A 253,619-nucleotide genomic window follows, 5' to 3' on the forward strand; every position below is an offset into this window, starting at 1 on the left:
GAGCAGTTATGGCGGCTCTCAGTCCTGTCCCCAGGGGCTCTGCCTCTCTGAGTCCCAGCACCCGCTGCAAAGCTCAGAGAGAAAGCTGCACTCGCTCTGACCAAAGCCAGACAGTCCCGCTTCTCCCGTTTGAGTCTGGGTTCCTAAAGACTCGCCCGGATCTGGTGCTCAGAGTCTGCGACTCCCTCCCAATTGAAAACAACAACCGCGCCCTCCGCCGCCAGCCCGCTCCGCGCACTCCGCACCTCAGAATTTGACTTCAGCACTGCGCCTCCTCTGAGTGTCCGTGTGCGTTTCTCTTTCCTCCTAGTTGTAGGACTTCCACTCAGCCAGCGTTCCTGTGGTTCTGGGTGATGTCCCTTCCGTTTTTTGGTTTCACTTTTGAAGTAGTTGTTCAAAGCAGCAAACTCCGGCGTTAACCTATGCCGCCATCTTGGTTCTCCGAAAACAAAGTATTTTTATGACAAGTTTCTGTGGTATACAACATTTTATCAGATGTTGAACTAAATAATAGAGATGCAGGAGGCCGACATAAGGATATAACGTTTGTCCATCAGGTAAGAATATAGCCCAACTCTTCTACCATCTGTTACCTAATAAAGCAGTGACCAAAAATAATAGTGAAAGAAGATAATGTTCTACTGCAACATCTCTGAGCAATCCTGTAATGTTGAAAATGGGTTACTGACACCAGGTATGCGCCACTGGTTTCTTATCAAAATGGTACACTTTCCCACATGTTTCGTAGAGTTTGGGGATACTGAGAAGCATAGTTGACCAGAACAGAAGGTTCATGAGGACAGAAGTGAGGTCTCTCTTACTTTCTGCTATATGCCAAGACTAAAATAAAGTAGTGCCTGCCTCGTGTAGGCACTCATTATTTGCTGCATTCATAAAGAACAAGTACCATATGATTTCACTCATATGTGGAATTTAATGAACAAATTGAACTGCCAAGGAAAATAAGACAGATTCATAGATAGCAGGCAGACAGGTCTGGGGGTGGAGGTGCGGGTGTAGGGACTGAGAAAAAAAACAAACAAAACTCATGGACATGGACAACAGTGTGGGGATTACGAGGGGGCGAAGGGTGGAGGTAGAAGAGGACATAGGGGATAAATGGTGATGGAAAAATTAAATGAACAAAAGCTTGTATATTGTCTGGATTATGGATAGTGGAAATAGTTCTGCAGCATTGTAAATATATTTAATGCCACTAAATTATTCACTTAAAATGGTTAACATTTTATGTCATATATATTCTTTTACCACAAAAAGAAAAGTTTGCTTCAAACTCTGCCTCAAATCTGCTACCCACTATTCTTATGCTAAAAGTTTTCTGCACACGAGTTGCCTGTCAATCTATTTTTGAAGATAGTATCTTCTCAGTCCTCGGTGCAGGAATGAATGGCTTAGACACTTCATTATATGTTTGTAGCACCTTTGTGAACAAACTATGAAATAAGTGAAAATTAATGGCGACATTTTCATCCTGTCTAAAGGAAACTGGAGGACCTTGAAATGTGGAACTGTACTGCTTTCAGGTTTATAAAATCAAGGTCTTGTTAACCTTTCAAAAAAGAACAAAACCACTGATTGTTTAATATAGCAGATAGCCCAGACCAGGGGTCCTAAACTACGGCCCCGCGGGCCACATGTGGCCCGCCGAAAACATTTATCCGGCCCGCCGGGTGTTTTTGCCGCCCCTGCCTGTCCTGCTTAGCAGCCGACTCGTCCCGGGCCCGCAGTGCGCATGTGTGGAATGTCTGAGGGACAGTAAACTGGCCCCCTGTTTAAAAAGTTTGAGGACCTCTGGCCCAGACCATGCATATAAATTAGACTTTTTCACAATGAATTACTAGTTCCCTAACATAGGCTTAGTATCTTTTTGTTGGCTATCATCTTATTGTTGTCTGATGGTCTTATTAACTGATAAAATGATTTGTGTGGGGATGCTGAATAAAGTCTGGTTGAATAATTTTAATATGTTATGACTTGAAATTTCAATCTGTCTTTGATATTTGTGTTTTGGCAACTGTGACATAGGCCTTGGAGCCCAGACTTCTCAGCATGGACTTTCCTGCCGCCTGCCCTAGAGCACAAATTCCTCTTCTTCCTCTCCAGTGGGCCCTCTGCTTCCATTACGCAGAGAAAGATGTCATACCTAGCCTGGTGCGAATGGGGAAATGCAGATTTGTGTGAGCATCTACATTTTTTCACTGAAACCAAAAGAACTAGAGTACACACTGATTCTGTTATATAACCTCTATTTGGCATCCAATTAGAATCCACTGCTAGGAATGTAATTGTAGGAAGGCTGCTATATACTTAAATCTCATTTTATTTGCTTTTCGGGGGGTTGTCTTTGTGTTTTCATTAGAAATGTTTTTACAGATGTAGGCGCTTCAGATATAAAGTTGCTGAAGTGGAGACTCAGAAGTTAAGCTTTCAAATGGAAGGGGGTGGAAATTAGATTAACTTATAGATAAATAATTTGCTGACTCTGATACGTTAATGTACAATAATCCCTGGAGGCTTTGAAAGATATAGTCATTATATTCTTAAGGTTCCTGAGAATGTTAGGTCTGTCATTCAAAATAGGAAAGAACTAAAATAGGGTCCATTTGTAATTTCTTCTTGGAAACATTTCATCCACAAATTCATAGACAAATATTTTTTCTTTTCCAAATAGCTTATCTAATAGTTGGACAGCACAGCCCTTTTCTTGATTAACATGTTAACCAGTCAAAAGCATACAGACATGTTAGACAAGTGCTGAATTTTCCTCAATATTTTAGAGTAAAACTTGGCTAGAGAAAATGAAGTATTACTGCAAAATCCTACTTTCACATTATTGTAAATTTTAGTGAATGCCAGCTTAATAGTGAGAGAGTCTATGCCAGTGATGGCGAACCTTTTGAGCTCGGCGTGTCAGCATTTTGAAAAACCCTAACTTAACTCTGGTGCCGTGTCACATATAGAAATTTTTTGATATTTGCAACCATAGTAAAACAAAGACTTATATTTTTGATATTTATTTTATATATTTAAATGCCATTTAACAAAAAATCAACCAAAAAAATGAGTTCGCGTGTCACCTCTGACACGCGTGTCATAGGTTCGCCATCACTGGTCTATGCCTTGTAGGTTTGCAATGTATTACTCAATTCTTTAGCAAATTACCAGTTTAGTGAATAGATTGAGCAGGATTAGGCATTAAAGAACTGGTTTCATTTCTACACCTTCTTTCTGTAATCTGAAAAATGGAGAAAGATTTGCTTACTAAACATTTCAGGGTTTTTTGTTTTGTTTTTGAGAAATTCTGAATTTCAAGCAGGACTATATTTGCATTACTTGAATTCAGTTCAGAATGTATGAGTGCAGTTTGAAAGTGATGCCCTGAGGTGGTATGTCAATTAGTGAATTAGAGGCATTGTCCAGCATATATCACTGTCATCCTGTTTAGACTGAATGAGATGGTATAGCTGACTGTGTATTCATTTGATCATTGCCTTGAAGAAGGAAATTTCAATTCCCGAGTTAGCTTCATTGTTGGCAGATGAGGTTAATGGTCTTGCCTTGGTTACTAACAAGATTTTTAGGTAACTAACTGAAATTTGATAAATTTGCATAAAGGATATTAATTTTATAAATAGTCTTCAGAAGTAATTTAGCCCACAATCTTTTTTTCACCAATGAAAGTTGTATTTGCCGGTCCACATTTGGCCTACCATCTCTTCCTCTATTATCAATGCACACCCCTTTCTCTTACCTCCCTGTGAATGGATGTTTGCCTGGAACAAATGACATCTACAATTTGTCTTTGAAAGATTCTTTAGAAAAACTTCAAAAAAAGAAGATAAAGAAAGGAAAAGTGTGGAGAGAAGAGCTCATACCCCGATTTTCCTTTTGTCTACCTTTTTCCCTCTCTCTCTCTCTCTCTCTCTCTCTCTCTCTCTCTCTCTCTGTTAATCCTCACTTGACGGTATTTTTCCCCATTGATTTTTAGGGAGAGGGAGAGACAGAGAGAAACATCAATGTGAGAGAGACATGTCAATTGGTTGCTTCCTGCATGCGCCCTGACCAGAATCGAACCTGCAACCCTTCAGTCGGAGGGCCGATGCTCTCACCACTGAGAAAAATCGGCTAGGGCTACCGTTTATTTACTAAGGTCTATAGAGTTGCCAGGTGGTTTCACTGGCTCTGCTATTATCCTTTGCCTCTTATATTACCACTTGAACTTCAGTGTTACTGTGTGGATCTATCTGAATATGTCTGTGATTGCAGCAGTGTACATACACAGGAGAAGCAATGTCAATCTGGTATGTTTGGCACAAATCCAAACTTTAAATGTACATATGTTGCAATTCCCAATGGTGTGCCCTTCTACTAAATGAAGGAGTTTAAATTAAGGAATATATATATATATTCATACATATACATACATACACACACACGCATACATACATAAATACAGGGTGTCCCAAAAAACGTGTACACACTTTAACAGCTGATAGCTCAATTGATGTTTCTTTTTAAAAAAATATATTTTATTGATTTTTTACAGAGAGGAAGGGAGAGGGATAGAGAGCTAGAAACATAGATGAGAGAGAAACATCAATCAGCTGCCTCCTGCGCACGCCCCACTGGGGATGTGCCCGCAACCAAGGTACATGCCCTTGACTGGAACTGAACCAGGGACCCTTGCATCCGCAGGCCGACACTCTATGCACTGAGCCAAACCAGTTAGGGCTGATGTTCCTTTTTAGCCAGACTAAGCTTTGAACAAAGGAAATTCACCTTAAAGTGCTACTGGAATTTTGAAAATGCAGTTGAAATACAAATGCTACCTTTATAGTTATTCAAAGTGTGTGCACATTTTGAACAGGTGTTCCCCCCAAAATGTACACACACTTCAACAGCTGATAACTCGCTTAGTTTTCATCCTTTTCAGGTTTAATTTATTTGAAATAATGGATGAAACCAAACTAAGCTTTGAACAAAGAAAATGTATCCACAAGAATTGTATAGGGATGCATAAGATAAAGTTTGCGGTACAAAACTGGCAACAGTTGAAGAATTGAGGGTGCACAAATACAGAACAAAATGATTCTTGATGTTTGCAATTCTATGCCTTCGCATTATCAGCAGTGCCTGGACCCGACGGTCTTCAGTTTGAAAACAGGTGTTGACAAAAATGATTTTGCATTTCTGTAGATTCTTTTAAATTTTGAGAATGAACTTGTATGTTAATAAATACTGACTTTATAATCATTCAAAGTTGTTTATACATTTTTTGGGACACCCTATGTATACTGATGAACTGAAAAATTCCTATCACCGAGTGATGTCAGCACAGCACATATACGTTTGTGGTGATGTTGGGTGAACAAACTCATCATGCTGCCAGCTGGATAAAAGTATAGCACATACAGTTATGTCCAGTACACAATGCTTGATAATGATAATAAATGTCTATGTTACTGGTTTATGTATTTACTATACTATGTTTTTTATAATTGTAGAGTGTACTCTTTCTACCTAAAAAACAAGTTTGGGGTGAAACAGTATGCCGTGTTGGCAACAGCCTCATACATCTTTGTTTATTGCGTCTCTTAACTGTATCACTTTCTTTTGTACCTGACTTATCTTGTGTTGTTTTGTACAGTAACATGCTGTACAGGCTTGCAGCCTAGGGGCAATAGGCTGTGCCATCCAGGTCTGTGTAAGTGTCCTCCATGGGTTCACACAGTGATGAACTCACCTAGCAACGCATCTCTTAGAACAGATCTCCATCAGGAAGCAGCACATAGCGGTACACACACTACACCACACACACACACACACTATACCACACACACACACACACTACACCACACACACACACACACACACACGCACACACTACACCACACACACACACACTACACCACACACACACACACACACACTACACCACACACACACACACGCACACACACTACACCACACACACACACACCACACACACACACGCACGCACACTACACCACACACACACACACACACATGCACACACACTACACCACACACACACTACACCACACACACACACACACTACACCACACACACACACACACACACACACACACCAACCATGTGGCAGTACTTTGTTCAGTATAAAATTGTACATATTTATAAAGTTAATCATCTTCCTATTATGATATATTGGAGAGAGATTATACCCTTCTTGGGTATTAGTGAACGGTGTAGGTGAATTGGACCCCCGATCTATTCATGTAGTCAACAGCAAAGAATAAACAAAACAGCCTTTTTACATTTCCTTCTTGTCATCCTTTACGCTCGTTGTTCTATCTTGCCTATGATAAGCTCAGATGCTATGATACAGAATAAGTAAAAAAGTTTCCAATCACAGCATTGTGAATAAAAGCTCTGATAATACATGTTATGTTAAAATAGACTTCTCCCAGATTCAGTAAGAATGTTTGGATTGTAAGTTTGTTAGTAAAAGTATTAAAACCTGTTTGAACCAGAGGAACAATTTATGTCATAAACTACATGAGATGAGCTGCCAGTCCCATTGAAACTTCAGAGGTAAACATATGAGGAACGTGAAGAAATCAATCTGTTTATAAGTCTGTGCTCCAAAAAGTTGGCTAACAAAGGTTGGGTGTGATTGTGTGTGTAGGTAAACTCATCTGGAATGGCCTGAAAATCCATAGGATCCAAAGCATTGTAAATAATGCGGCAATAACCAATTTTGGTTAAAATAATAGTGGACAAATGAGAAGAAAACATTTCCATTCTAGATAAACACTCCCAGCAAATTGAGAATAGGAGGCAACATGTTCAGCCTGATAAAGGACATCTATACAAAGCCTGCAGCTAACATACCTCATGGTAAAAGAGCCAGGACTTTCCCTGGAGATCAAGAACAACACAATACTGTCTCTACTCAACATTGCATGGGAGGTGCATAGCCAGTGAAATAAAGCAGAAAAGAACAAGATAGTGGGTCGGAGATATCTTTCTCCCCCAACAAAAAACAACAAGTAGACAGCTATCCATGAATGAAAACAGCCCTGGAAAGAGTGAAGAGCAATTAAGAACCTAGAGCAACACTGTAGCAAAAAAAGTGGACTCTGACCACACAGAAAAGATCTCCAGGGGAAACCAGCAAAGCTGAGGCAACTAGAGACAGCTGGGAACAAAAGTATCAGCCACAAGGTGAACGCCACCACATCCCCCATGGCCTGCTCTGTGGAGCCTGGCAACCACTGAGGACCTTGACAGCCCCCGTGACAGCCACAGAGCCCCCTGCAGTGTTCATGGGTAGGATCCCCAGAGGCCTCCACAGAGACATGGGCAGCTTTCTCCACTGAGGTAGCCAACAGTCATCATCACAAGGACCCTTCAGACAGGGTATGCTTCCTTCCAGAAGGAACTGTTGTTTCACACGCTGGGACCAGAGCCCACACATGCTCCACCCCCCCGAGCCACAGCTGCTCCACATGCACCCAAACCTCAGACCTGACTATAGCTGCTTTGCATGCATCCACGTATCAGACACCAGAGCCAATGCCACTAAGAGCGAGGCAGGGCCCCAGACTTCAGAACTGCTCTCTATAAATGTGCCTCATTCTAGCCCCCAGCTTCATGGCTGCTTGGCATGACCCTGCATCTCAGACACCAGAGCAACCACTGCTGTGAGCCAGCCAGTGCCCCAGGCCCCAGATCTACTGTTGCTCTGCAAGCACCCATGCTCTAGAGCTCGACTCTATGGCCAGTTGATGGGCACCTGTGCACGAGACACAATGCCACCTCTACCACAAGGGCACCTGAGAGGATCCCCTCAGCCATGACATTGCCAGTGGGAGACAAAAAGGTCAGGAGGTCCTCAGGGGCTTTTACCACCAAAGACCCCACAGACCTCACCAATAGTCTTGACAACCACGGTCTTGGCCTCTGAGGATCTGAGCTGACAGAGCTGCACGGAGACTATACCATTCAGACTTCCCTGGAACCACCACACCCCACTCAGCCAGAACCCTGGCACCCACCCACAATAACTGTTTTTCCCCAAACCAGTCTATGATCTGGAAGAGGTGACTGCTCCATCAAATGCACACACATCAACACAAAGCTACAAGTAACATGAAAAATTAAAAAACAAACATGACTCTGTCAAAGAAATGCAATAATTTTCCAGTAATTGACATCAAAGAAATAAAGAACTATTAAATGACAGAGAATTCAAAATAATTATTTTTAAGGCAACCTAATGAGTTACAAGAGAACACAGATAACACAAAATCAGAAAAGCAGTACATGAACAAAATGAAGAGTTCAACCAACATATATAAAGCATTTTTAAAAAGGAAACATATTCTGGAGTTTAAGATCATAATAATAGAAATTTAAAAAATGCAATAGAGAGTATCAATAGATTTGATCTTAGAGAAAAAGGAATCTGTGAACTATAAGATAGGCTATTGGAAATTATCCAGTCAATGGAGAAAAAAAGAATGAAAAAGAATGGATAAAGCTTATGTGAATTAAGGGGCACCATCAAGTGAAACAATATTTGCATTACAGGAATCCAGAGAAGAAGAGAGAAAGGCAGGAAGTTTATTTAAAGGAATAATGGTTGTAAAGTTCCCAAATCGGGGAAGATAAATGGACATCCAGGTACATGATGCTCACAGGTTCCCACACAGATTCAATCCAAAGAGGATTTCACCAAAACATATTATAATAGAAAGAACTCTCAAAAATCAGAGAGAATTTTGAAAATAGAAAAGAAAAAGTCATTTCATACAGTGGAAATGTCATGGTCCCCCCCCCCCCAACTCCCGCCCCCTAAAGCTATAAGCAGATTGCTCAAGAGAAAGTTGGATAAGATATTCAAAGTGCTGAAAGAAAAAAACAAAACAAAACTGCCAACCAAGAATATTTAACAAAGTTATCCTTCAGAAATGAAAGAGAAAGAGATACTTTCCCAAGGAAACAAAAGCTGAGGATTCATTATAACAAGGAATCTTGTAAGGATTCCTGTCTTACAAGAAATCTACAGTGAGTTTTCACACTGAAACAAGAGGACACTAGTAACATGAGAACATATTAAAGTATAAAACTCACTGGTACAGGTAAATACACAATAAAATTTTAAATATTCTAATATTATAATGGTGGTGTATAAATCACTGAACACTAGACAAAAGTGTTAAAAATAATTCTAGCTACAATAATTGGTTAATGCATATACAATATTAAAAGATATAAATCATAACATCAAAAACAAAATGGGGGAGTAGAAGGGCAGAGTATTTGTATATAATTAAAGTTGTTATCAACTGATTATAGACTTATAAGATATTTTATGTAGGCCTCATAACAACCACCAAGCACAAACCTTCAGGTGATACATAAAAGATACAGAGAAAGGACTGGAGGGATATCACTACAGAAAACCATCAAATTACAAAGGAAGACAACCAAAGGGCAACAAAGGAACAAGGGAACTATAAAAGAGTCAGAAAAAGTTAACAAGATGGCAATAGTAAGTTCTTACCTATGAATAATTACTTTAAAGGTAAATGGATTAAATTTTCTGATCAAAAGACATAACTAAATGGAAAAAAAAAAAGAAACAAGACCCAATTATATGCTGCTGTCAAAAGGCTCAGCAGTTTTAAGGATACACAGAGGCTGAAAATGAAGGGATAGAAGAAGATATTCCATTCAAATGTAAACCAAAAGAGAACAGGGGTAGCTAAACTTATATCAGAAAAAAACCAAAAACAAAACAAAACAAAAATCCCCCAGACTGTAAGTTAAATACTGCAACAAGGTACAAAGAAGGTCACTGTATAATGAAACAGGGGTCAATTAATCAAGAGGATATAACAGTAGTACATATAGGCACCATCATTAGTTCAGCTAAATATATTAAGCAAATATTAACAGATCTAAAGGCAGAAATAGACAGCAACAGAATAATTGTAGGGGACTTCAATATTCCACTTTCAGCAATGGATGAATCACCCAGACAGAAAATGAATAAGGAAACATTGCACTTGAACTGCACCTTAGAGCAAGTGTATCTAACAGATATTATAGACATTCCATCAACAACAGCTGAATATAGATTCTTCTCAAGTATATGTGGAACATTCTCTAGGATGTCATATGTTAGGTCACAAAATAAGTCTTAATTTATGAAGTCTGAAATCATATCAAGTATCTTTTCTGACCTCAATAATATGAAACTATAAATCAAGTATCATGAAGAAAGCTGGAAAATTCACAAGAATATAGAAATTAAACAACACACTTTTGAACAACCAATGGGTCAAAGAAGAAATAAAAAATAAAAAGGGAAATAAAAAATATTATGAGACACACAAAAATGGATATACAACATATCAAAACTCATGGTACCAGCAAATGTATTTCTAAGAGGAAAATTTATAGTGATAAATATGTACATTAAGAAAAAACAGAACATCTAAAGTAAACAACCTAACTTACATCTGAAGAAACTAAAAAGATAAGAACAAAGTAGCCCAAAGTTAGCAGAAGGAAGGAAATAAAGATCAGAGTAGAAATAAGTATAATAGAAGCTAAAAGGACAAAAGAAACAATCAATGAAACTAAGAGCTGGTTTTTTAAAAGATGAAACTGACCAATCCTTAGCTAGAGTAAGAAAAATAAAAGAGAAAACACAAATAAAATCAGAAATGAAAAAGAAGACATTACAACTGATACTAAACAGATGCAAAGGATCATAAAAGACTGCTATGAACAAATACATGCCAACAAATAGGACAACTGTGAAAAAAACTGATAAATTTCTAGGAAGAATATAACCTTCTAATATTGAATCAGGAGGAAATAGAAAATCTGAACAGACTGGTTCCTACCAAGGGAGACTAAATTAGTAACCAAAAGCCTCCCCCCCCAAAAAAAAGTCCAAGGCCAGATGATTTCACTAGTGAATGCTACCAAACATTGAAAGAAGAATCAACAATAATCCTTTTTAAATTCTTCCAAAAAATTAATAATGGAACACTTCTAAACTCATTTTATGAGTCCAGCATGTATCCTGATACCAAAGTCAAATAAGGGCACTAGAAGAAACTACGGGCCAATATCCCTGAACATAGTTGCAAAAATCCTCAACAAAACACTGGCAAACCAAATTAAGAGCACATTAAAAGGATCATATACCAATATCAAGTGGGATTTATTCCCTGAATGCAAGGATGGTTCAACACATTCAAGTCAATAAATGTGATATACTACATTACCAGAATGAAGGGTAAAACTCATATGATCATCACAATAGTCTTTAAAAATAGAACTACCATATGATCTAGCAATCCCACTTCTGAGTATATAACCAAAGGGAACAAAATCAGTATCCTGAAGAGATATCTGCATTCCCATGTGCATTGCATCATTCTTCACATTAGCCAAGACAACCTAAGTGTCTGTCAACAGATGAATGGATAAAGTAAATGGGATATCTATATATATAAAAGGCTAAGCGACCATCTGACCATCTACTGGTAGCTATGACGTGCACTGACCACCAGGGGAAAGATGCTCAATGCAGGAGCTGCTGATCTGTGGTGACTTGGCAGTGGCAGTTCTTGGGTGATGCATCCCGGAACCAGAGAGGAGGGAGCCCAATTCCGGGGTGCGTCACCTGAGAACCACCCTCTTGCAATCTAGGACCCCTTGGGGGATGTCAAAGAGCTGGTTTTGGCCCAATCCCCACAGGCCAGGCCAAGGGACCCCACCTGCCAGAGGGACCCCACTCACTTCAAAAACACCCTTCGAGCTGCGGCACCCCCCAGGTGCAGCCGACCAAGAGGGATTGTGGGAGGTTGGCTCCAGGGTGTGTCTGGCCCATCTTGCTCAGTCCCGCCCCACCAGCCACCTTCTAATTAATTTCCTTTCAATGTGCAAAAGTCCATGCACTGGGGCACTAGTATGAATATACAGTATATTATTCAGCCATAGGAAGCACAACACTGTATGGCATCACTTATATGTAAGATCTTAAAAACAACAACAACTGAACTCAAACAGAGAGTAAAATAGTGATTGCTAAGGGTGGGGACACAGGGAGATGTTGGTCAATGTGTACAAAATTTTAGTTATAAGATGAATAAATTCTGGGGATCTAATGCACAGTATGGTGACTATATTTAATACTCTATTTTACACTTGAAATTTACACAACAAAATACCACGAAATAATACTAAAAAGAAAAAGAACTGCTGACATATATAACAACATGGATGAATTTCAAAAACATTATGTGAGTGAAAGAAGTCAGACATTATATGGACTGGAGTCCATTTATCTGAAATATAAGAATAGGCAAAACTATGCTATGATGACGAAAGTCAGAACAGTGTTTACTTTTTGTTTGTGGGGAGGGCAGCGGATAGTACCACATAAGATGCACAAGCGACCTTCCTGGGAGCGGTCAGAATGTTTTTTGTCTTGACCTGAGTGGTGATCACATAGGTGATACATATGTAGAAATATACTTTTACAGTTTACACACTGTATTGTGTATTCCATTGCAGTGGAATTCTTAATATTCTTAGTATTATTCTTAATACTTGTGGATTTTACTATATATAAATTATATCTTAATAAAGTACCATAAAATATAAGAGCTATGATTTAAAAAGGGTAAAATTAAGATTTTTAAAATAATTTTTAATAAGCTGAAATGACTGAAAAGTTCTGACATCTGTCCAGAATATAATTAAGTCTAGGAATGATTTAACAGAGTAAAAGAAGTGAGTGAAGAAAAATGAAATGAAGTTGTGCTTATAGCTTCTGGAATAGAGACAGATCAACAAACCAGTTACAATTTCATTATGTGACATTCAGTTACACATCAAATGGTACTGCAAGTTGCTTATGGAACATACATACGTAATAAGTTTTTTTAAAAAAAAGAACAGGAATGTGAACAATGTAGTAAACATTTAGGAGAATGGTCAGAAAGGGAAAGGAAAGGAGGGGGGTGGCCAATGGGATTAAGAGGAATAACAAAGGTCTTCAACTTTATTTTTTTCTTAAAAGACAAATATTTTTTTAAATGTTAATACTTGTTAAATCTATGGGGTTGATTTACTCTTATTTAAGAGTGTTTATTATATGTTTATGCTGTTACCATTGTCTAAAATATTTCATATTAGAAAGCAAAGTGATATAGGTCTTTATATATTAACAGAAAATTATCTCAAAGACTTACTGCAAGCCATCATAATTTTATAGCTCGTTTGCTTTGGTGTTATTAAATAGCTTAACTGGGTGTTTGTGAATAGAAAAATTTTAGAACACTCAAGAAACTGTTATTCATCATTGCCTCTAGAATAGGAAAGAACCTAACTTCACTGTCTAACCTTTGGTAATAAATATTTCCTTTCAGTGTTATTTATTAATAATATAATTAAATGAGTCGCTTAGATGATGTGACCTCTAAGTATTCACAGGTTTGATATGCTATCATAGGATAGAGCTTTCCAAAAGGACTTTCTTCTAAGGTTTGAAGACACAATTTTGCATCACACATACTTTCACTTGTAACATTTTATTAAAATTACCTGAAGGGAGAAGCATAAATATCACCTTGACCCTTTAACCAGCATTACGCCTGTATTAACAGTCAATTTTAAAGTTACTGAATTTGAAAAAATACGCATTTTGTTGCCATTGCATTGGATTCTGTAGATACTTTGGTATCACAGAAATCTTAAAATAGTGTAAAATGCGTATTAATTTACTTACAGATATTTCATGTTATTACACATATCCTGTTTCTACCATAACATATTTAATATTCTGTTCTTAATATTTTGTTTATTTAAAAATACTTAAAGTATCCTTTCTATTTCAGAACTAGCTTTCAGGTTAGCTTGCATCTGACTTGGCACGCTCCGTACATTAACTACATACAGTAGGTCCTCGGGTTACGTGGGAGATCTGGTCCTACGGTGCGACGGAACGCGATTTTCGCCATAAGTCGGAACCCACCTACATGAGCACCTAGTCACTCACATGGAGCACATACACAGCAGTAATGAAGTGAAACAGTAAAAAAAATTTAAAAGAAAGGTAACAATTCTTGACCTTTACTTGTGGCAAATAAATAATAAAAAACATAAAGCACATATGTACATACGTTGAAATGACAGAACTTTTTTTTTTTTTAATAAATAAATGGGAGGTGGCGATGTAACCACGAAATGACATACTAGAGTCCGACGTAACCCGAGGACTGCCTGTATCTACCCAAAGGCCTTAAATTAATGTTTATTCACTATTTTAACTTTGATGACCTCTTATTCAATTCAACATTGTGTACCAGGCAACTGACTAAATATGACGGGAGAAAGAAGACTAAGATATGGATCCCCCCCTGAAGGGGGTTGTAATCTAAATAGACGTGTGCACAAATAGCTGCTATATAAGGTACATTGTGGGATTAGTGCTCTAACAGAATGTTAAAGACTCTTATCATGGTGCTCAGAGGAGAAAACTATTTCAGAGTGGAAGGTCAAAGGAGAGGCAGCATTTGAATAGGACATGAAAGATGAAAACTGTAAAACTGCCCTTTATTAATTATTCCCCTTAAAATTACTGCTCTTTTCTGGGAAATGCTCAGGAGTTGTTTTTAATGCCGTTGTTGAAATAATTCTATTTTTCTACATAAAGAGAAGCCATTTTGGGGTAATTATATGCAATACCAAAAGATGAAGGTAGTTTTAATGAAGTGTTAAAGAATCATATCTGTAATGATACATTTATTGCCATCATATAATTTTATGTCTTCTCAAGGGACACATTAAATGGAAGAGTCCAAACTATATAACTCACTCACTAAAAGATGGACTACTAGATGAAAGAACACCTATCATATTTCATGTTCAATGTGTGTAATAAAGTATCAGATGGCCCAGATCATTACAGTAATGAGAATTTAAAATGCAGCATATTCATTGCTGAAAAGGTCAGAGATGGTCAGATAGCAGCAGTAATAACAACGTCATCATACCTTGAGGTTTGAATAAAATACAATCCCAAAGAGAAACACCAAACTTGCAACGTGTAGCTCAGGGGAGGCACTGATGGCAGAGATAGAAGTTATGGTTTTAAATCCCAGTTCTGCCACTTACTTAACCTCAGCACCTCTGCTTTCTCAGCTGTCCCAATGGCAATGACCTGGACCGTGCCTCTCTCAAAGGATTATGCTGTAAGCAAGCATCAGTTGTTGGGTGAATGTGATTTATACAATACATCTATATATATAAAAGGCTAATATGCTAAATGTCCCTCTGCCCATCCAACTGGTCGCTATGATGCGCACTGACCACCAGGGGGCAGATGCTCAATGCAGGAGCTGCTGAGCTGCAGTGACTTGGCAGCAACAGTTCTCTGGTGACGCACCCCGAAACCAGAGAGGAGGGAGCCTTATTCCTCACAGAGCTGTGCAATTCCACCTTCGGCCATGGATTATGTTGTTTACTGTCGGCCCCGAATCTAGTTTACAGCACACCTGTGTTTGTGTTCCATATCCTGCATGACAGCAACTTTGTAGAGTGCCCTCTTGCACCCCAGGACCCCTCAGGGGATGTCGGAGAGCCAGTTTGGGCCCAATCCCGCAGGCCAGGCCGAGGGACCCCACCTGCCAGAGGGACCTTGCTCACTCCATAGATGCCGGGGAGGGACTGCAGGAGGTTGGCTCCAAGGCATGTCCAGCCCGTCTCGTCCAGTCCTGCCCCACCAGCCATCTTCTAATTAATTTCCTTTCAATGTGCACTTATCGTGCCCTAGGTCACTAGTATCATCATAAAATGTGGTTGTTACTAATCAGTTGTGACTTAAACTAGCTTAGAAGAGAAGTTAAAGATGCCATATGATGTATCCAATAAGTATTCTTCTTCTTATTATTATTGGTTAATCCTCACCTGAAGATACTTTTTCATTGATTTTTAGAGAGTGGAAGGGAGGGGGAGAGACAGAGAGAAACATCCATGTGAGAGAGACACATTGATCGGTTGCCTGCCGCACGTGCCCCAACTGGGGCTGGGGATCAAGCCTGCAACCGAAGTATGTGCCTTTGACCAGAATTGAACCCAGGACCCTTCATTTCACGGGCCAATGCTCTATCCACTGAGCCCACCCAGCTAGGGCCTTATCCTTATTTTCTATCGCATTGACTGAATTTCGCGGGGAAAATGTTGAGAAGTCCTCTTACACAACCAGGGGTATTTCTTCTACTCGGTTAGGCCTCCATTTCCTCATCTGTAAGGGAGGGATCCTAATGGCACCTCCCTTCTAGAGCCTTGTGAGGAGTAAATCACATACCACATGTGAAGAGCCTGTTACAGTGCCTTGGCCTTTTCCAACCCATCCATTTCCTATGCTCAATATGTCAACACTTGGAATGTCAATAGAAGCACCACTTATGCTTTTACACATGGTTTGAAGTAGTATTAAAATCAGTCCTGACTGACAGAATAATAAAGAAAAAAAAGGCCTAGAAAAGGTTAGCTAAACCCTAACTATTCCAAAAGAAATGAAGTTGGTTCAGTAAATGTCATACCTTAGGCCAAAAGAACTCCCACCGGGGAAAAGAGTTTAAAAACAGTAACTCAGGGTGCTGACGGCCTTCTGAAACATAAAGGTGAAGGAAGAATCCCTTAAGGAAAGGATTGATGAATTTAATTTCTTTATGTCAAAAAACAACGTAAGTAAAATTAAAATGAAAGCAACAAATTAGGGAAAATATTTGCAACACAAATGACAGATTTATGTCTTTATTATAAAAAGAAATAAGAGTTGTGTGCCAGGGCGAATGTGAATTTTATAATAGTGATGTTAGAAAATTCAGTTTATAAAACAGGGAAAGTTTATGGAATGACCAAAAATGAATAGCATACACTTATTACAAAATTAGGTTGTGAATTAATACTTTAAAAATACCATTCTCAAAATATACTTATAAATTAAATACTTAAATACCCAGAAAACATCCACTTCTAATTCAATGAAAATTATAACAAACTTTAAGTGTATATTTTGACAAAATAAATTAACTCTGAAAGATGTAATTATAGGTATTTAAATTTTTCTTTTGCTTTCCTGTGTTTTAAAATTTTTAAATTAATATATAGATATTAACCCAAATCTTAACAAATGTTCTTTTAAAAACACATACAAACTGATTAAAGTTAAATGAGGATTGGGAAAACTATTGCAACATATTTAACAGAAAGTTAACATTCTTGTATTGGTATTGCCTCATCTTTTCTGAGCTAAATCTTACCTTTATCTTATTATTTGCAATACTTGCCACAAATATTATATGTAAGAATTTCTACTATAGAATAAATAAGTGGAGTTGATATAAATGTCCAACCATAAGATTAAATAAAATTATACTCATTCATAAGAATGATGTGTACCTGTTAAGTAAGCATGTTTAAAATAATAATATTAATATCAAAGCAAATTACGTTATCAGTCTGAAATTATCCCAATTACATCTTTGTTCAAATATCACTTTTTCAATAAGGCCCCCCCTGCCCACTCCATTTAAAATTGCAATCCTGATCCATCTATGTAAGGACACACAGAGACTGAAAGTGAAGGGATGGAAAAAGATATTTCACGCAAATGAGAATCAAAAGAAAGCTGGGGCAGCTATATGACGATGAGAAAGAAACAGACTTTAAAAGAAGCACTGTAATAGGAGAGAGAGAAGGGCTCTGCATAATGATCAAGAGGTCAATCCAACAAGAAGATAATAAGAGTTGTACAAGGGCATATGTGAATTTTATAACATATTATAACTTGTAAATATTTATGCACCTAACATAGGAGCACCTGAATATGTAAAGCCAGTATTAACAGACCTAAAGAAAAAAGCAGGTAGCAGTACAATAATTGTAGGGGACTTTAGTACCCACTTACATCAGCGGACAGATCATCTAGAATCAGATGGGGAGCGTCCAGCCCATGGGCCATATATGGCCCTCAAAATGATTTGATCTGGCCCTGCCAGGGCATTAGGGGTTAATTAAATGTTTGACCATACATAGCAGGCTAATTTTTAAGTTGGTAATTTTGTATGGCCCGTGTATGATGTTATAAATATCCAAATGGCCCTTGGCAGAAAAAAATGTTCCCCACCCCTGAATAATCAATAAGGAAACACTGGTCTTAAACTACACATCAGAAGAGATTGATTTAACAAACATCTACAGAACATTCCGTCCAGTGCAACATTCCCCATATTCTTCTCAAGCACACATGAAACATTCTGCAGGTAGCTCACCTGCTAGGCCGCAAAACAAGTCTTAATAAGCTCAAGTAGGTTAAAATTATTAACAAGCATCTTTTCTGATTACAAAGTTATGATACTAGAAATCAGTTACACGAAGCAAACTGGAAAATAATGTGGCGATCAAATAATATGCTACCTACTAAACATGGGTGAAAGAAAAAACTAAAAGAAATTTAAAATACCTTAAGACAAATCAAAATTGAAATACAAAGAAGGGAAACTTACAGAACGCAGCAAAAACAGTTCTAAGAAGGAAGTTCATAGCTTCCTTCAAGAAACAAGAAATATCTCAAATGAACAGCCTAACTTTACACCAAGATAAAGAACAAATGAAGGCCAAAGTTAGCAGAAGAAAAGAAATAAAGATCAGAACAGAAATAAATGAAATTGAGACTAGAAAGTCAATGGTAAAGATCAATGAAACTAAGAATTGTTTTTGAAAAAGTAATCAAAATTAACAAACCTTTAGCTATACTCACCAAGAAAAAAAGAGAAAGGACTCAAATAAATTCAGAAATGAAAGAAGAGATGTCACAGAAACACAAAGGATCATAAGAGATTACGATGAACTAGTAAACACCAAAAATTTGACAGCATAGAAGAAATGGGTAAATTCTTAGAAACATATAACTTTCCAAGACTAAATCACGAAGAAAAAGAAAATCTGAACAGATCAATTACTTGTAAGAAAATTCAACTGGTAATCAAAAACCTCCCAACAAACCAATTTCCAGGACAAGACAGCGTCACTGGTGAATCCTGGCAAACATTCAAAGAATTAATATTAATACTTCTGAAACTTCTCCAAAAAAATAAAAGAGGGGAAAACACTTCCAGACTCATTTTATAAGGCCAGCATTACCCTGCTACCCAATCCAGACCAGGATGCCCCAAGAAAAGAAAGTTATAGTTCAATATCCCCAATGAACATAGATGTAAAAATCTTCAATAAAATATTAGCAGAACAAATTTAACAATACTTTCAAAGGGTCATATACCACAATCAAGTAGGTTTTATTCCAGGGATGCAAGGATCAATGTGATACACCACCTTAACAAAAATGAAGGGTAACCATTATATAATCTTCTCGGATACAGAGAAAACACTTGATAAAATTCAACCTTATTTCATAATAAAAACTCTCAACAAAGTGGGTATAGAGGAAACATACCTCAACATAATAAAACTAGATATGACAAACCCACAACCAGCTTCATACTTAATGGCAAAAAGCTGAAAGCCTTTTCTCTAAGATCAGGAATCAGAAAAAGATGTCTACTCTCACCACTTTTATTCAATATAGTATTGAAAGTCCTAGCCAAAGCTATTAGGCAAGAAAAGAAATAAGAATCATCTAAATCAGCAAGGCATGAATAAAACTGCCACTATTTGCAGATGATATATTATATAGAGCAAACCCTAAAGACCTCAACAAAAAAACTTTTAAAATCAATAAACAAATTCAGTAAAGGTGCTAGATACAAAATCAATATACAAAAAGCTGTAGTGTTTCTATACACTAATACTAAACAATCAGAAAAAGAAAATAAGAAAATAATTCTATTTGCGATTACATCTAAATGAATAAAATACCGCTCTAGCTGGTTTTGCTCAGTGGATAGAGCGTTGGCCTGCCCAAAGGGTCCCAGGTTAGATTCCAGTCAAGGGCACGTACCTCGGTTGCAGGCTCCTCTCCTGACCCAGGCCCTGGTCAGGGAACATGCAGGAGGCAAGCAATTGATGTGTTTCTCTCACATCGATGTTTCTCTCTGTCTTTCTCTCTCTCTTTCACTCTCCCTAAAAATCAATGGAAAAATAACCTTGGGTGAGGATTTAAAAAAATAATAAAAATAAATAAAGAAGGAAGGAAGGAAGGAAGGAAGGAAGGAAGGAAGGAGGGAAGGAAGGAAGGAAAGAAGGAAAGAAGGAAAGAAGGAAAGAAGGAAAGAAGAAGGAAAGAAAGAAAGAAAGAAAGAAAGAAAGAAAGAAAGAAAGAAAGAAAGAAAGAAAGAAAGAAAGAAAGAAAGAAAGGAAGGAAGGAAGAAAGAAAGAAATACCTAGGAATAAATTTAACAAAGGAGATGAAAGACCGGTACATTGAAAACCAGAAGACATTAATGAAAGAAATGGAAGAACATAAAAATAAATGAAAAGATATCCCATGCTTGTGGATTGGAAGAATTGATATTGTTAAAATGTCCATATTACCCAAAGTAATCTACAGATTTAATGCAATACCTATCAAAATTCCAATGGCTTTTCCTATAGAAAGAGAAAAACCAATCCTAAAATTTGTATGAAACCACAAACAACCCCAAATAGCCAAAGCAATCTTGAGAAAGAAGAACAAAAATGGAGGCATCTTGCTCCCTGATTTCAAACTATATTAAAAGCTCTAGTAATCAAAACAGTAGGGTATTGGCATAAAACAGACACACAGATCAGTGGAACAGAATAGAGAGCTCAGAAATATACCTATGCATATATAGTTAATTTATAACAAAGGAGTCAATAATACACAATGGTGTAAAGACACTCTCTTTAATAAATGGTATTTCGGAAAACTGGACAGCCATATGCAAGAAAAAAAAATCAAACTGGACCACTTTTTTACACCATACACAAAAATTAACTCAAAAATGATTTAAAGAACTGGGTGTAAAGATCTGCAACTATAAAACCAGAAGAAAATATAGGGGTAAGCTCCTTGACAGTGGTCTTAGAAATAGTTTTTAAAAAATTTAACTCCAAAAGCAAAGGCAACAAAAGTCAAACTAAACAAGGGTTACTACATCAAACTAAAAACTTCTGCACCACAAAGAAAACCATCAGTGAAATAAAAAGGCAACCTACTGAGAGAAAATATTTTCAAATCCTATCTGATAATGGGCTAATATCCAAAATATATAAAAATCTCACACAACCTGATAGCAAAAAAAACAACAATAATCTGATTTTAACAATGGGCAGAGGATCTGAATAGATATTTTTCCAAAGAAGACATACAGATGGCCAACGGGTACTTGAAAAGATGCTCAACATCACTAATCATCAGGGAAATGCAAATCAAGACCACAATGAGATGTCACTGCACACCTACTAGAATGGCTGTTTTCAAAAAGACAAGAACAAGTGTTGGTGAGAATGTGGAGAAAGGGGATCCTCGCATCCCATTGGTGACAATATAAATTGGTGCAACCACCGCAGAAAACAGTATGGAGGTTTCACAAAAAAATAAAACTATAACTACCATATGACCCAGCAATCCTGCTTCCAAGTGTTTACCTCAAGAAAATGCAAACATTAACTCAAAAAGCATATGCACCCCAGTTCACTGCAGCATTATTTACAACAGCCAAGATATGCAAACAACCTAAGTGTCTACCAATGGATGAATGGATAAAGAAAACTTGGTATATATATATATATATATATATATATATATATATATATATATATATATATATATATATGAAATATTATTGATATATAATAATGAAATAGTGAAAAATTTGGCATATATATATTAATAATGAAATATTACTCAGCCATAAGAAATGAAATCTAGCCCCGGCCAATGTGGCACAGCTGGTTGGATATCATCCTGTGCACCAAAAGGGTGCCGGTTTGATTCCTGGTCAGGGCGCCTGCCCAGATTGCAGGCTCGATCCCCTGCAGGGGGCATGCAGGAGGCAGCAGATTGATGTTTCTCTTTCTTCTCCTTTCTGCCCTCTCTAAAAATCATTAAAAATATTTTTAAAAAAATGAAATGCTGCCATTTGCAACAACATGGATAGTCCTTGAGGGCATTATGCTAAGTAAAATAAGTCAGAGACAAATACCATATGATCTCATTTACACATGGAATAAAAAACAAAACAAAACAAAAACCCAAAATCATACAGAGAGCAGATTGGTGTTTGCCAAAAACCTGGGTTTGGGGGTGGGCAAAATAAGTGAAAAGAGGGAAAAGGTACAAATTGCCAATTATAAAATAAATAAGTCATGGGGATATAATATACAACATGGTGACTATCCTATATAATAAAAGTCCAGTGACCGAATGGCAGAACCACCAGACGACTGGTCGACCAGTCGCTGTGATGTGTACTGACCACCAGGGGGCAGACGCTCAATGCAGGAGCTGCCCCCTGGTGGTCAGTGCACTACCACAGTGGGAGTGCTGCTCAGCTGACCAGGATGAGCGGCTGTTCCTGCTGCAAACCCTGGGCCAGCAGGCAGGAATCCAGGCTGTGATCATTGCCTCCTCACCCCAGGCTCCTCCTCCTCTGGACGCCCACAGGCCGTGCAGCACGGCCACCAAGCTTGCAGAGCTGACCCCAGCGGCTGGGAGGCGGGTTTGTGGCCACCGCAGGACTGAGGCCTACTCTGCCGCCTCTCAGTGCTACTGTCCCTGGGCCCGGCCTCAACCAGGCCCCCTGGAGAGGCAACCAGGCCCATGGAAGATGCCAGAGCAGGGAGCAGCCACTCAGAGGGCGGGTCCACAGCTGCTGGGGTGACCAGGATGAGCGGTGCTCCCACAGCGGGCCAATCCCTGCAGGCCACGTGCCCCACCAGTGGGTCTCTAGTAGTTCATAATACTGTCTTGCATATTTTAAAGTTGCTAAAAGAGTAACTCTTAAAAGTTTTCATTACAAGAAAAAAAGTTTGCAGTTGAGTATAGTGATGAATGTGAACTAGACTTATGATCATTTCACAATATATGCAAATATCAAATACTACACTGTGCACCTGAATATGTTTAATGTCAATAAAAAATTTTAAAGGAGAAAATAAAGGATCTCATTGACAAAATAAAGCTATTTCTCTACCCTATTTTTAAAAATTGCAATACCCTCTACTCTGCCTCATCATCAACTACCTTACTCAAACAGCACAATTTTTTCCATACACTTAACACCTTCTACCATACTGCGTAGTTTTCTTTTCCTTAAAAACATGTATTTTTGTTAGACTTTTAAAAAATTGATATTTAGAGCAAGGAAGGGAGAGGGGGAGAGAGAGAAACATCAATCGGCTGTCCTCTGCATGTCTCCTACCAGGGATGGAGCCCACAACCGGAGCATGTGCCCTGACTGGGAGTGGAACCAGCAACACTCGGATGGGACAATGCCTAACCAATTGAGCCACACCAACCATGGCTGCATAATTTCCCTTTTATGATGATTATTTATTATCTGTTTCTCCATAGAATGTTGGTAGAAACCTAATGAGGATTTGCTGTATGAAAGAATGATCGTATATGGGTAGATACATTAAAAAATAGAAGAAAATACACCAAAGCACAAACTGTAGCTATTTTTAGATGGTATGATTGTGGATGGTGACTATTATTTTCTTCTTGATACTGCCCTAGATTGTAAAAGTTTTCTGCAATGAACGTGGATAACTTTTATAATACAGAAAATGTGTGTGTGCAAACGTATATGTTAAAAAGAATATTTGAGGTAGATCTTTACCCCTGAATCATTTCAGACATTCTATGTTTTCAAAGACCTCCTGGGGAAATGATTTTACAATCTTTCTCATCAACCTGCGTCAGGATTTAGAGTGAAGAAATATTTCTCTTTGGCTCAGTCTGCTTGCCACTGCTAAGGTTAAATGGTGCCTGTGGATTCACTGTCAGGCAGTAAGGCATGTGTTGAAGCCAAGAAAAAACAGGAGGGAGACATTTTTTACAGTGACGGGATAATGACACTGAAAAAAAAAGTAAGGAGAGAGAGAGAGGGGAGAGGAAACAAGGAAGACAAGTGGCAAACATGTACTGACCCTCTTTATGTGCTAACGCAGGATGCTGAGTGCGACAGTTTGCTTAAAGGTGATTGTAGCAGAGTCCCTGCCTGGAGGAGTTCATAGGTAGCAGGGGAGCTCCCGGTCTAATGGTCGCACCTATGTCCTCTCATAATGCCAGCAGGCATTCACAATAGGCATCCTGTTTATTAGTAGCTACTGGGGATGCATGCCAGACAGCTAAATGTAATTACACCATTTGGATATTGAAAAAATGTCCGACTACTTTCAATTATCCTTCTATGGACTATCCCCCTGCATACATTATCTGCAGCTTTATTTTATTGAATAGTGTTGTTTTTTTTTTAAAAAAATTACTTATTGGTGAGAGAGAGAGAGAGAAGAGAGAGAGAGAGAGAGGGGATTATTGTTGTTCCACTTATTTATGCATTCATTGCTTGATTCTTGTATGTGTCCTGACTGGGACTGAACCCACAACCTTGGCACAGCAGGACAACGCTCCAACCAACTGAGCTACCCAGCCAGGGTGATGGTGTCTTTTTGTCTCATTTTAATCCTTGACTAGCTTTTCCTGAGCCCAATTATGACACATGTTTGGAAGATTTCAAAATAACTTTAAGAGTGGATTAGGGGAAAGATAAACATGTAAATGTGGAATCGGAAAGAGAAGCACATTAGGATTCTAGAGCCAAGACTCCATGATTTACAGTTTTGTTGTTTGAGGTCCCAGGGTATTCCTCTTCCTCCCTAGGAAGCAGAGAGCTGTTTGCAAGGCCGGTGTAAAATAAAACCTTCCTGCTTTCTGTGCGATGGTAAAAACTTAGAAGCTTATTGTCTGTCACAGAATGTTTTTGATAATAAGCACTGATAGTTTTCTTCAAAAGAACCTGACTTTCTTTGATTTTTACCTCCTATTTGCTGGTTCTTCACACCTTCCTGAAGCTGTGTGGCCCTGTCCTAACAGTATGATGAGCAATGTTTGAGTTCTGGCAGTGCTCATACTAACTGTGTCTTGGCTCTGATTTTGACGGTACCAGTACCTCATTTTTACATCCAGATAAAACATCGCTCTTCAGGCACCAGTGTTACCAGTCACTGATCTACCTGCCCCGTTGCTGTGTGCCCCGTGCTTCCTGCTGTCCTTCACGGGTGGTTTCTCCCTACTCTGGGATCTTAAGCCACTGAAGTTTGGTGATATGGGAACTGAAAGAAGACTTACTGCCTTATTTCGTTGGCCTTGGTTAAAATAAATCTTGAAACCCACTTTAGGTTGTAAGCATTAAACACAAGAGCAAATATGAGAATGCTTTGCAAACAGGAATCAGAAATATAAAGACTCTGTTACACTTCTTTGGGGGGAGGGGGGGAGGGGAGCAAGTAGTTTCTTGGATCTCCCTTTGCTCCTTCCCATAAAAAGGCATTTTCTTCATTTAAAATATTCCTCTATTTTAGGTCCGTTGCCCATTTTTTTGATTGGGTTGTTTACCTTCCTTTTGTTAAGTTGTATGAGTTCCCTGTAAATGTTGGAGATTAAACCCTTATTGGAGATAACATTGGCAAATATGCTCCCCATGCAGTGGGCTTTCTTGTTGTTTTGTTGATGGTTTCTTTTGCTGTGCAGAAGCTTTCTATTTTGATTTAGTCCAATTTCTTTATTTTCTCTTTAGTTTCCACTGCCCTAGGAATTGTATTGGTGAAGATATTGCTTTGGTATATGTCTGAGATTTTGCTGCCTGTGGATTCCTCTAAGATTTTTATGGTTTCCCATCTTGCATTTAAGTCCTTTATCCATTTTGAGTTCATTTTTGTGTATGGTGTAATTTGGTAGTCTAGTTTCATTCTTTTTGCATGTATCTGTCCAATTTTCCCAACACAATTTATTAAAGAGAAATGGGCAACAGACCTAAATACTTTTCGAAAGAGAACATAAGGAAGGCCAAGAGATATGAAAACATGCTCAAAGTCACTAATCATTCAAGAGATGCAGATCAAAACGACAATGAGGTACCATCTCACACCTGTCAGATTGGCTATCATCAACAAATCAACAAATGATAAGTGCTGGAGAGGATGCAGAGAAAAAGGAACCCTCGTGCACTGCTGGTGGGAATGCAGACTGGTACAGCCACTCTGGGAACAGTATGGAGTTTCCTCAAAAAACTAAAAATGGAACTCCCATTTGACCCAGTAATCTCACTTCTAGGAATATATCCCAAGAAACAAGAAACACCAATCAGAAAGGATATATGCACCCCTATGTTCATAGCAGCACAATTTACAATAGCTAAGATTTGGAAATAGCCTAAGTGCCCATCAGCAGATGAGGGGCTATAAAACTGTGGTACATCTACACAATGAAATACTACACTGCGGTAAAAAAGAAGGAACTCCTACCATTTGCAACAGCATGGATGGAACTGGAGAGCATTATGCTAAGCGAAATAAGTCAGAGAAAGATAAATATCACATGGTCTCACTCATTTGTGGAACCGAATGAACAACATAAACTCATGAACAAAAACAGATCTAGAGACAGAGAAGCATTGATCAGACTGTCAATCCTCAGAGGGAAGGTAGGGGAGGTGAGGGTTAGGAGGAGAGATCAACCAATTGGGGCTGGCCAGCCAGGGGGAGGGGCCATGGGAGGTTGGCCGGCCACAGTGTGTGTCATAGTGACCAGTCATTCTGGTCGCTTGGCTTTTATATATACTAGTATAGATAGCCAAAATATGGAAGCAACATCATCAATAGATGAATGTGACCATCAACAGATGACTAGGTAGAGAAAATCTGGTACACACATACAATGGAATATTACTCAGCTATAAAAAGAGTAAAATCTTACCATTTGTGACATGAATGGATGTAGCAGGTATTAATGCTAAGTGAAATAAGTTCAAAGAAAAGACCAATGCCTTATGATCTCACTTATATGTGGAATCTAAAAAAACAAAATAAATGAATAAACAAAACAGAAACAAACTCATAAATACAGAGAACATTCTGATGGTTGCCAGATTGGGGGGAAGGAAGGTTGGGAAACTGGGTGGAAAAGGGGAGAAGTTACCATGTATAAATTGCCAGTTAAAGCACTCACGGGCTATAAAGTACAGCTTAAGGAATATAGTCAGTATTGTTATAACTATGTGTGGTACTAGACTTAATGGGTTGATCACGTCATAAGTTATATAAATGTCTAATCACTATGTTGTACTCCTGAAATTAAAATAGTATTGCTTGCCAATTATAATTGAAATTTTAAAAAAAAAATAATTAAAAATACTTCTCTAGCTGGCTGGTGTTGCTCAGTGGTTGAGTGTTGACCTATGAACTAGGATGTCACAGTTCCATTCCTGGTCAGGGCACATGCTTGGGTTGTGGGCTTGATCCCCAGTGTGGGGTGTGCAGGAGGCAGCCGATCAATAATTCTCTCTCATCATTGATGTTTCTATCTCTTTCCCTCTCTGAAATCAATCACACACACACACACACACACACACACACACTCTCCTCCAGTCCCTTTTCACCTAGATGATGCCCACTCTGCCTTCAGATGCCATCCTAACCATCCCTACCCTGGGAAGCCTCCCTAACCTCTTACGTGGGTAATTTCCTCTTAAATTATGCTTAACATGGACCTTTCCTCCTGAGCTCCTAGAAGAGTTACCATGTTCAGTGATCTACAAGATTATCTGATTATTGCAAGGGTAGCTCGGGAAGCAGAGGGCATGGATTCGGATCCTGGCTGATCCTTACCGGCTGCATAATGTTGGGCATATGATCAATCCACCTCTGTGCCTGAGATTCTGCACCTGTACCCGGTGCACAGTCAGCACCAGAGGGGGCTGGCTGCCACCATGGGGAGCAGTGTCACCTCGTCGCCTCCCCAGGCATGCAGGCTCCATCAGGGGCTTCTTTCACGTGCCTTGGCTTTTACGTGCAAGCACAGGGCCTGGCTTAGAATAAGGGCTTCCTAAAGATTTGTTGAATGTAATAATAAATACGTGACTTTATGGATCTAAATTCTAACACCGTTCTCATCTTAAAATGTTGGGATCATTTCTATTCCAATATCCGTGTTACATTAAGTCATGTAACTGATAAAAAGCAGATGGCTTAAAACCAAACCTTTGGGAGAAGAATTTTCCCTAAATGGCAGGAAAATGACTGGTAACTATTTGTATACATCATGAACTTTTATTCAATTGGGTCCTGCCTAGTGAGTTATCTGTGGTGTCTAAAAATATAGGGTACCCTGAAATATATATACACACTTTAACAGCTGATAACTCATGTTTCACTCCTCTTTAGGGTGAATAGATTTGAAATAATAGGTGAAGCCAAGCTAAGCTTTGAACAAAGAAAATTTATCCTAAAGTGTAGATTTTTTTTTTTACGGGGATACATAAGAGATAAAGTTTATGGTACAGTCAATGAATTGAGGGTGCATAAATACCAAAAGAAATAATTCTTGATGTTTGCTATTCCATTGCTTCCCATTATCAGCAGTGCCTGGACCATTGACAAAAAAATAAAATAAATCACTCATTTCTGTAGGTTCTTTTAAATTTTGAAAATGAACTGTATGTTAATAAACACTGACTTTATAATCATTTAAAGTGTGTACACATTTTTGGGACACCGTGTACTACTATAGTCATGAACATTTACCAGGCTAGAAAGAACTCTGCTAGGCATTCTGAGTAACAGGTTAAACCAGGGGGGTCTGAGGAGGAGTTTGCTGAGAGCTCTGGGAAAGGTTTTTCTCCCTAATTATGGTAATAACAATTAACATACACTTTTCCTGCCTTGATGTTGTGTGGGTGAATGTGATACCTGGAGCTACAGCAGCTTGATGGGGATTTGAGGGTAAAATCCAACATCCTGAGCATATTATAGCAGAAAGATACAAAGAAGCTGGGCTTCTGATGACATCTCTAACTGTTGCACTCACCTTCCAGGTGGACAAGGAAATAAATGGGCTCTCCAGGTCCATCCATGCTGTTGCAAATGGTAAGAGTATTATGCTAAGCGAAATAAGCCAGTCGGAGACAGATAAACACCACATGATTTCACTCATTTGTGGAATATAATGAACAACATAAACTGATGAACTAAAATAGATCCAGAGACATAGAAGCATCAAATAGACCGTCCAACCTCAGAGGGAAGGCAGGGGAGAGGCTGCAGAGATGTATGTGTATATATGTATGTATGTATGTGTGTGTGTGTGTGTGTGTGTGTGTGTGTGTGTGAGAGAGAGAGAGAGAGAGAGAGAGAGAGAGAGAGAGAGAGAGAGATCAACCAAAGGACTTGTATGCATGCATATAAGCATAACCCATGGACACAGTCAGTAGGGGGTGGTGAGGGCATGTGCTGGAGGGGGATGGGAATGAGTGGGAAGAGGTCAATGGGGGGAAAAGAATTCATATGTAATACTTTAAATAATATATGTGTGTGTGCGTGCGTGCATGTGTGTATATATATATATATATATATATATATATATATATATATATATATATATATATGCCTAATAAGCAAATTGTCCCTTCTGGAGTTTGACCAGGAGACTGAGAGTTCCATTGCTCATTATGACGTGAGCTGACCACCAGGGGGCGGCACGGAACAAAGGAAGGCCCCAGCCAGCATCTGAAAGGCTCCGATTGGTCCTGATCACTGGCCAGGCCTAGGTACCCTATCCGTGCATGAATTTCATGCACCGGGCTTCTAGTTAAATAAAGAAATGAATTAATGAATGAATGAATGAATGAAAATAACTATGCTTGTTGCTAATGACCTTTAGTGGACTATTCTGTTACAAGCAGTTAAAACTATATGACATATCAGTTTCTCTCAGCCATCAATCGCACTGTAAGTCCAAACAGTATCAGCTAAGCAACTCACCTCATTTTCAAACTGGGCCCACATGAGCCAGTGAAATCTTAGAACAGGGCAGTGGATTCGCCTGTGCGAGTTAGAAATTGTGGGTTCCACCATTTCAGTCCTGGTATCAACCATTGAAGTAATTGGTACTGAATAGGTAATTTTGTGTGTAATTTCATTACCTGTAAAATGAGGGATTTGCGTTGAGGAAGCACTAAGGTCCCTTTCATCAGCACTCTCTGATTCTGTGTTTATAGCAGTCAACAGCTGAGTTCCCCCAGGAAGCAGACTGTGAATCGGAGATATGCATGGAGGAGGTTTATTAGGAAGTGCTCTTGGGATTATCCCCTGTGGAGGGGGTAGGACAGGTGCAGGATTGGCCAGAGGGAGAAAAGGAGCCATAGTGCAATTTCACTGGAAGCTGAAGCTGGGATGGTGGAGTGAGGGGGCCAGGCCTTCTGACCCCACATCAGGGAGCCACTATGGAGTGTCTCTCTCTCCAGCGAAGACAACCCATGTACAGGGCTGGTGGCAGAGGGCTCCCAGCAACTAGAGGACCTGCTGTCATTCCTGAAGGGACCTGGATATGCACCACAGCGTCAACGCTGACCTGGACCAACAAGACAAGATTGATCTCGTCTTTTCCCATTTTAATCCATGAAATTAAAAAATTTTCAGTAGGAAAATTTTCAAACCTTCTTAAAAGTAGAGAGAATTGTATCATGGACTCCCATCTACCCATCCTCCAGCCTCAATAATGGCCCCCATTCTGTCATTCTGGTGTCATGGATTCCTCACCTCTACTTTTCTCTTTCTGTTGGATGATTTTAAAGCAAACTCAAAATATTATAATAATCACGTATGGTCTATTAAACTCAGCATAAGCTAGGGTGTCCACATGTGGCTCTAATATTAAGAGATTTTAATTTATTAAAACAGTTTAAATCACAATATCAACATATAGCCGCCCATCTCCCCACCCCAGCTCTATGAGTTCATTTCAAGGGCTTCTCCTATAGCCCTCAAGAGACACCTTCTGGCCAGGAGTTCTCACCTGCCCCCCTTTCACCCTGTAGCAGGAAACCAAGAAGAGTTAGACTGGGAGCACTGGGTCCCAGGGTCCCCATTACCAGCCAAGCCAATTAGGGGTCTCAGGTGAACAGTATGTTTTTTGCCACCAGTGTTGAGATGAACAATGGCAAGTTGTGCAGAATTACTTGGTAAATAATGACTTTTGGTTCCCAAGGTCAGTAGATCCCAGTTTAAAAATAGTGTTTGTTTTAGCTATGCCTTCACTTTTCAAAAATTCTTCTACATAATGGCCCCATTCAATCATTCTCATTTCCAAACAACCATGTCCACTGACACGTCTAATAAAATGGGGGGTCTCAGTCCCAATGCCATAAAAGGGATCCCAGACCCAAAGGGATGACTAACAAAATGAAAGGTCCGATTCTTCCTCCGAGTGAACTGGGAGGGGAAGAAACTCAGACACTGGGGAGAAGGTCAGATCAAGCGCATCTCCTGAAGGACGTGCCATCTCATGAATTCACATGAGGGGCCTGCTGCTTGCTTTGTTTTCCAGAGCAGGCAGCTTCAGCCCAGTGTTGTTTTCTCCCTCGTGGGAAGTCTGGCGGCAAAGCTAAGCAAGTGTTTTTGAATTCTGCAGTGAGAATTGAGAAGCATGAAGGCCCGAGTGCGACACTGCCCACGCTGCATCTTTCTCCAGGAGCAGGCAATGGTCCCTGTTTCTGCAGCACACCCTGCTCTGTGGACAGGACCGATGAGGACTAGTGCTGGTGACCAATTCCAGCATGTCATGATTTCAAGAGTTTCATCAAAAGGTTGATGAGATTTTGGGGACTCAACAGGGTTGAGTCACACATGTAGTCAGTCACCTGTTGGGAATGCCTAAAGGCATTTCCCCAAGCCTGAATAGTAAACTGATTGTGGCTGCCGGACAGTTAAAGGGCATCTTAATCTACATGTTATTGCCTCCTACTGGCCAAACACCTGAACAGCCGTAGGCTAGTCCCCAAACTGACAATGCTTCTGTACCCTTTAAAACCTTACCCTTTGAAGTGTATTATCTCCACCTTGCCTTAGGACAAATTGTGTTAATAAAAGCAAGGGTCCTAGACAAGGAGGGAGTCTTCAGTTCCTTTAGCTGAAGGTCCTCTGACGCCCAATGCCTTTCAAAATTATAACTCATCTCCGGACTCTTTATTAGTCTCTGGATTCCTATGTTATCGACACACAGCCCCTTTTCCAGATTCCTGAACCCTTCTTGGTGCTGGGACATGAACCCTGGCAGACTAGAGAGAGCAGGCTGTCCTAAAAGGCGCATGGCTCAATTACGAGGAAATGCCAGGGAAGCAGGGCAATCTAATGAGGACAGTTATTTGGGTGCACACAAATAAACTGACCATCATCTATGCGGATACAAAATTTGGAAACTTCTTTATGACTGAAGGTATTTGGGAACTTGGTGAGAATACTATAAGTCCATAGATCACCTTTGTGCAGTCCAAGAAATTTAGATTTTTCTCATGCTGCTTAAAAAGTTGTTCAAATGATAAATTGAAGGCATAACATTCAAAAGATGTGAAATATACGAGGGGAGTGAAATGCCAACCGGCGATGGTGCTCCCAGGATGCTCATGAAAGATTTATTAGGAAGCATGTTTGAAGTCACAAAGTAGGATATAGTTTTAATAATGCTTCTAAAGTCCAATACTATTGAGACTGGGTAAAGACTGGCGACATTTTTTTTGCTTCTAAGAAATAAAGGCTTGGAACATTAGATGGAAAAATCCTGAGAAAAATATTAGCAGACCAAACCCAGAATGTAAGATATAAATATGATCAAGTTGAGGGTTGGTGTTTGTTTGTTTGTTTTGTTGTTGTTTTTTTGCCTAGATTTCAAGGTTAATTTAACATTAGAAAATCAATTATAGAAACTCATCACAGTAATGGAGAAACACCATATGATTATAAGAGTCAGATAAAGTTGCCTGCTATTATTAATTCTTTTCATCCTTTCTCCAATAAAGATGAGGAAAGAAAAATACATAAAAGGTATAAAAATTGGCAAGTAATAAAACTATCCATATGTCCAGATAAAAACCATTGTGTAGAAAATATAATTGATAAAGAATTACAAGTTGTTGGATTAAAAAAAAAAATCAACATACAAAAATCAACTGCATTTCTATACTCCAACACTAAATAGTTAAATAGAACTTTTTAAAGGATGCCATTAATATATCATTAAAAGTATAAAGATTCTAGTAATACATTTAAGAAAAAATGTGTAAAACTCCTATGAAGAAAATGATAAAGCTTTTTGAAATACATTAGAGAAACTTTATATCAAATCATATATTATGTTCATTAACTGAAAAGTTCAACATCATTGAGGTATCAGTGTTCACCTGATTGCTACTTAGATTCAATATGATTCCCATATAAGTCCTCAAAGTTTTTTCCTATGAAACTGACAAACTAATTCTAATATTTATCCTATATAATAATGAGCTAATATGCAAATGGTCGTCACACCCTCAGGCCGTCACACCATAATGGCTCAGACACTCAACATTGGGGAGAGAGGAATGGGAACCAGCCGGGCTACGGCCCGGCCTGGGAGAGAAACAAGCTGCCCGCCCTGCGGTCCCGGGCACCAGCAGCTGTTGTCTGTGGCCCAGGAGAGGGACAAGCCGCCCGCCCTGCGGTCCTGGGCACCAGTGGCTGTGGCTGTGGCCTAGGAGACGGACAAGCTGCCCGCCAGTGGTCCCAGGTACCTGCGGCTGTGGCCCCAGGCAAAGCTGCCTGCCCATGGTCCCCCGCAGCTGAGACCGGCCTGGGCAAAGCTGGCCCAGGTCCTGGGTGCCTGCGGCCGACCAGAGGGAGGGAAGCCCGGGTTCAGGGTGCCTGTGACCGGCTGGAGGAGGGAATCCTGGGTCCCGGGTGCTGGGTGAGGCAGACATGGTTAGGGGCAATCAGGCCAGCAGGGGAACAGTTAGGGACGATCAGGCAGGCAGGCAGTCAGAGGTGATTAGGGGTGATCAGACAGGCAGGCAGAGGGGTAGGGGCGATCAGGCAGGCAGGCAGGTGAGTGGTTAGGAGCTAGCGGTCCTGGATTGTGAGAGGCAGTCAGACATCCCCCAAAGGGTCCCGGATTGGAGAGGGTGCAGGCTGGGCTGAGGGCACCCCCTTCTGCCCCCCGCCCACCCATGCATGAATTTCGTGCACCAGCCTCTAGTATAGGAAATAAAAAGGCCAGGGGGTAATTTAACTTAATCAATATCAGCATTTACAATGAAGATATAATGACTGATCCACTATGGTAATGAAATAGGGATAGATAAATGGATCAAAGGAACAGAACAGAGAGCTCAGAAAACACATCCACACTTAGTGTATGATCGTAGCCATTGCATTTCAGAGACTTTTCAATAAATGATGCTGAGACACTGGATATCCATATGATAAAAAATAAAATTGGGTCCGTATCTTACGAAAATCAATTCCAGGTAGATTGAATACTTAACTGTGCAAGGTAAAATTATAAAACCCTTAGGAGACATTATAGGATACCTTTATAACCTAGGGTCAGGGAAGGGCTTCTTAAGTAACATGCAAAATACTCCACAAACTATATAGGCAAAGATTGATAAATTAAACTACATTAAAACTAAGAAACTCTGTTCATCAAAATTTACCATTAAGACTGTGAAAGTACATGACAATATTTTCAAGAGAAGATATTTGCAAAGCATATAACTCACAAGGGGAAAACACACCCTTCCCAGAAGAGGAAATCCAGAAGGCCAAGGAAGAGATGTGCAACCTCATCAGTAATTGGAGAAATGCAATCACAAGCTCATAAGAAGGATCCATTTTGTTACCACTAAATTGTCACACAAAAAAAATCTGACAATATCAAATATGTGAAGGTATGCACAATTTTTACATATACTGCTAGCAAGAGAATAGATCTGTACATCAGTATGGAAAACCCCTTGGCATTATCGGTGAGTGAAGATTCACCTACTTTGTGTGACTTATGGGCACCTGATGACTCAGTAATTCCACTCCCAGCTCTCTACCCTAGGCCTAGAGAATTCTAGAGTGAATACCAGGAGAAATATATAAAAATATTCACAGCAGCACCATCAGTGACAGGAGAAATTGGAAATAACCCAAATGTCCACCCACCATAGACAAGATAAACACACAGTGAGCATGAATGAATTATAACATGTTACATGCAGCAAAATGGATGAACATAATGTTCCTTGAAAACAAAGAATTTGTATATGATTTTATAAAGTACATTTTTACAGATGGAAACACAAAGTAAAATTACATACTGAAACAGTGAGGGACTAGTTGAAACTTCAGGATGGGAGAAGGTGGGATCAGGGAGAGACCCTGGGTCCCAGAGGAGCTCACAGATCTTATACAGGAAACAGTCGCGTTCTTTACTTACACTATGTATTCACCGTATCCTTTTCTTGATGCTTTATATGTACATTATTTTAAATATTCTTGTGTCTCATCTTAATTGCCAATACATTTTTAAAAAGAAATACTGACCTATAGCAAGCAATCTTTACATTGATTAAATTTGTGGTTTTTAAGAGAATACTTTCCTATAGAAATAACTTCCTGACATTAATATTGGAATGGAAGAAAAAAATAAATCCTCGTTATCCCAATAAACATGACAGAGAACGCATCAAAGAGGAACTTGGGGCAGAGGAGGGGAGAGAATAAATTAACCAGCCGCCTATACGAAGCCAAAAATCTCCCTTGGAAAACCAGCCAGCCAGACGCACATCCCCCAGCCAGCCGACAGCCCTTCCCTCCGTGATAAGGCTGTAAATTCTCTTCCCGGCCTGGAGCTCAGTGTAAACACCCCAGAGCCTGAGGGACCACAGAGAGAGAGAAATGGCTTGGCTCTGGCTACTTCTCCTCTGGGGGAATGCTCACTATCAACTGTTGAATCACAAAACCCAAACTCTCCACTTCTATGAGGGGTCAGGGGGGAGGGTGCTGTGTGCCCCAGCGGTGGGGCAGCCATCGGGTGCAGGGAGAGGGCGGGAGGGAAGGGTGGGGGGCAACACCAGTGTGGCCTTGGGTCCTGGGGTCTGGGAGGGCCACAGCTAGGGATCAGACTGTAGTGGCTCCTCAGACCTGCCCACCCAGCCTGGATTCCGTGCACCTTCCTGCTCCATATCTAACCGCCTCACTGCCAGTTGGGAATGGAAAAGAAAGACACTCTGGGCACGAAGTTGATGGATACTTTCTTCCGTGTTCATGGGGGAGGATAAAGCACATCTTGCAATTCTTTCGGGTGCCTTGCGATCCATCACGGAGAATGAAACAAACCACCCACACCACCGTGCGCAAGGGAAGCGATGTGCAGCCTGGGGGAGGGCAGGCAGCGCGGCCAGAGCCAGCCCAGACTCCTCCGATAGCAGCTGGCAGCAGCGCCCGGCCTGTCAGCCGCGGCACTTAGAGCTGATGGATATATATTATTTTTGTTTTGGGGGGTGGGGGGGATCCATTCTACCATTAATGACTCCTGGAGTGTTAGCTCAACTATTTTCTTTTATATTAAAAGAAAAGATGACTTAGAAAGGCTTCTCATGGCTTCTCAGTAACTTAGGCCAGTCTACATGTTTTAAATCAACTTTGAGGTGTAAATTACGTACAATAAAATGCACTCAAGTTAAGTGTACAGTTTTTATAAATTTAATTTGTGCAACTGCTATAATTAAGATGTAGGACATTTCTACACACACACACACACCCTGCCGCCTTCCCAGTCCGTCCTCCTGTTCCCCGTGTCCCTGGCTCAGGCTATCTCTGATCTGCTGGCTATCACTATGGATTAGTTTTGCTCTTTAAAGCATTTCAAATAATGGAATCAGTCATAAATTTTAAATGCAAGGCTTCCCCCAATCGGGGTTTCTCCCGATTCTCATGGCTCACAAGGGCAAGGCCGCTTTTTCTTGCCCCCCCCCCCCCCCCCCGGCTTGCTTTTCCAGCTTTAATGCATGTGCATGTGCCCCAGAAGGCAACATTCCTGGTCTGGTTTTAAATGAAAGAACCAGAAAAGTTAAATATTTCTAACTTGAAGTGACAATGCGTATGACTCAGATATTAAAAAAGAAAACATTTTTTTCTCTCCGGGTTGGCTCAGTGGATAGAATGTTGGGACTGTGGACTGAAGGGTCCTGGGTTTGATTCTGGTCAAGGGTACATGCCAGGGTTGTGGGCTTGACCCCCAGTAAGGGGTGTGCAGGAGGCAGCCAATCAATGATTCCCTCTCATTATTGATGTTTCTCTCTCCCTTCCTCTCTGAAATCTCTCTCTCTCTCCTCTCTCTCTCTCTCTCTCTCTCTCTCTCTCTCTCTCTATATATATATATATATATATATATATATATACACACACACACATATATGTATATATATATATATTTATTTTTTTAAAAGAAGCAAATTCTTAAAGAAAAATAAAATAAAATAAGAAAACATTGCCCTGGCAGGTTTGGCTCAGTGGATAGAGCATCGGCCCGAGGACAGAAGGGTCCCGGGTTCGATTCTGGTCAAGGGCATGTACCTCTGTTGCAGGCTCGACCCCTTGCCCTGTTCTGGGCACGTGTGGGAGGCAACCAATAGATGTCTCTCTCTCTCTCTCTCTCTCTCTCTCACATCAATGTTTCTCTCTCTGTGTCTCTCCCCCTCACTTGCACTCTCTAAAAATCAATGGAAAAATATCCTTGGGTGAGGATTAACAACAACAAAAAAACACTCCATCATATCTGGTCCACATGAGTTAACAGGATACATTGCCCAGCCCCATGGCCCTAGCTGACTGCAGGCATTGGCTTCTGGGAGAACTTGACAAGATCCATTTACAACATCCACAAATAGGATGAAAATGCAGACAGATCAGCCAGTTATGAAATAGTGAAAAATAAAAAGCTGCTAATTGGAGTTACCTGTGAATATTTCCTCTCTGTACAGTCCCGGGTGGGGACCACAGAAGACGGTGGTTTCTCTCTCCACATTTCTGGGGTTCTGGGCTAATTTAATGGTAGTCCGCATCGCCAGCTGTGCCCAGCCCAGCAGTACCGAGTCTCTCCACACCGAGGCGCCCTCCTTTCCCAGCAAAGCCCTCCTCGGTACAAAGATTCTTAGGAACTCAGGGATGGACTCGTCTCCTAGCACAACTTTCCCCTTGTCCCTCTATCTTCCAGGCCATTAGCTCTGGAGACTCTGAGAGGCTGTGAGTCACAGGACCAGAGACCTTGCTCCACCGTGGCTGGAAAAGAGCACACAGACAGCTCTCCTCCCTTCTATTTTTGTTGCCCACCAGATCTACTTTAATGGCAATTCAACTCTGGTGCCCCCGCTTATCTCTGTTGGCTAATGTCTTTAATTTCACCACTCCCAAAGGAAATAATCCCAAATCTCAAGCCTGTGCTGTATTAAAGGCCCATGAATGCTTAATCAGAGCAAACAGGGGATTTGGTTTGTATATATAGCAAATCTCATGTCTTTTATGTTCAGAGAACAGGACTAAAAGAAGAAAATGACGATAAATCATTTCAAGAAACAGCATAACCTAAATGTATGTTTATTCAAAGCGTCATACAATCATTTGTCCAGAGCTACAGCCCAGCTTCAGAAAGTGACTTGCCATAATGAGGCTTGGAGACGAGCAGTGTTCAAGAGCCAAAAGACGTATCGCCTCCTCCCTAGCCCGGCTTATGGGGGAAAATGATAAGCTCTTAAGTAGAACCAAAGTGGCCACGAGGGTAATGCAACAGTAACACATACCTTTGATTTTTTTTTTCTTCATGGTTCTTTGTTAAGGTATCGAGTTACACAAAAATCTAAGATGGTTTTAAACAGAGTAAAAAGATGTGCCTTTTTTTGGTCTGAGTTGAAGTGAAATATCCAAGTTGATGTCATCCTTAAGTTTACTTCCAACAAAAAGAAAATTAACAGTATGAGTGGGTGGTGAGGTGGGGAGATTTGGTTGCCTGGGAGTGTGTGTCCCCTCTATGGATAGATAATGATGAAGTAAGAGGATGGGCTAAGATTTAGGGCTGGGCAGGCGCTGGCTTCAGGCTGCCTGGGTTTGAATCCTGACTCCGCCACTTCTCAGCTAAATGGCTTGGGCAACACTTCTCTTTCCCTCAGTCTCCTCCTCTGCAAAATGGGCTGATAAAAGGACCAGCCTCAGGGAACGGTTGCAAAGATGAAACACATACGTAATGCTTAAGTAGTTAGTGCCTGACCCCTAATGAGTAGGAGCTGGCTTTTTGGAGGGAGCGCCCGCCCATATGTCTGTGGACATAGCATGAAGCAAGCCCAGGTCATGGTTTCACTAGGAGGCGGTGATGGGTAGGGACTGACAAGGAGTAGCCCAAAGACTAGGTTTCCTGAAGAGAAGGAGTGAAATTATTCTTACATTTTTTCTAATATGAAGGGTAAATACAATTCTGTTCCCACATTGCCTCAAAAACCTTGATACATAAACCCAGAATAAATGCTTACTTCATAAGTTTGCACTGCCTTTTTAGATAAGCATTCTTTTCTCCTTTATTTAGAACACCATGGAACCAGTGAAGCCATTGTGAGCTTTTTAAAGATGCTGTGGGTTGTCATGATGGTGTCACACATATGAGCCCACAGAAAGCCTGGTTTCCATAAGAGAAAGAACAGTGCCAACACCCATGAGCTCAAAGTCTGACCTGCAGCAGTATCTTAAAAGCTGCATTAATTTTCCCACAATATCCTGCAGACAGCTGATGAAGGGCTTACTAATTGTTAGCTAGTATTCATTCTTTTAGCTAGCAAGTATTTATTGCCTACTGTGTACCAGGTATACACACACACACACACACACACACACACACACACACACACAATGGAATACTACTCAGCCATAAAAAGGATAAAATACTGCCACGTACAACATTATGGATGGATGTTGAGAGTATCAGGTTACGTGACATAAGTCAGATGGAAAAGGACAATAACTGTATGATATCACTCAAATGTGGGATATAAAACAGAAAGCAACAATGAAAAAAATAAAACAAACTCATAGACAAAGACAACAGAAGGGAAGGAGGGTGAGGGGGAGATAGAAGAGGGTAAAGGGGTTCATATATATGGTGATGGAAGGAGACTAGACTTTGAGCACAGAATGTCATACACAGATGATATATTGTAAACTGTACACTTGAAACTTATATAATGTTTTCTATACTAATAAAAGAGAAAGATGCACATTGACCATCCCTCTGTGATGCCCACAAGTCACGCCCACCAGCCAATCAGGAGTGAGTATGCAAATTAACCTGGCAAAGATGGTGGGTTAATTTGCATATGCAGGTGTCAAGCGCCCTGGGAGGCAATGGCAGCCGTGGGCTCCCGGGACCTTTGCCAGTGGAGAGCAGAGCGGGAGGTTTGGAAGACTTGGCAGAGCAGGAGGTCACTGGACATAGAGCCGAGCAAGAGAGAGGGCAGCTTGGAGGGTGTGGCTCCCTCTGTCCCCCCAGCTTCCTCATCACAGCTGTGGAAACTGACAGCAGGGAGGAGGAAGTCCCACCCCCACAGAATCAGCCATTGGTCAGACAGCTCTCAGGTCTGACAGCCAGGACTCTCATTCACCTGCATTTCAGACCGTGACAGGAGAGAGGTGGGACTATGTCTAAAGAACAACTGTTGATACAATGTAGCTCTGCAGCCTAAAGATGCCGGCGTTATTGACAGAAAATGTCTGAAGAGCAACTTGCATTTGATTTTGAAAGAAGGCGGCGCCTGCAACAGAATGTATCTGAAGACCAGGTACTGGAAAAACGTCGCTCTGATGCCGAAAAACACCGGCGTCATCGACAGAAAATGTCTAAAGACCAATGTGCCTTTGAAGTTGAAAGAAGGCGGTGGCGATGGCAGAATATGTCTAGAGAACAGTCATCAACAAGTACTACCAATTCTGGTAGGAACTGCCTTCTCAGCAAAAATGGAGTACATGAGGATGCAATTCTCGAACATAGTTGTGGTAGTATGACTGTTAGATGTGAATTTTGCCATCACTAAATTTCTCTGATGAAAAACCATCTGATGGGAAATTTACTCGATGTTGTAGCAAAGGAAAAGCCTGTCCAAATGATATACATTTTCCAGATTACCCGGCATATTTAAAAAGATTAATGACAAATGAAGATTCTGATAGTAAAAATTTCATGGAAAATATTCGTTCCATAAATAGTTCTTTTGCTTTTGCTTCCATGGGTGCAAATATTGCATCGCCATCCGAATATGGGCCATACTGTTCTAGAATACATGGACAAGTTTATCACCATACTGGAACTTTATATCCTTCGGATGGTGTTTCTCAGAAGTTTGCTCAATTCTATATTTTGTATACAGCCGAAGCTATAAATAAAAGATTAGCAATGCCAGAAAACCAGGGCTGCTCAGAAAGACTCATGATGAACATCAACCACCTCATGCATGAAATAAATGAATTAACAAAATCGTACAAGTGCTACATGAGGTAGAAAAGGAAGCCCAATCTGAAGCAGCAGCAAAAGGTATTGCTCCCACAGAGGTAACAATGGCAATTAAGTATGATCATAACAGTGATCCGGGTAGATATAATTCTCCCCGTTTAACCGAGGTTGCTGTCATTTTCAGAAACAAAGATGGAGACCCTCCTTTTGAAAGGGACTTGCTCATTCATTGTAAACCAGATCCCAATAATCCAAATGCCATGAAAATAAAACAAATCAATATCCTGTTTCCTACATTAGGTGCAATGACATATCCTATTCTTTTTCCACATGGTGAAAAAGGCTGGGGAACAGATATTGCATTAAGACTCAGAGACAACAGTGTACTCGACAATAATACTAGACAAAATGTAAGGACACGAGTCACACAAATGCAGTATTATGGATTTCATCTCTGTGTGTGGGACATGTTCAATCCTATTTTGAATGCAGGAAAATTAACTCAACAGTTTACTGTGGATTCATATTAAAAAATGGAGGCCAATCGGATAAATGTCATCAAAGCAAACCAATCTAAGTTGAGAGTTGAAAAATATAGTGGTTTGATGGATTATCTCAAATCTAGATCTGAAAATGACAATGTGCGGATTGGTAAAATGATAATACTTCCGTCATCTTTTGAGAGTAGTCCCAGAAATATGCAGCAGTGATATTAGGATGCTATGGCAATTGTAACAAAGTATGGCAAGCCCGATTTATTCATAACCATGACATGCAACCCCATATTGCAAACAATTTACAATGCTGGCAAAAAGTTGAAAACAGACCTGACTTGATAGCCAGAGTTTTTAATATTAAGTTGAATACTCTTTTAAATGATATCTGTAAATTCCATTTATTTGGCAAAGTAATAGATAAAATTCATGTCATTGAATTTCAGAAACGTGGACTGCCTCACGCTCACATCCTCTAATTAATTCCCTTTCAATGTGCATGAATTTCATGCACCAGGCCACTAGTTAACTAATATTACCCCAATACATTTACTTCTATAAAAATACCCTGCAAGCTGTCCAGGTTAGTAGTTCCTCCTCTTGGGAAGAGATGAAGCAGAAGGGCAGAGAAGGAAAGAGCTGACAGGGTCCCGGCATCTAGAAAGAGGGCTGAGAATGCAGCCCTGCTACCACCACAGTGTGGCAGGCCCTGGCTAAAGGAAGCACTGCATACATCACAGCCCTCCTGGGACTCTCCAAGGAAAAAGTAGCAACCTCATGCAAGGTGATCGATAAGTCACTGTCACATCGTGAGCTAGGAGTGGAAGCATTCCAAACCTTCCACATGGTGCTGACTGCAATGCTCTTCCCTTACTATGTTCCTCTTCTGAAGCCCTCCCTTCCCTAAGTGAGCCACCTGAACTCCCATTTGGTCTTCTTCGGAAATACGTCACATTTCCCATACGTTCTGATCATTCTTGTGCCCGACCTCCCACTGGATCCAGGAGCCCTGGAAGGGGGCGGGCCAGTTCTGAGGTGAGGGATCTTTGGCTACAGGTGATGGCATTACAGGCATACCTTGGCGATATTGTGGGTTCAGTTCCAGACCACTGCAATAAGGCAAGTTGTAATATTTTTGCTGGCAGAGAGGCTGGCCTTCAATTTGTAAAAAACACAACATCTGTGAAATGTAATAAAGCAAAGCACAATAAAACGAGGTATGCCTGTATGGTTTCCAACCCTCCCTCCAGCTTCTGAGATGCGTGTCACAATTAGCAGGTAGTGGTGCCGAGATTTACACCCAGGTCCTCTGGTCCCATGACAGGGGCCTTCGATCACCACACTGTGCTTGTCTTGTCATAACATTTTGGTATACCCAGTGTCAATTCCTTAACCCAAAAGAATGAATGAGGAACTTGCTTAACTAGTAGGGAAAAGAACTGCAGGAAAAATCCCAGGTCTCAGCACTCAGTAGTTCCCGTACTTGGGCTGGGTATAGAACAGGTTTCACTGAATTTTTTGTGTGTGTTATTTTTAAAATATACTTTTATTGATTTCAGAGAGGAAGGAAGAGGGAGAGAGAGAAACATCAATGATGAGAGAGAATCATTGATCGGCTGCCTCCTGCACACCCAACACTGGAGATTGAGCCCACAACCCAGGCATGTGCCCAGACCAGGAATTGAACTGTGATCTCCTAGTTCATAGGTCCACACTCACCCACTGAGCCTCGCTGACCTGGCAGGTTTCACTGTTAAATGAAGGGCCAGACAAGGAGGAAGGCAGTTCCTCCAGAGGCATCTTGGGCCGTGGTACCTACAATCGTGGAGACCCCAGAGGCCCAGAGACAGCAAGCATCTCCTTCAGTGGCTACAGGCTCTTGTCCCCCCTAATGGAGGATGTTCAGGGCCCTGGTAAGTTAAGTCTCTGATCTGTGATGACTATTTGAAGTCTACCTGTTTTCTGTTTTCTCCTCTGTCTTACTTATGGCATCCTTCCTATAGAGCCCACCTCCACAGTGCAGCTTCCCCACAGCATGGGAGCTGGTGGGTTAATAAAAGCTCTCAGTGACTATTTTCAAATTCGTAAATACAGTTTTTCTGGACCACTTTACCAGGCTTCATAGCTGGGGCTTTGCGTTTTCTTGAATGGCTTTTACACTTTGTTTGAAAATGTCTTTCCACACACACTGTAATGGAAAAAAAAAATCCACACAAATAAGAAGTTCTGCTGGCAGGTTCCTTAACAGCTCTACAATTATAGAGCCAAGAGCTCATTCTCATATCTTTAAAAATGACCAGGCCCTGTGGGCCCCCGTTATGGTTTTCACAGTTCTATTTATAGACTTCCTTGGCGGGTGCCCTGCAATGTATAGTACATGGCATGTTTTATGGAAACACTAACACAGACTATTTTGGAAGTTTCTTTTTCTTTCTTCCAGACTTGACATTACATGTAGGATCAGAAGTAATCATAATTTATACCCTTATTTGGGGGGGGGCAGGGGAGGTGTACAGCTACTTGTTTGAGTTTCTCAAAGTGGGGAATGTCAGTGCAGAGAAAGATCTATTTGTGAGTTAAAATCCTTTGAAACCAGAACACGTTTGATACTTAAAAACTGTTCCAAACGTCTGTTTGGTTTCCCTCTTCAAAGTGGTCAAATGCAAGCTGAAAGCGATTCCAATGAAAACCCACTGCTGTCTGTCATCCCCCCGGGCTCGATAAACACGGCAGAGAGCCGAGAGCCACGGCTCAGCTCTGCAGCGTCACTGACAGCCAGTCCGTCCACCCCGCTAGCCAAGGAATTAATCTAATTAGTTTATTTTTCTAAAAAGTAATTTATACACATCGCTAAAAACTCAAAAAGCACCACTGGTCCGCAATTAAAAGCAAATCTATCTTTCCCCCTAGCCCCTTGGTCCTCCAACTTCCTAGTTTATGTATTCTTACAATAATACTCCATGCATATCATAAACATTGTATTACACAGATGGTAGCCTACTCTATATGCAGTTTTAAATCTAGCTTTCTTCACTGCACGACATATTTTGGAGACGATGTCTTGTTAGCACACATAGCTCTACAGAAATACACCAAAGCTTTTATTTAGAAGGAGAAAATAAATCACAGGGCACCAATTTTTAAAAACTGCCAAATACCACTAACATTGCAAAATTCAGAAAAATAAAATATTTGTGTTAGCTCACTGACATGCCTCTCCAATACTCATGTTGTTGTTATTTTTATTACAGTTCACATTCAATATTATTTTGTATTAGTTTCAGGTGTTCAGCCTAGTGGTTAGACAATCATAAAGGCTGCTCAGTGGTCCATAATATAGTTAACAAACCCCCCTTTGATAGACATGGAGGTCATTTCCAGTCTTCTGCTGTTGTAAACAGAGCTTCGGGGAAGCCCGATTCCCTGGGAGGGGCGGACAGACTTCTGGAAACCCAGGGGCGAAGCACCAAAGCAACAGGAGAGGAAGCCCGCAAAGATGAGGGACAGTGGCGAGGAGGCGGCAGGGACACACTTCTGTTTACAGGCTTCACGTGAAGTTTGTAGCTACGCGGCTACTGCACCAACATGGCTTTACAATAAATGAGAAAAGAAGGAACTCTTGCCATTTGCAACAGCACGGATGGAACTGGAAAGCATTATGCTAAGCGAAATAAGCCAGTCAGAGAAAGATAAATACCACACGGTCTCACTCATTTGTGGAATATAGAGAACAACATACACGGATAAACAGGGACAGATCCAGGGACAGAGAAGCATCGATCAGACTGTCAATCCCCAGAGGGAAAGCAGGGGAGGGTGGGGGTAAGGGGGAGAGATCAACCAAAGGACTTGTATGCATGCGTATAAGCCAAACCAATGGACACAGACATCAGGGGGATGAGAGCATGAGTGTGGGTGGTGGGGAGGTTGGGGGTTAATGGGGGGATGAAGACACATTTGTAATACCTTAACCAATAAAGAAATTAAAGATAGAAAAAATAAAGTAAATGAGAAAAACAAAATAACTTGACTCTCTGTGACTTGGAAGGTGTATGATGGTCCTGCCTGCAGCCAGGAGGGTCAGGTCCAGGGCAGATTTTTAGTGAAAATGGGGACCTTTGCATCTTCTTCGTTTAGTTCTCTCATTTTGTTTTCATTTCTTTATCTGGTGTTTAATATGTCAAACCACTGTCTCTGCTGGCTGCAGTTTTCTGTGTTGTTCAGAGTATTTCAAATAGGGAACGTCATTGGTTTCTCTAGCATTAGTAAATTCAAAAGCATGCCCCAATAAAGCAATCTTAAAATATTGAACCTCAATCTAATTATGCCTCTAATATAGTTATCAAGTTCCAGAAAATACCAGTGAGAAAGGATCAAGTTAAACTAGACCAGGAAGAAGCAATCAGCCAAATCAGAATGTGAGGTATTCTACAGGACAGATAGATAATTCAGCTTTTCCCATGAATTTTCCCTTTCCCAGGAAAGGGTAGAGACTGAGTTTGTTATAGAACAAAAGAGTTAAGAGAATCAACAACCAAATACATGAATTGGATTTGAATTGATTAAAACTACCTGTAACCATACAAACTTACACCATCTTTGAGACAAGCGGGAAATTTTGAATAAGGCCCAGGTGAAAAACCAAAGTTGGATTCCTTACATGAAATAACAGCCTTCAACAGAGGTGCATACTGAAATACTTGTCAGTGAAACGATGATGTCTGAAATTTATTTTAGAACACTCCAGGAAAAACACGAGAGGGTAAAAATGAAACACACTTGGCAAACTATTGACTGGCAATTGTCGAAGCTAGGTGGGGCGTACCGGGATTCATCACACTATGTTTTTCATGTTGGGGTACTGGAGTAGCTGACTAGAGCTGCCACAACAAAATACCACGGGGGGATTAAACAGCGCAGTGGCTCAAACAACAGAAATTCATTTGCTTACAGTTCTGAAGGTCGAAGTCTTGGGCCCAGGTGTCAGCAGGGCTGGTTGCAGTCTGCGGCCTCACCCCACAGCTTGTAAAAAGCTGCCTTTTCCCTGCACCTTCACGCCGTCTTTCTTCTGGGTGTCTCCTCCTTTCTTATAGGCACAGCAGCCCTCCTGGATTAGCGCTCACCCAGATCACCTGATTTAACCTTAACTCCCTCCTTAAAGGCCCTATCTCCAAAGACGTCCACATTCTAAAGCACTGGAGGTTAGGAGTTCAATATATGAATTGGGGCGGGGCCGCAAAATTCAGCTTACACTAGGTGCCTATGAATACTTCCATAATAAAATGGTTTTATAAGTCAAAAACTGTTAGTGTGTACGGGAGAGAGTTTATTATGGGCAGCTTTTCTGCTAAGGCACAAACAAGGCCAGGTGAGCCTGATCTCTCACCGCCCCCTCCCCGCTTTTTCAGCAGAATCTGGCAGCCACTGACCACAACCCAAATCAGCTGAGTTTTTCTGGTTACTTGATAAACACAACCAACCTCAAACTTGAGAACCCACTTTCGGAGGATTATGTGCTTTATGAAGGGCAAGGGTCACTTCACGCCTGGGAAGCGTTTAACTTCAGAGTGGAGAGGAGCCAAGCTGTTTCCCTGGAGCCTGGGAGGTGGGGCCAACCCACATACTAAAGGGGGTGGTTGTACCTGTTTAGCTCCCATTTTTCTTGAATAAAACTTAATAGACTTTACCTTTGCCACCCGCTCTTTTTACAAAGTACCCAAGGACCATGTGTATAAAATTTATGCTACCGAGCGAGGAAGGTCAGGCCTCCAGTGTCAGTCCCTTAGAAATGTAGAGACAGAGGTTTCTCAGGTTAGTTCCATAAGCCACAGTGCACATTTCTCACTCACAGTCCCAATTCCTCTAATTCTCTCTTTGGCCTTTAACTCAGCCCCCACTTGTCTTCACATCCCTCAAATCCTTACAGGTGCCACCTGGAACTGTCCCACTCTGACCTAATGTCTCCCACATCCTCAAAGTCTTCTCTGATGAACCTCATTCACTTTCCTGCCATCATTAAACCTGTCTGTGTTGCCAGGCTTCCCCATCAGGGCCCTCAACGGGAGGTTGCTTATTCCCTTGGGGCCTACCCATCAGGCTTACATTTGCCTCTCAGAACATTGCCACTTCCTAACCACTGACTCCTTCTCAGCCCAGACCTCTCTTCTGAACTCCAGACCCATGTTTTCCACAGCCCTTGTGGTACCTTCTAACTGGGATATCTCACAGGCACCCAAAACATACACTATCCTAAACCTGATCCTTTATCTTTTTCTTACAAGCCCATTTCTCTAGTCTTTCCATCCCGGTAAAAGGATCTATTTGTGCCAAAACCCATGGGTCCCCTTGATGATTGCTTCCCCCTCACTCCCATATCCAAAACATCACCAAATTGTATGGATTCTTGTCTCCTGCACACCTCTCAAGACCACCATGTCAGTCCAAGTCACTCTCATCTCTCAAACAGACTGTTGCAATCACCTCTACCAGGTCTCCCCACATCTTCTCATGCCTCTTTCCCAGCCAGTCTCCACAAAGCACTTCTCTACACATGAGACATGATCACATTCTCCTTGAGACCCCTCAAATGCATGCCTTCACCCACAGGATGAGATCAGACCCTATCACACACTCTCATAGCTCCCATAGGTTTCATTGGTGGCACCTGCCACAGCAAACTGATTGATTACACGTGTGTTTGTCAACTACTCTATTCCAAACCCTGGGTGCAAGCCAGTACTTTAAAAATATGCTTTCATAAATGAATGAATGCACACATTAATGAGAATTGAGGCAAGCTTATAATTTGTTTTTTTCTGAGGCTGACAATGACCATAGAAACTTTAAAGTTGGAAGAGATTTGGAATCCATTAAGCCAAGCCAGTTGGTTCGTTGATGAAGGATGGGTCCAGAGAGGAGAAGCCACAGGTCCACAGTCGCTGAGCTCACCAGCAGGACCCAGTTCTGGACCCAGAGATAGGCCCTCACATTTTTCTCACTACACCCTGTGGCACATGACTCAGGTCCTGGGGGAAGTGAATTCCTGGAGACAGACTTTTTCTGGCTGCTAATAACTGACTAGGAAAGGAAAAATAATGTAGACAGCATTAGTGTTCCACTGATGGATTTAGTTACATAGATTAAAATGTCAGCTTGGTAAGGTTCCAGCATGTCTCTGGTCTGACACTAGCTTTAGAATGAAGGTAAAGACGTCCAGAGCTGGCTCCCTGACGAGTTGGGTAGCAGCGTCCCATGGGTCTCTGTCTCAAAACTTTGGTTCAGTTTGTCACGGTGGGTCTGGTTGGCTCCAGGGAGGCCCACAGCTAGAAAGAATAACAGGGGCGTGCAGTTCAGGCCCGAGACCTGTTGGCACCAAAGTGTGGGAAAAGTTCTCACAAGGCCGGCCCACAGTCCGCCTGGTCCAGACCGAGGTTATTAATCTTTCATGTCCCCAAACACTCAAGTCACAGAGCTTTGAAAAGGGAAAATGAAGTGGGATGGCAGGGAGGCAGTGCAGCAGGGTGGAAAGAACAGCAGAAGGTGACTTGGGAGCCTGGCCACCTGACATTCCTCTTCTGAAATCAAGAGGGTTGCACCAGGTGATGTCCAAGCTGCCTACCGGGTTTGTGATTGGCTTCAAGGATTTTGAGTCCTGTTCAAATCTGACATATCTGAACACATTCTCAGGCAGTGGGAGCACTGCCTATCTTCGTGGAGTCAGGCTGCCTAGATTTCAGTCTTGACTTGACCATATAGTATTAGCTTATTCTCTGAAGGTCTTTGTGCCTCAATGTCCTCATCTGTAAAATGGGCCCCAGGGGATTGTTTTAAAGTTTACAAGGGAAATTCTATTAAAGTGGTTAACACATAATAAGTGTTCAATGAATGTTATCTATTACTATTATCTTCTGACATAGAAAAAGCATGCCCAGAGAAGATATGGACCACAGAGAGCCAAAGGCTCATGGTCACTTGCACAGAGTAGGAGAAAGATAATTCCTTAGCTTTCAACTATATTTTAATGATGTCAAAGGAAACAATACTCAGGACTTCCTATATAATAAAAGAGTAATATGCAAATTGACCCTAATGGTGGAATGACCAGGAACGATTGGTCGCTATGATGTGTACTGACCACCAGGGGGCAGACGCTCAATGCAGTAGCTGCCCCCTGGCAGTCAGTGCGCTCCTACAGGGGGAGCTCCGCTCAGCCACAAGCTGGGCTGATGGCTATGAGCGAGCAGCAGTGGCAGGAGCCTCTCTCACCTGCTCGGCAGCACTAAGGATGTCCGACTGATGGCTTAGGCCCAATCCCCTGAGGAGTGGGCCTAAGCTGGCAGGTGGACATCCCCTGAGGGGTCCTGGACTGCGAGAGGGCACAGGCCAGGCTGAGGAACCCCCCAGAGTGCATGAATTTTTGTGCACCAGGTCTCTAATAAATAAATAAGCAAGATCCCAAACTGTTCATACAACTTGATCTCATTTTTGCAAAATTCCATACAAAACCCATGATATACATACAGATAAAGGCTGGGAAGAAAGCCCCAAAAAAGGTTTGCAGCAATTATTTCTGGGAGGAGATGATGGCACTATCAGTAGTTTGTATTTTCTATTTCATCTCTTATTTGCCTCTTTGTGTTTTCTGAATTTGTTCAGCAAATGTATGTTACTTTTTTAAAACGATGTTTTAATGTTTAGGTCAGAGAAGAGAGAAAATAAATCAAATGTTGGTCAATGGCTCAATTATATTTATAGATTATTCATCATTGGGGACCCTCAATCGATCTCATTCTGCATCTTTCCATTTGTAAGTGATTCTTACCACTCTTTCTGGGCTTCTAGTTGCAAAACAACATGCAAACTGGAGAAGCATCCATGAGAAATTAAAGCATGAAAAGGGTGCACATGATATTTATTTGTTAAGTGATTGAACAAATTAGATGATACTGTAGGATGAAACATCCATGACATGAAAACCGATGACACCGAGAGTAAGATCCATGATCTTTCATAAAACTCACCAGATGATTACAGTTTTGCAGGAATACACACACACACACTGAGTTTCCCCAGGCCTTAGCAGCTGCTTGTGGGTATACATGCAGTTACATTAATGGTAATAATTCAGATTCCACTGGCGCTTTTCCCTACCTGCTTAACACAGAATCCCCTGAATGTAATAAAGTCAGTGGACAATGAGAAAGCAGAGACAGATGTAAAAAGAAAATTATGTTCTGTTGTCTTTGAAGTGGTTTTTCTTTATTGATTTTTAACATATCAAACTTTTAAAATAACCTTCAAAGTGTATTCTTTGGAAAGGCTATTACATACTGGCTTCTTTGAACTCTCAGGGTGTGTGAATGTGTATGCATGTGTGTGTTTCCTTTCCTATACAGTGTGTGCCCTTCAGCCAGTCTCTTCGTGGAAGGAAATGGATGGTCTTAAATGTTTCCTATCTTCCATGGCCCCAGGTCAGCACTGGGCACATATCACAGAATAACCACATTTTTAATTGGGATAAAAGCTTCTAAGTCTCTCCTGCCCTCTGGCCCAGTGGGGTTTCCTGGACTCTCCAAAGCCAGTCATTCCACAGTGAGGCTGGCGTTCTTTGTGCTAATACTGGGCAGTTTTCTTTTCTCTGCACTGAAATGGGATCCAGCAGCAGTAGCTGGAAATGCCCCAAGTAATTTCTCTCACAGCCCCTCAATCCTTCTTCCCCTCGGTAATCCAAGAAGTAGAGTGGATCACATTGAATTTAAAGATTTAACGAGTAAAAGAGGATAAATCCAAAAGCACTTCCGGCTTTCAACACCTCATTCTTTCTGAACTATTTGATATAGTGCTTTGGGGGGAAGAAAAGTTGCAGATGGGTAAATAAAGAGTTGAATTAACTTCTTTTCCTATTTATTCATCTGAAGCATTTTATTAGATTGCCACAGCTTATCTAGAAAAACCTAGAGACCTACAGGGCTCGCTCTTTGTTTTGCAATGGCTTCCCTGTTGCATCCTCACTCTCCAGTGCTCACTCACCACCACTTATCCCTGGGAGAGACCTGTCTTAGTGCATTAATGAAATCACTAATGTCTGGCCATATAGACCCCAATACTACTGCTTCTAGAATGACATTTATATTACGCTCTGCCTCCTGTATCTTTCATGAGGGAGTTTTTATGTGTCACTAAAAAATACTGGATAACACTCTTTATGAGCCCCATGATACCTCAGGCCATCAATACTTGTCCAGGCCCGATGAGATCATGCTATGGTTCTTAATCAGAGTGAAAGAGAGCAAGAAATACCTTTATTAGAAAATCAATTAAAAACCAGTTGGCCCAGGTAAACAAAGAGCATCATCAGGGCATGAAAAGGGGACCAAGAGTGAAGTGGCCGGGCACTGGTCAGGAAAGGGCCTGGAGGTTACTGGGCACTTCCAAGCACAGCAGTTTTCTTTTTGTTTTGCTTTAGATAAAAGTCTTTCCTTCAAACACAAAAGCATGCTCACGTGCTTTGAAAGATTTTTTCTGGGAGGAGGGACGCATTTTTAGAGAACCATTGATAGACATACCTGATCCTCAACATACCCAGCCACAGGCAGGAAGCCTGACTGACGTCAGCAGGGTCGCGCAGGCCTTGGGTTTTTGCTGCAGAAACAGTGGGGTGAGAGTTTCATGTCCAGATTCCAGGGTCCCATTCCTAGCGAGTCCTGTTTAGTCATGCTGAGAAGAGCCCAGAAATCTGCATTTTAAGCAAGCATTCCAGGTGGGTCTCATTGAAAAATAAAGGCTGAGAACCACTGTTATAAGAGGTGCAATCCATGGGCCCAACCTTAGGGCAGAAAGTTCATCAGAAAGCCATGGGTGCTTGGGTCTCCCAATAAAACCACCCAAGACATGGACCATTCTCCTCCCCGCAAAATCATCCCTCAAGCCCCATTGGAGTCCTGCCTCACTTCCTGCCCAAACAACCACTGATCAGATTCTAACCATCTCAGGTTAGTTTCGACTGTTCCAGACCTTTGTATAAAACATGGAATCCTACTCTTCAGTGTCTTGTTTCTTTTGCACAATGTCATGTCTATGAGATTTTGTGCTATAATGAATGTATAGCCCTAGGCACAGTGCTGGGTCACATTCACCTAATAGTTGCAATAGTCATCATGATTATCAATATCATTTTGTCTTCTGAAGATTTATTATTATTTTGGTTTTCATTGCTATTCAAAAATAATCGTAATAAGTATGGTGACCGCACAGCCTGGGAAAATACTCTTTTTTGCAGGCTGACAGACCTCCTGTTGGAAGATTCATCTACATCAGGGAAACCCTGAGGCATCAGACAGGAGACGGCTAACTTGACTGACTGCCATGTGGCTGTCACATGGACACTGATCACCACAGCTCCATGACTGACCACAGCAATTTATCATGATTTCCTAGAGAGGCGGGCACAGTTGTCACATGAATATTCCTGCTTAAGAAATATGGTTCACAAAGCTCACGCGTAATGGAGCCACATCCCCTCAGACCTGGGAAGAAACCTTTACAGTGAGAAGAGCTCTACCTACTTCTCAGCTTCTAAACTGGCCGTGGAGTCAGGCGAGTTCTCTTTAATTGTGTGCCGGCTATAATGATGACATTTAGAACACAGTTATTTAATAAAATAGGGAGCATATGACAGGCTACAAATATGTCTTATTGTTGTGTGTGTTTCTGGTTTAACTGGGGTTCTTTGTATGGGAATGTAGAGAGCAGAGAAACTGGCATTACATTGACTTTATTATTTATGTATTATTTTTGTCAAGAAGGCTTTCAACCTGAAGTCCCTCCAGAGCAGATTAGCAACTCTTTCCAGGAAAATTACATCTAGGCCTAAAAAAACATATGGCACTAAGCTCTCTTTAGCAAGGTATTCCCCTGGCAGAAAGTCTAATATTAGACATTATGCCCCGCTTGGAAAAAATAACATTCATATTAAATAATTTGCATTTGGAAGAAAAAAGGGATATCAAGAGACACACACACAAAATGCAGAAATCCTGAGTGAGGGCAGCTGTTCGCTGTCATGCGGATGATACAGAACAAAGTGGCTTGTGGGAAGGACCTACTATCCTAGTCCAGCGGTTCTCAACCTGTGGGCCGCCACCCCTTTGGCGGTCGAATGACCCTTTCACAGGGGCCGCCTAAAGACGTCCTGCATATCAGATATTTACATTACGATTCATAAGGGTAGCAACATTACAGTTATGAAGTAGCAACGAAAATAATTTTATGGTTGGGGGTCACAACAACATGAGGAACTGTATTTAAAGGGCCAGAAGGTTGAGAACCACTGTGCTAGTCGATGGCAACCCAAGCATTAGACAGTGATGAGCCTGAAGGAGGAAGTGAGGAGTAGAAACCTTCGCTGGACTTGTAAAGTGAGAACTCTGTGCCCCTCCAGTTAGCTTGGAAGAATCCCTTTGCTTTGCTTTTAGTACATAATGTTGTGGGTAGTCCTAGTCATTAATTTGTTCAATAAAATTTTTCAGTGCCAATTTTGTGCCAGGTGTTGGGCAAACTACATGCTTCAAAAATATCTCACTTTAATGTGGAATGGTACACATGCAGATTCCACGAAAATGTTGTTTTGGCTCTATTTTTAAATTTATAGGCTCATCATTTCCTTCAAACAGATAAAACTGAAGGGTTGCATTTGTGTCTAGTTCTGACCTGGTCCTCACCACATTCTGTGCTGTGTCTTGTCTCCCTTGAGATATGACCTCCTTGAAGGCAGGGCTCTGGTCTTATTCATCTTCAGTTGACCCAGGGTTAGCACAGGGCCCAGGAGCCAGAAATGACTCAAAAAATTCTTGAATAGATGAATAAACAGCAAAAGAGCTTTTCTAATTTGTTTCGGAAAAAATAAACTTACAGAAATGAACACTAAATAGAAGGTAATTCAAGTAGGAATTACTTGGAGAGTTGTTGTTAAATACTCATTCCCCAGTAGTTCCTGGGAAAACCTTAATCAGGTCTGGGTGGGTTTCCAGGAAAGCAAGGGTTTAATAAGCTCCCAGGTGGTTCTCATCATCCTGCGTGCACGTTTGGGAAACTCCGCTGCAGAGTAAAACACGGCAATACAGATAGAAGATAAACTGAAAAATAAGGAATAATGTTTTAGCTGGAGACCTTATTTATATGGACAATGAGCTCTGTTACCTTAAACATACTTTAAAAAATAAGCTAATGCTAGTATTCATCTATATCACAGTTCTGTCTCAAAGCCAGCCTTCGAAGCCCTGCATCGTAGTTTATCACTAAATGATTTGACTTTGTCCCTCCCCCACTTCTGATTTTGTCCAACCTTGCAACCCCATTGTTTCTACTTCCATTTCCCTATTTCAATTCCTGATGTAAATGAGGGCCATTCTGAGGTTGCCTGAGAGGTAAATATACTGCCCATTGATTTTCACAAATCCGGTGGGTCCTGTGAAATCCTCTTAAATGAGTATCAAATACAGGAACAAAACTGGAATATTGAATAGGAAACGCCATAGCTCAGAGTGAAATGGGAATGTTTGTCTGTTCTGCTGAAAAACACAGGCCCAGTGTGATCCAGCATAAGCCCAGACCAGTGTTGGTTAGCACATATTTTAAGGAAAAACCTCAGACATGCCCCAATTATTGTATAGATGTTCAGGTTAGAGCAAGACAAATGGGCCAGTGATTCTAATTGGCTCCTTGGACAAATTCGAATTTTGAATAAGCCAGAGAAAGAGATTGCTGCAGCATTATTTAGTAATGTCTTCTTGTAAAAGTATTACTTGATTGACATCCTAAAATATAATATAGCCCTTCCTAGAACCAGTCACAAAGTGCCACTTGCAAGCTTATGAAGCCCCAGTGATAAGAATGATGTCTTTGCCAGCGAATGGCTGGTGATGTGAGTCAGTCACCTTTCTTCCATCCTAGATCCTAATGCAATAGGCCTTCATGCAAATGTGCTTATTTGTATGTTAGTGTCCGTTGAGCACATTGTATATTTATTCTGTTAGGGTCTCCTCTGTTAGGTGCAAGAAGTATAAAGCAAAAATGAGTCTTGGTATCAAATCATGCAAGGTTCATAATCTGATAGAATAATTGCCTAAAATAAATAACATCGTAAAGTTAGAATATGCTAAATCCCAACGGTGATATAGACCAGGGCTTTTCAAACTTTAATGTGCATACGAATCTGGGGATCTTGTTATAATGAAGATTCAGATTCAGTCAATCCACGATGGAGCCCAAGGTCCTACACTTCTAACAAGCTTCCCAATAATGTAATGGTGTTGAACTTTGAGTAAGCAGACATTGGAGATCTGAGTACAGGTGTCAAGTAGGCAATAGGGTACATGACTTTGAAGTTTAGGAGAGAGATACAGATATAATTTGGGGAGTTACAGGCATGTAGATGGCATTGAAAGTCACAGACTGGCTGAAGTCACCAAGAGAATGAATGTGGAGAGACAAGACCAAGGAGTGGACATTTGTGGGATATAATGAACAACATAAACTGATGAACAAAAATAGATTCAGAGACAGAGAAGCATTGAACAGACCGTCACACCTCAGAGGGAAGGCAGGGGAGGTGGAAGGGTTAGAGATCAACCAAAGGACTTGTATGCGTGCATATGAGCATAACCAATGGACATAGACACTAGGGGGGTGAGATCATGTGTTGGGAGGTGGGAGTGCCGGGGAGAGGTCAAGGGGGTGGGGGGAGGAGACATATGTAATACTTTAAACAATAAAGAATTAAAGAAAAAAAGCAAGCTGTGAAAAAACAGAAATTTTAATTTATGTAAAATATATGATAGTGTCATTTTGGACTGCTTTATGAATCTATTGTTAAAATTAATTAATTAATGTATTTCAGTACTTGAAAAAATAAATAAATAAAAAGTGTCTGCACAGCAAAGGAAACCAGCATCAAAATAAAAAGGAAACCCATTGTATGGGAGAATATATTTGCCAATGATACATCTGATAAGAGGCTAATTTCTAAAATATATAAAATACTCGTACAACTCAACAAAAGGAAGACAAAAAAGCCAATTTGCTTTTTAATTTATTGTTAAAAATCTAACAAAGCATGTGCAGAATGTGTATGCAGAATTAATTTTCTTAATTTATATTTATTATTGAAAGTATTGCAAATGTCGCCTATTTTTCCCTCATTAACTCCCTTCAGCCTGCTCCCCCTCCACACATCTTCAAAGAGGACATACAAATGGCTAAGAGGCATATGAAAAAAGGCTCAACATCGCTAATGTCAGAAAGATGCTAATTTAAATGAGAATGAGGCACCACCTCACACTTTACAGAATGGCTACCATCAATAAATCAACAAACAACACATACTTGTGAGGATGTGGAGAGAAAGAAACCCTTTTACACTGTTGATGGGAATGCAGACTGGTACAACCACTATAGAAAACAGTGCAGAGTTTCCTCAAAAAAGTCAAAATGGTACTGCCATTTGACCCAGTAATCTCACTTCTAGGAATATATCCTAATTAACCTGAAACACCAATCAGAAAGAATATATGCACCCCTATGTTCATAGCAGCATTATTTACAATAGTTAAGATCTGGAAACATTCCAAGTGCCAATCAGTAGAGGAATGGATAAAAAGCTGTGATACTTTTACACAACTGAATACTATGCAGCTTTAAAAAAGGATCCCTTACCCTTTGAGATGGCAGAGTATTATGCTAAGTGAAATAAGTCAGACAGAAAAGATAATTCTGGAGAGTATTATGCTAAGTGAAATAAGTCAGACAGAAAAGACAAGTATCACATGATCTCACTCATATGTGGAATCTAGTGAACAAAATAAACTGATGAACAGGGTGGATCCAGAGACATTGAAGCATGCAACAGACTGATGTATTTCATAGGGAGGAGGGTGGGTGTGGGAAGAGATTAACCTTGGACACAGAAAATAGAGCAGTGAAGGCCTGGGAAAGAGGTGGGAGCAGGGTGGAGTGGTCAATGGGGGAAAAATAGGGGACATCTGTAATACTTTCAATAATAAATATAAATAATAATAAAAAAGGCCAAGGAGTGGGGTGTACGAAAATTTGGCTGGATCAAATGGCTCCTTTCGAGGGCAGTGAAAAATAGGAGTTCAAAGTTGCAGTCTGGTTGTAAAGGATCTCAAATGCCATTTAAAAGAATTTTAACTTACAGGGAACTCATACTACTTTACAAAAGGAAGATTCACAATCCAATCAAGAAATGGGCAAAGGACCTAAATAGACACTTTTTAAAAGAGGACATAAAGAAGGCCAAGAGATATGAAAACATGCTCAAAGTCACTAATCATCCGAGAGATGCAAATCAAAACGACAATGAGGTACCATCTCACACCTGTCAGAATGGCCATCATCAACAAATCAACAAACGACAAGTGCTGACGAGGATGCGGAGAAAAAGGAACCCTCGTGCACTGCTGGTGGGAATGCAGACTGGTGCAGCCACTGTGGAGAATAGTATGGAGTTTCCTCAAAAAACTAAAAATGGAACTCCCATTTGACCCAGTAATCCCACTTCTAGGAATATATCCCGAGAAACTAGAAACACCAATCAGAAAGGATATATGCACCCCTATGTTCATAGCAGCACAATCTGCAATAGCTAAGATTTGGAAACAGCCTAAGTGCCCATCAGCAGATGAGTGGCTGTAAAACTGTGGTACATCTACACAGCGAAATACTACACCGCTATAAAAAAGAAGAAACTCTTACCATTTGCAACAGCATGGATGGGCCTGGAGAGCATCATGCTAAGCGAAATAAGCCAGTAGGAGAAAGATAAATATCACATGATCTCACTCATTCGTGGAATATAATGAACAACATAAACTCATGAACAAAAATAGAGCCAGGGGTCCGGGGGGAAATATTTTAGAATAGAACTAATCCTGTTATTTGCAGATTTTTAATATTTCCTACAAGTTTTGTGATTGATACTATGTTAGTACAGTTTGATAATATTATTATACTTAAAACTAGAGCCCGGTGCACAAATTTGTGCATGGGTGGGGTCCCTCGGCCTGGCTGGTGATAAGGGCCAATTGGGTCCATCTCGCCCAGTCCTGATGGGGGCCGATGGGGGCCGGCTGGCCAGGGAGGGACTGCAGGAGGGCTCCAGGGCGTGTCCAGCTCTCATCCAGTCCTGATTAGCCGGACCCCAGCATCTGCCCCCTGGTCAGGGCACATTATAGCGACTGGTCAAGCAGTCGACCAAACAGTTGACCAATGGGTCGGACACTTAGCATATTATGCTTTTATTATATAGAATCATTTTTTTCTTGAAATATTAATGTTTATTGCATATAATATATTTAAGATAATTTTTCTTGAATAATTGGTGTTTTTTGTATGTAATATTATTATATTTAAAATCATTTTTCTTGAGATATTATTTATTGCATGTAACATTATTATATTTAAGATCATTTTTCTTGAAAAAAAACAAAAACTAAATAAATAAAACAAAACAAAAAAATAATTTGAACTTGAAGAAACAATTTTTGTTCTTGATGATCTTGGTGGACTCTAGCAGCTCATGAAGCTGTTGGCAAGATGAATCAGCCTCATGTAGTCACATGACCTGGTACTTATACAAATAGAGTCATGTTAAACAAGTTAGGCTAATATGCTGCTCTGGGGCTCTGATAATTCCACAAAACATTTAGGAAAGCAATTCTGAGTGACTTCTCAATGCTGCAAGCAAGTTATTCCTGTAACAGAGGGCAGACTATAAATATGACACATCTCTGTTTGGTAATTGCTTTATTTTGGATTAAGACAAGCAATTTTCTTGTCAGAGACAGGCACGCAGTAGAAAGGGAGTGGGGGCGACATTTGGACAGCTCAGGCAGTTTTTGCAATTTGAAAAGCCATCTACAGTGATTTTCTTTTAAATTAACATGGCAGGTTCGGCATTAGCACCAAATTTGTTTTCTCTGTGGTCCCTTTGATTTGATGCACTTTAGAGCTAAAAACTTTATTAATCCTGTTAAGCACAGACCTGTTGTGTCCTGTTATTTCCCTCTGAACTGAACTGAGTCTGTGGTGGGAATTCTTGGAGGAAGTGGGTGAGGGGGTGGGAAAACTGGATGCTGGTCACGGATGTCCAGGTTTCCCATTCCCATCCGGCCTAGTCATGGAACATTCCTAGGCCTGTTCTTGGCTCCGTGTAACCAGCTAGTCCCTATGTGTTTATGTGTCTTTCATATGTTGACTAGAGGCCTCACTCCCCCCCCTCCCCCCCGCCGGCCCCGCCCCCCAGTCAAACTCCCTGGCGAACTCCCAGTTGAGGGGACAGTTTGCATACTATGCTTTTTTATATAGGTAGGTGTGTTGACCTGGTCTTTCCAAGGGCAGCAACTGTGGAGATGTGTACCCAATGATTATGAGATAAATGTGACTAACTCGTTCCATTTACTGAAGAGAGCAGCAATAGTTGTCCCTACGTTTCTTTGTCTACTCTAATTCTTTTCAAAATTGTTTCTGGAGGTAGTAGAACTTGCTAGGAGAGGAGAATAAAGGGAACTTCACCTTTTAAAAGTTCTATTTTTTAAAAATATATATTTTATTGATTTTTTACAGCAAGGAAGGGAGAGAGATAGTTAGAAACATCGATGAGAGAGAAACATCGATCAGCCGCCTCCTGCACATCTCCTCCTGGGGATGTGCCCGCAACCCAGGTACATGCCCTTGACCGGAATCGAACCTGGGACCCTTCAATCCACAGGCTGACGCTCTAGCCACTGAGCCAAACCAGTTTCGGCAAAAGTTTTATTTTATTTACATATAAAAATCCAATGCAAAAACAACAAATTGTTAAACATTTGTTAATTCTTGGGTGTGACAATTCTGGTGTTTGGTTTTCCTACTTTTAAAATATTGTAACTTTCTGCAAAATAATTTAAAAATAAAAGGTCTACAGAGAACTTGCACAAACCTTGAGGCACAGTTTTCCTCTGACTTGTCTTTTCTGCCTCCCCTGGCCTCTAATCGGAAATCATGTCAAGAAATTGGGAAAAAAAAAAAAAAAAAAGTAGTGATGAACTTTCACACCTTAAAATTAACTTAAAACTACTTTAGGTGATAAGGTGACTTTTTAATACTGAAATTTTCTCTAATTTGCATGCACTAACACTGACTCTGGGGTGTACAGGTCAATGAGTTTTGACAAATGCAGAGTCAGCAACCACCACCACAATAGAGACACAAGTTCCATCACCTTTTGTAGTCACCCCCCCCCCCCACACACACACACCCCATCTAGGTCTGCCCCTATAGTTTTATCTTTCCAGAATAGTATTCTTTTTTTTAAGTATAGTATCTTACTTAGATAGAATTTTTATTTTCAGATGACTTCTATTTTCTAGCTTCTAATTGTGATAGGTTCTTATTGTTCGATAAGCACAACATCGTTTTTTATTTTCCAAACCAGTTTGAAGTAAACAGTAACAGTAAAATAGTTTCTTGTCATCGAGCTCTCACATTATTTTTCAGGCCAAAAACATCAAGCCCCAATCTTCTGTAATCTACTGATTCTTTTGTGTAAGTGGATTTCACGTGGCTTTCCCATCGAGAGCTAATCGCAGCTCAAGTTCAGTCATTAGAATCTCCCATGCAGTTTCTGTCAGCATCCTTGGGAAGGGTGCAGAATGAACCAACACCAAATGTATTTCCCTCTCAAGGGCTCAACAGCACTTCCTTTCCGGTTTCCACTTTGTGTCAGAACCCACAGTAAGCTGATTTGACACGAAGGTGACAGCTTTTCTTTTCTTCCTCTGTTCCGTTTAATTATTTTTAGCAGAGTCATAAAGAAGTTTTAAAATTGCTTTCAGCACCTTCTTTTCAAATACTACATTCCAAGTTCAAGCTCAAACTTAAGCGTAATGAGCCTCTTATCAACACTTGACCAAAAAAAGAACATAATGAATGAATATATGCAAACACCCTCTTGACAAGACTGCTTACATCTTTCCTATGAAAGCACAGTGTAGGTTATTTCCATCTACTTTTTATACATAGCGTTTTCATAATCTGCCCTGGTGCCTTAGCAATAGGAGGAGTTCCTGAGAAAAACCGGTTCACTCTGCAGACACTGCAAAAAAAAAAAAAATTAAGCGAGAAGTGGAGACACTCATTTCACGCCTGTGCTCACCTGCAGAACTAACTTCAAGTTTTCACCCAAAGCAATTAGAAGGCACACTTAGACTTGGGAAACACACATGCTTTATCAATGAAGTCAGGAAGCAACCATTATTATTTTCTTTACTGTAAAGACACGGCAATTTTATAACATGTACTAGGGGAAAATCGCAGAGATTCTGAGACCATATGATTTAGCAAATAGATAGATGGATGGACAGTTAAGATAATCCTATAAGACTTCTCATGGAACCTCCATAATTTTAGTATGAATTATTTTAAAGCGCTTACTGTACATATTTACATGGTTGTGTAACTGACCATAATAATTTACGATAGCAAATGAACAGAAAACTAATTTTTGTTTTAGTTCATAAGGACCAAACCTAACATATATGCATAAAAATTAATTTCACAGCATAAGATGCCAAAATGGCAAAAAGCTGTGTGGTCTGTCATCTTTTAATTTAATACGTATAGTTTTACATGATTTTTCAAGATGAGAAATGTGTTTGAATGTATTCTTTAAATAAAGCAAGGAGCTGCTTAATATATTTGAATAACCAGCAGCCAAAATAATCAGCTCCTAATCTATGTTCCCATTATAACACGTTGGACACGTTAATTTATGTATATGGTCTGCTTGAAAACACAAGCAAATACACCCCAGCAAAAAACAAGACAAATATTTATGTAAAAATAAATAGTGTTTTAGCAAACAGGCATTCCGGGTGAGGGCTGATGTTTTATGACTTGACTCTTAGCCTCGATAAAACTTGCTCACAAGGCAGCATTTTTCTTTGGGGATAAGTCATAACTTTGCCACGGAGGGCTATTAGGGGACCATTTACTGACATGGGACTGAACCTACAATTCCCACACAGAAATGCTATTTAAAAAGAGAGGCTGATATAGGGGATTTTCGGGAAAATCCCCCCAGGGGGCCTGAAAGTCTCCCGGTGCCAGACATGCCAGGCACTTTCCTTCTTGGGACAGAGAATATAACCTGCGGCGATGGCTCCTGAGTGAGACATGTCAGGAGCACAGCACTTCACGGGAGGGATCTGCAGGTTCACACCGACGGAAAACTGGTGCATGAGAGACTGTTTCACTGTCTCCATACGGAGAGACGTGTCCTTTGGTTTAAGCCTTAAACCTTCCTAATGCCGCAACAGTTGCTCATGTTGTGGTGATCCCCAACCATAAAATTATTTTTGTTGCTACTTCATAACTGTAATGTTGCTACTGTTATGAATCGTAATGTAAATATCTGATATGTAGGATGTACTTAGGCGACCCCTGTGAAAGGGTCGTTCGACCCCCAAAGGGGTCACGACCCACAAGTTGAGAACCGCTGGTTTAAGGTCTAATAATATTTCCTGGGGGAGGATTTGAGGAAAGTGCTAATGGACCGAGCCCCGGGAGGTACTAAATCAATTTCATCATAAAGCACTGATGAAACCCTCTGATGACCCTGAATGATGTAAAAGGGAGTCCGGGCCCTCTCGCTCCATCGGTTCCTGGAGCTGCGGTGAGAACTCGGCAGCATGGATTCATCTGTGCGCATCAGGCACCTGCATGCTGTTGGGGACCTCCCGCCTCCTGTCTTCACGCAAACAGGGAGTCAGGCTGTCTAGGAAAGGTCACCATTTTCTGCCCCAGGACCAAAAGCAATGTGGGCAATAACTAAGCACTCCTGCACATTGCATTTAAGATGGACTAAGACAGGTGAAACTCCTTGCCAGGTCCCTCTGTAAGTCTTGGTCTCGAAATTGTTTTCTTGTGCCATGAAAATAGCCAAAGCACAGACGAGCTAGAGAAGAGAATCAATCTTGGTTAGGAGCTGGTCCAAAGCTAAGGCCCAGCTTGCACATTCCCTTCTGCTCAGTGACCAGGTAGGAGTAGAGGTCAGGGTCCCCAACAGCACGCAGAGTACCAGTCTGTCAGGTTTTACTGAAGAGTGAGCAAAAGAACATGGGCTGAAGTCACAGTATAGATATTTGCATTGCATATAAGACACAATTGAATAATATCTTATATTTACATACAAGCTTCAAATTGCTCCCAAATTATTATTGATTCAGCAACCCACCATGGGGAGAAAGGGTCTTATTATTACTACTAATTTAAAAAATTGGGGCACCCAAGAGATTATCAACTTTCTTCTCAAGTGGACAGTTACTGGGAAGTTCATCTCCCCCTCTGACTAACACCCCAGAATCAAAGCCAACATTTATGAGTGTTCACTATGTGAAAGGTATTCTGCTTAGTGTTGTACATGTATTTATCTAATTATCTTATCCAAACCTATGAGCTATGCATATATTATATACATTTTATATTTACTTCTATTTATCTAATTTACTCATCCCAACCTATACGATATGCAATGATGACACAGCAGTAAAGATGGCACAGATGAGAAAAATGATGTACTTTGGTAGAAACAGCCCTGGATTTAGAGTCTGATGAAAATTCCAGATTCATAGATAGTGCAACTTTGAGGTAAATTAGAGGAAGGCTGGAGAAGCCTGTTAGCCATGGAACCCATTTCTCTGGCCTCGGGCAAGTTGCTTAATCATTCTTCCCCTCCCTTTGCTCTGCAATTTAAATGGGGGGAAAACCTCATTGAGTTGTGTGTTTTAAAGGAGTAAGTGTAATTAACCTCCTTAGAGCAGCGATTTTTAACTGGTGTGCCACAAGAATTTTTAAAATATATAATGCCTGACTATTTAGTCAGGGGCACTGACCTCTTTCCCCTTACAATGTCAAAAAAATGACAACTGCTAACACAACAATAGCCGTCGGTGTGAATGAATCAAAATTATACCTTTTTTGGTCAGACTGGCAAAAAAATATATTTTTGGTGTGCCGCAGAATTTTAGTAAGTAGTTTACGTGTGCCATGAGATGAAAAAGGCTGAAAATCGCTGGCTTAGAGCAGTGTCTAGCATAAAAAAATGTTCCGTAAGTGACACTTCTTAACATTGTTTTTACTTCCTAGCTATTATATGTCATTGGACAGGCCACTTCATCTCTCTGCACTTAAGCAAATGCTTGTGATAATACCTGCCTTCCTCACAGGCTTAAGAGAGATAATAGGTATGAAAAATAAAAAGGTTTTGAATGAAAAGAGTCTAGAGAAAGGTGGTATCATTTTTATGACTTCTGAGCTTGTCCCCAGCCCTGGCCAGTCTTCTGAGAACCATTTCTGACCGTTTCGTGTGGAACTAAAAGGCATTAATTCCTTAATTCATTCTCACAATAAATACTAAGTATTTCCTCTGTGCTAACAGATGGGATATGGATAAGAAACTGTGGTTTGGCTCTCAAGGAGTTTGCAGTCTGGGAGGCGAGACAGATAAAAACAAGCATCTTAAGTACGGGAGCTGAAGGGGCGGGAGGAGGCAGAGCCACAGCCTCGGCCTGGGCTCACGTGGGCAGGGCCAGGGGAGGCCTCTGTGGGGCACAGTTCACATCACCGTGGCCGCCAGCAACTCACAGTCCACACATTCCACTGCTCTTTCCCTATGTATTTCTTTTTTTAAGAAGTGAATTTACATCCATCTCAGGTGTCTTCTGACAGTTCGCTATATGATAGGGAGAATGATTAAAGGCCTCTCAAGCAATTTCTTTCTGTTGTAACTCTGTTAGCGTTGGGCCTCAATGACACCAAGGATTGTGGAACTCACCATAAACCTGCAGAATAAATTTGCTTGACAGGGAAAAAGTCTGGGTTTCCTGAAACATGGTGCCTGTAATCATTCTTTCATTAGATATCTTAATAATTTGATATCATTAGCCAGGAAGAGTTATGGAACCATAATGATTTTAACACCTTAGATATCTAACTGCACCATTTCCGGTCACCCCAGTGCTTCTCGGTCTTTCTCTAAAGCAGTGGTTCTCAACCTTCTGGCCCGTTAAAGACAGTTCCTCATGTTGTGACCCAACCATAAAATTACTTCCGTTGCTACTTCATAATTGTAATGTTGCTACTGTTATGAATCGTAATGTAAATATCTGATATGCAGGATGGTCTTAGGCGACCCCTGTGAAAGGGTGGTTCGACCGCCAAAGGGGTCGTGACCCACAGGTTGAGAACCGATGCTCTAAAGGCTCACTAATGGCAGCCAAGAGGAACCAAGGGCCTTTTTTTAAGTTGCACATTTTATCCTAAAAATTAATAACGATTCTGCAGTGTGAGTCATAAGCTAAATGTATTTATTTTAAGAATATTATTTTATATCTTAACATAATAAGATTATATTCTCTCTCTGTCTTGTTTCTCTCCAAATTTTCTCTCCTCAAATCCCCCCATTTTTTAAAAAAAATGTTTTTTTTTATTGATTTCAGAGAGAAGGGAGAGGGAGAGATAGAAACATCAATGATGAGAGAGAACCACTGATTGGCTGCCTCCTGCACACCCCACACTGGGGATTGAGCCCACAACCCAGGCATGTGCCCTGACCAGGAATCAAACCATGACCTCCTAGTTCATAGGTCGACACTCAACCACTGAACCATGCTGGCTGGGCACCTCCACTTCTTAATATTCCTCTCTTCCCAATCAGAAAAGCAATGCCATTATTGTAAACTAGAAAACTATATCAAATTACAAATTAAGAAATTAGGCTCACCTGCAATTCCCAGACTACCATCCATATTAGTACTTTCCTGCCTGGTTATTTTCACATATATGTACAACATGTAATACACAATTATGGAAATACACACAATTTGAGGTCATCCTATCTCTACCTTCAAGACTATGTCCTGCTTTTCTTACTTAACAGTAATGATTTGATAAGCATCCTATATAATAAAAGGCTAATATGCAAAGGTGGAACGATCAGTCACTATGATGCACACTGACCACCAGGGGGCAGATGCTCAATGCAGGAGCTTCCCCCTGGCGGTCAGTGTGCTCCCACAGGGGGAGTACTGCTCAGCCAGAAGCCAGGCTCAAGGCTGAAGAGCACAGCAGCGGTGTCGGGAGCCTCTCCCACCTCTAAGGCAGCACTAAGTATGTCCAACTGGCGGCTTAGGAGCGGCTCTAAGCTGTCAGTTGGACATCCCCCAAGGGCTCCCAGACTGCGAGAGGGCACAAGCCAGGCTGAGGGATTCCCCGTACCTCCAAGTACACAAATCTCATGCACTGGGCCTCTAGTTTTTATATAATCATTTGATGAGTATAAGATATTAAAGTACAAGATCTGTAGCTTGGGTTTGAATTCAAACTCTGATTTTTTATTGACCTCAGGTATAGTATTAATTGAGGTTAGTAATATTATTTTCTTCAGAGAGTGGCTGTAGGGATAATATAATTCAATCCATGAGAAGAACTTAGACACTGCCTGCCACATAGTGAGACTATATTAGGGTTTAGTGTTATTTCTTCCCACTAATTCAAGAGGCTACTTTTGCCATAGGCTGAATTCCCTTATTTATTTTGGTCTGAGAGCTCCTACATCTTCTATTTTATTCCACTGAGAGCAATCTATCTATTTATGTGCCCAAACTACCTTGTTTAACATGTTGTCTTTGCACAAGGAGGCCGAACTAATTAGGCTAATTTCCCTTATTACACTTATTTTCAGAATTTTCCTGTCCATTCTTTCTTGTCCACAGGAACTTTAGTCTAGCTTGCTTAGTCAAATATTTTTCCTTATTATCTGCATTTAAATTGCATTTGCTGAAGAGTTGACTACATGACCCTTTACACTCCTTCTATGATTTACTGTTCTTCACCTTTATTAGATGCTGCGTTAGCCGTACCTTAGTCTACTCTACTCATAAGGTTTTTCTCTACCACAATCTCCCTTAGCCCTGATACTTATTTGGTTATTTTAAAAGACTTTTTATCTCAAACTTGGTGTAAAAAGAGAGAAGAGAACAGAAAAATAATATCCTGGCACTTCCAAAGCATTATCTCTATACCTGCATACCTGGGAGCATTCCCAAGCATGTTCTGTGGAACACTGGTGCTATAGGATGCTAATAGGTTTTATTACACTAGGAGTGGGGGGGGGGGGCAGGGGAGGCTGTGTGGTTAAATTCATTTCAGAAATTCTAAATTAAGCAGAATTAAATATGTTTTTATTCTGTAAGAACTCTCACTAACTTTCGTATTGCTGATGTACTTTCTGAATCGCCAAAAAGAGATATATTTTGCAGAAGTGCCCAAACTTTTGACCATGTGCCCTCTTCTAGAAGGAGCATCCCTTAGGAATTAGGCGTCTAGATGCACTGGTTTGGGAAACTGCTATAAATGGGTTGCTTCCAAGATTTTGCGGTTGGTACCAAGGGAGATTTTTTCCCCCTCTTTCCACAAGCACTGTTCAGGAAGGTGGACTATTCACTTTAAAATCTAGAATAATTGGTCTTGAATCTAAAGGAAATTCCTCTCTGATTTGGTCTGTGGGTTGACTGTGAGTTCCACTTTTTGGCAATGGTGGGTGTTTCACCTCTTTCAATATCTTCACTTGTATTTCAGTGGGAAGCTTGGATTGACTCAATAAGCCAAATGCTACTCTAAATGAGAAGATTGGCCCAATATGCTATTAGTTACATTCGGAACTGACTCAACACTAAGTCAGAATTGTTGACTAACACAGAGCAAATGGTTCCTAAAATACATATCGAATTTATTTTTAAAATCCTTCATTTGGGAGAGAATGATTTTTCTCCTTCAGGGAATTTTTATTATTTAAACAAAACAACACTCTGCACAAGTATTAGGCTATGTACCAAAATAAAGTGTTCTTTTTTTTCTTTTTTGGCAGGAGTGAAATCGTTTTCATGTAGTCATTTGTTGGACCTTGGGGCAAAATTATATTTCATAGTTCCCTTGTTCCCAGGCTATGGTAAAAAAGAGATTGATGTCTGAAATTTCAACTGTATTTGTCTTACAAATTTGTTTGATTCTCTAGGGAATAATTATCTCATATCTTTTGAAGGTTAGTAATTCCTAAGGAATGACCTCTTGGTTATAATTAGAATAAGGGTACTTACATGCAGCTAGGAAAAGTGAAAGCTAATGGCCCTAGTATCTGGCATGACTATGTTATTAAACAAATGAAACAGTAATGCAGTCACAGGGACACAGTTCAATCAAGTAATCATTTTTTTCTTTCATTTTCTGAGAACAGATAATGTTGGAATACATGATAAAATAACAATGTTCAGTAAAACATATCTCATCATAGAATACTAAAGCTATATAAACTTGGGAACGGTGTGTCCAGTGGCTTTTGAGAGGGATTTCCAATAGTCCCTTCTTTCCCCAATTTGCTACCAGTAGTTTAGTTAGACCCAGACATTAGATTTATGACTTAAAGAAAAGAAAGGAAAACAAAACAAAACACTTAGTTTAGTACAAGCCACTCAGAACTTTAGTGACTATGTGAGCTAGAAAAAAAAATGGCAAGGGAATATAAAAGGAACTTCAAGCTCTACCTTCCAACATCTCAAAAAATGGAAGATGGGAACAACTCCGTTTTAGGATTATTTGAGTGAAGTGGTTCTTTCCCTAGACTGAGAAAAATATTATAGTTTAACCAGTGTCCAAGTGCATGGATTCATGCACATTGGAAGGAAATTAATTAGAAGAAATATTTTAATATCGCTATTCACCCTTTCTCTATAATAGAAGTGTCAACCAAATTCATGATCGACAATGACAGATTGAAACACACGCATGTGACTGGCGCCAGCGAGAGCTTTATATGAATCTCATGCACAAATCAACTTAGCCTTTTATATATAGAGAATAAACTTGCTTAATTAGACCTGTTTTCTGATGTAGCTAAATTTTTTCCAGTCCAGTGAAGCACCCCAACTTCTCTTTCAGGTAATGGTCAGCAACACAACAGTAAATATCAATATGAAGGAGATTATTATTGTAGATCACACAGGGAGAACAAAGGGTAAAATATTTAACTGCAGCAGTGTTTGACTATATTCTGCGCAGTGAGAAAACCTGAAGTCATTTTCAAGGTCCACCATTTCTTACTTCTTTTCAGTCGGGTCAAGTTTCTAAGCTTTCTAAATCTCCGTTTTCTGGCTAATGAAAAGAAAAAATAGGATTCCACCGAGTCTCCTATCTACCTACTCCAGGACTTCTGTGAGGATCAAATGAGATGAGGCACAGGAAAACATTTCATAGACATTTGGTTAAAGTGTGAAATGTTTGCACCTGGCAAGGGAGAGGAAGCCGGGCACTGCTATGTGATGTCATTACCTGGCGCCCACAGCCACCGTTTCTGGGCTGGGCTGGGCTGTGGGCCGCATTTTGTGCCGTGGGGTCTCGGCAACTTTGGCTGCAATTTGGTGGGCTGTCACTCCAGGGTGGTGGCAGGGCCACTTGGGGGAAGGCGAGTGTTGTTTTGTGGGCGGCAGGTCCGCAGTGCTGTTTCTCTGTGCACATCAGGGCAGCTCCTGCATTGAGCATCTGCCCCCTGGTGGTCAGTGCATGTCATAGTGACTGGTCAGACGGTTGGACACTTAGCATATTTGCCTTTTATATATATAGATGTTAGATCTTTGCAAACACTGAGCTTTCCCCATCATCACAGGCTCTCTGTTGTCAGATCATGTTCAAGACACAAAGACTCTTTAACCAAGCCTCAAGATATATGAATTATTTCCTATGTATCCTTAGATTCAAATCACAGCTCAATTATGAAATGTATATTATTCACTGTTGTAGGGTCCATAAATAATTCCAATCATTAGAGTAAAAACCTAGTCTTAGTAGGAACATTGATGGATGCCAACTATTTCCATCTCCTACTTCATATGGGAATTTCCTTTCATGCCAGACAGATACTAGCCTACTGCACTTGAACTGATACCATGGTGACCAGGAAAAATATTATATTTGGTTGTAGACTCTAACTGCTATGACAAGTTTTATTTTATTTTAAAATATATTTTTATTGATTTCAGAGAGGAAGATAGTGAGAGAAAGAGAGAAACATCAATGATGAGAGAATCATTGATCGCTTGCCTCCTGAATGCCCCACACTAGCGACTGAGCCTCAAACCCCAGGCATGTGCCCTGACTGGGAACTGAACCATGACCTCCTGGTTCATAGGTCAACACTCAACTACTGAGCCATGCTGGCCGGGCTAGGATGAATTTTTAAAGTCCATATATTGGTCTACATGAGTTGAAAAACAATTAGTGAGAACCTATTATAAAACTGGGATCTCTAGGGGGACTGTCTCTCTATTTTTCTTAAATGCCTTTCCTAGCAAAAAAAGGTTTAGAAAACTCAAATGTCTCCCACTAAAAGACAGAGAGACCTGAAGCCTAGGTGACTTGCAAATGTTGAGTCTGAACTTTTATCACCCTGCATTCTGGACTATCAGTATGGAAATTTAGTGTAAAAACTGGTCTAAGCGCATCCAACAGAAGTAAACTGCTTTATAAAGACACTCTCATAATCTAGGGTACACTGGATTCCCTTTACAAATCCCTACTAATGAGGAGTCCCTCCTAAAGAATTACAGAGCAATGAGGAAATAATCCATAATAAGTGAGAGTCAGCAGACTAACTAATAGGATAATTAGAGCTTGATGATGTTGACAGAACTATAATATACATAAACTCTAAAATGGTTAAAGAAATAAAGGAACAGAAACCATAATGAAATATTGGGATACAGTGAAATTAAAAGATTTTGAACAAAACCAAATAAAACTTTTTTCGTTGGAGGTACTGAACTTAAAAATTTAATGGCTGTGTTAAGAGATTAGCCACTTATAAAGAAAGCATTAATGAATTAGGAGACAGATTTGGGGAAATCAGAAAATAGCACAGATTAGAAAAGAAATATAGAAAATACGAAGTTAAGTTAAAGAATCATGCAGAATAGAAAGCAAAAGTCCAGCATACATAAAAGTTCTAGTAATATGGAATAGAAAAAATGGGGGCATGGAACTAAATTATCATAAGCCCTGGATAATTTTAATAGAACATTTGTTACAATTATAGTTCAAAGCTAGAGGGCACGTGTTTCAGTAGCAGTTAATGAAGAGCATCAGGAGACTGAGAAGACGGCACCCGTAGAACTTTCAAGAATGTAGAGTCCCAGGTTAGCCATTAGTCTTCATTTAGATAAATAAGATTATAAAACTAATTATCCTCACTCAGTTTCTAAGAAATACGAAGAATTTTCCTGTATTAAAGTTTCTTTTTAGTATCTTCACTGACTGATGATTTGTAACCTTGAGACCATGAATGTTTGTTTTAGGGAACTACATGTGTTGGATTTTTTGTAGCAGGGAGTTGTTTTGCTTACTTTAAATTGTATCCTATGGCATAGGAGGTTCTGACTATAGCTTCAGTGGTCTTGACATTTCCCATTTTCGTGTTAAGTTAGGAGAAAAACTCATGTTACCATTACTAGTTAACATTTTGAATAATCTCTGAAAGAACAGAAATATATACAAAGGTAGAAGAAAAAATCACCTAAAGATACAACAACCCTCAGACTGAAAACATAGAATAAGCATGGATAACCATACAGTCTCAAGATATATGAGACAAAAGAGACAGAACTGCAAGATGAAATTAATAAATGCACACTTCTAGTATGTGGGTTTTGTTTTTTATCCTCACCTGAGCATATCTTTCCTATTGATTTTTAGAGAGAGTGGAAGGGAGGGAGGAGATGGAGAGAGAGAGAAGGAGAGAAAGAGAGAAACATTGACCTGAGGGAAACACATCGATTGGTTGCCTCCTGCATGGGGCTGGGGAACCTGCAACTAGGTACATCCGGGAATCGAACCCCCAACCGTTCAATCAGCAGGCCGATGCTATAACCACTGAGCAACTGGCCAGGGCTCCAGTATGTGAATTTTAGCACACTTCTCTTAGAATCTGATAGACAAAGAAAGTAAAAAAAATTAGAAAGATATAGGATAGACAAACAATTCAATTAACAAGCTTGATCTAATGAGCATGTAGAGCAGGGGTCCTCAAACTACGGCCCATGGGCCACATGCAAATACAAATATTGTATTTGTTCCCATTTTGTTTTTTTACTTCAAAATAAGATATGTGCAGGGTGCATAGGAATTTGTTCATAGGGTTTTTTTAAACTATAGTCCGGCCCTCCAACGGTCTGAGGGACAGTGAACTGGCCCCCTGTTTAAAAAGTTTGAGGACCCCTGATGTAGAGATCCCTATAACCACCAATACTCTGCATTCCTTTCTAGCACACCTTTTTTACAAAAACTGACCAAACACTAAGCCATAGGGCAAGTGTCCAAAATACCAAACAATCATGATCAGAGCCGTCCAACAGAAAGATAGCGTGAGCCATGTAGGTAATTTGTGTTTCTAGCAGCCACATTTGAAAGTGTGAAAAGAGGCAGGTGAAATTAATTATAATGATATATCTTATTTTATCTAATGATCCAAATACTATTTCTTTTTCAAACTGAGTCTTAGAAACATAGCACTTCTTGATTTGAACCAGCCCTGTTTCAAATGCTCATTAGCCACACATCGCTAATGACAACTGTAATGGACAGGGCAGCCCTGTGTCCCAGAGGCTACTGTCAGACCTCTATGTAATACAGTGGGAAAATCAAAATCAAAAGGTGGCTTAAACAATAACAAATTCTGATGTTTGGAATTTTCAATAACAAATGTAAACAAACCGCAAATTCAGACGTTTGAAAAATTTCAGAAACGCTAAATAATTCATAGCAAAAATCAAACAAAAATTATGGAATATTGAGATCTGAACAAAAATGAAAATGTAAATATAAAGTGTGGGGGATAAAATGGATAGCTTTAACTACCCAGAGACAGGCACGTAACTTCCACGGGAACGGGGTGTATGACACAAGTGGCTTTTCACATTTGTGGGGAAGAACAGGCTGTTCACTCAGTGGCACCGGACAACTGGCTTTCAACACGGGGAAAACGTACCTAATTGGAATCTCATTTCACACCCAACACAGAAGATTAATTTTTGTAAGATAGTCAGAAAATCTTTCCACTTGGAAACGGGAGAATCTTATCAAATGGCTTAAATTACGGATCAAAAGTATTAAATCAGGACAAAAGAAACTATCTCTACCCCAGAATACCTTCAATGATTACATCCTTATTTCTCACATTGTTATGTGTGATTAAACAGGTAGATGAAAAGGGCCCTTCAGTTATAGGCTAGGAAGGATCTAGGACTTCTGAACAGGTAACTGAGAGAAAAGGGCTCAGTCCTGGGATCGCCTGGAACTGAGCGTGTGGCCTTGGGCAAGAAACAGCCTGTCACTTAGCCTTGGTTTCCTCGGTCAGATGATGGTAAGAATGCCTGCCCCTCAGGGCGCCAATAGGGATGTAAGTGGACCAAGTACATTCAGGGCCTCAAAAATGTTGATTCATTTTTGCTACAGTGCAAGGTCCAGAGTGCGTTGAGGGCTCCTGTCCGAGTGCCCTGCACTCTCTTGCAATACAGGGAGGCCTGAGGAGTCTCACAGGGGCACCGAGTCCCCAGGGCACTCTGTGGTGGACTCAAGGGCAACAGCTCTGACACAGGCGCACACTGTTTGCATCTTGTAGCTGTTAGACCTTAGGAAAGTTAACATCTCCAATCTCAGTATGAATATCTGTCAGCGGGGTTCATAATGGGACCCAGGTCTCAATACGGTTCTGAGTTTCAGCAACAGACACCAACTCTGGCTAATGTGAGCAGAAAGGGATTGTGTTACGGGTGTTGAGTCATCATAGATGCCCCAGGCTGCAGAGCCGGGAGTCATATCCAAAGCCATGACTTAAACTGGTCCAAGGAGATGCCACGGCTCACCCCAGAGCTCGCTGGCTGCTGGCACTAGAGCAGCTTCTGCTGCTGGAACCTGGCTGTGGTGCTCTTGACCAGGACACGGTCCAGGGAGCCCCTGCCTCTCTGTCCTGAGTTCTCCGGTCCAGCTCTAGAACAGGTACATGCGATGGATGAAGCCTGCATCACCTGTCCGCGTCCTAGCTGCACAGGAGGCTGAGAAAGTACATTTTCAACATCTGTAGAGGGAGGAAATGGATCTCTGACACCACTCAGACCTCAGGCTGGGAAACGCTCCAAGAGAAAGGGAGTTCAGAGGTTTTACTGTGAGGATAAAATGAGCTCACGAATATGTAGCAGCACCCCAGTGCAGAGCAGGAGTTCAGGGCTGGGCTGGGAGGCTTACTGACAGCAAACGAGGCATGAGAGCATTTTTGGAAGAACAAGAAAGCATATCCTGACCAGGAAATGGGGTAAGATGTATTAGAAAAGTTCTTGTGCTCCTACTGGCCAAGTTAACCAATGTTTCCAGAGATTCTGAATAAAACATGAAGGGCCTTGAATAACGTTGTACGGTGTAAGGTTAGGGAAGAAGTCACAGAAAATCCTGTGTTGGGCTTTCTTTGGGAGGGGACTCATCTGGGATGAGCCGACAGAGAGAAATCCTGTTTCTACTGGTCCCAGACTGCCAGGCAGATAGGATGACATGGCCGTTCTGAGCACAAGAAGTATTCTCTTTATTCCTGTGAGTTTTCTTTTCAAAACAGAACTTACAAGATTTTTATGGAGATATTTTTAGCAGAAACATAGAAGCTTTTCTGTAATTGAGCTTTTTATTTTCTTTTTGGTGAAAGAGTTGAATCCACAGAAATGATACTTCTTTCCAGATGCTGTTCTCCCTACAAATAAGCTTAAATACGCATTCACCAGTGACTTTTCACTGCCAGTTCTTCACACACTGCCCTGCACCATGAGGGAACGAAGACAGGGGCCCTGCAGGGTCATAGTGAAGGGTCGTGTGGATTTCTGTAATTTTTATGAACATCCTTCCTGCCGAGACATATCTCTTCAGCTCTGGTCTGATTTTCTGCAAATTCTGGCAGTAAGCTTTCTATTAGACCATAGACGGTTTAAGGGAGAGGACCATACGTTCCACTTTTCTGTTAATTTCCTCAAAATCTGATGCAGAGTTGCACGACCCAAAGAAGAGTTCAGCAAGTATTATGTGCTACGGGCCGTCGATGTGCTGTGTCTGGGGTCACAGCCGGCACTCTGGGGCCTGCCCCATACACTCGTGCTGCGAGAGTGATCATCATTAAACAATATTTATTACACAGCCCTATGCATGGGGCACTGGGCTATGTAAGTAAGTAGAGCAGTCACAGTGCACAGCCGTTGGGAGCTTACAATATCAAACAGGAAATGTTTCATAGCCGGCAGGCACACTGGTGAAGCGTAACCCTAAAAGCATCCATTCACACCACAGGGCCCGGCTTTTTTCCCAGCCGGTGGTTCACCCATCTGCTTCCCAGGCTCTAGGCTGTCATTTAGAGGCAGCTAAATCCAAGCTCACTTAAAAGGACCATTTTGGGGGAAATTCATTAAAAATTCCTGTGCTAAGTCAGCCCTTACACCAGAGAACCTCCACAAGCCCAGTCATTTCCCTTCCACAAGATCCAGTGAGCCCCACACAGGTTACAAAGGGAATGTCACATTGCTCTCCATCCGGAAGCTTACAGAGGCACGCCCAGGTACCCTGGATTGCAATAGAGGCCATTGCAATAGAGGTGTAACTTTGCAACACACATCTTAGTACATAACACAGGACATGCAAATGAGCCCCTGGAAGAGAACACCTCATTCTGACTTGTGGGGCCCAAAGAAGGCCTCAAGGGGAAGAGGGCATCTGAATTAGGTCTTGAAGTTGAATTAGGTCTCTGATGGGCAAAGACCAGGGGCAGGGAGGCACTGCACACTTTTGGGTGGGTGCTGGAATAGGTGAGGGAAATGATGACTGCACGGGTCAGGATGTGGAGCGACGCTTTCTCACACAGGGCCTATTTCATCTACTTCAAAACCCTCGTATCTGCAGGTTGGAGGCAGAATTGGGGCGTATTTCTTGCAGGGCCAGAAGTCACCCCTGTTTGCCTTCATCCTGCTGCTCCTGCTTCTCCTGCTGTTTCGTTTGGGAGACACTCCACCCCAAGAGCTCAGGAACGACAACTAAAAGCATGGCCACAACCCAGCCTGCAGCGGTGCCAGATGAACAAAGACTTTTGGGATTGTTTGGAAATTCAAAACCATCCAGCCATCCCTGCCGTTCTAAGTCACAGTCTGATGACCCAAAACAAGGCATGGTCACACGCTATTAAACACGTGTGGCCATTTTCTCCCGTCCTGGGAGTCGACGGAGGAGCCTCTGGGGGATTTTGTCTGCCAGGTGTTTGGCAGTGGCATTGACAGGAAAGGAAGCCTGCGTCAGCCTCAAAAAGTTTGGAGGGACCTCAAGGGGTGATACAGCCCAGCCCCTGCCTTTAGCTGGACAGCACACAGGCAGACATCAGAGACAGTTGCTTCTTAGAGTTTCTCGGAGAGATCCGGTTTACACACTGATGTGTCCAGCCTGCTCCTGGATGCTTCTCTCTTGAGCCTCCCCTGCCACAGGTTATGCCCCCTTTACTCTGCCCATTGATTTGGGGTCACACCTCCAGGAGGCACCTGACTGCCTCCACTCCACATTGCCATAATCATCAAGGAAAAGGGTGACCTTACGCAAGGGTCATCGTGGAGGGAGAGGAAATATCCGCTCTGCACCAAATGCCTATTTAGTTATATCCTACAATTTCCTCTGCCCATGGTGATCTCAGAAGAAAGCACACAATCATAGTAGATACATGTTTCCACCAAAAGGAAGCTATTATTATCTCTCTCTTTTTTCTTAAGGAAAAGGCAAATGATGCCTTAGTCCAAAGGATTTCACAACCTCACGTACAAAACCAGCCAAGTTTGAAAGAAAACATTTCAGCTACATAAAATGAGGCCTCTACCATGTGAGCAGCCAAGTTCAGGAAGGACTCATTCTTGGGTGAGTTACTCGAGATTCTCCCTGATTTTGCCGTAAGTCTGCAGTCTTGAGCATGACTCACAATTCCTATTTTAATGTGGTCACTTATTCTAACCAAACATGTTCTGCTTCTATCATGTGGTAACAGCACGTTTGGATTACATGTTATTTAGAAAAAATTGGATAGTGTTATTATAAATGAAATTCTTCTGGAAGCCTGGTTGGTTGTATATGGTGATTTCATCCGTCCGCCTACAAAACTGAAACAATTCTAAAGCTTTTGTGACATTCAATGAGGAGCTGTACAGAAATCGCTTGGAAATTATCTGGTTAAGAACAAGTAACATCTGGGGACTTATTGCTATTATTGTTATGATTTTTTAAAATAATTATTCTGGCTGAACTTGTTTCTTCAATCTATAAATTAAAATCCAGACAGGGAGTTCTCCACCAGTGAATGTAGAACTCAAACCCGCTACCCAAGATTTTCACCACCAAGAAGATCTTTCTTCCTTTGAGAAAAAAATGGGTATGGATCATTTCATCCGGGACAGCAGGAACAGAAGTGGGTCTCTCATCATGTTTATAATAATAACTTTATACTCTTTACCTAGTTAACTAAATAATAGTCTATGGCAGATGAGTAGTCAAAAACTCAATCATTAAAAAAAAAATCAATCATTTAATTACCTTAATAGTCAAGTGCCCGCCCACATTGGACAAGTGAAAGAAAAGATTAGGCTAAGATGATTCATTCATTCTTGGAAAAATCAAATTTTTCCTTCACTGTGAATATTGCATACTTACTATAGGAAAGTATTAGAAAAAAACACACCCATAATTCACACACCCAAAGAGCAACAAGTTACAATGTTAGTAAATTTGTGTCTGTTGTTCTCTCTACTCATGGTTATTGGGTTGTGGATGTTTGCAATCTGTATTCAAATTTTCACATTATGACTTAACATTTCACAACAACTTTCCAGGCCTTTATTAATTCTTTGCACATTTTATTTTAAAATGAAAAATATTGCAAATAATTTACTTAAAGGCATTATGGTTTTCCTTGTTTAAAAAATGGCATTGGACACGTTTGTGCATAAAGCTTCCTCCATCTTTAGGATTAATTTTCATTGGATAAATTTTTCAGAAGTGAGAATAAAATACTGATGTGTTTTTCATCTTATTACAAAACTGTTTAAAGTCCCTAATTATTTTATTTAAGTGGAATCATTATCCCTGCTATAGAGAGCACTTCCTCCTGTGCCATAAGAGAAAAAATGGTCTCAAGGTTACAGTGCATAACTTCATAATTTCAGAGGCTTCTCTCTCCACACTGTCCCTACTTTTAGGAAAATCACATATTGATATGACTGCACTGTTGTTTTTCAAGATCAGGACTCCAATATTCTGTTTTAGAAATATCTAGGTTTTAATTCAGTGTCTCGTGTAAAGGAGGGAACTCATTAAAGACTTGAAGGGGAGGGGGGAGGAGAGAGACAACTTCTCTTGGTGGTATTAGAATATTATTTATGTGGTGGGCCCTGAGTAATTTTATTTTGTTTTTGCACCATTGTGCTATACAGTTCCCTAGGAGGGTGTGACACCGGGGTATGGGAATGTCTGCGTGCACACATCTCACATCTGCGGGGCCATGTGAACAGAGCGGCGCCAGGGCCCTGGGTGTCAGCTGGCTGCAGAAATCATGCTGCTGAGATTTACTTCCTGAGCAACTGTCACAGAGATTCCAGAGGGACAAATTCAAGAATGACTAGAAATTACAGACCAGATCACACAACTGTCATAAAGCTATCATCAGTTAATAAAACCAGGTTTTTTCAATTAAAAAAAAGTTCGCTTTTTTCCCCCTTAAAAAAAATATTGATGTTGGAGGCCTTTGGAACTTTATCTGATCCTCCTTCTGTCTGCTGACTTTTTCATTTCCTGTTTCTTTCCTTTCTTTTTTTGCAAATAGTGGGGATATTTAAAACAAGCTCCCAGTGTGTTAAAAGCAAATAGACATTCCCTAAAAATAGTTGAGCGTCAATGTCCTCACTCCCAGAGCCTTGCTTCTGTGAACAAAAACGCAGTCGCCCTCCTCTTCCCCTCCTCCCCTCTGCTCCCACAGAAATCAGGCAGGGGGGACATCTGTAGGAAGATGTCCAAGAATTAACGCGAGACTATTCTGAATGGAAAGCAAATCTGTAGTAAGGATGACTACAACGGTGTCTGTAAAATGCTTCCTCCATGAGCTAGGTTTAAAAGCAAATCCTTATTTATAACTCCACGGGGGAAAATGAGGGCACAGATAAGCCAGAATAGAAAATCTGTCTCTCTCTTCCACCCTCCCCTCCACACACAATCACTCCAGCCTTTCTGTGCACCCCATTACCTAATAGCAAGGTGATACTCTAGGGCCGTGGTCTCAACCTTCCTAATGCTGCGACCCTTTAATACAGTTCCTCATGTTGTGGTGACCTCCAATTTCATTGTTACAAATTGAACATCATTAAAGCATAGTGATTAATCACAAAAACAATATGTAATTATATATGTGTTTTCTTATGGTCTTAGGGGACCCCTGTGAAAGGGTCGTTCGACCCCCAAAGGGGTCGAGACCCACAGGTTGAGAACCGCTGCTCTAGGGCCTTATCTGAGGCACCAAGAAAGTGGTATCAAGTAGCAGGCCCCACACCATCAGCACCATCAGCACCAGCACCAGCACCATCAGCACCATCAGTACCAGCACCATCAGCACCATCAGCACCATCAGCAGCAGCACTAGCAGCAGCACCATCAGCACCAAGCACCATCAGCACCAGCACCAGCAGCACCAGCACCATCAGCACCAGCACCAGCAGCACCAGCACCATCAGCACCAGCACCATCAGCACCAGCACCAGCACCAGCAGCACCAGCAGCACCAGCACCAGCAGCACCAGCAGCACCAGCACCAGCACCAGCACCAGCAGCAGTACCATCGGCACCATCGGCACTCTTAAGGAACTCACAGACATTGAACAAGCCTGCAGTGTGGTGCTTTCTGCATGACAGGTGAGGAAGGAGAGGGACAGGTGCTACTGTGAGATCCCAGAAGAGAATCAAACCTTGTGGGGGAAAAGGCAGCCTCCCAATGAATGCATATTTTAATCCAGACCTGGAACTTGCTAGCAGTGAGCTAGATGGGGAGAGGGCAGGGGAAGAACATTCCAGGCCCAGGATCAGCGCATTTAAAGACCCCAGGCCTGGTTGACTGCAGACTGTTCAGAATGTCTGAGATAGAGGGGAGAGGGTATGAGAGGAGCTGCAGAGGTCAGCAGAGATGACATCATGCAAAGGTCCCCAAAACCTTAGGAGATATTTGAACTTGATCCCAAGGACAACAGGAAGTAATCAAATAGATACGTGACGCAAGCAGATTTGCACGTGGGGCCGGAGAGTATTTTGAAATAGTGGTTAATTTCTTTTTCATCCTCACATTTTCTTTGTTATCTTTTCCCTTCCCAAACAGGTATCTGACTGCACCTGCCTTTATTTTAGGGGAGTTGTTTACTTGCAAGGCAGTAAGAAGATACACCCTGCAAGAATTCTGGCTTTTATTTTTTTTTTATTTTTTTTTTAAATATATTTTATTGATTTTTTACAGAGAGGAAGGGAGAGAGATAGAGAGTTAGAAACATCGATGAGAGAGAAACATCGATCAGGTGCCTCCTGCACATCTCCCACTGGGGATGTGCCCGCAACCCAGGTACATGCCCTTGACCGGAATCGAACCCGGGACCTTTCAGTCCACAGGCCGACGCTCTATCCACTGAGCCAAACCGGTTTTGGCGAATTCTGGCTTTTATTTACAAAAGTTTAAGCACTTAGGAGAGCTCGAGATTTGCAAAGGAAGTAGATACGGGTTGTAGGGAGAAAGAGGGTAGAGACATTGGCTTCCTTCCAGGTAGAAAAATATAGATACCTTTGGAGATGGGGAAGAGAGGAGAGTATTAGTAGTCCGTGGAAGGGTGGGTACACGGGGATAAAGTTTCAGCAGCAGCAGTGAGACCTCAGAGAGCTCCTGGAAGAGAAACAGAGATGTGGGCAAGGGTCATCCCAGAGAACCCCTGTTGGATGCCTCTACAACCTTGACCACACAAAGCCCTGGAAGCGTGGCAATTCCAGAGAGTCATCAAAACCTCAATAATACGTTCTATCTGCCCAGAAAGAAAGATCTTCAAAAAGCAAGAGGAAGGCGCTCCATTAGAAGTTAAGTGCTACCGTATTCCTTGCACTGCTGATGCTGTGGACCATGGTTCACCAGGGGGACATATGGGAAGGCTTAGCCTGGCTGCTGTGTGCAAATGGATTGGAGAAAGGCAGATGAAAGATGACAGTGGCCTGTATCAGAGTGATGGGAGTGAGAATGAAAAGAAGTGGATGGATCTGCAAAATATTTAGAAAATAGAAGAGCAACTACTTGGTGATTGGTCAGACGTGGCGGTGAGTGAGATGGAGGATTCAGGGATGACTCCCAGGTTTCGGGCCTGAGCCACTGGGTGGGTGGTGGTGTAACATATGAGTCCATTTCCTGTAGTGACTGACAGAGCACTTGGAGATTTTACCATGAGGTTGTGCAACAGTCATATAGGGGGTGTAATATTTTACCAGTCGCATATGAACAAACAAGTAGTAAATGTTCCCAAAGACAGAAACTGTAGTTATTGGTTAAGGATAGATAGTCTCAGATGTCAACACGTTGCTAGAGATACCACCAATCAAAGTCTTTTCCCTCCACTGTCTCAGACACAGAAAATGAAATATCAGTGTTGAAAGAGGCCTCAGGAGTCCCATGGCTGGAAGGGTTCCCTAAAGCAGGAATCTTCTTTCAAAGGTATGTAGCAGCAGCCTCTGCTTTTGCACTCCCAGCACCTCCGCATTTGAGATCTTTAAAATGACACTACATGTGGGATTCATTCCAAATTATAAGAAAGTTCGCCTTATCTTACGTGGAACACTGCTCCATGCACTCGCTGCTCCCAGTTTTGCCCCCTGGAAAGGAGCTACACAGGTCAATTCCTCTGTCACACTACACTTGAAAGTTGCTGCCATGTTTTCTCAGTCTTCTTTACGCCAAGCTAAAACTATTCATTTCCTTCATCTATTATTTTCACCAGTCAAGTAGTAACAGAAATAGCATTAGAATATGAGTTGCATGTTGTGAGTGCTGTAAGAAGTGGGGGTGTCTTCCCTGCTGAAAGAGGGTGTCTTTGTCCTCTGCCTACTGAATGAAGAGGGTTCTGAAGACCAAGAGGTGGGCGGAGGCAAAAAAGATGCTTGGAGCCTGGCCCCTGTACAGGGATGGCCATCCCACCATGACTGTAATGTGAATAAGAAACAACTTTCTCATGTTAAGTCATTCAGAATTTGAAGTTTATCTGTTATAGCAACTGCTTTGCCTTAACTCTTACAGATATTGGGAGTCAGATTCGGCCATAACAAAAACTTAAAATATGTGGCAATGGCTTCGCAGCCAGTTCTAGGAGTTCGAGAAGTGGTAGGAAGGGTCAGGATGATGGTACATGTTCGCTACTCACTGGCTTTAGCGAAGTATTACAAGAAAGAGATGAACTCGTCTCTTTGGAAGAACTGGCCAATTTTCAAGCAAGGTTGGAGGGAATAGAGAAAGTCAAGGGATCAGAATGGAAATGTCAATTGCTTCCAAACCCCAAAGTACAAGAGATGAAATTAAATGCTTTGGTGATAAAGGCCTAATACGACTTCCCAGTTGAACAAAGAGACTCAGTCCTAGTGTAAAAAATAGATTAAAGGTATATCACCCAACATATTGTGACCTGAACAAAACTGCCATGTAATTGAGGCAGAGAGAGAGAGAGAGAGAGAGAGAGAGAGAGAGAGAGAGAGAAACAAGAAAGCAAAGAAATATGAAGTTTTGAGAATAATATCTAAGAAAGAATTGAGTGTGGTTACTACTACAAGTACCTGACAAAAGCAAATAGACTGGACATCTCCTAAATTTCTAAGAACTTTCTATTGGTAACGAAACTCTGAGCCTGGACCAAGAAATAAAAACTCTTGACTATTTAACCTTTAAAACGTCCTTCAGGTCCCTGAACCTTCCCTATCAGGAAGCAAAACGACCTGTAAGGGAGACTCCGCAAGGCCCAGTTTAGGGGAGCTCTTGGAGGTTAGTGGACAAGGAACATTTTCAGAGGGTGGAGCCAGAGTGCTCAGGTGGAAAACAAGGGACAAGGGTTTCTCATAGAGAGCAGGACCACAAGGACACTCTTCTAGACCTGGTAGAAAGCATTACCCATCACCCAGAGATCCTGGGCTTTGAGCCAGATGCTGTCACTGGATGGGACTCAAAGTTATCTCCTTGGGAAAGAGGTGACTATGGAGGAAGAAGGAAGTGGGTAAACTAGTGATCAGAATGCTGGGCCGTGGCAGAGACTGCCGTGTGTCCACCAAAACGTGTTCCCTTTCTTCCTGGGCATATTTCCCAGAATCTCTCGCATTTAGGTATATTTCCCAGAATCCCTTGCATTTAGGTGTGGCCACAGGGTTGAGTTCTTGACAATGGCATGTGAGTGGAAATGATGTATGTCACTTCCTTACTAAAGAGGTTCAGAAAAAAGTAGTCTCTCTCCTTATCTGTAGGGATAGCCATAAGATAGAAGGATGTTGGGTTCCTGAATAACCTCACAGAAGGCCATCTGATGGCAATACCTACGAGCAAGATACAAACTTTAATTGCCTTGGGTCTCTGAGAATTCAGAGTTTTTTTCTGTTGGTAGGTCTTACCTTCAGTAGACTTACTTGAACAGCAAATAGGTCTTACTTTAACAAACACAATGCATCATCTCATTTAATATGCATCTAATAGGTAAAGAAATTCAAGAAGCGAAATAACATGTTCAGGAAGACTCATTAAGTAAGAGGGGCATCTAATGCTAGAACCTATGTCTCTCTGGCTCCGAAGCTCATGCTTTTTATCAACCTGTTACTCTGTCTCCCACGGAGCAGGCTTCTCGGTGCCACACCTCCTGGCTCTCCCTCCCCAGGATGTTCTTCGTTAGTCCACACTTTTTCAGAACTGAGCACGATAATTTATGTCATAATTAAATTGGGGGCAAGTTGACCTAAATTACTTCTCCCTTCTGGAGTCATCATCTATGAAAGCAGTCCAGGACCTCTCCAGTTACAACAGTGGCCACGCCTCCACCAGGACCACCGACTTGAGTCAACCAGCACTCACAGACTTTCTCACCTCTGCAGACCCCTTACACCAACTGGCACTTGAATCATTATTTTTAATCTATGGGCACATTTTATAACCAGCCTGCTTAATTTCTTCTTGGTAATTTCAGCCCAGTGTTTTAGCCTGTCCACATTTTTCTTGAATCATCCAGATGATGGTCCCATCTGGGACCATCCCACACTTTGTGAGAGAAGCAGTAACTTTGGATTCTTACCATGACCTGTCACTGTGCTGAGGACTTTATGTGTTCCCTTCAATTAAACCTTTCCTCAGGCCCACTTTACAGGTGAGGAATGGACGTTTTAGAGAGTGGAGCCCATCCTCAGCCCTAATTATGAGCGGGCTGAATTGGTAGTTAATATTATATGACCACCTTTTCCCCTTAAAGTGGAGAGAACTAGCATTTACTAAGCACATAATTTTTGCAAGGTGCTTTATTCACCCCATCGCACTTAACCCTCACAGCTGTCTATTGGCACAGTGAAACTTGGAGGGAATAATTTTAAGAGATTAGTATTATTTTAGGAGGGTCTCTATGTAGTAAAAAGAGTATTTATAAATAAATAGTGGAAGTAGAAAGAAGCTACTGAGATATCTTGAGCCCAAACTAACTAGACTGGGAATCTATAAAGCAAAGAGCTTTTCCCCTATGGACACTGCCTGGCACAGAGTAAGTGCTCAATATTCTTTGTTAAATTGAGTAAATGGCCCTGGCCAGGGTGGGCTCAATTGGTTGGGTATCATCCCGTGCATGGAAGGGTTGCTGGTTAATTCCCAGTCAGGGCACATGCCCGGGTGTCAGGCTCGATCCTCTGTCATACTATTCTTTATTAGTCTCTCTCTAGTCTAGAAGACGGAATTTCGAGGCTCCAAGGAGCAGTTAAGTACCTCCTTGTCTTTACTTTGGAGGCTGAGATTAAAGCTGGCAGGGAACAATTAGAATGCAATTTTAGGAGCAGCCATTCACAGCCTACATCATACTTCCTGCTCACAAATCTACCAGCTGAGCTATTCACATGCTGTCATCTCAGGCAAAATTGTTTATACATCACATAATGCTAGTCTATGTTGTGTCTGTCGGAGCCCTGGCGAGGACTCAGTCCTGGATTGGATGGTTGGACCCAGGCACATGGTCAACACCAAACACGAGAGATCCATATTTGGGCATGAGTATGCCTTAAACACTAATGGGGTTTGGCACTACCGTGGCTCTGGAAATCCAGCCCACAGATCAAGTCACACATCAGGGAAAATCAAAACAGAATTAAGTTGGCAACTATTTCTTTGCATAGACACAGGAGGCATTTTGAGTTAAGTCTGTGAAACCCTGTTTTTCATGTTCACATCAGCATTTGGGCATGGCCAAACGTTATCAGTGCTCTATTTTATGCAACTTTTTCCCATGCACAGATGGAGGCCCAGATACAAACCTAAAGCATGGGAGCACATGATCAAATGGTACATTTTTTTCCCTAAAAACTTTGAGATGACTGGATAAACACCCATCTGCCTACGACAGTTTGCATATGTTCCTGCTCAGTGGAGGGGGAATAAACAGGGTGGGGCCCGTGCTTCTCAGAAGTAGAAGAACAAAGCACTAAATCTCAGGCTAGAATGAGGATTACAGGCTCCTCATTATCCTTGGCCTGGCCTTCCAAGGACCCCGAAACTTGAACCTTCTCAGATGCAGCATCCATATTCCTTTTTATGCACTCGAAATCTCAATCATCATGGTTAACTCTTCATTCGCCTAATTCTCTTTCCTTCTGGTCTTAGCTAGTGTGACCCTTTCTCTTTCACTCTCCACATGTCCAGACTCTAATCACCCTTCAAGTTCCAGTCACAGGTCACTTCCAAATGGAATCACTCGCTCCTCTCTCTAACCTTGTAGCACGTCATGCCTCCATGAGGATGCGTGTCATCTTTACTCTGTGCCCAATTGTATCCTAAGAGAATTCCGGTGTCACTAGAGGGAGTGCTAGACAAAAGGAATGCAAAGTTCCAGGACCTGCTGGCGCCTCTGCTTCCAGAGAGAAGAGTTTGTGCTTCTTGGTGCTCCTGAGGCTCCCACCCGCTCCAGCATCTACCCTGCACTACCTTTTTCTAAAACATACACTTTCTCCCTCTTAGATTTTGGAAGGGGGTGCGGGGAGATACTGATCTGAACTGGAAAGGAAAATAAAATCAGAGCAGCTCTGGAATGAAGCTGCAAGAGTTTTCTCCCTGCCATCTGCTCAGCCTAAGGGCTTGCCTAGCGGCCAATTTAGAAAATGAAAGGATCGAGGCCACCCAGGAAGGGAGTGAGTACAGATCTTAGATGAGACCAACACCGAGTCTTTGGGCATTCCAGGCAAGCTAGAGAATCAGAGGCTTGGCTACTCAACTGCAGCTGCAGTAACTACGTCAGAGGTCTTGACTGAGAACCCTGGATGGGAAGACCCCTTCCCTCCCCAGCGATGGGGAACAACGCTGATAGAAACTTAAAGTGGGAGATCTCTGTAGTATTTCAAAGACTTGATATCTACCTATACCCACACACATGTCCTGTCAGCTAAACCCATTTCTTTACCCAGCGCTACAAGTATGCTTAGGAGGTGAGGGTCTGATGAAGGGAAGGGCTGGTATTCAGGCAGGTCCAGGGTAAAAGCAATTCGGCTGGCCTTTGTCTCTGGTTCCTGGGAGGGAGCCTGACAGGAGGACGTTACTCGGGGGGGCTCCCCCAGAACACATCCAAGCTTATGCCAATGAGATGGCTCAAGATGGGGCCGATGATGCCAGAAAGACCAACCATGTGATTAAAGGGTCGGGGCTTTGAGCCATGTGATATCAGGCCCATCAATGAGGACGGGGACTGGACATTGAGCCAGGTGGATGATGATTTGCTCAGTCATACATAGTGAAATGCCAGTCAAAATTCTGGACATGGGAGCTGGGGCAAGCTTCCCTGGTGGTCAGTCCTCCATGTACCTGAGCACGATGCTCACTGAGAACACAAACACTGCCCTTGGGCACCTCCCGACCTCTTCCTGTCTATCTTTTCTTTTGGCTGGTTCTGACTTGTATCCTTATATTGTATAAAACTGCAATCCTAAGAAAAGCACTTTCCCGAGTTCTGTGAGTCACTCTACAAAATTACCAAACCCGAGGAGGTAGTGGAAACCCTCTGATTTGTAGCCAGTTGATCAGAAGTGCACGAGGCCAGGGGTCCCGGGTTTGCAGTGTCTAAAGTGAGGGTAGTCTTGCGGAGGGCTGTGCCCTGGACTGTGAAGTCTAACTCCAGGTAGCTGGTGTCAGAAGTCATTGCAGCAGGAGAGTAGATATTCACAGGGAAGTCTGGGGATCGAATGATACTATTCCTAAATCTAGAGACCTGAGTTTCTCATAAAAGAATCAGGACCCAAATAACAACTCCATGTTCACATCTGTCAGAGGCCGGGCTGCGTCTGAAATACATACTGGTTCCCAGTATAACTAGTGCACAGTCTTAGTCTGTGTTTGTTGAATAAGGTAAGTAAATCTATTACTTTCACTAATTTTAATGTAATCAAAGTTTTCTAAAAAGCCACATGGCTGCCATGCCTGTTAAAAATAGAGTGGCAATATATACATCAAAATATTAACAATAGTTATTTCTGAGTAGGAGAGTTGGAATTTTCCAAAATATATATTGTTTTTTGCTTGCTGGTTTGTTTATATTATGTTTTGCTTTAATAACCTATCAAATAGGTTAGTTGGGACCAGGTAGTGGCAAGTGTCTGGGAATAGAAGAATGTTTTCCAAAGGCTAAATAAGGCATTGGGCTCTTTCTAGCATTTCTTATGCATAACTTATGTAATAGCAATTTTCTCCTGTTGGTGTCATGTTGGCTCTGTGATCTTGGACAAGTCATTTCACCACATGTTAAATTGGGGCTTAAACAAGATGCCTGCTAATATTTCTTTCCACCCTAAAATTCTAAGTGCCTAACTGAAGACTTAAGCTTATGTGCTCAGATCTCCAAAACATCCACAGATGTTGGAGGTGAGGGAGAGGAGTTCTTGTATAGGTGAGCCCCTGTTGGGAACATTTGCATAAAGCTGATTTAGCAAGTGAAAAATGGGCTGTGACAGATTAATGCTGGGAGGCTTGATCTGCTCAGTATCTGGCCCACACAGCCTGGTCTGATCAGATCTTCAAAGTCATATGGTCCCTATTTGGTTTCACAATAAATAACTCAGACTTATGAGTTAGACATCAATTAATGAAATCATCTAGCCCAGAGGAGAGCAAGCCTTCGGGGCAGTCATTTTGGAAGCATAGACCATCCAGAAGTTTTGCCAACCCTTGGGCTTTTAGTCCTACCGGTGATAAAAATGGTAGGATTTCTCCCAATTCCAGATGACCTTTGCTCTGAAATATACCAAGAGCTGCCGTGGAGGTCAGGGAGGGATTGGCTCTCACAGACTTTACTGATGACAAAAGGCAATTCTAATTCTAGTCAGGGGTTGGACTCAGTAGTGGGAAGTATAGGGGGGTCCACAGGTAAAGGGCAAGAAACTGCTGATAAAACGAAGCTTACTTAATTTTCGTTTCCAGCCATCTTGAGAGGATATAGGAAGGACTCCAGGTAGAATTGTTTTGGAAACAACTAAAGCAGCATCTTGAAGCATCATGTTTCTGGTCGAGAAAGAAAATACTGACGTGTTCAGATATACTGAGAACCAAACCCACCACGGGTCCTCAATAAATATCAAGCAATCAATCAATTCTCCAGCCACAGCGAAGCTTCCTGTTCCAAGCATGTAGTCATGGAAGGGAGCTTGGCCCAAGACCTAGCCCTCTTTTCCAAATGATGTGGCTCTAAACTCCAGGAAAAGTTCTGGATGGGATTCTTCTTCTTCTTCTTCTTCCCACAATAACTGAAGGCACAACCCTTGGCAGCCCTGGCAGCAGTGACTGCCGGCTCAGGACACCAACGCAGTGAAGTGCTGCTGTGCCCTGGTCAAGCTTTTACAACCAATGCAAAGGGGATGGTTGGTGATCACCAGGAGGCTGTTTGGAAGGGGCTGTACCTGTTTTCAGAAATGCTCTACGTAAAAATTGATGTGACTTGGAAAATGGAAATCTATTGTACAGTACTCTTTAGCCATGGAAGCACTTGCTGGAAGATAGCTATAAATTGCATTTATCTGAGTTAATTTCACATCGTTCAGTGTGCTTCAAAAATTTCACTTCTAAGTGTTGGGAAAGAGAACATTAACAACCCACTGTAATGGTTGACAAGCTACTAACAATTTTTAAACAGAGGCTATTGCAAAGACGAATACCACTGGAACTGAAACATGTGGAGTTACTCACTTTGCAACGTCTAATACTGAGGTTTCCCCAAATGTGAAATCACTTCTGAGGGTTCCACTTTTACATTGCCCTTTAACATGATGCATGTTTTAATGGTACCTTCCGCACATGATTAGAAAGACTGTTTCAGTTGTAACTTTATAGACCTTTTGATGGACCATTTGTCTTTGGCTTTGGAAAAGGGAACTAAAGTTATGTGATCGTGTATGTTTTGTATTTAATAGCCATGTATCAAATCTCTATATACTTCTTAGTGTGGAGGGAGAATGTGATATATTAACTATGTGAGGGGTTTTTTTTTTCCTTTGCATTTTTTAGCCCTGTGATCCCGTGAGCATCTCCCATTAGGACCATTAGCCACATGGCTTGCACTGGAGGGCAATTTCAGAGGGGACGGGTGAACAAAGGGGCAACTTATGAGGTTTTCCGTTCAAAAACTGCTTATGCTTGAGTGACAGAAGAAGTGATGGTAATCAGACTGAATCAATGTCTCTGGGGCCCTATCCCCCACCTCCACCTAAAAGAGTGATCCCTAGAGCTGGAGAGAGAGAGAGAGAGAGAGAGAGAGAGAGAGATTGATTCGTGAATGGCCAGAAGGTGGGGTTGGATACTTTGGCAGGGTGGAGAATGGGTTTCCACTGGGGGTACTGAGAGGTGACCACCCCCCACAAAACTCCTTTCATCACCATGCCTCTGAACAGCCAGCGGAATGGGATGCAGCCATCGGTGGGATCGAGAGAGGGCAGAGAAAGACATTGTTCCGGTGTCTTGAGACCAGGGCAAGCAGCTACTGCAGCAAGAGGTATGTCCTGGGGTTTCCAGCCAGAGGTCTGATCATTCATTGTAGCAGATGCCAACTTGAATGGTGCAGACCAGCTAACACCCAAAACACACAGTACATCGGAGCAGACGCCAGAAAATATAAAAATACAAAAAGGTTCAAGCAACTCCCGCCTCCTCAATATTTCACCCCCTGAACCAGATACCATGTTCCTAAAAGAAAGACCCTCTCACATCAACTCACATGCTTTATTGCCTAAGGAACACTCCCCCCAAACCTCCCCAGATACCTCGTTGCTGAGGTAGGCCCTGGCCCCAGAACCCCTGTCAGGAGAAGGGGTAGTGGGAATCCTCAAATCTGTAGCCAGTTGGTCAGAAGTGCAGGTGGCCTGGGGACCCGAGTTTGCAGCTGGTCTAACCTTAAAATCACGGATCAAGTATTAGGAGGGACTAGATTGTGTTTTGGCTGTCAGATGAAGAGAGAAATAAAATCTAAGAACACAAATCCGTAGCCTGGTTAAATTCCTCCTCCACCAGTGCAGTGTGAAACAAATACTTTCCTTATTGTCTGCACAAACATAAGCAGGGCAGGAAACAGAGACATCGCAAACCTTGACGTAGTTAAGGTCAAACACTAAAGGTTTGCCTGGGGAGCAGAAAGTCATTAGAGGGCTGGCCTCCAGTCTCAGCCCCACTACTCACTAGCCATTAATTAGGTGAGTCGCCTGGGCTTTCTGAGACTCTGTTTTCTCATCTGTAAAGTGGGACTAAAGCTACTCTACTTCACAATGACTTGCACAGGGTCATGGTGAAGGTCAAATGAGAAAAAGTATGTGAATGCTGCTCTTAGGTATTTTAACTTTTTTTTTGAGCAGCAGAAACATGGAGAGGTCAGTTCCAAGAGCCAACAAGAATACGGGGTGGCATGCACTTAGGTTATTCGAACGGTCTGTCCTCCAGATCTAAGATGCAAAAGCTCACTTGAGATTTCAAATAATTTTCTTAACTGGCATAAAAGAGAACAGTTGGTAGTTTGACCATTTTCAGCATAAGATCTAAACCCAGTAAGTGTGGAAGGCATAATGTCTCCTTCCCCTCAAATGCCAGGGAAAACCCCTCGAAACTGGTATTAACCTATTTGTATTTCATTGGTATTAACCTATTTGTGTTTGCTTTTAATTTACAAGGCTGATTTCTGGGTCCTTTTCTCCCTTTTTCAAACTAGTCCTTCATACCAGAAGAATGTCTTAAAAAGACAGTGTCTAACCTAAATAAAAGATGTCAATCCTCTTACGTTTCATCTCATGGAAAGTAAGTTAGAGGCCAAGAACTTACGAGATGCTGCAAAGAAATAGAACCATAAAAACGAGGACTGGTGATGCATAAACACACTCTGGGAAGGGCGTATGTGAATACGGAATTATTCAGGATTGGCCCCGCGGCCTGTGTGGCCCACACAGACGCATGCCTGGAAGAGGCCACATGCACTCAACCAAAGTCTGTGTTTTCCTACAATTAGAAATAATACAAAATTGTTTCTTGCATATGTAATCTTTATATTTCATTTTACTATATAATGAAACTTTGGCATATACATATTACTGTACTTTATATGTATTCAAGGGGTTTTCAAGGATTGGACTACACACATTTCTTGTCTTAAATACTGACTTTGGAATCAAATCTCCATATAAAATGGATCTCATTACATATTTTAATTGTCAATTTCTGCTAAGTTAAAGAAAATTTAAATAAGAAAAAAGCATGCAACCCTCTAAGGTAGCGTCATCTTATCTATATTTATCTATCTTTGGAGAAGGCTATGATTCCAAATGCATTTGGAAGTGAATATCCACTCGGTTACAGACCTTTTGATGAGATTTGTACCTCCTTTGCTAACCTGCTTATTTCACATACAGCTAACCCAGTTCCAGGGCTCACACTGTATTTTCAAAATCCACAGGCACTTGGCTTTCAGAGGTGCTGGCTCCGCACGTGGAACAGAAGGTAAGGTGGGTAAGGCATCAGACACACAACTAAGGCCTGACATGGGCAGAGGTGTCTGATTTGAAAACCAATCCATTTTAATCACACCCCAAATTAGAAAGATCGACAGGCCATCCTTGGGAAGGGATAATGCTCGCAGGAAGTCCAAAGATAATCTTAAATGGCCTCTTTGTTTTTGCTAACAGTCTCTGTGGACACACATGAATTTTGGGTGAGAATAGTTTTTGCAAGCGCAATGAAGAAATTATTATTGACATTTTCAACATGCAAGGTTGTGATAAAATCCATTTTTCTGAGACCTTTCAGACTGCTTACTCCTACACGCCAATTCTGGAATTAGAGAGTAGCTGAGACAGGTCTTCCCAGCCTGGAGGAGACTTGAACGAATGGAACTCCCATGGGTTTCATACGTTGAGTGCTGGTGCAGAGGAGCTTCCCTAGCAGAAGGGAGGCAAGTGGACAATGATGGCAGCTGGTGGCATTCACTTGGTCCCTGAAGGCATCACTCATGGCAAAACCAAGCCCAGAAGTTTCGTCTCCAGAAATGCGGAGGCTAAAATCCACCCACTCTGGCCCCTTGGGAACAGGTGTGTGGAGGATACCTGGTCCAATGCTTCCACGCTGATGACATTTTACAAATAGCTACTTAGAACACACATTTCCACACTCCCTTCTATGGGGCCCTCAGTGTGTTTCAAGGGGCACGAAGGCGGCCAGTGGGTCCCCCTCCACCAAAACATTTCCACTGTTATCTGTTTTATATATTGTGATATTTTTATTTATTTATATATTTTTTTATTATTAGTTAAGGTATTAAAAATGTGTCCTCATCCCCCCCATTAACCCCCAACCTCCCCCCTCCACACAAACTCATGCTCCCATCCCGCTGTTGTCCATGTCCATTGGTTTGGCTTATATACATGTATACAAGTCCTTCGGTTGATCTTTTTTAAAAATATTTTTTTATTGATTTCAGAGGGGAAGGGAGAGGGAGAGAGAGAGAGAAATATCAATGATGAGAGAGAATCATTGCTTGGCTGTCTCCTACACGACCCCCACCTGGGATTGAGCCTGCAACCCAGGCATGTGCCCTGACCAGTGACCTCCTGGTTCATAAGTTGACGCTCAAACACTGGGCCACACTGACCGGGCTATATTGTGATTTTGTTTAAGATTTTCATGTTTCAGAGGTTCCACTGTTTTAGGACGTTTAAAAAAGTACTAATCTAAACTGCGGTCCTAACTATTATTTTTTCTTCTTCTTCACTTAATACCCCCCAGGTGATGCGTTTCAGAGGTTGGCGATGCATAGACAGAGAGAGTCCTTGAATCCATTGTCAATGGAGCCTTTCTACTTAATACTGTCTGGGTCATGAATTATGTGAGAACAAACCAGAAACACCTGTGTGACCAGGCATTCCTTAAATGTCTGTCAGTTCTCCCCTGACACGTCTCATTCTGGCCACATACTATAAACCAGTGACGTCCAATCGGTCTTCTGCATAGTTTCCACATCTCTATCCTTGAGTTTCCTTTGCATAAGGTAAGTCTTGATAAAGTGCAAAGTTAGCCTCCTTCTAATTTTCAATTCAAGAACTTCCTAGCCTTCCCTCCTCGCTGGTTGGAAACTTCTTTGTCAGCCCATTTTGGATGGTGAATTAGAAATATGAGAGCAATCTTCACAATTTTTCTAGCCCAAGTAAAACTCAAACGTCCCTCCAAAGTCGTGGCTTTGCATTTTCCCTGCAGCAGGATGGTAAAGGTCTCTGCGCATGTACTCATCGCTCTGAGGGTTGGAGAGGGGAGCCCAGCCATTGCTGGCCAGTTTTACACCACTTTTGTCCTTCCGCTTCTAACACATGGCTCTGGGCGCATGAGGAGTCCTGTTCAATGTTGAGACTTACTGTTCTATGGAGTGACCCCTTGAGAGGCAGGAAACTCCGTATGTACTTGCAGGGGTGGGGAATGTCCGGCCGGCCCTTGGGCCTTGTTAGGATTGCACAATCCTTTGGTCTGGCCCTGCCAGGGCATTAGGGGTAGTTAATTAAATGTTTGACCAAATAGAGCAGGCTAATTTTTAAGGTGATAAGTTTGTATGGCCCACGAATGATGTTATAAACATACAAATGACCCGTGGCAGCAAAAAGGTTCCCCACCCCTGCAAGGGGAGCGCTTGCCCCAGAGGAGACCAGTTCTCATTGAGGAGTCGCTCTCTGGCTTTAGTGAGGGACATGGGCACTGCCCCTGAGCTAAGTCGCCCACAGGATCCCCCCACCAGGCTCGTTCAAGAACATCCCATTCCAACTACGGAGCCGGAGCGAGCGCCTGGGAATGCCGGTGTGGCTTCCACAGCGGGTCATCCTGAAGAGGAAAGCATGGCCAGGCGGAGAAGAAGAGGTGCCGTCTTATCACCAAGGCCCTTTGATAGAATCAAGCACACTTGACTGGCTGATGAACCTCGGGCCTCCCAGGGCCACCCTCAGCACAAACAGGCACCCACTCCTGCTCGCTGAGGAGTGGCTGTCTGAGAGCCTCACAGAGCTGGAACTTACAGCATCCCAGCATTGCTTAGGGCCCCTGGCTCAGCAAGGGCCACAGAAGACAGGCCTCTACTCCAGCAAAGCCCGCAAGACCCAGGCTCCTGACCCTCGCAGGGATGGAGCTGACCCCGCTGTTCCCACCCACTAAGCCAAACCCAGAGAAAGTGTTCGGCTGGATGAGGTATTGAGTTTTTCTGTTGGCTTCTCAGGTTGACCCACTGACCAAGCATGCTACCCCACCCCTGCTTGGGATCTTGCAAGTTTATAATCCATACAGAAGAAACGTTGTTATATAAACCTTGCCAAGACTATAGGCCTTTTAAATTCTCAACTAAGAAGCCGGAGAAATTTATGGCAGTGTTGCTAGATGGGGAGGCCAAGTAAACGCACAATGTTGATCTTAGGTCTGTTTAAACTTCTCCTGCCTCCTGGCACTTTAAGCAGCAGTGGAGAGAAATCATTTACTCATAGGTGCATTAAGCATTTGGAAACACAAGGGTACCGGGGAGCAACATAATTGAAGTGACATGTGTGGTCCTGGTCTGTGGAGGGCAGGATTGCATGCCAACCCTGTGGCCACGCCTGTCACGGGTGGCACAAAGGCCCAACAGCATCTTTGTGGGATAAATAGAGGGAATTATATGAAGACTCGGTTTTCCTACCAGTGAAGTCTTGGTGATTAACCAGCCCTCCCCCCTGAGCCCCCGTAAAAGGACACACAGCTTGGAAATGGAGCGAGTCATCCTGTCAGGAGATCCAGTTGGCCCCAATATATAAGCACATGGCTTTTAATGCAGGTTTTCTCTGCTCCTTTGTCATTAGTTATGGGTCTCCTGCTTTTTGTGTCCGCACTGACTGCAGGATTAGCCACAGGTGTCACTCAAGTTCAGCTCCTTTTAGGACAGTAGTTGGAAGAGAATGATATGAACCCTAAAGAGGAAAATCAGTACTTAGCACATGATCCGGCCTTCGTCTGCTCATCGCATGTCTTTGTGGGAGAATCTGAGGGTCAACCCACACAGCATACTTTCTGCCAGAGGTTGCACAGCGCCGGGTTTCCGGGAGGAGTGCGAGGCGAGATGCTGCGGGAAGCTCCTCTCCTTCCCGGAGTTGGAAGTGCAATGAAGGAGCCTATTTCACACGCCAGGTTACCTAGATTTAATATGAGACGAAATGCAATCTGATATGAGAACTGGTAACGGACTAACAAATGACTCAAGTAAAAAGTCATTTTAATGTTAGGTCCTGGCCATGAGGTACAACCTCCCTGGGAAGCCTGCTGACTGCGCCCCTGAGGTGCATGGCTGCGGGGCTTTTCTGGATGGGACGCCTAACCCTTCTCTCCCCTCCCCCAGCCGTCTCCGCTTTAGTGCTCACTTGTGTGTAATCCGAGTATTTTATATAAGGAACACTTGCTGGAGTTGAAACTGGAGGAAAATATGCCTCAATAGAATTTATAATGTAACCATCCCACACGTCAGACTAGGATTTATTGGAATAACATCGCCTACGGATCTTCCATATCCCAACGACCACAATCAGTGACGGAGATCTTTAAAAGAAAAAGGATGCCTCAGAAATGTTTTCAAGCTGAAGAAAGCTGAACTTATTTAAAGGCAATAGGATTATTTGTAGATACAAGGAAGAGAGAAATAGAGAGAGAGAGAGAGAGAGAGATGCGCCTTGGTTCCCCATTGCCTGCAGCAGGAATTACTTTCTGCTTCCCATTCCCTCAGTCCCTACCCTCCTCCCATTAAGTTTCTTAGATTTGTGTATCTTTAGATGCAGACACTTTCTTCACTCAGGAAGTTGTTCTCCTCACGCCTTGTGAGGTCTTGGAACAAAAATTAGTTGAGAAAGAAACAACTGCTCCTTCTCTGTCCAGAAAAAAAAAAAATCCACATTGCATCATGTAGCTCAAAAAACATTTGTTTGGGGCAGGAAGGGGGGGGGGGTCAGGCGGGGAGAGATAGCATTGGGGTGGGGGAGGAAGGCGGAGGGAGGAGAATCTCATTTCCTACATGTGTAATTTTTCTCCTTAGGGGCACGCATGAGCCAGCAGTCACTGTCTGCAGACGTGGTCTGCAGGGGAACACAATGAGCACAGGCAGTTGACTGGGTCCAACCTCGAAGTCAGAATGGTGTTTATGCCAGGGAGGGGTTTGAGTCTCACTTTTCTGTCTAATTTCTTCATGTCATTCCCTCATTCTCACTCCCATAACCCCCTCCCCACCCCAAATGTTCAGGCTTTTCTCAACCGTGCACACACAAAATAATTGATGAAAAGTCGCTTTTACACTCAGAAAGTTCATGGCTCGCCCCGTTGAAGGCGGGGCAGCAGGGTTTGGAAAGGCTCTGTTTATTGGTCTATAAATCATGGTCGCCATGTCTGACCCAGCCGCCGGGGTGCCTGGGGTCAAGGGAGCCTTCGGGGCTCAGAAGCTCTGCAGCTCCTCTCTTTGCTGGGCTCTTAATCAGCCCTCCAAAGGCAGAAACAACATCAAACAACCGCGATGCAGGAGAAGGATTGGCGGCGTGAGTGACTCAGCCTCTGCTTGAGAGAAAGAATGTCTTAGAGATTCTGCTCTGTAGTAAGCGATTTTCCTAATTATTTGGGGGCAGATGGGGGTCTGACAAGGGAGAAAGAAGAGCTCATTCCAAATAAGACAAATGATTTAAAACCAAGAGCAAAGACATACATATCCACCCGTCTGAGCTCTCTCCTCGTTAAAATAAAGATGATAATCACCTCTTCTGGCATCACTGAGGAAGCAGGGCAGCGCCCAGCGTGCTGTGGGTGCCGTCTCCCAGCCGCATGCCCAGGTCCGATCTGAGATCTTTGTGCTTCAATATTTCTCATCAGTAAAATGATGATAATTACAGAGAAAAGACATGCACTGTGTTTGGAATAGCCAGGTATGTACTAAGTGCTCAGTACAAGTTAGCGATTATCTTAACACCGTCAAATGGCTAGAAAGATACCTAGGCACTCAATGAAAGCTGGTTTCCCTACCCACAATTTTGAATTATCCAGGACAAACTAGTATGAAATAATTACAAGAACATGACTTTTGATGCCAATCAAATCTGGGTTCAAATCCTAGCTTCTCCACTCACTCACTAGCTTTGTGATTTTAGACAAATTATTTTTTACTAGGGGCCCGGTGCACGAAATTCGTGCACTGGGTGTGTGTGTGTGGGGGGGAGGGGTCAGGGGGAAGTGTCCCTCAGCCCAGCCTGCCCCCTCTCACATACTGGGAAGCCCTCAGGCGTTGACCCCCATCACCCTCCAATCACAGGATCGGCCCCTTGCCCAGGCCTGACGCCTCTGGCCTAGGCATCCGGCCCGGGCAGCGGGGACCTGCAGTGGCAACGGGGGGTGCCGTGATCGTGCGGGCTCCGCCCCTGCCCCTGCAGGATGCCTCTGGCTGAGGTGTCCGGCCCGGGCAGCGGGGACCCACAGCTGCAGCGGCCCCGCGATCGTGGGCTTTGCTTTAGGCCCAGGCAAGGGACCCCTAGCTTCCGGGACTGCCAGCTTCGACTGTGCCCAGCTCCCATCGCTGGCTCCACCCCTACTTCCTGCTATCACTGGCCAGGGCGGAAAAGGCACCTGATTCTCCGATCATGGCTGGGGGGCAGGGCAAAGGCGGCCCCAGGGCCGCCTTTGCCCTGCCCCCCAGCTCTTAGCTCCCCCCTGGGTTTCCGATCACTGTCAGTGGCAGGGGGCTTCTTCCTGCTTTCCCTTTCGCCTCCCTGCATTGTGCCTACATATGCAAATTAACCGCCATCTTGTTGGCAGTTAACTGCCAATCTTAGTTGGCAGTTAATTTGCATATAGCCCTGATTAGCCAATGAAAAGGGTATTGTTGTATGCCAATTACCATTTTTCTCTTTTATTAGTATAGATGTGCCTTCATTTTCTTATCTTTAAACTAGATAACAATGCCTGTATCACAAGGCTACTATGAGGAAAACAATCAGCAACTCCACAGGAAAATGTTTCATTGGATGGTGATGTCTGGGTTAGAAGCTGCCAGAAGCCAAAGTTACAGGCTCTGTGTTCATTGGTCTTAGAAAAAAAGCATGGACTGAACTCCCACTACAGGCAGCTGCTAGGTACTGAACATACAAAGGTGATTATCACACAGTCTGCCACAAGGAACTTCATGTCTAGGAAGGAGACTCGTAGGAAACATCAATGTAATTCTCTGTAGTTCAGTATTGTCAAAGCATGTTCAGAAGACCAGATAAGACTCAAAAACATCCTGTTTCCTGACACACCTTTCTCCAAGTCTTCACTAAAGCAACACCTATTGTCCTTCAGCTTCCAGATTGGACTTCACTTGGTCAAGGAAGGTTCTCTGAACCCCAAGCTCTTACACACTATGAAGGCACCCCGTGTTTCTCAGTTTCTAGCGTTCATCAATATTCAATGGCCTGCTCATTACACTCCCTCCTACCTCAGCCCACTAGCATTTCAGGGATGTGTTTACCCATTCATTTGGAACATAAAATATAAATCTTTTATACAGAAATCTTTTATGCCCCCCCCCCCAAGCTGCTCATGGGTAAATGAACTGATTATGATGGTGACTTAAGTATTCTAGGATATCTTGGGGGCCAGTGTCTAGCAGCCTCTGGTCTGAAAGACTTCTGTGATCATCAACACAATCTATTGAGTCAAGAATTACTTTGAGAGCCCCCATATAAACCCTCACATATAAAGTCAAATAATTTTCAGAGCTGGAGAAACCAAGATGGCAGCATAGGTTAACGCTGGAGATTGCTGCCTCGAACAACCACTTCAAAAAACAACTAAATGACGGAACGGACATCATCCAGAACCACAGGAAGGCTGGCTGAGTGGAAATTCTACAACTAGGAGGAAAGAGAATATCATACCCAGACTCAGAGGAGGCGCAGTGCTGAAGTGAAATACTCAGGTGCGGAGTGCACGAGGAGCAGGCTGGCGGCGGAGGGCGTGGTTGTTGTTTTCAATCGGGAGGGAGTTTCAGACTCTGAGCTCCAGATCCGGGCAAGTCTCTAGGGACCCAGACTCAAACGGGAGAAGCGGAACTGTCTGGCATCAGTCGGAACTCGAAGGCAGCTTTCTCTCCAAGGTTTGCAGTGGTTGCTGGGACTCTGTGAGGCAGAGCCCCTAGGGACGGAACTGAGAGCAGCCATAACTGCTGGCTCTGGCCAGCCCTGTAGATCCCCGGGGACGCGGCCCGCCCAAGCCCTGTGTAGAGCCATTTGCCAGATAGCCTCAGGCAAACGCTAGATTAGCACCGCCCTAGAGATCCAGCACAGAAGCTCTCCCACTGCAGACACAGCGGACTCTCATAGCCAGTTAGCCTGGAGGTCAAATCACCCGACAACAATCAAGGCTTAACTACAACAAGACTGCGCACAAAGACCACTAGGGGGTGCACCAAGAAAGCATAAAAAATGCGGAGACAAAGAAACAGGACAAAACTGTCAATGGAGGATATTGAGTTCAGAACCACACTTTTAAGGTCTCTTAAGAACTGTCTAGAAGCCGCCAATAAATGTAGTGAGATCCTCAAGAAATCTAATGAGACCCTCGATGTTATGATAAAGAACCAACTAGAAATTAAGCATACACGGACTGAAATAACAAATACTATACAGACTCCCAACAGCAGACCAGAGGAGCGCAAGAATCAAGGCAAAGATTTGAAATGCGAAGAAGCAAAAAACACCCAACCAGAAAAGCAAAATGAAAAAAGAATCTGAAAATACGAAGATAGTGTAAGGAGCCTCTGGGACAGCTTCAAGGGTACCAACATCAGAATTATAGGGGTGCCAGAAGATGAGAGAGACTAAGATATTGAAAACCTATTTGAAGAAATAATGACAGAAAACTTCCCCCACCTGGTGAAAAAAATAGACTTACAGGTCCATGAAGCACAGAGAACCCCAAACAAAAGGAATCCAAAGAGGACCACATCAAGACACATCATAATTAAAATGCCAAGAGCAAAAGACAAAGAGAGAATCTTAAAAGCAGCAAGAGAAAGAAACTCAGTTACCTACAAGAGAATACCCATACGACTGTCAGCTGATTTCTCAACAGAAACTTTGCAGGCCAGAAGGGAATGGCAAGAAATATTCAAAGTGATGACTACCAAGAACCTATAACCAAGATTACTTTATTCAGCAAAGCTATCATTCAGAACTGAAGGTCAGATAAAGAGCTTCACAGATAAGGAAAAGCTAAAGGAGTTCATCACCGCCAAACCAGTATTATATGAAATGCTGAAAGGTATCCTTTAAGAAGAGGAAAAAGAAGAAAAAGGTAAAGATACAAATTATGAACAACAAACATGCATCTATCAACAAGTGAATCTAAGAATCAAGTGAATAAGTAATCTGGTGATCATAATAGAAAATAGAATCAGGGACATAGAAAGGGAATGAACTGACTATTCTTGGGGGGGAAAGGGGTGTGGGAGATGTGGGAAGAGACTGGACAAAAATCGTGCACCTATGGATGAGGACAGTGGGTGGGGAGTGAGGGCGGAGGGTGGGGCGGGAACTGGGAGGAGGGCAGTTATGGGGGGAAAAAAGAGGAACAAATGTAATAATCTGAACAATAAAGATTTAATTAAAAAAATAATAATTTTCAGCAAAGGAACCAAGATCATTCAATGGAAAAAGGGCAGTCTTTTCAACAAATGGTGCTGGGAAAACTGGATATCCACATGCAAAAGAGTAAACTTGAACCCTTATAACCATATATAAACATTAGATCAAAGACCTAAACATAAGAACTAAAACTATAAAACTCTTAGAAGAAAACATAAAGAAAGCTTCATGACATTGGATTTGGCAATGATTTCTAGGACATGACACCAAAGACACAGGCAAAAAAGGAAAGAAATAGATAAAGTGGACTTCATTAAAATTTTCAAATTTTGTGTATCAAGGACACTATCAACAGAGTGAAAGGCAACCCAGAGAATGGGAGAAAATATTTGCAAATCATATATCTGATAAAAGGTTAATATACAGAATATGTCAAACTCTTATATTTCAACAAGAAAACTAACCTGATTTAAATATGAGCAAAGGGCCCTGGTTGGTGTGGCTCATTGGGTTAAGTATCATCCCATGCACCAAAAGGCCACCAGTTTGATTCCCCGCCAAGGCACATGCCCAGGTTGCAGGTTTGAACCCCGGTTGGGGATGTGCATATCGGAAGCAATCAATCCCTCTCTCTCCCTCTCCCTTCTTTCTCTAAAATCAATAAAAACAAAGGGCATAAGTAGATGTGTCTCCAAAGAATATATAACAAATGGCCAATAAGCACATGCAAAGGTGCTCAACATCACTAATCCTTAGGGAAATAAATGCAAATCAGAATCACAATGAGATCCCACTTGATACCATTGAGGTGATTATTATTTTTGGAAAAAACACAGAAAATAATTAGTTTTAGAGAGGATGTTAAAAATTGTAACCCTTGCCCCACCAGCGTGACTCAGCGGTTGAGCATCGACCTATGAGACCTATGAACCAATAGATCATGGTTCGATTCCCAGACAGGGCACATGCCCAAGTTGAGGGTTCAATCCCCAGTTGCAGGAGGCAGCCAATCAATGATTATCTTTCATCATTGATATTTCTGTTTCTCCCTTTCCCTTCGTCTCTGAAATCAATAAAAATATATATTTTTAAAAATTGCAAAACTTGTGCACTGCTGATGGGAGTGTAAAAGAAGGCAGCCATTATGAAAAAAGACATGATAATTTTCCTCAAAAAATTAAAAATAGAATTGTTGTATATACCCAAAAGAATTCAAAGAAGGATCTCACAGAGATGTTTGTAAATCTATGTTCATGTCAGCATTATTCACAATAGCCAAAAGGCAGAAGCAACCCAAGTATCCATCAGTGTATGAATGGGTAAAGAACATGTAATATGTACATACAATGGAATATCATTCAGCCTTAAAGAAGAAAAAAATTCTGATACATGCTACAACATGAATGAAACTGGAAGATATTATACTAAGAGAAATAAACCATCACAAAAGTACAAATATTGTATGGTTCCACTTCATTTGAGGTACCTCAAGTAGTTAAATTCATAGAGACAGGAAATAGAATGGTCATTGCCATGGGTTAGGCCAGGGAGAGAGGGGAATGGGGAGTTATTGGTTAATGGGTATAGAGGTTCAGTTTGAGAAGATGAAAGTCCTAGAGATAGAATAAGGTGATGGCTGCACAAAAATGTGAATCCACTTGATGCTTCTTTACTGGACACTTAACATTGATTAAAATGGCAAATATTATATTATGTGTATTTTACCACAATTTTAAAAATAAAATTAAAGATTTACTCTGCACTAAAAGCATTTTGGTAATGAAGAGAGTCCAAGAATCCCACCCAGCTTTGAAGTGTGAGGTTACCCATATGGGGTAAGTCAGGTTTCTCTGAAAGGCTGAAGGCAGTGTTGGTTCAAGTAGACCGGTGAGGAGAGAAGGCAGGATACAGCCTGATGGAATGAGGCTGGAGTTTGGAAAACCCAAAGACACTGGTCTGCAAGGGTTTCCCTTCCTGCTTCTTTAGATTCTTGTCTTGTTCAGGGAAATGGACTCCATCTGATCTGAGTCATCAACATGTTTGGAGATGTTGCTTTGAAGCTCTTGTCGATGTGCACGAAAACCTTAGCCTATTCCCGTCTCCGTTGTTTTTAATGAAGGGGGCTTTGTGATTGGCCAGACAACTGCAAAGCCAATAAGACTCAAATTCATATCCAAAACTCAGGCCTGTGGAGTTCGAGCACTTTCAAAACTTGGGCCAAAGGTAAAGAGAGGTAAGGAAATGCTGCCGAATGAAAGCTGCAGAACTTGGGGTCCTGGAAAAGTGAGCAGTGATGAACTCTAGCTCCAAAAGCAGGGAGAGGGCACGAGAAGCCTCTGGGTTGCGTGGCTCATATTCACAGAGACTCAGCCTATGGAAGAGTGACGTGCCCCACCAAGCTAGTGCCAGCATGCACAGAAAAAGACTCAGTCCAGGAAAGCCATCTTAAAAGGAAATCAAACTACAAAGTGGGAGGAAGACCGGGATGCTGGACTGACGCCCTTAACTGTGAGAAATGGTCTTTTACTCATAAACACAGACGACAGTATGGTTACCAGAGGGAAGGGGGTTGGTAAAGGATAAAGGAGGCCAAATATATAGTGACGGCAGATGATTTTACTGTGGGTAGTGGCCACACAATGCATTATACAGATCATGTATCATAGAAATGTATACCTGACACCTACATAATCTTATTAACCAATGTCACCCAAATAAATTTAATTGTTAAAAAAGAAAAACAAGCTACAAAGGAAGACCAAGATGCTGAAGGGATGCTCTTAACTGTGGGGAAATAGCCTTTTAAAAGAAAGTCAACCAAACCTATTAGTGACTCTCTGCACCTCATTTGGTAAGACTCAAGGAACCTCTACACGGAATCCAGTTTATTCACCTCATCTGAGGGACTCATGGCCTTCTGTTATTTGGCCCAGAGAAAACTCATCTAAGTTGCCCTGAGTTGACAGCAATGGAGATCCCATTACCTCTCCCACAGACAATGTCACCTTTTAGAAAGTAAAATAGTTCTAAACCTGAAAACAGAATTCATCCAGCTGTAGATTTTGGCTTATTTTCATAAAGATCCATCTAAGAATAATTGCTCTTACAGAAGTTGCTTTCTGGACTGTTTCATGTGGGTGGTACCCTCATATTTGGGACTCAATGGATCATGCCCCTTCTTGCCCCTAAAAAGGAGAACTCCGCCAAGAGGCACTTTAATACCCTGAGCCAGGAAAACTCTTCATACAGGAGGTGCACTGAGCCCCGGGCGTCTGTGAGGGAGACAAACAGCGCAGTGTGAAGAAGGGCTTTTTCTGCACAGTCAGGTACAAAAGTCACTCAGAGAAGCAACAGGGCCACGAAACAGCGATTCCCATCACCAGCTTTAGGACAGCTGATGTTTACACCTGAGGCTGCCCCTAAAGGGAGGCATATAATTGCCCTGTGGTTGCAGGACTATGAGCTCTCCAGGCCCCGAGCAAGATGAGCATTGCTGCCAATGACTTTTAAGAAACTTCTCCTCCCTCTTTCAAAGTTTCAGCTGATTTCCAAGTTCTCTTTGCTCTGAACCCGGGCTATTGCTGCTATGAAAGTCCCAGAATAAATCTCTGTCAATGGCTCAAAGGTTAAAACATTAGACATTTAAGGAAAAAATGAAGAGGCTAGGATTGAATAATCTAGATATACATATTACAGAGGACTGTTTCTACAGATCGTTGGTTGTTACTAGAGTTCTATCAAGGGGTCAGTGGCAGTTTAAAAACATGGCCAGCCCCCAAATTCTTTGACATTCCATCCATTGAGAAGTCAAGGGTCCATGTCCCCTCCCTTGAATCTGATCAGGTTTCTAACAGCTTCAATCTATAGAATATGGTGGAAGATATTCTGGTCCTTTTGAGATGCTCTATTGGGGGGAAACCAGCCATCATGTAATATATCAAACTCCCCTAGGACTGCTAGGGACTCTGGTCAATAGCCCCTCTGAGCTCAGAGCTGACAGCAGGCATCCACTGCCAACCACCCAGAGAGCCATCTTGTACATGCAGTCACACCTCAGGTGACCCAGCCCCACCCAAGTGCTGGCTGCAACTTCTTGAGAGATCCCAAACAAGGACCGCCTCGCTGAGCCCTTCCCAAATTCCTTATCCACAAAATTGTGAGTGAAGTAAAAAGGTTGCTTTAAGTCACTAAGTTTGGGGGTCACTGGTTATGGAGAAACAGCAGCCTGAGCGTGGTCTCTTGGTAGTTTGGTGATTTCAGCAGAAAAGGTGAGGAGACAACTTTGTCTGTATACGTGTCACAAATTTACAATGTTAGGTTGATTATGGTTTTCAAAAAATCCAGTTCTGTCCTCAGTAACCATTATAGTCGTAAAAGTGACACATGCACTGTTAAAATTACACATAAGGTTGTCATGGCTAACTTTCAGCTAACATGATACAGTTATTCTTTATATTTGCATGTTGATGTTTATAATAAATTTGTACTTTTCATCTTTGTTATACAGACATTTTTATTTGTTAGGTGGCATAAAAGCACTTATATGCCAGATACTCTTCCAAGTGAATACATTTAACCTTCAGACTGATCCTAGAAGGTAGGTACTATTACTTCTATCTCTATTTTATAACTGAGAAAACTGAGTTACAGAGAGATTAAGTATCTAGTTCATGGTCATATAATTCTTAAGTGTTGGGTTTGAAACTTGAGCCCAGGTAATCTGGCTTGAGTCCATGAATGATTTGACCCCTGCTGCATCATTTTATTTCCAAGTCAGTCTCCCTCTCTCTCTCTCTCTCTCTCTCTCTCTCTCTCTCTCTCTCTCACACACACACACACACACACACACACACACACACACACATAATAAAAATATACACTTTGTGTCTGGCCACAGTGTATCTCAGTGTTGAGCACCAACCTATGAATCAGGAGGTCACAGTTTGATTCCTGGTCATGGCACATGCCCAGGTTGTGGGCTCAATCCCCACTAGGGGGTGTGCAGGAGGCAGCCAATCAATGGTTTTCTCTCTCTCTCACCATTGCTGTTTCTCTCCCTCTCCCTTCCTCTTTGAAATTAATAAAAATATATTTTTAAAAAGTTGTTCTTCAAAATAAAGTACCTTTAAAATATGTATGTGTATGTGTGTGTCACACACATACACATACATATTTTAGAATGTCATAAATTTAAATGATCACCAGAACTCAAGTGGAAATATAAAGTATGTATTATATGATCTGGGGTGTGTAAGAATCCAAGTATATGATACCTGAAAATTACATTTTATAAGATCACCTACCCATTTATCCCTTATCTCTAGTTATGAAACATTATGTTATGAAACTTTATCATGTCGGGTTAGCAAACAACTCAAGCCGTTCCCTTATTTTTAAACACAGCATAACAGCCTTCGTGGAAAACCAACAAAGTATTTCTTAATGCTCTCCATTAAGAAATGTCCAATCTCCTGCTGAGGGACAAGAGAGATGAAAAGTACAGAGGCCTCATTTAACAAGTCACACCGTTGCCAATATACTTGTAAAGCCAGCTATATATTTACTGGTTGATATCATGTTTGGCAAGAGAGCAGAACAAGCTATGGGAGAAGCTCCCTCCTCAAGTGGCACCGAGGGTGTTACATCATAACCATGACAAAGTGTGGAGGAACAATGACTTTCATGTGTAGTGGTGAAGAACATAGATTCCAGAGCCAGAACGCTTCAATCCACACCCCAGCTTTGCTACTTGCTAGCAGTGTGGCAGTGGGAATGGGACTGCCCCTCCCCGTGCCTCAGTCTCCTCATGTATAAAAGTGATAATAATAGCACCTCAGAGCTGCTAAGAGTAAATCAATAATTTAAAGAACTTAGGATAGTGCCTGGCAGAAGGCACCTGCCATATAAATGTTTGTCAAATAAGTAAATAAAGCATGTGCTATGGATAATTCACCCTGCAGTTGGCTAAAACTGCTGCTGTACAATGCAGTGCATATATGCCCATATATGAGGGAGAAATGTGGGACGGCTGTTGTTCTCATTAACATGGCAAGAGAATACTGTACAGAACAGACACTTCTGGTTACTCATTATTTGATGGGCTGTGACACAAAAGGAAAGTTAGTTTGAGTATTGACGGGGTGCTAAACTATGTGTGCACCAAGAATAAAAGAATAAAATAATGGTCCATTATTAAATAAGTGTCAATCCATACCCAGCTTTATTCACCAAGAACAGCCTCCAAATCTTAATTAAATGTTGAAGGAAATAATGAAAATTGTAACTATAATCAACTCACGACCACTGGATGTCTTTTCAGTGCACTGTATGAAAAAGCAGTGATATATAGGCCTGCCGGTTCTCCACGCAGAGCTATCTATGACACAGCCATCCCATGGAACAAAGAATCACAAAAATCTTCATGGCACACAACACACATGCTGCTCGTGTCGGGGGACCACTGGGGATTAGCTTGGCAGCACCGGGAAGCTGGCTGGGCTCACACAGTGTCTAGGAGTTGGCTGGGTATCAGCTAAAGCTACTGGGACAACTTGGGTCAGTTCCAAGTGTCTCTCCTCCTCCCCAGGCCTGTTCTCATGGCAATGAAAGAGGTATGAGAGAGCAAGCAGCAACACACAAAACCTCCTGAGGGCCAGGCTCAGAACTGGCACGCAGTCACTTTACACACTCTATTGACCAACAAGTTCAATGCCAACTCATATCGGAGGTGTGGAGAAACACTCCGCTTCGTGTGGCCCAGATACAAGCTCACAGGGCAAAGGGAATGAAAACAGAGAGAGGCAAAGTAAAAGGCCATTCAATCATTTTAAAACATTCCCGCGCTTCCCCCAATATTTATTCTCCAAGGAATGCAAAATGTACCTAAAATTGGTGGGCTGTATTTTTATGAACTGCTCATAATGCATTCTGATCCTATGATACGTTCTACAATATCATGAATTTTAAGTTAAAACCATAATTTCTTAATAAGACAAAACTGGAACACACATGTCTAACTGCCAAGAGCTTTTCTGACACTTGATCATTTTTGTCATTTTTTTGGAGAAAAAAAATCAATGATGTAATATTGGATACATTTTAAAACCATAAACAAATGCTGCAGCAGAACAGGAAAAAATACCTTTCACAGCCACGGCACCCAGAGTGGATTAGGAAACCAGCCTTTAATTTTCACGTTGAAATTTCAAATTTCCAACTTTGAAACTGTGTTATGTTCTTCAGGTTAGATTTCTGACACAACGCCGAATGAAATTTTCAGTGAAAAAATTCGTAATTCCTGGCTTTGTGTCTAACCTGAGTGTCAACAACTCTCTGACAAAGCCATCAGCTACCTGCTGCCCTTGCTAATAACTTAGAATTGGAAATTAAGTGTTTAAATTAAATTAAAACAAAGAAAGAAAAAGGAAAGAAATGGATGAGGTGTGGAAACTGATCTATGACTCAAGCTATTCATCTTGGAGCCACTTGATGAGATTCCCTTTCAGGAAAATAATTTGGGGGAAAGATTACAGATACTATCATTCTTATAGTTTATGTAAAAAAATATGGTGACCTTTTAAATGTTTTATTTATTATTTAAAGCTTATAAGAACTCTTTTAAAATACTATACCTAAGATTGGCAGGCTACACATATGCCCTTTGCCATTATATTGTCTACACACAATAAAAGTTTAAAAAAGAGGTAATAGTTAGCAAATGTCTGACAAGGAGCTTGCCAACCCCAAGAGTCAGCAGAATACAGATTCTGTATAGATGCAGGCATTTAACTGACTCAAGAACAGTTATTAGGAAGGTAGTCATTTTGCACGCCGAAAGCCACATGGAAAGCCTCACTGACCAATGAGAGTAAGAGCAAATGAACTTATCTCCGTGGAGAGAATTTCCCAAAGTACACTTCATTGCCCACTCACTGTGATGCAAAGTGCGTAAGCTCCATGGTGTGTTAGTTTCCTACAGCTGCCCTGACAAATTACCACAAACTTGGTGGCTAAACACAATAGAAATTTATTATCTCACAGATCTGGAGGCTCTCGCAGTTTGAAATCAAGGTGTCAGCAGGGCCAGGCTCCCTCCAAAGGCTCTAGGGGAGAAGCTTTCTCTGCCTTTCTTAGTTTCTGGTGGCTCCGGGCATTCCTTGGCTTGTGGCTACAGCACTCCAATCTCTGCTTCTGTCTTCACATGGCCATCTCCTCATGTGTCGTCTCTTCTGTCTCTTATAAAGGATACATCACTGGATTCAGGAGCGGACTGGGCAACCCAGGATGACCTTGAGATCCTTAACTATGTCCACAAAGACCCTTTTCCAAAATAAGGTCACATTCATGGGCTCTGGGTGAACATGTTTTGGGGGTACCACTCAACCCACCACAAAGGGGAAGGAGTATGGTAAAACTCAGAAGAGAATACAAACAGAAGCTTGAAATTTTTTTATTAAGGATATCAGAGATAAAGCAGATTATCTCATATAAAATGTGTGTGCCTGTGCAGGTGTGTGTGTGTGTGTACTGACTACCTGAACACAGTAAAATTGAAGAGAAGACCTTGTAAGAACAGTCCCGTCACTATAATATGGTGAGTTTGTGACTAAAAGTTCTGTTTTACTTGCTCTGATCGGTACTAAATAATTTATTCTGGTTGTGATTGTGATTCCAAATAATTATTATTCCCTCACATTTGTAAATTGTGCATAAATTCTACACTCAGATCTGGTTTTAATTTGGGGATGGGGAAAAAGTAATAATCTAGAATAAGAGGTGGAAAAAAATCCCTGCCTGGTTGTGTCACCCCTTTTAATGATAACGAAAGGACCTCTCTAACTTACTGATTTGGCCTGGCTTTCTGTCTAGGTCTCCATGGGCCTCATACCCAGTCATAAACAGGAAAAGAACCACCTATTACTGACCATGCCCCATTCATTTTTTTGATAGAATCATCTCAGCACATAGACTTTTAAAAAAGTATTTAAGTGAATGTATAAATGAGTGATGAACAGCCAATACAATTTGTCTGAGGACTCAAGTCACATTAAAGCTGCTTGGAACTGTCCCAACCACAAGGCTGAAAACCAGAACCACCCCCCTGTCAGGCCCTGCCCTCCCCCACCAAGTGGCACTGAACTGGGTCTATATTCTGACCAGAGAACTGAAGACGCAGGAGAATGACGCCATGTGCATTCCCAGAGCACCCTTCCTTAAAGAACCTCCAGAGTGAGAGCGGTGTCCCACAGTGCAGAGTTCTACCAATTTCTAAAGGAGAGCCTCCATTCTGATGTCATCGTTCTCTCAAGAAACGTTTGCATGTCATTCCTGGGCAGTGGAATACCCATGTGGTGCCACAGAGGAAGCAGGATAAAATTCAACTCCCTGTTTGCAAACAGGGCCGGCTGCCGAGCCGGGCCAGGCAGGGGAGTCAGCATCCTTGTCAGAGCGCTGCCCACTGTGCATGGTCAGATTCCTGAAAAAGTTCATCTTCCCGTTGCTTAAGCCCAAAAGCCTTGGAGTCATCTTGACTTCTCTTTTTATACAACATCCCACAGCCAACTTGTCAGTAAATTCTGTCCATCTTCAAAATACACCCAGAATTTAACCACTTGCTGCGCCTGTCCCACCATCAGAGCAGAAGACATCGCCATCTCCCGCCTGTATCAAGCAGACCTCCTAACCACCTCCATCTGCAGCCCACGTTCCCCTCCTCCATTCTCAGCACAGCAGATGGAAGGACGGTTTTCAATCAGATCAGGCCCAGCTCTGCTCAAAGCCAGTTCCCCCACCTCACTCAGAGGAAGCAGCCACGTTCTCGTTGCAGCCTTCAAGGTTCTAACGGCCCAGCCCACTTTACCACCTACAATTTCCCGGGCTCTCAATCCACTCCAGGCTCTGTGTTCTCCCTGCTGTTCCTTGAAGCTCAAGTACTTCTTCTCAGAGCAAAGTAGAACTTTATGTTCTAACAGAACGAAAGGTAAATCCAACAGCTGACTTTGGCTTTCTCACTGAGAGTCTCCTGGCCCTGGAATACTCTTAGAGCAGGAGCTTTCTGCTCTTCTCCAGGTCTTACGAGGGCCAGAGGTCAAATGTCAAGGCCACCCTGCAGCAGAACCCCGGCTGGGCCTCTGCATGTAAGTTTCCTTCAGAACAGACTGGACTCAGCCGAGCGAATGAGCGTGCAAGCACAGGAGCGAGGCAAAAAGCAATCTAAACATACCTGAAGAAACCATGGGGCTGAATTTTAACAGTCACTCTGATAGCTAGTGCTACAAGCATTCTATTTTCCAACATATGCGTTCCCAGGAAGAGTTGGTTGACTTCCTACTACCTAAGCTGCAGGCTAGAATCAAACAGTTGGACACGCAACCAACATGGGACTGGAGAGAGATACCATTGGCAAATTAAGTCAGCATAGGAATGTTTTATTAATCAAATATATTTACATGTCTTGGTCAATTATCTCTAAAAGTGTGCCTGTTTTTCATTTAAACATAATGTAATCCCATAGATTCTATCATAAGAGTCCAGCTGCATGCATGATCTCATGGGTCCTTTGTAGTTTTTTTTAAAAAAAAGATGTGTGTTTAATAGAGCTAAACAACATAAGCACATTGTTTCCCATTCTAACTGCAGGATAATCATTCTTGTCATGCCAGTGACCCGTAAAGTCAGCGCCCTCCCACCCACAGTGAGCTTCTCCTCATCCTCTTGACTGACTTATTTAAAATTTCCAAACCTCAGAAAACTGAAATAGAGCACTAACCCTAGACATTTTATGTGGTAGGAAGATGGAGAGAGACATATTTCTATTCCAGTGGGGGACCATTTACAGTTTAAATGAGTATATTAAGGAAATTTACACAATGCCTTGACATCTAAATGTCACACTTCTATTAGCATACTATTAAGCTAGATGTGCCTTCCCTGTAATCTAACAAAATAAATGAACTTGGGGACATCAGGTTTCCAAACTTACTTTGCTATTCTGAGCCCAAGTTTTCCTTCGTGTGAGTCACCACCTTGGCCTCTGCGTGTGTACCAAGAGGAAGCCTCTTTCTCCGAGTACTTACAACTTCCCAGGAAAAGAATAATTTTTGCTATTTCATCTCTCCAAGTTGGAAGAAACCTGAGTATGTGTCCGAGCTTGTTCAGTGAAAGTCAAGTCTACGAGGGTTGTTTCTCTCGTTAGAGAATGCTTGCAAGGGGACCAGCAGGGACTGTGAGTTGGTGGACATTTGGTCTGAAATGGCTGTTCTCATGGACATGTGGTGATCACCTGCTGTGACAGGATTTTTTTTTTTTAGCTCCAAAGAGTTCTGCGGTAGAAGTATATCTCCAACTTGCTGAAGTTTGTATCAGGATTGTTTTCAGTTGGGAGTGCTGTGCCAAGCACGGGGGGGAGAAAGGCAGCAGCAGGGATGCTCTGCAAGGCAGGAAACAGGAAATACCAACCGGAGCCCATCCTGTTTGACTGACAGGGAAAACGTGTTCATCTTTTTCATAAACAAATGTGCCCGTTGGAATCCGAATTTGGACAAAAGTAGCATACAGTGTGGTTTCCATGCCATGGTGAAGAACTTCCTTCTAGTAAAGTCAGGTCATAAAGAAATTTTGTAAACTCACTTTTTGAGTGCGTCTTACAAATAGTCTCATCTAGACTGAGCTTAAGACCTTGTACTGGCTCCTTGAGTGCCTCATTCATGGAACTGCGTTACCTGTGCCTTGGACAAACCAAACCTGACCCCAGGCTTTCTATCTCACTGCTTTAAACCAGCAGGCAAACAGCATAAGCTCATATTCTTAATGGACACAACTGCATAATTACTCCATTGATGCCCGAAAAGGCACTCACTTAGCATTGAGACAGAACAAAGACAGACAACTAGATTCCACTTAGCCTTGTTCGGGATGCGTCTTCACTTGTCAATAGTGTTCAAGCCTCGTTCTTCAGTTTTGGCCACTGCCCAACATCACCTGCCTTCCTGCCTGGTGCCACTTGTCCTAATGTGTGATCACATACTCAGAGGATTTTCCTTTTAATGCAGAATTTTAACTACATAGTTAAGAAAATAAAAACAATTCCTGCCAGCAATGGGGTGTTTGACACTCTGCTGTCCAGCCGCACAGATTTGGAGATTACAAAGTCGGCAACTACAAGGATGTACTATATTTTAAGAGTATTTTAGCATTAAGGATAGCATGGTTTCCCCAAACACATTTTGTAAGTAAATTATACTTGTGTTTATTTTTAAAAGCTCTTTCTCAGAAAATAAGCTTTGAATAAGGAAGTATTTTTCCTTTGAAAAGTTCCTATCATGTGGTTTTGGGGGGTGGGGGGGATAAAGAAGCGGCTAAGAGCAGATTAAGTGTATATTTGAAAGGAGTAATGATAGTATCTTTGTCACAGAGTAATTGAGGGTTAAATGAAATAATCCCTGTAAAGCACTTCAAACAGTGCCTGACAGTAATTGCACTGTATACGCTGCTGTCGTTATTATCATCCCCATCTACATCTGACGGAATAAGCTCAGACTTTATTTTTCCATTAAAATTCATGCAACAGAGGCTTTCATAATTCTAAATACAATGGTAGCTTCTCAATATATAGGGAAGATGGTTAGATAGTTTTATTGTCTTTGCTCTGTTTTCTGACTGACATTTTTATCATTGTTCATATTGATCTGATGCAACATCTGACACTCATTACTTAAAAGAAGAACCGAAATAGGTATTCTAAATGTTAAACACAGCCATGGATTACAGGCTAAACATCTGCAGCAAGGCTTCCACGGATAGAGCAATATTCTTTTCAGTTTGGCTCTCTGCTCAGTTATACCTGACAGCTGGTCTCTGGGCTTGTGGAATTTAATCTTGAGAAGGCCTGAAATATGTGGCTCTTCCCGGGACTCCGTTTGCTGTTTCCTGGTAGTTCAGAGAAGTGCCGGTGATGGGAGAGCCTCAGGCCCTTGGGGGGATAAGTACCCAAACATCTAGTCACTTCATCAAATGTCTCCAAACCTCTTCACCTTGCAAGGATCCTGACAAATGAATGACGTTTCTGGAACTTGCTGTTACCACTTAGAGAAGCATATCTCTTAGTATCTTTCAAGGTTTGGTGTCAGGAATTCGGAAAGGCAGTGGGAAATAAAATTAAATGACAGGAAGGAAGGAAACAGAAGCTAACTTTTTGGAAAGTGTGCTTATTTCGTTTATTTCTTATTCCTGGCCTGGTTTCTGCAGGCACATGGAGCCTTAATATGAGAATGACCAGTTTGCTCCAAGCGACCCACAGGCCCCAGGCTGTTCTGGAAATGCCCTATTTTGTGCCACGTTCCCCATTTGAAACAACTCAACAGATATTGCATTTCATTTTTTAAGTTCATGCAAAACAAATATATAAGGTGTGCCCCCCAAAATGCATACACACTTTAATAGCTGATAACTCACTTAATTTTCACTCCTTTTCGGGTTTAACTGATTTGAAATGGTGGGTAAAGCCAGACTAAGCTTTGAACAAAGAAAATTTGTAATAAAGTGCCAAAGACTTTTTTATGGGGATACATAAAAGATAAAGTTTAGGGTTCAAAACTGGCAGCAGTCAACACATTGAGGGCACACAAATACCAAACGAAATGACTCTTGATGTTTGCGATTCTGTTGCTTCACGTTACCAGTCAATAGTGCCTGGACCAGAACAGTCATCAGTTTGAAAACAGGCATTGGCAAAAAAAAAAAAAATACTGTACATTCTTTTAAATTTTGAAGGTGAACACTGACTTTATAATAATTCAAAGTGTGGGTACACTTTTGGGGGGACACCCTGTAGTAACAGTGCAACTTCTAGTACGAAAAGCAATTAAATACTAGTTGTTTGGGTTAGTTTGTTTTTCACAAGAACAACTCCTTATAACCAATGACTAGCAATGAGCTTTGCAATGATGCACCAGAGACCTGGGGGCTCGGAGGGCCATGCTGCTGAAGAGGAAGATCCTCCAGTTTTAGTGCATAAAGAGCTTAAAAAGCCAAAACTTAACCAAAGCTGCCATTTTTAAATTGGAGATGAATATCCACTCTGACTGTGCCCTCTGAAGCACCTGAGTGCAGTGTAGGCATCCCCACCTCTGGAGGCACCATGGGCACACACCGGGGACAGGGCTGCATTGCCAGACCCGTCACAGGAGGCTCCTCAGACCCAGGCAGGTCTGCAGTTCCTTCCCGGCCCTGTCCCCATTTGTTGCCTTATCACTGGAATAGGGTCATAAAACCCCTACAACCCTGGCCCTAATCCTAGTATCTTGATATTGTTGCTAAGAACCAAGAGCCCAGGGAGTCAACCAAAACCAGTCAAGTCGTGCATCTTAATTTGTTTTGAAATACACTCCCTTCTGATCCTCAGCAGAGCGTACATCCCTCTGATCCTGCAGGAATCCCTGTAACTTCACTGAGACAATGGTCCGAGGACTAAGCTATCCGTGCTACCATCCTACCACTCCCGGGGAAAACATTATTTCCTCACAAATAGTCACTTGAGTACTGCTGCTTAATAGCAAGCACCTAGAGTGGGATCTGATACACATCAAGAGTTCAGTACATGTTCCTTGAGTAAATTAATAAAACAATGAACCAATTGACTGATGGAAAAACTGGAGGAGTTGGTACATGTGTGTAAATCTTTGCGTAGCTGGACTAGAATGAAGTTTTTCTAAGGTGCAATCCAATAAATTATAAGCCCTGTGAAGACAGAAGTGGTATCATAATCTCTTTCTATTATTAAAAAACAGTTTCCCCCATAAGGCTAACGCTTGCCTGAATATTCAGTAACTATTTACTAATTGAATCAAATTATACAAATTTCACAAGATTTCGTTTTATAGCTTTCATTACCTACACAGTAACTTTATAAAAGCAACCAAAATGAAAAGCTTATCTTAAGAAACCATGTGCATGTCCTGGGGAAAATCTTCAGCTTTGCTAAGGTTATTGAGCTACTTTTAGAAATGTGATGTCTGCAGCCCCACCCCTCCTCCTCTGTCTCTCCATTTGAATGTGGCATTACCTCTGGTTTAGACTCAGCGCTAGACCAATGAGCATGTGCTGTGATGGTAGGTCTTATTCTGGGGAGAGGGGGGAATCTGTCTCCATTGATCGAAAAGGGCGAAGGGATTGCTTCACACCCGACTGTCTCCCTTTCTCATCTTGGCTATCCTTCCCTCTCATCAATGACTCGGAGCATTTATTCTCTTTATGCCATGATTCATTAGAAAGTCATTAAGAAGGGGGACTGGCAAATCTTTAGAACTGCATTCTCTACCACCATTTACAGTGTTCCAAGGGAGTATCTGCCAATTTTACATAGAAAATGCTGAAGCAATTGTTGGGCGGTTTTAAGAAAATCCCCTCCCCAGAACATACTTCAACTAAAAGCATTTGGGACTTCATGATCTCAGTACCTGCTTCAAGGCCCCAAGTCAATGTGCGGTGAAGGCCTGTCTCATGGACAGACAACCTAGGGCCAGTGGTTGGCAAACTGCGGCTTTCAAGCCACATGCGGCTCTTTGACCCCTTGAGTGTGGCCACGAAGTTTCAATCGCACTGTACGTGCGCGCCCGCATGTGGTATTTTGTGGAAGAGCCACACTCAAGGGGCCGCAGTTTGCCGACCACTGGCCTAGGCTGTCTGCTACCCCCTTGGCAATGGCTCAACAATGGGAAAGCTGTGCATGTACCCTATTTTCTAAAATATTTTTCTAACCAAATTTGGTAGACAATACATGCCAAGATTTTCTCTTACTAATAAAGGAGAGAAACTTAACTGGGCCCAAAGGCTAGAAGAATCTTTTGGTACAGAGGTTACTGCCATATTAAGTGACACTTGGGGATCAGATGGGAAAGCCATTGGAGTGGAAGATACTATTGCTATGAAAGCCCTCCCCGTGCCAGATATCAAGAGCAAAGTGAAGGCTTCCCATGCTTGCAGGGGGAGGAGCTCAGTGGGGTGCATCGTGTTCAATTATGATAGGGGGCAAATGACTGAACTCATTTTTCTCGCAGGAAAAAAAATATTAGAAACATACAGATGAACCCCCTATTATTTTAAAAAGGTACAACCAAGTGTTTTAACCTTAATAAAGGGAACAGCTTGCTCATCTGTGCAGCCCATCCGTCACTGTCTCTCGGGTTTGGGTTGAGATGGCTACATACTCTTTCCACCCTTCCCGTTGCCACACGTTGCTGGCAAATGCCTCCATCACTTCAGGCGAGGAGCAGCAAAATCAGAACACACCCCTAGTGAGCAGAGAGAAACCTTTCAATCAGCCACAGCCACACAGCTTACGATTTGCATGGTAAGACGCCAACGAGAACCGGGAGGAAGCTGCAGGTGGATGGCTTGAGAATGGACATAGGAAGTCAGAAGTGGCCACGCTCCTTTCGGGGGCCTATACCCACATACCTGTAAATTACAAACACGACCCGTGGAGCCGTTTTACTCCATTTTGAATTTGGCAGTGGTGCCAAGGGATGGGGAAGCAAAATTAAAAGGGGAGGAGGATTTTCTGAGAACCAAATACATGATGATCCATCAAACTGAACTAGTGGTCAGTTCAGTGACGTATCTCACACTCTTGTTGAGAGAAGACAACGGGAGGCCTAAAAAGACAAGGAGTTCCTCTAACGGCAATGCTTGTTATCAGGCGACCAAGAAATCTACACAGAGATTGCTACTGTTAATGAAGCATTCTAGATGGAACAGTTTTATCTGCGCTGGCCATCAAGGCAGACTCAGCCTCTGAGATGCTACCGTGAACTAATAGACAAGAGGACAGAAGCCTGTTTTTTTCCAGAAGTTGAATCATTTCATGTAAGATGATCCAATTTATGGAACATCATTGTTGAATTACCAAAAGCCTTGCTGAAGTTAAACTTACTTTCCTAGCACTCAATCCAGAAATCATGAAATTGTGTACATCCTTCTTCCTTTCAAAGGATCAGTGCTGAGAGAAGAGTATTACCAAAGGCCACAGGAGACAAAAAGGTCATTTCCATTGATAAATTTAGCTTCTTCCCGGGCAGTCTGTTCTAAGCACGATCCTCGCTGTGGCTCCTCCTCTCCATGTTTCCTTGTCTCGGTTCCTTGCGCCTGTTCCTGCAGGAATGCTCCCCGCCCACCGAGGAAGGAAGATGAAACTGCCTAAAAGGACCCAGACAAAGGGGCTTGGCACTATTTCTCGCATATTCAACACTTCCACAGACACAACAACAAAAAATTACTGGAAGCCTCGTACCTTATATTCAGCCTCATACCGAAGAACTTTTATTTTTGTGGGGTTTTCTTTAAGCTAAAATGTTATTGAAAACAAAATTTTCTCCACTAGCTGCTTCAGAACAATATACTGTATTATGAAGCTCCTTACATTTTACATGTTTTTGAAACAGGACAAAGTAAGTCCCCCATTTTCTTCCACGTCCGGGCTCTTCTGCATCAAGACCAGGCTGTTGGATGGAAGGAACCACGTGACAAGTGCATGAGGCGTGAGCGCGGGAAAACACAGAATGGGATGCCCGTGGGGCTGAAGGTGGCACCGACCGCCCGGGCAGACGCTCTCGCTTCTGCTTCCATGGGCCCCGCCGGGCCAGGCCAAACCGAAACTGCAGGAAGAAGGGCTGTACAATGGGTCCCCTTGGATCATGCTACTAAAAAAAGGTGCAACGAGAAACAAGTCCCTGTGCATTCTTAGTCACAACGGTGGGCAGAAGAACCCATACGATTCCTCCCTTTGGTATTAAATAACAGTTTAGAAAAGCTTTTTAGAAACAAAGCAAATACATGGTGGGACTGGACCTGTGGGCCATCCCAGGTTAGTTGTCCACTGAAATGAGTCTCATCCCTAGTCATAAATAAATAATCTCTTCCCCGGTCTGACTTCCACGCCAGGATCGATCTCTCTTAACATCTTACTTATTTTATTACTGCTTTTGGTTTTCTGGGACTGATTGAAAGTTGCTCCGAGGAAATCTTTGGTTTTGCTTAAGTGTCCGTGACATTTAATCATGACTTTCCTTGCAGTTTAATTCCAACCAGTCAATCAGTTAATCCACTTCGATTGATTCTGGGCTCTCGGTGATTGGCTTGCACTCATTGGGCATCCGCTGGTGCCGGCTCAGCTGGGTGGCCTGTGTGAAGCTCCTCTCACACCTCTCGCACCTGGTGGAGGCAAGAGAGAAAATTGAGACCAGGGAGCGGGGCCTGCAGGGTGCTGGGCGTCCTCTCATCCTGCCTAATCAGAACAGACACTCCAAAGTGGCTTCAGATTTCCCCGGCTCAAGAGGTTTAATTGGTGGCTCCTTCCAAGGCCTGGACGCCTGTGATGGGACAAAGCCCGTCTGATGCAGAACAGAGGGATCTGTCAATAGGCGGGGGAAGGTGATTTCTCCAGAGAGCCCTGTCCTGCTGCAGCTCTGATCGCTGTCAGTTCAAATAGATAAAGAACAAAAAGAGATTTTTAGGAGTGAGCCATCAAAGCAGCAGCTTGTCTCCAGTTTTCTGCTCCATAACCCGAAAGAGAAATTGATGACAAATAAAATTTCACCTGCTGCTCATTTAAAATCGAGAATTCGACTCCCCTCAAAACAGCAGCCAAGGGGCGAGCCTCTTGGCGTTTGGAAACCAAAGGAAGGAATGTATTAGTCTGCGGTGGTGAGGCAGGGTCGTGTGGGCAGTTGCTTTTGTGCAGAAGTTTGTTCTATTTTCACAGCCCAACCAAACTCGGGATTAGCACTATGTTTGTGGTTGGGTAGGGGCTCAAAAAACCTGAAATAAACCTATGATTGTGTGGGTCAAGAAGTTCACCTCTCCCCAAAGTACAGTCACAGAATATCCTTGCGGGCCATAATGAAGGGGTGGTGTGTCTGATGAGAAACCTGGTTTCACACCTCAAGACTATTTCCTCTCCAGAACTTAACAAAAAAGATTATAATCAAGGAACCATGGGCCTGACCTATCTCCCAGGTAACACACATTACTAACTTGATGGCTATTCAATCTAACACACACACACACACGCCCCTAATGGTGGCTTCTAGTTTTTCTGTGATGGTTGGTGTTACTGGCTGGTTGTCTATGATTGTACACACACACACTACAGCAGCAAGCTGGACCCAGTGACTTCCTGTCAGTGCCCTGCTTGCCTGGGCAGCCTGGAGCAATGGTCAGGCTCTCTTTAGGGCATAGCAGCCACCTCAGCCATCCGCTTAATATTCTCTCTTCAAACCTTTGAAGGAAAGATATTCAGGAGAGCTGCAGACAACAGTCTCTCTTTTCAATAACACTACCTTGGGTCCTGGGGTCCCTGAATAATTGGGAATGTGGCAGAAATCATCATGAGAAAAATCTGCATTGCCCTATGCTGTGCCCCAGTCTTGTTATCTGGTGAGCAGTCCCCTCTTTCTCCTTCCTTTTTAGTAAAGTATACAAAACCCCCTGCCAGAGGAATAATCACCTATAAAAACAGAACACGCCCATTCACCCCGGAGATTCTTGCACATTTGTGAGTGGTGGGAGGCTGGCGCTTGACTACCAGGCATGGCTTTTTCAAGATCCCTATGCCAGCTGTGTGTGGCAGGGTGAAGAAGTTGTGTTTCTTTCAGGGAATAATTTTAGCAGCCTGTTCCACTGTTAAAAACTGCACTGTGATCTTGACAAATGTATAATGTCAGCTTTAATGTATCAGACCTATCAACTCAATGAAAATAACTCAGAAGTATTGACCAGCTAATGATTTTTGGTGTATTCATTAACGTCCACGGGCAGCTCATCCCCTCTCCAGAGCTCCTGGAGTGCTGATGACATGTTAGTGAATTGCTGATTGTTTATTAGAAAACTGATTAGTTCCTGGATTAGTGTGTCAAAATATACTACCTTTCACTGCTTGACAAACTTTCGAAGTATTATAGTCCTTTTTTTTATTATTTCAAACTCTAGAATCAATTTCGATGAGAGCAGAACCGTTGGAACAATTATGAGGCTTGATAATTTACCTGGCTCATACTTTTGCACTTCTAACCTTGTGTATTAGAATATAAAGTATTCAAAAGGAGAAAGTCTCATATTTCATAGAAGGCAAAAGTGTATGTGGATATGTAATATATAAACATCCAGATTGGACAAAGACATTAAGAGGAGAATTAGGCATTTCTCAAGTGTTTGCCTACATGCCTCACAGATCTTTACTTATGGAACAGTTTGTTGTAATAGTCAGGGAATTTACGAAGTCAGATCTAACCATCCCATGAGATCATTACTGAAACTTCATTGTTAGTGCCATCTGCCTACAAGTGTGAGTAAAATTACACTCAGAACCAGGCTACTAGAAATATCTATGTGATTTGGGAATTAGAAGAATACAGTTGGTATTATTGAGGAAGAGAGCTTAGATATAAAAATATTTTTAAATAATGGAAGGACTTCGGTTTTATGTATATCATCTTTAATTTTAGAAAAATTTCCTTCACAAGTTATTTTCATAGCTTCACCACACTCATCAGAAGGACAGATTCAATGTAAATACCTAGGTTCTAGCAGGTCAGATTGGACGTCAGCTGGGTTGGCATTTAACCCTGAACTACAATCCCAGACGCGTCACTGTGCATGGGTACCTCTAAGCCTGGACTTCATGCAGGGGAGCAGATAAGGAGGAGAGAGAGCTGGGAGCAAAGAAATGTTCTCGCACACAGGGTCCTCTTCCTTGTGATGACGTCACGGCCTTGAAGGGAACCTCGCCGGAACAGTGAAGTGGAAAGGCGTCCAAATAGTTCAGCAAAGGGGAAGTCCCCAACTCTCTACCAGTAGGGGTCTCTTAACTGGACTCAATTTCCTTTTAGATTTGAGATCATTCTTTACTTACTGTGATGGTTGACTGGATTATAGGTACAGGGAGTTTAACAATTACCATCTGAAATTGACAGAGATGCAAAATAATGTCAAGTTCTGTTCCTTTCTGTGCCCCTCCAACCTGTCAAAAAATACTTCACGAACCAACCACACTGCACAGGGGGCTTCATACCCATGACGTGCTCAGAGCATTTTTACTGATGTGCTTTTTCAATTTGCTTTGATTTTGCCTAATTCTTATTAAAGTATTAGCTGCTCTCTGGAATATCCTTTGATTTTTTTTAACATTCTGAGCCAAGCTGTCTTTACTTAAGGCAAAATGTACTGATGAGTATTGCCCCCGCTTCTAACAGATGCAGGCAAGAGCCTCTCCTAGGATACGTCCTGGGCTTCCCAGGCACAGAGCCAGGCGGGAAGCAGCTCACGGGATCCTTCCAGGCAGAGCAACCTCCCTGAAATCCTGAAAGATTGCATTTAGTAACAGAGAAGGAAAAAGGATTTGTCATTGCAAAGAATACGTTTTAGACTGCCAACTTCCTTCTTTATTTTCTTCCTTTTTTTCAGTCAAGTGCTTGGCAATTGCTGTTAAATGAAACGATGTCTTGCTTTTGTTCCTCGTTTGCCATGGCTTCCAGTCTCACAATACAAACTGAAAGCCAAGACCTGTAATACCATCCTCGGCATGCATTTTTTCCTATATGCTCCTTTATCTTTAAAAGTCTAAGTCTACAGCAGGTTAGCTACCCGACAGATCTTGAGGGATGGAGGCTTTCAGTGGGAATTCAGCCCATCAGACTGTGAGGCAAAGCCTGGAATGTGACTGATCCCTTAGTGCCAAATCTTCTCCAGCCTTCCCTGGGTGGCAATAATCTTGATCTGCCTTCAAAAACCAAGTCGCAGCAGCAGATTTTAGAGGTTGGGAAGATGTGGCAAGTTCCATCAGGCCGGGCCCCGGGAATTCTGTGAAGGCCTCCTGGGCCCTGGGTGGGTGGGACAATTGGGAGACTGAGCCATTTGGGGCATCTATCTGGAAGCTGCCCAGCGTGGAGAGTTTAGGGTTGTGTATCTTTTTCAAGATTCTTTTCCTTCTTGGCAACATTGTTTAAGCCAATACCCATTAGTTGAAGTAGTAAAATTAACTGTTGTGGTGAAACCCATTTTATTGACTAATCTGCAAGAAAAGTTTTTTTGAATGTTTGTTTTATAAGCTTGTAAAAGGACATCTTCATAATATTTACAAATGTCCATGGGACGGATATCCATGAGCTATGTTGGAAGATTCCCAAACTCCCTTGGGATAGTTCAATCCTGACTGATCCGTTTGTGTATGCTGAAGGACTTGGCTCTCCACTTTCTAGAAGATGTTAAAATCTTGCACTTATAAAATAAGCGTACACTCAGTTCTTCCCCCAGGAATATATATATAAGTTAAAAAACGCCTGCAGCATGTGGCTAATCTTAATAAGAGCAGGAGCAGAAGGAACTAAACATACACATAGAATCTAATCCACCCAACTCTGGCTATTTGCTTTCCCCTCCCCCCAGATGAAAGTAGGTTATGGTCACAAAAGCATACGTTTAGAAAGGAAGAAGATAAAATTGCTAAAGCCCTTCAAAAGAGTACCCTGATGAATTAAAAGTAAGTTAAAATGGCAACTCTATTGGAAACATGACAAAAACAGGATGTTAAAGAAAAAAAATTGAGTGGAGTCAACGAGGTTACACATAAGTAACACCTTAACATTAATAGAAATCTATTTCCCATTTTGACCCTGAAACCTCTTCAATTAATTACTAAAATCTATTTACACAGCAACAAGATAAAAATCAATCTGATCCTGGCACTGTGTCCGTCTGGCTGCCCTCTGTACTATGAGGGGCCAGAAAGACTGTCAGTCCTGCGTCTCTTTTGAAAAGCTCTCTTGCTCAAAGGCTCTCGGGGAGAGGAGCCACGGTCACCTTCCACATCCAGAGCAGTGGGGAAGCCAGAGTCTGTGACCCCCTGAGGGTCAGGCCTGAGGGCAATGCAGAGCCCACCTTGCAGGACACAAACACCCGCAACAGGGAACTCTTGGGCTGTGCTAAGCCATCTGGTCCTAAAGGAGACTTAAAAGACCTCTGGGCTAGCTCAGACCCACAGGTCACAGCGTGGCTGGCATTAGTGCAGGCTCCATTTGAAACCCCATTCAGTCCCCTTAGCCAGATGTCTTTATGCAGTGATCAAGACGCACCCACATACAAAGACGGAAATTAAAACTATTTTTCTTATCCATGTCCTAAATTAAACCACAATGGAAAACAGTGAAGGATAATGAGTGAAGGTGACTGATTCATGGGGAGTTGAGTGAAGATGACAGCCTTTTAGGAGCTCCTCCTCGCTGGCAGAACAGAGGTGGCAGGATCCCGACCAGCAGGACTCTGCCATCCTGAGCTGAGCCTGACATAGACTGAGCACCAGGGCAACCACCACACTGGAGGTCCAGAGGGGAACTCATGGATAATGTGGCCCCGAAAGGCTCCTGGGCTGATACTGAGCCAGGGGATTAGTTCTGCCTGAATCTTTTCCCTTTGTGCTTGGTCTTGTCCTACAGAAGGTAAATAGGCTATACATCTACGGCCTTTTTATTTGCCTTCTTAACCAGGGGAAGCCACTATGGTAAAAAGTAAAGAGAGATGTCAGAGGGTTGAACAGAAAGGAGTCCATTACACAGAGAGTAGAAAAGGCTTTGAGACCACCGACCAGTCATCCATACTACTCCACATTCCCAAGCCGTCCATATGCTGGCTGGGCTACCAGAAACGTCTCTTTCCTTTGAATGCCTTCAAAACACATCTTATAAATAAAACAAAGCAGAAACAGACTCATTGATGCACAGAACAAACATGATTGCCAGGAGGAGGAGGTTTAGGGGGCTGCGTGAAAAAGGTGAAGGGATTAAGAAGTACAAACTGGTAATTTTGTAACAGTCACTGGGATGTAAGTATAGCATAGGGAATAGAGTAATAATATTGTCATAACTATGTATGGTGCCAGGTGAGCACTTGAAATATGAGGGTATGGAAAGAACTTTGTAAGTATATGACTGCCTAACCACTATGCTGTACATCTGAAACTAAAGCAAAATAATGTTGAGTGGAAACTGTAACTGAAAAAAGAAATTTAGGAAAAAACACTGACATCATCTCCCACAGACAAAATTGATTACTCCACCTCTACACTTCTCTGAGACATTGTACACACACGGCTAATTGCATTTCACATTTGCATCTTTCACTCTATGTGGTAAGACTTGTTCATCAATTGAGCTTCCCCATAAACCATGAGGTCTTCAAAGGCTGGAGGGCTGAGTCTCATTTACCTTTGTATCTTTTGTGCCTCGAAGGGCGCCCAGTACAAAAGAAAGTGCTCAATGAGTATTTGCCAAATGAATGAACACGGACATGAACGAACAAATGAATGAATGAATAAGTGAATGGGCCATCTTGCATGATTCAGATGTCCATTGCTTTCATGATTGTGCTATATCAAGAAACAAACTCTCTTGCTCAGCCAACACCCTTGGAATTCAGTTTCACTTCTTTATACATTCCCTGAATCTTCAAGAACTCAAACGCACCCTGTGTTTGGACTTTTTTCTCTCACCAACATGGTAATGCTGATCCAAAAGGCACACTGAAAATTGCAAGTTGGCTGCCATAATAGAGTCAAACCAAAAGGAGGGAAAAAATTCACCAGAATCTTACAGGGTTCAAGGTCCTCAAGAGATGTCCTAAATTGTGGCCACCTTGCTGATGGTCATGGGGCTTGCTGATGGCCGTAAGGTGCCACTCTGAAACTGAGCTTCCAGCTCCACTACTAGAAGCACAGATCCACGGGAACTAGAAAGAATCTTAACATGACTTACTCCTACTTCCTTATTTTACTGATGAGAAAACAGTCCCAGAAAGTTGGTCTCATGTCCAAGGTTGAACAGCTTGAGTGAGGATCAATGTATAGGTTTCCTGACCTCATTTTGCAAACAACAGCCACTAAACAAGTAGGTCCTTTTACAGCCTGGACATTGACCTTCCAAATAGCCTTCTCCAGCCACTGGCTGAGCCGGGCAGCACTGATACGCCTTGTCTGTGGCTTTCGGAAAGGCTAGGAGAAAGATGGGGTGAAAGGTTAGCCACCACTTACTTGAAGGGCTTTTCTCCAGTGTGGGTCCGGATGTGGTTGTTGAGGGTGGTGGCCCCAGCAAAGGCACGGCCACAGTAGCCGCACTTGAAAGGCCGGTCACTGGAGTGAGTGACCACGTGGTTCCTCAGTTCTGAAGGCTGGGAAAAGGACTGGGAGCAGTGGCCGCACTGGTAAGGTCTGAAACAAACAAACAGACTGCCTGGTCATTATTTTCCATGTTGGTCAGTGGACGGGCAGTAACGTGAAACAAAGGCCACAACTTCTTGGTGACATTTTCTGTTTTGCATAGAACTTTGGCCACTAGTTTCCCACGGCTTGTTGCCACAGGAACAAAATTCACATAACTACTGATACATTAATTCCTAAATGGTTATTTTTTTTCTGGTATTAACTTTACCATTTCAAGAACCCCAACTTTCTTATTTCTACCCCTTCCCCCAGGCCAATGCTAATGTGTTTGGGGGGAGCGCAGGCTTGATTAGCCAGCATCTTACAAGAGAAAATACGTAACTGTCGCTGATAATTCCATGGCACTTTTAATTTTTCAAGGGGGTTTAAAACCACTTATCTACTTGAATCTTTACAATAATCCTCTGGGACAGGCAAAGCGTCCTTATTTCTGTCGGTTCAGAAAACCGAGGATAAACTGTCCTCGAAGGAAATAAGCTCTTGATACCAAAGTCCCTCTGGGGCAGTTGGACCTCATTCTAAGCGCTAGGTAAACATGCAGGTGCGTCAGCAAATGCATGTGTGGGTGTTTTTTTGTTTGTTTGTTTTGGGGGTTTTTGTTTTGGTTTTTTTTTGAAATATATTTTCTTGATTTTTTACAGAGAGGATGGGAGAGGGATAGAGAGTTAGAAACATCGATGAGAGAGAAACATCAATCAGCTGCCTCCTGCACACCCCCTACTGGGGGATGTGCCCACAACCAAGGTACATACCCTTGACAGGAATCAAACCTGGGACCCTTCAGTCCGCAGGACGATGCTCTATCCACTGAGCCAAACCAGTTAGGGCTGCATGTGTGTTTTAATAAATACTCATCTGTCTTGGGATCTGTTGATGGCACTGCCTCAATGTGGAGGTGTCTGATACACAAGATGAACGCAGGCATGCGCCCAGATTGGTTCCTTTGTAAAGTAAGTCCTGACTTCTACCTACTCTCCTCCACCGCCCCTCCACCCCCATAATATTTCTCCGTTGGGCCTTTTTCCTGAACTCTAGCTCCCCTGGTTCATGTGGTAGAAGCAGTAAGTTATCACAGTTCAGAAACGATGGGATGCCACTGTGCCTGCAGAAGGGCGACTACAATGCAAAAGCAAATGGAAGGAAGTTGTGGCAAATACGTGATAATTAGCAAGATTGCCAGAGAACATTCTTTCCAGCTCCTGAGAATCAGATCAATTTTGGGTTTTCATAAAATAGATTAAAATTCTATCTTCTCTACAGAAGTTCTTCTGCTTACTTCAGCAAAAGCTGCCGAGTGATAGAAAACCTGGGCAGTTGTCACTATCTGAAGCTATTTCATGTCATTCTTCGACAGGACTCCAATTTGTTTATCAAAATTTTTGTTAGGAAGATTAAGAATCTGTCATGAGGGATATTAACAGCACTCCCGAACCCTAGTGTACGGCCTGGACTTTTCTGGCTGCATGTAGAAAGCCAACAGTGCAAGCGGACTTAATTGCTCTACCTTCAACAAACACTTAAGCTCTGACGACCAGAAACCAAAATGCAGGGCTAGGAGACAATGGTGACCGAGCATGTACAACAATTCAATTAAGTGCAAAATAAAGTGGACCCTCTCATTTGTCAAGCGAAGTGCTTAATTGTGGCTACTTGCCTCACTGAACACAAATACCATTATTTTACCAGACTTCAGCACGCTGAGCACTGATTGTAGAATTTTTTAGCTTGATTAATAGTCCAGGATTGATCAATAACTCAATACTATACAATTTTAATTACTTACACTTAGAAATCTATTTAACTGCTCTCAAACAGGTTTCAAAGAAATATGTACGAGTCCTTGATAAGGAGTTTATCAATCTTGACAAATTGCATACACATTTTATTATAATTATAAAATAACGCTTTGAAAGCCATTGAAGTTATATGTAGATGAAAATGTCCTCCTGCCAAATCTGTTCTTTGTTATAACCATTAACTTTAGAGTTTTTCAAGAAATTACTCTCTCAGGGGTGAATGTTTTAAATGTTATTGAAGATTATAAATAAAATAATACATTATTATATGCTATATCCACTGACAATTGATTTTTCTAATAGTAAAGGGACCATTAACATTTATTAGCCTCTGGTTATCTATTTTTAATAGCTATCACAATAAACAATAAGCCACTAAACAAAACCAATTAATCTTTTCTTTTCTTTTTCTAACTCTGCTGTCAAAAGTTGGGGTGATTTATTTTCTATCGTCAGAAGTCAATCCATTCTTTTTATGTCAACGGTCACAAAGATTTACAAAAATGACCACGGAGAGGCTTGGGTTGCATTCTTATATCAAGGTAATACCAATGAAAGGCAAATGGGATCCCAACTCATCACCTCTACCCAGCACCAGCCTGAGAGAGAGGTGTTTGCTAGGCATCTAGTGACCTATGTGTGGCACAGCTTTTAAAACGTTGCAGAATTTAGCTTAGCTAAATGAAAAGGTCTAGAACTGGAAAAATAGGAGAGGTAAGTGCTACTTCAGCCTCTGGCCCCAATCAGCTGTGGGACTTGGACAAGTCATTCAACTTCCCTGACTGTATTTTTTCACCTCTCACCTCTGGTAAGGGGGGTGGACTGACCTAGGCTCTCTCCTGCATCCTGTCATGCTCTGCTCCTGCTCTCAGAGGTGTGCCGCCTGCGATCTGTCCATGACACAGCTCACAGGAGGCGGCATCAACAACATGATCTCCACCTGCCGTCATGTGCACTAGCCAGTTCCCTGTACACAGAGCTTCCCGTGTATGTGTGTGTGTGTGCGCGCGCGTGCCATTTAAACTTACTTGGTAAACAGCTGCAAATCAGAGCAACAAGAAAACTGAGTACCAAAATGTAGGACCAAACTTTATTGTAGTTGATCTCAAAAAATCAAGTGGCAGTCTTTCTTCTAAGGTACTGTAAGGAATAAGATTTTAGACCGTAAGGTCACGTGCACCTGTATGGAAGCTGACTTTATGTAGAATTTAGAACTAAAATGTCTGCTCCACTTGCCAGTATAAAAACAGATTGCCTCTCTCAGCCTAGAAATCTATAGAAATTAGGCCTAAGAAAGCACAGACGTTACATAGTGAGTCAACAAGATCCCTTCTTTGCCTGGATTGTCAATATTTCCAAAAAAAAAAAATGAATAAAGAAAACGACCCAGAAAGTAATTTTAACACTGACTTCCTCCTAGGCTTTCATCTAAGGATGTAGGAAAACATTCAAGACAGAATGAAATCCTCAAGCCCAAACGCAGGGCCTAGAAAACATCCTCACGGCTGTGGAATCTCAAACCTCACAACTTCTTTGGGGACAACTGGCCACAGGAGCTGAGACCCTGTAGGCAAGTTCCCATGAGCATATCCTGATGCCTCACCTCTCAATTTACCGCTGGGGGTTGTTGGGGACACAGGAATAATTGCCATTACTCAGCTTCTTATTCTGATGATTAACAGTCCATCAACTTTTCAAAGATCTAGCCGAAAGGTAAGACTGAATATATTAAACTTTTGGACACAATCAAGTTCACCTCCGAAGTTCTGTCTCCCTTCGGTGAGTTGTACCAGAAGAAGCAGGGCAGGACCGACATCGCCAAATGCTGCGTTCAGCTTCACCCCTTCCAGGACCTCATGTCATTGAACAACTAAATGGGACTCTCCTTTCTAATGCCCTTTGATTCTTCCCAAGCCATTATACACAGACAGCACTTTACTATTCTCAAAACAAGCGCAAAGAGCGTTCCTTGCAAAGGGACATCTCACACCACAATGAGCTTATGGCTCTCTGGCTACTGGAGACCTGAGGGGTGCAATGTTACCAGCAGTGCTGTCCAGTGATGGAAATGTTCCGTATCTACACTGTCCAATATGGGGCCACTTGCCACTTGACATGTGTTAGGGCGACTGAGAAACTAAAGTGTTATTTTACTTACTTTGATTAATTTTCATTCAAACAGCCTCCATTGGCTAGTTTCCACAGAGATATCAAGCTTCATGAAAAACTAGAAGGTGTCCCATACTCAAGAATGAAATAGCTAGGAGACAGACAAAGCCTGGGTCCATTTCGTTAGTGGCTATGATGGCCGGTCAGATCTTAAGCAGAAGGAAAGCAGGGGGACAATTCCGTACATTTCCCTGGCATTCTCCCTAACTGGCAGCTCGTCTGCCAAAGACTCCTCCACTAAAATGTGCAATTCATTTACCGTGAGTCTGTAATTGGTTTGGTGTACACACAGGAAAAGAATGAAACATTTAACAACATTAAGTGTGGTTTGGTTTAAAATATTATTAATTCTTCTTTGATTTTTCTTTCATGGCCTGAAAGCCTCCAGGACAAAAGTTGTTCAGTTGGGGCCACTTCCTCTCCTTGCCCTGTTAGTCAGACCAAGTGCAAATCCCCAAAGACTTCAAAGGGAGCCTGCTGTTGGCTGTGTGGAGTGAGAAATGACCTGAGCTCTACGTGAGGAGGAAAAGGTTGCAGGGAAGCAGCAAAAGCAGAGCCAAGGGACCTGGAAAACATGGAATGCCAGAAAGAAGATAACCTTCACACTTGGGGGGAGGCGGGCAGTGGGACACAAGAACACTGACACATTCCAAAGAAACCATTATGGTGATGGATTAGCTCCAAGCTCCTCCCGCCAACAGCAACCTCGAGAGTCATCTTCCCCTCTGGTACCAACACAGCCATACACAAACAATGATACTCAAAACACAAGTGTGGGCAGAGGATGATGCATCCAGGAGGTTAAAGGCAAACTCTCCCCACGTGACACAAACAACCAAAAAAACAGAAAAGGAAAAGGATGCAAAATGAAGATAAGCATTAAAAAGACACTTTCTGCAGGAAAAAAAAGAACATATTTATCAGCAAATAACCCGCGGTGATTGAAGGCTTTGCTTACCCCTTTCTGGAGCCCCCCCCAATGGGACTGTTGAGGGTTTCTGCAGCAGAAAAACAGAAGAGAAAAGGGATTGCTAACTCCTGGTTCGAGCAAAAGTGAGTCAAGCTGCCCTGGCCTAGGTCAGAAGCTTATGTAAAACCCCAAATGTTTATGAAGTTCCTGGATGAAATCCTGGTTGGTCTAGATTCCAGCAGTTTCTTCCCTTTGAATTTGCTTAGGAGGAGAGAAAAAAAAGCCAGTTGACTGGGAGAAAGGAAGAAAGTATGTGGGGGCTTGTTTAATACTAACAGAAGAAAGTCAAGAAATAACAATTCTGTGGCTCTTCGGGCCCTCATGAATGTGAATCGTTTTTCTGTGTTCAATGTAAATAACACGGTAGGAAAAATAAAAACCGGTGATGCTGGCAACCCTGGGTTTCCTTGGATCTCTTTTCTTTATATCAAGGCATAGACTTTTTTATGGCACCTCACATGAAAAAGCTCACAAATATAGACACACAAAGTCTCTTTGATGAAGGTTGAAATATCTTAGGTTTCATGGCTAAATACTTAGTCTGTTGAGTGAAAAATCTTTTGGACCTAAGATTCAGGGGCCTGTTTCAAATTTGGATCCATTTGAAACTCTAACCTGTTTACCTGCTGGCTTTGTCTTCTGCATCTCCCTTTCTTGCTTGTGGTTCTAGCGAGATTTTCCTATCAAAATAAAAGTGTTTGTGTTTCTCAAATCAATGGGAAATGAATTCTGACTGGTAAGTTCCACGCTTTTTCACTGTCTGTGTCTAAACTGGCATAAACTGCCAAAGATGGAAAGCCACTCGATTTATGGTCACTCCCTAAAGAAAACACGGACATTCAGCACTTGTCATTCTCCACGTGGATAATAGAAAAGGCTCCAAATTTTGCAACCATCATACACAAATTTGATGTTCCATTTTAGTTTTGTATATTTCTCTTATTTAGCACCCATGGGGTTAAGAATTATGGAGAGTGTCTTTTACTTCCAAAGTTGCTGGTACAAAGAAAACATCCTAGGCTCTGGGACTGAAAGAAACCATTCCAGTCCTATTGCTAAAGGCAAACCATGTCTCCAGGATGAGACCAGTGGGTCAGAGTGACTGGGCAACTCCTACGTTCCCTTTATCCTCAATAACCAACTCGAATGTAATGGAGTAATTCAAGCATATCATCATCATTATTTTGCCTATAAAGGGACTAATTTTTTGAATTCTTAATTTTAACTTATTAATGAGTGACGGTGACCACCTCTCATGTCACCAATAAAGCACAGGAAAGTGAGAAGCAGAACCCACAGCGTGAGTAATCAGGTCCCTCTCTGGCTAACTACATGGATACTGAGCACCTATTACCTCATCTCATCTGGGGAGGGAAGGCGTGGCCACACCACGCTTGGGCATCTGAGCCAGAGATGCCCATCAGCATCTAGCACAGGACAGGAGGCTCATGCCACTTGGACTTTTGCCAGGAACTCTAAATTAGCTTGGAATGAGCACTGACCCAACAGTCTTTCAAGGAAGTGTGTTTTGTCCACATACGTTTCCTGATTTGTCAGGTACTCCTCTGACAGTTTATATAAATGTGTTACAAGTTATGACACCATCATCTGCCAGGACAGACACCATAATGACTTAAACCTTAATACACACACAGTTTTCTAAGTGTGCCTGAGGCCAGTCCAAACAGTCTGTTTTGGTATCTTCCGATTCACCGTGACATATTTTCATTGCTTTACGTGACATTCAGCGTGGGATTATATTATACTCAAAGCTAAGCTTGCCATCCAGAAACTTTCAACTATCATTTCATTTTCACCTTGCACGTTCAGTTATTATAACAATGAATCTGTGCAAATAACAAATCTATCCACTTGAACTCACTCAATTTAAAAGTAAGCTTATAATAACAAGATACCCCTAAACTACTGAAATGCTTTGCAAACTCTGAATGCATCTATCTTGAGGCTATATGGATACTCGCAAGAAAGGCAAACTTTTTAAAAAGAATTCTTCCTGAGCGAATGGAACATTTCCAAAACTTTTGTGCCCCCTCTGAAGCCAATAGTACTAATTTTCACCAGGTGAGGGTTGAGGCTCTCCTACTGAAGGTACAAGACTGTAAAGACACAGCTGCCTTACCAGGCCCTAAAGCAAATGTTTCGGCATTAATTAGCTACAGCAATGATCGATGCTAAGTAAGTGGTTTCCAGAATGGCGCAAATAAAAACACATACACATGTAAGTGTGTCTACGGACCCTAAAATGATATTTTAGAAAAGGCCCACACTCCCTGTGCACCATGCCCACACCCTCCCTGCTGGCTTTCCTAGCACGTGTCTATCCTGTCGAGCTGGGGAGCGGGGAGGGAAGAGCTTGGTGTACATCGTACGGCAAGGAGGGCCATGTGGCTTAAGGTTAATCCGGTGGCCCAATGAAGAAAATAACTCAGGAGTCCTGCTTCCTAGTCTCTTTTTCTACTTCCAAAAATTACTTCCTGCTTTTATATTGAAAGTGAGTTTTGATGCTATCCCTAGATATGTGAGGGTTAATCAAATTTCCACAGGCTGTGAAGAAGAGATAAAACACACTTTCTTCTTTTTGAATTAATTTGATTTTTGTCTTTTGCGCTCCCAGCGATCAAGGCTGTCGAATAAACCAGTTTTGATTCATAAATAATAGTTCCATTATATCTACTATGCCACTCGTCAGACTACCTGAAATTTTAATTCACTTGTTCAGCTAAATTTCATCCTCAGTTCATGGCCATAAAATTCTTTATTGACAAACTTTCAAACCAACTTTGACTCTGAGGTATCTAGTCCACATTTTTCTTCGGTGTGGATATTAGTTTATTGAATAAGTGGCATCTGTTTTCCTCCACATCACTAGCAGAGGAGGTATTTCCTTTTGACAGCTTTGCAGGATTTATGGGTTTGCATGCTCTGAAGAAAAATAGTACTAAGCAAAAAATTCCAATTCATTACCTCTTAGTACTTAATTAAGTTCCTACCCCCGGCACATTGGAGGTGAACCCTGAAACGACCGTGGCAGCAGCAGGGCGGCCGGCTGTATTATCTTTGGAAGACGGAGAGGATTGTAATTATCCTGACCTCATTTTTCCACCCATGATATTCATAACTGTTCCTATCTTGCTCCCCTTTAGACTCGGACTGTTCGGGAAGCAAGCGCAGACTCCTCTCGATACCACTGTTTATGTGGCCCTTCTACACAGCCAAGGCAAGGGTGGCCTCACAGGCCTGTGACCTGCCAGGACGCAGACGCCTCTGATCACAGGGTTTCCCCCAAGGGGTGGCTGGAGGAGGTGATTGGCACCTGTCAGGAAAGCAAGAAGGGGTTTTACTAAGCAAACATACCGCGAGCAGAAGAGTCAGGGTTACCTGTCGGGGTTCTGCGTGCACACGTGCATCTGTAACAGGATCCTCTGAGTGAACGTCTTAAAGCACTGCCCGCACTTCCAAAGATGCCAGTCACTGAACTCTGAGTGCAGCTGGCTTGTAGACGTCGGGCTCGCCAGGACGCGCTGGTTTTTCGCGTTGATTTGGTTGAATCCGGATTCAATGGACCCCGATTTATCCAGGAGAGAGAAGTTCCTGCTGCAGGGCGTCTGTGGGAACACCACAGAGCGCTGCTGGGCGGCGGGGGAGAGTTTGCTGCTCTTGCCAAAGGGCTGTAGGGCATCTTGTCGGCACATGGCTTCCATGACCGTGGAGGGGACATTTACTGGGGGAACGACAGAGTTTACAGGATCAGTTTTATCAGCCCTTAAAATAAGCACAATCACGTGCACTTTAAAAAATTCTTATAAACCAACATTTTAAAACTTCACTTTTCTGGATTCAGAATGAACATAATAGCAAAATTAATAACTCATTCAGTGCTTGTTTATCATGCAACTATTACATGCTCAGGGTTGTTCGTATGTGGTCTTTGTCCTCACGGGGTTCACTTATGACTTTTCACATAAGGACTCCCTCCTGAGGCTGCACACTGCACCCTGGGTTTGGAGGGAGCTCAGATGGGAGGCACAGCAAGAGAGGGGAGAGAACAGCAGGGACTGGCAGCGAAGGTGGCCTTGAGCCGTGCAGGGAAGGTAGGTTCAGGTCTTCCAGCAGACCCTGCCAGCACAGGACAGGTCTTCAAGAAAAACTGGCTGAAGAGATGAAGGGAATAATACGAAATGAAAGACTCCTGGAGACAGAAGTCTAGCATGCTGGTGAGATGGTGAGAGACACACTGACCAAGCAGGGCCATGGGCTCTCGACACTGTGGGAATAAGGCAGGGGGCGGGGAGGCTAGACCTCAAACAACCTTTAAAGTCCAAAAAATAAAAAAATAAACAAATGACTTCAGGCCTAGAAAATAGATGCAAACTGTTTCTGAGCAGAAATAGCAAGAAAAAAAAACCAGTGTTCAGGGAGGGCTTGAGTGAGGCATGATTTACAGACAGGGTGCCAAGGATAAAGTCAGAATGGAGGCAAGAGTATGAGTGCTTGCAACTTGGGCTTTGGAACTACAAAGACCTAGGTTCAAATCCTGTCTCTACCTTTTATAGCTTGGTGATCTTAGGCACAGTTAATAAATCTCTCTGTGCCTTAATTTCCCCATCTGCAAAATGAAGATAGTGGTAGTAATAAAAGTACCAGCAGCACGGTTTACTGGTTGAGGTGGCCTAGATTTTAACTCCACTATTTACTAGCTTTGTGACTGTGGGCAACTATGAAACACTGAAGTCCACATATAGTCCTTGGTCAAATGTAAAATGATCACCCAAAAGGCTGAGTGAGATAATGCACAGATAGCATTTAGTAAATGCCAGGGTTAATACTCAATAGATGTTGGGCTCCATGAGCCCTGATTTCCTCCTCTTTACCCACTTTTGTGAGTTTTAAATGAGATAATTAAAATACTCATCACAGGGCCTACCATCAATAATAGCCAATTCTCATTATTTACAGAAGGAAAAGAGGATAGACTGAAGGAACCTGGCCCTAAACTGGGATGGTGGCAGTGGGAGTGAGGAAAGAACTAGAAGAAACATTTTTGAGGGGGGAAACGTAATATACTTGAAATTTGTTTTTCTTCTTATAAGTTGTTATTGTGTTAAAAATATATATCATGTATTCACTGGTCAACCCACAGATTCAGAAGTGATTAGAACCTAATATGCTTAAAAACTATTATTCTTTTTCTAAGTACCTACTGTGTCAATAAATGCATTTATTAGTTATTTCAGGGGTCACAAAGATTAAAGACTAGAAAGTGATCAAGAGAAGGAAATGAGAGATCAAAAAATTTGAAAAGGTTGTTTGGCAAAAAGATTGGGGATGGGAAGTAAACCGTGGCTGTTGGCCATAGTTCAGGGGTGGGCAAACTTTTTGACTCGAGGGCCACAATGGGTTCTTAAATTGGACCGGAGGGCCGGAACAAAAGCATGGATGGAGTGTTTGTGTGAACTAATATAAATTCAAAGTAAACATCATTACATAAAAGGGTACGGTCTTTTTTTTTCAATAGTTTTATTCATTTCAAACGGGCCGGATCCGGCCCTCGGGCCGTAGTTTGCCCACAGCTGCCATAGTTCAAGGCCATGTGGAAGGAGACACATGAACTGGGGGCTCTTATCCTTTCCAGCCACAGAGCACTGCTGAGGTCACTACAGAGCATGAAGACTTGAGCACGCTCGACTATGCAGAGGAGCATGCTGCAAGGGGCTCCGTGCTGGAGTGGACAGACAGGGAGACACCATGTGTGGGGACACAGAGAGGTTGGTGTGCTGGCACTGAGCATTCTTTAACTCAGAGCATTCTGTGTAATCCCATGTAATGAGATAAATCCAACAGAAGAAATAGCTCTGCTCGCATGTCCATCCTACCCTGAGAAGGAAAAGGAAAGCAAGAGACTCGCAGGCCTGGAGAGAGCAGAGTTTTCCTAGGGACAGTTCTTGACCCTGACTGCACCTAAGACTCACAGGGGAGACTTTTTAAAAATTAGATCAGAATCACTTGGTAGATTCTGGGCACCTGAATTTCTAATGTGTAATTGGGCTGAGAACCAGTGATCGAATTCTACTCTCTCTTATTACAAAATAAAAACAGCTCAAGTCCAAGAAGGACCAATAACTTGCCTAGGGTCACACATTCAGTTACTGGCACAGCAGAGCTGGAAGCTTTAGCTTTTTGACTTCCAGATAATTTTTTTGCTGACCACACTCCTACACTGTCTCTGCTCACAAGCTGTGCTTCAAAAATAAAAAGGACATTTTATAGCCAGTACATCTCACTGAACATGTCATATATACATATAAATACATATACAGTGGGGCCTTGACTTACAAGTCTCACAACTAACGAGTTTTTCGAGATATGAGCCGTCTCTCGGCCGAATTTTTGCTTTGAGTTGCGAGCTAAAATTCGGGTTCCGAGCCAGCTTCAGATACCCCACCGCTAGTTGGCGCAGCGAACGTCACAGTGAACGCCACAACATCAGCCCAGCACCACGTGTCTCACTCGTTCACTTTAAGGATTTGACATATGAGTAATTTGAGTTATGAGCTCCGTCACAGAACGAATTAAACTCGTAAGTCAAGGCCCCACTGTATACCTATACACACATACATACATACAGGTTTATGTATATGTGTGTTTTGATATATAAATATTTATGTACAATTTCAACTTCTGGGGCAAAAGTGTATGATCAATATAACAGTTATCCATACATTTTAGACTTTTAAAAAATCTTTGATTGCACACAGACTGTTTTTTTAAAAAAGGTATTGAAAAATGAGGAGCAATATTTTCTCCTACTTTGGCACTTTTTAAATAAAAGAATAAAAGCAGCAGCATTGTCAGAGATGGGGGTGGAACTCATCTTGTGTAGCCCGTTCATAACTAATCTGGGAGAGACACAGCACAGAGAAACCCACAAGTGTTCAGACAACACTGAGCTCCTGCGGGCTGGGAAATGCCCACTAACAGGAAGGAAGGCACGGTGGGAAGGCGGTGGGATGAACATGTCATCAACATGCGTGCGAGCAGGAAACCGGCCAGAGCTTCACTGTTGGGAAGTAGGCTGTGATGCCTCCGGGGGGAAATAATTCAGGTAACACGCTAAGTATAGGTTATAAATCCTGACTTCTCACTTACCCTCCTGAAAAGCAACCTAATAAATTAATTTTCAAAAACTGCTACGGTCACACAACCTTTATATTAAACTAAAGAATTTGTGGGCCAATGAAGTTTTATTAAGTTTAATGATCAATGTCAAAATGGTAATAAAGGAAAACTTCAACCAGTTTTTATAATAATCTCAGATTTATGAGATCTGTGTTAATGTTAGTAATAGTATTTAGGCAGAGTGGGAATGGGTGTAATGAAATTCTTGTCTTACTTTTTCTTTTCTGAGACACCCCAAAACAAATGTAATATTTTTTTTGAGATATAGGTAGCAATGCTTGCACCCCAGAGATCGACAAGTATCCTTTCTTCAGGACCTAAAGGACACAGAGATTATTCTTTCCAAATACCAGCCTGATTGGCTATAGCAATCGAGAGCATTAACAAAACGCAGGGAATTATCAGGAAAAAAATAGGGAATGAATTCAGAAAACACTCATCCCAACACAAGACAGTACAGACAACTGCAAAAGGCCCAGAGAGGACTGACTGAAGGGACCAAGAGGATGAAGTGCTTTCTACTTGAAGACAAATGGCTAGAAACATCTCTTCAGTCTACAAAACAAAGATGAATGGGAGGACGGCAAGCTCTTAGAGCCCTAAAGGATACAGTACAGTAAGGATATAGAACATAAACTCATCACATCCTGGAAAATTAAAACGTTGAGAGGCAAATTCAGGATCCATAAAACAAAGTCCTGCTTTCCTCCCTTGTCCATTCATTCAATCCACAAGTAGTTACTGAGCATCTCTGTCCCATGCCTGACACTGTAGATACGGGGAACGAGAGAGCCACGGCCCCTGGCCTCCCGCCACTTCAACTCCAGAGAGAGAGACAGCCAGTAAACAGATGTTGTTACAAATAACATCAAATCTAAAATTCCACTAATGGCAAGTTGTAAGTGATTCACTGTAAGTCACCGTTCACTGTAAGACATCTTTCCAGGTTCAGAAAGAGTAAAATGTGACAAATATATAAATTTTAGAATTAACAATATAACAGCCGATACAAGTTTGATCAGCTCTATGAGAGAGAAGAAAGGGATGAATCCATGTGGGTGTGAGGGGTGGCGTCCCTAAAGCATTGACCTTGAAGGTGAGTCGTGAAGGATACGCAGATCAGACAGGTGTGAAAAGAGGAAAAAGCAATGCAAGGAGATGAAACACCGGCAGCTTTGCCATAGAGTCCGTGTGTCGTGCCGAGGTGAGAAGGTGCTCAGCAGCACTGAAAACCAAAAGAAGGCTAATGTGGCCAGAGAAAGAGGGGAGGGGCGGCAGCTGGGGCTGGAGAGGAAGGCAGTGCAATCGCCAGTGCCTGTGGGGGCTGGGCAGGTAACAGAAGGAAGTGATGGGAGGCAAATCGATACAATGGAGGACGTTGGGGTCTGCAGCAAACTGAATAGGGCAGAGCCAGCCTAATGATGCTTGACTCTAATTTTGTAAAACATTGTGAGCCATGCAAAATATTTCTGAAGACTATGTGTGGCCCAAAGGCTATCATACTCAAGATTTATTATGAGAGTAATGACAAGCCAAAAAAAAGAATGTAAAGCTAGGGGATGGTGTGAGGTGATCAGATTAATATATTAAACGCATCATCACTCTATATTGTTAACTGAAAAAGTGAGGTGCAAAGCAATGTATATAGTATGTTACTATTTGTATAAAAAGGGGCAGGAGCCAGAGGGAGAGCCAGAGACAGAATAGGAGAATATGCTTGATGCTTGAATGGGGGAAAAAATATGTTTGGAAAGACACCTGAGAATCTGTCAATTGATAACCTCTGAGAATTATATAAGCCCATGGTCCTCTGGATTTTGATCTATGTAACCAAATACCCATTAACAAAGCAAGTAAGCTGAGACAATAAAATAAGCAAATCAATGAAAAACTTTACTTTGGCTGCTGTAATCCTAAAAGGACACTGCGACATGCAAGAGGCAACTGCAGCAGTCCAGACCAGGGCTGGTGGTGACGCTGACCCGGGCGGGGACAGCAGAAACTAAAAGAAATGCATTTAAGAATATACAACCACCCAGCTGGCATGGCTCAGTGGTTGAGCATGGACCTATGAACCAGGAGGTCACGGTTCGATTCCCAGTCAGGGCACATGCCCAGATTGTAGGCTCGATCCCTAGTGCAGGAGACAGCTGATCAATGATTCTTTCTCATCACTGATGTTTATAGCTCTCTCTCCCCTTCCCTTCCTCTCTGAAATCAATAAAATTTCTTTTTTTTTTATATAAAGAATATACAACCAACAGGACTTGGTGACTGACTGGATAGAAGGGTGAGGAAGGGCAACTGGATGAGTGAGAGTGAGAGTTACTGAGCTGGGGGAGAGGCAGTTGGTGGGAGGGAGAGAACAGGTTCAGATCTACATGCTGAGCTGGAGGCGCCTGTGGGGCATGCCAGTGAAGATGAGGAGTAGACCGTTGGACAGGAGTCTGGGCTCGGTGGAGATCTGGACGGGAAACATAAGCCTGGGGGTGCCTGTCCTAAGTCAGGTTCCCTGGGAAGCAGACTCTGAAGTGGACATTTGGAGCTTGGTGCGCGGTTTCCTGGGGAGTGCTCCTGAATCAACACCTCCTGGGAGTGAGGAGGATTCTGCTGAGAAAGGAGATGAACAGGTCTGGGCCGGGAAGGTCCTTAGTTGTCCTGCTTTGGGACAAGGAAACCATCTTCAACATCCCCTACGGTGGCTGTCAGTAGACACGGGCTATGGAAGAGAGCATGACCAAGGAAAGTGGCCCTCAGGCTAACGGTGATTCCTGGAGTCGCACGCACCTGACGGCTGTGGGGGGATGGAGGGACGAGGGCCTCACCCTGTGCCAAGGGTGGGGTCTGGGCAACCCCTGAGAGGCCAAACCTCCCACGACAGCAGATTCCCCGTGCTTGTCATTGTCGTTTCTCTGTGTGGGTGCGTGTTCAGTGAGTGACCTGCTGGAGTCCTGCACAGACTCAGAGGCGTCCCAACGGGGTGACCCCTCCTTGCTTCTTCCATAGCCCTACAGGATTCGCCACTTCTGGGCCAATTTTTATATCCATTTCCTGGCCCAGGATTTCCACACCTGGCAGGCAGAACCAACCTAAGCCACGCCAGGCCTTAGCGAGGGTAGCTTTATCGAGTGTGGTTTTCTATTCTCACCCAATAGCTCAAGAAGGACACGTCCTTGGCCTGTTGACTCGAGGTTAGTTTTTCTAGTCCCCATTCAGGTACAAAAAGTAACTTCCAGTTCCGGATTTATGTAAGGAGTCCAACTCCAGCTTCCCACTGTATTCGGGGAACTGCACTGACCCTGAGCTACACACCCACCCACGCCCCGGGCTCCCGGCTACGGCAGCTCACAGGGCGGCTACACGGTGTTCTGTGTTGTGGTTGTGGGCTTATGTGCCTTCTCCTAGACCAGCGATGGCAAACCTATGGCATGCGTGTCAGAGGTGACACGCGAACTCATGTTTTTGGTTGATTTTTGTCAAATGGCATTTAAATATATAAAATAAATATCAAAAATATAAATCTTTGTTTTACTATGGTTGCAAATATCAAGAAATTTCTATATGTGACACGGCACCAGAGTTAAGTTAGGGTTTTTCAAAATGCTGGCACGCCGAGTTCAAAGGTTCGCCATCACTGTGCCAGACTGAGTCTGTAAGGAGAGGGTCTGCGTGTGTGTACCCATCACCATGCTTCCCATGGGCCCTTGAACAGATGTTCTTGTTGGATGGGACTATACTGCAATCTCCTCCACGTTCATGGATATAAAGCTTAAGTAGGAACTTCTTTATCCCGGGGCTGAGGTTTTTCATTATTGGAGGGATAGTGAGGGTGGGGAGCACTACATAGGGGTGCCCCTTTTTACTTTCTGCTCTTTAAAATCAAAAGATAAAGGCCAGCCTCCCGGAGGCAGAGTTCACTCCAGTGCTGGCAACTCCCGCGTTGCCCTCAAGTTTCACATTCTGCTACCTCAGCTTCATTGGCCGAGGCAGGGAAAGCAGCAGGAAGACTTGTTTGACATTTATTCCCAGGGTTTTTTTTTTTAATTTCCTCTGAAATGAATATGAACACACCATGGTCTTTACACTCTGCAGGAGCTAATCCCCACTGGAAACCTTCTTGGGGCACCTCGCTCCTTCTCGCGGATGCAATCTGTCGACATAGGCATTCCTGCAGGCTCTCCTGAAGGGCCCACAGTCCATGCAGTGGCTCTCTTGTTGGAGCTCTGTTACATTTAAAACGATGGCTTTTTAAAAAGAAAATAACACAGGGATTGCTTCCAGAACCCAGGTGCCTGCGTGAAACGCTGCCTTCTCTTTGAGGCGAGGCGGCTTTCAGTGGCTTCTCTGGGCAGTGCGTGTGCCCCACGGCTTCACGGCCACTGCCAGGGGGGCAGTTACTCGAGCCTGAACCCACCGCACACGCTCCATAGGAAATGTGTACTTTCCATGTTGAAAGAACCATGGGAAGAAAACGGTATTTTTATAAATGAAAGTGCTTATCCAGTACTATTCACTGAGCAAAATCATATTTTCCTTTAATGTCTTGGGCCAAATATCAATTTCATTAACAAAGAAAAATCTGACTGAAATATTTAATCCCCAGATATTTAATGGCAATCAGATTCTCCATATCTATCCAGTGAGCAGGTATTAATTGTGTGCTGTGTGCACAGCATTCTGTGGAGGCTCTGTGGAGGCATTTTGTCAAGTAAGTTTTTGATCGCAGGAAGCTTTTGTTAAGAACAGTTCTTCAAACTGATTTTGGAGAGAGAGGAAGAGGGGGAAGAGAGACAGAGAGAGAAACATCGACATGTTTTTCCACTTATTTATGCATTCATTGCTTGGTTCTTGTATGTGCCCTGACTGGGACTGCACCCGCAACCTTGGCATATAGGGACAAGGTCTTAACCGAACCGAGTTACCCCGTCAGGGCAAGAAGCATTTTTTAAGGCCCTTCATTTATTTTGTGACTAACTCGAAATAAAAATTCTTATGTTTGCTGATTCAGTTGAGATTAAATTTCTCAGTGCTGAGGAAGCCGATCTGTCACATTACCTGCCCAGGCATTTCCCCACATCTGTGCTTTTAAATCACACAGAGTATTTTCTCAGTACAGAATAAGGAGTCCTCAGTACAAGCATTCCCAGGTCCCTCACTGAGTCACATGGAATGAGAATCCACCTCCGAGTTAGAGTCAAAGGCATATATCTATCTCCCCCACACTCTCTGATGCAGCTTTCTGCTCGTTTCTTGGGTGGCCAGTCACCTGACAGCTATATGACTTTGAGACAGGAACTGAAATAAAATTCCTATAATACCCTTAGGGGGGGAAGGGGATTGTCACTGTTGAGCATTTTAGTCAGTGACTTAATTCCTTTTAAAGTTCCCTCCGCCCTCAGTTAGAGCTTAAACTCGACCCCAAAGAGCTGCTTAGTTTACCTACTGAATCCACAATACTTCAAGCTGCTGTGGTTTTGTGGATTTTCTTCCGAGGATTTCAGGTGCTAAATGATAAAACATATGCCCTGGTAGAGTTTATTCAATACTCTAGTCAGCAAAGCTTCATCTGGGTTGGACTCTAGGAGAAGGAAGAACTGAAAAGCAAAGCAAATGGTGTTTCCAGAAAGTACATTTTTTGATGGTATTGAATCTGAAGACCACAAGGTATGCTCTCAGACACCGATTTTCAGGTGGCTGTGAACAGTACACAGGAATCCTCCGGCCCAACCTCTAAGTCTCTCTCATCGTGTAACAAAGCCATGAAGCGGAAGCAATGTTGTAGATGTGTGACTTCCACCCCAAAGGTCCATGTCAAGGGTAAGATTGCATCCCCTAAGTCATCGTTCCATGGCACTTTTCCTTTCTAACTAAATAACTCAGTAAATGGCCATTCCATCCTTCCAGTGGCTCAGACCAAAGCCTTGGAGTTGTCTTGACTCCTTTCTCTCTTACTCAGCATCCAAGGTGTCAGCAAGTGTTGCTGGCCCAAGGACCAAAAGGTTGCCGGTTCAATTCCTGGTCAATTCCTGGTTTAATTCCGGGTCAATCCTGGATTGCAGGTTTGATCCCTGGTCCTGGTCGGGGCATGAGCGGGAGGCACCCACGCGATATGTTTCACTCACATCTATGTTTCACTTTCTCTCCCCCGCTCCCTTCCACTCTCTCTAAAAATAAAAAAAGATCAATGGAAAAATATCCTCGGGTGAGAATTAACAAACAAAAAACAAACAAATAGAAATATATCCAGAATCCAACCACTTCTCACCACCTCCACCACGTCTACACTGCTCCACACTACATCATCTCTCCCCTGAATTCCTGCTCCACCCTCACCCCTCACTGTCTCCACGCAGTAGCCAGAGTCATCCTGTTACAACTTCAGTCAGATCATATAACTCTTCTGCTCAGAACTCTGCAATGGCCTACACAGTAAAATGCAGGGCCCAGACAGTGGCCTCCTGGCCCTACAAGCCCCACCTCCCCCCAATACCTAAGTTAACTTCTCTCTATCTCTCTCACTCCCAAACATCTACACCAACCTCTGTGATGCTCTTCCAACAAGCCAGGAACAGTCCTATCTCAGGGTCTTGCGCTCTTGGACAGCCTGCCTTGGAAGACTCTTCTCCCCAGTAACACTTGTCCTTTCACCTCCTTACATCTCATCCCAAAGGTCACATTTCCAGTAGGAACCACCCTGATCACTCTCTAAAACTGTGATTCCCAACTCCTGGCACTCCTTGCCCCTTCTCTGTCTTGTTATCTCTACAACACTTATCACCACCTGACAAACTATTCATTAACTCCTTTATTTGTTCATAATCTGTCTCCCTCCACAGGAAGGAATGTTCCATGAAGGCAGGAATTCTTGTCTATTTTGTCCACTGCTGTATTTGCAGCACCTAGCAAAGACACTGGCCTAGAGTAGGTGTTCAGTAAATATCTGAACAATGAATGAATGAACGAATGAGCAAACAAATGGCTAGTTGGACTATGGGGTTATGTACTTTAGAACTCTAGGCTTTGCTATTTATTCCCAGATAATCTTCAACACACATATCATAATAACATCTTCAGAGTCTGTAGCAGGTTTTATTAAAGGACTTCTGGAATCCTTTTGGATCAAATGAGGTTATGTCGAGGCTCTACGTACAGACAGGCCCATGCCAGCAGGTCCATTCAGGGTGGGGGTTTGGGGGTCTGATACTGGTGCTTTTTCTGTCCAGGGACCTAGAGCTAGTGCTAGGGAAGCTGGGGCCATTCTGGGATGAGAGAGCGTACTGGCCTCCATGCCCCTATCTGCCTCTAACACCAACCACACACTCATGTTCAACACTGAGATTTTCTTTTATGCAAACACACACTCCCTCAAACTGGGGTATCACTGCAGGAAAGAAACTTTCCAATGGAAACTTGGGAAGACGGAGGAATGTACTATATGTCCAAAGATTCGTGTTTTGATTTGAGATTGGTTTTGGGTTCAAGTAGAAAAGGAATGTTGATAGTAATACGCCTTCTGAGGATTCTATTTTTCACAAAGAAAATAAAGGCAACATGGAAAAGAAATACCTGATCATCAGCATTTTGTTCAGTAGTAATGTGAACATTTTTTTTGGGGGGGGGGGAGCGTTTGTGTGTGTGAGAGAGAAAGTTAAGTGGAGAAGGATAAAGTAACATAAAACTTGTTTTCAAAATAAAGTTTCTTGAATAGATCTATTCTCTCGGCTTCTTTTTCTGTTGCATAATCCCAAAGGATCAGTTCACAGATTAGTCAATTTTGGGACAAGAAAGAAAATAGCATCATTGAAACCAGTGTTTCTCACTGAAGGTCATCAGAATTACCCAATTCTGTTTCAAATACTGAAAATCACCTGAAAATATTTTCCAAAGAATTGATAAAGCACCGATATAAAGTTTAAGTGGAAATTGCTGCAAGTTTGCATTTGCTTAGATATTAGATACTTTTTAAGAAGATAATGGCTGCCTTGGCAAGAAGGATAGAAGAACATTACATGGTTCATTCAGGCTAAGAAATGTAGAGGGACACACATTCCGCAGTCATAGGTCTACGATTTTCACCATCATTTCTCCTTGCAGTGACCACTTAGGAGAAAGCACATGCCATGGACGGGTGGGGTGCTAGTCCTGCTGAGTGGGCCTTGCTTTCTCATTCTCTCATTTCTGCAGGGAGGGTGACGCAGCAGGACTGCACGTCACCTTAGAAGTTGTACGTTACAAGCAGAAGTTGTACCTTACAAGGTACCCGGCAAGGTGGCAAGCACAGAACCAGACACACAGCAGGCACTCAGTAACTCCCAGCTGCCCGAACATTGCTGCCGGCGATTATGTGAAACTCTGACATACGTTTTGACATTGTTAACAGGCACAGAAGGATTGCCCTGTATAAGGCGAGATGCCCTGCGAAAAAGCCAAGGACACACAGGGAAAACAAAGTGATGGAACAGACCGTGCACGTTTGTGTCACATAGCAGAGTGAACCGCATGTTTCAGGAGTTGCAAACAACACTCGAAAACGTCAGCTTTACAATAGGGATTTTGAGGTGTAAATTCAGAGCTAAAATAAATTCTTACAGTTTTCATCCTGGGCAATGCATTGTAAGGGGATCCCAAAGAAAGACGTATAGCTGTCATTGTACCACACCAGAAGCTCGGTGCCCCTGGGGATATCTATACAGGCTCGGTAGAATATATTCGACCTATTCAAAACAAAAGAAAACCCAGCTTAGTAACATGTAGCACTCATGTGCCCCCATCACATTCTCATTGCCCCCAAAACTTCTGCCCATCTCCACCTACAGTTAATGCTTGCAATAAAACCAGCACCCACCTTATTGTTCCCAGCAGCCAATGAAAGCCTGTAACCCAGCATGATAAACAGCTCACAGTTTATTTCCACAGGGTCCCTTCCTACAGCGTCTTGGCTGAGGAGACTGATATTTGGCCCAGGAGACAGCAAAAAGGAAGGGTTCATTTTTAAAAAAAGAATTCCATCTCACACTGATGAGAAAATTCTCTCTCTTGGCAAATTGCAGACACTGGTGCCTCAACCTTGTATATAAATTAACACTATTGATTTCTTATTTGAAGGAAAAGCATTACGTGTATTCTTGCAACTTGGCATTGGGAGTTCACAAATTTGTAATAAAATTAAACAGCTCTGTGATGTAAGGATTGAGAGAAATAAAAGTCCCCCTCCCATCGCCTTCCTTCTAAAGTTAGATACAGGGGAAGAGAAACCCCCTCTTCTGTGAAATGGATGGCAATTCGATAAGTACTAGAGAAGCACTTGACTCAGGTGGAAAGATTACACTCTGAAATGATAGAGTGAAGGTACCAAGAAAGAAACATTTTACACAGCTTTGGTACTGCAAAGAAAAATCTACAGATTTTTTTAAAAAATGAGACCGCAACTGGTTTTCTCAATGAAGAATTGCTGCAAATATTAGCCTCCAGTTCCAGATAAAAGCGTTGAGGGTTGGTGGGCCTTCACTGTAGCCTCTCTGTAAGGAATGGGCTGTAGCAGGCAATTTGTTCCTTGTACAACACTGCAGACAGAAGGCGAATCCTTCACCACATTTTTCATAGCAGTGAGATATGCACTTGTCAACATATTTTGTCACCACAAAGTGGCTCTTGGCAATAGGATCATAAAGATCAATAAAAAAGTGCAGATTCTCAATATTTTACTTGCAGCTGCAAAAATTTCATTTATCTTGTTATTTTCCTTACTTGCTGCCATTCTGTCTCACGAGGGCACTGCTAGCTAAGCAGAATGTTTTTCCCCAACATTCTATGAATATCTGACAAAAACTCCAGCCAGTTGTCCGGCCCTCACTACCCTTCCTCCCTCTGCATCCCCGAGCGCTGTGCATTTTATTAATTCTTTCCACTGCTACATAAAAAAAAAAAAATCAAAATTGGAGCCGAGCTATAAATCACTGGCATCTCCTAACTTGAGAAAAATTGAGTCTACTTTGTACTTCACCCTTGTAACATTTCATCTCTCGGTTTGGCTTCCCTTAATATAAACACAGCGCCCGGCGAATGAATGTGCTAAAACCAAATGACACACTTTGCCGCTGAAAGAGCAGAACTGTTTTCGAGCGATGGGTGGTCCTCGGAGGCACGGAGTCGGGCCGAAAGGGGAGGGTGGGGGAAAAGTGTAAGCGTACACCGTTCCTTACAAGCGGGCAGAGCTTCCAAAACTCGCAGAAATCTCTGCATGCTGAAGCACATCAAAGGGATTTTTCCCTTTTCAGATAATATTTCCTTTGCTGACATGTATTTAGTATTGTGGTTGGATGACTCATAAAGATAGCTCCGTGGCGTCCCCACACAGTTGAAGCAGAGCACATGCCAACAAACATTATTGTCAGCCTCAAAATAAAAACAAAACGTTCAGCTCAGGGTCAATCAATCAAGGGCGCTTTGAAGAAAATTCCATTTAGATATTACAAATCATAACAGAACGAATCTAAACCAGCTGACTTTCTGTGAAGAGGACATTCATGTACAATAAAAATTAGGCTGGCTCTTCAGGGTCCAACTTTTCTATTTTCTTACTCTTGGACGTGGTCACCAGTGATGGATGCCAGTGTTTCTTTTTTTTTAAATTGTGTTTTTGTAGCTCATTTTATAAAGATCTGAAGTAATCGAAAACAGATCGGCACGGCAGAGAGAACTTGGAGTTTAAGCGCCCTCAAGAAAGGGGAGCCATAAAATCCACTTACTATTGACAGCTAGGTAATGACTTACTCATGCTCACCTTCCTCTCCGGGCTTTCTCGTTCGCCCGGATCCCGACTTTGCCTCAAGAGCTCCCTGAGCGCTCGTTACAGGCCCAGCCAAGCTATCTCTTGCTGAATGGACAAGCGCAATCTTTACTAATTTTCTAGCTGCGAGTTTCATAAAACCTTCATCACAGAAATGCAGCCTCAATAAAGGTGGGCCAGGCCTGGACACAGCAGGGTAAGGAACTACTGCCGTGCGCTGTTTCATGTGACCATTATTTCATGACACATAACTGCACAGGAAACCAAGGCAGTGCAGTGTCACACGCTGCCCAAACACGCTCCTTTGGGTTGGAGACCTTCAGAGAGCGAGCCAGAGTGGTGCAGCCTTTAACCTATACGGGGCATAAAGCTCTTTCTCTCTTTTTTAAAGGCTTCATTTAAAAAAAAGTAAAGGAAAATAAAGAGCCACAGGCAGAACTCCAAGTTGCCAAGCTCAGGGCCTCTTGCTTTGATGTGTCAATGGTGCCTAATAAAGTTAAACAGTTGCTTCTGATTCTAAAGGGAGCATGGCTGTTTATAACTGAGGTCATGTATTTATATGGCACATGTTTTCGAGGGAATTTTGAGAAAAGGCTTAGTGGTAGGGCTTTTTTCCTATGTGATCGCTTGTCTCCACGCCAGCCTTCTTTAGCACCAAACGGGGAAGCTTGACCAACAGGTGCACTGAGCAGATGTGGCTCAGCATCTGCTTCTCAGCCTCCCCCACCACCCCACCCCAGAGGCTCCCCTGTGAGACTCTGAGAAATGGGGGTGGCTCCACCTTGTCTTTGGGCAAACAGCTCGGAAAGCAGGGGCTTCCCTGTGCTCTGGAACCGCCTCACCTCCTGAAACGTATTCTGAATCGTCCAAGGACCAAAGTCCAACAGGCTGGCACCTTTCCAGGGCTCAGGAGAGGTCACTCTGGCTCAGGTGCTGCTGCTGAGCATAGCGGGTTTGGAAAAGCAGCCTTGGGAAGGCTGAGGGACCTTGGTTTCCCGGCCTTTGTGCAAATGAAACTGTTCCTCCGGGGAGAAGGCCTGAAGGTGACTGAAAGCGAGGGGTCTGGGGCTGGATCTGCGCGTCTCTGTGTGCGCGCCCATCAGCGGGTGTGCTGGGCTCGTTCAGCCAACGTGGGAGTTCAGGTGAGGATGTGGAAATGACCGTACCACGTGCACTGAGTGAAAAGGGCCTTCTACTGGGATCTTTATTCCTGAATTCTCATGCAATGACTGTTGCAAGAACTAAGGTTTCAGAAACCTAGCCATAAATAAGTAATTTCTGCCAGTCCTTGCCGAGGTCCTGCAGAAAGCCCTGCAGAATTGTTTCAAAACCAGCAGCAAGCCTGAATTCGTATACGCAAGCCCAAGGGCTTCCGCTCCGCAAGTGGGAAATCGAGGTATACTTTACCTGTACTGAACTACTGTTAGATTCTGCTCTCCGCAGTGCCTTGCACATCGGATATACCTCATCCAGCTCGACTTACTAGGTTCCCCACCATCAATAAAGTGCTGTAGTGTCCCATCTTGGTCATATATCTAGAGAAGAGGTCAGAAGGTCAAGTAGTTAGAATGAATCATCAGCAATCATTTTCCCTGCTTCCCTCGGTGTCTTTATGCGTCGGCTGCCGAAATTTATTGTCCTCCGCTTTGCTAGTGCTTATTGATGCTCATGGAAACTCAACCGGAATAACAGGGAAATATTTTTCAGTGATGCAAGTCAATCACACTCTTCTTATCAGGCCAATCTTCCCTGTATTAAACATATTTGTGGTATCTCAAGGATGTGAGGGGCCATGTTTCCCAAAGGATATTTAACCTATTTTGACAGGCTTCTCTTAAGTAATGAGCTGCTGGGTAAACAAAGCCAGCTGAAAGGAGAGGCCACACGGACACGGCTGGAACATCCACACTGCAGGCCTCCAGGCTCCAGCACACAACTGTCCGAAGGCATTCGGAGGCAGCAATCGCCTGCCCTGCAACAGGAGGCAGGTGGAGAGTGATGGAGCTGTACCAGCCCTGGTCAAATAGACTCTGATGTGGATGAAATAAATGGACTCTCACCTCGAAGAAGATGTAGGCCTGCAACTGTCTGGACCTGAAACTATTAGGAGAGGAGTCATCAAAAAAGAGAGACCCTCGAAAAGGAAAAAATACTGTTTTCTATGGATTCAAATGTCATAACTGAGGTTGGTCTAGTAACAATTGCCTGGGGTCATCTCAAACAGATTTTCTTTCAACACTGCATTCAAAGAAATGAAATCTGCTTCAAACCAGGCAATCAGCATGGGACAAAAAGGTCTTATGCAAAACAAGTAGCCAGCCAGGCACAGGTGGAGTCAGTGCGGACAGCAGAGGCAGGCAGCCTCCAGGAGCCAGGTCAGCCCTGGGCACCTGGGAGGATGTGGTCTCTACAGGAGTGGGAGATCAGGGGTTAGATATGGACAGCAATTCTAGGTCATTCCCTGTCCAAGGAGGATCCAGGAAGTGGTTCAATTCTCAGAAGGACCATTGTGAAGCTGGACCTTTTCCAATAAAATCAGTGGTGGTATCTAACAGAGCATGCCCAGAGCATCCTAAGAAATCATGTCTTTTACTCTTGCTAATCAGCTTTACACTTCTTCCTGAACAGTCATAGAGAATAAGTCTTACAGAGCCTCACTGGTTACATGTAGGTCTTAACATTACTATGGTCATTCACATTAATTTAGCTCAGCATTTCTATTGTGGGGGGTCAAAGGGCTTAGTGATGACAGCCCCCCCTTTTTTAATCACCATTTTAAAACAGCTGGGTTTTTTTCTTTTCTTGAACTCAGTTTTCCACCCCAACCTTTCCACTAACCCCCACAAATAAAAGATAGACACCAATCTAATAAAGACTATTGTTTGAGAAGTTATCATGGCATCAGATGCCAGAGTGGTCCCAGCTGATAATCATTATAGCCAAGAAGAACGAATAAATCATTGCATTATATTTTAGGTTAATAACTTCTTTAAATTCCTGGTTTGGGGATGATGGCTGAGAATGGAATCACTTCGGGGGGGTGGATACATCTGCTGCACGAGCAACCTGACGACGGACTTGGTATTTAGGTTAGGTGGCACTGTAGTTATTTTATTGTTTTGGTTTTGGTTTGTTCTGATTTTGTTTTAAGAAGCTCGTTCAAAGATTGAAGGTCTCAACCCCGAGCCTGCTGTTGACAGCCCATGAACACTGAACAAGGCCATCAGTTCCTTAAATGCCACTGTTTATCTAATATGGAGCCAAAAATGTTGATGGCCCAGCCCTCTGCCCTGTCCTTTCCCCATGAACAAACAAGCCTTCCAAGAGAACTGCTGGTGGAAATAATTATGAAGCATTTTGAGAAATGCAATTCTCCTTTGTGCTTCTAGCCAACATCCCAGCAAGGAAAACTCTCAACATTTATATGTAGTGGATGCTACCTTCTGTGTTAGCTCATCTGAACACCAGACACTAGCCAATCAGTCTTGCAAATAAATAGAGCATAAAAAGTGTTTCCTCCTACACTCTTGTTTCAACATTAATTTCCTTAAATTAAGCATATTGTGACTACAGGAATCCTACAACTTTTGTCTGTCCAATGAAACTGCTACTTGCCTTAAAGAAAAGTAGGCAGCTGCTTGGTCAGACTTCTTATAAATATCACACAATGTAGAACATGGCATGAGGTTGAGTCTCCCTTGCTTCAGCTAATACTGATATAAACTATTTCACAGGAAGCTGTGATGAAAATCCCCTACACCTAATTAGAGCCCATAATCGTGCAGCCAATCAGAGTTGAGGAAACTCATTTGATCTTGATTGATCCTCTTCCTGCCCTCAGGCCCCGGAGCCCAGCTATCACCAAAGCCGGTTGGATTTGCCTCTTAAACGTTTCAGGTGCATCCATCTCTCCCTCCGCAGTTAGCCTCCTTGCTCACAAAAGTATTGCAATAGTCTCTTAACTGATCTCTCTACAGCTTCTCCAGGCCTCCTCCAACCTCTTCTCTAAATGTAGCCAGAGTGAACTTTCGGAACACAAACCTGATGACCTCCATATCACCCAACTCTCCCCCAAATAAAAAGCTTCATGAATGTCATAAAACCTCAAGTCCTAACAAAGTTTATCCACAGTAGGTGGGAGCTCATCCTGCTCTTGTGGCCAGCACCTCCTATCAGTTACGCAGAGGCCAAACGTGTGCTTCTGCATTGGGCCCAAGATAATCTTGGGCCGTATCTGTTAAGAGTTAACACTTAAACTCAGTGTTTCTTAAAAGAGAAACAATGGACCAGAAGGCACTGATGCCTATTTCTGTTCATTCCTCTAGTTAAAGGAGAATAACACTGGGAAAACACCCAAATGTGAGTGCTAAGTGGGAATTAAGGACGACGTCTCAAAAAGGTTCTAGGTACTAATTTGGGCCCTATCATTATTCTCCATCACCAGCTCAACTTTGTTTCCATCGAAGAGCTCAGTTTAAAAAAAAAAAAAAGAAGAAGAAGAAGAAGGGGGTCAAATCCTGCATGTAACTGAAGCATAAAGCATACAAGGACACTGTGCCTTACCCATCTACTGTGCCAGAAAGGGGCTGATGCTCTGCCTCCCACCTGAAAGGGGAAATGTTCCAACTGGTTTCAGTCTAGAGTACCAGCAACGATTTCAAGTTCAGGGAGCTCTTCGAGGTTGCATTAACATCTACATTTGTGTGACACTAAAGGAAAATTTGAAGTTCAATACTGAATAGGTGTAAAAATGTAAGGATTTTAAGGAGACAAATTAATGCCAAAACCAAGAGTTATTTTGTATTTATTACCTTTCAGAAGATTTTAAATAAGCAGAAAAATATTAGAAGCCATATACAAAGTGTTTTTAGACAATCCCCTTAGGACCTATGTATGTGTGAAAGGTGAGAAATTTTATTCATTCAAATAGTGAGAATGAAGGCAAAGAGTTAGATTTAGATTTAGATAAGGGAAAGATCTGTTCTGAAAGAATGCTTGACTTCAACAGTTTTGATGAAAACTGGATTTTATCCTGAATGAACATAAACAACCAAAATTTTGAGTTGAAAATGACTCAACAATTTCACATCTAGAAAGTTACTCCAATGAAACTCTGATACGTGTGCCTGAGGAGACAACTTCAAGGGCATTCTCTGTTGCACTATTCGTAATAGTGAATGATGAGTATCATCAGAAGAATAAATAGTGGCTTACTTATTCAACGCAATAGTATAAAGAACTTAAAATGGCTGAACTAGATCTGTATATATTACGATCCAGTTCATATAGATAAATACCAAAAAATATACCTTGACTGAGAAAATCAGGTTGCATATATTACCATTTGTTAACATTTCAAAATGTACAAAATAACACTAATAGCCTACCTTATAATAGTGTTTATTGTGATATACATATGGCGATGTATCTATCTATCTATCTATCTGTATCTATCTATCTACATACATATTGTAAAATTCTGAAAAGGCACACTGGAAGGATTCCTGGTAACGTCCTCATACTACTGGCTTATTGGAAAGAAGAGAGTGGAGTAAAGGGAAGTAACACTTTATCTGCAAGGCTTCATTTTTCCTAAAAAATAAAAATAAAAAATTCCTGAGCGAATTTGGACAAGTGTTAACACTTACTTTTTTGGTGGCCTGTGTATTGGCTTTCTATATTATACTTTCTGCTTTTTGGTGTGTGTTCTTCCCCAAAAAAAATCAAGGAGAGAAAAATAAATAAAAAGAAAACCTAGCCATTTCTTTCTTTGTAGATTAGTTTTTGCATGTGTTGTTAAAATAAAGAAGCTGACTATTTTACTCGAGATTAAAAACTATACCTGTATTATGCTCCTGGGAAAAACAGTTGATTATAATACATATCACTACATTATCAATCACTGATTTCTTTTGTGATTGTTGCTGTTGATACTAGAAAGCCATTGTTTTGGGTCTGTACTTTCTCTTTTATCTTGTATCAATGGGAGCAGACACATAAGGGAAAAGAGCTAACTTTTACCAAGTTAAGGGGATTTTAAAGTTTTCAATTCAATCATACTTATTGGGATGTAACATATGTTGTTGAAATAACAATCACAAATTCTCCCTCATTACAAACCATGTGTGGCATTAACTGAAAACCACCAGGCAAAAGATGTGTTTTACTGCAATCCTGGATATTAGGAAGCACCACTCTTTCCCACGATCTTATTTTCCTAGAACAAGAATCTACTTTAAATGAGAACAGCATGAGCAAAAAATGCACCAACATTGTATCTTATAAACCCTCGATATGAGTGGCCTGTCCATGGCTCTGTCATTTATAAATGCTGCCAACTTACATTAACAATAATAATAATCACAGAGACGGTGTGAGCCAGAGACTGACTTGGGCCTATTTTAATATAATAGCAAGAAAACCATCTTTTGAATGATAAGAACTCGTATATGTTGGTGCCTCTGAGCAATCTGTTTCTCTGAAGTCAGATCTGCAGACTAGTGGCTCCCAGGCTGAATTTGGGCAATTGACCAACACTGCCTTTCCTCCACTTACATGCATAGCCCATGGACATGGGCAATAGGGTGGTGAAGACGGGGCGGGGGGGGGGGCAGGGGTGCAAGGAGGGGCTGGGCAGAGGAGACTAAAGAAGGGGAAAATGTATTGTTGACATCTGTAATACTGTCAATAAAAATACATAAATATTTAACATTTTTGAAAATTTTACCTATTTTCTTGAGAGAGAAAAAATCAAAATATGGGCACCTGCCCATTGTCTGGTAATCATCCACTGAAGCTGAGAAAAAGTGGACTCTAGTTTTTTGTTGTTGCTGTTAATCCTCACCAAGGATATTTTTTTCCTTGTGATTTTTAGACAGAGTGGAAAGGAGGAAGGGAGAGAGGGAGGGACAAATGGAGAGAGAGGGAGAGAGGGAGAGAGGGAGAGAGGGAGAGAGGGAGAGAGGGAGGGAGGGAGGGAGAGGGAGAGAGGGGGGGAGAGAGAGAGAGAGAGAGAGAAATGTGAAAGAAGCACATTGATTGGCTGCCTCCCAACCAGGGCCAGGGATGGAACCTGCAACCCAGATACATGTCCTCGACCAGGAATCGAACCTGAGACCCTTTGGTGTGTGGGCTAAAGCTCTAACCACTGAGAACATTGGCTGGGGCAAAAGTGGTCCCTTTAGATTGGCCATGTGCTTTTCTAGTTTTCCATAGTCCCTACCACTCCCTATAGTCTTACAAGCTTCCTCAGTAATTCACTTACCTGCTTGGCCTCTTTCAGTATCTAAGTGTGTAATCCCAGCTGTAAAGGGATTACTGCTCCCCTGAATGAGTCTGGTACAGCAGGGCCACTTTCCAGGGAAACCGTTTGAACTGATAGCTTGGAAACACTGCGAACATTCATCACTCCTGTGCTGCCCGAAGCCATCCTCTGACTGAGAGCCGGCTTTCTGTGCTTGTTTTCCAGGAGCGGGAGGGCAGAGAAAAGCATGCATTTCTTTCATTTTTACCAGCACAGGCTCTCAATGATCTTTTTAAGCAAGGGATCCTTTTTAATGCAAATAAGTCTAAAATGCAATTCCACTCGAAAAACATGAAAAGTTGCCCTGGGCCACTATAAAAACAGAAAGCAAGTTTCCTGGTCCACTATAAAAATGGGTAAAAAGCAAGTCCACCGGGAGCACACCGCCAGCTCGGCGAACGAACCTCACCCTTGCTCTCTGAGGCGGCTCCTGGGGCCGCACCAGGGGCCTGCAGTGAACTGAGGGACCCTGTTTGAAAACCACAGGCAGCACACTTCCTCCAGCAGGTAGACCTCCATGAAGAGGTCAGTCACCAGTTCTTCCGCTAGAACACTGAGTGCCTTGGCCACAATTAGAGCCTCGGAAAATCAGATTTGGAAAGGACCTTGCAGACCATCTGTTCCAACCTCCTTGGCTTACACATAAGGAAACGGGGTCTCCAAAAAGTTGGTGACTGAGACAAAGTAAGAGTACTACCAGTCCGTGGCTGAATGGGGCCCAGTCTCCAGGCGTCCTCACACCCTCCATCACCGCTGCCTTCCCATCGGAAGGGTGCTGAGGCCGCCCTCGGCTCATGCAACCCTGCAAACACCCAGAAGAGAGTCACTGCTCTTAATGAAAGGAACTTGAATTGTAACTAAAACAGTAATCTGTTCCTCCCAGAACCTGGGTGCCTGAATTTTGGCATGAGAAAAAAAAAGGTTTTATATGAAAATAATTAGTCAACTTCTGTTGAGAGGGAGAAGAGAAAAAAATTGGGGATGACATCAGGGAGGTGTAGGAGAAAACCAGTCGTTCTAATTTATGTTTTTATTTCCCAGATGAGCAGGAAGGCGTCCCAAGGTCCCTCTCTGATGGTTCCACACGTTGGATGCCCCTGTGCTGAGGCCCCAGACACCAGCATTGGGTCTTATGCTAAAATGCCAGCCTCCTTCAGCTTCTGCTGAGCAGCTAACACGAGGGAGCATATTTTATGCCCAAACATCTAACACAGGGCCCAGCATGTAAGAGGAACTCAAAGCATGCTGAAGTGAACTGAATCTCCACAATAATCCTTCAGCTTCTGAGAGAGCTCAGATTTTATTCCAAGCTTGCGAAGAAATCACCACTAAAGGCAATTAAAACTTCATTCTACTAGTAAGAGCTCACAACCAGGGCTTTTTTTAGGAGAATATGACATCCTCCTTGAATCTAACTTCTTATAATTCTATGAAATGCAAGGGTGAATTTCATAAGAGGATTAAAATGTCCTAAACAATTACCACAGAAACTGGCTGAGGAGAGAGAGGACTTGGGGGGTTTTCCGGTTTAGACCTGAGGACCCAGCGCTGTTTGGGGTCCTCTCACTGCACATGGAGGATCTGGGGAGGAACAGATACAAAGACGGTTTCGCAGACTTCTTCCCCCTATTCTCCACCCCATGCCTTTATAGGGCCCCGCCTTTCTGTAAAATTCAGAAAATTAGAGTTTCAATAATCGAGCGTATTAGTAATCTGAGAAACTCAATGGGAAAATACCCTGTTTGCCACAATGGATAACAATGTTTTCCTGTGAGGTTTCTCTGTGTCAGGAGGTGCAATGCGTTGTGGCCTGTGGATAGCAGTGAGTCACAGCACTGTTTTGACTGTGAAAGGTTAAAACCGGAATACCTCTGTTGCTAAATAAAAAGATTTTACTTTTAATAGTGTGGTTGTTAGTGACGACTTCTTAAGCACCACCCGTGAAAACACGTGAGGGAAGTGAACGGAGAGGATAGAGCACAGAGGTTAAGAGCACGCATGTGGGTGTCAGCTCCCCTACCTGTGAGTTACAATCGTGGCTGCACCGCAGGTGGCCGTGTGAGTTTGGGCAGGTGCGTAATTTTTTGAGGAAGCTAGACAGTCTTGGAAAAAGAGTGGGGCTAATGGCGGTCTGAGGACTGATAGGCATGAGCTAGTACATATGAAGGACTCGATGGGCACTGGGCACACGTAAGCGCCCAAAGAGCATTAGCTGTCCTTTAGGCCATCGCTATAACCATACAGAAAACGTCAGCCCAGCATCATCTATGACCTGCTCGAGGACACTGACCACAGGATAATATGCACGGCATAGCCAGGGGTCCTCAAACTACGGCCCACGGGCCACATGCAAATACAGATATTGATTTGTTCCCGTTTTGTTTTTTTACTTCAAAATAAGATATGTGCAGTGTGCATAGGAATTTGTTCATAGTTGTTTTTTTTTAAACTATAGTTTGGCCCTCCAACTGTCTGAGGGACAGTGAACTGGCCCTCTGTTTAAAAAGTTTGAGGACCCCTGGCATAGGCAAACTCCCTGTTGCTAAAATTACCAGTTTGTAAGCTCAATGAAAGCAGAAATGCATTTTGAATATTTTTTAAATTTATCCACAGCTACCTTACACAAGGCTTTGTATATACCAGGAAATCAACTTCTGTTGAGAGGGAGAGGAGAAAAAAATTGGGGATGACATCAGGGAGGTGTAGGAGAAAACCAGTCATTCTAATTTATGTTTTTATTTCCCAAATGAGTCTATCAAAAAATAAGACAAAACATTTAAACTACTGGATGAATGCGAATCCTACCTAGAAAATATTAAAGAAGCATTTTTTCAGTCCTACATTTTCCATTACCTAAATTTCAATCGGTCTTCAGTTAACACAGCGTTATAAAAATGTCATCCACAAGACAGAAGCTCCCACCACACCTTTAAGAGCATTGCGGGAGCATCCCCGGAACTAACAGGTAGTTATTACAAGTGTTCTAATTAATTACGGCTTAAGGACCCCAAAGACCTCTCGCTGAATGCCACTGATCATGCAGGGTTGCCTGACCTCTGAGACCACTGGCATGTCTGGCCAGAGGAGGTCCGACTTACAGTGCCTCATTCCTACCTGAGCCAGGGACATGTCAAGGTAGGTGAGCTGTGTGTGTGATCCGCTGTACCTGGACGAGGAGTGGGGCACACTTGTGGACGGCAGCCGGAGCATCAGATCCACAGAGACCCCTGTTAGCCAGGGGTTCCGGGCACTTCCTCCCAAGCTAGAGAGGGAGACAGCAAGAACACCACGGTGGTCTCCTAACCGCTTTACTTTTAACCTTTCCAATCAAGCAAATCAAGGCTTGAGAAGACAGACCCCAAAACAACGCTTTAAAAATGAGTGAAACCATTTGTCCCCACCTTAACACAAAGAAAGCAAGCCCTGGCCGGGGGACTCGATTGTAGCATCGTCCTGTACACCAAAAGGTTGTGGGCTCGATTCCTGGACAAGGCACATACCTAGGTTACAGGTTCCATCCCCGGTTGGGGCGCATACTGGAGACAACAATGTTTCTCTCTCACATCGATGTTTCTTTCTCTCTCTAAAATCAATTTTTTAAAAATATGCTCGGGTAAGGAGGAAGGAAAGAAGGGAGGGAGGGAGGGAGGACATCAGGTCATGCACATTTATGTAGGATTTCAGTTTATGAAATACTTCCACAGGCCTATTTGAGCCTTCTAACTGACCTCGAAGCAGGCTGGGACATTATTCTGTTTTACAGGTAAGAAACCTTGGGCTATAGGGTTAAATGACTTGCCCACAGTCAGACAGTTCATGAGTGTGACAAGGATGAAACCCTCCTGAATCACAGGTTGTCATATTATTGCTATTTTCATCACATCCCAGTTGTCGTATCAGAGAGAAATAGTACAGCTTTTCCTCTAAAAGCATCTGAAATTCTCCAAAGGAGGGCCATAAAAATGTTCATAATGATTAATAATGGCATTTATAAAGCAAGCCTATTTTCAGAGTAAATGTCAATTTAGTGAGAATTACTTAATCTGTCAGTAAAATTTATACAAAGCAACCATGCCATGGATAAAGATACAAGTCCCCAACACCGTATTAAACCACTCTCCTTCCGCTGGCAATGGGCCATAATGGCCGGGAACATCAAAAACCAGGTGAGGCAAAAGTTTGTAGATGAAGATGCATATTTTACAAGAAAAGCTTCTTCATTAAAGCAAATACTAGCTACTGTGGCCCTATTTATTTGTGTTCAGTTTTCCAACTTTTTTCTCCAGTATATAATACTATAGGTGTTTTTCTTCATTTCAATCATTTCTTTTTCCTCCCTCCATTAGAATTAATGTCTTTTTGTTGTTACTTCTCATAAGAAAACTCTTTCCTCTTACTTTGGTTTGGACTGTTTTGGAATGCTCAGAATGGCAAGATTTTGAAACGAGGCTTCAAAGGGCAAGTAATAAACGCCCCATAAAATAAATGAGTAATGGTTATATACACCGTCGCGGTATTTTCAGTAATGCTGATAGAAAGCTATATACTGTACTTTGTCAATTCACATTCATCAAGTCCCAGAAATATTAGAAAATCATTAGAGGTTTATGTTGAGCTTGCAGATAATACTAACATATAAGTCAAGACTGAAATATGGTCATCAGAAAAACAGTTGAAAAGTGTCAATAAACTGTAAAACACCCCTGGCGGGGTTTGCGAGCCTGCCGCAGAGCGCCGGCCTCGTGAAGAAATGGAAACGGGTATTTTGGTCACACTGTGGGTCGGAGACTGGTATGTGTCAGGCTAGCAGGAGAGGCTGGGCGACTCGGGATTCCAGCCCAGAGATCTGGGCGCTCCCGAGAGCTGAACAATGGCTGAGTCACACTTATCTCCGGGGACGCCAGCAGCCATCAATACGAAGCCTGCCATCCATCAACCTGGGGTCCTCTTCAGACATCCTCTGCCTGCTGATCAGAGGAAGACCTGGGAGAATTAGGCTTCCATTATCAGGATTTTGTCTGCGATCTGAACAAGCCACTGAACCTTTAACTTTTCACTTGGCAGAAGCCTCGATGCTGGAAAAGTCCTGACAGTTCATTCATTTTGCTCCATCCCGGAGCCAGCTGATGTCTGACTGGTGAGACCCGCCCTCTTTGATGTTGTACCCTTCCGAGAGCGCCCTGCTGGGAAAAAAATTTTATCCGTCCAAATTAAAGAGAAATATTTCTGCATCCAGCTGTTAGCTGTGACATGTCTGCCATTTTTCAGGGCACTGGCTTGGTGCCATCCACAGGCTCGGCTGCAGACCTTTTTCCCTCTCCTCCGTGGCAGCAATAATATCCACAGTGCACAACTGTCTCCATGTCCACACAACATCAACACGAAAAAGGAAAATGCTGCTAACCCTGCATTGCTAAGAACAGCCTCAGAAATAGTTTCATGTGGCCATTCCTTTCTTTCATTTCTTTTTTTTTAGTATCCTCATCAATGTCTTTCACAAACTCCAAAATTCTTCGACAGATCTCACCCATTTAAAAATTGCTTCCGTTCGGTTTACTAAAAATCCAGTTTTTAAGGTTACCAACAAGAAGTCCTGACTTCTATTAAATATATTTACAAATGACATGAATTTGGAGCCTGTGCAGACTTATTTCATATGTACAAGTTCACGTTTAAAAATGGACGTTTGTTCAGGGGAGAGAAATCTGTGTAAATGAAGAAAAACTCTCACGGAAGTTTGAATATTGAGATCTAAGTTATCAAGGAAGCCTGTATCTTCTCGTATTTATTAAGTGCCGGGCGGGGGGGTGGGGAGGGGTGCTTATAAAGATTGCTGCCATGAACTGTGTGTGTGACAAAGACAGCTCACGTTGTTACCACGTTTTTCTCCATACACTGAGATGAATGAGTAAAACACCCCAGTTCCCAATGAGCGCTGCCCCCCACCCCCCTATTCTGGCCTCTTCTCTCTCATTTTCACTTTTGCTGAGCTGGAAAGGGATCAGTGGCACTAGACCTCAGCATTCCGCGTCAAAGCATCCTGCCTGGAGGCTGGTCTCCCACTGACTAGCAGAAATGCACCATCCTTTCTCACATCGGTAAATGTGAGTTGTGAAAAAAGTAAACAGCAAAAACATGTTGTATGCAAGAAAGGATCAATTTTGGAAAATAAACCACAGGGAAATCCGAGCGAACACGCTCCTCCATTCAGAAAAACAAAACCTTAGTTTTCCATCAAACAGGAAAGGGGAACATTTTGTTAAAATCATTCTAGAAATATTAGCAGTGTGAGCTGATGGGATCTGCACATTATTCATAATAGTATACCAAACAGCTCTGCACCGGAGAACTATAAAATAACACACTAAAGTTAGTTCACACACTGTGGCACACACTCGAATTCTCAGTGGTTCATGCAATGCATCTATGGAGTGCTGTTTAACCCTCACTGTAGTGGAAACTTCCGGTTTATAAATGCTAGGTAAGACCATAGAGACCTTGGTGAAAACTGTTACTGGTTTTACACTTCAACGTGGGAGCTAATGAGGAACACGATGTCCACGAAACAGCTTGGACCAGAGCCTCGGTGCAAACTGCTATGTAGACAGCAATCATATTAAATGCTTACATGGTAGTGAGTAGGGAATATCCCTGAAAAATCAGACAGAGGCAACTTCCATGTATGTGCAGACACACACACCATGCCCTAGAACTCACCCGTGGTTTTTTTTAGTAAGAACTTTCTGAAGACACAAAATATTTGTCCCAATGAAGTAATGGTTTCCTATGGTTTTACTCTCTTTTCAGAGCAGTCTACAGCTTTATTTCTTCGCTGAAATGTGTCACTCTTTAAATTATTATGTTTTCCTAAGTCTACGACATTCTTTTCCTAACCACACCAATAAAGTGTGATTGTCAGACACACTTTTTTAGAGGGAAAGTGACCATCTGTCCAGGGCACAAAACATATTTTCAGGTCTTAAATTTAGGAGACATTCCTTACGTCAAGTCGAGACACTCATTTCCCGATTTACACCTTCCTGCCCAGGATCCCAGGACAATGGCAGAGACACTTTGAACCCTCAGTTTCACAGTGCGCCAGAAAGTGAGCATCTGCGGGTGACAACTGGCCCAGGCCAGGCATGGTCCCGAGGGAGAGCCCCGAAGTTGCTCTCCTCCCAGCATAACTGTTTACAGGAAAAACCGAATGAAATGCTGAGTTTGTCCTGGAACAAGAGACATGGGACCAAGACATGGGAACAAGAGATGGATTTGGGCTTCTCTGAACCATTTTTCTTGAAGGAAGGGTTGCACAGTTGTACAGAGGACTGAACAAACACACTCGTTTGCCATAGGTCTCTTCCCTATCAAAATACAGAAGGTGAAGTACCAAGGATAGAATGTGACAGCAGTAATGGTGAGCCTGGAAGGTACACTGCTGCCCTTCCAGGCAACACTCTTTCAACAAACATTTTGTAAGCAGCTCCTATGTGCCAGCCACTCTGCTTAATGCAGGGCATTAAAAACTTAAGACCCAGTCCCTACCCTCAAATAATTTATAGTTCAGTAGGAGAGATACACACATAAATCAGAAGACATTTATTCTAGCACCACAATCTGTAGATTTTTCCCCACTCAAATTTTGGACATTTGATGTCTAGAATTAGATTACCAGGTATGGGAAGGATAATCCATTATAATTTTATAAAAAGAACAACAGAACGTAACAAGTTAAAACTAGTTATTTAAACAAATTCTGGACTGTGAAGGCAGCATTAAATACTTGATTGAAATCTGCCAGACTTTAACCTCAATGAGGGCAAAGATAAAATCTGTCTTATTTGCCACACAGTATCCCTAGCAATTAACACAGACCTTAGCTTACTATAGGTACCTGGTGTTCAATAAATGTGTGTTGGTTGGTTGGACGGTTGGTTTGTTTGATTGTTGGTTGGTTGGTTGGTTGGTTGGATGGATGGATGGATGGATGGATGGATGGATGGATGGATGGGTGAGTAGGTGGATGGATAGGTAGATGAAAGGATGGATAGTCACAAGGATACAGATGAAAGGATACCCAAGCCTTAAGGGCTGGACCATGTCTGTCTGCTCTCTGGGCAGGCCAACACAGCCAAGCAGAGTTGGAAATCCAACTGGGAGAATTTTAAGGGATGCAGCATTACTTGAAGAAGTGTTCTTTGCCTCACTGGCTAAAATTAACACTTATCTTTTCCAGTTCTTTGGGCTTTCCGCCCCCGTTTTATTGAGGTATAATCAACACTAATAAAAGAGAAAAATGGTAATTGGCGTACAAGCTACCCTTTTCATTGGCTAATCAGGGCTTTATGCAAATTAACTGCCAACTAAGATTGGCAGTTAACTGCCAACAAGATGGCGGTTAATTTGCATATGTAGGCACAATGCAGGGAGGCGAAGGGGAAAGCAGGAAGAAGCCCCCTGCCACTAACAGTGATTGGAAACCCAGGGGGGAGCTAAGAGCAGGGGGGCAGGGCAAAGGCGGCCCTGGGGCCGCCTTTGCCCTGCCCCCCAGCCATGATCAGAGAATCAGGTGCCTTTTCCGCCCTGGCCAGTGATAGCAGGAAGTAGGGGTGGAACCAGCGATGGGACCTGGGCACGGTCAAAGCTGGCAGTCCCAGGAGCTAGGGGTCCCTTGCCTGGGCCTAAAGTGAAGCCCACGATCGTGGGGCCGCTGCAGCTGTGGGTCCCCGCTGCCCGGGCCAGATGCCTCAGCCAGAGGCGTCCTGCAGGGGCAGGGGTGGAGCCCGCGCGATCGCGGCACCCCCCGCTGCCACTGCAGGTCCCCGCTGCCTGGGCCGGACGCCTAGGCCAGAGGCGTCAGGCCTGGGCAAGGGGCCAATCCTGCGATTGGAGGGTGATGAGGGTCAACGCCTGAGGGCTCCCAGTATGTGAGAGGGGGCAGGCTGGGCTGAGGGACACTCCCCCACACACACACCCAGTGCACGAATTTCGTGCACCGGGCCCCTAGTTAACAAATAAAATTGTAAGATATTTGAAGTGTACATCATGGTTATTTGCTATGTTATACATTGTAAAAGGATCACCCCCACATATTATTAATTAACATATCCATCACCTTCATGTATTTATCTTTTAGAACACTTAAGTTTCTTTAAAAATGCCCAACAGTCTCTGAAGAGTTGAGTCCACTGCAAAACAGTTGGATGAAGACTTCAGATAATGGCAAGGCCAGAGGCTACTCAGAGCCTGGCACATACCTGCCTCTCTGCCAATGTTGGTCCCTCCTCCCATCCCAACTCCCCAAATTGCCCCCTGCTGAGGGTTATTGTTGCTCCTCCTAGCCTTCCCTGTAGGTGACTCTCTTTCTACCCTCCATCCTGCTGCAGTCCCTCTCCACAGGGTCCAGTGCTCACTTGCACCAGGATCCCAGTAGCTGAGATTTACTCCTAGCCAGGAACCTAGGTCAAGGTGCTACTCCCAAAAAGATTATTTGCATTTTGAGCTTTACCTTCAAGTGAGGCTTGAATGGGGGCATAATGCCCTTTGAAAGAAATTCAAAGAACCATGACAAGTGCTGAAGTCATCCTGGGAGGACAAATGACCATCCTGGGACTTCCTGTGGCACACGTGGTCCGTTTGGGTCCTGGGACAGCGCCAGGCTGAGGCTCTGACTGCGTCCCTGCAGTTTAGGACAAGAGGACAAGCCCCCTCAGGAGGTGGGCTCAGGGGAGGAGGTGGGGATTCTGGTGACAGGGCCACCCCAGCGCCTCCTGCAGAAGAGCTTTCTGCGAATCCTCTCCAGGGGATGCCAGCAGGGCCAGTCCAGGAAGAGCCTCAGTGTGGGCCTTTGAAGTGATTTTCAAATGAGGTTATACATACAATCACAGACAGATTGACAGGATTAATAGGAGGCCTTCTTTACACACTCCAACCGTGGGTCCTGTGACCGGACCACACTGCCTGAAGTGAGCCATAAATTAACATTTTTATAAATCCTGTAATTAACTTATGAATAGCACAATCATATCTTTCTGGTATTGAAAGCAGTAAGTTGTTAAAGGGAAACATTTAAAGTATAGCCCTGTTTTTGTAACCCTGTTTGGGTATGCTTTTCCATTCTTCCATATATCAAGGGCCTCAAAAAGCGGAAGTGGCCCAGGCATCTCCTCAGCCCTGGATTGGGCTTGCTGATAAAGCTCCCTTCACACAGCTGGCACTGGCACACGGCGCTGTCTCACCAAGAGACGGTCCTGTGTTCCTGGACAGACAGTCAAGTCCATGAGGCAAGATTCCTCGGAAATCCAAGCAAGAGACCCAACAAACCTGAATGTCTGGGGTATGAGGTCTGCAAATCCTCTGGTTAGCAAAGGAAAGACTAATGTCAACACCAAGAAAGGCAACCACCTAATTACCACATTGTTATAACCTGCACACTTCCTCATTTTTAGACAAGACTTAGAATTCACTTCTTTCCACAGGAAGCACTTATTTCCAAAGAAAGAACAGAAAGAGACCTCTTACACTAGGGTCCACAGGGAGGTTTCAGACAGGGCCACGAACACCCTAAAATTTCAAGAAAATGATGTATTTACATCTAAGTCCATAGATTTCAGTAGATTCTCAAAGGGGGTGTGTTCACACATGCGTGTGTGCACACACACGCACACACAACTGCAAAATTCCATACATTCGCAGAGAAGGGCAGTACTGGATGAAGTAAAAAGGAGATAAGGGCATGTGTGGAAGAGCTAGAATTCTTGGGGGTGTTTTATGTACGTTTCAGGAGGTGCTCTTCAAAAACTGGTAAGTTTCTTCGGTCTCTGAATTGGTCTCATTTTTACCCTGAGCTTCCTATGCTCCTTTTAACACATTTTCACTTTGTATTTGATTGCAACTGTTTTGATGTATTGGTTACGCCTAAATCTCTGACCATATTTCCAGGACCACTGGAATGGAGTTCTTTGGTGATTTATTTCATAAGGCTGATATTTTTAGGTTAGACATCCTGTGAGTGGGCCAGATCACATTGGGCAGCTCAGTTTTTCAGCTTTGTGGACATTAACCACTGCCTATTCTGGATTTAGTGAGTCAATGGTTATTAATACTCCAAAGCATCCCCATTTAGCTTTGATCAAAACCTCGATGGCACCATTCATTTTTTCCTACTAAAAAGAAAGTATATAATCACATTAAATCAGTCCATCCAACAGAATCATTTGCTTTTTAAGCTATAAAGGTTTTATATATTTAAAGCATTGTTTACCTTTCTCTGGTTCATACCTTTATATTAGTTATTGGTAGATGAGCTACAAATAAGGAATCCTGGGTTCTAATTCTGACTTGGGCAATGCTAACTTTGTGATGTAGGTAAGCCACTTTATCTGACTCTGCATGTTCTCGGATGTGAAGTATGGATATTAAGAAGATGATGTCTGAGATCCTTCAGCCCAACATCTATGATCCTATGAATTGATGACTATGTGAATATGTCTTAAAGGTAAGTATGTGGAGCCCTGGCTGGTGTGCTCAATGATTAGGGTGCCATCCAGAGCATTGAAGGGTAGAGGGTTCGATTCCCAGTCAAGGGCATGTACCTGGGTTGCAGGTTCGATCCCGGCCCAGTCAGGACACATGCTAGAGGTAACCAATCACATCTCTCTCACACATCAATGTTTCTTTTTCTCTCTTGCTCTGTTCCCCCCCACTCCCTTCTTCCCTCCCCCCTCTAAAAATCAATGAAAAACAATATTCTCTGGTGAGGTTTAACAAAAATAAATAAATAGTAAGTATGTAGCTGCTGGAACCCAGATGAATAAAAGCCATAACACAACTATTTTGAGAATATAAATAATAATATTGCAATGCCCAATAAGGGAGGGGAGGGGGGGCAGAATAACATAACTGTAGGTCACATACTTTTTCATTAGAACTGTGCAAATTTAATTATAATTTATGTCTGCCAACCTATAGTGTATAACTCTACACTATAATAAACTCAAGAATAAACTCTTGCCCTGGCCAGTGTGGCTTAGTAGATTGAGGATCGTCCCATGAACCAAAAGGTCACCAATTTGATTCCTGGTCAGGGCACATGCCTGGGCTGTAGGCTTGATCCCAGTAGGGGGTATGCAGGAGACAGCTGATAGATGTTTCTTTTTCACAGCAATGTTTCCCTCTCCTTCTCTCTTTCTCTCTCAAATCAATAGAAACATACTTTTTTTAAAAAGAAAAAAACTCTTAAGCAATTATAGTTTTAAAATTCCACATAATTGTAAGTGAACTCAATTATACCAATGTGGAATGTATACACTTGGATTTCAGAGAAATGGAGACAGGGTATTGGAGCAGAATCAGGCAGCCTGGGTCTGAATCTTGGATTCAGCAATTAGGAGCTGTGTCATCCTGGGCAAAACACTTATCTCATTTGTAAGATGAGAAAGATGTTAATGCAACTTCAAAGGGCTTTTGTGAGGATGAAATGAAATAATGCATGTGTGTGACACATAGTAAGTGCTCAATAAATAACACCATTATTACTGCTTTTTACTGTGGGTTTCAATATTTCTGAAAAACGAAGTACAAAAGAAAATGACAAGAGGATTTTCATTCCTCGGCTGTGTGTTAAGTGGGATTGGACAGAGCAGGAATCAAATCTCAGCTGCGTGACGTTAAGCCTGTTACTTAATATCTCTAGTTTCTGATGTGTAAAAAGAGAATAATCATCTCAGAGGCTGCTCAAGGATTTACAGAAATGAGGCATATAAAGAGTGAAGAATAGTGACTAAGACACAGCTACAAAAGACAATTCCTAGAAATTTTAGAAAATAAAAATTATTTTTCTGTAGTTTCAGTGATCCTGTATTATAAAATACTAAAAGCGTCAAATAATAACAAATTCTAAAAAACTCTATACAATTGTTTTGAAATAAAAATATAAATGCCAAGGTATCTGATAATCTTTGAAATATGAATTGAGGTACATTCAAACTTGAAAATAAATCTCTAAGTCATCTCAGTTTTACTTCATTGGCTCACACTGGATTTCATTTTAAGTTAAAATAATAGTTTCAAGGGGAAAAATAATATAGTTTTACATCCTCAAAACAATCAGAATTTTATATATATATATATATATATCTCCCCAAAATGTATACATGCTTTGAATAATAATTCCAAAGTTTCTTTCTTTTCAGATGTTTAACCCATTGGAATTGATCATTATTCAAAGTGTATATACATTCTTATTTTGGGGGCACCCTATATATATGTGTGTGTATGTGCATGTGTATGTATGTGGATTTTTAAAATTATTTTACAAAACAATTCTAAGTTTGGGATATAATTACTCAAAACTGGGTCATAAAAGCAAGAAAGTAAAATCATGAGAAGCTTCACAGGATTTATACTTTTCTCTCTCAATAGAGTAACTAGCAGAAGTAGCCCTAAAAAATAATTGACTTTATTTTTACAAAAATGTTTAACTTAGAATCTGAGGTTCAATTTGAAAGAAGGGACATGTCTGATGAAAGATTAGGCCAATAAATAACTTCAGAGGCCAATAAATAACTTCAGAAACAATCATACCTATAATTATAATGTATTTAAGAACTAACACCTTGCCTTCTCTTGATTAGTAAACCATTTACAAACCAAAGTCCGAGCAAGAGTAAATGAAATAACATTTCCATGCACCGTAGGGAGGACTGCATACAAAGATTGTTTCATTCATAAAACCCATTTCTCAGAACTTTGCTCTCTTTAGAAAGCAAAATGATGTAGCCTTATGAAGATATCTGCCACCTTTTATTAGGTAAGAATATTTGTGTTCTATAAACCATCTTTGAATTTCTTTTTCCATAAATTAAATACATGTCAAATTCTAAATGGCATAATTAAAACCCAATATCTTTTTACTTAAATAATTTTGTCTCGCTTAGACATTGCATAAATCTTGGCTAGTTTGTACATTTTTGCTTTCAAGGATGTAATGCAACCATTGGAGCTGTTACATCACGTAAATAAATTTCAAAGATGGTATTAATATAAAAACTATATCACATAACCCTAAAAATTTAAGATAGCTGCCAGAGTAATAACCAGATCATTTTTCCAAACAAATATATATTTCATCATGTCATTTTGAACTTTTTCTGAACTTTTTTTTTTTAAAGAAAGAAAACTACAATTGAGACCAAATGTTTTGTGAAAGAAAATACAGGCAAGTCGATTTGGCCAAGCATAGACAATGTCAAGTTACAGATGTTACTATATCTTAGAACTTAACTAATTTTTGTCACAAGCCACAGTAATTATTAAATAATTATGATCTGAAGTTATGTCACTTAGGAGGTCTATGAGCTTGCAACAGTGCTTAGAATATTTTTGAATGGTTTGTTATCAGCTATGACTACCAATTGCACAGTTCCTTTTTTAAAAAAATTACATGCAGGGTTTACTGCAGTTTGCACTAAGAGCTACAATTATGTCAGCATCTTTTCACAAACAAATTGTAAAAATGAAGTCAATTATTTTTTAGGGTTAACTCTGGTTGTTGTTACAAGGGCAATTATAGAAACTAATATTGCTATTGAGTTAAAGTACAAATTCTATGGTGCTTCTCATGGTTTTATTTCCTTGGTTTTATAACCCAGTTTTGAATACTTTATCTCAAATGCAGACTATTCCTGAAGCTCCTTTTTGCCTAACCCTAACCCTAACCCTTCCTCCTTCCAGGTCATCCTCCCCATCACCCTGCCCAACCCTCATGCTCCTTTCTCTCCTATTCAGTTCAATTCATGTTGGTTCCAAATCTCTGTCATCTTTCAAGTCAACTCTGTGCCTATAACAACCCAAAGTCCTGAAGTCCCCACATTTTAAGGACCAGTTGGATCAGTCATTGCATTCAAAATAGGAGATGCAGTGACTTTATAAAATTAAGTCACCAGGGTCCGCACAGCCTGCACACACTGAGTGACGCCTATTTCACCAAAGATGGGTTCAGCATGTTTCAATCAAGAAACAATTCTCCGAAGACCCGTTCAAGAATATCAAAGGCCCTAGGGCCCACACTCTCCTCTCTTTCAAGCTCACCATGCAAAAAAAACACAAAAATTATGGGGGGGGGGGGGCGGGGAGGATGGATGCTAATTTAATAACACAATGGCAAGACCTAGCTTTCAGTCAATTTTATCTGTAACTTCAAGCAGTACTCCTCCTGGATTGTCCCCAGGAGGAGATCAGTTTATAGATCACCTTAAAAAAAAAAAAAGTGGCTTTCAGAACCTACCGAGCGATTCCATACTATACTTTAAAGCTGATTTGGGCCAGGTTGGGTCCCTTGTTGGAGAGAATAACAGCTGTTCTTTTACTTATTTGTCAAAGAGGTGTAAATTTATTATTAGCATTTTTATTCACTTAAAAAAATGACCCAGTACACTTTAAAAAGCAGGAGGAGGGGCAAACCAAACACGTGATGTCTAATACGCCCAAATCCTGAACATTCTGATGATGTTGGCTTTGCTTTAAGAAAACTTTTTGACAGTTCTCCTTAAAGCATCCAGCTTCCCCAGAGCCCTAAAGCATGACTCGAATAAAACAGATTCAGAATATCTATAACATTTCAAACACGCGCTACTGTGTGCAACCGGGTTTACCTGTGTGTACACACAGATAAGGAGAGGAGATGATACAGGCGCTTAACCATCTGGGCTGAAAGTGAATGAGTAAATGTTCATAGGCGTTTGATAAGATAGCCCGCCACTATCAGAGCCATTCCTGACATTTGGGTTTTCATATCTGCCTTTTCCTTCTAAAGAGCATTTCACACTTCCCTCAACTTGGTGCAATCGCCAACAACTACTGCTTCTTTTTGCACTTAGGATTCCAGAGTCCGTCAGATGCTGAACCAATATTCACTGTGCTCCGATTTTTTAAAAAGTTACTAGACTAGGAAAAACTTGGGCCTACAAAGTTTTTTAAATCTTTGGCCATATAATCATGAATGAAAAAAAAAATCTTTAATTATAGAAAACCATGTAGGCCATCATCCAGTTCTCTCTCCATATTTGGAACTTGGAATAGGCAGGATTTCCCTTACCTCAGCACTGACATAAATTATTTTTGCTTTCTCTTTACACTATTCGTACCATTATGTATTGAATATTCTTCTTTAAATCAATTTTTCATGTTAGCCTCATCATAAGCAATAATACTTATAAAATTATGGGTTTGATGTACTAGATGCAAGTAATTTCAAGCTCTGTGGATCTCCTGGTTTGTATATCCACTAGTAAAATGTCAGGGTCATGTTAAAAGTCTCCTTTAAATTAAAAAAATTTGATGATCCCAGGATTCCTAGAGTGATTTGTACAGTCACCTTACACACTAAATCAGAGCAGAACCAGGTCCAGACCTCAGGGTTCTGGACTCCCAATTTAGGCCCCTTTATCCTCATCCTACTGTGCACATGAACGTTCACGTGACAGGGAAATGAGCATACTGGGAAATGACAGCAAATGCCTATCTAGTGATTAATTTTGCCAGGGATGGTTCCAAAGATGCACCATATATCATACCCCTTCCTCCTCACAGCCATCCATACACCTATTTCACAGATGGGAAACTGAAGCATGAAGGGAAGTAACTTGCACAAGATTATAGGGTTATTTAGAAAGTGATGGAGCTCAAATTGGAGCCCCAGAAGCCTGGCTGCAACATGTGGGCTTTTATCACAGCAACATGCTATGAATTTGGGGTGCCCCTCAGCTGCTTAGGTTCCCATGCACACTTTGCTGGCAGAACTCTGAGCATGTGAGAAGAGCAGAGGGGGCAGACAGAGAGAGAACATCAAAAAATAGTATCAAAAAGAATGGCAGCTAGAAAATTATAAGGAAACAGAATACCCTGCAATATAGATTCTCTTGCTTTAAGTTTAGCATAAATATGATCAGCAATATTCAGTGCTACTTTTAATAGCACTATAAGCAACTGGAAAAAAATCCAAATAACATTACATACCCAGACTATTCCCCACAAAAAAAAAAGATTAAAATGAAAAAGAAAAACTGTAGCCAAAATGTTCCCAAATAGAGTCAAATGTACTAAAATATATTTGTAATCTATTATATTTACTAGTTAATTAGTTTCTATCTAGTTGGTGTTGTTTGTTTGTTTGTTTTTACATTTTCATTCTTTCTACAAAACAAATAATAACCATTAGAAACACGTTAATTGGTCTCCTAGGTATCTACATGGTAAAACAGTCCATTGGATTGGGTGAATAATGTCATATTTCTACTGCCATTCTTGGCCAATGTGAATCCTATACTCACATTAAAACAGGGCAGAAATAAAATAGAAGTGGTGTGATTCACTTTAGGCCTCTGCAGTTCACGTTATAACAAGCCAAAAAATACATTCAATGTTGTATTAGTCTTATGATCATAGTCTTAAAATTTGTAAATGCAACAATTCCCCAAAGGAGATAAAAGTCTGAATTCAAAGTGGGATGAGGCTGGAAATACAGCTTTATATTGAAGTCTTCCCTGAAAGTCTCACTGGAAACCTAGTCAAGGCCACTTCAGGGACCTCTGCAAACGCTATGCATGTCTAGCAGAACAGTGAGACTTAGTCAAACACGAAAGTTTCATTTTTATTGTAAGACCTTAGACAGTGGTCAGCAAACTCATTAGGCAACAGAGCCAAATATCAACAGTACAATGATTGAAATTTCTTTTTTTTTAAATATATTTTATTGATTTTTTACAGAGAGGACGGGAGAGAGATAGAGAGTTAGAAACATCGATCAGCCGCCTCCTGCACATCTCCCACTGGGGATGTGCCCGCAACCCAGGTACATGCCCTTGACCGGAATCGAACCCAGGACCCTTCAGTCTGCAGGCCGAAGCTCTATCCACTGCGCCAAACCGGTTTCGGCTGAAATTTCTTTTGAGAGCCAAATTTTTAAACTTATACTATATAGGTAGGTACATTGTTATTAACTTAATTAGGGTACTCCTAAGGCTTAGGAAGAGCCACACTCGAGGGGTCAAAGAGCCGCATGTGGCTCGCGAGCCACAGTTTGCCGACCACAGCCTTAGACCATCTGAAATATAATTTTAATACTTGAATTTTCTTTACTTAAGGAGAATGAAAATAAAAATTAAAAAACATTCCAAGGCAGTGTGACAGTTAACAAAACAAACAAATGAACCCCTAAAATAATTATGTTGACCTCGGCTGTCCAAATAGATTGCTCTGGTTATTTTAATATTTGTGTAACCCAGATAAATATGTATGTGTTGGGGGGTGTGAATGTTCATGAATAGAGTCCTAGGAATTTAAAATTTCATCCAAAATGCAGCAGTTCGCGATGACTTAATAAGTTTGATAATGAGACACAGAGACTTTAATTCTTAAAGCATTTGTTTTATTTCAAAGCCGTCAGGGGTGATTAATCAGCATTAGTAATAGTTTAGTGGCTTAGAAATAGTTCCTGGGGCTCTGGACTAGGAAGTTAAAAGTAGCTTGGGGTAATGCTGCATTTCCAACATCCCATCTATAGCAACCATTAATGGACACACCCTGAAGTGTTCTTGAATGCACAGGCCTTAAATATAAAGCTGAGCTGCAACCCTGGCCATGTGCACCGAGTGGAGCCACCTCAGGAAGAAACCTCCGCATTCGCTCTGGTAGCCAGGGATGCCTGCTTTGTTTTGGTTTTGTTTGGGGGAACAGCCTTAGCTGTTTCAGGATGGCGAGTTTCACAACCCAATACTGCCTTAAAGACTTTCCACTAACACTGGTATCTGAGTTGATGATTTCTAAGCCTTCATTAAATAGAATGAGAAAAACGGATTACATGCACATAGGCCAAGGTGGCTTCATTCGTGTTCATGTAACACTCTGCATTTGTGTAGGACTTTAATGTTTTCAAAATACTTTCATATATTTCACTTCACTATGGTTTCCAGTCTATGTAAACTATTTAACAATGGCTAATTCTGGGGTGACCACGATCTTTACATCAAGACAACCACAGAAATTTGTTTTCAGCCAAAGCTGAATTACTTAAGGAGAACAGGGATTTGGGAGGTTTTTTCTTAAAGAATTTTTTTTTGCCCCTTTTATGCATTTATTTTGAAAGATCTGGCTGTCCTTATTGCCTGTGGAGGCTGAAAGTGTCAATCACTGCAGGTTAAATGTCCCTGCAATGTGATCATCTTCTTAAAACCCTGTCTTTGCCCTAGCCAGTATGCTAAATGGTTAGAGCATCAGCCCTGTGCACCCAAGGGTCATGGGTCAATTCCTGGTCAAGGTCAAGGGCATGCGGGAGGCAACCAATCAATGTGTCTCTTTCACATTCGATGTTTCTCCCCCTTCCACTCTCTCCAAAAATCAATGAAAAAAATATCCTAGGGTTAGGATTAACAAAAGAAAAAAAAATAACAACACTGTCTTCTATAACATTCTATCACACAACTATGCACACTGAATAGTAACTGGAGATGAATCAATTAATTGCAATATACTCAGGAATTAATTCCTGGGATCTAAACCACATACTATTTGGAAGCAGTCTTATACTAGAAATTATTGGTGGAAATATGAAATTAATAATTTTTATGTGTTCACAGTTATTCAGACTTAATTTCATTTAATTAATCTATTTTATAACAAACACATGAAAAATTTCAGTTCCTTTCAAAAATAAATTCAAACATGCCCATAAATTAGCTTTCTGTGTTTCCTACTGTAATTTCAAATATATATAAATTAAAATGCTTTCTAAGCAGGTTGCAGGGATATAACATCTAAATCCATCTACTTATACCAATGCATATTTTTGTTCACTGACTGTACCAACCCTCTTCATTAAAGTAAGCTTAATCTATTCTCTTGAAATTACAATGTTTATTCCATTTCTTCTAGATGCTAATTTGAAGTACTAAAATAAACACCTCGACTGAAAAACTTGACTTTGAATGCATCCACATTCTTTTAGAGCTAAAATCTCTAATAATTAAACCCAGTATGACAGAGAGAGAGAGAGAGAGAGAGAGAGAGAGAGAGAGAGAGAGAGAGAGAGAGAGAGAGAGGAATCAAAATGCAGTGGTAAATTCAAACTAGAAAAAATATTACATAAGCCCCACATTTAATTTTCAGATACATTTTGAGTTTTTACAAGGGGAAAGAGCTAAAGCTTGACTGACAATATGAGAAAGATATTTGGTAATAGGGCAAAGTGACTTTGAGTTGTTGGAACTCTTTATACAGAAGTATCCCAAAAGTTTGTAAAGTGATCCTTAACTGGTTTGATTAAAAGAGGGTAATTAATAAATGACAAGACAGAATGAAAAGTTCATTGTGGCATGTGATAAACCACCCAAGAAGTTAAATCAATAGTTTTCTGTTTAATTTCACTATTTATTTTTCCATTTGAGCTGCCAGTTTTTTTTAGCATGCTGTGGAAAAAAGAAAAACTTTCCCTCTTTTTTTTCTTTTGATTGATAAACATCACAGATTTTTGTTTCAGTCCATTTGAACTTTTTCAAGATGATCCTCTCATTTGCTGTCACACTTGTGGTGAAGCCATTATTCCATCAAAACTCTTTAAACAGCCGCCCCTTCCTTTTTTTTTTAACTACTTTGACAAGAACACCATAAACAGTTCACATCACCCCTGACCTTCAGGGTGTATATCATCTTGTCAACATGTAAACAAACACACTATTGGTTGTATTTTAATAGATTTTGTAAATATCAAGATCCAATTTATCAAAAGGTTTGCCCTAAGTGACAGCTCTGAAATTTGAATTGTATTTGCAATGCTAATTCTGACTTTTAATGAAAAAGGATATTTTGGTTGTGTTTTGTCCTTTTGTCTTTTTTTTTTCCCCCCTCAAGGATGTGAGTAAACTACCAGAATTATTTTTTCCCCTTTTCTATGGCAGAAGTTTTGACCCTGATTCCATCTCAACAGGAGAAGATGACTTGTACTAGCAAAAGTGGCTATTTCTCTCAGAGGAGAAACACACGTTTGTATAGAAAAAATGTATATGAGATTCCTACTACTCTCTCCTAAGTTTGGCAAAATTCGTAGCCTATAATAATAAGAATACCTTATTTTAAATGGAAAAGGAGGTGACGACAAAGGAGAACACTATTTCTACAATCAAGTAATTTTCGTTTTGATTCCACATTCACAGCCGTCTCACGCTAGGTGTCGCTGGCTTTGTATCTTCTTTTCAAAACATAAAATGTGTATCAGTATTAATGTGCCCTCTTTCCTCACAAGGCCCTTTATTAGGGAGATAATTATAGGTACCCTGTACACTTCATGAGCAAGGAGAATTGGATGGACAAAAGGTTCTGTTCATCAGGAAATGGTCTTCTAGATAATGTTTGTTAAAGATAACATGTAAGGTTTATCAAACTTCAACAACTGTAAAGATATACTATCTATATCTTAGCAAAACAGAAAAAAATAACAAAAAGTGAATACTACATCTGGGAGCAAAATGTTTTAATAAACAATTAAAACCTCTACAATAATAAGACAATGGCAAGGGTTTGTAAGAGATAACTGACCTGCACAGACACGTGTGTACGTGTGTGTGTGTGTGTGTGTGTGTGTGTACATAGACAGCCACAATTTTATAATTAGAAATCATCCTTGGAAACTGTCTTGAGTAGTGTATTTCTGAGTCTGTGCCAACCACTCAGCCCAAAACTCTGATGCATTTAGAAACATTCAAAGCTTCCTGAAATGTCAACACACTTTGAGAGTGCTCAACCAGAGATATGGGATGATATACCTACTCTTGTGAAAAACTAAACAAGGAAGCCCATTAGAAGGTACTTACAGAACATCCAAGATTTAGAAACTTCTCTTTGATACAAGTTAGAAAGAGGAAACAAACAAAAAACCCCACATAACTCATTGTTACTTGGACAGAGGAATTTGTTTAGCCTTATGTGAAGGCTGAGCCAGAAATAATTCTAATTCTGAGGGCCCGAGGTGTTTCTCCACATTCATGCACTCCATGTGTTAATGAACGGCATTTTCAGTGCTGAAAAGATCACAACGTAGGAAGTTAGCTCCGGTAATAAACAAAGGAAATTTGGATCTCTCTACATGAACTTTTTCAAGATGATCCAGAGACATGGAAGCATGCAACAGACTGACGAATCTCAGAGGGAAGGGGAGGGGGGAGGACAGGAAGAGATAAACCAAAGAACTTATGTGCATATATGCATAACCCACGGACACAGACAATAGTGCAGTAGGCCTAGGGGAGGGAGGGCAGGTGCGGGTTGGAGAGGGTCAAAGGGGAGAACAAGGGAGATATATGTAATATTTTGAACAATAAAGAAAAATATTTTTTTAAGAGAGAGAGAGAAAACCTTTAGAAAATAATTTGCATCCACTGGAAATAGCATGTGCATAAACTCTCTCTTTCTCTAATGGTAATTAAAGGGGAAGGAGGAGACAGTTATTGTGCCTTTCCTACACAAATGATATTTCAAAGTATCCAACTGATGTCAGACCCCTTCCAGCTGATAAGTGAGTGTAGAAGAAATGACAGAATCCAAAAACATCTATTTTGCAATCTCTAATGAAATAACTGAGTCCAGCTATGGTCATCAACTGATGCTAAGACTCCAGAAGAAAGGTGCATGAGAACTAGACATCTGCAGGGTGGTTATAAGGAGAAAAGAAAAACTTTATACTGGAACAACCAGGCTGTCACCTGTACCACACAGCTACACCTTGTTGATGCTAGCAGCTATGATGAACCCCACCAGGTCATGCAAGGTGAAGGACATGGTCCCTTCTATGAAGTATTCTTGCCAAAAAGTTGATCCTGTGTCGTAAGTGTTCCCCTCCACGTCCTGCGTGGTTCAGGGTTCGGGTCTGGAAGAGGAGCCGCACAACAAATGAAAAAGAAAAGACAGGAGATAATTTGGGAATATTGGGGGACCAGGCGGCAAGTCCAACTCAAGAGGAAGGACTTGCACTGTGCTCAGGCCTCACCAAGCTTTTTATAGTGAGCGGTAAACAAGGTAGTGGTTACCAAAGTTACACTTTTCTTGTGAGTTTCACTTGTTTACACCATGGTTATACTTCCTGCACTTCCTCAGCCCCTTAGCTTCCCAGATAAGATCTAGGGAGTGTTATAAGGTCAAGCCTAATTATGCTAAGAGGACTTGTTTGTGACTTTACCAACAGGTCAGTCCGAGGCTTAACCCTATATCAGTTTCCCACAATCCTGAATCTAAGTAACTGTATTAGGACATTTTTTACTATTGTAAAAAGGGAAACTGAAAATGGACTGAATATTAGATGGAGGGATTATTGCTAATTTTGTTAGGTACAATTAGGTGCAATGGGCTTTTTTGTGTGTGCGGAGCTGTATACTGAAGTACTTAGCTGTATACATGATGTCTAAATACTTCAGCAAAGAAAAAATAGATTTTTTAAAAATAAAGTAGGACATCCAGAAAGCTAATGTGCACACATCATGACTATACTTTTACAGTGTCGAACACTGACATATGCTAGTAGATTTCAGGTCCGCTCACTCCATACCAAAAAATGATAACTGTGAGGAGAAGGTATGCAATTTAGTTTGGCTATTGTAATAATTTCACTTTATATAACATATATAAAATTATGTTGCACATGTAAAATACACAATTTTTATTTTTAAATATGTAAATACATCTTAAAAAGAAAGATAGGGTGCTATAAGAAGAGTGCATACTTTGGAATGAGACATGCCCAAGTTGGAAATAATAATGATAGCTAATATTTACTTATAGACTGCTTGTTCTGTACTAGGCACTGTCCTGAATGCTTTATAAGTATTAACTCATTTAAACCTCGAAAAATATAGTATCGTTATGTCCACTTTGCCTTTCAGGCATCTGAGACACAGAAAGGCTAAGCAACTCACTCACCACACTTATATTAGGGAACAAAGCTGAGATGCAAACCTAAGTCATCCTCTATGCAAAACATTTGACATTGTACAAGGCACCATTAACAACCCTTCAATATCAAAAAATAATTCCTATCATCATTGTTCATTCATCAAATATTTATCAAAACTTGAGGATGTACATTTGAGTCAGACATGACCTTTGATCCCACGCTGCTTTTATTCAGTCTGAGAAAGACAGATATTAAAATTTATGACTACAATACATCATGATGTTTAATAGATTTAGCCTCTCGGGGCCTCAGTTTTTGATGTATAAAATGGAACTAATTAAACTACCCTCAAAGGGATGATTCGAGGATTTAGATGGATAATGTGAGCAAAGTATACAGAACAATGCCTGGCACACAGCAAATGCTGTTAATATTAAGAATGAGGCTCTTTTAACATAATAAACAGAGTATAGTAGCAGCAAATACTGTATGTTACTAAGAATGAAAAAATACACGTGCAACTTTACAGCCGTAAAGCTTCTCAGACGATCTCTTGGGAAAATTACTAACGGCTTATTGACTATCATTTGGCTCAAATGCAATTTTTAATCTCTTAATACTATAAACACTTTAATGGAACACATAGACTTTATCGTTTAAACAATATCCTTAAATAAATGAGAGCATTTAAGTAAAGCCATTACAAAAAGAGACCCCCTGTGCCTGGTTGTAATCCAAAAACATTCGTGCACTGCCGTGTATTAAGAAATTAGTTATTCCCCATGCTTGAGAGTTTCCTGATTCTTCAAGATGTGTTTCAGAGCTAAGTGCTGGTGAGAAAGAGATAAAGAGAGGAGGAGGGAAAAAAGGAGGACAGGAGGGAGGGAGGGTGAGCGGGTAGGCTGCAGCCAGTTCAGATGCTATTTTTATAAACTAGAATTGCTTAGGTTTGAAATGCTGGATTTTCTGATTCTTTCTGGCTTAGATCCTAAGTGAAACAGAACTTCATACTCTAAAATTGTTTAATGCAATAAAGGGAAGAATACATTTACAGAGAACCTATGTGACAACCAACATGCTATGAAATTTAGATAACGAATCTAAGTTAGCTAGGTAAGATTTGTATTCCTCTCTTTACAAAGGAGAAAAAGGAAGCTAAGGAAAATTAAAAGTGGTTTGTCCAAAGTCACACAAAGCACAGTGAGGCTCTGAATGACCTGCATGGTTGCTAAGGCCTTGTTCATGATGTTATCACCACGCAGGTCCTTCCTTAGCCCATGATGGCTCATTCCTAGCACAGCCCTAGAAGGAAGAAAGATGCTTGGGAAGGTCACACAATCAGCTTTATTTAATGTCTTCAAACGCTGTATTGCTTGCTTGTAATACAAGGTGTTTTCCAGACACCTAGCATCAGTGGCTTTGGGGTAGACCTACAGCTCTAAGGCCTACCTCAGGAGGCTCTTACTGCACTTTATCAATGATAATCTGTATGCCACGCCCTGGGTTTGATATGATCCTACACTGCTCCATAGTAACATATTTCCTGAGGAAACTCTTAGAATATCATTTCTCTAAAAGTTCTGATTTAGGATCAAAATCCTTTGCTTTACTTTCATCCATCATATTTCCAGGCATAGATTTAAAAGTTAACAAACCTTGAGAAGTATTAAGTCTCACAACTAACAATGTTTTCATTTTTGTAACCCCAAATAAGTCGTCGCTTCTCCATTTTCCAGACCTTTTACCCTCAAGCTTACAATTCTAAGAATTCAACATGAGAAGTTTTTCTCAACCTCTTGATTTTTTTTTTCCTTCCACCTCAACTGTCAGATTTTCCCAGTGTGTCTGGTGAAAAGCAGTAAAAGAAAGTGAGTTTTGAAAGTAGGGTGAGGTCTTTTGTATAAATTTTGCAAGTCTGAGTTTTCAGTTAAATTTGCTAAGTTTTTTGTACCAAAACAACAGAAACAATAAACATTTGCCAACTTTCCTTATACCAATTGAAGAAACTATTTTGTGTCTGTCACATACAACAGAAAAAGCTTATTAATGATTATGATCAATACAATAACTCTTGGGAGGCTAGGATCAAGTGAGTAGCTAAAAGGTTTCTTTCTTGGCAACCAAGGTAGGAACAGGTAGGAAACCTTTAGAAATTCCTGTTATTGGCTAGAAATAGTCTCCTTAAAATTGACCTTATTTCCTACATTCTAAGGAAAAATTAGGAATATGTATCACCTGTTATCCAGGAGGTGTATCTTCCTTAAACAGACAAAACTTGGTTAAAATGAAATTCAAGAACTGGTAATGTCTTAAAAGAACTGGGCTGGTTCTGAGAGTGCGTCCAAACCCAGGGGTGGTGGTGGCTGACATAAGACCATTTCCATAACTAACTGGCTAAGCCCAGAGAAAATGCTCACCCAAATAGTAGTGGTCCACTGGTCACCGCCAGGCTTTCTGGCCCTTCATTACTACAGAGACGCTACATGGAAACTTCAACAGAAAAATCACCGTCGATGATGCGGGTCAACAACTCCCTCCTTTCGGACTTTTAAGCGGTCACCTACCTCCTCTGACATTACACGCCAAGCAAGCGATACAGTGATTGCCACAAATGTGATGTAACTCAAGGAATACTGGTCTCTCTTTCTGCCTTTATTGATACTCCCTGATCCCCTCTCAGATTAATGAAGACGACTGGGCCTAGTTATGCAGAAATAAGAGTGAAAAGCTGAAATGAATTTGTAAGATTTCTTTGCAGGTTGGTTCCTTATTTTCAGAACTTGTCTGCTATCCCACTTAGTCCCTACTTCCTAACTACTGAAATCTAAGTAGACCTAAATGGACCTTAAAATAATATCTGGTCAGCTGTAAATGAACTATTACATCTCCTTTCCCCCTCCCCCAATACACACATAAGAACAGAATGAACACACAGAGATAGGATGCTATAGTGCTGGCATCGTCCTGAAAATGAGCACATGCATGCTGTTCTCCAAGACCTCTGAGAAAGGATATTCACAATTTCTCTCTGGCCCCTGCACCTTGGGTCTCGCTGTCCTTCAGAGCAGGGAACCCCCCCTCTCTTCTGTGAGACCAATTTGGGAAACTATCTCTTTTTCAGATGTCTGAAACCAAAAATATCTTTCTTCTAACTTTCAAGTCTTTCTTACTGGTAATCATTTAAAAAGCCAAAGAAATGGAGGAGGAAGTGAACATTCTGAATATCAGGTAACTTATTTCCTAAGCCAAAATGCAATTTCTCCCAACCAAGAGTATCCATCTAGCTTACATTCTGCTTTAAATCTATTAAGCACATACATGGAGTAAGATTGGAGGAGGGACCATGTCAAATAGGCTTTGAATTTCTGGCAAATGGCTCACTGTGTATTTCATTTCAAAGGCCTAATTATGTCTGCATAAATAAACTGTGCTACGCAGCTTGATGCATGGCCATTTGTCATATTAAAACAATGGCATCCAAAATAAATCCCCATTAACATTGTTTAACTTTAATGCTTTGGGGTGTTTGCTACTCAAATGATTAAAAAATGGAGTGATTTATGATACCACAATTTAAATGAGGCACCAAAACAAATAGACTGTGACTCACTAAGACCTAAAATACACTACAAGCCCAGCTGGGTTAGCAGTGCAAGACACCCACAGCTGACGAGTCCGTGTGTGTGTGTGTGTGTGTGTGTGTGTGTGTGTGTGTTTATAAGGATTGAGTAAGGTACTGGGAGAGTTTTCAGAAAAAAATGCAATGCAAAGTTTTAAAGAAATGTTTTATAAGTTGCTCACACTCAGTCTCCGGAGAAATACTTGTAAATGATGAGGTTCTGGCATCAAACCATTGGGTAGACAAAATAGGAATGAAGAAAAAATAAAAAAATTTCATAGATCTGGATGGAAAAGCATTGATCTTTTCCCCCTTTGTTTTACTTTTCTCTTTCAGAAAACTGTAGGTAGAATATCTTTATTTTATATGAAGAAAAAATACCGAGCTTACTAGTAAAGACATATCCTTTCAGAGGTCATGGCTCAGTCTTCAAAAGTAAAACACGTTGCATAGGCCAGGAAATTAATAAATGGCAGAGTTGTCTAACTCTCCAGACTTCCCTGGTCTTAACCATAAATTTTCCGGATGCAGCAATGTCTTGGTTTTTACTGCTGTCAAGCTTGTCCACTTTCCTCCTGAGTAGAGCCGTTTCAATCCCTGATCTCTGTCCCACCTAAATCAGGGCAGTGCGACTGCCAAAAACAGCAGAGTCTCTGAATTAGACACTGTATCTGTGAAAGACCCAAATCACTGCATTGAATGCCAGCTCTAAGTTGGGCTTTTGTCTTCAAAAGCAGATCTGGATACATGCATCTACCAAAGGAGTAATAACATTTTTGCCTTAGCCCCTGAGAAGCAAACTTCCTGTAAATACTTCCATAAAAATACTTGGAGGTCTTTTGAAACAAAGCACCATATGAAGTGTGTCTAAACAGCACAAAAGTAAACTGAAATTTGGCAACATTCATTCTAATAATGTGAATGGCTAAAGTGGACCATTTAAGATAAAAATCATTTCTTTCCATTTCAGTCGGAATTATCCTGCTGACCATCTACACTGAAATAACAAGATCAGCTCTTCCTGTTGTGCTGCATAAACAGTCACAAATGCAAAGAATTTTGGTGTGTTTGAGTAGGATCACTGCAGCGTGAAACAGAGATGCACAACCCAACATGCCTTCAACATAAAAGGAGCAGCTGCCCAACCAGGCGGGTCATCCAAGGCGGCCCGCCCAGGCCAGGTCAAACTTTGCCAGGGATCCCTTCTTCCCTGATCTTGCTCATTCCACTCTGGTGAGTTTTCCTTAATGGCTGTAATCCACTCCAAACCATGGATTTCTCCAGTTTTTTCAAAATATTCAAATATCCTAGCTCTCCCTTTCCCCACCCAAACCTCAGCTGTCTCTCCCTTTCTTCTCCATGTTATTCCTTTTTCAGTTACCCTGTAACGAGAACTCATCTGAGACAAGAAACTAGACTAAAGGCAGCCAGAAAGCCAGATAAGAAATCAAGGGGCATATCTTAGGGTCTGCATCGAATGGGCCTAAAGTTTCAAGCTTTACTAGAGTGGTAATAAAGCTCGCATGGGAGGAGAACGTGAACACATGCCTACTGCAGCATCAGTATAAATATGGGAAGAGAATGAAGCACAATAAAGATGAAAATAATATACCCAATTGTAAAATATTTTTCCTGCAAACTTGGACCCCAAGGACCTTAAAAATAATTGGCAAAGTGTATTTATTTTGGATTCATTTTGCTTACCCATGAAATACAACCACCTATAGAACCTGGACATTTCATTATCTCTGCTAAAAATACAATATCCAAAATGCTCAAATTAGATGAAAAAAAAATTCAGTATCAGCTACATGTTCCCATCATCCCTGTTCCCTGTAATGGGGGCTGAGAGCTTCTGAACTGACCACACAGGTGGCTTCCCAGACCTCCAAAGCATGTTTTCCTAAAATTGAGTCAAAAGGCCCAAATCATGAATCATTAGGTGTAATATGCCTCGAATGCATAACTGAGATTCTATATTAAAAGCCACTAATACAAAAAAGGGAGGGACACATAAATGGTTTATAATAGAAAAGTCCACAGCATAGATAAGGGATCAGGGAAACTCTCAACCACTCAGAGTAATGTAAACTGATACAATTCTTCTAAAGGCAAATTAGGCAAAATAAAAGCCATATAAACATTTCAACTCAGAAATACAAAAATTAAACCAGGAAAACAGTAATAGATGTACCAAAAAAAAAGCTATAGGGATTCTAATAGAGTATTATCCATACCAGGAAACAATTTTTTTTTATTGTATGATTTTTAGAAAGGGAAAGAGAGAAAAACACTGACTTGCCGTTCCACTTATTAATGCATTCATTGGTTAATTCTTATATGTACCCTAACCGGGGGGTCAACCCGACAACCTTGGGATATCAGGATGATGCTCTAACCAACTGAGCTACCCACATTAAATTGGGGGACAATTTAAACAAGATAAATACCAAAATTAGAGCATACCCATATGCTGAAATACTAGGCAGTCACTAAACTTATAGTAAAGAATATTTAGTCATTACAAAAATGTTCATAGGATTTTAGAGTTTGTCTATTAAAAAGTTTACTACCATATGAAAAGACTAGAATGAAGTACAATGAAAATACTAACAGTAAATACTTCTAAGCAGAGAGATCATAGATAATTTCTTCCTACTTCCCTACATATTCTGTATTAGTGGGGGGTTTTTAAATATATTTTTATTGCTTTTAGAGAGGAAGGGAGAGGGGGAGAAAGATAGAAACATCAATGATGAGAGAGAATTATTGATTGGCTGCCTCCTGCACACCCCCTACTGGGGATTGAGCCCACAACCCGGGCATGGGCCCCTGACCAGAATCGAACCTGGGACCCTTCAGTCCACAGGCTGAAGTTCTATCCACTGAGCCAAATCAGCTAGGGCCATGTTCTCAGTTTAAACACATTTTTTTTTTTGCCAAGAAAAGATAACTACAGATATGATACAAATAGAGTAGTTTTAATATAAAGTTCTCAATAGAAAGCAGTGAAAACACCCCTAACAAGGAATAACCACTGGGATGAAAATGAGTGATTGTAGGAAAAGTCATATATCATCTCAATCATCATCCATACAAGAACTGAGTCCCATTTTGAGGAAATCCAATAAATAAAGGGTTCACATTTGTAAAATAAACTAGAGAACAGCTTACTCCTCTGCTAAAAACCTCATTCCAAATGTGTCTTAAGTATTCTCTTTTGTACAGGGGGTCTCAAAGCTGTCTGTCCATCAGAATCAGCAATAGCGCTTTTATTAAATGCAGACCATGAGACTACATCGCTGATGATACTGATTCGGTAGGTTAGAGGGGAGACTCAAGAATTCTCATTTTAAAAAAAATCCTCCCTAACTATTGAACTCTTATAGATTAAAAAAGACCTAAGAGGTATTTCAACAAAATGCAATGTAAAAATCTTGTTTCAACTGTTATTCAAACAAATCAATTCTTAAAAGATAGGGGAGGAGGGAAGGTAAGGAGCTATGAAAGGAGATGATACTATTATTGTTAATACTACAAGATATGATGACAGTATTGTGGTTATGTGCTATTTTTTATCTGTATCCTTTTTTTTAAATGTTTTTATCAATTTTTTTAGAAAGAGAGGAAGGAGAGAGATAGAGAGATGGAAACATTGATGAGAGAGAAACATCCATTGGCTGCGTCCTGCATACCCCCTACTGGGGATCAAGCCTGAGACTGGGGCATGTGACTTGACTGGGAATCCAACCAGTGATTTCTTGGTTCTTGGGTCCACACTCAATCACTGAGCCACACTGACCAGGCTTACCTGTATCTTTTTTTGTTTTTAAGATATTTTATTGAGTTTTTACAGAGAGGAAAGGAGAGAGATAGAGAGTTAGAAACATCAATGAGAGAGAAACATCGACCAGCTGCCTCCTGCACACTCCCCACCGGGGATGTGCCCGCAACCAAGGTACATGCCCTTGACCAGAATCGAACCTGGGACCTTTCAGTCTGCAGGCTGACGCTCTATCCACTGAGCCAAACCGGTTTCGGCACCTGTATCTTTTAATCTAAAGTTTCTGCAGATTAAATGTTATAGTATCAAGGAATTACTTAAAATAGTCCAACAAAAAAAATATATACAAAATGAAATAAAAACAAAGCCAAAAAAAAAGGCAGGAAAGAACAGAGGAAACAGAATGAAAAGAAAAATTATTTGAGATACATGCTGGATACAAGAGGATTTAATATAGTATATCTCTCTACTTATTTTACTCTACTGCTTATATTTTAAATTCTATAAAATGTTAGAGGATGAAAAAGTATCCCAGTGGTTTAAAGATATTTGGTTTGTAAAACTGGAACAGAAAAGTAAGTTTTCAGGACCCTCTCTCAAATATAAAGTAAGGAATTTTTCATTTTTAGAATTATCATTTTCAAAACATTAGTGATCCCCATCCTTAAACATTCATAGATCCTTAAAACAGCCCTGTTAAGCCCAAAAGTTTAAAAAAAAAGGGGGGGGGCCCATATTCAATAAATACTATTGAATATAAATACTATTTATCATATATTACCTTACCCATTACCATAACCCCATAGGAGAGAAATAATTTCCAATATATAGAAGTCAAAATTATAATGGAAAACTATAAATATCATAGATGCTAAATTTAGTCTAACAATAAGGAAACAAACAGTTAAGCAAGTTATGACTCATTCATTTGGTAGACAATATATTGAATAGAATGATTACAAAAATATTAATGATATTAGGACATGTTTAAGTAACAATTTTAAGTAAAAAAATTTTTTCAGCATAATACACACAAATATATATATAATTTTTTTTAGAAAAAATACGTTTAAAATTTTAGAGTTTGTCTCCAGGTAGTAGGCTATGAAATTTTTAAATTTTGTTCTGTATTTTCTGAATTTTTGGTAATAAACACCAATTACCTATTTACTAAGGAAAAAACACACACAATTTAACAGAGAAACCCAGCATTGCACAGCTAGTCAGCTACTCCCCACAGACCGAGACTGTGGCCTCCTGACTCTGTCCATGTATGACACTGCCTCCAGATCATGGAGCAAGAGCACATCATGGTCACATCACATCCATTCCACAAACAAGCACAGAACATCGGGCACCCATGTCAAGACAACACTTCTCAGACATAACACATTCCAGCATCAAAACAGTACCTAGAATAGTTTTAAATAATGCACATTTGTTTCTATTTAGAATTTTCCATTTTCATCTTCTCAAAACATTTATCCACCTCAAAGACTTTCTAAGGGCCACTTTAAATCTCTTTTTGGAGCAAGGTGATCTGAAAATAAATAAACCAACCCCTTTTTAAAATGAAAGATACTCAAAACTCACCAATAACTCTTTATAAGATATCTAATGTGTACTAGTATTGTAGAAGAAATAGTGAGGGAGAAAACCTTTAAAATTGTTTAACTCAACTTAAAATTTTCAAATTAAATAAATTTTGATATATGAAATAAAATTTTTAAGCCTTGTATAGAGCTCTGGGATAAAACTGAGCTGACTTAACTTGGTAGTGTAACCTTATAGATATACATTAATTTAAATGTCTTTACTTAACTTGCTCCCTTGAATTCCTTTCTGTTGCTTAATTTCCAAACAAGAGATAGTAATGCTGGTCTTAAATGGATGAATCATCAGGGCAGGGTCTGACACCGCTGACAATGTAGTTCTAAAAACAGAAACTATAGATTGTCAGAGAAGGAAGTTTAGAAATATCAGCTGAGGGTCTGAAGCAGGTCTTGGGAGGCCACCCAAGGACTCCAGCTTTCCTTGGAGTCCCCCAGCCCGAAGCTCTAATCTGCAGCCCAGGAACAGATGCATTCCTCCAATTCCAAGAGGGGGCAGGGCCAGGCATCACCCCAGAAACTGGTCACTGCAGCAGGAGGAGTGATGTTGCAGCTGAGGAAGCAGCTGGTGGCCCTGAGGGTGGCAGGCCTGGAACCCGCACGTGCTCGGTGCACCCACCGGAGCTCCAGCTGCCCCAGCTGCTCTCAGTGCCTCTCCCCTCGTAGCTCTCTCTCCCTCTTCTCATATACACACTCATCCTTTTGTCCAGGTCTCCACTTCCAACCTTTATCATCCATTTTGTTCTCATTCCTTTTTTTTTTTTTTAATCTCTCATCTTGTTCTTCTCTACACTAATCTGGACTCACTTTAAAATTTGCATTCCTTAGTGTTCTTGTTAGTTGGAAGGTTCGTTTAGGTTTTAGGTTTTCTCTCTCCCATGTCTTAATGTGTAGGAGATAGCAGTTAATGCTACCCACTACATGTTAGCCACTCAGTATGCTATCCAAATTTTTCTGGAAGTGACATATAGACACCCTCACTCCATCTTTCAATTCTGTGCTCCTATATAACTGGGATTTCTAGATTTCTGTTTGTTTTTTTCTGTGGTACTTGCACAGCTCTGTATTGTCTGTTGAAAGACTACATAAGGGCAGAGACAATTAGATCCCCAACTCCTAACAGAACGCAATCATCTGTCACAAAGCATAGGATACTCCTCTTTGTTCCACCAGAAGATCACACAACTGTGTGTGGCCCTGCCACAGTCACCATCAGAATAGAAAAAGAAGTTTCTAACACAGAGAAGTGTTATCCACCTTAGAGAGGTTCCCATTCCCCTTTCGAGCATTATTCTGTTCCCACCTGTCCCCTCCTCCTCCTTTGTCCATCTAATTAGATGGTACTTGGAGTTACAGACCAAATCTAAGACCTTACAACATTGGAGTGCCCTCCCAGTGCTGTGCACCCCCACTGACAGCTCACACGGAAGACGAGCTGTGAAGAGGGCAAACCCATGCCCTCTTCATCTGCCACCAGCCCTCCTCAAGTCACCCTCCTAGCAATTATGTCGTGGTTTCCTCTTTGCACTTCAACTTTCAGCTCTCCAATCAGTTTATCAACGTGCCTTCCTGGTTTTTCAGCCTCCTTTCTTACTATCACCCCACTGAGAGGGACCCCCAAACCAAGCCGGCCTTTTATAAACAAAAACGACTTTCTTGCTCCTCCTCTGGGCCTTGGCATGGCTATTCTTCCCACCTTCAATTCCAGCTCTCCTCCTGGTTACTATTCCACGTACTCTCATCCTTGACAAACTGAGTGCAAACCTGCCTGGAGTGGCCTCAGGTGACGCTCTCCCTGCTGCTGCTTCCTTCACGCTTCAGTTATCCCTCTGGGTTGTCTCAGTCAGGTGTCTAACATACATACTCATCTGGCCTGATGTGCTTCAGCTCAATCTCTTTCTCCGATAGTTGACATCTTCCTTATATGTAGACTGTAAGCTTCTCCCAGGCACAGACTGTGTCTTTCTGACCCAACACTATCCTTCAACAACCCTGCATGTAGCACCTGGCACGTAAGAGAAGCTTATCAAATCGACACTGAATGAGCGGATGAATGGCTCTCCTTAGTCCCAGGGCAAACACCTCCAGAACTGGGACTGCCTCCATCGACGCTTTACGCACCTCCACAACTTCGGGTCCAGTTCTCAGCTGGACAGTCACCATGCAAGCAAAGCAATGTTGCTGGGAATTCACATTCATCCCCACGCGACACGCTCCACAGTTACTTTTAATAAAACTCCTCGCTCTGGCAACTTCAGCAAGATTTAAATAGCACTTCTATCATTAGAGATCTTATGTCAGCAGGGGGACGCTGAGAAAAATCCATCCCTGACTCCAGCCAAGAGGAAAGGTGACAGCACACCAGAAGGCAACCCACCTTACTTCCTACTAGTTATCTATTCCTTTCTAATGGGTCCCTAAAGCGTCCATTTTAAACTTTCCAGACACAAACTTGCTGCCATCCACAGTCAAGAGCATGAAATTTTCCACTGTGCCAGGCCCCTGAACAGTTTTCAGAAGTAGAAGTCGCTGCCACTCTTCTCCCTTAGCCAGGAAAAAAAATGACCAAAAACAGAACAACAACAACAACACACACACACACACACACACACACACACGCACGCGCACACACACAAATACCTCAAATGACCCACTGCCTTCTAGGACAGCCTCCAACCTTGGCCTTGCCGACGTTAGCCATAGTGCCTGGCAGAGATTGACTGGGTATGTTTACTGCTCTCTTCCAGTCCCACCCACCTTACCAGGAACCCTAAGACTGTTAAAGGTTGCATAACTTTAGACATGGCTCCCAAATTAAATGGACTGTTGCAATATTGGACATCCCCGGAGCCCTAGGGGGAAAGTCTTCAGAAAGCCCAAAGCCCTTTAGGGGATCTGAGCTCCTCTTTTGTTCATGAAAGCCAGGGGCAAACCCGAATGGCATGGCTCAGTGGTTGAGCACTGACCTATGAACTAGGAGGTCACTGTTCAATTCTGAGTCAGGGCACATGCCCGGGTTACCGGCTCAATTCCCAGGGTGGGGCGTGCAGGAGGTAGCCGATCAATGATTCTCTCTCATCATAGATGTTTCTATCTCTCTCTCCCTCTCCCTTCCTCTCTGAAATAAATTTTTTTTTAAAGCCAGGGGCAAGACAAGAGTCTCACAACAGAACACGGTAGTGGGGAAACTAGTTTGTTTGAGGTACGGAACATAGGAATTTGCCAGCTCCACAGAAGTGAAATAAATTAGGGAGAACAAGGAAATTACTGGCTGGGAGACGGAGTTATTATGAAAAGCTGATTTCACTGTCCAAAAATGTTAGCCTGCATTTATTCTCAAAATTATCCAAATATTTCAGCAATTATCTATTTATATGCTTGTTTTCTGGACATTTCCTTACTGCTGCTCTCCAGTCTTTTATAAAGTGTGAAAGTGATTTGCTTTTGAAACCATTTCCTCCCTTTCATCACAACTGCAAGGCCTAGTTTATCACCCTTCTGGATCCACAAAGATCTGCACTTGGAAAAGGGTTTCAGCTGGCCTGAAGCAAAATGTCCTGGGATAGGAAAAAAATGTTTCCTTCACTTTGCTACATAATTAAGTTTGATTTGCATATTTATGCCCTCCAATAGCCACTGTGGACAGTGGTCCAAATGTGCTTTTAAAAGATGTTTCCACCCAGCTGGTGTGGCTCAGTGGTTGAGCATCAACCCATGAGCCAGGAGGTCACTGGTTCGATTCCCTTCCCAGTCAGGGCACATGCCTGAGTTGCAGGCTCAATCCCCAGGAGGGGCGTGCAGGGGGCATCTGATCTATGTTTCTCTCCCATTGATATTCCTCTCTATCCCTCTCTAACAATCAATAAAAACATATTTTTTAAAAAAGATGTTTTTGTTTTCTTGGAGAATTCCAGAACTCGAATACAAGATATGCAAAGATATGAAACAACTCTCTCAGTTGGAACCCAGTTCAATATTACCTTGGCTATGCATTGCTTGCAGACCAACTCCTCTCTGTTTTGTACATTTCAGCAAACAAAGCTCATAATAATGAGCGCATGAGTCATGCACATGGAGGTGAGTTATAATTCAAATCGAATTAACTGTAAATGCAAGCAACTGGGAAAAAATTAAGGCCTTATGTTCAGTGTTGTCGCTACATTTGTTAGGGATTTCATCACTGTGTGGAGGCGTTTAGTTCCAGGCTAACATTTGGACAGATGGAAAGCTCCCCTGGAGCACACGGGTCAAAAGAGGCAGTCCCGGGCCTTCTGAGGAAGGGCAGGCAGCCTCCTGGCCCCAGCTTCCCCGTCTCACTCACACCAGACCAGACCGGACAGAGCGCTCCTGCATTTCAGAGGCTGCAGCTACAAAATCAGTGCGCGGGTTGTGAAATCTCTTATAAATTAGAAAGCGATGGACAAAGGTTTGCTGTTGCTCTTAGTATTATGGTCGTTAGTATAAAGTGAGTTTCTCTGTGCATAATTCTTCCTGCAGGTATTTTGGCAAGCATGACCCAAAACACTGAGGGTATCAAATGGTTAGTAATATGTCCAAAATAAGGAGAGAGGGAGAAAGGGAGGGTCAACACAAATGTTCAAAAATTGAATTCAACCATATTAAGCGTATATAGCTAATGCGTTTTTATAGCATATAGCTAATAATTTTATTGGCTATATCCTCCAAGAATTTTCTGTATGGGGACAGTGTTTATAATTTTATGAGGCAAACAGCATGTTTTCATCTATATATTCAAAGAAAATCTAACTGCAATAAGAATGACACCAAATTAATTATATAGCTCATTCGCTTTTCCTGTTAAAATATTTTTCTGCATTTTCCAAATTCCCTTTCATAATTATCTTTGTCCCTTGTCATATAAAAAAAAAATAAAGACTTCACAAGAAGTGCTGTGAAAAATGCAAGAGAATAAGGGAGATGCCCCACTCTGGGTAGAGGAGGTGAATGAGGTTTTTGATAGAAGATTTGGGTGAGTCAGATTAAGCATCCCTCTCTTTGGGGAAGGATTCCAGGATAGGGCCATAATGACCTCATGATTAAGAGATCCCAACACATTTAGGAGTAGTGACATCATTCCGAAGCCACTACCCTACTGCCTCACTGTCACGTTAACCATGCAGACAACGTGAGGACTGTGCCGATACTAGCAGAGGAGGGAAATGAGATGAGCCACCCAAACTATTCCAACTACAGGGTGGGGCAAAAGTAGGTCTGCAGTTGTGAATACACAAGACACAGAGTTTATTCCTGAATAATTACTTATTAATCACAGTATTATTTTCATATGAACAACTGTAAACCTACTTTTGTCCCACCCTGTACATGACTCTTAATCCACGTTCAACCTGCAGGTCCAATCCACAGAAATTTATGGAACTGGAGACATAATAGCCCTCCTCTAACCAAAGCTCGGCCTACCCACACTCCCCAGCTGACCTCAAGTGGTCCCATAGACTTAAATAACAGCTACAGGTTCACAGCTCCTGACTTCTCCAGCCACCTCCTGTCCTTTGAGCTCCTCCGAAGAGCGTCCATCCTTGCCCCACCACAGACTTTCCTCCACACAGCACCCAGAGTGATCAATCAGATCTACTTCACTCAGAATAAATGCTAAGTCTCTCCCACAGTCTAACTGATCTGAGCTTATCTCCCCCCCGACACACACTCCTCTGAACCCTGGGCTTCTGGCATGCTGGCCTCCCTGACAGTCACAAGGCTCATTCCTTCTCCCATCAGGTCTCTCCTCAATTTTCACCTTAATAAAATTGCCCAATTTGGCCAATAAAAATATAGGATGCCCACTCAAGGTTAAATGACATATAAATAATACAGAGTTTTTAGTCTAAGTATGTCCCAAGTATGAGCTTACCAAATGAGGCTGCAACATCAAGTGATAAAGCAGAAGTTTCACAGCTGTCAGGGGGTTGGTTAAAGGAAATGTGGACAGCGTAGTGAAAACTGGGATTAGCCCAAAGTAAATTATTGGGTGATGTGACTCTAAAAAGGCAAAAGATAAAGGGTGACCACAATAAGAAGGGCGAGCCTTCCTGGTCAAGAGCAGGTCACATACCCCCCCCCCAAAAAAAAAGCAGCAGGTCAGGCTAGATCCCCACAGTGGACAGTAGCGAGACAGTGGACATTAGCAAGATGTCGGTAGGGAGAAGGAACCAGTTCCCTTAGGGTGAAGGAGCAGACAGATGTGAAGCTGGGCGGGGCAGGGCTGTGGGGCTCCACTGAGGAGGGGCTGATCTTTCCGGAGCATCTTTCCTCCCAGTCCCTGACTCCTGGGTACTCACCATTTCGGTCCCCAGGTTCAATTCCTTCCCGCAGGAAGTCACCTCTTTCCCCTGGGCACCAGGAAAAGCCATGTTTTGCGTGCTGTTTTTAACTGGAATTACTCCCTGGCCTGCTTCTCCAGGTCTTTGAGGGCAGAGTTGGTCCTGCCCATCTCTGTGACCCGCAGGGCGCCTCATTCACGGTAATTTCTCAATACATGTGTGTCCCCGAGTGCCGGGGAGTTTGCATTTTCTGGGGTAAGAAATACAGAGCCCACGGTCCTGGAACCAAGGTGGACTTACCATGTCAAGGGCCCGAGCTACAGGCTTCTGGGAAGCTCTGGCTGGGCTGGGCCTGAGAAACCCAAGCAGTACCCACCAAGGAAGGGGCTCTCACCAGGTGCAGGGGCCAGGTCAGCTGCACGGAGTTCAGGTCTGATAGAGGGAGGGGGCAGGCAGCATAGCCTCAGACTGAGGACTCTGTAGCCCACAACACCTCAGAGGAAATCCTACCCTTACTGCATACAACCGTGGGCAAGTTACTTACCTTCTCTGTGCCTTCATCTGAAAAGTGTCTTCATCTGAAAAATGACTACCTCCTTGGATCAGAAGATGAATTAAGATAACCTCTGTAAAGCTCTTAGTGGGGTGCTGGGCACATGGTCTCAGCTTAACGGTGGTAGTTCTCATTACTATCAGATCAATGGTGTTTATTAAATGCCTTTTACGTGCCAGACATTCTGTTAGTTGCTAAGATACAAATATACTTAAAAGCCGTTACAGTAACTCCAAAATGTTGGGCTCACTGGCCAAAAAGGACTATGAGAGCACCATAAGTTAAGGACATCTAGTTGAGGAGATGTGCAATGGGGGCAGTTAGTGAACCCAACTTGAAACAATGTCAGGATACTGAAATGGAGATGTCCCTCAGACGACCAAGGATGTAGGATGTAGGATGTAGGAGAGATCATGCAGCAAATGTAGTCTGAGAGCCACTCCGTATAAGGAGTCGGTGAAACAGTAGGAACAGGTGAGCCGTCTGAGTGTGAGAAGGTAAGATCAGAAAACAGGCTTGATGTTACTAAGAAAGGGGAAGACAGAAACAGATCAGCAAATTTGTAGGTAAAGTTGGCATAAGGAAAACATAGACTACAAATCGCAATCAACATGAAGGAGTATACAGGGCCTCTCTATATGCTACAGGACTGCACAGAGGGGCTGGCGGAGACGGAGAGGGATGTGCAGTCAGATGAGTGCTGGGAAGAGCTGAGGGGGTTAAGGTGGCTGCTCATGGTCACATGGCTCAGTCCCAGTGAGAGCTGGCACTCAGGCCCTGAGAACACTACCAAACGCTTCCTAGTAGGCCACCTCCTCCTGAAGCATACTTGGATTACTGAGGGGCTCATTATATGCCACAGTTTACATGCAGCATAAAAGTTTCTGCCATTTTGGCTGTTTCCTTCCACCTGACCAGGTAAACTTCTGAAATATAGGAAAGATGAAAGTCATAGGAGTCAATTTTGCTGTCTGTTAGTAGTTATTTAATATTTAACCTATCTTTATATCTATCTACCTATCTATCAATCAATCATCTACCTATCCATCCATCCATCTATCTGGGGGATAAGGGGTAGTAAGGGAAAAAAAATGGAAATGTCCAGAGATTAGCCAAGGTGTAGCAGAATGAAAGCAAAGTTGAGACTAGAATTAATACACAAGCAAGACTCAGTATGGAGCTGAAGCAGAAGTGAGGCCAGGTGAGCTCAAGAGCAGCCAAGAGAAGGGAAGAGGTGGGAAGGGAGCCACAGGAGTAAGGTAGAACAAGGTGGAGCCTGGCATTTGCTTCTTGAAGTGTAGTCCCAGGACCACACAAGACATTTGCTAAGAAAACAGAGTGCTGAGCCCCAACGCAGTTCTACTGAATCAGAATCCCTTAGGAGCAGGTTCCCAGATTGAATTTTGCTGACCTGAGTTTAAGAATTACTGAGCTAGAGGAAAAAATCACTGGAAAAAATAAATTACTCTTTTTTTTAATTGTCATAAAATACACATAAAATTTACCATTTTATGTATAGTTTAATAGTGTTAAGCATATTCACATTGTTGTGCAACCTATCTCCAGCACTCTTTTATCTGACAAAAATGAAACTTTACACCCATTATTACCTATTAATATGCCCAATATTCTTACTGTTTGTTTAATACCTTTGCTAATACCCAACTAGCTATCCTAGATTTGGGGCTGATTTGTTATCTGTGGAGTGCAGATATGAATGCAGCAACCAGGTTTGTGGGGCAGGGTATAATCTGGTTCATAAAATATTTTGAATATCACACCTTCTTAGGTTATTATCTAAGTAAAAACTCCAGAAACCATAACAGAAATGATTACAATATGAAATAAGTATGTGTTAGGAAAAAAATATCCATTTTAGTCTACATTTTTCTTCTTTATGACACGTTTTGGAATTTGTGTTTATTTTTTCATTGAAAATTTTCTAAATGCAGACTATCACCTGGCATTCTTGATTGTCATGGGGTCAACACGGACACACAGTCAGAATGTGTATGATGTACGGTTACATCCATGTTCACTGGCACACACACAGCCGCACAACCCTTTTTATGGACAGTGGCAAAGGTGCCATTATGTCGATTTGTTGTCATTTAACATTTATTCACAAGCCACACTATGCTAGGCATTGAGAGGTTTTTCTATTCAGAATTCAACATCTAGTGCCATACCCACTGATGAACTGCTCCTGATCTGGGGTCTATGACCAAAAGACCTTCTGGCTTAGGGCTTCCTCATGATTTTTCTTGGTGTGACTAAGTCATTCCCCTTCCATTTCACTTTGAAAGTCAGTTCTCTGTTGTGAGGATTAAGAGTGATTTCACTTTCTGAAATCTTGTACCTCTAGGAAATGTTCATGTGCCCTTCTTGGCCTCCATTAGAAATGTAGTTTTAGAAATTAAAGCCATAGTTTAAACAATAAAGAATTTAAATTTAAAAAAAGAAATTAAAGCCAACCAATTACTCTTTTTACATCCATGTTGTGTGGTATTCCTTTAATACATAATTTTGTCTTACTTATAAGCAGTGCTAAATAAATGTGCATTTAAATATTAGCTAAGCCTGATTTTGTGGTAACTAAATCCAAACTGGGTGTCATGGTCTACCGAGTATAATCTTTGGTTTTAACAGACAAGTAATGCGGTTATTTATGACTATCTGCACAGTCCTCTATATACTTAAAAATTACTATTAAAATTCCAATTGAAAAAGTAAAGTCTCTCTGCTTACAAAGAAGTCATAAACAGTGTCTCTCTAATTTTCATAATAGTCCAGTACAACTCCATTTTACACATGGAGAAATAGAGGCACAAAGAAAATAAGTTTCACTGAAGCCTCACAACTAGATAAATTAATGTCTTCCTACTTAGAAAAGCACTTCAAAAAGATCTGATCTTTTTGCTAACAACTTCATGTGCAAAAAAGGAAAACAAATATTTCCTCCTTCCTCTCTGAGGGCCATTAAAATCTCCCTAAAGACTCCAGAAAGGCTCTGATTTTCTTAAAGACGTGCTATAAAACATGCAAACAATATCGGTAGAAGTGTTGCTATAATATCAGTAGGCTCTGCAGACTGTTAATGAAATTTCCCACCAGGAAAAATACAGAGAGGGGAGAACAGGACTGGACACAAAATTAAAATCTAATCATGTGTGAGCCAAATTTAAACATTTGCAGGAGATCCTATGAAGACTGTCCCATTGGTTGCTGCTTTAAAAATGTGTTTTGCAGTATCAAGGAGATAGTGCAAATATGGAATAAATATGTATTATATTAGTCATTTCTTTAAAGGACATTATAAAAGTCTTCAACAATGGTTACCACTGGTTTATATTTTCATATAGTTTGAATTCTTATGATGAGCATTCTTTTTTATTGCTTTTAGATAGAGGGGAAGGAGGGAGGGAGGGAGGGAGGGACTTGCTGTTCCATTTATTGATTAGTTGATTCTTATATGTACCCTGTCTGTGAACTGAACCCACAACCTTGGTGTATCGGGACAATGCTCTAACCCAGTGGTCGGCAAACTCATTAGTCAACAGAGCCAAATATCAACAGTAAAATGATTGAAATTTCTTTTGAGAGCCAAATTTTTTAAACTTAAACTATACAGGTAGGTACACTGATATTAACTTAAGTAGGGTACTCCTAAGGCTTAGGAAGAGCCACGCTCAAAGGGCCAAAGAGCCACATGTGGCTCACAAGCTGCAGTTTGCCGACCACTGCTAACCAACTGAGCCACCAGCCCAGGGCCAATGAGCTTTAATTATTTTTAATATAAAAGTTCATTTCTACCATTTTAAAGCTTAATAATTAGATTTTCCACCTCATAGATTATGCAGGTAAAATTTTAAATTGCAATAAATTGAAATTAAGTGCTTTCCTCAGTAGCACAATATTTTCCGGAACTCTTTCCCGCAGGTAGTATTTGTGCATTTTTTTTTTATCATAAATGAGGTTTAATATTAGTTTGGGACAAACACAACAGATTCTGAAAGCACTGTACACTAACCTAGAATTTATTATGGGTTATCTACCATTCTGGAGTTTACATGAATATCTGAGAATTTTAATTCTGTTACTTTTGTGATAAACCTTAATATTCCCAAGTGTGCTAAAAATCTTAGTGCTTTACAAGACACTGAAAACATGACTTGATTACATTTCATTTGATTCCAATTAAAAAGCACTTAAGAAGTTTCTACTGAATTAGATTACACTGAATGTTTCTATAGAAAACACCTCATTATCTGAGGCAGCTTTAATTTAAAATGATCACAGAGAGTGAAAAACACTGTTCATTTTAATAAAATGGGCTTAATCCCATATCATTTCACAAATGCATGCAGTAGATTTTGGTTTATTAAATAAATGTACAAGGGTGCTGGCAAAAACATCTATAAAACTGAGTGCTTCATTCAGTTCACACCAAACAAATCTAGTCACATGGCTTTTAAGTCTTAACAGAAACCAGAAATACTGCCCCCCCAAAAATTAATAAAAATGAGGAGATAATATCAAGACAAGTGAAAATAATGCCTTTTCGTTGAATTTTTAAGCAGTGAATTTTACAATTAAGTAAAGATGAAAACGAACTTCAGAGCAAACATATCAAGCAACCATAGTCAAATAAAAATGCAGGGTGCCACCAAACATAGCATTTCTCCTTTTAACCAAAGGAATACCTTGAAATCAAATTAGTATATATATAAAAATCAGGACAAACTAAAAAAATTTGGCCTTCCCAACAGTGTTAGGCAATTTTCTAAAATGTTATTTTCAAGCCCCAGTCTGAGATCCAAGAATGGAAAATTATGATTAAAAACAAAAAGATGATTAAAAGTAAATGCCTAAACAAAATCTCAGACATATGCCGAAGCAATTTCTTCACTGATACAGCTCCTAGGGCACTTGAAACTAAAGAAAAAATGAACAAATGGGACTACATCAAAATAAAAAGCTTCTGCACAGCAAAAGAAACCATCAACAAAACAACAAGAAAACCCACTGTGTGGGAAAACATATTTGCCAATGACATATCTGATAAGGGCCTAATCTCCAAAATTTATAGGGAACTCATACAACTTAACAAAAGAAAGATAAACAATCCAATCAAAAAATGGGCAAAGGACCTAAATAGACACCTTTCAAAAGAGGACATCCAGAAAGCCAAGAGACATATGAAAACATGCTCAAAGTCACTAATCATCCGAGAGATGCAAATCAAAACAGCAATGAGGTACCATCTCACACCTGTCAGACTGGCTATCATCAACAAATCAACAAACGACAAGTGCTGGAGAGGATGTGGAGAAAAAGGAACACTTGTGCACTGCTGGTGGGAATGCATACTGGTGCAGCCACTATGGAAGACAGTATGGAGTTTCCTTAAAAAACTGAAAATGGAACTCCCATTTGACCCTGTGATCCCACTTCTAGGAATATATCCCAAGAAACCAGAAACACCAATCAGAAAGGATATATGCACCCCTATGTTCATAGCAGCACAATTCACCATAGCTAAGATCTGGAAACAGCCTAAGTGCCCATCAGTAGATGAATGGATTCGAAAACTGTGGTACATCTACACGATGGAATACTATGCTGCTCTAAAAAGGAAGGAACTCTTACCATTTGCAACGTCATGGATGGAACTGGAGAGCATTATGCTAAGTGAAATAAGCCAGTCAATAAAGGAAAAATACCACATGATCTCACTCATTCATGGACAATAGAGACCATTATAAACTTTTGAACAATAATAGATACAGAGGCAGAGCTGCCTCAAACAGATTGTCAAACTGCAGCAGGAAGGCCGGGGAGGGTTGGGGGGCAGGAGGTAGGGGGGTAAGAGATCAACTAAAGGACTTGTATGCATGCATATAAGCATAACCAATGGACATAAGACACGGGGTGATAGGGGAGGCTAGGGGACTGTCTAGGGCAGGGGGATAAAATGGATACATATGTAATACCCTTTGTAATACTTTAAGCAATAAAAAAAATTGTTTATCTATATAAAAAAAATAAAAATAAATAAAAAAATAAAAAATCCTAAAAAAAAAAAAAAAAAAGTAAATGCCTAAAGTCAGTTATTTGTACGAAGCATAAACTGCTAGCTTTCAATGGACAGAAATCTGTATACACATTTGGCATGCCCATCTCTGATACTTCAGAAATAAAGGCAACTTTGTGGTTTGTGGTTAGTGATTAAGTACCAAGTGAACTTGTGCGTGTTCTTGTATAGGAAAAACTGCAACATTTTGAACGTTTCCCACTTGTAATAATGTCTTTATTATGCCTTCCAGAATTAATTGACCTAAAATCCAGCGACTCCAAGATATATCTATTGGATAATTAGAACTCTAAGGACCAACAAATAAAACACATTATTGACTTTTAGTTCTTCAATCAAACAAATATTTACAGCTGCAATTTGCGAAAATAATTTCCTTTTAGTTTGGCATCATCTCAAAATCTGTGCTACTGATCTGAAGCATATCAGGATCATCAACACCCTCCTCCAAAATTAAGATTGAAATATAAAAACAATGCTGCATCATTTAGCACAACTTGCATCTACCTTCCCAGCCTGGGTGGGTCTCCTCTGAAAACAAGTGAAAACTCATTATTTTTAAGCTTCTTTGAAAGTCTGTCTGACCTTGAGACCAAGAACATCAGGGAGGATGAGGAATAGTGACCTGCTTTAGTGACCAGTAGCTATAGATATCAGAGAATGTGCTTGTTGTCAATGATCGTTGCTGAAATCTGTCTATACCACACGGGAACAATCAATTTTGTAAATGATTGCAATAATCAAGGAAATTGCCTAATTTATAAATCCTTGCATACAGCATCTTAATGGATTCCTCCATTTTAATGCTGATGCCTTCAGAGCTAAATGAATTGTTGTCCAGGCTGTCATTACACGAAATGATAAAAACATTCCGTCTGGTGGGGAAACCACATCTCATGGATATTCAGACTCTCAACCCATAATCACTCATTAGTGACTTCCATGAAAGTTTCACACTGCTGAGCCTTAGGAAGAGCAAAAGAGCCGGCTGGTGTCTGCGCGCTCCTGTAAATCCCTGCTTTCGTTTCAGAATTTGAACAAATTGCCTTTCCCCGAACTGTAATGAACTGGTTATGTCCCCAGTTCTGACAGCCCCATATTGTCAAAGTTGATCCTTTTTTCCTGGGCTGTTTTTTGTTTTGTTTTTTTACCACCGACCTCAGCGTCAGCAGGTTCGGCCACTCTCAACTTCCAAATCCTGAAGCACATCAACACGGAAGATTCCGGATGCACCCAAGCAAATGGGTGCCGTTCCACCCTTGCGCTCCTGCTGGCAGGTAAATCTACGGATGGTCCATGGAAACCGAGGCTGCACGCTTAGCTCTCGCCCTAAGCCCGCCACACGTAGATTGCTCTTTTCAGTTAAACCCTGGCCAATTGATTCCAGCCAATAGTGTGCTGTCAGTACTTTACTTACTGCTCAATCTCACTAACCTGACATTTATGGTGCACTGATTGGCCTCTGTCAGTGGTGCTGGTTGTAAATTCACTTTGAAAAGCTTTGTGTTAACAGCCTTCAACCAGGCTCCAAGAAGAGTACGAACAGGCAGCCTGACAATTGCTCGACCTCCTGCCCTTATTACAGTGAGTAAATCAGGGTTTGAGCCATTAGGCTGGAGCCTGGGGCCTACACAAAAAGGATTGACATGACGAAAGGTCAACCTCTGTCACACATGTGTAACAATTTGGATAATGGAATTCTGTAACTTATCTGAGTGAGGTGGCAAATGCTTACAAGGAAAAGTATATTCTGCTCTGGCTTCTCTGGCTTTTATGCTAAGTAGTTATACCAGAGTCTGTATTTCTTGTGTAAATACACAAGGAATGCCTGAACTCATGAAATCTTGGAGTATATACGATTCTTAAAAAGAAAGAAAGAAAAAGACAGAGCAAGGCAGTGTAAAAGCGGTCCTGTGCACGCATTCTTAAAAACAGCAGAACATTTTCCCCACACTATCAACGTATCACATCCACCCTCTGAGAAAAGAGAATGTTGATACTGTGGACATGATTCCTCAGCTAGCTACGAGGCAGTTTTCGTATTCATTTTTTAAAACCCATAGTATTATACTCCAACTATAAGTGATTTCTGGATAACAATAAATTTACTCCAAAATTAAAACTGCCTTAATTGGCACTGAAATATAAAGGCTCCCCTGCAGGCTTCTCAGACCCAGTGTTGCCATAATCACATTTTCACCAGATCGCTTGCTGCCATGCAGTCACGGGGGGCGGGGGATCCAGGAACGTCTGAGACTCTGATTTGAATTTCTCTACCCCACTTTTAAGTCAGTGTGAAAAAAAAATTTTTTTTAATTATATGCTGTAAGAAAATATGCAGTCAAGAAATACTTTTGAATTATTTTCTTTACGTGGATAAATGCTATCAATTAAAGAAGAAATCTGTAAACAATAGATAAACTGAACTGACTAATGAGATACAGAACATATTACTCTTTATAAAGCATTTGCAACTAATGCACTGTAGCGTCACATGCATTTCTGGATGAAACCTCACTAGCATGAGAATTTCCAAATGGCTGTTATAATTTTTTTTTTTTTAAGCAGGGTCGTTTTGGGACTTAGAAAACCAAGGTAGCACTGTCCAGGGGGATGCATAAGTTAAAAGGAACGAGACTTTACATGGATCTTTTCAAAGCCAATTTTAAGTACTAAGTTTTGATTTTTAACACAATGCTGGAAGTGATTCCAACAGGCGGCAGATGGTTTTACAGTTTATGTAAAACTACAAAATGCTCACACTCTATCAAATGGGCACCACTATAAAAGGCATCTTCGAATCAAATGAGGCAAAACCAAAGAGATATACCAGCTGTTACCCTGCATAATTTAAAACATAGTAGTAACATTACTATGGTTTATTTTTAAGGAGAAATTATTTGGATTTCATAAAACTGACACATTCAAAACCAAGCTGACAAGCAGTCTAGTGTATTAAATGATAAATTACTGAGAAACACAATTTTTACTTCAATATAACTGTGACTGCCACATAATTCTATCCCCTAGTGTTTTGATGAGTCAAGCCAAATTGAGCCAAATCTATAAAGCAAAATATGGAGTATATAATTACAGTACTATCACTGGAACAATTCTTAAATGATTTTAATTTGATTTTAAAATTATTTTAACTTAAAATAATTAATTTTAAATTATTAATTTTCAACATCTAAATCCATGCAAATGGGTACAGTACTATAAATGGAATTGGGTCATTTATAGAAACATAAAATACATTTAAAATATAAAATCAATTCATTTCCTTTTAGTACCAATTACCTATGATGGTTTTGAAATATAAACATGCAGCAATGTGTAATATATTTTTAATATTGGTTTTCATTAAAGTCTTTTGACCTAACTTAAATGTTAATGATGAAAAATAGACCATTTGCTTAAAAGCAAAACTCTTATTAAATCTAAAATATTATGGCACAACATCAAACCACAAAGAGAACCACATTATGTTATCCCTTTTGATTTTCTGAAGAAAAATAATGAAAATGTCCACATAGTAAAGTGAAAATGAGACACTCAAATTTACTCAGGCAAAGGGAAAACAGGTTCTGTAAAATTAAATCCCTTTCTACTACCTTGACTTTAATCCTAACAAGTCACTACATTATTTCAATTACCAGAATAATTTTTTTAGGTACAATTTATTTTGTCATCATTGCTAAAATTTCTTGTCAAATAAGACTTTGAATTGAAAGGCCTGAGTAATTCTGGCCTATCTTAAACTGTAACTATTTTAAACTTCTGTATTTTATTCCAGTAGAATTTTAAGTATACACTGTGTACATTCCTCAGGTCCAGCCATATTAAATTCTGATGTTAAACAGAAAGGGGAAACCATGTGCAACTAGATTAATTTATCTCAAGGGAAAAGAGCACATTAATAATTGAGATAATGTTTTCATAAATGTTGGAATCAAATGTGCCTTTTCACTTCTTTATTAGAAAACACATTAGGATAAAATTATCTCACTCTCATCAATAAGACCTAATTGCTGAGAAAGACTATGTTTTCTTTGCAAAACATTCAGAAAGATTTTTCCCATTACGTCCAAAGGGCTAGAAATATATCATGCATTCAAGTCTTGTTGGAATAAATGTATGTAAGCAAGGCAAGTGATTATTTAATCCATCCTGTAGTGTTTTTGTTTTAAACAATCTGAATTTATTATTTCTTGTAGTGCATATTAAAATTCTGATTTTAAAAGAAATTGGCCAAAAAGAGATTAATACTTTGGCTTTTAGCTTATTAATCTCCTTAAATTACAAAAAATTACTGTCATTTATTGCTAAAAAAAAAAAAAGAAAAGAAAAGAAAAACTCTTAGAACTTCCTATAAACACTCAAAAGAGTCAAAACATATTTAAGGTAATAGAATGATATTGAACTTTTTTTAAATTGCTATATTCTTAAGAACCAGGATTATATACAAAGATGATAGCACACTTACAAACCCATCAAACAAGCTCTCCATAGCTGATGTATGTTAAATATTAAAAAGTCATTTTTCTACAAAGAAAATATAGCTTTTAATTATGAAACGAAAGGAATAACTAAGGTGAATCTGATGTTTTCTCTAATAAGCCTTCATGTGTAAAATAAAGTACAGCCATACTAAAAACAATGAACTGTAAACTGAAACAAAAATCCATCATCTACTTGGAAACAGTGACGGGAAAAGATTAGCAATCCATTTATTGTACTGAAATAAAGATAAGTAACCCTGGTAAGATCCATCAGGACCTGAGTATTGAACTCTAAATATAAAGACATTTCTTCATCAGCAAGTGACTTGAAAAAAAATGTGAGAAAGAAAAACGATTCCAGTTGACTTTTAAAATATAATAGTCATGATTCAACTGCTTTTAATTTTTTTAAAGATCTGCTTTATGTCAATGTGATATTCTGGAAGATATCTAAAAGAGTGTGTTTTTAAAATGGATAATTTTTACATGAGTCACTAAATAATTATTGCCAAAATTTCCTATAGACCTACAGTGTATTCCAATTACCGATTCTTTCTAAATATAAATAATAAAATGATTAAAAATTTTCACAATTGAATTTAGGTTTGAAAGGAAAGAATAAAATTTAAGGAACAATCCAACATTTAGAATCTTCTGTTATAAATATAACTTAATTCAAATAGTCGCATTTCATAAAAATAATAAATCATAATGCTTAAAAATAAATGATACTAATAAAAATCTGAAACCTATTACAGTGCTTTTTCTTACCAATACCCATCGACTCTAAATTCCCTGGCCCCAGTCAGTTACATTTTACATGATCCCTCAGGAGACTGATACATTTTCATGGCTGCATTTAATATCCCTTCAATCTCCTAAACATGTGTTATTCTAACTGTTCCTACAGATGATAAAAACAGATAGACTGTCCTGAATTGGGAGAAGGGACTTGTAGATCATTAATGCATACACCAAGCAACTCATTTTTATAACACAGAACCACTTCTATGCACCACTACCTCCAACACACTCAACTCACACAAACAACAGGTAAAACTCACTTTATGTCTATTGAAGTATCAACAACAACAAAACCTAATTAAATTTCCCATTCTCTTTACTAAAACAGAATTTAAACTTCATCAAGAACAAGTAAAGGCAATAAAAGAAAGGCTCCATGTTTTTAGTTTATTATGTATCAACCATGTTCTATATGCATAGTGGTCTCCTGACAACATCCCAATCATCCACAGCCATTTAGGGAAAAAACACAACTTAAAACTAAAGGATTTCTTTTTTCATGTTTATGGATTTGTCCCCTGGCACTTTAACCCCAAGTCATCAAAGGGCAATAATGTTCACTTTTAACAGTTTCAGATAGAACAAACCTGTACCACTGAACAACTGCTTCATAATTTCCTCAGAAAAGTATTGGCAGATCTTTAACTGTATGGTGTTAGCGTTCCTAATAACACCACTGGAACATGAAAACTGACTAGAAGTGTTTTATAAACTTTAAACCACATTGGAGGTTACAATTATTTAGTCAGAAACAAAAAACAACTGGGAAATATTTCGAAACTAGACGCTTTGATTATTTCCCACTTGTCATTTTTTTTCTATCCAAAAGCTCTAACTTCTAACCTGCCTCTCTGTACCACACCAAGCCATTTTCTCCTGCCTTCTTTTCCTATAAAAATTTCTGTTAAAAAGAGAAAAAGCACTATTTGGTAAAATAAATATGCCCAACTTTTTTTTTTTTCCCTCATTCAAGAATCTTATGCAGAAGAACTAAATTTCACTTTAGGAGTGAAATGAAACCTGGAAGCCAGGCTCAGGGCACCAGCAGATAACTGTAGGAAACTTAGCTCATACCCTATGCAAGCATGTCAAACTCGCGGCTCACAGGCCTTGTTTAAATAAAGGGGGCCTGCAGCCCGCAGCCCGCGAGTTTGACATGCTTGCCCTATAGAGTATTTAACCCATATTCCCTATTTGATCATCTTGGGGTGTTGGGCTGTGAGCTCATACTCTTAGCTCCTCCCTCATCAAAGGGAGCTGTGGGACACAGGCCTCAACATCCCATTGCCAGCAGTCATGTAAGGGTTCTGGAGGCTGGGTCTGCTTTGCACAACACTGTATCTCCAGGGCGTAACATAGTGCTGGGCAGAATGAGTGCTCAGCAAAAATATGACTGGGTTACTGAGTCCCATGAGTTTTAGTTAGTGAATATGAGGCAGCTCACAGTGCAAATAATCATCTTGACTGGCCACTGAGCCAAGTGTGAGGGGCAAGCTGCTGTAGAAATGACCCATTAATGGAGCCCCAATGTCCATACCAACTTGGCTGCTGACATTTCAGAAACTTTCTTTCCGGCTATTCCCACTCCATTATATTGCCTGGCCTCGGTCAGGCAAGATGCTAGAAGTCTTACCCTTAAGAGTAAGACTTCCAGCATCTTGTATTTCATAAATAACTCCAAGGGTGGGAGGTGGCTAGCTAGTGGGGGCATTACCTACAGGCTAAGGGTCTGTCTCTGCAGGAGTGGATCTCAATCGTCAACCATGAAGCTCTGGGAGAAAGCTCTGGTTAACATTTTTCAAAGAGGTGGTTTATTTTTAAGTAATAGTGTCAGATAAGATTGTGCTATTGAAACATTGTCTTCAACTGGGTTATTTTCGCAAAGTGTGTCTGTGTTTTGATTTTTTATTTTCTTGAAGACTGTTATTGCCATACTGCAAAGGACAACAGAGAAGAACCAGAACTTGTGATTTCTGATTCAGGGCGCTATAATTTGCTTACTGCGGGAACTTTGAAAGTTATGAATGAAACATGTTGCAGTCTCTCAGATTCGGTGTTTACAAAATTGTTTTTATCTGACAAAATGAGCTTGACTCTTCCCTCCTATTTATGCTATGTTCCTTTTTGTCCAGTCCACAAAACCATACTGGAAGAGCTTAGAATGGGACAAAAAGTTCACCCAGCTCACACCCCCAAGGCCCGAGCTCTCTGCTCCATCTCCTCAGCTGGTTTCTCTTTCTCTCAAGAAGCCAGGATATCAAAGACCAAATCCATCTCAGCTGCAACAGAGGCTCCTTAAGGGATTCCACCGTCGGAAACCTGCAGGCCCTGTGTCCCTGGCTCGGTTGCCTTTGTGTCAGGTCTTTACAGCAGATGGTGCAGACACCAGGCATTTGCATGACCACAAAAATCTGTTCTCCACTGTTACTCTCTAGGAAACAAGGGAAGCTCTCCCCGAAGTTGCCACCCTCCAAGGGCCAGGCTCTCGGCGGCCCAAAACTCTGGCTCCGCGAGGCGGCGGGCGACTTACCTCCCAGAGATGCTGCGTGTTTCTCACGGCGCCGGCCTGCACCTTCTCTGGGGGCAGGAGTACGCCCTGGAAGGGCCCTATCCAGGTGCCCTGCTGGATCCTCTGCGCCGCGCAGATGCCGTAGGCCAGGCCGGGCACGGTGCTGGTGCACAGGCACACCTCGCGCGGCAGGTCCCGCAGCCACTCGGGCATCTCCGGCGGGGGCGCGGCAGCCGTGGCGCTGCCCGTGCTCACCAGCCGGCGCAGCGAGTGCAGCGGCCCGTGCATGGGGCACTCTCCGTGGCGGTTGTCCGCGCACATGTCGCAACCTGCCGGGGATACCGGGAGGGAGGGAGGGAAGGCAGAGGTTAACTCGGCAGCTCAGTGGCCCACCCTCCGGTAACTTCCCGAGACAAATGCATCCCCATCCCCGGGAGCCACCTGCAGGGAGGTGAAGGCGGGAGAGGTGAACCCAAATCTCACCCTTGGAATTCGCTGAACCCAAATCCGCCCGGTACCGGGTCAGAACCCCGGGCGCCCCCAAATGCCTTCCGAGCTGGGTGTGGGTGGCGTTGTGGTGTCCGCTGAACCGACGGTTCGCGGCTTCTCCTCCCGGCTTCTAGCTCTCCCTCTCCCCTCTGCTCCAGTTCCCTCCGACCCTCCCGGTTCCCGCGAGTTCTCTCTCCATCAGGTGTTTACTGTATCAGGAAGAAAGCCCGAGACAGAACGCCCGTCTCTGGCCAATTTGGTATCTAGGAGAGATTCTACATGGGTCGCCTCTTTTTACAATTAAAGACACTTTAAAAATCACCAGGGCGGGTGGGCAGGCCATTCCCACTCCTCTGGCCCCACGCCCCCACTCCAGCGCCCCAGAGGGCAGAGCCCGAGCCCCAGGCACCGGGGAGCGCGGGATCCCTCAGCGCCCGGCAGTGCCCACTCTCCGCGCTGCAGCCACGCGGGCGGGCACCCATGGGGAGAGGAAGGCTGTTCCGGCGGGTTAGGGGAGTCCATGCTTGCGTGCCAGCTCTTCCCAGAAGCCAAGAAGAAACAAATAGCAAATTTAACGATCGGGGCAATGGGTCTTTAATGATCAGAATACAGGTTCCATGGAGAGGGCCCCAACTCCTGCCCAGAGGGCGGATGCCCCAGGCTAAAGGCTACCACCCTGCCTTACAAACCGGAGTTGTTGTGAAGCTGTCTCTCTCCCATGTTCCCCGAAACAGCCAAAGCGCAAAGGGCCCCCCACCCTGGGCGCCGGGCTATAGACACCCAGTGTGCTTCCACTCAAACTCGAGGGAAGAGGCCGGGCGGCCGCGGGGAGCAGGGCCTGCGGCAACCGCGCTGTCGGATCGCAGCGCCCTCGGGGTTATTAATGGGCCTGGCGGAGCCGCCGTGTCTGCGCCCCAGCCCAGCAGACCTGCCTCGGGGAGCCAGCCTCGGCGCCCGCTGGCGAAGCCCGCCCTCCCTGGCCCAGCCTCCCTGGGGAGCAGAGGCGCCCCCAGCCCTGGAGCCCTGCGGCACTGGGCCTGATGTTGAGCCGGTGCCCACAGGGGAACGCTGCTGGGCGGGAGGTGGCCCTTGGGGCTTCTCTGTGCTGGGCCTTGGTCGCAGCCAGTCCTGATGGATCACACAGGGTGTGCCCTCTTCATGCTGAAACAGACAAAAACGCTCAAGGAACTTGTGGCAAAGTGAGTCACTGAAGGGTCTTCAATGAAGGAACCTCATCAACCCCAGCATGGAGTGAACCCTGGTTTTGCCACTGGCTTCACAGCTAGCCGAGGGTTGACCTGTTGACTATGTGAGCATCCTCTCTCAGCGAAAGGTTCCAGTCAGCTCTGCTTCTCCTTGTTCAGCTACTCCACTCCTCCCCAGAGAGCCCAGGGAATAAGGGGACCTCTGAGTGCAGCTTCTTGGAGGTGTCCCCAGGCCTCTCAAGTGAAAAACAACAACCTGTTTCTGCAGGTAGTGATGTGTCCATACCACTGGACCTCCATCACACAAAGGCCCCCTCTTCCAGCAACATAGACTAATGTAAAACGACGGTGTCCAGCTCTGCTTTTGACCTTAGGGCAGTGGTTCTCAACCTTCCTAATACCGCGACCCTTTGATATAGTTCCTCATGTTGTGGTGACCCCCAATTTCATTGTTACAAATTGAACATAATTAAAGCATAGTGATTAATCACAAAAACAATATGTAATTATATATGTGTTTTCCGAAGGTCTCAGGCGACCCCTGTGAAAGGGTCGTTCGACCCCAGGTCGAGAACTGCTGCCTTAGGGCCTAGACAGGAGGCATTCTCCTTCTCCACATGTCAACCCTTCCAGAACACATGCACTTCACACATCCTCTCAAGATTCTGACTGTGAAAATAAAAACTTCAAAATAAAGGGGGAATAAAAAGAAAAACAAAAGTTCATAATTACCAAGTGCCAGCTATGTTCCAGGCACCTACCTATTTTAACCCAAACGACCGCCATATTATCCAACTGTCATGATTCCCATTTTGCAGATGAAGCAATTGAGCAATGTAACTTGACTACGGATCAGAAACTAGAAACTGGTAGAGAAAGATTCACAGTCAGGTCTGCTTGACTCCAAAGCCTCCAAAACTAGACTAGTAGAGATTTAGGAAGACTAATGAGAGCCGGGAGAATTTTATATCCAAACTCGTAACTCAATCAATAGAATTATTTCACGGAAATCACTCTTTGGGGGCCACAAAATCGCTAATTGAATTACAGACATTTCTCTCCCTCTTTCCCACACTCTTGAGTTTGGGGATAAAGTAAGAGAATAAATTGGAAAGTGAATAGATAATGCCCATAATTTTGAATTTTAGTATCTAACTTCAGAGATGGACTTTCAGCACCTTAGCAAAGATAGCTTAAAACAAATGACTAAACAAAGGCAATATGTCCATAAAATAAATCACCCCAGGTTTTTTATTAACTGACTGTCCCTTTCTGATTGACTCAATGAAACAAAGGGTGAGAAGCAAAAGTGTTTAGTATTCACTCCCCTAACAATACATAGTAGAGAGTCTGTCAAGTTCCAATAGCTCCACAACATGGAACGTCACACCAACTACATCAGTAATAAAATAAGGAGCTAAAGTTCTAACTTCAGCCACAACCCGCCGCCACCACCACCCCACCACCCCCCGCCAGACAACAAGCACACTCTTAATATTTGTTATACATGATACACTAGTCCTTTCTCTAAGAAATCCTCTAAAGCTCTCTTCAACTTAAGTTTCATTGTCTCCAGGGGAGGTTGAAAAAACTTAGTAGCATTTTGCAGAGTGAAAGCTGAGGCTCTCCCAATATTTAGAAGACGACATGCATGCTGGGTCCACGGCAGAGTAGGCAAGGCCAGTCCACTGCAACTAGTCCACCCAACACGAGTCTTTTGAATTTATAAACCACTTTGTGCTTTAGCAAAATATTCTGTCAGAAAAGTTGACCAATTGCAGCAAAATACTGTTATATCCTAATGTTACTGGGGTTTGGGGGTGTTTTTTTTTTTTAATATACAAGCTCTGTCATTGAAAACATTTGGCTTCTGACTTATATCTTGGAGTCCCAAAGAAGCTTAAGGATGTTTAAAACAAGTAACTGACTACTAGGGGTTGACAAATGTGGCACAAGTAGACAAACATTCTAGCAGAGTGTTTCCTAGACAGCAAGCCATGAACATCTACATGAAAAGGTTTGAGGGAGAAGTGAGCTAGATGCCCAAACCATACACACGCACACGCACGCACACACATATATTACACAGCATTCCATGCCAAGCAATCCATAACATAAGCCTATTTGTATTCATAAAGAGGAGGCAAATAAAGGTTCTTACTTTCTCTTAAAGTCAGGGTCAGCTTTCTACAAGTTCATAGTTATTACTCATAACGGGTTTTCTATAACTGTGAGAAATATTATAATATCCTCAAGCAAGATGCTCTGAAATGCCATTTTAGTATCAGAAATATAAGAAATTGTGCTCGCTTTTCTATCTTGAATAGGTCTGTGAAGGCCCCTGTGATGGGTTTCTGAGTAAGGGAATGAGGTGTTATTAGGTTACAGACTCCCTCACCTCCTGGCTTCAGCAGGCCAGGCCAAGGAGAGTGAGGAGCCAACTTTCACTCTTCATTCCATAGCCTTTGTATTGTTTGGATGTTTTTACAAGTGCATGTATTACTTTTGTAATTGAAAATAAATCTATTTTAAGGTAAGGGGGGCAAAACAGGCCATGGGGGTGTTTGTTTCAGGTATTTTCATTTGCTGTTCTAGGAAAGGTAAAATATAAAATGTTTCGGGCTTTTTTTTTTTCGTGTCTGGAGAGGCCAAAGGCATGTGTGGGTGCAGGCGGAGCTAGGACCCCTGAGAAGCACCAGGCTCAGGCAGCCTCCCCCTGCCCTCGCTGATCCTCTGGAAAGGGAACCAAGGAGCAGCTGAAAAGTCTGCCCCTGCCTCGGCAGAGGTAACTGCAGGACTAGGAATCCTCCCCAACCACCACTGAGGCTGCTGCCCTCAGTCTTCCTAGCCCAGTCCAGTGGGGCCAGCACCCATTGATCCTTGCTGGATGACTCTGCCCAGGAGTGCCGCCTGCTGGCAAGCCTCTCATGCGCTCTGGGCGTGGCGATGGAGGGAAGGGTCCCTGCATTTTCGGGAGGCTGGCCGTAGGGACAGAGAGCTGGCGGAGCTGGGTAGCTGGTAACCTCCCGCATCAGAGTTCAGGTCCAGACAGCACTCTCCCCGAGCCCTCCAGCAGCAACTGGTTATGGGCGAAGTATGCAGTGAGCAGTGAGGCTGCAAGCTGGAGCCCCCTAACCTAGTGTGCATTTTGAAGGCCTCACCCCCTTCCTACTAGCATGGGGCTTTCTTGCAAGGCCACCGAAATCTGGAGACCCTTACTAGGCCCTCCACTCCTTCCACCCGGCAGGGGTCTCCCAGGCTCCTCAGCAGATCTGGAGGCCGGTGAGTTAGCCCAGCCATGGGGAAAGGGAGCCGATTGTGGCTGGGCCCCAGGGGAAGCCCAGCTGCCACAGAACCTACTGGAGGGCTCTCTGGAGGCGAGTTTAAAGCGCCTGGCCAAGCTCGGAGGCTTGTGTTTTCCAAGCTCACCCTGGCTGAGGCTGGGCCGGCCAGCTGGACCTGGGGCCAAGAGGGAGAGACAAAATGGGGAGGAAAAGAAAAAGGGAAAGAGGAAATGTGGATTTTATTAGTGTCCCCACACCTGTATTTATAAATTAAATGGGAGCGCCCATGTGTGCGGTGAGAGAATATTGCATGGAGATAAACCGTGCAGCCCTGCCCCTGCGAAGTCGCCATATACAAGGCGGAGATGATGAATAGGAGGCGCGAGAAGAGATCGAAGTGGGTCTGGGCTGGCTCCACTCGCTCCTACAAAACTATAGGGCAATTAATTGTGGCTTGTCCCCTCATCCTTCATCTCCTGGTGGCACATATCGATGGAGATTACTGCTGATGGACCATTTTATCACCTTAAATAAACAGTCGCCACCTCTTCTAACCTCAATCTAATATATGGCTCTATGTTCAGTTTCAGGGCGCGAGATAACGAATGATGTAAAATAACTAAATCATGTGTGTTATGGGGATGGGATTGGACCTGCACACAAAAAGAGAGAAAAGAGAAAAGGAAAATATAAAACACACAAACCCACACACTGACGCACAGCCTCCCGCCTACCAGGGACCAGGTCTGAAGTCTCAGCCACTAGCTGGCCATGGACAGCTGGAACTCAGGTGTGCAGAGTGTTCCTCATGGCAGGAAAGCTTGCTGGTGGGTGACTGGGCCCGGACGCTTCCTAAACAGGACCTGTGTTTTCCAACTGGGTGGGAAGAGATCGGGGAATGTCAGAAAATACTCACTCTCCTTTACCTCTTACCCTGACTCCCAAACAGACAAAACAGTGTTGGGTGCAGATTTCTTTCTCTCCCCTGGACACTCTCCCCAAACTTTTGGAAAGGGTGACACTACCAACTAGAAAGCCTTAGGCCTTTGCTGTTCCTGGTGCTGTTCCCTGCGTAGCAGGGCTCGCCCACCCCAGGAGGGGACAGAAGGTCCTGATGCAAGAAACTGGGTGGGGTCCTTAGCTCTAGTCTCCCTGTCAGGTTCAGGGGAGGAGCAACTTCCAAAAAAAGGTATGCAAGGTTAATTGGCCCAGACCTTTCCATACAAACACAAATTCCAGGCCCAGCCCCTGGGCTCTTACTACCTTCCAAGAGTAGTGACAGGGTTTCAAGTGAGGCACCAGAACCTGAGAAGGGGCCACTGACACGGAGCCTGACGGAATCAATGGCTTCGGGCAACCCAGCAGCAATGAGGGCAGTAATACAAGAAGAGGAAGAAAGGGTCCCACCCCCCAATTATATCACACATTGCCCCACCGGACTTTAACGAGATGAAAGAAGAGGCAGCTAGGCATTCAGAGCTTCAGTGGAAAGTGTACTTCAACCATAGAATAAATGGAATACATGGAGTTGGATATCAGCAATGTAATGGAACAGCTCACTCGCCTAGCTTGCATGGTTTCTGCTGTTTTTTAATCTTTTTTTGTGGGAAAGAGAGCTAGAAGACCTTTCGCCCTGGCATTTGCTATAGATGCCAATCAAGTTTCAAGGTGAGACTACTGTTACTGATTCACAGGCTTTACTGGGTTGCTGATCCCAGGCAAAAAAGTTACTCTTCTGTAGGGAACAGAGAAGTGAGGGGGTCCCTTTCTTTGCCTTGTAAGAAAAAGAGAAAAATTACTCAATGCAAAGTAACAAAATGAAGCGCTGCTGAGTGGTCTCTTCACAGAGTTCTTTTAGAAAATAGCAAAAGACGGAAAGGAAGACTGGGGATCTCTCTACATCATAAATTAATAGGTGTTTCCCTTTGGCCTGCCTCTCACTTCTCCCACCCCCGCACCCACCCAAATACAACCCGGGAAAGGTGAGAGCTCTGGTTTTCACCCTCTTTCAAGTAACAAATATACCAACTTCCCCTGCCTAGGGAGAGTTTCCCATCCTTTGCATTTCTGAGTTTTGAGCCCCTAGTTAGATTAAACTCAATCACTTCCCACTTCACCTTTGTAAAACACATCCTCTGGTTTAAAATGAATGCCTCCGCTTGCCTCCCATTACACAGAGCTACCTCCGCTATTTTCTTTCTCAACTCCCCGTTAATTAGGGAGCAACATGAAGTGTAACTCTAATAGGACGATCTGACTTCCTTTCCCCTCCGTCTTTCTTATGCACTTCGCATATTAAAGCAATCCATTAGACTCAAAAGGATATACCAAAAGACTAACACAATAGAAATAATTTAAATAAATCATACTTCCTTTCCTCCAACCAGAGGGAAAAGTTGCCTAGGCAATAAAGTGATTCAAAGAACCATATATTAATTAGGAATCTAACCCAATTCTTTCTCTGGTGAGAATATAGTGAATCTCAAGACGGCCTTGTAAACAGTATAGGAAGCTCAACACACAGCCTGGGCGGTGGGGCACGCTGCTGGCGTCTTTTCCAGCACTGTTTTCATTCAGAAGAGAAACTGCAGGCAGGATGAAGTACTATCAGTCCACAGTGACTACACTTACACTTAGCAGTAAGGAATGCCTTTCCCAAAGAATAATCTTTTTATTTCACATTTTAAAAAAATGCTTTGTAAACAACACATGCAAATCCAGTAGGAGAGAAGTGTTTTTTAAAACCCATTAAGACAATATAATTTTTACATATTTTCTGCAACTCTGAAATGCAAGCATCTTCTTAACTGCAGAACAAATCCGAGTGGAAACCGTCCTTTTAATGTCTTTACCCTTTAATGTCTTTACCAGCACTTTACCTTCAGATTCTACAACGGAAAAAAAGTAAGTACAACTGCTCTCTTTGTTAGTAATAATTATCTCCATTAGAACAACTACCTCCCACCATTATGAAAAGATTAATACAACTTAACCACTAGGCTCATGCCTCATGCTTTTTCATCAAAGTAATGACTCTGGGAGCCCTTCAAATAATTATAACCTGGAGGTATTTTGTTTTACAACGAATTAAAAAGGTCACGGGATGGTAGCCATTCTGCAAGAAGGGACTTATTAAAAACAGAATAACAACAAATGTTTATGATCCTCACACAGAAGCTAGATGAAGGAACGAAAGGAAGAAAATGGTAAGTGCTGATCTTTCAAATCCTGTATTGCTTTCAACCTGACTCTGAACCTGATTTAATGTTCTCTCCAGAGGTCTCTGGAGGTGTATTTAGTACTTAACGCGTTAGGTGTAAACATAGCAGAACTTTCGAAGTTACCAAAAAGGATCAGAGACAAAGCAATACACATTCGTGGTCTTCACTGGGAGTCTTGCTTCAAAACCTCAAAATGGAACCACACTTGTGACGAGCGTTTGAAATTATGAACATAGGAACCGAAGCTGGACGAGACCTGAAGTTTAACTTTACTATTTACTTGGGGGACAAGGAGAGTAAGCTTCTTAAACTAAATTACTGTCGCCCCATTTTTACAAATAGCCAAGCCATCAAACGTGGCTACGAACTGCGAATGTTTGAAGGGGTCAAGGATGCAAGGAGAATGTGGGACCCGCAGGGAACAACTCTATCCTGAAGACGGAAAATTTCTCACGAAGCAGCTGGCATTTACTTTTCTAAATAAATGGTAGACCTAAGAATAATGCCTGCCTGCTGGAGAAACTGACCCAGAATTATCCAAAACTCCTAGTCCCGCGAGGCCAGGCCAGCCAGCAGCGCCCGGCCGTTCCCCTAGAGTCCTGGACAACCCTGCTGCCCGAAACGAACGGACAGTTAACCCCAGAAGTAGGGTGGAGAGGAGAAGCAAGCCCTGGAATCCACGCTCCCCAGGAACTCTGCGTCCCTATCTTGTCCCCCTCCCCACCCCACCCCCAGGGCCAGGCCAGCCGGTTCCCGGGACTCCCCGTCGCGCGCTGCCTGGAGCCGGCCGCCCCCGGGCACCGTCCCGCGGGAGGGCGGAGATCTGAAAGCCCGGGCCGGCAGGCGACTCGAGTCCTACAGCCTTGGGGCTGCGGAGCAGAGGATGAGCGGAGGGGAAGAGGTAACCCCGAGGTGCCAGCCGGGAGCCCCCCGCGTTCTCCTTCCTTCCCTAACGCCAGAAAACCTTTGCCACTGTGCTCTGGGAGGTGCGGGCCCGCTGCCGGGACCAGTCCACCACCCGGGGTCCCTCTCGTCCGGGTCGACCCGCCTCCCCGACGGGCGCCCGCCCTGGACGGCGCCAGCGCCACAGGAGAGAGCGCGCGGGCTGCGGCTACGTACGGTTGTTGGGGTCGCTGGTGTGCTGGTTGAGCGGGATGATCTCCATGCGCTGCTGGCCGTACAGGTAATAGTCCAGCTCCTCCGCGCTGCAGCGGAAGCGCGGGGCGCCCCGGCCATCCCCGCCGCCGCCGCACTTGGAGGGCCCCGGGCCCGAGGCGGCGCCCAGGCACAGGTCCTTGGGGGGCAGCGGCTCCGCGGCGACGGCGGCGGCCAGGGGGGCGAACACGGGCAGCTGCGCCACGGGCAGGGCCGAGAGACCCGCCAGCGCGGCGGCGGCGGCGGCGCAGGAGGAGGCGGAGGAGGCCGAGGTGGAGGAGGAAGCCGGGGTGGAGGCAGCGGAGGAGAGCGAGGCGGGCCGCGGGCGCAGGCTGTCGGGCGGAGGCTCCGCGCGCTCAGGGGGCGGCGGCGGCGGCGGCGGCTGGAGAGGCTGCGGCGCGCCCAGGGGCCCCGCGGCCCCGCCGCCCTTGAGCGGGCCCCCGCCGCCGCCGTGCGGGAAGAGTTGCTGCCAGTGCTGCAGATAGGCTGGGTCCACTTTGAGGAAGGCCGAGCCGCCGGGGTCTCCGGGCTTCAGCATGTCCGACGCCTCACGCTGGGGGCAGAGGGCAGAGAGGAGGGTGCGTGTGAGCCGGGCCCCGGGCCTGGCGCGAGAGGGGCGGGCGGGACAGCCGCCGAGACCCTGGAGCGGGAGCCGCAGCCCTTGGCTTGGCCAGGAGCAGCGCGCTTCGGCGGCTCCTTCCTCCCAACTCCGCTGGGGCGCAAAGTTTACTCTGAGGCTGCCGCGCCGCGCGGTGGGAGCTGTGTCCACGCTGCCCGGCCTCGCAGCCAGAGGCGCCGAGCTCCCACCCTGCGCTGTCCAAGCCCGGAGCGCAGGCGCTTCCCCGCGGAACTCGGCTGCCGGACGCAGCCCCCACCTTCGGCCGACCCCGGCCGGAGTGGCGCAGCGCCCGAGCCGCTTGGGGCCCCGGCGCTAGGAGGCGGGTCAGCCGCGCCCTCCGCCCCCCCCCGCCCCCCGGGACCTCCAGCCTCCTATCCCAGGGGCCCCAGACACTCAGCCCCAGAGGAGCCTCGCCTTACCTGAAAACTCGGAGCCGCCGGCGGCGGGTGCGTGGGCGCGTGTGTCTCGGGACCCGTGCGAGAGAGTGTGCACCCCGGAGGCGCTACATGCCCTTGGCAGCGCGGGAGGAGAGACCTGAGATCCGGCCGCAAGCACGGGCTACGGAAGCCCGCGGAGGGCGCGGGAGCGCGAGCGGACCCGGGCGTGGGGCAGAGTCGCGGTGGGTTGTTGCGCTCGGCCGCTGCGTCCGGGCTCCTTGGCTCCGCGCTCTGGCAGCCTCCTGGCTGGACACGTGGGTTTTACGACAGCACAAAATACAAGCGTGCGTGTGTGTGTGTGTGTGTGTGTGTGTGTGTGTGTGTGTGTGTGTGTGTGAGAGAGAGAGAGAGAGAGAGAGAGAGAGAGAGAGAGAGAGAGAGAGAGAAGAGAGGGAGAGATGGGGTGGCAGGGGGGAGGGGTGGGATGGGGGGAAGAGGCGGGAGGCAGGCCAGAAGAACGAAGGGGAGGGAAGAAGGAAGTTCTAACTCGGCTGGATCCACAAACTGCCCGTGCGCCTTTCCCGCACTAATACCTCCTCTGCTGTCCCACCCCCGACTTTTTTTTTTTTTTGCGTGACGTCTCCCGCGCGCCTGTTGTCTCTTTCTGCCCATGATAGATCTTTTCTAGGTACGGGCTCTCTGCCCTGATGGAGAAAACAGTGGGCATGCGGAGACCGGGATGCACCTCCGCACACGCGCGGGAGTCCACGTCCGGGAGGCGGGTCCGGCCGGGCAAGTGAACCAGTTCCCGGGAAGGGGTTTGAGCTTTTGCCGGGCCCCGTTTGCGGAGGAGTACAGCCTCGACCAGCCCGCTGCGCGACTTCTCACACAAACCCGGAGGGTGGGGGGTGGGGGGAGGGCAGGAGGGGGAGTTGGGGGCGGGGCGGGTCGCGCGCCGGAATGAGCCTCAGTCCCCAGCGGAGGAGGCAGGCTTTGTAGAGCTGGGATACGAGAGACCGTGGGTCTCTAAAGGGCGGCCGGTCCTGCAGGGCTGGCCGCTGGCCTAGAAGGCGGCTGAATGGATGGAGCCCCACGTGCCCAGCGCTCAGCCCACTCACGCTCTCGAGCTGTCTTCCTGGGGGTCTCGCTCCTCCTCCTTGCTGGATCCGAGGCAAGTATCCAGAGCTATGTCTATTACAACTGCTCCCGGACAGGCGAGGCTTGTCCTCCTTTGGGTGCCACGGATGGCGGGGGTGGGGGGTCAGGTATAGGTCTCTAGTCCCAAAACCTAGCGGGCGGAGGGGCAGCGTGGAAGCACAGCCCCAACCCGCCGCCCTGCCCACCCAGCGCCTTGGGCCACGCCCGCCCATCCCTGTGCCCTGTGCAGACACACACACACACACACACACACACACACACACACACACACACCCAGCTCTTCCAGGCAGTCGCAGCACTCGGTGGCGAGGGCAGGGTGTGTGAAAGTGGCCCGCTCGTGCGCTTTCCGGTCGCTGGAGTTCTGTACACACCTCAGAGAAATGACATTTGTCTTTGTCCAAACACACCAACTTGTCTAACACCCGCCACTCTAAGCAATTGCTAGTCACACTTCCCTGCCTTCTGCTTGTCTCTTGTTGTCTGCCTACACTCGCGTCGTCTGAGCCTGGGAAACGCGTTGTTTAGACTTTGTCCGGGTCTCACGCAAGATGCCTCCATGCCGGTTGGAACAGGGTGGGACCGAAAATGTTTTGACTGGCGTCGTAGTGACAAGGTCATCAGTCATCCCTGGATAGAGTGATGGTTCCCAAGTGTAAGGCAGGCCCCGCGAGGGAAAACCCACGGTGCTGTGGACACGGAGGCGCACCAGGCGGGCTCCACGGGCTGTGAACAACTTCATCGGAAGGAGCGGATGAAGGTCCAGGCCCGTTTCAATGGATCTGCTCGCAGAACTGCCGCGCAGTGGCTGTTGGGCCACGAGAGCAGGGGCAAGCCCTCTTTCTCACACGCTCCGGGTTCACTGCTGAGAAACGAAGACACTCTTCTGTTCTCCGGGACAGGCGGGAGCACCGGGATGGACTTAGACTCTCGGGCTGCCCCGGCGCCTGATTGTTTCTGCCCAAGCCGGCTGTGTACAAGCGCTCGGCCCCCAGGACTGTCCACCCCCAAACACACTTGAAAAGCTCGGGACTTTGAGAAACTAGTGACAGCAACTGCTTCCGAGGCCTCATGCCGCCCGCGCAGTGGGAAGCCCCGGGGTCCTTCGGAATAAATTTAGCGGGTCGGTTCGCGAGCGCTTCCCACGGGCCGGGCGCAGGTAGGCGCTTCAAGTGCGTGTATCTGCCCAGCCACGGGGAGGAGGCGCTATCATTCACCCCAACACGGCAGAGGGGAGCGCCGAGGCTCAGAAAGGTTAGGTAGCTTCCCTCAGTCACCCCACTAATGAGCGATGGAGGCGGACTCAAACCCTGGTCAGGGAGGCGCCAAGTACGTTTTCCTGCTCACCCTTAGCCAAGCCTCCACCCTCGCCGTCCGGACAGACGCCGGAGGGGTCTGGAGGCACCTTGGGGGAGGTTTGGCTCCCCTTTTGGCTGGAGAAGAGGCTGTAGCGGGGCCTCCTTTGCCCACTATGCCTGTGTGTGGTGTTCCAGAACCGCCAGGTCCAGGACCCCCGTGGCCCCTGGCAGAAGCGGGTCTCGCGGAGACCGGAGGCCTTAGGGAGCCCGTGTGCAGGAGGTGGGCGACAGTTCTACGGGGCGCTCAGAAGGCCAGGAATCAGGGGGCGCACGAACAAGGAAGCTGTGGAGGGGGTGTAGCGGGGACCCGAGCATCCTCGGCGCCTTTCCAGTAGCTCCCACTGTGACTCCAAGAGGCAGCGGGGCTTGGCGGGGACGGGGTTCTGCGCTCTCTTCCCCCACCCCGCCCCGCACGGCCGCGATCTGCCCGGGACGCAGCCCACTCACCCCGCCGATCCCGGGCTGGCTTGGTCACCGCCGCCCTGGCAGTCTCAGGGGTTCTTAGGAAGTGAGCCCACGGACCATCAGGACATGCACCCCTCAAATCTGCTCGCCTCTCCATTCTTTAGAGGGAGACCACGGAAACAAATCACTTCGACCACTCAGGAAGCGATCAAACCTTTATAAAAATCCATCGCTCCCCAATCGATGAGTGAATATTTGCTGGGAATTTATTCCTGAGGAATAAGTAAGGAGCGTGAGTGTATTAAATGCAAACGGGGGGACACGGTGGTGTTTTTCTTCATTGATTAATGACCTCTAAAATAAAACAAGTGGGAAGAGGCGCCGGGATCGATAAATTAACTACCTAAATTCATCATTTTCTCGAGCAATTCCCTCCCCCCCCCCCAAATTATCCTTAGGAAGCCCATGGTACCCTCAGCGGGGAGGGAAGGCGGGAGCTGGAGGTCAGAGCTGGGAGGGAGGGACCGAAAGGCGCAGGCGAGCTAGAAGAGGGTTCTGTCCGGGAGACCCTCTATCTGATTTCGTTTGACACACAATCTTCACGTTTGCCTTTCATATTAATTATATTTTCCTTCCTGCTGGAGGAGGGGAACAAATGGTCGGTTGCCTTTGACAGGACTCCAATAAAGGATTCAACAGCGCTCCTCTCTGCCCTCAGCGCTCGGCTTCTAGGTTTAAGGTCATGGGTGGCCGAGTTAATAATTCATTAATATAGACATTTATTCAGAAGGGTTTTCCCGAGATCCACTCTCCCAGCCTCCTCCCAGAGATTTATTTTCCTGGAAAGCGGATGGGGGTTGGGGTGGTTGGGGTGTGTGTGTGCTGGGCTGCAGGTGAAAGGAGGGAAGGAGTAGAAAGAAAATGAAGAGAGAGTCTGGATACAGCTGGGAGCAATCTTTGCTTCCCCACGAGTGGACAGGTGCCTCTAGCCTGCCGTCAAAAACTTGGTGGGAAAATGTAGCATCCAAACTGCACAGGGACCCTGGCTTCCAGTCGTCTTTTTTCCTACGTCTACATTTGTTCATTTTCACTAATTCGCAAAGCTCTGTTCTTCCATGCTTTAGGGTCCGGGAAGAACCGTGGAACTGAGGACCTTGGAATGCAGGCAAAGGGGGAAATCCCTGGAAAGAGACTAAGCTGCCCCGCCCCCTGAGTTCCCGAAGGAGGAGCTTTGCAACTCGCCCGGCCTGGAACCTGAAGGAAGCTCAGCTCCTAAGGGCACCGGCAGCGTCTGGTGGACACTGTAGCCCCTCAGACAGGGACTATGGGGGCATCAAAACAAGCCCCAAAGGTCCACGCCCGCATGGATTTTACTTTGTAGCGGGTGGAAACAATAAACAAGTCATTGTTGGATGGTAATAAGTACTATGGAGAGCAACAAAGAAAAGGCTAAAAGGGAAAGAGGACAGTAAGTAGGTAGAAGGTTTAAATATAGAGGTCAAGGAAGGCTTCTCTTATTAGGTGACATTTGGATAGAGACTTAAAGCCAGAGGAAGAACTTATTGCATATATATATAACCCAGGGGCAGACAATAGAGCTGTGAAGGCCTGGGGGCAGGGGCAGGAGTGGGGTGGAGGAGTTCAATGGTGAGGGAGGGGAACATGATGTTCCTGTAATATTTTCAATCAAGATAATTGTTTTTAGGAAAAGAGGATGGCCCTTTTGTGCCTCGAGTGGGGCATTCTCTGCTCTAACCTATGGCCCAGGAGTGAACACAATAGAAAAGGTCTCTTCTCAAAATCCCCCAAGGTCCTGGGAAAGGATTCTGCCTGGTCAGTCAGGTCAGGCCCTGGCCACACTTGGTTCCCTTTGCTCTTACCTGCTCCCATCTGGTTCCCACAAGATGCTGTAAAAACTTCTCAGTGTCCTTTCAAATACATCAGTTCACTGTTTACATCTGCTGAAGCCATGTCGCCTCTGTTGCTGGTGACTTAGAACCTTACACAGTGGCCTACCCCAAACTGGGCCTGTGTCTTCAACAGGCAAATGAAAAGATGCCTTCCTATTTTAAGCTTTTTTATAAAGCAGCTACCAAATTCCAACCTCCCTCTCTACCACCCACTTTATACTGCACTGCGGGATGCCCGGACGCTAAGTTGGACAGTGTGTAAAATGTACTGAGAAACCGACAACAAGAAAACCCACACCATTTACTTTAATCATTGTCAAGATCTTCCCTTTGATCCCTTTGCATCTTCACACATCCGTCCTTAGTGACAGAAAACCACAGGGCCAGCTACTAAGGGAGAGAAAGGGTGTGAGGCTAGGAAGCATGAGAAGGAAAGCTTAGCACGCACCTTCAGCACTTTCCTCCCAGGATGCAGCAGGAGCCTCACTATTCTCCTGAGGTCTTGGCAGTTTGCACACGTGGTTTCCTCAGCTTGTCTCCTGTCACAACAGTACCCGGAAGGCAAGGTCACAGGCAGCCTCTGGGGCCGAGAGACCAAGCTGGGCCTCTTTCTGGCCACTCTCTTTCATCCTCCACCAGGATCACTGCAGACAGCACCTGTTCACTTCACTTGAAATGCAGCCCAGCCCTCCAGCTCCTTTCACCCTGGTCACCCAGCAGCTGTCACTCAAACAATGCCTCTCAGCCACCCCAGGCCTGATTTGGATTTGACCTACTGACCTCGAGGTGAAAGGCTCTGCAGTCCATTACCATCCCCGGGGGCCAGTTCATTCTCCCAAGAAAGCCTCTAAATATATCCTTTCCGTTTCTAGGGAAATCAACTGTTATTATTTGCAAAAGCCTTGTGAGTTTATAACGGATCAGGGCAGTTCAGTCCCAAAAAGATTTTATGAATAGCCATCGAGTGAAAAACAGCTGCTCTTTTTTTCTCTGTCTTGACAAGTAAAGGAAAAGAGAAATAATTAGATAAGGAGAACTGTCCCCTCAGAAACTCATGTATTCCCTTCACTGTCTCCTGCCCATCCACCCTTTTCCCCAGGAACTTACTCTCCCTTTTGCCCCCAGAATCTGTAAGAACAGATAAGCCCCATCAAAGTTAACTACAACTGGATAGTTATACATAATCTCTAATGTGCACCTACAAGGTAGGGATCTTTGGGACAATCATCTTCGAAGCTCTTCCGGCAAGTGCTATCTGGTTCTCACAGTCTTCCTTTGGTTACCAGATTGTTGCCTAAATTAGCTGAAGCCTGTAGGCCTTGAGTTATAATCAGGATGAGGCAAGCATATTGTAGTGCATCTGTTTGAAATCAGGAACATATGCTATGGTTGATTCACATTCTGAGGGTTGGTGGTTCCTAGTGCATGGAGGATTCCCCTAACTGCCTGGCATCAGCCTCTAGAAGCAGGATGGCTTCCAGTTAGCCCCCATAAATGAGGAGGCCCTGACGTCTTCCTCCCTAGGCCAGCCTCAGGAAACAGGACCCATAAGCTCCTATTAGGGGTTCTCACAAACACCTGTGGGACTTTGGGAAGCCTGTCTGGCTCCTCAGCCTACACTGTCCTGGCAGGATTGGTGCCTGCCCTTACCCTGAGTTAGGGAGTCAAAGGATGACAGCAATTGACAAGTGACACTGGGACATATACTGAAAAATTAATGTTTTGAAAATTCAGTAATTAAAAATTTGCCTTTATAAAATACTAGAGGCCTGGTGCATGAAATTCGTGCAGGGAGGGGGGGGGTCCTCTCAGCCCAGCCTTCACACCGTCTCACAATCCAGGACCCCTGGCTCCTAACTGTTCACCTGCCTGCCTGCCCGATCGCCCCTAACTAACCCCCCTGCTGGCCTGGTCACCCCCAACTGCCCCCCTGCCAGCCTGGTCGCACCATGCAGCCTGCTGTTCAGTTGTTTGGTTACCCCTCACTGCCAATCCCCTCCAGCCTGGTCGCCCCACGCAGCCTGCTGCTCAGTGGTTTGGTCGGCCCTCACTAACCCCCCTGCTGGCCTGGTCTCCCCATGCAGCCTGTTGGGTCATCTGTTCAGTTGTTTGGGTTGCAACAGTTGCTTAAGCTTTTATACATATAGATTAAATTTGACCATGTTTTCTTCTTGTCTGTTACATTGGCAAACACTTTCAGTTAAAGCATATGTTTGGATGGACCAGTATTTAATTTGCCAGCTAAGTAGCAGGTCACTGTCTTGATCATGAGGATACTCATCTTGGAGTTAACTGGTTAAATGAATACCCCCTCAACCCCAATCCAAGTATATGCTATTTTCCAGGAAAAGGACTGAGTTTCAGAATAAAGATAAGAACTTTGAGCTAAAATTTAAGCATAGACTGTATGGCAAGTCATGGGTTAAGTGCTTTTCATGTAATATTCCCTTTGATATGAGTTACCTTTTCAGGGTAACATTTAGGTCTTTTTCTTTATAGTTTTACTACCTAAGAGTGTATCTCTAAATAATACACTTAATTTAATCTGTTTTTGAACTTCATGAATGGAATAATACTGAGTGCTTTCTTTAGAATCTTGCTTTATTTTCTCAAGATTATATTTATAAGGTTTATCCACATTGCTTGTGTGACTCAGCTCAGTTACCTACTGTAAGAATATACCAACATTTACTCATTTTACTGAAGATAGACATTTTAATTGCTTTCATTACTTGGTTATTATGAAAAATTCTCCTGTAGGCACTCATACACCTGCATCCTGTTCCATGTATACACGAAGTTCTGTAAGGTATAGACTCACGAGTGCAGCTGCTGGAGCATGAGGTTTGCATATCTTAAACTTTACTAGAAGTGCCAAACTGTTTTCCAAAATAGTTACATTAATTTGTACTCCCACAAGCAATGGAAGTATTATTGCTATACCTTAATTTGTTAACACTTGAAATTATTAGCTTTTGAAATATTTTTTAATCTGGTGGCAAATGCTGACATTTTGACATTACAGTACTTTGCATTTCCCTGATTATTAATAAGTTGAACAGCACTTCATATGGTCATTGGCTATTTAGAGTTTCTCTTTTGTGTGGTGCCCATTAAAATTTTTTGCATGATTTTTATCTTGGGTTGTCTGTTTTTTAGAACTTGATCTAAAGTGGAGGTTTTTAAATCTCTTCTAATCTCTTTGTAAATCATTTCTCAATGATATGCAATGTAGGTATCTTCTCCCCTTCTGAGACTATATTTTCACTCTTTTCATAGGGTCTTAATTTCAATATAAGATGTTAATCAATTTTGTATGATCAATGTTCAGTGCTTCAATGAGAAATCTTTCCCTATCCTGAGGAAATGAATATATTCTCCAATCTATTTTTGTGTGTGAAAATATTATTGGACTTGCATTTTCAGCCAAGATGGAATCACAGAGACTGAACTGACTGTCCTGTCCAAAACAACTAAGAAATTGGACAAAATATATAAAGCGATGGTTGTCAAAACACTGAACCCCAGGCAATGATCCCTGAGAGGTAGAAAGCAAATGAGATGAGCTTTACAGCTTCCCCAGGGTACCACTGTTTTGAGACAGCCTCCAGGACATGGCCAGGAGGTGGAGACCAGCAGACTCCCTGAGCTGAGGAGACAGAGCCATGGTCCTGGGGAGTCCAAGGCAGCTAGAGTTAGCAGAACAGGGGATTCAGGAGAGAGCTGCATAGAGGAACCCCAGAGATTTGCACGAAGCCCCAGGAATGTTCAGCAGAATGCTGATCAGGCTATGTCTGTGACTTGCCTGTTTCTCCTCCTCTGAGGAAACCAGGGATTCTGGTTTCCCCAGAGATCTGCTATTCATATAGTTCCCCCTTCTTCAAATGTTATGATACACAGTGTTCTGAACCTTAGGTTTTGTAACTTATAAATATAGCTTAGAGATTGTTCCCTATCTGTAAATAAAGAGCTTTCTCAATCTGTTTTATAACTTTAGGACCTAATCATTAATTTAAGCAGTTCTCTACTGATGGCCAATTCTCAGTTTTAAATTGTTTCAAATCTTTTGTTTTTACACATAATGGTTCAATTTGGTACATATATAGCCTTTCTTACATTCTGATATTCAGTGATGTGCTGGGCCAGGCTCATATGGGCTTTTAAGAACCATTTGTTAAAATTTCAGGCACCTCAGTGCTGGTTGGTATTAGGAGAATAGCTTGAAATTGACCATGGTAGAAGTATTCACGCCATTAAAACTGACAAAGTCTACAAATAAAATACCCCACACCCTTATTTTGGGGGGCTAGTTGGTTGTTAAGTATTTATGGCTTCTAGTAGTGGAAGTACTGTATCAAAGGGTGTGTGCATTTGTAATCTTGATATATGACCAAATTGCCCTTCACACCTTTCTACTAACAGTCTATTACTGAATTCTTACCAACACAGTGTTACCAAAATCACTGATCTTAGCCAATTTGACAAGTGAATTTGGTTTCTCAATATTTATGTCACTTATTATTGAAAATGACCTTACTTTATTTTTTCTGTATTCACTTTGTTTTAAACCTAATCCTTTGTTTACTTACCCCTTTAGATTGTGAGGATTTTTAAAGTTATTATTTGTAAAATTACTGATATTTTAAGATTAGTCCTTGTTTGGGATATGAGTTGCTCATATATATGTTAAGATTTTAAAATTTATATTTATTATTTTCTATTTATCCTGAGAAGCAAAAACTCATGAAAGAAAATGTAATTTAGCAACTGAATCACTGAAAAACATATCTAAATTCATTCTTATTTTCATCTCTGTACTTTTTTACCCATCCCCCACCTCCTCCCTTTTGGCAATTATCACCGTGTTCTCCATATAAATGGTTCTGTTTTGCTTTGTTTGTTTATTTTTCTTCTTTTTTATTCCACATCTAAGTGAACTCATTCGGTATGTGTTCCTTTGTCTGACTTACTTTACTTAACATAATGCCCTGTAGGTCCATCCATGTTGTCATAAACAGCAAGATCTCATTCTTTTTTATTGCTGAGTAATATTCCATTGTATATACACATCACATCTTCTTTATCCATTCATTTATCAATTGACACCTAGGTTCCTTCCATATCTTGGCTATTGTAAGTAATGCTGCAATGAATATAAGTGTGCATATATCTTTACAAATTAGTGTTTTTATTTTCAGCAGTAGAACTGCTGGGTCATATAGTAGCTCAATTTTTAATTTTTTGAGTAATCTCCACACTGTTTACCATAGTGGCCACACCAGTTTAAAATCCCATCAACAGTAGACAGGATTATATGAATAATATATTGAAAGTTCTTACAACAGTGCCTAGCATATAGTAAGTCTATATAAGTGTTAGTTATTATGATTTTATTATATCATAAATATAATTATATATAATTTTAAGTATATAAAATTATTATATCTATATATAGTATGTTTCTTCTTATTTGAAATTGTCTATGAGACCTTGGATATGTAAGTGGTGCTACATATTTAATAAAGATATAGGAATTTGTTGAATATGTGATTTATTTGAACATTAGAGAACAAGTAATTGTCTTCAATTTTATGTAAAATTCCCTCTTACCCTAAGCTACATCCTTAACCCTTCCTACAGTTTAGCTATGTGCTCCTTTCTACACGGGGCACAGCACACAGGCTTGCTCTCACCGGTTCCCTGTCTGACTCAAGCTTACTCATGTAAACTTGTGTCAGGAAGTCCTCCAGTATTTCACACAGTTAAGAAAATTAGACATCACTCCTCTTTGCTCCCTTTCCCCTTTCCTCCTCCTCCTCCCTATTATCACGATTCACCTCCCCCGACTCCCATACTCCCAGGCAAGCCACCTGACTATTGGGTCATGATGGAATCCTTAACTATCTTAAGCTGGTTCCAACAGCATCACATTTCTATTCCAGAGTGCCAGTGGTTCTCAACCTATATCAAATAAAGTAAAAAAAATCACTGTTCCTTTCAAATTCCTTTATCAGTCTGGCCGTGATCTAATTTGACATTCAGCTCCCATAACTTCAGATATAACTCCCACTTTTTTCTTGCCAGAATGGTCTCTCCACTCTCCCCCATAAGCAACTCTGTAATTCATGACCTTCTGCCTGTGCTTATTTCGTTTATGCTTGGAGATTTCTTCTCCCTACTCCATACCTCCCAAGGCCCCATATTTTAGAGACCTGCTCATGTCTTACTTTCTCCAGGTAGCCTCTACTGCTCACACTCACCTTTCTGGAAACTCCTATAGCTCTTACTATCTAGGTCACTTTTTTGGCAATGACTTTGTGAACTACCATGTATTGTACTAAACTCTAAAATGTATGTTATTTTGTCTCTCAAATAAAATATTTTTGGAGAATAGGAATTATGATTTAACTTTAATTTTATATACTACTCATCATGTGACACACCGCAAGGCACATAGAGGTTGTCATCAAATACTTGCTGGATCATTGTCAAATGAGTGAATGAGTGCCTTAGTGTGTGAATAAATGAATGACTGAGGGTACACATAAATAAACATACAAATGAATGCATTGCTCTCTGATAAGCCCTACCATATGAAGGCTTATCAGAGACAAAACTAGAAGGGTCAAAGCCAGCAAGTTGCTCATGGTACAGAGAGACCATGGCAGGGGTCAAAGATGGGGCTGGCAGATGTAGGAGGGAGGGGGAGGGAGGGAGGGAAGTTGGGGGGGAGAGAAGAGGAGAGAGAGAGAGTATGTGTGTGTTAGAGAGATGCCAGCTCCCCTCTCTGTCTCCAGAGAGTGCTTTCTTGTGCCCTAAGTATACAGAGTTCACTCTCATTCATAATGCCAGCCATAAATAGCCACAAACTGAATTATTTCCCCATTATATCTGTTTATCTTCCTAAATCCTCCCTGAAGAAGAGGGTATTTGCTGCTGACAGCCCCACGTGGCCCTCACACAGCCCTCTGGACTTGTTGAACTGCATCTTTGTAAACAGTTCTTCCAATGAAGGAAGGAAAATTAAGGGATTCCTCCCTTCGAATGGAATGACCGATGAAATGATCACATTACCATTATCTCTTACAAATCTTCCCTCTGGTCTCATAACTCCCAGTTAAGACCTGATAAGCACAAGCAAGACACGTGCAGTCCATTTCCTTTTAAATGGGAAATACCAGCACACGTCTGTGGATTGGCAGAACACACAACATATCTTACACAGGAGCCATGCTGCGACATTCTAAATGAGGTCCAGTGAGTGTAATAACGGTGTGGAGAAACCTAAATATAAAACATTATGTGACCTAATCGACACAGAGGAAAGAATCGGGAACTTGGCCAGCTCTAGCAAAAGCCTCAAAGAATCTTCAAGAGCGGTCTAATTTTGAACTATATGGCTTTTGTGAATTCTACACGGAATAGAGAGATGTCAGCTCCTAGAATAATGAGGAGCACTTTTAGTTATCATCTACACCTGATTTCCAGATTTCTGAGGGGAAAGTGAGCAAATATGTATCCCGTATAGATATTCTGGCAGTGTTTAACTCTTGATCATGCCTTAGCAAGAGCACAGAAGTGATGAACTCAGGAGCAGTAAACGGGAGTTGTGCCAAGGTGACTAGTGTTCCCCCCAAATTCATGTCAATTTGAGCTCTCAGAATGTGATCTTATTTGGAAGTAGGGTCTTTGAAGATGTTAGTATTTAAGTTAAGAACATATTGGGTTACGGTGGGTCCTAAAGCCAATGACAGGTATGCTTATAAGAAGGCCATGTGGAGACATACACACAGGGAAGATGGCCATAGGAAGATGGAAGCAGAGACTGCAGTGATGCTACTAGACGTCAAGGAACACCAGGAGCCACCAGGAGCCACCAGGAGCTGGAGAAGGCAAGGAAGATTCTCCCTAAGAACTCTGAGGGCAGCATAATCCTGCTGACACCTTGATTCCACATTTCTGACCTCTGACTGTGAGAGAATGCATTTCTGTCATTTTAAGCCACCCAGTTAGTGGTACTTTGTTTCATACAGTACCTGAGGAAACTAATATATGATAAACTAATCCATGAGAAGCATCATGGTTATAAGCAAAAAAGCAGAAAACAACAGTTGAATGAATAAATGAATGAATGAATGATGGGTGGAATGATGGTGCCCCACCTCTCCTGCTGCGATGAAGCCCATGAGATAGACCCAGGCCCTCAAGATGAAGGACCATTCAAATCGGCCCCTTGAAATCAGCACTGGAGGTTGGGAGTTAGGGGACTGGACAGAGGAGTTGCCCTTGGCCTCTCCTGCTGTGGGGCTAGAACCCGTTCTCTGGAGTCTCAGAAAAGAGGTCCCAGTCTAAAGTCTTTGAAAGATAAAAGCCCCTCATGAAGCCTCCAGACCAGGGCTTGAATTCCCTGTGCAGAAATGAGCACTCACTCTCTTTGCATCCTGGTTTCTCTTGTCTAAAAACCAGGAATAAAAAAGCACTGAACTCTTACAATCCAAATATTCACCATAAAGCCTGCAACGTTCATTCTCCAAATTATAGAGCTACTCTAAGGAGAATCCCCACGTGTCTCATTCTGTTCCAGCAATAGTTCTAGTCCAGTGGTCGGCAAACTGTGGCTCACAAGCCACATGCGGCTCTTTGGCCCCTTGAGTGTGGCTCTTCCACAAAATACCACGTGTGGGTGCACACGTACAGTGTGATTGAAACTTCCTGGCCCATGTGTAGAAGTCGGTTTTCGGACTGGGCGAGTCAATTTTGAAGAAGTGCTGTTGATATTTGGCTCTGTTGACTAATGAGTTTGCCGACCACTGCTCTAGTCTCTGCTATTATCCCAAAGGGATTATTAACAGCCTCCCTTTTACTCACCAAAACTATCCCAACCTGACCATGAATTATATGGTCATGTGAGTTTTGAGGAGTTCCCGTGCACGCAGAAGAGAAAAGTTGTGTTGCACACCTGAGCCTGGGCTTGTGGATGCAGAGTGCACCACAGCTGGAGCTCAGCTATCACCCTAGAGGAGCAGTTCTCAACCTATGGGTCGTGGCCCCTTTGGGGATCAAATGACCCTTTCACAGGGGTCGCCTAAGACCATTGGGAAACACATATATAATTAAATATTGTTTTGTGATTAATCACTATGCTTTAATTATGTTCAATTTGTAACAATGAAATTGGGGGTCACCACAACATGAGGAACTGTATTAAAGGGTCGCAGCATTAGGAAGGTTGAGAACCACGGCCCTAGAGGATGGCATTTTCTGTTATTTGCATTCATTGCGTATCTTTAGCATATTTACATATTGTTTGTTTTCATTACAGTTCATTTCAGTGGAGAAGGACAATATAGAATGTATGTAATATTATATAGTACTAGAGGCCCGGTGCACAAAAATTTGTGCACTCGGAGGGGGTCCCTCAGCCCGGCCTGTGCCCTCTCGCAGTCTGGGACCCCTCAGGGGATGTCCACCTGTTGGCTTAGGCCTGCTCCCTGGGGGATTGGGCCTAAGATGGTAGTCAGACATCCCTCTAGCAGCCTGGGAGCCCTCAGGGGATGTCCACTTACCAGCAGGGAGCAGGCCTAAGCTGCAGTTGGACATCTTTAGTGCTGCTGAGGAGGCGGGAGAGGCTCCCACCACCACCGCTGTACTGGCCGCTGTCAGACTGGCTTGTGGCTGAGCAGAGCTCCCCCTGTGGGAGCGCACCGATCACCAGGGGGAAGCTCCTGCATTGAGCATCTGTCCCCTGGTGGTCAGTGTGTGTCATAGTGACCAGTCATTCCTAGTCATTCTGCTGTTAGGGTCAATTTGCATATTACCCTTTTATTATATAGGATAGAGGCCTGGTGCATGGGTGGGGGCCAGCTAGTTTGGCCTGAAGGGTGTCTGGGATCAGGGTGGGGGTCCTGCTGGGGTGCCTGGCAGGCCTGGATGAGTGGCTGATGGCTGTTTGCTGGCTGACCAAGCCCCCCAGTGGGGACCCTCACCCCATGAGGGTGTGGCCGCCTGGGTGAGGGGCTGATGGCTGTTTTTAGGCTGTCCAGGGCCCCCAGCCACCCAAGCTCCTAGTGGAGGCTAACTGGAAGCAGGTATCTGGGCTTTATTTATCTTCTATAATTGAAACTTTGGTGCCTTGAGCAGAGCAGACAGCTGGCCAGGGCAGGAGGGAAGCTTGGCTTCCTCTATCACCAGGGCAACCAAGCCTCATGCTTACTCCAACTCCATGGCTACCGGCCGCCATCTTGGTTGGGTTAATTTGCATATAGTTGCTCTGATTGGCTGGTAGGTGTGGCTTGTGAGTGTAGTGAAGGTATGATCAATTTGCATGTTTCTCTTTTATTAGATAAGACTAAAGGCCCGGTGTACAAAATTCATGCATGGGTAGGGTCCCTAGGCCTGGCTGGCAATCAGGGCTGATCAAGGCCTCCTGGCTGCTGGCCAGGGCCTCCCTTCCCCAGCTGCCAACTGGGGCATTCCTTCATTCTGTGCCGCACCCTGGTGGTCAGCACACATTATAGTGAGCAATAGAACTCCCACTTTCCTGGTCAAACTCCCGCAGGGACACTTTGAGTATTTTATATATAGACATTTTTATATATATAGACTAGAGGCCCGGTGCCTGAAATTCATGCACTTGTGGGGAGGGTTGTCCCTCAGCCCAGCCTGCACCCTCTCCAATCTGGGACCCCTTGGGGGATGTCCGACTGCTGGTTTAGGCCCGATCCCTGGGGGAACAGGCCTAAACCGGCAGTCAGACATCCCTCTCACAATCTGGGACTGCTGGCTCCCAACTGCTCACCTGCCTGCCTGCCTGATTGCCCCTAACCACTCCCCTGCCAGCCTGATTGATGCCTAACTGCTCCCCTGCACCCAATTGCCCCCAACTGCCCTCCCCTGCCAGCCCAGTCGCCCCCAACTGCCCTTCCCTGCTGGCCTGATCACTCACAACTGCCCTCCCCTGTCTGCCATCTTCTGGTGGCCATCCTATGACCACATGGGGGTGGCCATCTTGTGCGAGGGCATGATAGTCAATTTGCATATTACCTTTATTATATAGGATTGTATATCAAACTCAGAATACCCACAGATGTGTTTGATAATTAGATAAGTGGTGTTCTTAATGCTTTATATGGTGCAGAAAGCCTCGCTAGATTTTATATAGATGTTTAAGATGTTTGATGATATTTAAAGTAAATTGATTGCAATTTCTGAATAAGCCTGGAACTCATTATAATTATTTTATATTTAAAATAATGGAATATAGTCTCATTCGCTCTCTATCTGGCACACTTTCAGGAGCAAACTAAATTGACAGTGAGGGTTACTGACCTCACTGGGCTGAGAAAAGTAACTAGAACATCCATATGTAAAGCATGTGGCTCACAGTGGGGCTCCGTCCCCTCCACTTGAAATAAAAACATTATGTGCAGAGTAGAAATGTCAGCCCCCAAGCTCAGTGTGCAAGAATAACCATTTCCTCTATTTACATTTTAAGTGCCCATTTACACTGAGTGACAGGAATTTCGTGTCACTTAGAGGGACTTCTGGCCTTGCCTAGGACTGTGACAGGGCATTCCAGGGGCTCCTGCCATGCAGGGCACTGGGTGTGGGAGCCCACTGGATGCTCAGTCACCAGTCAGAGTGGGGCGTCCTTGTCCCCGCATGTGGTTCCTTAAGCTCTCCTGCTGCTGCTGCTGGGCCAGGCGGGCTGCAGGACTGTGCCGCACAGACTCACCGTCCCTGCCTCTTCCGCTGTCATAGTTCCCAGGGGCTGTTGTTACAAATCACCACGAACTCAGAGGCTTAAAACAACACAGATGCGTTATCTTACAGTTCTGGAGGTCAGAGGTCCAACTACAACCAAGATGTCTGCAGGGCTGGCTCCTCCTGGAAGCTTTAGGAGAGAATCCGGACTCGCTTTGCCACCTCTAAGCTCCTGCAGTCTGACTTGTGGCCATGCCCTCCATCTTCAAAGCCAGCAAGCGGAAGATCAGCAAGGATTCTGCTCACCTGCTTCCCTCTTGTAAGGATCTTATGGTTACATTGTATCCACCTGGGTATTCCTAGAGAATTTCCCCCATCTCAAGACCTTTAACTTAATCCTATCCGCAAAGACCTTTGTGCGATGTACGGTAACATATTCACAGACTCCAGGATTGGATTCTGAAATTTGGGGGATGCATTATTCAGACTAGCACACCCTACACAATTGGTCCCTCCCTGGGGCCTCCCAGGCTCTTCTGGAAGGTAGTCCTCTCTCCCCTGGGACAACCGTCCTCTCTGTGTTCACTTAGCTCTCCGCATCCCCACCCCAGCCCAGGAGAATCTGTTTTTCAAGTTTGAAGGTAAAAGGAAAGCCCCTCCCTCATCCACACATTTTATTCAAACCCAGAATCTGCTAAGCTCCCTTAAATATTTGGGCTTTGGAAGCACAAAAGCAAGAAATTTCGTGTGTGCTTCTGCTTTTCGGCCAGTCGCCTCCTTTGCCTGAGATTGTGGACCAGAGCCAACAATCTGATTAAAAGGAGGGAGGTGAAAGGGGGAAATAGGAGGAGAAAAGTCTTCAAATTAACATCTCAAAGTATTCTCCAGTCATATTTGCAAAAGAACATAGACCCTCCTGAGGGGTAACCACAGAGGCGTGTCAGGGAGGGCCCCAGAGGGCCCCGCCTGAAGCCTGGCTCCCTGCCTCACTCCTGATGTCTTCTCGCCCTTGTTTCCACTGCAGCTCCCACCTCACTTGGCTCTGGGAGCACCCAAATAGTGGGCCAAATCTTCACAGAACCTTTGTTCCTGTTTCCCTTAGCACACCTGAGACAGGTGGGCACGTTCATAAAGAGCTGTACTTAGTACTAAGACGGACAAAAAGGAAATAGCTATAAAATACAAAGAGCACACAAGATCATGCCTCCTTCAGGCAACTGTCTGACCAGAGACAATGCCCTCTGGCCAAGGAGACTGCAGCAGCCAGCTAAGAAGATGTCTGGCCTCTCCCTCTACCCCCCCACCCCCCACTTTACCCCCATCGGAACCTTCCACTCCCAAGCAGAGGCCACACTATTCTCTGACAGAGTGCAGCAAACCAGGCAAGGCCTCTTCTTGCTAGCCTAAGTTAAATAGAAGTCCCAGTTCCCAAATCTGCCATCCACCCCACCCCTCAGCCCTGGTTCCTCATTTGAGGGGCACCCTCAGACTGAGGACTGCACCACAGTGATTGACAAATAGATGATCTCACCACCTATTCATAGGTAAGGATGACCCCTCTCCCATTACATAGCTACACAGAGTTCTGTAATATAAAAAATATCTAAAAAATGTGTAATTATATTTTCCCCACATAATTACACACTTAGGGAGCAGGAAGGTAAATTTTCCAAAGGAGCAATTGTAGAATTCTGGGGGAGAGACCAACCATAATTTAGATTTTAAAAAGAGAAATACAAAAGCAAACCAATTTTAAAAAATGGGCAAAGGACTCAGACATTTCTCCAAGGAAGGTATACAAATGGCCAACAAGCACATGAAAAGATACCCAACATTATTAGTCATAATGGGAATACAAATCAAAACTACAGTAAGATACCACTCCACACCCACGAGGCTAGCCATAATTAAAAAAACACACACAGAGAAAACATAACAACTGTCAATGAGGATGTGGACAAATTAGAGCCCTCATGCATTTCTGATGGGAACGTGAAATGGTACAGCCGCTGTGGAATACAGTTTGGCAGTTCCTCAAAAAGTTAATCATGGAATTATTATATGACCCAGCATTTCCACTCCTAGATATATACACAAGAGAATTGAAAACATATGCCCACACAAAAATCTGTACATGAATGCTCATAGCAGCATTGTTCATAACGGCCCCAAAATGAAAACAATCCACAAATCCATTAGCAATAATTAGCATTATTTGAACAAATGTCCAAATGTTCTTAGCAGCACTGCTGACAAAAACCAAAAAGTGGAAATGATCCAAATACCCATCAATGGAAAAAGAAATTGTAGTATATTCGTAAAAGGTAGTGTTACTCATCCATGAAAAGGAAGAAAGTACTGATGCATGCTACAATGTGGATGAACCTCGAAAACATTAGGCTAAGTGAAAGAAGCCAGACCCAAAAGGCCACATATTGGATGGCTTCATTTATGTGCAATGCCCAGGATAGGCAAGCCCAGATGGACAGAAAGCATTTTGGGAGTGACTGATTCACGGGGATGGAGTTTTCTTTTGAGGGTGATGAAAATGTTCAGAAACTAGATAGAGGTGATGATCGCACAATATTATGAATGCGCTACATGCTTCTGAATTGTACACTTTACACTTGATAGTTTTGTGGGATATGTAAGTATTCCATTGTGTATAGATAGACACATGGCATATTATTTGGCCATAAAGAAGGAGAAGATCCTATCATTTGTGACAACATGGATGGACCTTGAGGACATTATACCGAGTAAAGCAAGTCAAATAGAGAAAGACGAATACTGTTGATCTCACTTATATTTGGAATCCAAAAACAACAACAATTGAGCTCACAGACACTGAGAACAGACTGGTGGTTGCCAGAGGTGGGGGCACAAGGGCCAACACGTACTAACTGAGTAAAGGGGGTCAAAAGGCACAAATGTCCCATTATAAAATAAATGTCATGGGGATATAAATAAACAAACAAAAATCAAAATTGTTCATTTTCATATTATGTGAATTTGATGTCATTTTTTAAAAATAAATTTTATTGATTTTTTACAGACAGGAAGGGAGAGAGACAGAGAGTTAGAAACATCGATGAGAGAGAAACATCGATCAGCTGCCTCCTGCACATCTCCCACTGGGGATGTGCCCGCAACCCAGGTACATGCCCTTGACCGGAATCGAACCTAGGACCTTTCAGTCCACAGGCTGACGCTCTATCCACTGAGCCAAACCGGTTTCGGCTGATGTCATTTGTTAAAAGGGAAAAAGAAATACAGAACTAGACATAAGAATACCCAAGATGGCGTCCTGATTTTAATACTTATGAGCCATTTCAGTATGAGCAAGTAACAAACTTCTCTGAGCCTCAGTTTCCTCATCGGTAACGTGAGTCTAACAATATTTGTGCCACCTACTTGAAAGAGTTATTGTAGGAACAAAATGAGATGTTGTTTATGACATTTTTGTATCATCTACCAGTGATATAAAATGCTAGATGTTACTGCTCTGAGGTAATAGTCCTTAAAACTTATATGCAGTAAGAAAATCCAAAGCTTCCTGTCATACTTTGATAAGATCCAAGTTGCGGTAAACGTACTCACAACATTCTATTTTTAATTAATTTATATGTTGCAAGCAAAGGGTGAAAACAGACAATTCTTATCCAAATCAGCAGGCAACATCTTAAGAATTTACTCTACAATATCAGGTCGCATCACAGAGCCGGCCCTAGGCGAGGAACATGAAACCCATCACAAATTCTGTGCAGACAGGTGATGCAAGTGTGACTCGTTTCCTACGCATCCCAGGCACAAAGGGCATGGCTGCCTGTGGCTTATAACAGTCTTCCTTGGAGCAGGTTTTCATAATATTTTCAACAGAGTAATGATACAAATATGGGAGGGGGAGTAAAGACATCTTTAGTTTAAGAAAACATAAACGGGGGTTATCTGGTGGTTGCCATGACTTAATGCTTAGTTGCCCTATTAGTAAAAAATGTCCTCTCCCAATTTTCAGTCTGGCTTCAGTCTAGTTCAAATCAGGATAATGAGGTGTTTCACTAAAAATGCAAAATAACATAAAAATCACCCACATATTAAAGAAGTTAAGAAATACTATCAAAAGATCTCTCTCTCCCTCTCTCTCTTTTTCTTACCATAAGCAGGCCCATAGCAATTTGGTCATAAACAAGTCAGATGAAATCATTAGGATTTATATAGCATATTTATGAGGCTGGTAAATTGTTACTCTTCTCTGGTTTTATTTCTCTATACTAACTCCCCAACGTATGCTAGCTGAAATTTCTTAAAAACATTTTAAAGAGTAAAATACAAGACAGTTGAAGGCTTTATAGGATTTCACAAATAATCTGGACTATTTAAATATAACTATTTTTCTTTAGAATGTCATAGTCATTTCATGCCACTGGCCCTCTAATAATAAAAGCCTGTAATAAAATTATTCATTATCCACTATTTAGTAACTTATAATAAAATCCTCTAACATAAAATAGATTTATGCAGTTATGAGTTTAAGCAAAAGTATAATAGTTCCATCTAGCTAGAATATGTGAAACTGGTTTAGTTTTATTACTAAATAAACTCAATGTGTCTAACAGCAAACACTTTAGTCCTCCAAAATTCTGTAAGCACATAATAATTCTGGAATTGTGATCCAGGCCCAAAGTAGGTGGTTCTGAATAACCAGGGGTCCATTGTAGTCCCAAGTAACACTTAATGAACTCCACATTTTGAGTTTCTACATATTAAGTTACATATATGAATAGTTCACTTTCTCATTTTTAATAAATCTAAGGCATGTATGTACCAAGAAAGATTGCTGACTAGCATGATAGAGTAAGTTGATACATTTCCCAAAAGAGCTTAGCATTTTGGTTAATATTATAAGTAAATATAACACTTATATTAGTCTCTTGGAACTATTAAAACTAGTTTGCAGCTCTGGATAGGTGACTGTTGGTTGGAGCATTGTCCTATACACCAAAAGGTTGTGGGTTTGATTCCCAGTTGCAGGTTCGATTCCTGATCAGGGTGCATATGGGAGGCAAACAATCAAGGCTTCTCTCTCTCTCTCTCAAATCAATAAAAACGTATCTTCAGGTGAGGATTTAAAAAAAAAAATTGCAACCCCTATTACTACTTTCAAGTTCTACACATCAGTAACTTGAGCTGCAAACAGAAAAGATCTAATAGTACTGAGTACTTATAATGTACTGGAGTCTATCATCTATAATAATAAAAGCATAATATGCTAATTAGATCAGATGTCCTTTTAGTCGACCTTCTGGACAAAGCCAGGGCTGTGAGGGAAGCCTGGGTCCCGGGTGCCAGAGGGAAGCCGGTGGGGGGGCGGGGAGGGAAAGAAGTCCTTGCAACATACACACACACACAATCTCATTCACCTCTCACCAAAATCTTGAGGTGTTGCTTTCACCTCCTTTCCAGAGAGATAAAGCAAATTGTCTGAGGTCCCACAGCTAATAGGTCAAATTTAGGCTCACACCCAGGGTTTTTTCACTCCAGGGACAAGGATTACACACCCAAGTTAATGAGTTACTAAGGAACCTGGCATCCTGATATCAAACAAGCCTCCTAGATACTGAGAAGAGAAAACCAGAACCAAACCTGCTCCTACAACAAGTATTTTCTACGGACCTGCTATGTGCCGTGCATCGTGAGGGGTGAGAGAGAGACATGGTCCCCACCTTCAGAGAGTTTACACTCTAGAAGTGAGTGAAGACACTGAGCCACTGCAACTCGAAAGAGCTATGGGAGCGGCAGTGATAACAAGCCAGAGGAGAAGGGCCTCTGGCTCCCAAGCAGACTCTCAGGATGATGGAGAGGAGGTGAAAGTGCATCTTAAAACTGTGTCAATCTAATAAATGTAACATGAGAACTTTGATTGATTTCACAACCATTGACCAACCAAGTGCAAGGCACCAAGCTGGACCATTCTTTTTATGAGGTCTTCTAATATCTCCAGTTTCATACATACAGGCATCTCCGAGGAGAAAGCTGTGCTTCCATCGAAAGATCGCAGGTATTTATTAGAGATCTCACTGATTATTCTAACGGTGGAATGAAGATAAGAGTCTCTTCCATGTGGGGAGCCTGGCTGGATTCGAGGACACAGGGGCGGGTGTTCCAGACCAGATTGCATGCAGGCAATGACCACAGAATCGGGGCATTCAGACCGTGTCTCCCTCCGATGCATCTAACCGTGGAAACTCAATCAGGTCCAGAAATGAATCAATTTCCTTTGCCTGTGTCCTTAAATTTGATGAATAGAGCCTTTGCTTAGAGCTACTGAAGCTGCTATTCATCTCAGTTAGTTGCTAAATAAAACGTTGTTCTTGGATGTAATTCTGGCGAATATGACTTTGGAGATTTTTCATTTAACTATGTAAGCCCAAATTACTCCCCAAGTGATTCTACATTTGAGCTATTTTGTTCCACATGCTCCATATTTTTTTCCATGTTAGAGACTAGGAATCTGGGAAGGCCAGGTTTGCTAATGTTGCCTGTGAAGAGGATAAACCTGAATACAAGTGCAAATTTTTTATGATAAAACAGCTAAATGCATCCTCCTTAAGAATTGCTTTTCTCTTCAATGCAATTTGATAAGCCAGAAACGGTCCTGGACCTTTAACGAAGAAAGAGAAAGTTAAAATAAGCCTGTGGCTCATGAGAGAATCAGTGATTTTTACTTGAAATAGAGGGTTTCATTGAACCTTCTTCCTAGCTCAGAACCCTGTGGTATTCGGTGGTTAGGAACTTGCCCCCAGTCATGTAACTAGTAGTGGTAGAAAGTAATTGGACCACGAGTCCTTTTTTCTATTCCTTTGAATTTCTAATTAAATTTTTGTTTTTATCTCAGGGAGGCATGCTCACAGTGTAGAAATCAAAAAGTAACAACTAAAAGGCTTCTCACAAAACATACCAGTCCCTGCCCCAGCCCTCACACACCTCTGGTCCCTGTCTTCAGAGGGTACCATTTTGAGCAGTTGCTTCAGTATTTACACTTCTTCATTTTTCTAGATCATAAGGTTTAGTCCACAAATTTTATCATAAAAATTTCAAGCAGCATGTACATATTATAATTATACACACACCTTTTCTTTAAAAAGTGCTGGGGGTGGGGGCAGTTGGAGAGAGGTCAATGGGGGGAAAAGGAGACTTATGTAATACTTTAAACAATAAAAAATTTAAATTAAAAAAAATTGCAAACATGATGGCATTTCATTCCTAAATGGGTGGGGGTGCAGAGGATGGGCTGAGACCTCTCCCTGTGCCCACCACAGCCTCATGGCCCACAGTTCCTTTCAATGTGCACAAATTCGTGCACTGGGCCCCTGGTACAGTTGATGGCGAACCTTTTGAGCTCGGCATGTCAGCATTTTGAAAAACCCTAACTTAACTCTGGTGCCGTGTCACATATAGAAATTTTTTGATATTTGCAACCATAATAAAACAAAGACTTACATTTTTTGATATTTATTTTATATATTTAAATGCCATTTAACAAAGAAAAATCAACCAAAAAAATGAGTTCGCGTGTCACCTCTGACACGCGTGTCATAGGTTCGCCATCACTGCCTTAGTACTAAATATAAAATGACGCTGTGTTTGCTTCCTCTTTTAGACACTATCATGTGACTTTCTGTTCCACGAGTTGAGGATTTCATTTTCTTGCCCCTCCATCCATCTGTTCCACATCTCCCATCCTCCCAGTATCATTATAGTACAATTCCGGGTTAAATATATTCAATGTTGTATACCCTTTGTTTTTCCTGAAATTAATAATTGCCTTGGTTTTTCATTTGCTTAGTTTCATATTAATTCTTCCTACAACTTCCAAAAACCTTTCATAACATTTCATTCACAGAACAATTTTATCAGATAGTCTGTCAACACACACACACACACACACACACACACACACACACACACAGTTTTTTAAAGACATCCTCCCAGTGAACTGTTGGCTGTCATCCTCGAACCATGGCTAAGTTTAGATTCCCCGTTTCCTGGGTCTCGTGCTTGGTGTACTCCCTTACTCTGGTGGGACAAAGCCTTTAATAGATTCATGAGGACGAAAAGGCAGCACAAAGGACCACATCTAGCTCGTGGGTCACAGTGCTTCAGTGAAGACTGGTTTCCCTCCTCACCTGGCATGCAGCTGTCACCCTGGCATCCTGTTCCCACTTATCCTGGGGCTCCTGCCTGCCACCTTGCTGCTGAATCCAGCTCTGGGTACTCCATACTCTGGGTCTTCCTCTTTCTTGGTTTATTTACTCCCTTGCTTTGGTGGGCACAGTTCCCAGGAGCTTCCTCAGACAGGGGGCACAGAAGGTAAACTTTCTTAGAACTCTCATGTCTGAAAATGTCTGTTCTACACTTGATTGACATTTGTGCTGACAATGTATTTGAGATGGGAAATAACTCTGCTCCATTGTCTTTTAACTCCCAGTGATGCGGTTGAGAAGGCTGAAATAATTCTGATTCCTGATCCTTTGTAAGTGATTTGTTTCTCTGTTTTTGAAACTTGTAGAACTTTCCTCCTATTTTGAAATCTTAAGGTGACATATTTTGGTGTGGATCACTTTTGATCCATGATGCTGGACACCCATTCAGTGGAGATTCGTGCTCTTCAGATCTGGAAAACTTCTTTGAAAAAAAATTGTGATGCTTTGTTCCCTTCCTTTTCCTATGTTCTCTCTTTAAAAAAACGAACAAAAAACTCATTATTAGAACTTCTGTACTAGTTATCTAATTTTGTGATCTTTAATCTCCTAGTTTCCATTTCTTTGTCCTTTTCCTCTATTTTCTGGAAAAGTTATTCAACTTTCTTTTTCAGTATTTCTAATTCTAATCCAAATACCATGTCTGCTATTATGCTTTTAATTTTAAAAAATTGTTTTTATTCCTTTGAAAGTTCTTGGGTTTTATTGCTCTTTGGTTTATTTAGCCTTTTTTGACCAATAGCATTTTTTCCTTAAACTGCAGTATCTTCTCTTAATTCTCCTAAGATGTTAATGATCTTTTTGGTGTTTTATTTTGTTATTTTGTTTTCTTCTTTGATTTCCCCACATTGCCTTTCCCCCTGTGGGTTCATTTTAGCTTCTGTCTCCAGGGTTAGCAATATCCCTCAGATAACTGCTGGCTGTCTACTTACGGGGAACCAGAAAGCTGATGGGAAGTTTTGAGATGGTTGGTGAGTTTATCCATGTTGAGCTCCACTGTAGAGGGATCTGGCTGGGTTGTTTGCTGCAGAACTTTTGATATCAGTAGCTTTAGGTCTTTCCTCCAGGGCTGGTCAGTTTCCAGCTGGAATACTTTCTCTCTCTCCTGCGCAAAAAGAGGCTGGCTTCCTGTATTCTGAAAGTTAAATAGAAGAAAACCTGAGAGGACTCATCATTAATTGCACTAATATGGGCTTAAGTTTCTTTAAAAAATGAATTTATTGGGGTGACATTGGTTTCAGGCATACAGTTCTACAATACATCATTTGTACATTGTATTGTGTACAAGTCAAGTCTCCTTCCATCACCATTTATTTCCCCCTTTACCTTCTTCTACCTCCCCCCACCCCCACCCCTCTGGCAATCACCACTCTGCTGTGCTAATGTGTCTCATTTATTTCTTTACTTAATCCCTTTACCCGTCTCACCCAGCCCCCAAACCCCTCCCCTCTGACAGCTGTCAGTCTCTTCTCTGTATCCAGGAGTCTGTCTCTACTTTGTTAGTTTATTTTGTTCATTAGATTTCACATATTAGTGAAATCATATGGTACTTTTCTTTCTCTCTGATTTATTTCTCTTAGCATAATACTCTCCAAGTCCATCCATGCTGCCATAAAAAGTAAGATTTCCTTCTTTGTTATTTTTCATTGTATTTTTTTTTTACAGCTGAGTAATATTCCACAGTGTGAATGTACCACAACTTTTTTAACCACTCATCTATTGAGGGACACTTGGGCTTCCTCCAAATCTTGGCTATTGTAAATAATTGTAAATAATGCTGCAATGAACATAGGGGTGCACATATTTTTTGAACCCCACCTTTAGCCTTGCCTGGGGTCTCCCAGTTTACCTCTGCTGGGAATACCCTCCAGTATCCCTGGGCTGGGAGGGCAGCAGGTTCCTGGGTGAAGGGGCAGCCAGCTGTGAGGTCTGTCTACTCGACTCCACAACAGCTTTCATTACGCCTCCTCATTTGCTTGTCACCCTAACCTCTGTCAGTTCCAGGGGTCCCTGCTGCTGCCAGTTCATAGCCTTTTGGAACTCAGGGTGTTCTCAGCTTTCCCCTCTCCAGGCTTAGCATGTGGTTTCCCGCACCTGCTAAGATGCCCCCTGTTCACCTGCTTTCCAGTTTACAAGATATTGTTGTTCGTATCTCCTGTTGTACCCACCTCTCGGTGAATTTATCTTTTAAATCTCTTTAGTGTAGTTTTCACAGGTTTTCAGGAGGGAGCAAAATGAGACAAATGCATTCAATCCATCATATCAAATAAGCAGCTCTATTGTGTTTTTTCTACTCCATTATAAATATTTGTGCTAATTGTGGGGCGTATGTAGTGAAATATAACTATGATCTACACTAATAAAAGACAAACATGCAAATTGACTGTACCTTCACTATGCCGTAAGCCACGCCCACCAGCCAATCAGAGCAACTACATGCAAATTAACCCAACCAAAATGGCGGCTGGCAGCAACGGAGCTGGAGCAAGCAGGAGGCTTGGTTGCCCAAATGATGGAGGAAGCCAAGCTTCCCGCCTGCTGCGGCAGCTCTGAGCTCCACTCAAAGCAACAAAGTTTCAATTATAGAAGGTAAATAAGCCCCAGATATCTACTTTCAGCCAGCCATACCCACAGAGCTGGAACGAGCAGGACTGGGTTGCCCCTGGCGATGGAGGAAGCCAAGCTCTGAGCTCCTCACAAGGCTACAAAGTTTCAATTACAGAAGGAAAATAAATCCCAGAATAAAAAAAAAGAATAAAAGGAGCGGCTGGGAGCTACTGTCGCCGGCGAGGCTTGGCCAGCCTGAAAACGGCCCTCAGCCCCTCACCCAGACTGGCTAGGCACCCCAGTGGGGACCCCCCACCCTAAAGGGGGTGTGGCCAGCCTGAAAACAGCCATCAGCCCCTCACCCAGTCTGGCCAAACCTCCATGGGGTGAGGGTCACCACTGGGGCGGGGGGGGGTTGACCAGCCTGCAAACAGCCATCAGCCCCTCACCCAGGCTGGCCAGGCACCCCAGTGGGGACCGCCAACCTGAAAGGGGGTGTGACCAGCCTGCAAACACCCATCAGCCCCTCACCCAGGCTGGCCAGGCACCCCAGCGGGACCTCCACCCTGATCCGGGATACCCTTCAGGGCAAACCAGCCGGCCCCCACCCATGCACCAGGCCTCTATCTTATATAATAAAAGGGTAATATACAAACTGACCCTAACAGCAGAACGACTAGGAATTACTGGTCACTATGACACACACTGACCACCAGGGGGCAGATGCTCAATGCAGGAGCTGCCCCCTGGTGGTCAGTGTGCTCCCACAGGGGGAGCTCTGCTCAGCTACAAGCCAGGATGACGGCTGCCAGTACAGCGGTGGTGGTGGGAACCTCTCCCACCTCCTCAGCAGCACTAAGGATGTCTGACTGCAGCTTAGGCCTGCTCCCCGCTGGCAAGTGGACATCCCCCGAGGGCTGCCGGGCTGCCAGAGGGATGTCTGACTGCCAGCTTGGGCCCGATCCCCTAGGGAGCGGGCCTAAGCCAGCAGGTGGACATCATCCGAGGGGTCCCAGACTGCAAGAGGTCATAGACCAGGCTGAGGGACGCCCCCACTCCTAGTGCACAAATTTTTGTGCACCGGGCCTCTAGTACTTATATAAATATCCACCTTAATCAGCTAAAGTAACCTATCAGGTAAAACCATGAGGAAATGAGCAGAGCTTCTGAATTGCAAAAGGAAAAAGTGGTTGAAAAAAGGAGGGGAGAGAAAAAAAATTTCATTCATGTGCATGATGTTGTAAGTTTTAACTTCAAACAGAGAAAACAGAAATAACTACCAAAAAAAAAGGTAAACATTGACTACATCTTTCTTACATGGTAACTAAGCAAGAAGGGGAGAAAAAAATCCATAAAGAAACTAACATTATATGTGTAGCAATAAAAGTTGAAAACAATCAATTACTAATACTTTATTGAGCATTTGATATGAACAAATCCTGATTGTTATGTATTTTATGTAAAATAATCAAGTCTGTAATATTTTAGATGCATGCTAATCTGTAGATTTCTGTAGACGGCTGGAATCTACTGCAATAGTCATGCAGTGAGCACACATGTCTTCTCATGTGGGCAAATGGCAGAAGATGGTCACTCAAAGCAATGGCTTTCTCAGTGCCTGCTTATTGAAGAAGTAGGAATTAAAATGTTGAAAGTGCATTCCCTCTTGGATCTTTCTCTCCTCTAAGTTTCAAAAAAAACCTGCTAAAGAATCAGTATCAGAACTGAGGCCACAGGGCATGGCAAATGGCATTTCAGAATTAGCTAGAAGAATTTGGGTAAGAGGAAAGAGTTTGTGAAAAATCTTATGTCCAATAGATTGTTCTTAATCCCTTTAAATAAAAGTATATTCATTGTATTGTATGGGCCAAGAGGATAAAGGGGAAGCCCTGAGGAATGCTCAAAGTTTGGGCATTCTCCCTTCATGGAGGTGCAGCTGGTGCCAGGCGTGATGCAAAGTGATCCCTCTCTGATGGCCAACTGCCTGGGCTTGTCCCAAGCTGGATGCCATGGGGATTGAGTTTGGCTCAATGCACCACCTAGACAAGCCAGCTGTTTTGCAACAGTACCCTCTCTCGCCCCCTGAGGCTTACTGCCCTCCAAGAACCCCCACCCACCCATCAATCAAAGAAAGGCCTGATCCTTGTCAGTGCTGGACAGGGTTTGCCTCATCAGAAGCAATAAGAACTTGGGTTTGCTTTTGTTTCTTCCTATTGGCTCCACTTTATCTCGCTAACAAAGATAAACTAATGTAACAGTTGAAATGAAAACCTTATTGAGATACATTGACTGACGGTGACAAATCACTTCTGATTCATTTTACAACTCTAACCAAAATACATTCATGATCTGGCAGTAGCTTATTCAGTGTGAAAGGTATTTCATTCTTAAGGTGAGAGATCCAAAGAAGAATCTCTTAAAAATCCCTCTGGTACCTGGGTAGGAGATGCCATTTCCTCGTGCCACGGGGGAAAGGTTACCGATTACATTTTAAGACACGTCCCGTATATGTGCCACTAAGGCTAGTGCATGCAAGCCTGTGCTAGGGACTAGGGTTCTGCCCAAAGTCCCCCTTACTCGGTCAAATGCTGTCATGAAACTCGATTTGGACCTGAGATCCTGGCTTTCCTTCTTCTACAAACTTGATCTTGCTCTTCAGATGTGAGTTCTCATGCTCATTTTGCTAAGACCTGAGGTCTCTGTGGGTTAACGTTGTTACTGGCTCAGCCTACCCCTGATGAAGCAGGTGTTCTTGAGTCTGCTGGCCGATGCTCTATCCACTGAGCCAAACCGGTTAGGGCTGAAGCAGGTGTTCTATGGCCTCATTCCTATTCTCCCCAGTGTGACCTCTGAATTTCCACTCTTACAATGATGCTGGCAGGTAGACATTGGAATCAAAGGGAAATGCCCTTACAGCTACTCATATGGAAGTTAGGCTACTATGTTCCAATGTGCTTTGTTTGTAGGGGCCACTCCTGTGGTTGGGGGTGCGGTATCACCTGGTATTGATCAGGTTTTTTGCTTGCAGACAGGGGAATCCATATCAGCTCGTTTAAGCAAGAGGGGTGTTTATTAAAAGATAGTAGGTACTTTATAGAACTTCTGAAAAGGTTAGGATTGGTCTTGGTTGTTACTCAGCCAATTTCAAAGCAGCCAGGAGAAATGGCAACCACTCCATTGGACTGTTGCAGTGAAACGTCCCTGCCATCTGCCATCTGCCACACCCTGGGCACCAGGGACAGACTCCAAAGTTCCCAGCTGAGCTGCAGCAGGAAATCCAGGTCCCTCACTCATTGCACGCGGCAGGTCTGAGCTGTCTCTGAGAGATGCTGCTCACGTTTGTCTTCTCTGGCCCCTGATCTCAAGCAGCATGTATTCTTGGTGAAAGCGAGGTCACATGCAGAGACTAGTACAAAAGAGTCTTGGGGAATGTAGTTCTAAAATACCAGTGTCTAGAACTACAAGAAAGAAAAGTCGAGGCGAGTTAGAAAGGATGTTCAGTGAGGCATTTGACAATATTTTCCATACCCGGAAGGGACTGGGAATTCCCCACATCACTCAGCGGGGGTGAAGAAGTTCCCACCGTTGGGCTTAGGCTCTAGGAGTCTAGACAGGAGGGTGTTTCTAGATGGTGGAGGGAAAACAGTGTCTGGCCAGGGAGGCAGGGTGGGAGTTAGATAAGGAGCTAATGCAGCAGGAAATCCACTGGAATGGGTTGCTACTGAGGGCTCCTCATAGCCACATCTAGGAGGCACCAGGCATGACTCTGAGGAGTGTACTTATGAACAGTGCAGACTCTGGAGCCAATACACTGGGCTTGAATCTTAGTTCCACCTGCTTAGCTGTGTGGTTTTGAGTTTGGTGTGTGTGTGTGTGTGTGTGTGTGTGTGTGTGTGTGTGTGTGTGTGTGGTCTTTTGATCCATGCCAGGGTGGTGATAGTGATAAAAGAGGGAGAAGCAGCCCTTCCTATCTGAGATGTTCTCTCTACTACCCACCCTGGGAGACTGGACTATTCTATCCTTAAGAAAGAGAACAGCTTTCATTACAGGAGTCTCTCCC

General features: G+C 42.6%; 1 protein-coding gene across 2 annotated transcripts; it reads right to left on the reverse strand.

Moving 5' to 3' along the window:
* Positions 1-119,964: 119,964 nt before the first annotated feature.
* Positions 119,965-222,609, reverse strand: PRDM6 (PR/SET domain 6). Of its 2 annotated transcripts, none has more exons than XM_059693768.1 (8): positions 222,263-222,608; positions 221,189-221,777; positions 211,892-212,199; positions 152,266-152,393; positions 148,659-148,783; positions 136,272-136,614; positions 127,749-127,925; positions 119,965-120,883 (listed from the first exon to the last, which is right to left on the reverse strand). In XM_059693768.1, exons 2-8 carry the CDS (start codon positions 221,760-221,762, stop codon positions 120,769-120,771), a joined length of 1,770 nt encoding a protein of 589 aa, XP_059549751.1. In that variant the 5' UTR covers positions 221,763-221,777; positions 222,263-222,608; the 3' UTR covers positions 119,965-120,768. The 2 variants fall into 2 exon arrangements, with proteins under 2 accessions (XP_059549751.1, XP_059549752.1); XM_059693769.1 differs by lacking the exon at positions 119,965-120,883 and adding an exon at positions 123,221-123,629 and having other exon boundaries at positions 222,263-222,609.
* Positions 222,610-253,619: the final 31,010 nt, after the last annotated feature.

Source organism: Myotis daubentonii, chromosome 4 (assembly GCF_963259705.1).
Source record: "Myotis daubentonii chromosome 4, mMyoDau2.1, whole genome shotgun sequence".
In the NCBI taxonomy this organism is placed as follows: Eukaryota; Metazoa; Chordata; class Mammalia; order Chiroptera; family Vespertilionidae; genus Myotis; species Myotis daubentonii.

Bases quoted from the DNA above. Each gene is read 5' to 3' on its own strand.
- PRDM6 (XM_059693768.1), bottom strand. From the start codon at position 221,762: ATGCTGAAGCCCGGAGACCCCGGCGGCTCGGCCTTCCTCAAAGTGGAC. The intron at 212,200-221,188 runs GTACGTAGCCGC...TATCCCCGGCAG, and splicing joins CACCAGCGACCCCAACAACC to GTTGCGACATGTGCGCGGAC. The intron at 127,926-136,271 runs GTAACCCTGACT...TGTTTGTTTCAG, and splicing joins TGCACGCAGAACCCCGACAG to ACCTTACCAGTGCGGCCACT.